Below are 243,793 nucleotides of genomic sequence, written 5' to 3'. Positions count from 1 at the left end.
AAAAGCACTACGAAAGCGTCTTCAAGTGCTCCTTTTGACTTAGTGCAAAGGACTTTTTTAGTGCTGGCCCTCCATTTGAAAGCAGCTGCCACTCCGCAAACCTTATTGTTATACTGCTGACCTCTGTCATCAGGAATGCTCCGGGAGGAAACAGACTCCTAAATGTTTTTCTTAAGCCTTTATGAAGTTTGTGGTGTGTCCTTTCAAGTTACTTTTGGTTAGTTTCTTAAGTTTACTTTGTGTTTCGTTGGAAGCTCCATGTTTTTAGCTTTATCATGAATTGTCAGTGCTGAGTTCCTGGTAGGTGGTAAAAAGAATTGCCCTTTCCCTGTTACTCTGTTCTGCGGGAAGCCTTTGTGGTTTAAATTCACAGTTTCCCATTGTTGCTAGCTTCAGTTGTCTCCTCCCAACGTACCCTTCCCTCCCCAGAACTCTAGCTCTTCCCTTGCCCCTCCCCATTCCTGTATCACTGGTCCCACAAATGCCCTTGTGATTTCTGGTGGCCTTTTGCTGGAGGTTTGAGTGTGCTCTCTGGTAAGTACGTGCTTATGGTAAAACTGGGTGGGTGGAGGGATGTAGGGAACTGGTCAGTCTTTGTGAAGTGTTGCTTTTAACGGGCAAAGTTTAAACCTTGAAAGTGAGGTTAACTTCTTAACTTTCAGAAGGCTTCTTTAATGCTGACTGCTGTTTCTGTGCTTCCCTCCTCTTATTCAATTATTAAGGCTTTGGAACTTTGATTTTCATTATTGGTTTAAAAACCCATTCTCATAGATTTTCTTGAGCTCATAGAATTAAAGGCAAGGGTTGTGGGTTTAGTATTTTAAATTTCCTTCAGATAGAAGGTTATTTGTGATTTCTTTATACTTATTTTCAGTATTAACATACTGATAAAAGAAATAATGAAGAAGAGGTCTTATTTTGTGGCTAAGCTGGAAAGTAGCATTTATTTCCAGAATTGGAATGATTCTTTTTTCTTCTCAGCAAATGTTGGCAAAATTCACTAAAATTTTGGCAATATATTGTCAATTCTGGGAAATGGTTTGCTGAGTACTGAGGATAACAGATGGTTCTGGGAATTACTTTTGGGAAGTTAGATTTGTTCATTAGCACCTTCTCTCTTGAGATGTGAGGTCTATAATCCTTTTGAAAGTAAAATATTTAATATTCGGTGTTCAGCTTAAGTCAAATATCACTTTCATAATGGGCTTTCTATTTCCTTGGATTATACGTTTTGATCTTCAACTAAGAAACAGTGTGTGTGTGTGTGTGTGTGTGTGTGTGTGTGTGTGTGTATGTGTTGACATTGAATGGATGATATTCTGGTATTTCAAGCAGTTATAAAGTTATAAGCCTTGGGTTCTTCAGAAGTACTGCTAATTAAAAGTCATTTTTATGGTAGATGATGTGAGGGAAAACTTGTTTGTGGTATTTCATTGCGGTTCAATTGAATCATTTATTCAAGTGATAGGTGCACTTGTATAATAATGAATTCCTGAGCTCTACTACCATGTGGCAAGTGCTAGTTTCTATGCTAAGTGCTTTGCATTTACTTCTAATTCCCAATATGACCTTGTCAGATAGGTAGTATTATCCCTTTGGGAAACAGTCATGCATAGGTAGAACATGGGTTTTTCTTTTTTTGGAAAATGAGGGAAATAATCCCTACTTGGTAGATTAATTGTGAGAATTAAAGGATGTACCATGTGTCTGGTGCCTAGCATAAAGTTGGTGTTCACTAAGTGGTGGCTACTGTTATTATAATTTTACAGCTGAAAGAGCTGGGGGGTAAGTACTTTGCTTAAGGTCTCTCAGTTGTCAGAAGTAGAGGTGGGATTCGAACTGGCTCAAAACCAGGAGTCTGGCAGCATGATTTTGTTTGAGTATTAGAAGGCTTTTAGAGTAGATTTCAGTGGATCCCTGCCCATCCCTCCACTCCTGCCCCCAGAGAGGAGGGGTTCTTGATACATGCCTTTCTTTCCTTCGTATCCTCTGTCACCTTCCCAGTCATGTGCTTGGTCTCTCACACTGGAGTTGCTTGTGCCATTCAGTGCCAGTGTTCTCCTAGCAGAAACGAGTCAAGCCAGTGCAGTCAGTGGCTTTTGATAGAGCCATCATGCTTTCATTATTGTTTGTGCTGAAATAATTTGGGCAGTGGTATGTTTATTTTTTTTTAATTTTTTAAATTGTAAGCTCCTTTTTTTTTAAGTGGTATGTTTATAATGATTAATAAATACTGCATGGTTGCAATTGAACATTTAAGTTGAAAAACAATCTTAGGGTTTAAAAAATTAGGAAAAAACTCTCTAGTTCTAAGTTACTGAACTAGAGGATAATATAAGGCAACTTTATGGAACTCATAGTTATCATTTTGCTATCCTGGGGCCTAATGTATTCACTATTGACTTTTTTCCCTTTATCTACCACAGTTACTAGTTTGGCGCTACTAACAGTATGTTTGTTTTACATTTATTTATTTATTTAAGTTTTGGCTGTGTTGGGTCTTCGTTTCTGTGCGAGGGCTTTCTCTAGTTGCGGCGAGCGGGGACCACTCTTCATCGCGGTGAGTGGGCCTCTCACTGTCACGGCCTCTCTTGTGGCGGAGCACAGGCTCCAGACGGGCTGGCTCAGTAGTTGTGGCTCACGGGCCCAGTTGCTCCGTGGCATGTGGGATCTTCTCAGACCAGGGCTCGAACCCGTGTCTCCTGCATTGGCAGGCAGATTCTCAACCACTGCGCCACCAGGGAAGCCTTACTAGCAGCATGTTTGAGGAAGAATGTTGTGTTTGTTCTACTGGCTATTAGGTAGAGTATCTTTCTTCCATAGACCTTTGGGAAACAGAAGGTATGATTTAGGTATGATATGATTTAGGCAGGAGATTCAGGGAAGAAATAAAGAGATGACTGGTTATACTTATAACTGAGTTATCTCTAAATTGAAAAATGTATTTCAAAAAACTTAGTTCTTCATTTATTCTTTTATTTAACAAGTGTTGAACACCTGCTGAGTGTAAGGCAATGTCACTTTCTGCTTTTTATTCTAATAAAGTACTCGGGTGTTGGTTAAGAACTGATTAACAAAATGTTCCTGGGAGGGAGAGATTAAATCCCAATTGGTAGGGGACAGTATTTAGAAAATCTTTTGGGAAATGAATTAAATATAAATGACTACTCCTTCCTAATAGGGTGTGACTATCATTAGTCTTTATTACTATAAATTGCCAGCAGGATGGCTTCTTCAGACAGGTTTGCTGAGTGGAGTGGATTATTAGTATTAGGAAATACTGGGAAGATGGGGCTGGGGGAAGGGTAATACAGATGACCCTTGAACAACAGGGCCTGGAATTGCATGGGTCCACTTATATGCAGGTTTTCTTCAATAAATATACATATTCCTTATTGAGCAAAATGCCGGGTGTATACATAGAACAACTCATTTTTTTGTGTTTTAAGTGTAAGTATTTTGTCACTGAAGTTTTTTGAGCTAAATAGTAATTGATCAGAGATTGCTTTTGGCACCATTTTATAGGTAGGATTAGAAGGGGGAGAATAGTTTGGAAGTTACCACAGTAGTCGAGGTGAATTGTATTGAAAATGCATTATTTTTAGAATACATTTTCCCTCATTTTGATGTGGCTTTTGGTTTGTGCTATCTATTATAGTTTAATCTCATAGAATTTTTACAGTAAGTGTGTGTGTGGGAGGGGGGCGGTGTGTGTAAGAGAGAAAGGGAGAAGGAAAGAGAGAGGATGGGTATAGGGGATGCAGTTATCATAATCACAGCTACTATTTATGGAGCTCCTATTTTGTACCTGGCCCTAAGTGTTATAATTTTGTTGCAATACTCTCAAGAAATCACATTTATTACATGTAGTAAATGACCTGAAAGTGATGTAGCAGGATTGGAATTTAGATTCATTTTATCCTGCTTCTTCATAATTATCATCAAAACATTTATGTCTCATTTGCTAGATACTGGGCTAATTTTATATATATATATATATATATATATATATATAAAATATATATACACATATATGTATGTATACACACACACTATTTCATTTAACTCTTGTAAGAGTTGTATGAGAGACATATATATATTTTTAAATTCCATTTTACTGATGAGGTACCTGAGACTTCAATAATTGATTCAATAAGTTGGTCAAGATAACACAGTTGTTAGGTGGTAGAGTCCAAACCTGTTCTACCATGTGAACTCTAGGTCCCTAAGTTTTATTTCTATTTATTTATTTATTTATTTTAAAAATTTATTTATTTTATTTATTTATATTTGGCTATGTTGTGTCTTTGTTGCTGGGCATGGGCTTTCTCTAGTTGTGGTGTGCGGGGGCTACTCTTCATTGTGGTGCGCGGGCTTCTCATTGTGGTGGCTTCTCTTGTTGCAGAGCGTGGCCTCTAGGCCCGTGGACTTCAGTAGTTGTGGCTCACAGGCTCAGTGGTTGTGGCTCGTGGGCTCTAGAGCATAGGCTCAGTAGTTGTGGCACATGGACTTAGTTGTTCCACGGCCTGTGGGATCTTCCCGGACCAGGGCTCGAACCCATTTCCCCTGCATTGGCAGGCGGATTTTTAACCACTGCACCACCAGGGAAGCCCGGTCCCTAAGTTTTATAAATCACATTGTGTTCCCTGGGAATGGTGCCTCCTGGATCTCCACTATGATCATGGTGTTTCCTGAGGTTATATAATGTGGTTGGCCCTGCAAAGGCTGCACTTTAAACGACTATGTTCTTTCTACTATCATGCTGCCTCCCTTGGAAGTCAGTAGATTATCTATATAGCTCTGGATCTTTATAAGGAGGGGCTAAGTAGCCTGCAAATGTCATTTCTTTTTATTTATTTTTAAAATTAATTTATTAATTTATTTTTGGCTGTGCTGGGTCTTAGTTGCAGCATGTGGACTTCTTAATTATGGCATGTGGACTCTTGATTGTGGCATGTGGGCTCTTAGTTGTGGCATGCAGACTTCTTAGTTGTGGCATGCATGCGGGATCTAGTTCCCCCACCAGGGATCGAACTGGACCCCCCTGCATTGGGAGCACGGAGTGTTACTCACTGGACTACCAGGGAAGTCCCCAAATGTCATTTCTTAGTCGTTACATTTGTCACTTAATAGTAAAGTGAAACATGTCTTGTTTTTTTTTCCAGCTGCTTTTGGACAAATTTATTGTAAATGACAGTTTTCTAAGCTCTTACAAAAAGAAAAAATATAAGGCTTTCTGTCCTTTATCAGCATACAGTTTTTCTTGTTGTACATGATGTAATAATTTGAAGCTGCCAAAGTCCAACCCTCAGGAAATTGTTTGAGTTGAGTAACTGTATTCACTGGGGAGTTTGTGATAACCAGCCCATAAATCAACAAATAACGTGGACTTTTTTATGGTTGTAGATGCTATCTCTTTTTATTTTTAAGCTTGAATCAGAGCAAATATTGATTGAGTTGATACAGTCTTCATTAGAAAAAACCATCTGTGATATCTCAAGCTAGATATGGAGATTTGGAGGACTCTTATTTAAGGAGAGTCAGAGTTTATCAGAATGTTGGAATTGGCTGTTCTAGGTACTTATCCCTTCAAACGAGAAGTTTTCTCTTTAAATTAAACTTTCAGTGATTCAGTGCCTATTATATTCAACTTCTGTGTGGAATAAAAAGATACCCTTAAGGAATATGTGAGGTACTCCATGTACACAAATAACTGTAATATGGGGGAGGATGGGAATGCTTATCTTAGAGTGGAGGATGAGTGAGGGGCACTTAATAGGTGCTCAGTGAAATGTCTGATGAATAAATGAGTGAGTAGATATAGCTGGAAAATGGTGGTAAGGTCTAATGATTCTCAAACTTTGTGTAGGTGCCAGACATATTTAATTCAATCTTATAAATTAGTAGTTAATTTTACTAGCGGACTATGTGAATGTAAAAATATGCAATAAAAAAAACACAATCATGGACTTCCCTGGTGGCTCAATGGTTAAGAATCCGCCTGCCAATGCAGGAGACATGGGTTTGAGCCCTGGTCTGGGAAGATCGCACATCCTGTGGAGAAATTAAGCCCGTGCGTTACAACTACTGAGCCCACATGCCACAACTACTAAGCCCGTGCGCCTAGAGCCTGTGCTCCGCAACCAGAGAAGCCAATGCAATGAGAGGCCTGAGCACCGCAATGAAGAGTAGCCCCTGCTCGCCACAACTAGAGAAAGCCCGCGCGCAGCAACAAAGATCCAGCACAGCCAAAAATAAATTAATTAATTAAAAAAAAAAGAAAGCACAATCATGAACATGAGTCAATAAGAAAAAAAACCTGTCAAAATAGGTCCTGTTGACTGCTTTGGGATTTTTTTTGTTTTTGTTTTGTAGAAAAGAATAGTTTTATTGCTTTGCCAGGCAAAGGGGGACACAGCGGGTTCCTGCCCCCGAAAAACTGTCCCTGCTTTTTTTTTTTTTTAAGTTTACTCTTTGTTCATGTTTTTGCCTTGTAAGCAGTGGAATAAGTGGACAAGAAAAAATTATGGGAGAGAAACTTGTGAAAACTCCATCCATTAATTTCTCCCCTTGTGAATTATAAAAATACCATTTTTCTCTAGCCAAAAGTATACCCATCTCTGGAAGCCATTGAAAAGGTGAGTGTCATGGTATTTTAGGAGTCCTCTGGTAGTCACATATATAGGAATGGAGACCTGTCAAAGAGTCAGAATGTGGTCCAGTAGTCCAGAGGGGAGAGGATCTGGACCTCAGCAGCAGCAGCAATGAAAACAGAATGAAAGGAAATAGAAATCCACATCTGGCCCCCTGTTTCTAAATAGGAAGTAGTTACCAATTATTAAACAGCTTTCTCAATGGTTACCTCTGGTCCAGAGTCCTTTCATTCTGTTTTTAGGGAAAATGAGTTTAAATTCCAATTTTAGTTTTACTTTAAGTAAGGAAACTATAAATTAAAGATAATTCATCTATGAATTATAGATAATTTAGAAAATAGAGAAAAGAGGAAAAAAAATAATTCATCACCCTAACAAGACCCCTGCTATTTTACATTTACTTATCCTTGATCTTGTAGATTTAAAAACTTTTCTAATAGTTCATTCTAGGTAAATCAAGCTCTGAGAAACAGGTTTCTGAACTAATAACTCATTAACTGCTAAACTTTGATGTTAAACATGATAACCCCAGACATTTCACACAAGCCTTCATTGGACTCTAAATTTCCCATGATCACAAACTATTAGTCCACTTACCTTTATAAGTATAGATGTTAATCCTCCAATTGCCTCTATTCCGCATTGGGCCCAAGCTTTCATCTCCCTCAATGAATTATTTGCACATTTAAAAAGTTTTTTATTTGAACCAATTTTGGACTTACAGAAAAGTTGCAAAAATAGTACAGTTTTTATATAGCCCTAACCCAGCTTCCTCTAATCTTATCATCTTATATAAGCATAGTATAATGATCAGAACCAGGAAATTAGCATTGGTTCAATACTGTTACATAAAGACCGTCAAACTTCAAGTTTCTTCACCATTGTTCTTTATTGAGGATCCTATCTAGGATCTCACATTGCATTTTAGACTTTTCTCCTCCTTAGTCTCCGAGGTTCTGTAAAAGTTTCTCAGTCTTTCTTTGTCTTTTATAACTTTGACATTTTTGGAGGGTATTAGTCAGTTATTTTGTCAAATATTCCTCAATTTGGATTTGTCTGATTTTTTTTTTCCTCATGATTGAACTGAGATTATATGGTTTAGGCAAGAACGTCAAGAAATGTGTTCTCAGTGCATTATTACCATGGGATTCATGATGTCAATATGTATTATTGCTTGTGATGTTTGACTTGATCACTTGGTTAAGGGGGTTTCTGCCTCATTTCTCTACAGTAAAGTTACTATCTTTCCCTTTGTGGTTAATAAATGTCTTGGTGGAGATACTTTGATACTATCATTTGCATGAATGTCATGGAATTCTCTACGTATAGAATTAGTAGTATTACTTAGAGACCTCATTGAACTTCATTTAATGATTATGAAATGAATTCCCTTAAGGGAGCTATCCCTTTCTGAGATACCTGCACCTTACTCCTGGTTTCATCAAAGGACCTTCAGGTTCTGCAGGAATAAATCCTTTCTAGTCAGTATTGGTCTCAGTTACACTCATATCCCATTCATAAAGAAGTCTCCAATGCTAATGCTAATAAGCTATAGATCTCTGAACCTCCTTTACCCCACTGTCTCTTAGGGTGACAGGCTCTTCCTGTGGCCCAGTGTCCTTCCAGGCCTCATCTCTCTTTATGGTTAAGCCAGTTTCATTTTGCAAACAGTTGAATGACTACTTAGGGTTTTTTCAGACACAGAGGCTAAGAGAAGCTGACTTTGTTGGTGAGGAATATAGTAGTAGATAATTAGGGCGGCTACGTCTATAGCCTGGTTTAATACTTTGGCCTGAGAAAAATGGCAGCACATTATGATGCATTGTGTATACTCGTTGTGAAGTAATCATTCTCTGTATTTCATTAATATAGAGAAATGTTTTTTTCTAGAGGTCTTCATTTTCTAGAGGTCTTCATTTTCTAGAGCTGTACCTCTAATACTGGCAGTCTTGAGCCATGATCTTTTAAATTTAGCCCTGCCATTTCTACTCTGTCAACTGTGTGTGGATCCCTAGTAGAATTATTACAGTCAGCCCAAGAATGAAAAATTCAAAGAGTACAATTTAGATCTATTTAGTGCTAACAAAATTTATATAACGCATAATGTATTAGATGGCTTTGATTAGTAAAATACATATTTATTACTATTACCGAATTTAAAGTAGATTTTTTTTTTTTTTTTTTTGTGGCTTCTCCCATTGCGGAGCAACAGGCTCCGGACGCGCAGGCTCAGCGGCCATGGCTCACGGGCCCAGCCGCTCCGCGGCATGTGGGATCTTCCCGGACCGGGGCACGAACCCGCGTCCCCTGCATCAGCAGGCGGACTCTCAACCACTGCGCCACCAGGGAAGCCCTAAAGTAGATTTATGAATCATATATTTTCTCAAGTAACGTATACTATAAAAGCTCAGTTTCTGTAATATGATTCAGAGTCTGTGGGACCTGGAGCTTATATAATTCAGAGGGCCCACTTTAAGGGAAACAGTTTTTTTAAAAGAGAAAAGTAGATATTGGGCCTGAGGGCCTGTGCAAGAGAGGGGCCCTTAATCTTCATGGTTTCTTCTTCTTTTTTTTTTTTTCTTAATTCTACCCCACCTTGCCCTTGCCTTTCAGTGTTGTCTGCACATATGGTGCCTCTCCCTTCCCAAGGAATTGCTTTTACTAATATCATTTCCTGTCACAATTCATGGTTTTTTCTTAAGCTTGCCTCTGGATGTGGGGGTCTGCAGAAAGGTTGGGATCCACTGTTTTCTGTCATTTCACACATGGGAAAGGTTTTTTAGCCTGCTCACAGGAAGTTAGTGTGTTCAGATTGGGAGCAATGTGGGACATACAATTTAGTAACTCTACTACATAAAGAAATAGGTAATAGGTGATAAGATGACATGCTTCTTTCCCAATTCTGGCTTCTAAGCTTCCTAGTTTACCTGATGTTAGAGACAACAAGGTAATGCAGGCTGTTTTGACTTTAGTAAAGCCCAGGAGCTAGGTCGTAATGATGATTAAATAAGTATAAAGTAGATTAAAGATTAAATAAATATAAGTATTTATGTTCACATTTTTTATTTCTTCATGATTCAGACTTGGTAGGTTGTATATTTCTATATTTTAATTTATTTCTTCTAGATTATTCAGTTTGTTGGTATATAATTGTCCACTGTAGTTTCTTATGATCCTTAGTATTTCTCTGTTATCAGTTGTAATTTCTCCTTTTTAATTTCTGATATTATTTATATGAACCTTCTCTCTCTTTTTTCTTAGTCTAGTTAAAGATTTGTCAATTTTATTTATATTTTCAAAAACCCAGCTTTTAGTTTCATTGGTCTTTTCTGTTGCCTTTCTAGTATGTGTTAATCAACTTGATATGGGAATCCCTTCACACAATGTATTCATATATAAAATCATCACATTGTACACTTTAAATACATTACAGTTTTATCAATTATATCTCAATAAAGTTGGGAAAAAAGGAATTTATGAACAAGCTTATTCAGAGTCTATTCAGCAATAGTAAAATATAGGTTGCTGTATCTTCTTCAGAGTTGAGAGCAACACGGCAATAAGATTCTTGTAGGCTCTTTCTCCTCCTTCCATCTTTGATTGAATATTCCATTTTGTTTGGAGTTGGCTGGAAACTAATAAATGTGGATATAGATAATGATACATTTTCTGCAAAGAGTTTGGGAATAACTAGCTGACAAATAGCCTACTATTTGTTAGTTTGTTGTAGTCTAGGACTATTCTCTGCAGGATGCTGAATGCCCTTTGGTTGCTACTGCTACAAAGGCAAAATCAATCAGATAGGAGTATTAGATAATGGACTATGGAGCCATTTAAATTTAAATTTGAATAAATTTGCATCTAGCACTTAGTTACCAATATCAGGTGGTGGTTGTTTTTAATCATCATCTAATTGGCTAACCTGAAAACTAAGCAAGATTCCGTATTGAAAACTGTATATGGGGCTTCCCTGGTGGCGCAGTGGTTAAGAATCCACCTGCCAATTCAGGGGACACGGGTTCGATCCCTGGTCCCGGAAGATTCCACATGCTGCCGTGTGGCACAACTACTGAGCATGTGCTCTAGAGCCCGCGAGCCACAACTACTGAGCCCACGTGCCACGACTACTGAAGCCCGCATGCCTAGAGCCTGTGCTCCGCAACAAGAGAAGCCACGACAATGAGAAGCCCGCACACCGCAGCGAAGAGTAGCCCCCACTCTCTGCAACTGGAGAAAGCCCTTGCTCAGCAACGAAGACCCAAAGCAGCCAAAAATAAATAAATTAAAGAACAACAACAAACAAACTGCATATGGACAACTTCTTTGGAAAAGATTTCCACTAAACAAATAATGCAATGCTCACCAAGTTTGTTTAGCTTTGGGCTTTTTGTTTGTTTGTTTTTTTAAACTAAGTATCTAAGGATATGACTCAGATGCATTTATACAGAACTACCTCACTAGGATCTCATCTGCCCAAAGCTGTGTGATGTCCGTTAAAATGTTTATATTGACAGCAAGGAAAGCCTGAAGTTTTAACTGAATCACATAAATATTAGAATACCTTGCTTTATAAGATGAAGTAATTATGGAAAGTTTATGTATATGTGTACACATACATACATACATATATACACACACATATATATTTAGAATCATGCTTTTTAGTTAGAATCACAATTTATAAATAGAAAGATAGATTATATGACAAATAAAATAAACTATAGTGAACTATGTAATGTATCCCCACAATAACAGATATTTGTATATACACAATAACAGATATTTGTATATAACACAATTGGCTTCTGACCTCCATCCTTTCTCTATTCTCAGATGGGATGGAGGGGAACAGGGAGAGGGGAAGGACCCTAGAAACAATGGTCTGATAGAAACATTAATTTCCCTTACAATTATAGAAAATTTATATAGGAATTCAGAAATGGGGGAGATCCCTTCAGGCTTGGGGTAGTCAAGGAGTGTTTTACAAAGGTTTTTACAAGGAGGCTGGGTTACCTATAGAGGGGAAGTAGGTTACTGAGCATCCCAAGTAGGTAAAACTATTAATAAGATCACAAAAATGGGAAAAATGTTTGGGTAGAAGTTTTTTTGTTTTCTTTTTATAAATTTGTTTATTTTTGGCTGCATTGGGTCTTTGTTGCTGTGTGCGGGTTTTCTGTAGTTGCAGCAAGCAGGGGCTACTCTTCGTTGTGGTGCATGGGCTTCTCGTTGTGGTGGCTTCTCGTTGCAGAGCACACGCTCTAGGCGCACAGGCTTCAGTAGTTGTGGTGCACGGGCTTAGTTGCTCCACGGCATGTGGGATCTTCCCGGACCAGGGCTCAAACCCGTGCCCCCTGCATTGGCAGGTGGATTCTTAACCAACCACTGTGCCACCAGGGAAGCCCTGGGTGGAGAAGTTTTATGTAGTGAGATAAAAAGAGATAAATATAAAATATAAATTAAGGTCAGATTATGTTATTAAGAATCAGACTGAGAAGTTTGGACATTATTCTTCAGGAGGGACCCGGGAAAGGTTTTTGTTTTTTTAATTGACACTTTAAAATATGCTTTAAAAAGTGTTTTTTAGAATCTTTGGTAGTCTATATAAAATTAGAAAAATTTATATTAAAATACCACAATCTTTTTGGTATAGAGTTCTGAGTTTTGCTAAATGCATAGAGGTAGTATAGTATAACTACCAGCACAATCAAGATACGTTAACAGTTTCATCAGCCTGGTACTGCCCCTTTGCAATCAACCCCTACTGTCGCCCACAACTTCTGGAAACACTGGTCTATTTTGACTTTTAATTTTGACTTTTCCAAGATGTCATAAAAGTGAAATCATATAGTATATAGCCTTTTGAGTCTCATCATAGTACATTTGAGATTCATCCATATTTTTGTATATGTCAGTATTCTTTCCTTTTTATTGTTGAGTTTAATGTATGTATGTACCACTTACTAGTTGAAGAACATTTGGGTTGTTTCCAGTTTTTGGTGATTATGTGTAAAGCCACTATAAACACTTGTGTAAAGGTTTTTATGTGGCATAAGCTTTCATTTCTTTTGGGTAAAATACCTAGGAATGGGATTGCTAGGTCAGATGGTAAAAGTATATTTAACATTATATGTAATTGCCAACAGTGTCATTTTGCATTTCTATCAACAATTTAGGAGACTTCCAGTCGCTCTGATACTTCCTCATTAGCCTTTGTTATTGTCAGGTTTTAAATATTTTTGTTTTTGTTTTTAGCTACTTTAGTAGGCATGTAGTGTGGTTTTAATTCCATTTCCCTAAAGACTAATAATATTGAATATCTTCTTATATGTTTATTTGCTATCTGTGTATTTTTTTAAATTTATTTATTTTTGGCTGTGTTAGGTCTTTGTTGCTGTGCACGGGCTTTCTCTAGTTGCAGCGAGCGGGGGCTACTCTTTGTTGTGATGCGCGGGCTTCTCATTGGGGTGGCTCTCTTGTGTAGCACAGGCTCTTGGTGCGTGGGTTTCAGTAGTTGTGGCTCGTGGGGTCAGTAGTTGTGGCTTGCAGGCTCTAGAGCACAGGCTTGGTAGTTGTGGCGCACGGGCTTAGTTGCTCCATGGCATGTGGGATCTTCCTGGATCAGGGCACGAACCTGTGTGCCCCGCATTGGCAGGCGGATTCTCAACCACTGTGCCACCAGGGAAGTCCTGTGTATTTTCTTTTTTTTTTTTTTTTGCGGTAATTGGGCCTCTCACTGTTGTGACCCCTCCCGTTGCGGAGCACAGGCTCCGGACGCGCAGGCTCAGGGGCCATGGCTCACCGGCCCAGCCTCTCCGCGGCATGTGGGATCTTCCCGGACTGGGACACGAACCTGTGTCCCCTGCATCGGCAGGCGGACTCTCAACCACTGAGCCACCAGGGAAGCCCGCTTTGCCTGGTTTTGAGTCTGTATTTGGTATATATCAGGGTCCTCCCATGTGTGCGCACACATCTCTTAGCCAAGATGGATTCTAGTGAAGCGACCTATAGGTAGGTTGACATCTCTTGCTATGAGGTGATGCCCCCTCCCTTTTGACCTCCAAAGAGCCTTTCTGTGCATGTATAGTCAGGAAGGTCTTCTTGACCTCAAGAAAGAGAAATATGTTGTCTCTATCTTTATCTGGGCAGTGCTCAGCTCTTCTCTCGTGCCTGCTATTTTGGAGTATCTGTCCACAGGGGACAACTCCAGCTGCCCAGCCTGGGGCCCATCTATCTCCTGCCTCAATGCCATTAGTAAAATAAATAAATAAATAAATTTTAAAAAATGGGGGATAAAGAGGAGGGACTGTTTTGGGGGGGAAGGCGGTGACTTCAGATTTGGACATGTTAAACTTGTTTTGAAAGTGGGACAGTGTGCACATAGTTGGTAATTTGGTTTCAGAGTTCATAAGATTTGTGATTTATCAAACCAGAAGTTATGGTTGAAGTTCTGATGGAAAAGGGGATGAGAACACTCATGGAAAGTACTCTAGACAAGACCAAGAAGGTCTAATTTTAACTTTAGGGAATGTTTAGGTTTTTTTTTTTTTTTTTTGGCTGTGTTGGGTTTCATTGGTGCACGCAGGCTTTCTCTAGTTGTGGCGTTGCAGAGCATGGCCTTCTCATTGCAGTGGCTTCTCTCGTCACAGAGCAAGGGCTCTAGGCACGCAGGCTTCAGTAGTTGCAGCACATTGGCTCAGTAGTTGTGGCTCACGGGCTTAGTTGCTCCGCGGCATGTAGGCTCTTCCCAGACCAGGGCTTGAACCCGTGTCCCCTGCATTGGCTGGCAGATTCTTAACCACTGCACCACCAGGAAAGTCCCGGAATGCTTACTTTTAAGAAAGCAACAAAAGAGAGAGAAAATGGACTGTCAGAGCAGTAGGAGAACCAGTGTTTGTCATTCTCTCATTTTTGTCATTCTTTTATTTTCTTATTAATTCACCCTATGAATTCACGATTGTGTTACATCAGGCAGCCAGTGTTAGGTGCTGCAGAAAAGTTAAGAAGAATGAGGCATATGGAAAAAGCCAGTGGGTTTTGAAATTAGATTTCTTTAGAAGGCAAATGTTCCATGAAGTAGAATTGTGATGGTGGAATAAAGGAACAGTACCATGTTCTGAAGACATTAATGATGAGCAAGGAGAAGCAGCAGTTGTAAATTATTTTAAAGAGACTTTTAGCAGTGAAAGGTTGAAAAAAATTTAGGACAGTAGGCGTAAGGATTTAATAAGTTCAAGGTGGTCTTTGCTGTTACTGGGTTTTTAAAGAATATAGGATATCTATGTGGTTATCTTTAAAGGGAAAAGAGGTCATGAGAAGGGAATGTTTGGATGGTAATAATAACAATAACAATAATTTATATAGCAGTTACTATATGCCAGACATTGATATCCTCATAATAAGCGAGAAGATACTATGGATATAGTTTGTAATTATTGACATGTGGAGTGTACCAAGGAATTGAGGTAATTGCCTGCTGATTTATCAGTTCAAGTATAGATTCTTCAGTAAATTATAAGTAAACTGCTATATAGAATAACAGAACCAGAAATGTGGGCAAATTTTCTGGAAACTGTTGGGATATCTCAGTGTTGTACAGTTTGACTTCCTATTGTTTGGGTTACTTTTGACTTTAATCACTAGTGATGGGGCTACTGTTCCTTCCTTAGAAACTGAGATACTCTTCATGGCTTTTCCATTTGAATCATTGATCAGTTGAACCTGGTCAGTGTTTGTAGACCTTCTAAAATATTACCCTATTCCTTGTAATAGACTCAGTTGTTTACCTTTTTATGTTAAACTTTTTATTTTATTTTTTTAAACTTTGTATTTTTTAAATAATTGTAAAATTCAAATGTTTCTTCAAGCACATAGCTAAATCATACTGACATGTACCTTGTTCTATGTGAGGCCTATTGTTCTTTTTATATAATTAGAAGACTTATTCCTGCTGGCTTACAACTTTCTAGTATCCTGAGGTCCCCAAACAGAAATTTACTTTTCAGTTTTTAGGCTCAGCAATTCACTCATTCAGTGAACTCATTATTAATTCTTTGTTTTGAAAACTTGCTTTCACATACCTAGCACGTTAAATCTTAGTCACTGTGTGAAATATGTATTGTGCCACCGTTCCATAGACCCAGAAAACAAAGTTCAGGACACCTAAGTTATTTGGGATTACATAAAGTAGTAAAAATGTAGAATTTGAACCCATGTTTTTCCAACTCCAGGTCTAGTCCTAGTCCTCTTAATAATATCACAATTACTCTACATCACTTGCTCCTGACAACAGCTTGAACTTACACTGTGTTTCGACCTCTCCTTGTCATAGAAATAGGATTCAAGCTTTATTTCCTTTTAATTTTTCCTCATATCTATACATTTTTGTATTTTTCTTTTTCTTTCTTTTATTTTCAGTTTGGGATTGCCAATATCATCTGGCATGGTTATTATCTACCAGCTTAATGATTTTAGTCATGATTTTGCATTGAGTTACTAATACTTCATACAGTACAAGCTAATTCTTACATAATTTTAAGTTCTTGTATTATTTGCAGATATCAATTCCTTTTCAACTTAAAAAATAATTTAAAACTTACAAGTTGCAAGAAATGGAACAAAGAATTTTCATATACCCTTGAGCCAGATTTATTTATTGTTAACATTTTGCTATATTTGCTTTACTATTTTCTCTCTCCTTCTCTCTCCATATATACATAAGTATACATGCATACACACAAATTTTTTTTTTTTCCTGAACCATTTCAGAGTAGGTTACAGACATTATGCTCTTTTACCCCTAAAATACTCTGGTATTGCCTAGGAAGTTCTTTTTCTTTTTAAAAATAGGTTGTTAGAGCCATGTTGGTAGAACTCTTTATTTTCTCATGTATCTTTAGTAGATAGACTATATTGTTTGGTGCTAGACCTGTAATTTAAGTGAAATATTTTGTCATCAGTATTTCTTGGACCATTTGTTATTACCACTCTTGGCTTTGTTCTTTTTGGCTCTCACCTCTGGTTTCTGACACACCTAGCTCAAGTGTGAGAGCTTTTTGCCTTACCCTACATAATGCTGCCATTCAGAGCCTGAGAATCTTTTTTTCTGCTACTGCCTTTTTTCCCTTTGCTCCCTGAACTCAGGGGTGTGTATCATAGGGCAGGCTGAGTTTCAGTGAGCTCCTAATGTGGATACTGGAAACCCCACCTGCCTGCCAAGTCCTTTTGGCTTTGAGCAAAGTGGAGGGTTGGTATTTGTCATTCTTTTGCAGCAGTTGAGCTGAAGGAATGCTGCATGGCTTGTTGGAAGTTGCTTAGTGGCCTCGAGTGGGGTGTGTATGGGGTGTGTGTAGAGGGTTGAGGGTCATGTAGTCTGTGTAGGAGACATGGGGTCCTGCCTGGTGCTATATGCTAATCATCAGGCAGTGTTTATTGAGTGCCTGCTTATGACTAGACTAGCACTGTGTTAGGAGCTTTTGGAATAGTATAATAAAATATATAATTAAGTCACAGTAAGTAGTCAAACAAATTCTAGCTCTGACACCAGCTTTGATTTGGGCAAGTTACTGTCTTTAAGCCTCCCTTTACTCTTCTGTGAAACAGAACTATTAATACCTACATGATAGGGCTGTTATGAAGATAAAATAAAGAATATCGGTATTGTTTAGCACATGTCTGACACTAGTTAGTATTTCATTTCATACAGTCATAGTCAGGATATATGACTGACACCATATAAAACAAATAGAGATTAATAAAAACAAATACAGAATAATATGACACTATAATGTATAATCTAATACTTTAACTGTGACCTGTAGATTATAAATAGTCTGGGAATTTAGAGAAGGGAAAGAACAGTCTGTGCAACCGTTTAATGTTCCTGTGCCTCAGCTTTTCCACTGAACACACTATGGATAGTGCTAGGTGAACCAAGAATGATTAAGATGTTATAGCATTTTTGCTTTTTTAGGTCATCCATACGATGGTGGGAAGGAAGGGAGAAGCTTGGGAAACTGTTAGAAACCAAATTTAATATTTAACATTCTTAATTTTTTCCTTCTGTGGACCTGGCAGCCTTACAGGAAAACTTAAAGGTGAATATTAGAAGCATTTCCTTCCAAGGAAATTTTCCCTTGTTGCCTCACTGGCATTTTAATTAGTTGAAAATTAATGTTGGTCAATGGATGGCCTCTGATTGTGAATGCCTTGGATATAATCTGAGGATTAAGTGATTTGTAACCCAAATTATCTCTCTGATCCTCTGGCAAAAAATGTAACATACAAACAAACAGGTCAGAAGAAGATTTAGTTCTTTTGGACTGGATGTTAAGGACATATGGTTTACTCACCATGAGGGTTTCTCTGGGATGGGACATCTTTACTCAGAGCCTAGACTGATAACATGACCCTCCCACCTTTAAATAGGCTTTTATAGCCATGAGCATTTAAAATACCTTGAAAAATTTCTGTACTCACAACATCCAAAACAAACTGTTTCAATTTCTAGTTTGGTGTGTGTTTACTTGGTAACTTTTTTCTTAGCCTGATTTTGGAAAGTTTGCATTCAGTTCTTATTTTTGTCCAGGTCAACTTTCTTCTCCTCCTAGAAAATTTGGGAGGAGGCTCCTATGAGACTAAAGCTGCGCACACCTTTTTCTTCCCACCTCTTTGGTTTGAGTGTTTCTCCTTTTTGTTGTTGTTAGGATTTCTTTGCAGGGGTGGGGTGGTGAGCATTGTTTGTCTCGGTTTCAAGTTTTAGTGAGAGGTGAGGCAACGCTGATCTTGGCAGAAGCGCACAAAGCTAGTAGAGTCATTAAATGACGCAAGCTTTTGATTGTTTTTTTTTTCTTTCTTTAAAGCTCTCTGGCACAGCTGGCTAGTCTAGTCACAGAGGAAAAGAGAAGAGACTTTCTGAAGTTCTGGATGGAATACTAGAAAATGTTGGGGGCATATTAAAAAACAGCAGCAGAACAACAACAACAGAAACTCCATTTATTTCAGACAAGCTTCTTAGCTTTGTGGAATCTATGTCAGTTGCTTAGAACTTGGGTTTTTACTTCAGAGGATGATGGGACGAGGCAATAGAAGGCGAGGAGGGTTGCGTTGGATTCTTGCTTATCCGTCTGCCTCTCCTTCCAGTTGGAAAATTCTTCAATCCACAAGAAGCATTATAAACAAGCCTAAAGAACACATCCTACCCTGATCCTGGATTCTGTTGGAGTTGAGGAGTACAGCTACTTCACCAGGGTTTTACGGAGGCAGTTCAAGAAAAATCGAAGGAAGGATTTCTCTGTTTGAATTAATCCTGTGCCATGTTACATTTTGGGCATTGCTTGGAGCAAGTAGAGGACAGCTCTGTCATGTGGATCTAAGGATACCTGAGTTTCTTGAGCTGCATATATGATGTTTGAAATGTTGTCAATTTAAAATCTTTCAACATAAATTTGTTAAAAATTCTGGATTCTCTTTATATTAAGGACTTCAGCAGACAGAAACTCCCTCCCCAAAAGATACAAAACTTCCTCTGTGTTTTCAGGCTAAATGTGAACAATAATGTCTTGGAAGAGAAATTATTTTTCAGGGGGCCGTGGTAGTGTCCAAGGGATGTTTGCTCCTCGCAGCTCAACCTCCATAGCCCCCAGCAAAGGCCTCAGCAATGAGCCAGGACAAAACAGCTGCTTCCTCAACAGTGCCTTGCAGGTAAGGGTAATTTCTTTCTTTTTGGTGAACTTTGACTTTCACTTGCTGATGCTGTATTTCTGATTACTCTTTTAAATCTAATACTTGATAGTCTCTGTTTGAGGTCAGCAGCCTAAGATCATTTTTTAAGTTAATCTCTGTGATCGTAGGCAAGTCACTTTATCTCTTTGAGTCTCAATTACCTCATTTGTAAAAGAGGAGAGTAATAATGATAGTAGAAATAATAACCGTAACTACTACTACTTAGCTGTCTAAAGGGAGGTACATGGACTAGATGATCTTACTACTTGTTTATTGACTTTTTTCCTGAACAGTCTCTACTGTTTCCTTTTTTTCCATTTGAGACGAAGGTGTCTCATCACCCTAGTTGCTTTCCTCTAGTATAGAAAGCAAAATTCTTTCCACAAGTGAAAGATTCTCAGGTATGTTATTCTTTTTTACTTTTTATTGATGTATAATATACATACAGGAAAATGCATGTATCATAATTATACAATTCAGCTTTCAAAACTGATCACAACCATGTAAACAGCACCCAGATTAACAGAGAGCTGATTTCCAGCTTCCAGAAGACTCCCTTGTGCTCTCTTCCAGTCACTAACCACTCCCCAAGGGTGAACACTATTGAAGGGTAACCACCAACCATAGATTAGTTTTGCCTGTTTTTGAACTTAATTTAAATGAATCAGGTATATTATTCTTGTCTCATAATATTCAGGCTCTTAGCACACGTTCTGATCGGGGTCCAGTCTTTGTCTACTTCTTCATCTCCTTCCTCTGAGCTCTCCTGCAGTGTCTGGTCAGATATGCTTGCACAGAGCTGGTAGAAAATAAATTCCTCTAAGGTGATTATCTACTCTAAATTTTCCCTTTTTGTCTTGCTTGCCACTTTAGCTGTCTCAGAATCCCAAAGCTTCCTGTCTGTCTGCCTGCCCTGCCCAATCAGGGCCATAGCGTGTTCGGTTCATCCCCCTTGGTCTAACTTTCAAGTGATTGCTTTCCCCTTTTTTCTCCTCTTCACAGTAAAAGTAAATGAAATTTGCCACCCAAGATAATTATGCTTGGGTAAAATATTAGCTTTACACCTCAGATGTATGAGAAAATAAGTTGTTATGAGAGAAAAAAAGACAAGACAATTGGGAGCATATGTATATGTATAACTGATTCACTTCGTTATAAAGCAGAAACTAACACACCATTGTAAAGCAATTATACCCCCCCCCCAAAAAAAAAGACAAGACAACATATTTGATATAAAAAGCACTGGACTTAGGAGACCTGGGTTCTAGTTTTAGCCTTTCTTTAGACTAGCCTTGTGACCTTGTACAGGTAATAGTATTTTAATTTCCTCATTTGTAGTACAAGGATCTTGTCAAGCTTATTTATTTATTTACTTATTTATTTTGTATTATGAATCTTCATGTACACATCAACCAGGCTCAACAATGATTAATATTTACCAGTCTTAGTTCATTCACTGGCCCCCTTTTTTTGCTGAATTATTTTAAGCTACTCCCAAGCATTATGTGATCTTTAAATACTTCAGTGTATTTCTCTAGTACATAAGGACATGAAAAAAACCATAATCTTAAAGACTTTATCACACCTAAAAAGTTTAGCTAAAATTATTAATATTATCTAATACCCAGTCCATGTTTAGTCTTCTCAGTAGTATTAAAAATGTCTTTAAAAAAAAATTGAGGTAAAGTTGATGTACAATATTATATAGGTTACAGGTGTACAACATAGAGATTCACAATTTTTAAAGGTTATACTCCATTTATAGTTATTATAAAATATTGACTGTATTCCCTGTGTTGTATGGTATATCCTTGTAGCTTACTTATTTTATACAGAATAATTTGTACCTCTTAATCTCCTACCCCTATCTTGCCCCCCACCTTCCCTCTCCTCACTGGTAGCCACTAGATTGTTCTCTATATCTGTGAGTCTGTTTCTTTTTTGTTGTATTCACTAGTTTATTTTATTGTTTAGATTCCACATATAAGTGATATCATACAGTATTTGTCTTTCTCTCTCTGATTTATTTCACTTAGCATAATAACCTCCAAGTCCATCCATGTTGCAAATGACAAAGTTTCATTGTCAAGATTATTTATGTAATGAAACTTCCATACTCTGTTTTCAAATTTTTATTTGAAAACATTAAAAAATTCTATGCTGTCAAGAGTCAAAAATTCTATGCTGTCAAACTAAAGAAAGAGTGTAAGTACCTTCACTAATTACTACCACAAATTGTATGCAGTTGCAGCAGGGGCGGGGGTGGGTGTGGGTGTTTGGTTAGGCTATTTTCCCCCCACGTATTAGCTTTTTGAGTCACTTTGCATAAACTAATAATACTTTTGTAATTTAGAGGAAGGTAAAAAAAGGTGTTGATATAGATGTGTGTGTGTTTAGCTCCTATCAGGCCATAGTCCTGTTTTTATAATTCTGTTTTTTTCTATATGTTCTATTTTTATTGTCAGTCTAAGCAATAATATTTACAAATTTCTGTTCTAATTTCCAGTGCCATATAGAACATATAACTTACACACACATACCTATTTTTATATTTATACTTGGAAGACATTGATAGTTTTGGAGTGCCTGTTATAATCATGTTACAAGCTGAAAGTAATTGTTTCAATGAGCTAATATTCTAACTTTTGGTATGAAAGCTGTGTTCACCACAGATGTATTGAACCCATTATATTTATTATAAAAAGGCGTTGCTTATTTGGAAGTGTAACGTGTTTCAAAGAACTTTTGGAAATATATATCTATAGACACCAAAGTATGAAGAAGCCTCGGAGGTGTGCTATAATCTGGTGCTCCAAAAGTAGTGCCTTTTCATATATGGTGCTATTTAAATGTTTTCCAGATAAGAGGAGCTTCCTAAGGCATTTATGCTATATATTACACCATTTCTCTTTCAACTGAACTCATAGTTTACTCAGATTTCGTGAGTTTTTTTATGAAGTGTCTTTTTGTATTCCAGGATCCCATCCAGGATACTACATTTACATTTACTTGTCCTGTCTCCTTAGGCGCCTCTTGGCTGTGACAGTTTCACACAATTTCCTTGTTTTTGATGATTTTGACAATTTTGAAGGGTACTAGTCAAGTATTTTGTAGGATGTCCCACTATTGCAGTTTGTCTGATATGCTTCTCATGATTAGATTGGCGTTATGGGTTTTTGAGAGGAATACCACAGAAGTAAAATGTTGTTCTCATCACATTGTATCAAGGTTACAAACTATGAACAGATTTTCTTTTTAACATCTTTATTGGAGTATAATTGCTTTACAATGTGTGTTAGTTTCTGCTGTGTAACAGAGTGAATCAGTTATATGCGTACGTATATCCCCATATCCCCTCCCTCTTGCGTCTGCCTCCCACCCTCCTTATCCCGCCCCTCTAGGTGGTCGCAAAGCACCAAGCTAATCTCCCTGTGCTAGGCAGATGCTTCCCACTAGCTATCTATTTTACATTTGGTAGTCTATATATGTCAGTGTTACTCTCACTTCATCCCAGCTTACCCTTCCCCGTCCATGTGTCCTCAAGTCCATTCTCTATGTCTGTGTCTTTATTCCTGTCTTGCCCCTAGGTTCGTCGGAACCAATTTTTTTTAATAGATTCCATATATATGTGTTAGCATACAGTATTTGTTTTTCTCTTTCTGACTTATTTCACTCTGTATGACAGACTCTAGGTCCATCCACCTCTCTACAAATAACTCAATTTCGTTTTTTTCATGGCTGAGTAATATTCCATTGTATATATGTGACATATCTTCTTTATCCATTCATCTGTCGATGGACACTTAGGTTACTTCCATGTCCTGGCTATTGTAAATAGTGGTGCACTGAACATTGTGGTACATGACTCTTTTTAAATTATGGTTTTCAGGGTATATGCCCAGTAGTGGGATTGCTGAGTCATATGGTAGTTCTATTTTTAGTTTTTTAAGGAACCTTCATAGCGTTCTCCATAGTGGCTATATCAAGTTACGTTCCCACCAACAGTGCAAGAGGGCTTCCTTTTCTCCTCACCCCCTCCAGCATTTATTGTTTGCAGATGTTTTGATGATGGCCATTCTGACGATACCTCATTGCAGTTTTGATTTGCATTTCTCTAATGATTAGTGATGTTGAGCATCTTTTCATGTGTTTGTTGGCAATCTGTATATCTTATTTGGAGAAATGTCTATTTAGGTCTTCTGCCCATTTTTGGATTGGGTTGTTTGTTTTTTTGATATTGAGCTGCATGAGCTGCTTGTATATTTTGGAGATTAATCCTTTGTCGGTTGCTTCGTTTGCAAATATTTTCTCCCATTCTGAGGGTTGTCTTTCTTTTTTATGGTTTCCTTTGCTGTGCAAAAGCTTTTAAGTTTCATTAGGTCCCATTTGTTTATTTTTGTTTCTATTTCCGTTTCTCTAGGAGGTGAGTCAAAAAGGATCTTGCTGTGATTTATGTCATAGAGTGTTCTGCCTATGTTTTCCTCTAAGAGTTTGATAGTGTCTGGCCTTACATTTAGGTCTTTAATCCATTTTGAGTTTATTTTTGTGTTTGGTTTAAGGGAGTGTTCTAATTTCATTCTTTTACATGTAGCTGTCCAGTTTTCCCAGCACCACTTATTGAAGAGGCTGTCTTTTCTCCATTGTATATTCTTGCCTCCTTTATCAAAGATAAGGTGACCATATGTGCATGGGTTTATCTCTGGGCTTTCTATCCTGTTCCATTGATCTATCTTTCTGTTTCTGTGCCAGTACCATACTGTCTTGATTACTGTAGCTTTGTAGCATAGTCTGAAGTTCAGAAGCCTGATTCCTCCAGCTCCGTTTTTCTTTCTCAAGATTGCTTTGTCTATTCAGGGTCTTTTGTGTTTCCATACAAATTGTGCAATTTTTTGTTCTAGTTCTGTGGAAAATACCATTGGTAGTTTGATAGGGATTGCATCGAATCTGTAGATTGCTTTGGGTAGTATAGTCATTTTCACTATGTTGATTCTTCCAATCCAAGAACATGGTATATCTCTCCATCTGTTTGTATCGTCTTTAATTTCTTTCATCAGTGTCTTATAGTTTTCTGCATACAGGTCTTTTGCCTCCTTAGGTAGGTTTATTCCTAGGTATTTTATTCTTTTTGTTGCAATGGTAAATGGGAGTGTTTCCTTAATTTCTCTTTCAGATTTTTCATCATTAGTGTATAGGAATGCAAGTGACTTCAGTGCATTAATTTTGTATCCTGCTACTCTACCAAATTCATTGATTAGCTCTAATAGTTTTCTGGTAGCATCTTTAGGATTCTCTATGTATAGTATCATGTCATCTGCAAACAGCTTAGTGACAGCTTACTTCTTCTTTTCCCATTTGGATTCCTTTTATTTCTTTTTCTTCTCTAATTGCTGTGGCTAAAACTTCCAAAACTATGTTGAATAATACTGGTGAGAGTGGGCAACCTTGTCTTGTTCCTGATCTTAGAAGAAATGGTTTTAGTTTTTCACCATTGAGAACGATGTTGGTTGTGGGTTTGTCATATATGGCCTTTATTATGTTGAGGTAAGTTCTCTCTATGCCTACTTTCTGGAGAGTTTTTATCATAAATCGGTGTTGAATTTTGTCAAAAGCTTTTTCTGCATCTACAGAGATGATCATATGGTTTTTCTCCTTCAATTTGTTAATATGGTGTATCACATTGATTGATTTGCATATATTGAAGAATCCTTGCATTCCTGGGATAAACCCCACTGGATCATGGTGTATGATCCTTTTAATATGCTGTTGGATTCTGTTTGTCAGCATTTTGTTGAGGCTTTTTGCATCTATGTTCATCAGAGATACTGGCCTGTAGTTTTCTTTTTTAGTGACATCTTTGTCTGGTTTTGGTATCAGGGTGATGGTGGCCTCATAGAATGAGTTTGGGAATGTTCCTCCCTCTGCTATATTTTGGAAGAGTTTGAGAAGTATAGGTGAATGTTTGATAGAATTCGCCTGTGAAGCCATCTGGACGTGGGTTTTTGTTTGTTGGACGATTTTTAATTACCGTTTCAATTTCAGTGCTTGTGATAGGTCTGTTTATATTTTCTATTTCTTCCTGGGTCAGTCTCAGAAGGTTATGCTTTTCTAAGAATTTGTCCATTTCTTCTGGGTTGTCCATTTTATTGTCATATAGTTGTTTGTAGTAATCTCTCATGATCTTTTGTATTTCTGCAGTGTCAGTTGTTGCTTCTCCTTTTTCATTTCTAATTCTGTTGGTTTGAGTCTTCTCCCTTTTTTTTTTGATGAGTCTGGCTAATGGTTTATTAATTTTGTTTCTCTTCTCAAAGAACCAGCTTTTAGTTTTATTGATCTTTACTATTGCTTCCTTCATTTCTTTTTCATTTATTTCTGATCTGATCTTTATGATTTCTTTCCTTCTGCTAACTTTGGGGTTTTTTTGTTCCTCTTTCTCTAATTGCTTTAGGTATAAGCTTAGGTTGTTTATTTGAGATTTTTCTTTTTTCTTGAGGTAGGATTGTATTGCTATAAACTTCCCCTTTAGAACTGCTTTTGCTGCATCCCATAGCTTTTGGGTTGTCGTGTTTTCATTGTCACTTGTTTCTAGGTATTTTTTGATTTCCTCTTTGATTTCTTCAGTGATCTCTTGGTTATTTAGTAGCATATTGTTTAGCCTCCATGTGTTTGTGTTTTTTAGTTTTTTTCCTGTAATTGATATCTAGTCTTGTAGCGTTGTGGTTGAAAGAGATACTTGATACAATTTCAATTTTCTTAAATTTATCTAGGCTGGATTTGTGACCCAAGATATGGTCTATCCTGGAGAATGTTCCATGAGCACTTGAGAAGAAAGTGTATTCTGTTGGTTTTGGATGGAATGTTCTATAAATATCAATTAAGTTCATCTTGTTTAATGTGTCATTTAAAGCTTGTGTTTCCTTATTTATTTTCATTTTGGATCATCTGTCCATTGGTGAAAGTGGGGTGTTAAGGTCCCCTAGTATTATTGTGTTACTGTCGATTTCCCTTTTTATGGCTGTTAGCATTTGCCTTTTGTATTGAGGTGCCGCTATGTTGGGTGCATAAATATTTACAATTGTTATATCTTCTTCTTGGATTGATCCCTTGATCATTATGTAGTGTCCTTCTTTGTCTCTTGTAAGTCTTTATTTTGAAGTCTATTTTGTCTCATGAGAATTGCTACTCCAGCTTTCTTTTGATTTCAATTTGCATGGATTATCTTTTTCCATCCCCTCACTTTCAGTCTGTATGTGTCCCTAGGTCTGAAGTGGGTCTCTTGTAGACAGCATATATACGGGTCTTGTTTTTGTATCCATTCAGCCCTTCTATGTCTTTTGGTTTCGGCATTTAATCCATTTACATTTAAGGTAATTATCAGTATGTATGTTCCTATTACCATTTTCTTAACCGTTTTGTGTTTGTTTTTGTAGGCCTTTTCCTTCTCTCGTGTTTCCTGCCTAGAGAAGTTCCTTTAGCATTTGTTGTAATGCTGGTTTGGTGGTGCTGAATTCTCTTACTTTTGCTTATCTGTAAAGGTTTTAATTTCTCCATCAAATCTGAATGAGATCCTTGCTGGGTAGAATAATATTGGTTGTAGGTTTTTCCCTTTCATCAGTTTAAACGTGTCCTGCCACTCCCTTCTGGCTTGCAGAGTTTCTGCTAAAAGATCAGATGTTAAACTTATGGGGATTCCCTTGTATGTTATTTGTTGTTTTTCCCTTGCTGCTTTTAATATTTTTTCTTTGTATTTAATTTTTGACAGTTTGATTAATATGTGTCTCTGCGTGTTTCTCTTTGGGTTTATTCTATGTGGTACTCTTTGTGCTTCCTGGACTTGATTGACTATTTCCTTTCCTGTGTTAGGGAAGTTTTCAACTATAATCTTTTCAAATATTTTCTCAGACCCTTTCTTTTTCTCTTCTTCTTCTGGGACCCCTATAATTCAAATGTTGGTGCATTTAATGTTGTCCCAGAGATGTCTGAGACTGTCCTCAATTCTTTTCATTCTTGTTTCTTTATTCTACTCCCTGGCAGTTATTTTCACCATTTTATCTTCCAGGTCACTTATCCGTACTTCTGCCTCAGTTATTCTGCTATTGATTCCTTCTAGAGTAATTTAATTTCAGTCATTGTGTTTTTCATCACTGTTTGTTTGCTCTTTAGTTCTTCTAGATCCTTGTTAAATGTTTCTTGTATTTTCTTCATCCTGTTTCCAAGATTTTGGATTATCTTTACTATCATTACTCTGAATCCTTTTTCAGGTAGGTTGCCTATTTCATCTTCATTTATTTGGTCTTGTAAGTTTTTACCTTGCTCCATTGTTTGTAACATATATTTTTGTCCTTTGATTTTTTTTTTTGATGGGTGGCGCCGTGTTCCTGTCTTACTGGTTGTTTGGCCTGAGACATCCAGCACTGGAGTTTGCAGGCAGTTGGATTAGAGCTGGGTCTTGGTGCTGTGATTAGGACCTCCAGGAGGCCTCACTCTGATTAATATTCACTGGGGTCTGAGGTTCTCTGTTAGTCCAGCGGTTTGGACTCCGAGCTCCCATCACAGGAAGTCGGGCCTGACCTGTCACCGGCCTGGGAACCAAGATCCTGCAAGCTTCGTGGTGTGGTAAAAAAAAGAAAAAGAAAAGGAAGGAAAGAAAGAAAGGAGCAGTAGAATATCAAAGTGTAAAAAACAAAATTAAATTAGAAAGATAAAAAATGTTAGGAAAAATAAAACTATAATTTAAACAACTGCAACAAGGTAAAATAAAACCACAACAGAAAAAAGAAGAAAAAAAGGGGGTGGGGTGAACAAGCCAAAAGGAGAGAATAATAACAAAGTATAAAGAATATAGTAAAATTAGAAAAAGTAAAAGATTTATTAGGAAAAATAAAAATATAAAAGCATCAACAACAGTGAATCAACAAGGTGAAACAGAACCCCAATCTGAAAGAGGAAAAAAGAAAGAAAGGAAAAAAAGAAAAGCCTTGGCTATGGGGGCGGAGTTTAGGTGGTGGTGGAACTTAGCAGGGGTGGAGTTTAGGGTGGGGCAGGATATAGGTGAGTTGGGGAGTGACATTTGGGTGTGGGGCAGGGCCTAGGCTCCAGAACCCACTCAGCCGTAAAAGGCCTTGGGGGTGGGGCCTCGATGGGGCAGTGTTTAAACATGGGGCGGGGCCTCTGCTTAGGACCTGCATGGGAAGGAGAGAGGCTGCACGTGGAAAGGAGGGCCTCTGAAGTGTGGAGTTCTGGAGTTTGGAGGTAGGGCCCTTAGTGAGGGTGTATGGGTGGGGTTTAGGCCCAGCGTGTTGGAAGGTGTCTCTGAGTGTAGAGGTGGGACCTTTGGTGGGGGTGTGGGGGCGGGGCTTGGGTTCTGCACGGCAGGAGGGAGGCTCTGAGGGCAGAGGATTAGGCCCGGGAGCCCAATAGACCCCCTGGTGCATAAGTGGACAGAGAAGGTGCTGGCCTGGTTCCCTTCCGTTCCTTTGTGCCCCTCCCCCATTGTCTCCCTCAGGGTCCCCTCTGCTGCTGATGGACCCCTAACCATGGGTGGGCCCTGCTGGGTGTACCAACTCCTCCCCTCCCTCAGCCACCACTCAGGGTTGCCAGTCCCAGAGGTCCAGCCTTTACTTTTGCTCCCCCTTCCCTCCCTCCCACTCCTGCAGGCCCGTGCGGCTGTAGGGGGCCTCAGTGGGCAGAGGATCAGGCCTGGCATCTCAGCAGGCTTCTGGGGGCCCAAGTGGGTAGGAGAAACCTGGCCACGATCCCTGTTGATCCTCTGCCCTCCCAATGCTCACCCAGTTTCCCCCTTCAGGCATGGGATCCCTTCCCCCAGCCGCCCCTCAGGGATGCCAGTCCCCTCCCTTCTCCACTTCTCTTCCCCCTTCACTCCCCCCAATGCCCCACATCCTACCTGGTTGCTGGGGGTTCCTCCTGTCCCCTTAGGTGTCCGTGGTCCCCCACCGGTGCCTGGTAGGTACCCTAGTTGTGCAGAGACGTGAATTCGCGTCCTCTTAGTATGCCATCTTGACTCTGCCCCCTATGAACCGATTTATTACTGTTGATATCACCATTATTTTTTTTATTCTGTCGACTTAAGGAGATCACACCTCTCTCAGAAAGGTCCAAAAATTGAGAAATCTAACAAAGACAAAATTCCACACTACCATTCAAGCTTCTAAATAAGTTTTAAAATATTCATGGTTTTCCTGTGTGGACCATTGAAATAAATCCTTATTCCGCAGTTTTTAACCCATAACTTCCCTCTTTAGGATCACATTTGATGTATCTAGTATCATATTTTCTCTGTGTGACCTACTTTATGTTCGAATTAGTGTGTTTTCCAGAATATGGTCACCTATCCCTCTGGTTGGATACCTCACCGTTTTTGACCTTTTTTTTAATACATTAGAATGAGCTTTTCTCTTGGGAGTAACAATGTCTATTGTCTACCTATGTTTGCTTGACTTCTTGAATTTGAAATTATTTTCATAGAGTAATGAAGTATTTTCCCTTTTCATCAGGTTTTATGGCACTTGGACATCTTCAGACGTAGCTTTAGGCAGCTTACAACTCACAAATGCATGGGAGATTCCTGCATCTTTTGTGCTCTCAAGGTAAATACTTCAAATTTGTTTCTTCTCACTGTCATTAGGTTAATGATCAATATTAAGGTGGTTTGGTTATTCAGGTTGTTGCTAAAGAATTTGTTACTGCATTATTTGCATATGGTTTAGTACAAAGGATAAGTATGATTAGTTTTGCTTGTTTCAAAGAACTACTACTTGGTTTAGGTATTCTGTTTCTCTGAACCTTTTGCCCTTACAACTCTATTTAATGTGATTGGATACTATTCAAACTTGCTTAGACTTTGAGTATTTATCCGAAAAGCTAACACTAAATTTTCGTTTTGAAAGAATAAACAACCAACTGTTTTTCATGGAATTAACTATTGTCTATTAAAGCTAAATTTAGCAACAAACTCTTTCTATTAAGAAAAGCCAGGGGGCTTCCCTGGAGGCACAGTGGTTGAGGGTCTGCCTGCCAGTGCAGGAGACATGAGTTCGAGCCCTGGTCTGGGAAGATCCTACATGCCACGGAGTGACTAAATCCGTGTGCCACAACTACTGAGACTATGCTCTAGAGCCCCCGAGCCACAACTACTGAGCCCGTGTGCCACAACTACTGAAGCCTGTGCTCCTAGATCCTGTGCTCCGCAATAAGAGAAGCCACCGCAATGAGAAGCCTGCGCACCGCAATGAACAGTAGCCTCCGCTCGCCATAACTAGAGAAAACCCGCGTGCAGCAACGAAGACCCAACACAGCCAAAAATAAAAAGAAAAAAATTTATTAAAAAAAGAAAATCCAGGGCTTCCTTGGTGGTGCAGTGGTTGGCAATCCGCCTGTCGATGCAGGGGACACGGGTTCGTGCCCTGGTCCGGGAGGATCCCACATGCTGCGGAACGGCTGTGCCCGTGAGCCATGGCCACTGAGCCTACGCGTCCGGAGCCTGTGCTCTGCAACGGGAGAGGCCACAGCAGTGAGAGGCCCGCGTACCACCAAAAACAAACAACAACAACAACAACAACAACAAAAAGAAAATCCAGTACTAAAATTTTCCCATTTTCCCATTCCCTAATATTTCCTATTATCACATGTAATAATCAATAGGTTCTTTATATCAGTTGTGTACCCCATTATCTGACTCCGAGTTTTCCATTTCTGAATAAAATGAAACTGAGGATTCATTTAGAGACAAATAAAATGCCCTAATGTGAGAGAGTTCTCTTTAGGTAAGTTGCTAAAGAGAAAGAACTAGGATGTGGAAGGGCCCATTCTCTATTACTTTTCCAACACTTATCCTTGCTGTTTTCTTGGTCCTGATATACAATGGGTTATTTATGGTTGGATGAGTATGCCTAAGTTCTGAGTAAGCTTCTAGAGTCATTTTTCAGTCTGATGAAGTCTGAATTCTTGGTTTGTCACAGGGATGCTTGGTTGTGATCATTATTAATTTAGTTGCTTTTATACCTGAGAGCAGGAATTGTGACCAAAAAATCCAGGAGAATTTCACAGTTAAATTTGCAACAACTGACTCAAAACAGTTTTTTGACCAACATCAGTTTGAAGTTTTAGTCCATGGTAGGCAGATATTTCTGGAAAGAGATAACTGAGTCTTCTGAACTTTTTGCCACTAGGGTCACAAATATCTTTTTTTTTTCCACCCTTTGTTTGGAACCATTATAACTTTTAGCAAAATATAGAATATAAATTATTGGTTAATAATTAAAAAAGAGTCATGTACCACAATGTTCATTGCAGCTCTATTTACAGTAGCTAGGACATGGAAGCAACCTAAGTGTCCATCAACAGATGAATGGATAAAGAAGATGTGGCACATATATACAATGGAATATTACTCAGCCATAAAAAGAAACGAAATTGGGCTTCCCTGGTGGCACAGTGGTTGAGAGTCTGCCTGCCGATGCAGGGACACGGGTTCGTGCCCTGGTCTGGGAAGATCCGACATGCCGCGGAGTGGCTAGGCCAGTGAGCCATGGCCACTGAGCCTGCGTGTCGGAGCCTGTGCTCCGTAACGGGAGAGGCCACAACAGTGAGAGGCCCGCGTACCGCAAAAAAAAAAAAAAGAAACGAAATTGAGTTATTTGTAGTGAGGTGTTTGGACCTAGAGTCTGTCACACAGAGTGAAGTAAGTCAGAAAGAGAAAAGCAAATACTGTATGCTAACACATATATATGGAATCTAAAAAAAAAACATGGTTCTGAAGAACCTAGGGGCAGGGCGGGAATAAAGACGCAGATGTAGAGAATGGACTTGAGGGCATGGGGAAGGGGAAGGGTAAACTGGGACGAAGTGAGAGAGTAGCATGGACATGTATACACTACCAAATGTAAAATAGATAGCTAGTAGATAGCTAGTGGGAAGCAGCCGCATAGCACAGGGAGATCAGCTCGGTGCTTTGTGACCACCTAGAGGGGTGGGATGGGGGGATGGGAGGGAGACGCAAGATGGAGGGTATATGGGGATATATGTCTATATATAGCTGATTCACTGTGTTATACAGCAGGAACTAACACAACATTGTAAAGCAATTATACTCCAATAAAGATGTTTTAAAAAATTATTGGTTAATTGGGGAGTTTAAATATGAAATTTTAATAAAACCAGATATTTTACAGTTGTAACATTTCTGACTATGCCCATTCAGACAGAAGTCCATCCAAAAGAGCATTCGGCTTGATTTTTCTCAAAGGTACATTGGCATTAAGTATCTAACTTTAGATAAACAAGAAACATAGTGGTCCTTTGGTCAGCAAGTCCAAGGGGAGTCTGGTTCATGGCATTAAAACCAAAAAAACAAGGCAAGTTACTTGCTAGAGATCTGAATACTGGAGAAATCCCTGGTAGAACAATCTCCTGAAACTGGAAACTCCTATCTGTAACAAGAAGGGATGACGGAAATTACATGACCCTCTGACATGCCTTTGATTAGTCAGGACTGTGCCATATTCTTCACTGACCCAGATGGGACTCTGGAGAATTGGCTGTCATAATCTTGCTATGTTTCATTTTCCACAGGGACAAATTGTTACTTTAATATAAATCAATATAATTATATAAGTCAGAAAGATAAAGGAAACCAATCACCAGACCTTATGGGACACCTTCTGAAATAGCCAGTTACAGAAAGGAAGTTGTTTTTCAAGCTAAAGGGGCTGAGGTTGTATCTTGGGAGTTTTTCAGAGAAGCAGTTGCTTATGATGGATAGGTAAATGGGCTTAGTGGATCAAAGGCTGTGTTTTGGGTCTTTTTATAAGCTGAGGATGTGTTGAAATTCTGATGCTTTCCTCATCACATCATTGCTTGATCTATCCATTAGATTTCTTTTCCTTCACTGCCTCTTTTGCTGTATTGGAAGATTAAAAATTTGATTTTTTTTTTCCCTAAAGTGCTTTTCAATCTCTCAGTGCTAAATAAATGTTAAATAATTAGGCTCTAATTTGCACATACTTTGTTTTAGATGGCATTGTTTGCATTCTTTTAATTATTGTGCACTTAATTTGAAAATTATACTCTTAGACTTTCCAATAAACGTGCTTAGATAACTCTTTATTTGTATAGACAAAAAGGAAATTAGATCCCTACTTCATGTTATACCAAAAGTAAGAATTTCAGATGAATTAAGGAGGAAAATGTGAAAGACAATATACTTCATTTTAGAAGAAACTATGAGAGAATATCATGGCCTAAGAGATAGAGAGGATTTAATAAATAAGACATGAAAAATGCAAAGTTAAAAAACTTGATACGTTTTACTATAGAAAATTCAAGAACTTCTGTTCATCAGAAGACTCCATAAAGACAATAAATATACAAGGCTACAAATTGGGAGAAAATATCTGCAATATATATAATCAACAGAGGACTGGTATCCAACATAGAACTCCAGAGAAGAATTCTCATGAAGAATAAGTAAATAATAAAATGAGTCAACAGGAAAATGGACAAAACACATAAACAGGCATTTCTAGGAATGGGAAACCCAATTGATATTTAAGCATATGAAATAGGCTTACCCTCTTTAGTAATGTAAGAAATGTAGATTAAACCATACCCTTCAGATTAGTAGAAATTTAAAAGTCAGATAAAATTGTTACCTACAAGGTAGAATAATGAGAATTTACATAAATTTTTGGTTGGAATATAAATTGATACCACTATTTAGGAAACCAGTTTGTCATTACATTTGTCAAATAAAATTGAAGTAGCAGGTACCCTACTACTCAGTAATTCTACTCCTGGATATTCATTGTAAGAAACTTCCTTGTACATACATACCAGAAGATATGTTTGGGGATGTTTAAGGTAGCATTTTTTTTGTGATTACAGAAAAATGAAACAACCCATTCCAACTCTAATATAATCGATTAAAAAATTATGGTTTATTCCTAGAGTAGTAGTTTATTTCACTTCTATATAGTTGTGAAAATGGATAGCCTGCAGCTACATGTATCATTTTGTGTTAATCACACAAGCATTATAGACAGCCATCAACTTACGATGGTCTGACTTAACGATTTTTTGACTTTATGATGATGTGAAAGCGATATGCATTCAGTAGAAACCTTACTTTGCATTTTGATCTTTTCTTGGGCTAGTGATATATATGGTATGATACTTTCTTGTGATGCTAGGCAGCTGTAGCACGCCTCAGCTCCCAGTCAGCCACACAATCATGACGTTAAACAACCGATACACTTATAACCATTCTGTACCCATACAAATGTTCTGGTTTTAACTTTCCGTACGGTATTCAATAAATTCGATCAGATATTCAACACTTTATAATGAAGTAGGCTTTGTATTAGATGATTTTGCCCAACTGTAGGCTAATGTAAATGTTCTGAGCAAGTTTAAGGTAGGCTAGGCTAGGCTATGATGTTCAGAAGATAAGTTAGGCATGTTTTCAATTTACAGTGGGTTTATTGGGATGTAACCCCATCATAAATCAAGGAAGATTTGTATATTGAATGAAAAAAGCAAGTCACAGAAGACTGCTAAACTATGATTCCATTTATATACAAATCCAAAACAGGCAGAATAAATAACATATTGTTCCGGGATACATACATATGATAAAATTGTAGAGAAAAAAGGAATGATTTTCACAAAATTCAGGATAATGGTTACCTCTGGAAGGTGGAATGGGTAGGATATAATCGTTTGTGGATACTCAAACTCAATTTTTCCATTCTTAAATTGTGTGGCAGGCACATGGGCATTTATTTATTATTCTTTGGCTGTGTATACACATCATGTTTGTTCTTTATTTGAATGATGATTTTTATTATAAATATAGAAAAATACTGCAATCATTCTGGAAAGTATACTAAAGTGTAAAGAGGAAAACTGAAAATAGCCTGAATTCCACCACAGGAATTATCATTTCTCTTTATGCCTCTTCTCTGGTCTGTAATATTTCTAGTAATAGGTCTTTTTGCCCACCGTTTTAGTAAAAAGAGTACTTCTTTTTTTCAGGCCCTTAATTGCCTTTCCATCTCTAGTATCTTCCTATTTCATTTGTTCTAACCTAAGACTACCCTGGAGTGCTATTTTGAAGTTACTACCTTCTTATAATCTTGAAGTGGCTCCCAGTTGTCTCTTAAATCACTTAGAAAAGCAGGATTATGGACATTTAAAAAACTAATTTCACACTTCCTTTTCCCTTCCTCTCCTTCCCCAGGCACTCCATTTCATCTATGATAGCAGATGGTATACTTACTATGCCTGCCTCTTAGACATTGCATTGCAGACAGATGTCATTCACTTTGCCTGCATCCCTTGGCACCCAAAATAATAACAAAAATAATAACAATAAACAGAACAATAACACATCCCTTTTAAGCCAAACCACATCTGCCTTTCAGAAATTTATCTTCTTCATGAAGTTTTAAAAATACTATATCTACATCCATAATTGATTTTAACAGTGTTTAGCATGGCTGTATGGGTTTTTGGGAAGGTGGCCCAGCTTTTCTTCTCTTTTGGTGTTCCTCACAGTGCCTGGACCATAATATAAACACAACTTTTCTGGGTTCATATAGTCTTTTAGTACTTCTTGGTATTTTAGTTATGGAGTTTAGGGTATTGCCTTTTCCTTTTCTTTTTCTTTCTGTCTTTTATATTCTCTCTCACTCTTGTCCTGTTTAATAGAGATTTTCATATTGTGACTTTTGGTCTCATACTTTTTTTACTAAGTCTACTAATCTAGGCCTTCATGCCTCATTTAGTAAGGGAAGGGAGAGATGTGGGGGAGGGGAGGAGGGAGGCAGGAAGGGGGGTTGATGGTGGGAAAGATCTGCTGACGTAAGAAGTCAAAGTCTGGGATTCTGTCTGCAGAGCAGTTATCTGGTATCCTGCCGTTAAGTTACATGTTAACTTTGTGGTGTCCCAGTGTGGGTGTATTCTATATATTTTTTTCTCTATGGGTGTAATTATATATATTTTTCTCTGCCTCCTATTTAAAAAGGAGGAATATTTGATGAGGCTAATAAGAATTCCTTTTTGCTGATACTTCATGACCTGTTTGCATTCTTTAATGCTGTTTGATTTGTAAAATTCTTATTTCTTAGATTTTTTTTAAAACAAGAGATTCCAAACTTCCTGAATTTGAAGTACTCTGCAAAACTTGCCAGTTCTTTATAAAGTCAGAATTATTTATGTTAGAGCATAATTGCTTATCTCTAGAACCTACTATTAAGTACAAAAAGAAACACAAACATGTTCCTTGATGAGTCAGAAGCTAGCTAACTTTCCCTTAATCTGATGTTTGGATGAAGGATTTGCCCTTCCAAGTCTGGCTGAAAGATATGTGTCCCTGCTCTCTCTGCAGTTGTTTACTTAAAATGCATTTACTACTGGCCTTATGTGAATACCTTTTGGATCACGTCTTCTTCAATATTTTTGTTTTTTTCTTCTGCTCTATGAACGTCTGCCAGTAGTCCTGTGCCTAGTGATCTTCATTGGTACCATAGTATATGTTGCATCCAGTACTTTTTGGTGGTTTGTACACAATGTTTATGATAATCCATTTCTTTTGGTCCTGTAAAATATACTGTTTTTTTTTTTTCTGTGTTACTTGACACTAAGTCCCTAAAGTAATTACAGTCTCAAAATCTTGCATGCAAATTATTAATGAAGAATTTGTGTTAGTTTGTCTTTCTGCTTACTTTGAACCGCAATGCATTTCAACTCTGACTTAGCAAATAAAAGAGATTTGTGGGGGACTTCCCTGGTGGCGCAGTGGTTAAGAGTCTGCCTGCCAATGCAGGGGACACCGGTTCGGGCCCTGGTCCGGGAGGATCCCACATGCCGCGGAGCATCTGGGCCCGTGCACCACAACTATTGAAGCCCGCGTGCCTAGAGCCCATGCTCTGCAGCAGGAGAGGCCACCGCAGTGAGAGGCCCGTACACCGCAATGGAGAGTGGCCCCTGCTCACCGTGCAACTAGAGAAAGCCCATGCGCAGCAGCGAAGACCTAGCACAGCCAAAAATAAATAAATGAAAACATAAATTTATAAAAAAAAAAGAGAAATTTGTGTGCTAATTACCCTGTCCCTTCTAAAATACCAAATTTATTCCCACCTAGTATTACTGAAAGATTTTTCCTGACCTAAACTGTTGTCATGCCTATAGCCCAGAGCTCTGATTTATTATTCATATTGAGTCTGCTCTTACACCCTGGCCCCCAGGGTATGACTTGACTTTGGTATTGGTTTATTTATTTATCTCTGTCCAGAGGAGGAAATCCGTCCTCTGTACTTAGTATGCCACAAAGATTTTGTTCTCCTTCCAGGGATTGTACTAGAGGCTTTACAGTGCCAGGATGTAGGACAGAGTGTTTTTTGTTATAGGCAAAGAAGAATGCTGCATTGATTGATTAAATCCAACAAACCTTCTCAATTAGTGATTTTTTTTAAAGGATGTTAGTATAAGGAATAAAAGCCAGGGAATGGTGGTGGTGATGGAGGTAGGTAGGTAGGAAATAGGTTTTTGTATATAGGGGTCCTGGAATGTAAGTCTGTACCTGTAGAACAGTAAGACTGTTGTGAAGGGGCAGGAAAGTCTGTGTTCTGCTGATAGCTCACTTGTTAATTGAGGGGAAATTTGAGAGTTCAGGGAACAAATCTCTTGATATTTTTTTATTGTGTACCATGTAGCTATTCCTTTACTGGGGACTGAAGCATAAACATATCGAGTAAAGTGGTATAAGGAATTAGTCTGGTCATTTTTTTGTAGACTGTAGGAATGGAAGGTTCTTCATTGTCCTATAGTCATGGCCACTATCAGAGGAGTAAACCCATTATCCTAGACTGGCTATTTATTTAAGCCAGGAAATTAGATTTCTAGTATGTTACCTGGAAATTTTAGCTAGTAATAAATAGCCCTCACATAAGGAAGGTATGTCCTTATGTCTAATGCACCTATCCATTTGAATTGAACTTCCTTCCTGTTATGCTTATCTATGTGATATGAACATATTTGTGTGGTCTTTTGGTTAACCTTTCTTTTTTTTTTTTTTTTTTTGCGGTACGCGGGCCTCTCACTGTTGTGGCCTCTCCCGTTGAGGAGCACAGGCTCTGGAGACGCAGACTCAGCGGCCATGGCTCATGGGCCCAACCGCTCCGCGGCATGTGGGATCTTCCCAGACCGGGGCACGAACCCGTGTCCCCTGCATCGGCAGGCGGACTCTCAACCACTGCGCCACCAGGGAAGCCCTGGTTAACCTTTCTTAAAGTTGTATTAGGCTGTACCTAAGTATTCTTCTTTTTTTAAAATTAATTTATTTTATTTTTGGCTGCCATGAGTCTTTGCTGCTGTGTGCGGGCTTTCTCTAGTTGCAGCAAGTTGGGACTACTCTTCGTTGCGGTGTGCGGGCTTCTCATTGCGGTGGCTTCTTTTGCTGCGGAGCACGGGCTCTAGGCGTGCAGGCTTCAGTAGTTATGGCTCGCGGGCTCTAGAGTGCAGACTCAGTAGTTGTGGCACCCAGGCTTAGTTGCTCTGCATCATGTGGAATCTTCCTGGACCAGGGCTTGAACCCTTGTCCCCTGCATTGGCAGGCAGATTCTTAACCACTGCGCCACCAGGGAAGCCCTGTACCTAAATATTCTTGACTAATTTAGTCATTGACATAACTTGGATAGTATAAAACTCAGGCTCTTATCCTTTTAAAAATTCTGGAGTTCAGAATTTTACATGGTATTTCAAATAGAGGGGTATGACTATAAGGAAAAATATAGCAGATCATCATGATTCTTTCCAGAGTTTATGGCAGAACCTGAAACTTATACAATCTCAAAATCTTTGTTCATGTCCAGATGGGTCCCCCTTTTTATTTCCCCTGTGGGGTAAGTGGCTTTGATATTGATTCTTAAAATTTGATTTGAATACTGTTGGTCATCTTTAAGGTCCTACATTTCTGATCTTGGCAAAAATTCCAGAATGACTGTTACATTTTTATAAATCTCAATATTAGTTTATGATTTCCCACTAAAAGCAATACTATTCCCTGGTGAATTTGGCCTGTCTCTGTCTGTCCACTGTCTTGAGGTCTTGTTGTTTCTATCTGTGTCTCTGCCTTTGTGTATGTGGGTGTCATTTTTGCATAGGTAGCAGGAATGCATGTGAAAGGTAAGTTTATGATGGTCTTTTGCTTCACCACTGTAAGTCCAAGGTATTGGGTTATAAATTGAATGCAAATAAAGCCCTAAACTCATTGGGAGATATGGTATTGGTAACTGAATTTGATTTAAACGGACTGATATAGGATATGTGGGTAATTTTCTAATAAGGAAGTCTAGAAGGTAGCTATTTTAAGACATAAGGTTAAAGAATCTCAAGAGAGAAACTGGCCAGCTGTTCTCTGCTTTCTCTTCCTGGAGCAAGAATTTCTGTTAAACTGACTGCATACCTTTTTCTGAGTGTGGTAGTGGTATTATGGTTAAGTGTTTTTTTTCAGTTTTATTGCGGTATAATTCACAAATAAAAATTATGAGATTTAAGGCACACAACTTGATGTTTTGATATATACGTATATTGTGAAATGATCACTACAACAAGCTAATTAACATAGCCATCACTTTACATAGGTACCTTTCCTTTTGTTTTTACTGCATAAATGTCACTTCAGAATTGTCACTGAATGGTCACTAAAGTTGTTATATTTAACAACTTTAATTTGAAGAACACATATTTGGTCAGCTCATAGACTACAAACCTTGGGAGTTGCAGCTCACACTTGTCAGGGGAGATGTAATCACTGATCCTGTTATATCACAAAAAAATCACTGAACACTAGAGAAAGGGTTTGTTATATGGTTATGTTTTAAACAAAAAGGGTTCTTATTTTTTAGAGGCATATCCTGACGTATTTACAGATGAATAATGTCTGGCATTTGTTTCAAAATGATCTGGGAGGAGGGTGGGTGGTATATATGAAATGAGATTGGCCACAGGTTAGTAATGGTTGAGGTTGGATGATAGGTACATGGGAATTTATTGTGCTATTTTGTCTACCCTTGTATGTTTGAACTTTTTTTTTTTTTTTTGCGGTACGCGGGCCTCTCACTGCTGTGGCCTCTCCCGTTGCGGAGCACAGGCTCCGGATGTGCAGGCTCAGCGGCCATGGCTCACGGGCCCAGCCGCTCCGCGGCATGTGGGATCCTCCTGGACCGGGGCACAAACCCGCGTCCCCTGCATCGGCAGGCGGACTCTCAACCACTGCGCCACCAGGGAAGCCCTGTTTGAACTTTTTGGCAATAAAATGTTAAAAATCCAGTGTTACTGGTTTGGATGCCAAAATGGTAAACATTTCAATATTCTTTCCCCTCTTGAAAGAAAACGTTCAAAATTCTTTTGAACATACAAATCTAGGGTGAAAGTTCTATTTTCCAGCAGTCAGTGACTCTCAAGGAGTAGCTCCTTTATTTTCCTTTCAAAGGGTTGTGTTTACAAACAGACTCGATTGGCCACATCTAGGTTTATGGTTTATTTAGGTCTATGATTTACAGGAGGTGTGGAAAAAAAGGGATAGTTATGAAAGCCAAAATGATAGATTTGGGAAGCTTAGATCAAGAAGAGAAACTCTAAGAATTGAGTTAGTAGTAGTGTATAACATGTGTCACGCCTTTGTAGAAGGTGTTGCTGGACACCTCTCAGGGATGAGTTGAACTGCTGACTGGGGCACTTTTCAAAGACCTTGGGCCCATAAAGCATCAAATTTAGTGACAGCCCTTTTTCTTGACCTGTATCTTCTCTACTCATGACTTCTTTTTGATGCAAAGATAGGAAATTCTGAGAGAGAAATAGACAGCTGTTCCCTCCTTAAAGACAAAGTCTGTGTTTTAGGGGGAAAAAAAGGAAGAACTTAAGCAACAGCTGCATTTGTAGATGACAAAGCACAAAGACTTTCTGTCTTTATGGCACTTTTATCTTATTTACGTGGTTTTTACTAATCCAAATAATTATATGCTCCTGTGGGTAGAATTGTTTGCTACTTGATCCAAGAGAGATGGATGGGGAAGCACCTGCTTTTAGTCATTAGTCTTGTTGCTTTTGCACTGCATCCAAGAAAATAGTTAACAAACAAAAAGTAATTTGCCTTTTCCTGAGAGAGAAAAGGAAGACCTCTTTGGTTTCACTCTGTGAAGAACGGCAGAGAGAAACCTCAAAGGTGGGTTTCTTCTTTATTGAAGTGAAACCATCAGGGACCCCACACGGGAAAATGATTCCTGGGTTTTGGTTCTTCCTGCCCTTTCTCCCTCTCTGCCATAGAACTCAGCAATTGGAAGAATACCAGTTTTTGTTCCTTATTGGTGCTACCACCTGTTCTTATTGCTGAACTAAATGTTCTTGGCTTTCTTTGGTGTGAACAGGATCTCCCTCTGGGAAAGGTGGGAGGAGGTTGAAAAAGGGAACAGGAGGAGGCCCATTCCTGCCTTGTGCTCATGTGAGAGGGACACACAGGGGTTAGTGTGCTGCCCTAACAGAGGGGCTTTGTGCTACAGCTTCTTCCAGAGCTGCAGCTCACAGATGCATGCTGGGCAGGCTCAGGCTGCGTCATCCCTGATACACTTGCTTCTTCCTAACAGTGGCAGAGCAATACCGGTAACAATAATTAAAATATTGAATAAGAAAATAAAGAAGATGCAGGCAGAGGCTATTCTGAATACATTCAGAGACTCAGTGTGTGTGGAGAAAGCTGTTCGTAATTAAGAGGTTAAAAAAAGAGTAGCATGGAGATGATGCCACTGAACACAAGAGCCAGATCTGTTGTTGCATATCCACTATGGGCGCAGTCAGAGCTCTGACTTTAAGTCTTTCTTTTTCTGTGCTAAAACCCTTGTTATTTAGGTCATGGGAAATCTGCCTCTCTTGAATACAAGCAGCAGAATAGAGAAGAATTTCTTCCTTTGTACCTAGACCTTAGAGACTGGGTAGGTAGCTCAAGGTAGAAGCCTTTCTGACTCTCAAGGCCCTTCTTCATACATCAGTAGCAGGCAGTAACCTAAAATGAATCCCAAATAGAATGATTATAATAACAGTTAACACTTAGATAGCACTTTGATACGGTCAGACTTTAGTCTAAGATATAAGTAGAAAGATAGATAACTTATTTAATCCTCAAATAATCCTAGGAGGTAAATACTATTATTAATTCTCTTTTAGAAGAGGAAACTGAAGCATAGAGAAGTTAGGTAACTTGTCCAAGGTCATATAGATGGTAAGTAACAGGGCTGGGATTTTGAACCCAAATACTATGGTTCCAGAGTCCATACTCTTTAACTATTACTTTATGCCATCTCTGAGTGGATCTCTGTCCTTTCTCAAACAAGGTCATCTGAACCACAGAACACAGAAAGTATTTTGAGTGACTATTTTCTTAATTCTCTCTAGGATGGTAACATAACTAGTACTATGCATAGGAGAGAAGTTAATTCATTAGGAACTGTTGCTTTAGAGTATTAATTCTTGAGGAAACCCAGTTGAGAGAGACTAAAGGGGCTGCAGTTTGCATTTGTTGTGTTTGTACAGAACTATCCTGAAACTAATTTTCCATCGGTTTGTCTTGGAACCGGTTTGAGACTCTGAACAAAGGACCAAACCTCATCCATCCCTTGCTCTAGAGGTAGAGCCTTTGTCAGCATTAATGTCTTACCATTAACAGTTGAGAAGAGTGGCAGGTTAGGATATGATAGTGGTCACCAAGTTTTGCAAAGCTGAGGTGACTTCCCTTCAGCATATCATTAAGTGTTCAGATCACCTTATGTAGAAGCAGCCACTACTTCTTTTCCTACCTTCCTTTTCCTTTTTTCTTCACATTTCCCCAAGTTTCAAAATCCCATTGGTCACTTGGCAGATATCCAGTTGCCCTCTAGGAGTGTTTAACTGTGGACCCAGACCTTTACTTTTGGTCTAGTTTAAGGAGTCACTGATAGACATTCTTCCACTTCCAGCACAAATTATGGAAGGTCTTGCTCTGTCCTTACCTGATCTTATAATAGACTTGTTAAAACTTTCTAGGTCACTCCAAAATAAAGTAATTATAATAGATTTCCCCCCAGCCCCATGCTTATTAAGTAATACTAAATATGTTTTTCTGGTGCTGCCTCCTCCACATCATATGGAATTGTTTGTAGGGAAATAATAGCAGAGTTCATAGTAAATTGTTCTCAAGTTGCTATAGGGATAGATGTTCAGTGTGTATGAGGTGGAATGATGCTAGTAAGAGAACAGAGGTCTCTTGAAATTAGCAGAACAAGGTTTAGTCCCATTTTGCTTGAACCAGTTGTGTTACCTTAAGAAAAATTTTCACCTTTTCTAGGTGATTCTTTATGTGCTTACAAAAGAGAAGGGAGGGCTTCCCTGGTGGCGCAGTGGTTGAGAGTCCACCTGCTGATGCAGGCGACACGGGTTCGTGCCCCGGTCTGGGAAGATCCCACATGCCTCAGAGCGGCTGGGCCCGTGAGCCATGGCGGCTGAAACTGCACGTCCGGAGCCTGTGCTCTGCAACAGGAGAGGCCACAACAGTGAGAGGCCCGCATACCGCAAAAAAAAAAAAAAAAAAGAGAGAGAGAGAAGGGAGTTAATATTTTCCCTTAATAAGATCTAACCATATAAAATCATTCATTCAAAACTAGTTGTTGATGGCCTACATGCCATTACTATTATAGATGCTGGGAGTGTAGCAAGGAATTAAAGGGCAAAAATTTCTGTCTTCATATTCTAGAGAGTACAGTTAGACAATAAATAAGTAATATACATGGTATGACTGCTGGTAAAAGTGCCAAAGGGAAAAATAAAACAAGTAAGGGTGGGAAGTTTAGAAAGAGTGGGTGGAGCTTGCAATTTTAAATAAAATGATCCAGAAATACTATATTGAGAAGGTAATATTTGGGTAAAAATCTGAAGGGAATGAGTGACTGAGCTACTGCAAGTAAAATGTCAAGTAAAATGAGGACCAATAATTAGCCATTCTAGGTTGGTGGGACCTCCTATTCTTAGCTCACATAGGTAGGTTTATAAAAGTGATCTAATTTCTGGTCTCATTAGTAAGTCTGAGAGTAACCCTGGAATTTTTTAATATGAATAAATTACTAATGAGGATTTCAAGCTGGTGACATTCTTTGGCATGTTGACATGTAACTAATTTATCTGGTGGTTTAGTGTGGATCTGGGCTATGTGATGTCAAGGAGCACATTCTAAAATCTCTGTGCAGAGGATCCAATACCACTTGAGAAGGACACCTCAAAGCAGGTGCCACTTGTTGCCACTCTTTGTTTCCATTCTCTGGATATCATATTCATCATTGTTTCAGATATAGGTAAAGATGGAGAAGGTAGATACATTTAGTTACACCAAAATAAAAAACTGCTGCACTTGAAAGATACCAGAAGACTAGAAGAAGGTATTTTCTGCAAGTAATACTCATAGAAGACCCAGAAAAACTAAATGTAGTTAGAAAGACTAAAATTAACCAGTCTGACTGTATTAATTGCTGATAAGGATATGGGGAAATTTATTTATATTCATGCACTGGTAGAAGTTTAAGCTGGCATAGCCTCTTTACAATAGCAAAAAATTGGAGACTGTTAAAATATCTGTCAATAAAGAAATGGATAAATAGATGTGATATAGTAACATGATATAATACTATACAAATGGATAAATAGATATGATGTAGTAACATGATATAATACTATACAGCAGGGGAAAAGGATGAAATATATGGCTAACCTCAAAAAGAATGCTGAATTTTTTAAAAAAGTAAAATTCAGTGTGATACTTTTTACATGAAAGACACATACACACAAGCATACTATGTATTATTGAGGGTTATATACATACACACACACATATATACACACATACAAATATATGTAAAAGTATTATAAACAGAAGATTGTGCAACAAACTCATAGTGAGTGACTGGTCTTAAAGGGGACTTTAGCTTTATCTGTAGATTGGAAGTAAACATGATAGAATGTTTATTTCTTAGTGTTAGACACGTAGGTATTTGTTATATTATTCTTTTTACTTTTGGGTAATTTTATAGTAGCTAAACAATTTAAAAGAAGGGGCCAAGTTTCATACGATGAGCCCCCAGAGAATAATTTACCAATTCAGTGACATATAATTTATCTTTATTTATTGTAGACCATCTACCTCTTTCTATATCAGAGGAAATCAGAGGTAACTGCATTGCATTAACTCATGACAATGGTCTCTCCTAATGAGTCCTTGATGGTATCACACTCAGATGGAAGAGCAAGGATCCTTATTAGCACATATCATGCCCTTTATTATGAGTCTCATTTTTTTTTACTTTTTTATAACTAACTGCAAGCATATCAACACATTCAAAGTACATTTGGCTCCATAGCTGTAAGCATGGAGATCCTAGCATGACAGACTGGGATGCCTCGAAGCTCAGTAACAGCATTGTGCTTTTCCCCTTGTCTAACCTCTTCCCTACAGGGAATCTTTAACCAGTTTCAGTGCAGTACTGAAAAAGTGCTTCCATCTGACACTCTCCGCAGTGCTCTGGCAAAGACTTTTCAGGATGAACAGCGTTTCCAGCTGGGAATTATGGACGATGCTGCGGAGTGCTTTGTAAGTGCTGGCCTCTGGCCCTCTTTGATATGGGGTGAGACTGTGGATGGTCTCCATCAGGAACTGGCTACTTTACTGTGCTCCTGGTCTCTACAGTTATAACTAGGAATTTCCCTAGTTTCTATAAGTTGTTTCTGCTACTAAAGTATGAATTGCCTAGTGGATTTATTCTTTTTCCTTCAGGCTTAGGGTAGTTTTGTGCTTGCCATCGCACAGAACAGTAGCTCTCACCTTCAGAGGAGACAAGGCCCATTAAAATACAAATTTCTGGGCTCAACTCCCTTGAGTTTCTGTTTCAGTATGTCTGGAATGGGTCCCAAGAATATCTCTTAACAAGTTCCTAGGAGATGCTAACACTGATGCTGCCGGTCTGGGGACCACAGTTTGAGAGCTCCTGCATAGTAAAGATAATTAAACAGGGAATAGCTGAGTCCTTAGCACAAGTGTGATGTGCTATGTACATGGCTACTTTGCTCCCAGTGACTTTTAGTAGAGGACCCTAACTCTTCTCAACTCTGGGTTCTATTCATCAACCTTCAAAAGACTCTATGCAACCATTAAACAATCTGAGTGATATATATCCTATTATAGGGTAAAATATAGGCCCAAATCAGGGGTGCCCCTGAGAAACTGGATCACTGATTTATTGCTGGTAGGAATGAACAATGGTATACCACTCTGGAAAACACTGGCAGTTTCTTAAAAAACTAAACTTGCAAACTACCATATGATTCAGCAGTTAGATTCCTGTACGTGAATCCCAGAGAGATGAAAACATATGTTCATACAAAAACCTGTACGTGAATGTTCAGAGAAGCTTTATTTGTGATAGCCCCAAAGTAAAAAAGCCCAGATGCTTTTAATGGGTAGATGGTGAAACAAATTGGGGTACTTCTATATCAGGGAATACTGTGCAGCAATAAAAAGGAATGAACTGTTGATTTATGTATTCAACAAGTTGAATGATCTAAAGGGAGTAATGATGAGTGAAAAACGCACTATCAATAGGTTATGTACTATATGATCTCATTTATTTAACATTCTTGAAATAATAAAATTATAGAGATGGGACAACATGTTAGTGGTTGCTAAGGGTTAGGTTTGGAATTGAGTGGGTACAGTGTTAAAGGAATAGCAGAAGGGAGCTTTGTGGTGATGAAAGAGTTTTATATCTTAATTGTGGGAGTGTTTACACGACTATACATGTGATAAAATTGCATGGAGCTACACATACACACAAATGAATGCATGTAAAACTGGTGAAATCTGAATAAACTCTGTGGATTTTATTGATGTCCATTTGCTGGTTTGGATATTGTATTATAGTTAAGTAACATGTCACCTGTGGAGGAAACTGGGTGAAGGGTACATAGAGCTCCTGTATAATTTTTTTGAAACTTTCTGTGAATTTATAATTATTTCAAATTAAAAATTAAAAAAAAAAATCAGAGGTATTCCTCCCTTCAAGGAGGATTGCTGTTTCTCTGAGTAAACTGCCAACAAATTTGTACTTTTGTCTACGTACTGCTTTTTGTCCTTCCCTATTAGGAAAACCTCCTGATGCGGATTCACTTCCACATTGCTGATGAAACCAAAGAGGACATATGCACTGCCCAACACTGCATCTCCCACCAGAAATTTGCAATGACGTTGTTTGAGCAGGTGAACCTTATTTCTATTCCCATCACTTCTTAGACCTTTTCTTCAAGAACACTTTATCCTAGGATGTAGGATGTCAAATGGGTGCCAAAACAGTTAATGACTGTGGCTGCTGGTTTTGCTTTTTTCTCCCTGGGCTTAGTGTGTATGTACTAGCTGTGGCGCCACTTCTGATCCGCTGCCTTTCATCCAGATGGTGCATTATATCTCCACTACTTCCCTTTGGTGAGTCTTATAGGGTTCTCTGTTTGTATACTTAGGCAGTCCTTCAGTTGACTGGGTTTTAACTGAAGGTACCCAAATAGCTTGTATCCTTATTGCTGAGTATTTGCTGTATTGTAGGAACTCAGAACAGTAATTTAAAAATAACCTTGTTTTCCTTCTTTCCTCTCCCATCTGTCCCCTTTTCTTAGTCTCAGGTTCTGGCCAGCAGAGTGGGAGGAGGAATGGGGATTCTATGAGCTTTGGATTTAGGGACAGGCAGGCACACTTACTCTGTGGGGTACTGAGGCTGGTCAGGATGAGGGGCTTTGGCATAGTGGGCAGAGGAAGAAAGTCAAACATGTGAGTTAGGAATTTGCATGAATGATTTAGCTATAACCCTGTACAACTCCCAACATCATCCCCCTTCAATTCCCCATCTCGAAGCAATCAGGCTATTTGTATGCTGGAAAGACGAGAAAAACCCTCACCAAGCATGTTTGGTGAGCTGCTGCAGAATGCCAGCACCATGGGGGATCTGCGGAACTGCCCGGTGAGTTAAGTGAGGGGTGGGGTTCAGAGTGGGGAGGGAAACCCTGAGGTTAGTGGAATTGAGGCAGAGTCAGTGGGCAACATTTTTCACTAGCATTATATATGTATTTCAGAGCAACTGTGGAGAGAGGATTCGGATTCGCCGTGTGTTGATGAACGCTCCACAGATTATCACAATTGGGCTGGTATGGGACTCGGACCACTCAGACTTGGCAGAGGATGTCATTCACAGCCTGGGCACCTGCCTTAAGCTGGGTGACGTGAGTGTTAGTTACCTTTATCTCTTACTTGGAGTTCTTCTAACTTACTATTGCTCAAGGGCAGTGAACTCTGAACACAAAAGTATATCCTAAATGACAAATATTAAAGAGTTTTGAAAAAATATATTGTGTGTATCTGTACACTCAAAAGCAAAGGCTTTTGGGAAGATATGGGATGATCTTGGCCTTGAAAGACAGAATGGGCAGAGCTTAGCTACTGTTAAAAATCAAATAGAGTTATCATATGCTCTACTTATCATTAGTTAATACCAGTGTAGAATAGGGAAGTGTATTCAACCATGGGAGGTAGTAAGGTCAAAGAAGTGAGCAGTCCTGACTAGTTCTGCTATGGGAGGAGAAGAAGGTAGAAGTTGATGACATGAGTCCTAGAATATTAAATTCATGGTAGGAACCAACATCTGCTGAGAAGGTAATGAAGCGGCTTGGAAGAGAATTCTAGTGGAAACAGACTTCAGACACGGGCTGTTTACCTTATCAGCGGCGTACCCTATTATAGGTACAGCCAGGGTTTTCCTTCAGTCAGAAAGTCTGTGGTTTCCTTTCTGCTGGTTTCCCTCTGGGATGGTCCTGTGACTAAGGAGATCCCTTGTTGTTTTTTAATGTCATTAAGCCATGGTTGAGAATAAGTGAACCATCTGGGATCTTACTTTAGGTCTCCTTGCCAAGGAGTCTCTGACATAGTAGGCTATGCACAATTAAAGATCATTTTTCTAAATTTCTATAGCCTACATGTTCTGTTCTATTCTAGCTTTATTTTTATGATTGATTTTTCAACCAAACAGATTCCTCAAGGCAAGAGTCCTTGCCTTCAAATATTTTGTATGTCTCTTAACACCTAGGACAGTGCTAGATATCTAGGAATTGAAATGTTGGTAACCAGTATGGTGGGATTGCTCCCCCTAAGGGCTTTCTTACCTTCTACTTAGTGTCTCAACAGGAAATTTATATTTGTGGCACCAGCTGATAAATAACCTTTGAAACTTGAGAATGTTTTGTTTTTATGTTTTTTTAACATTCCTGGCTCATATTAGAATAGGCCCCAGGAAGAAAATATTATTAAAAGGTATGAAGAGGACTTCCCTGGTGGCACAGTGGTTAAGAATCCGCCTGCCAATGCAGGGGACACGGGTTCGATCCCTGGTCCAGGAAGATCCCACATGCTGCGGAGTAACTAAGCCCGTGCGCCACAACTACTGAGCCTGCACTCTGGAGCCTGCATGCCACAACTACTGAAGCTCACGCGCCTAGAGCTCATGCTCCACAACAAGAGAAGCCACCGCAATGAGAAGCCCACACACTGCAACGAAGAGTAGCCCCCGCTTGCTGCAATTTGAATGAATGAATGAATGAATAAATAAATAAATAAAATAAAAGTTATGAAGAAACCACATTACCAGTTTGGTCACTATCTCTCTGACATTTCGCTAAAATTTTGCCTTTTTATGTTCATTTCTGATGATTAATATGGATTAGCAAAAGGAGAAGCAAGTCAGTACCTTAATTAAGAAATGATGGAGTCTGCTGAGAGATGATGTGAGAGGGCTGAGTATGTGACTATTCTTTCCTTTCTCCTCTTTCCCCACAGCTGTTTTTCAGAGTGACAGATGACCGGGCCAAGCAGTCTGAACTGTACTTAGTAGGAATGATCTGTTACTACGGCAAACATTATTCTACATTCTTTTTCCAAACAAAGATCCGCAAATGGATGTATTTTGATGATGCTCACGTCAAGGAGGTAGGAATATTCAAGTCCTTCTTGACGTGTTTGGTGAATGGAACAAAAAACTGTGGACAGTTACTTGTCTTCAGTGTTTCATTTTCATAATTTTAATGTCTGTCTGCCTATCTGTTGAATTTATGAGAGTGTCAGTCTTGTCTTCCCCAACAGACCAAGTTCCTTGAGGACAGGATCAATTTATCTTCTGTTATTTTCTCGGAATCACCTCACCAGCATTCAGAACCATTCTGAATTTATAGTTGAAAGGGCTTTTCAAAAAATGTGTTAATTCGTTGATTTGAGCGAGAACAATCTAATGCCTCAAATTAGGTTATAAGCTTAGCACAGAGTTCAGAATTCCAAATCTTGTAATTAACAGTGGGTCATACTTTGTCCCAGGGCTGCTATAAATTATTCTCTGATTGTTATCTCCCTGAAGTACTCTATCACGGATTAACGTATTTTGGGGATAGTGTAGAGAAAATAAGGCTATAATGATATTTAAAGCTGGAAATTTGGTACTATCTAAACCACAGAGTGTGTGGCTGAAGTAGTTTAGGTGATCTGTGTGAGTTAGGAAGCCTTTTGTGATAAGATTAGCAGCTAGGAGACTGCTGACTATAATCTACACCAACCCATGGGCCTTATGTAGTGTCCTCTACAAATAGTAAAGTCTTTGTTAATTCCCTGATTCTCTTCTCCATCTCTTTTTTACTGTTGTAATCTTGGGCAACTTATGTAAATTCTTTGAGCTTTAGGTTTTTCATTTGAAAAATAATACCTGCCTTATAAAATATTAAATCAGATTTGTATGTAAAAAGTATATAAATGTTTCAGTTAAAATGATAATTCAGTTATAAATTTACTGAACGTCTATTATGAAATAAACACTGTGCTAGTGGTCTGACTCCAAGAACACACCATCTAAGAATGTGACTGGATCAAACTTAAAAGAGAGTGAGTTTGGGGATTTGATTGGATTGTTGTTTCCATGGCTCTTCTGCCACTTTTTTCCACTGCCATGGCAGCGCTGAATCCAGCACAAAGCTAAGGCTGAGAGGTTCAGCTGTATATTCTAAGCAGTTTGACATTTTATGTCCTGCCTTGTGTGAACTCTGAGACGGAATGTCATTTATTTTCAGGAAGTCTGTGAGAGGGTTTCTGTCTGCTCTTTAGCTTCATGAAGGTGATTTTAATATTTAGGAGAAAATTATAGAAATGCAAATTTCAAGCAAGGGCTTTTATTTGATGTCTGTGAAAAGAAATTGATCACCAAGTCAACTGAAGTCCCCTCACATAGCATATTCAGCTTTGAGAACTTTTATTCATAATTGAATTGATGTTTCACAGGAATAAAAGTAATTTTATTCATCATTCCTATCTCTTATAGGGTTTTAGTGCTTTCTGAAAGGATTTCATTAAAAAAGACTTAACAAAAAATTCATTGGGGGCTTCCCTGGTGGCGCAGTGGTTGAGATTCCGCCTGCCGATGCAGGCAACACGGGTTCGTGCCCCGGTCTGGGAAGCTCCCATATGCTGCGGAGTGGCTAGGCCCGTGAGCCATGGCCGCTGAGCTTGCACGTCCAGAGCCTGTGCTCCGCAATGGGAGAGGCCACAACAGTGAGAGGTCCGCGTACCGCAAAAAAAAAAAAAAAAAAATTAATTGGGACTTCCCTGAAGGTCCACACTTCCACTGCAGGGGACGTGGGTTTGATCCCTGGTTGGGGAACTAAGATCCTACATGCCACATGGCGCAGCCAAAAATTAAAAAAAAAAAAAAAAAAATTCATTAAGTTTAGGTCCAAGATCTCTTTTGTTGTTTCTTTACCCAGTTCTTGTCTTTTCATCTCTTTTATTTTCTTTAGAAAAATAGAGTAGAAAGATATGTGTTGAATTATGGATATGAAGTATAATTTTCATGCTTTTTCTGGTTGTTTCTGGTTCAGATTGGGCCCAAATGGAAGGATGTGGTGACCAAATGCATCAAGGGACATTATCAGCCTTTGCTGCTGCTTTATGCAGACCCCCAGGGTACCCCAGTGTCCACCCAGGACCTGCCCCCCCAAGTTGAGTTCCAGTCGTACAGCGGGACATGCTACGATAGTGAAGATTCAGGTGAGCAGCCTAGCTCTTTACTTCTCCCTCCCCACTCCAATGTGATGACTGGACAGTAGGGTCTCACAGTCATGAGCCTAGCACTTAACCTAGCTTGGAGAAAGAGGATTCATCAGAAATAAGAAAGAAGTGCCAACTCATGCTGAAGCCCAAGTTGTGTCAGGCTTTGTTTCCTTCAGTGTTTAGGAATATATTGTCTAGATCACCTGGCCCCGTTTCAAAAATGAGAATGAAATTATGTTCATTTCTCAAAATGAGAAGGAAATTATGTTCAAATTATGTTCAATTATGTTCATTTAGAAGGAACTTATGAGGTATTAAGTTTGTGAGGGAAACCTCACTATTTAACCTTCTAATATTGCTAAGATGACTCATTCTTACTAGCAATTTAACAGTGACTTGAGTTGTTAAGACCCAGAAAATGATATGAGTTACTACAAAGCTCGTCATTTTGTTTGGGATGAGAGTTTTGTTTTAAAATGCCAAGTCTGGTAGCAATATTCCTTAGCTTATGAATCAGCTGTTCACTTCTAATTCAGTTATTTGGAACTTAAATCATGTTTTCCTGTAGAAACAGTTGCAGCTTTATTACTAAAGTCTCAGGCTATCCCTCAGAAACTCATCCTGTAATAGAAATACAACCCTAATGGTTTTGGCTTGATTCCTAAAAGGAGGAAAAAGTAATGTTCTTTTCCTCTTCTGGATCTAAGGCTGGCCCTGACTATAATGAAAGAGAAGATACTTATCCTTGGAATCTTTCCGCTCCCTTTTGTACCTCCCTCCTGTTTGGTATGTTCTTCCCACCCTTGTGCCCCACCCAGACCTGCTCTGCTGCTTCTCCCTTCAGTCAAACACCCATTTACACTGTTGTGCTTATCTCAGCTAGGTGTTCAGAGGAAAGTAGTCTAATTGAACTAATTCACACCAAAGTATAAATAACTGCCCCATAATGTCTCATAGATATTAAAAATGCTTTTAAATTTTTAAAAGTGACTTTTCTGGCAGTATAGGAGAAAAATTATGGGATAGGGAAACAAGGGATAGGGAAACAACAGGTTATGTGTGCCAGGTTGGCCTGGGACTTGCCATCTAAGTAGATCTTACTTTTCACAACTTTTTCCTTTCTTCTACTTTTCCCCCTGTAGGTTTTCTAAAAGCCCCACAGTTTTTCACAATGGCAGGCAAAGGGAGGGCTTCAGCAAGGTAGGGGCAGGAGTGGAGGAATTGTGTGTCTGGGTTATCTGAAGTTGGGTGTTGGGAAGAACGGCTCTGGTATATCCTTCTCACCCTTCCGTTTAGGAAGTTCTTACCTTGTGAACCTTTGTTGCCATCCAGCTCTTCGCCCCCTCTCTATCACTGTCCTCTCTTTCCTCACCTTTGCATGTCTCCTCCTTCCCTCAGGGAGGGAGCCCTCCATCTCAAGTGATACTCGAACAGATTCCTCAACGGAGAGCTATCCCTACAAACACTCCCACCATGAGTCTGTGGTCAGTCACTTCTCTTCTGATTCTCAGGGAACAGTCATCTATAATGTGGAGAACGATTCCACGTCTCAGAGCAGTCGGGACACAGGTAGGGACTTATACAGTGGACCCTGCTTGCCTGATTCAGTTCTGCATAGAGGGTCTCCCAAGAAAAAGAAACTGGGGCAAGTCAGAAATGTTTGTCATGCAAAGGGGGAAATGCACAGAACTTGGGTAATTGAGAAGGATGAAAGAAAGCAACTCACTTCTGAATGAATGATGATGTTCCCGTCAACAGCAGCCTATCAGTAAGGACAATTGTAATGTGATTATTTATTCTGAAATCTTTTTCTGAAGGCTTTTTTCCTGCTGTGCTCTTGATCCCTGTCATTCTCATAGTGCCCCATTAAACCTTGTGGTCTTGCACCTCATTTCCTTCTCATGCCAGGCTTTGTTTCAAAGCCCTGAAGGGTTTTGAGAGAAGGGGCATATTTATGGATGGGGAAACCTGCTCATCACCTTGCTGGGCTTCCTGAAGGACAGAGAAATAAAAGGATGGAAAGCTAGCCTGTTTGTTATTGTGAGTTCCATGCAGAGAACATTCTTGAATTGTTCTGTTAATCTACAGAAGATTGTGCCTGTGTTAGTGGAAGAAATCATTACAGGGCACAAAAGTAAGAACAGTAAGTGACTGACTGCTGAGATGAAAAGTTCATCACCTAAGGCATAGGACAGTGCCCATACTCTTAGAGACTTGGGAATTAGTGATCCCATGGCTTCAGTTTGGTGGTTTACATCCTGTGCATGCCCTTTAAAAAAAAAGAGAGAGAATTTCAAACATATTCAAAAGCATACAGAATAGTATACAGCCCCTTCATGTACCCATCACCTAGTTTCAATAATTATAACTCATGGTCAGTCTAGTTTTATCTGTACCTCTGCGCACTTCCCCTACTCATGGATTATTTTGAAGCAAATCCCAGACATTATATCACCTTTTCCATAAATATTTTAGTATATATCTCTAAAAGAATCATTTTTTAAATTAATAACTTCTTAACCAATGAGCATTCAAATATCCTATTATCTCATAAATGTCATATTTTTTAATGGTTGGTTTGTTTTTGACTCAGAATCTAAATGAGGTCTACACATTGTGATGGGTTAATAAGTCTTTTACATTTCCTTTAATCTGTAGGTTTTGCCTCTGTTTCTTCCTTTCTATTTATTGTTGAAGAACTAGGTAGTTTGTGCTGTAGTTTTCCCACGTTTTAAGTTTTGCTGATTGTGTCTGTATGGTAAACTGTAGCGTGTTTCTCTCTCCTCTATATTTTTTATGAATTGGTAGTTGGATCTAGTGGTTTGGTTGGATTCATATTGGATTTCTTTTGATGACTATTGCATAGGTGACTACTGCAAAGTGTGATTTTTTTTAGATTGTATTTCTGAAACTGTGAAACAGGGAGAAACCAAGTCACGGGATAAATAAGGAGAGTCAGGTTTATTTTAAGGGTTTGTGAATGGCTGGGGGTGGAGGAGCATGCCCATTGGATTTTACATTAGTGGATTTCGTTGTTCCAACTGATAAGTCTTTCTTATGGGCCCAGAGATAGCAAATGATTAGATAAAAGCAATAAGAGATTGCGTTGGTAATTGAAAATATGTAGCCATATCATTGCATATCATACCTGAATATGTACAAGGATTTTCATAACTAACATATGTAAGCAAATTTCTGTTAGCTCTCAGATGTTTGAGAACCCTAGGGGATTTCCTATAAGCCTATATTCCAATTTAATTCAGTTGCTTAATTCACCTTTGGCTTCTAGCAGCTTAGATGATTATATCCTTTAGAATCTGACCTTTGCTGTTGTCAGATCACACTTATACATTCACATACTGTGGGCGTGAAGTATGGCAAGTTACATAAAAGAGCCCATATCTCCTGGGTTTCCCAGTGATTAGTATTGAGGAACTATGAAGTGTAATCTCTGGGCGAAGTCAAGTTTGGTAAAGTAAAGCATGGGTTATGGCTGGGAATGAGAATTATTCAAAGTTCAGATGTCCTTTGGAATGATTCACATTTAAGGAATGTTTAGAACTGGGTCTTAAAGCCATATACGATCAGAGCTCTTGTGGGCAAAGGCTGGGGCACCTAGGATAATACCAGATGTAATAAAAATTAAACTTCACTCGGTATGTGTTGCTACCATGATATTCTTATATAATCTTTAAAACTTTTGCCTTTTAAAAACTACCAAGTAATGTGTCCTTCTGGGTCACTGGGAAGGATTATGAGTGGGATCGAGATTGGTAATTGCTCAGGAGACATTGTAAATTTGGAAGTTCCCACTAAATACTTGAGCTTTTCTGCCTTTATCTATTGAGAGATTCCTGCTACACTTAAATCACATAGTCTTGGCCTCTACAGCTTCCGATCCACTAAGTTTGTGGTACTGCCATGAATCCCAAAGGGAGAGTAGGTTCTCTAAAGGATGGAGGTCAGTCTCAGATACCAGCTTACCCCCATTTCCTTGTTTTTTTCAGGACACCTGACTGATAGTGAATGTAATCAGAAACTCCCATCCAAGAAAGGGTCACTGATAGAGCGCAAGAGGAGCTCTGGCCGGGTCAGAAGGAAAGGCGATGAGCTTCAGGCCTCAGGATACCACAGTGAAGGCAAGCCCCCCTGCATAGTTTCTCTTTCTTTACTCACTCTGTCACACTCACACTCCAACTGTGGCTTCTCCTGTCTGCTCAAAGGCCTTTCATTCTTTTTTGACTCTGGGGTCTGGGTGCCCGTGATGACTTTAAACATTTACAGTTGTTTCATCCTTTGTGTTTTTAGGAGAAACACTGAAAGAGAAGCAGGCTCCTAGGAATGCCTCCAAATCATCCAGCAGCACCAACAGGCTAAGGGATTTTAAAGAGACATTCAGCAATATTATCCATAACAGACCATCCCTGGTTTCTCAGACCAACCTAGGATCTCCCTATGGGGGGAGGGGAGGAGACCAGACTGACAAAAAACCTCCTCGGAACCTGCCTTTACACTCTCGTGACTGGGAAGTAGAGAGTACCAGCAGTGAGTCAAAATCCAGTTCTTCTAGCAAGTATCGTCCAACATGGAGACCCAAACGGGAGTCTCTCAATATTGACAGTATCTTTAGTAAGGAAAAAAGGAAGCACGCTGGCTATACGCAGCTTAGCCCCTTTTCTGAGGATTCAGGTAAGGAGATAATTAGGGAAGAATTGAGCTTTTGAATAAAGTTGATTTTTGTATTTTTAAAAAAACCTGGGTTTTCTGGTAGACTTGGCAAGGTGCATTTTTACCTTGAAGGGTAAAAATTTTACCCTCATGGGTCGCCTTTTGGGGATATGAGTTCAGTGAATGAGTAGCTAGAGGGAAGGGTTAGTTATATCTTGATTTGAGGCAGATGCTAAATCTACCTCCTTTTCCATACTTGTTCTTTCATTGAGATAGCTAAAGAATTTACACCAGACGAATTAAGCAAGCCACCTGCTTACGACATTAAGACTGGCGGACCAAGACCCCAGTACAAGATCTGGGGCCCATTACGGCCAGGCTGTCACCTTTTAGAGCAGCACCCTCGCCTAATCCAGCGAATGGAATCTGGCTATGAGAGCAGTGAGAGGAACAGCAGCAGCCCTGTCAGCCTGGATGCAGCCCTGCCTGAGAGCTCGAATGTCTGCAGGTATTGTTTGGCCTTTGAATAGCTACATTGTCCCTTGCAGAAATGTGAGCCAGCAAGAGGCTTTTAAACTCAGACAAGTGAAGAGATGGACTTTATTACCATCTTGTGGGCAAGCAAAATGTGCTCGATCAACTTTCTATGGCAACAGTACCCTCTGCTGGGAGAAGCAGCAAAGACATTTGAGAAAGGAGAGGCAACTTTTAAAGTATTATATATAAAATAATTGTTTAGTAAATAACTTTTTTTTTTTTTTTTTTTTTGCGGTATGCGGGCCTGTCACTGTTGTGGCCTCTCCCGTTGCGGAGCACAGGCTCCGGACGCACAGGCTCAGCGGCCATGGCTCACGGGCCCAGCCACTCCGCGGCATGTGGGATCTTCCTGGACCGGGGCACGAACCCGCGTCCCCTGCATTGGCAGGCGGACTCCCAACCACTGCGCCACCAGGGAAGCCCAGTAAATAACTTTTATTGAAAGAATGAGTTAGTGAACCAAAACTTACATAGTTATACAATCAGAGAGAAAACCCAATTTTTATTTATTCTTGCCTTTTATATTAGGCTTTTTTATTTAAGATCACTGGGGATTCTGTGTCTTACGAAGCCAGTGATATTCATAATTCCATAAGATAATGATGACAGTTTAATAGTGGTCATTGCACCCTGTCCATAGGGCCCATTTGCTTTATAACTTTCAGATCTCCATATATTGTTTTTACTGAGTTGCCTCAGAGACAAGTTTCCTAACAGTATATAGCTTTGAAAGGAGTGATATCTTCTGTAAGAGTGATAACTGTATCCTCATACTTTCCCACTGCTCTTCCCTGACATCAGACCCTGTTTAGTTTTACACATGAGAAGATGCTACAAAAGTATAAGAAAGAGGAATCCAATCCATATGAGAGCATTTGTTTATTAATTCATTAAATAAGTTTTGTGCCAGACACTGCTAGATGTACAAAATGTGAATGAGGTGAGATAAGATGGGGGAACGAGTCGGTATTTCAATTTTCAGAAGTAGTTTTGCAGGTATTTTAATTATATTAGTTCGATGTTTGGGGTTTTTGTTGTAGTTTTTGGAGGGAATTTAGTCCTAGGAATGTTGCTAGTTATCTGCCTTCTGATGCTTTCACTAGACTGGTTTCTGTTTTGAAGGGATACAAGTGCTAAGAGATCAGCTGGGTTGGCCCCTTCCTGGCGTCACATCCCAAAGTCTCACAGTAGTAGCATCCTGGAGGCAGACTCCACAGTATCCAGGAGTGGCTGGACAAAGAATCAGCCCCTCTCAGGTAAGCGCAAGGACGTTGGATTTGGAGAACTGGATTTTACTGCCAGTTCTATTTGGGAAACAGCCTAACCTGAGCACATTTGAAATTAGAGGACAATTGTACTTTGTTCCATCAGAATGTAAATGTGAAGACGTTTGATCTGCTCCATCTCTGGATTTATCTTTTTTTTTTGTTGTTGTTCTCTATCATGGCTTGCCTGCTTGCTCCTTTCCACCTTGGAGAGAGCCCTGGAGGGAGCAAGAAGGAACAGAAATATGGTGAACAGTATCAGTAGCACCTGCTTTCTTCAGAAGAATAACTCCTAGGGCTTTCCTTGGTATAGAGGCATTCTTGTGGGAACGGATTTTTTATTGTTTAGTATTATGAATTGAGATAACAAAGGGGACATGTAGGCTATGGGCAAAACTGGGAAATAAGCAGGTCAGAACTCCCCTTGCCCCTGCCTCTATATCCTGTCTAGTATCCCTGCTTTGTTTTTCCTTCTTGAATGTGCCTGTCCCTCCTTCTCAAAACAAGCTTTAAAGGAATGATCTAACTCTTTTACACTAGATGTATGTGACTGAGAATAGTTTAAAGTATGCTTTCTCTAAGAGAAACTAGCATTTTAACAAGTCAAAGCCTGAAGATAAAGGGATATTGGAATTTCAGGTATGAGACACCAAGCATAGACATTTGAGGTAGTCTTAGGTTTTATATCCTTTTTACATTCTTCTCACAGCACACATATATACTTACAGTGCGTATTCAAATAAGTAAAATAAATCCTTTACTTACTCACAGCTGAAAATTGAGGTAGTAACTATGTAGTCTCCCGAACATAGAGACTTTTTGTGATGCTTGAAGGAAGGTGGTGAGTATTCAGTATTGTTTAGTTGGCTGAGGAGTTCTGGGGTCCATTCGTCTAACTTAGAAATCAACCTTCTCTGAAAGATGTGTTTCATCCCTTTTTTTTCTGTATGTTAGATCAGTTGGGAGTAGGGTGTGTGGGCAGAAGCCTAACTATGGTCTGGTTTAATGAGCTTCTGAATATAGATATGTGGCCAGCTCACTAGGGAGACCAGGACAGAATATTATGTGCCAACCTGTAGAGATGACACCAGGAACATTACTAGTCTGACCACCAGTTCTCTTAATGGCCACTGAAAGTTCTTAAAGGTGGCTGGAAGGGTGATATGCAGCAGAAATAAAAAGGCATGAACACTTTTAGGTGTGAGTGCCATAGGTTGCTAACATCTGGCAGAGCAGAACAATGCCTGTAGAAGCAGATATCTCTGAAATCCTGGGCTAGAGTAGGTTATAGTGAGAAATCCATGGAAGAGATTCATTCTTCCTAATGAAATTATAGGTTTGGTTTATTTCCCACATTTTAATTTATCTCATATTGACTAACATTGCTTTGAGAAACTTGTGCTCTTCCATGAGCCTGTTCCCCCTTCTGTTTCCTTCGACAGCCAATAGTTTTTCAGCACACTAAAGACTGAGTCTCATGATTTCACTGATAGCCCTAATTCTAGATTAGCTGGATAGAATTCACCAACTGGATTCCTCAACTGGTAAAAGATATTTGGCAAGGAGTTAGAATAAATTCCTCACACACCAAACACCCCACCATCCTCTTTGTATAGTAAACCCTATTTTTTTTATCTGGTGACACTGACCACCCTTTTAAAACATTACAGAAGTAAATGTTAGCCCAACAATTCAGTAACTTGCCCATTGCCTCTTCAAACTGAAGGAACCACTGTTATCATTATGGCATGTATCTTCCTACATCTCTTTCTGTGCTTTCTATTCTATGTACAAGTACATAGATAAGTTTTTTTATTTATACATCTTTATTGGGGTATAATTGCTTCACAATGCTGTGTTAGTTTCTGTTGTACAACAAAGTGAATCAGCCATATGCATACATATATCCCCATATCCCCTCCCTTTTGAGCCTCCCTCCCACCCTCCCTATCCTACCTCTCTAGGTCATCGCAAATCACCGAGCTGATTTCCCTGTGCTATGCTGCTGCTTCCCACTAGCTATCTATTTTACATTTGGTAGTGTATATATGTCCATGCCACTCTCTCACTTCGTCCCAGCTTACCCTTCCCCCTCCCTATATCCTCAAGTCCATTCTGTAGTAGGTCTGCGTCTTTATTCCTGTCCTGCTACTAGGTTCATCAGTACCATTTTTTTAGATTCCATATACATGCGTTCACATATGGTATTTGTTTTTCTCTTTCTGACTTACTTCACTCTGTATGACAAACTCTAGGTCCATCCACCTCGCTACAAATAATTCAATTTCGTTTCTTTCTATGGCAGCGTAATATTCCATTGTATATATGTGTCACATCTTCTTTATCCATTCATCTGTCAATGGACATTTAGGTTGCTTCCATATCCTGACTGTAGTAAATAGTGCTGCAGTGAACTTTGTGGTACATGTCTCTTTTTGAATTATGGTTTTCTCAGGGTATATGCCCAGTAGTGGGATTGCTGGGTCATATGATAGTTCTATTTTTAGTTTTTTTAAGGAACCTCCATACTGTTCTCCATAGTGGCTGTATCAATTTGCATTTCCACCAACAGTGCAGGAGGGTTCCCTTTTCACCACACCCTCCTCTCCAGCTTTATTGTTTCTCTCTCTCTCTCTCTCTCTCTCTCTCTCTCTCTATATATATATATATATATTTTTTTTTTTTTTTGCGGTATGCAGGCCTCTCACTGTTGTGGCCTCTCCCGTTGCGGAGCACAGACTCCGGACGCGCAGGCTCAGCAGCCATGGCTCACGGGCCCAGCCGCTCTGCGGCATGTGGGATCTTCCCAGACAGGGGCACGAACCCGTGTCCCCTGCTTTGGCAGTTGGACTCTCAACCACTGCGCCACCAGGGAAGCCCTCTATATTTTTTGATAATGGCCATTCTGACTGGTATGAGGTGATATCTCATTGTAGTTTTGATTTGCATTTCTCTAATAATTAGTGATGTTGAGCATCTTTTCATGTGCCTCTCAGCCATCTGTATGTCTCCTTTGGTGAAATGTCTGTTTAGGTCTTCTGCGCATTTTTAATTGGGTTGTTTGTTTTTTTGATATTGAGCTCCATGAGCTGTTTGTATATTTTGGAGATTAATCCTTTGTCAGTTGCTTCGTTTGCAAATATTTTCTCCCATTCTGAGGGTTGACTTTTCATCTTGTTTATGGTTCCCTTTGCTGTGCAAAAGCTTTTAAGTTTCATTAGGTCCCATTTGTTTGTTTTTGTTTTTAGTTTCATTATTCTAGGAGGTCGGTCAAAAAAGATCTTGCTGTGGTTCATGTCAAAGAGTGTTTTTCCTGTGTTTTCCTGTAAGAGTTTTATAGTGTCTGGTCTTACATTTAGGTCTTTAATCCATTTGGAGTTTATTTTTGTGTATGGTGTTAGGTAGTGTTCTAATTCCATTCGTTTACATGTAGCTGTCCAGTTTTCCCAGCACCACTTATTGAAGAGGCTGTCTTTTCTTCATTGTATTTTCTTGCCTCCTTTGTCATAAATTAGGTGACCACATGTGCGTGGGTTTATCTCTGGGCTTTGTATCCTGTTGCATTGATCTGTATTTCTGTTTTTGTGCCAGTACCATACCATCTTGATTACTGTAGCTTTGTAGAATAGTTTGAAGTCAAGGAGCCTGATTCCTCCAACTCCATTTTTCTTTCTCAAGATTGCTTTGTCTATTCAGGGTCTTTTGTGCTTCCATACAAATTGTGCAATTTTTTGTTCTAGTTCTGTGAAAAATGCCATTGTAGTTTGATAGAGATTGCATTGAATCTGTAGATTGCTTTGGGTAGTATAGTCATTTTCACTATGTTGATTCTTCCAATCCAAGAACATGGTGTATTTCTCCATCGGTTTATGTCATCTTTGATTTCTTTCATCAGTGTTTTATAGTTTTCTACATACAGGTCTTTTGCCTCCTTAGGTAGGTTTATACCTAGTTATTTTATTGTTTTTGTTGCAGTGGTAAATGGGATTGTTTCCTTAATTTCTCTTTCTGATTTTTCGTTGTTAGTGTATAGGAATGCCAGAGATTTCTGTGCATTAATTTTGTATCCTGCAACCTTACCAAATTCATTGATTAGTTCTAGTAGTTTTCCGGTGGCATCTTTAGGGTTTTCTATGTATAGTATCATGTCATCTGCAAACAGTGACAGTTTTACTTCTTCTTTTCCAATTTGTATTCCTTTTATTTCTTTTTCTTCTCTGATTGCTGTGGCTAGGACTTCCAAAACTATGTTGAATAAGAGTGGTAAGAGTGGACATCCTTGTCTTGTTTCTGATCTTAGTGGAAATGAGTATGATGTTTGCTGTGGGTTTGTCATATATGGCCTTTATTATGTTGAGGTAGTTTCCCTCTATGCCCATTTTCTGGGGAGTTTTTATCATAAATAGGTGTTGAATTTTGTAAAAAGCTTTTTCTGCATCTATTGAGATGATCATATGGTTTTTATTCCTTAATTTGTTAATATGGTGTATCACATTGAATGATTTGCGTATATTGAAAAATCCTTGCATTCCTGGGATAAATTCCACTTGATCATGGTTGATGATCATTTTAATATGTTGTTGGATTCTGTTTGCTAGTATTTTGTTCAGTATTTTTGCATCTATGTTCATCAGTGATATTGGTCTATAATTTTCTTTTATTGTGATATCTTTTTCTGGTTTTGGTATCAGGGTGATGGTGGCTTTGTAGAACGAATTTGGGAGTGTTCCTCCCTCTGCAGTTGTTTGGAAGAGTTTGAGAAGGATGGGTATTAGCTCTTCTCTAAATGTTTGATAGAATTCACCTGTGAAGACATCTGGTCCTGGACTTTTGTTTGTTGGAAGATTTTTAATTACAGTTTCAATTTCATTACTTGTGATAGGTCTGTTTATATTTTCTAATTCTTCTTGGTTCAGTCTGGAAAATTGTACCTTTCCAAGAATTTGTCCATTTCTTCATGGTTGTCCATTTTATTGGCATATAGTTGTTTGTAGTAGTCTCTTATAATCCTTTGTATTTCTGTGGTGTCAAGTTATGATTTTTCCTTTTTCATTTCTAATTTTATTGATCTGCATCCTTTCCCTTTTTTCTTGATGAGTCTGGCTAATGGTGTATCAATTTTATCTTCTCAAAGAACCAACTTTTAGTTTTATTGATCTTTGCTATTGTTTTCTTCATCTCTATTTCATTTATTTCTTCTCTGATCTTTATGATTTCCTTCCTTCTACTGACTTTGGGTTTTCTTTGTTCTTCTTTCTCTAGTTGCTTTAGGTGTAGGGTTAGATTGTTTATTTGAGATTTTTCTTGTTTCGTGAGGTGAGATTGAATTGCTGTAAACTTCCCTCTTAGAACTGCTTTTGCTGTATCCCATAGGTTTTGGGTTATTGTGTTTTCATTGTCATTTGTTTCTATGTATTTTTAATTTCTTCTTTGATTCTTCAGTGATCTCTTGGTTATTTAGTAGCATGCTGTTTAGCCTCCATGTATTTGTGTTTTTTACAGTTTTTTTCTGTAATTGATTTCCAATCTCATAGCATTGTGGTCAAAAAAGATGCTTGGTACGATTTCAGTTTTCTTAAATTTTCCGAGGCTTGATTTGTGACCCAAGATGTGACCTATCCTGGAGAATGTTCAGTGTGCACTTGAGAAGAAAGTGTATTCTTCCACTTTCAGGTGGAATCTTCTATAAATATCAATTAAATCTATCTGGTCTATTGTGTCATTTAAAGCTTGTGTTTCCTTATTTATTTTCTGTTTGGATGATCTGTCCATTGGTGTAAGTGGGGTGTTAAAGTCCCCTACTAGTATTGTGTTACTGTCGATTTCCCCATTCATGGTTGTTAGCATTTGCCTTTTGTATTGAGGTGCTCCTATGTTGGGTGCATAAACATTTATAATTGTTATATCTTCTTCTTGGATTGATCCCTTGATCATTATGTAGTGTCCTTCCTTATCTCTTGTAACAGTCTTTCTTTTAAAGTCTATTTTATCTGATACAAGTATTGCTACTCTAGCTTTCTTTTGATTTCCATTTGCATGGAATATCTTTTTCCATCCCTTCACTTTTAGTCTGTATGTGTCCCTGAGTCTGAAGTGGGTCTCTTGTAGACAGCTCATAATGGGTCTTGTTTTTGTATCCATTCATCCAGTCTGTGTCTTTTGGTGGGGGCATTTAATCCATTTACATTGAAGGTTATTATCGATATGTATGTTCCTATTACCATTTTCTTAATTGTTTTGAGTTTGTTTTATGGGTCTTTTTCTTCTCTTGTGTTTCCTGCCTAGAGAAGTTTCCTTTAGCATTTGTTGTAAAGCTGGTTTGGTGGTGCTGAATTCTCTTGGCTTTTGGTTGTCTGAAAAGCTTTTGATTTCTCCCTTGAATCTGAATGAGATCCTTGCTGGGTAATCTTGGTTGTAGGTTATTCTCTTTTATCACTTTAAGTATATCCTGCCACTCCCTTCTGGCCTGCAGAGTTTCTGCTGAAAAATCAGCTGAAAAATCCCTTATGGGGATTCCTTTGTATGTTATTTTTTGCTTTTCCCTTTCTGTTTTTAATATTTTTTCTTTGCATTTAGTTTTTGTTAGTTTGATTAATATGTGTCTTGGTGTGGTTCTCCTAGGGTTTATCTTGTATGTGACTCTCTGCAGTTCCTGGACTTCAGTGACTATTTCCTTTCCCATGTTAGGGAAGTTTTCCACTATAATCTCTTCAAAAATATTTTCTCAGACCCTTCTTTTTCTCTTTTTCTTCTGGGACCCCTACAATTCGAATGTTGGTACATTAAGTGTTGCTCCAGATGTCTCTGAGATTGTCTTCAATTCTTTTCATTCTTTTTCCTTTATTCTGCTCCTCAGCAGTTATTTCCACCATTCTGTCTTCCAGCTCACTTACTCGTTCTTCTGCCTCAGTTATTCTGTTATTGATTCCTTCTAGCGTATTTTTCATTTCACTTATTGTGTTGTTCACCTCTGTTTGTTTGTTCTTTAGTTCTTCTAGGTCTTTGTTAAATATTTCTTGTATTTTCTCAATCCGTGCCTCCATTCTATTTCTGAGATTCTGGATCACTTTACTATCATTACTCTGAATTTTTTTTCAGATAGATTGCCTATTTCCTCTTCATTTATTTGGTCTTGTAGGTTTTTACCTTGCTCCTTCATCTATGACATATTTTTTTGCTGGCTAATTTTTTTTTTTTATGAGTGGGATTGTGTTTCTGTCTTACTGGTTTTTTGGCCTGAGGCTTCCAGCACTGAAGTTTGTGGGCTCTTGGGTAGATCTGGGTCTTGGTGCTGAGTTGAGGACCTCTGGGAGACCTCACTCCGATGAATATTCCCTGGGGTCTGAGGTTCTCTGTTAGTCCAGTGGTTCGGATTTGGAGTTTCCACCACAGGAGCTTGGGCCCAGCCCCCGGTTTGTGAACCATGATGCCGCAAGCCGTGTGGGGTGGCAAAAAATAAAACAGAACAATAACAAAGAGTAAAAATAAAATTAGACTAGGAAACTAACAGATATGTTAGAAATAAAATGAAAATAAAAATATAGATGAAACAACAACCAGAAGGTAAAACAGAACCACAATAGTAAAAAAAGAGGAGGGGAAAAAAGAAAAAAAAAGGCAGAAAAGGCCTTGGCTGTGGGGGCAGGGCTTAGGCACAGGTGAGGTTTAGGTGGTGGGCGGGGCCTGTGCTTAGGACGCACAGGGCGGAAAAGGCCATGGGGGGGTGGGGCTTAAGCTCAACATAACAGTAGGGGTCCAGGCATGCCTCTGGTTTTGGGAGGTGGGGGACCCAGCCTGGGAGCCAGCAGGCTTCCCAGCCCAAGTGGGCAGGGCACACTCCCTCTGTGACTCTCCTGTTCCTCTGTCCTGGAGGGCCCCTCCATCCCACCTGCCTCTTCTGTTCTCCTCCAGCCTCCCTCATATGCCCCCAGAACCAGTGTAGTAGAAGGGGCCTTTTGAGGGTGTAGGACCGGGCCTGAGAGCTGGGCAAGTTTCCTGGGCCAATTGGGCAGGGGAAACACCAGGCATGCTCCCCCTGATCTGAGCCCCCGAGGCTCCCTCCAGACATGGAAACCCCTCCCTGCTCCCAGCTACCCCTTGGGGGCGCAGGTCCTGTCCTGCCTCCACTTCTCCTCCCCCACTTAGTCCCCCAATGTCCTACCGGGTCGCTTGGGGGTTCCTCCTGTCTCCTTGGGCATCGAGGTCCCCCACCAGCATCTGGCAGCTGCCCTAGTTGTCCATAGGTAAGTTTATTACTAGCATTTAAAAATAAATAAAAGGGAGTCATACTATAGATATTATTCTGTCACTTGATTTTTCACTTAATATATCATGGACATCCTTTTAGATCTGTTTCGTTCCATCTGTGAACACTGAAAAAATTAAATTTTTACTACTATCAATATTTTCCAAACTCATTAAAAAGGTGGTGGAAATTAAGAGGGAGAAATTGACTTGTTTGAAGCTTCCTGGTGAGTCACTGGTAGCACATGGTAGAGAATGCTCTCTAGTAGTTCAAAGCATAGATTATGAATTTAACCTATTTGACTTTAATTCAGCTTTACCGTTTGCCATTTTTGTTACCTTGGGTAAGTTATTTATCATCTTTGTGACTCAGTTTCTTCATTCTTAAAATGTGGGCAATTATATTATCTACCTCACATATTATTGTGAGAATTAAATAACATATGTAAAAGTGCTTACAGCTATGCCTGTCATGTAGTAAATACTCAACAAATGTTAGTTGTCATGTTGTTATTGTTGTTATAATGCACCCAATAAATATTATTATTATTCATGGCCTAGGTATCATCCTGAATCTGAAATGGAAAGCACTATGCAGATATGAACTCCAGACTGAAGCCAAGAGTTCCAAAGGAAAAGCAGTGCTGTGGCCATAAATACAGCAAGTGCTTAGTCTTGGTTATGGAAATGTGGCGACTTCTCTTCTCCCTTGCTTTTATTCCAGGTGGGGAGATATCTTCCAAAACTGAACTGGATGAATTGCAGGAAGAGGTGGCCAGAAGGGCCCAGGAACAGGAACTTCAAAGGAAACGAGAGAAGGAATTAGAGGCAGCTAAAGGGTTTAACCCTCATCCCAGCCGCTTCATGGACTTAGATGAACTGCAGAATCAGGGTAATTGTTGTGAGCATTAGGTTGTGGGTGATGGGGACAGAGAAAGCTGGGAGGAAAAAAGTATTCAAGCTCATAAATTCTGTCTTCTCTTTAGCCAAGTTATATTTTATCTTAATTCAGCCATTTCAGTGAGAGCTAGTTAAAGTAGGAGGTGACAGGCCTATTGGTTAGAGACAGGCACTGATTTGGGGCCCATTTATTAAAAGCTTGTAGATTGGAGATAGTATATTGTTCATGAAAAATATTTCTGATGAACAGCTATATAAGATGTAAATTAAACTACTCACAATTCAGAAACAGCAGAAAAAGGCAGTGAGTGAGCCACACTGACAGTGAGGGGAATTCTTCTCGCTCAGCAGAAATATGCCCTTGAGATTTCCTACCTGGAGCTTCAGGGAAGTGGATCTACCAAACAGGTTCTAAGAACACAGAGCCTGATTTCCTTTTGATCCTCTGATGATTCATATCCCAATCTCACACGATTTTCATGGACTTTATTTCAGCTTCTCCAGCTGCCCCACATTAGTTACTTTTTCTCCCTTCAATTGCTTTAGGACATCACTTTGTACCAGCAGAGACTAGCCTTCAAAATAAGAGTTCAAAAAGGCTGAGGTATCTATTTTAAATAGGCCCTGAAACCTATATCTGTGTTTTTCTATGAAATGAGTTTATTATTCAGAACCTCCAGATACAACAAATTGTGCTAAAGTAGTGTAAAGAATAGGAGCCGATGCTGTTTTGGGTGGCTGCTTTCTTTTGATCACTTCTTTCTTCTTATCAACTCTTAGGAAAACTTCCTGGGCTTATTTGGGGACTACTTTTCTCTTCTAATCCTACTGTCTTTTGATTCAAGGCAGTTGTTGCTTTATACTTTCCAAGGCATTGTTTTTTGTCTCCAAATTAGTTTACCATTCCTAATTTCTTAGATGTCCCTATGTTTCAATAGTTTTTTCTTCCTTTTTGTCCTTAAGCTATATCACATTGGTGTCTCAGGTTCATATTGCTTCTGAAAGAGGGGTCTTGTCATCTTCCTCCCTTGCCTTTCTCCCCGCTCTGTCAGTTGGGTAGTGCCTTAGAGTTGAGAGTGGATCCCTCTGGCTGTATTTCATTGTCAGTTCTCCGTACACTTTGGTTTAGAGCAAGGAATGGAGTGCTAAGATTCTAGAGGATAAGAATTAAAATTTAGTACAATCATTGACCAACTATATAGTTTGCCTATATCTCTGTAGAGAACTTTTTTTGTTTTAATTGCTCTAGCCACCACCTCTGATTATAAAGGTTGTATAGATTCAATTGATTTCAGATATAGTGAGAAAACTTCAGGCCTGAGTACCCACTACTCCAGGGACCATACCTCTAGCAGTGGAGTAGAACCCAAATGTCAAGATCTTCAGAACCAACTTGTTACTTCTACTTCCTTCTCATTGTTCTCCGAAGCCATTGGTGAATTAAGGAGTGAATGTTAGGGGTATGGAAGAGCTTTTCTTACCATGTACAGCTGGAGGTTAATGGAGGATAGGTGCATTATGGGAGAAATGATTTTTTTTTTCCTGTGAGCTTGTGAAAACTCACCATTAATCCCATTGTAGGTGAACTTGGGTTACAGGTTACTACTAATTTACGGTTATGAGTGAGTAAAAGGCAAGGGGATATATAAACTTGAGAATTCTTTTACAAAAGTTGCCCTTACAGTACTTTCTTGCTTTTCATGTGGCACTGTCCCTAGACTGTCCTGCACCTGCTTTGGCACACATTCACTTTCAGGGGAGGAAGCAACATCTTATGCTCACTGCAAGGGAAGGTGACTTTTTTACAGTAGGTTTGGTGAGCAAGGGCATGATAGAAGTAAATACTTAGCAGTGCTGATGAAAGGTATGTGTGTGCAAACCAAGAACAAGGGCATTTCCACTGGCCTGGTAGATACATTGAAGTTAGGAACCGTAGAACACCTGTGCCCAAGAGGGGTATTGATTTTCCAGGTGCAGGTGGTACAAAGAAAACTATGAATTATGTAGGAAAGAAGTGTTACAGATGGCTTTTCACAGAGTACTGAAGCCACTTTTGCCTTAACACAGCAGTGGAGGTCTTGGTGGAGATCTGGGGCGTTGAACACAGGTTGCCAAGATGTATCTTGTTGCACTGTAGAGAAGCATGTCAGTTCCAGGCATAAGAACCCACCCTTCTGTTATAGACAGTACTTTGTTCTTTCCTTGAGGGCCTCCCTTAGAGGTCTTGGAGTTGGAATATGTGGTGGACAATGACATGCCCCTCTTTCATGGCTTTGGTAAAGTCTCAGCTAAGGCAAAAATGGATGTCCTACGTGTTTCAGAGAATTCTTAATAGTAATGGTCAGTTGGAGTAAGGGTGGACCAGAGGCTCAGCAGCAATGATCTATGTGCACTGAAGGGAAAAAACAGCACATAGGAAAAGTTGGAACAGATTGTTATGAAAATGAAAAGTGCTGGCCCTTTCAGGGAGGAGTGACGGCTTTGAGAGGTCCCTACAAGAGGCAGATTCAGTGTTTGAAGAGTCGCTGCATCTGGAACAGAAGGGAGACTGTGCTGCCGCTTTGGCTCTCTGTAACGAAGCTATCTGTAAGTAACTTTAACCGCTATGGCTATGGCACTTTTCACTAACTTCACAATAGGTATTATTAGTGTCGTCACTCAGATAGGATAAAAACAGCTTTTAAGTCTCCTCACTGTCACTCCCCCAAACTGAGGCACTTTAGCTATCTTTTGCCCTTCAGATTTCTAAATGTGCTAGGCGTTGTCACTGTGGCCTATGGATATTTACTGGGAAAACCTCAGCAGAAGTCTACAAATGAACTATCCAGCCAGACCTACCTTCTAATCCCAAAATAAAGTTAGATCTCAGATGTGAGGTTAGTCTGCTCTTTCTCTAGTTACTGACTAGTGAGGTGGAGCTTAGGGCAGGAAGAAATGAATAAATTGACTGTGACTTCCCAGGCCTGTGACTTTGTATTGCATATTTGATTTTTTATGTTTCTCCCCTGCCTTCCTGTTATGCTGCACCATAAGGTTACAGCAAGGGACTAAGGCTTAGAATTTGTATCTGGTTCTTTAATGTGACCCACAAGAAACTGTGTTCTATAAAGACAGATGCAGGTTTGGATCTTATTTCTGCTGTTGGCCATCAGGAAGGGGGAGATGGGAGCAGAGAATGGAGACCAGAGTCGGACAGGTCAGTTGCAAAGGACAATGAGAGTGGCAACATCTAAGATGGAAGCACCAGTTTATCTTCCTGACTCATTTTAGTTTAGCTTTTTGTTTGTTTTTTAAATTTGAATTAACCTGTTTGGCCTCCATGGCTTCCATGAATGTTCCTTATAGCCAGAGGCAGCTCTGTGCCCTGGACAACATATGCATGGTCCACGCCTTGTATTCCTGCTGCATATTTTGAGTTTTACTGCATATCTTTGCTCATTTTTGGTTGAATTTTATTCTTTTTATTTTTGTTTGTATTTTTGTGTTCTGTTTCTGCTATATTTTCTTTTGCATTTTAGCTAAACTAAGACTTGCCCTGCATGGTGCCAGCTCTAGCACGCACAGCAGAGCCCTAGTCGATAAGAAGCTGCAAATCACTATTCGAAAAGCACGGAGCCTGCAGGATCGCATGCAGCAGCAGCAACCATCTCAGCCGCCGTCGCAGCCCTCAGCCTGCCTCCCCTCACAGAGGGGAGCCCTCCCTCAGCCAACAAGGTAGTGCCTGGGAACCATTGTAGTTTATGGACGCCAGGGGAGGAAGTGACCATGGGTGCTCCATAGCCAGCTCTCATTGTCTTGGCGACTCCAGGGGAGAGAGAAGAGTCCTCTGAAAAGATTTCTTCTCTCAGGTCAGACATACAATGAAAAGCTCATCCCACTGCTGGTCCTTTTCTTAATAGTTCCTAGAAAGATGCAGAGAATATAGCATAATAAATAGACCACTTGTCTATATTTCCTGTGGGTGAGTTTGTCTCTGGACTTGTGTAATAACATGACTATTAAATTTGTACATATTATGGTCTTAGACATGGCAATCTGAGTTACGTTTCACTTTGCAGTAGAAACCGTGTGATTTATTTTGGGATTTCAGTGCTTCCTGTCCCTCAAGGAAGTAGAGAAAGCAGTCTTCCTTGCTCTGATTGATCCGTTGAGAGGAGACACAAAGATTCCCTTTGTTTTGCTTCCCTATGGTCAGGAGTAGGAAAAAAGTCCCCATGGCCATTGGTGTAGTTTCCCCATTTTAGCCCTTGAAATTGGCTGTTACTGAGAATAGATAGATTTAAGTAAGAATTAATTTTGGCTGTTAACAAGCCTGAGTAGTTTTCAGAATATAAACATTATAAAAGAAGCTAACATTTTTTGAATATTTGCTCAGGCACTAAGCTAAACTCTTTTATGTTTTATCTAATTCTCACAATAACCTTAGGAGACAGGGATTACTATTTAGCAATGGTTTATAAATAAGAAAACTCAGGCTCAGAGAGGATGAGATAAGTAAGGTACCCAGGATTACTCAGCTAGTAAGTGGTAGAAGCATGGAATTCAAATCCAGGTCTGTTTGACTCCATTAGGCTTTCCTTATAAGTAATATCATATTCTTCAAAATGTTGTAAGGGTGATTGAATGACTATGCCCACAAAAGTTTATAGTGTATTATCATTCAAATTTAATGCTCATAGCTAGGATCTTCTTCTTTCTTCTTTTCTCCTATTGTTTACCCCATTCGCTGAATGCTAATTTGAGAATCTGATCAGAGATGTGTTTTGATTATAAGCAATTTAGGCAGCTAAACTCTTTTCAGAAAACTTCTGCCATTAGATGTATGTGAGTGATTGAGGTTTTATCTAAGTGCTTCTAGCCCTGAGTTCTTTAGGTCAGAAATACAAAACAATTAGTAAGAAATCTAACTGCAGTTAATCCCTACTTCCACTCCCAAATCTCAAGAGAGTCACAGCACATTACTTTGGGGAAATATCTCAGTAAACAAATACAACCAAATCCAGATTATAAAAATACATTTGAGGGCTTCCCTGGTGGCGCAGTGGTTGAGAGTCCGCCTGCCGATGCAGGGGACACGGGTTCGTGCCCCGGTCCGGGAAGATCCCACATGCCGCGGAGCGGCTGGGCCCGTGAGCCATGGCCGCTGAGCCTGCACATCCGGAGCCTCTGCTCCGCAACGGGAGAGGCCACAACAGTGAGAGGCCCGCGTACTACAAAAAGAAAAAAAAAAAAAAATTTGAAATGGTTGATTTTTATATTAATCCCAGGAGCCCAAATCATCCTGTACTCTGTAAATGTGGCCTTCCGGTTCTTTTGGCTGATCTGCCTCTCAGGACCCTAGGGATGAGTGATTTCTAGGCTTTGCTTACCTTCTATTGTCATTTGCATATGGCATGAGCAATTTTTGTTTTTGAATTTGTAAGTAGAATATGATTGGAATGGGACTTTACAGGGAATGAAGAATATTAGCAAGAGCTTTATTTACTATTACTGTGGGCAACTTTGATGAGGGTATTTAATAAAGAGAATTAATATTACCTGTTACTTAGGTGTGAGCCGACTATGTGCCTTCTCTTGTGAACCTCTGATCTGTTGACTCTACTTATGCTTGTCTTTCCATTTATTTTCACCATTACCTCTGTGAATAGCTAGAAATGGAAACCAAATGAACAGTTATTTTTGTAAGTGATCTTGTCAATTAAGACAGCTTATGACTGGCTCTCTCTATTTATTTCAGTGAACAGCCTATCCCGCTCCAAGTATTGTTAAGCCAGGAGGCCCAACTGGAACCCTACATGAATACAGAGTTTGGGGCCAGTTCTTTCATCTACTCATCCGCTTCCTGCCATGAGTCACACTCGCCATTATTCCCAGAGTCATCTGCCCTGTCTGCTCCACAGCACAATTCCTCTGGTGGGTCTGCCTCGAACCTTCTTACTTCTGTTGAGGTGGAGAGCATTGACCCCTCTGTGTTCCACAGGCAGGGCTTACATAAAACACCAGGGAGAACTGAGAAGAATTCTCATCATGGTTGGGAACCAGAGGGTGAGCTGCAAAGCTACAGGGGGGACAACAGCAGCTGTACAAGGTTCCCCCAACAAGGAGGAAGAGGCGCTGATCAAGAACAGCTATTTCAAGAAAAGAGGGATCCTGCTGACTCATCCCAGGTGATGCCTTGGCTACAGCCAACTGGAACAACCACCTCTGAGAGAGGAGATGCACACAGTCTAGGCTGTGGTCCTTCAAGTTCATCAGCTCAGCCCAGCCTTTCTCTGTACAGGGCCTGCCACTCCATAATGCCTGCTCCTTCCTCTTCTGTGCTTCACTCTCCTAATACCTTACAGAAAACTAACCAATGCCTCCAAACCCAAAGCCTCAAAACTTCATTGACTTCAAAAGTGGACGGAGGCAGCGAGGACCCCTATAGGCCAGAGTTTCCTACCGCAAAGGGGCTTGTCCGCTCTCTGGCAGAGCAGTTCCAGAGGATGCAGGGCACCTCCACAAGGGATGGTACAGGTTCCCAGGATAGAAGTTTGCCCAACAGTCTAAGGAAGGACTCTTCCCTTTCTGACTCAAAGCCTCCATTCCCACAGGGTCAAGGGAAAGGTCATTGGCCTTGGGCAAAACAACAACCCTCTGTGGATGGTAGGAACAGACTGCCTTCCTGGGGAGAGCCTGCTGATCATCCTTCTCTTGCCATGAACTCTGGGCTGCCTAATGGTGAAACTTCTAGGGGAGGACAGTCCAGGTTGGCAGAGTCAGGTATTTACCATGGGAAACCGTCTCAAGTGAGAGATGCTAGGCCTAAGGAGCTGGGCAGCAGTGTCAACTTGGGAACTTCCTTGCCTTTGGATTCCTGGTTGAATGTTACAAGGCTTTGTGATTCTCAGCGTGGGGTCCCTGGGCCAGGAATGAAGTCCTCCCCTCCTGATTCCCATACCTGTGTAACTTATCCAGAAAGAAACCACATCCTTTTGCATCCACATTGGAACCAAGACACAGAGCAGGAGACCTCAGAATTGGAGTCTCTCTACCAGGCCAGTCTTCAGGTTTCTCAGTCTGGCTCTTCTGGATGGGGGCAGCAGGAAGTGGCCTGGAACCCACTGAGCCAAACAGGTAAGAATGCAACCAGGGGCAGGGGGTGTGGGGGGGCATCGAAAAGCTGAAGGCAGGAAGATAAGATCAGAAGGGGGGTGGTGTTCTATGTAAATAATATCCTCAGCTTAGGAGGCAGCAGTAGAACTTCTGACTTTATTCATAAAGACTTCATGACAAGGGCTAGACATTTTTCTGGCTAGAGTGGAGAATGGGGGCAGGATCATCACTCACAAGCTAGTTCCCTCCTTCTAAAGAGACCAGTGAGTATTTGCCCAGGGCTGCTGAGTATGAATGCTAAGGAGTGGTTCCTAGGCCTTTGAGAGTGACTCAGCATGAGGTATGGGAGGCTGGGAGGAAAAGTCATTCTTCTATGGCTTAGGAACAAGCTCCAACTTGCAATGAGGATGTTCACGTTGAGCCAAGTCTCCAGTGTGGCATATCCAGATCGTACTGAACCAGCAATATCAAGACCTTCCCTGATCCGTTCAGGAACTACCAGGTTTAGAATTTTCAAGGTGGTATGCTTGTAGGGTACCTGTTCACCGACTCTGTGAGATTATGTTGTGTGAAGAGTGAAGTCTAATGTTAAATGCACAGCACAGAATTAGTTCTGTAAACTGAAGACATGAAGGATATTTATAACTTAAGATTGATGTACTTAAGAACTCCAAAGCCTGAACTATTGTTCTGTCTCCATCATTAACTGTCAGTAAAAATTTGGACAAGTCATTTAATATCCAAGTTTTTACTTATAAGATGAGAGAATTGGTTCAATGATTTTATTTTATTTTATTATTATTATTTTTTAAATTTATTTATTTATTTATTGTTTTTGCCTGCATTGGGTTTTTGTTGCTGCGCGTGGGCTTTTCTCTGATTGTGGAGAGCGGGGGCTACTCTTTGTTGCGGTGCGCAAGCTTCTCATTGTGGTACCTTCTCCTGTTGTGGAGCACGGGCTCTAGGCGCGTGGGCTTCAGTATTTGGGGCATGTGGGCTCAGTAGATGTGGCTCGCGGGCTCTAGAGCGCAGGCTCAGTAGTTGTGGTGCAATGACCCAGCTGCTCCGCGGCATGTGGCATCTTCCTGGACCAGGGCTCTTCCCAGACCGTGTCCTCTGCATTGGCAGGCAGATTCTCAACCACTGTGCCACCAGGGAAGCCCCAATGATTTTATTTTTTAAAGATACCTTCCAACTCTTTAAATGATATGTATGATTCTGTAAAATTAAACTCAGAAATTTATCTTCAGTTTAGGTGGTATAGTTCTTTGCATGCAGCCAACCAATATTTAATTATAGCCAAACAAGTGGTTATTGAAAATCTGCTATATTCCCAGGAGCATCAGAGTGGGGGATATCATATAAATATAAGATTTAATATTAAGATGTTTTTTAGCATCTCCACTCTAGTGTAAACTTTGCAATAACATTTATTAAGTGCTCCTTAGGTATTAATACATAGGACAGGGCAGTATGGGAAGATTACAAAGAATGAGGAAAAGTTGGAGTTTGCCTCAATTAGCTTCCTCTCTAATATAAGGGAGAAAGAATATACGAATGTCAAGTATTTTAAGAATCATAAACACATATAAAAATATATTGCAATTAAAACTGAACTAACCAATTGAATGTCAAACATTATATTACAAACAAAACAAAACAAACCTTATGTTACCCCAGATAGCAACATTTTTTATTGTAGATGGTTTTGAAAATATATAAAGTAACAAAAATCATTGATAACCCTGGCAGTAGTTTCATGAGTTTACTTCTGGCTTGGGGGTTGCTGCCCCCCACCTCTGGTTGACATACTTTTTTTTTTTCCAAATTTCCCCTAGTTTACTTTTTTTTTCTAATTAATTCTTATTGGAGTATAGTTGCTTTACAATGTTGTATTAGTTTCTACTGTACAGCAAAATTAATCAGCCATACATATACATATATCCCCTCCCTTCCGGACTTCCCTCCCATTCAGGTCATCACAGTGCACTAAGTAGAATTCCCTGTGTTATACAATATGTTCTCATTAGTTATCTATTTTATACATAGTATCAATAGTGTCGTGACATACTTTTTTTTAAATTGAAGTATAGTTGATTTACAAAGTTGTGTTAGTTTCAGGTGTACAGCAAAGTGATTTAGTTCATATATATATATATATATACATATATATGTGTGTGTGTGTATATATATATATATATATATTCTTTTTCAGATTTTTTCCATTATAGGTATTACAAAATATTGAATATAGTTCCCTGTGCCATGCAGAAGGTCCTTGTTGTTTATCTATTTTATATATAGTAGTGTGTATATGTTAATCCCAAACACCCATTTTATCCCTCCCCCTCTTTCCCCTTTGGTAACCATAAGTTTGTTTTCTATGTCTGTGAGTCTGTAGTATTTCTGTTTTGTAAATAAGTTCATTTGTGTCATTTTTTTAGATTCCACGTATAAGTGATATCGTATTATATTTGTCTTTCTCTGACTTACTTCACTTAATATAATAATCTCCATCTATATTGCTTCTGGTTTTGTTTTTTATGCATATATACTATATATTTATTTGTTTTGTTTTTACAAAAAGCTGGATTATAATATATGTATATAGTTTAGTCCCATGATTTCTTAACATTATATCCATAAGCATTTTCCCTTTGGAAAAAACTACTTTTAATGACTATAATATGCTGCATATAAATATACCATAATATATTCAACCATTCTACTGTGGTTGAATATTTAGGTTACTTAAAATTTTTTGATAATACAGCATTGTGATGAATATCCTTATACTTAAGAGTTTGGCCACATTTCTGATAAACTCCTTAGGATAAACTTTTTGAAGGGTAATAACTAGTTGAAGGTTATAAACTTTAAAGAATCTCTTGATACATACTGGCAAACTCAGGAAGATTATACTTCTGGTTTTTTTTGTTTGTTTGTTTGTTTTTTGCGGTAAGCGGGCCTCTCACTGTTGTGGCCCCTCCCATTGCGGAGCACAGGCTCCGGACGCGCAGGCTCAGCGGCCATGGCTCACCGGCCCAGCCTCTCCGCGGCATGGGGGATCTTCCCGGACTGGGGCGCGAACCCGTGTCCCTTGCATCGGCAGGCGGACTCTTAACCACTGCACCACCAGGGAAGCCCTATACTTCTGAAAACAGTATGAAAGCGTACCTAGCAACCATTAATTTTTACTTAATAGTGAACAAAAACTAATATAAAAAATCCAGTTAATGAATCAGTCCTCAAAATAACTTGTGAAACCAAACTAGGTTTTATTTTGGTTAGAGTCTCTTTTTTATTTTTATTTTATTTTTATTGTTTTTAGAGTCTCTTTTTTAAATTGAGTCTTTCAGAACTGACGTGGCAGAATAAAGAAGAGATCAGTGGAATAAATCAAGAAGTAGACGATGAAGGAAAATGCCAATTAGGATCCATATATGACAGAATATATCTTTAGGGGAGTCTTGCTTTATCTTATTGTAAAGCATTTATTAAGCACCAAATTACTTTTTTTCTCCAATTTTATTGATATAGTTGACAAATAACACTGTATAAGTTTAAGGTCTACAGTGTGATGGTTTGATACATGTATATATTGCAAAATGATTACCACAGCAAAGTTAGTTAACACAGCCATCACCATACCTAATTACAATATCTTTCTTTCTTTTTTTTGTGGTGAGAACATTTAAGATTTACTGTCTTAGCAACTTTCAGGTATATAGTAATACAATATTGTTAACCATAGTCACCATGCTATACATTAGATCCTCAGAACTTATTCATCTTACAAGTGGAAATGATGTGTGCCCTTTGATCAGCATCTCTATATTCCCCCCACCCCCTGGCTCCTGGCAGCTACCATTCCATTCTCTGTTTCTATGAGTTTGGCTTTTTTAAAGATTCCACATATAAGTGTGATCATATAGTATTTGTCTTTCTCTGTATGACTTATTGCTTTAAAAAAAAGAAAGCTTTATTGATATATAATTTATGTACTGGACAATTCACCTATTTAAAGTGTACAATTTAGTGGTTTTTTAGGATATTGACAGAGTTGTCCATCCATTACCACAATCAGTTAAAGTATTTTTTCATCACCCCCAAAAGAAATCCTGTACCCATTAGTATTCACTCCCCAGTAAACCTCTAATCTACTTTCTGCCTATAGATGACCTATTTTGGACATTTCATATAAATAGAATCATATAGAATGTGGTATTTTGCAACCAGATTAGTTTTGACATGACTATAGTTCCTAAAGGGTTATGTGAACACTGCCCTTGACCTATATTCTAAATTTCATAGTATTTTGAAGTTGCTCACACATCATCTTAAAAATTAAAAATAATGTTTTGTTATGGAAAACTTCAAATATATTCTAAAGTAAAGAGTAAATGCTATAATCACCCCCTTGTTCTTATCACTAACTTCCAAGATGATTATCTTGCCCAGTTATCAACCGATGGCTGATTTTGATTTAGGGACCCCTCCCCCGCCCCTGCCACTTTCCCTCCCCACTGGATTATTTTAAAGCAAATCCCAGACATTATATCATTTCCTCCATAAATAGTTTGGAATGTATCTCTAAGAAATAAAGACTCTTTTTTAAAACGCAGAACTATAATATTATTATACCTAAAAAATTAGCAATAATTTCTTAATATAATACAGTAACTAGCCAGTATTCAATTTTTTTCAATTGTCCCACAGGTGTCTTTTCACAGTTGGTTTATTTCGAATCAGAATCCAAACAAGATCCACACATTGCATTTTGTTGATGTGTCTCAAGGCTTCTTTTAAGCCTGTAAGATTCCTGTCTCTTTTTTCCCCTTGCCATTTATTTGTTGAAGAAATTTGGTCATTTGTCTTCCACGTTTTAGATTATATTCTAGGAGAGGTTTTTTTTTGTCATTTTGTTTTTAAAACATGTTCTCCTAAGACCCTCTTTTTCCCTATAACTTGGTACTTAGGGCTAGAAGGTTTGATTCTTGATTAAAATCAGGTTTACTTTTTAAAAATAAGAATATTTCATAGGTAGTACTTAGACTTCTTATATCATATCAAGAAGTACATAATGTCTGGTAGTCTTTCTTCTTGTTACTATTGATCAGTGAGTAGATGTCACCTTAATTCTATCAAATCGAGAAGTCCCCTCAACAGTACTCCTTACAGAAGGCCACCTCCACCTCTGTTTAAATATCTTTAAAGGAATCAGTGTCTACTCTCTTCAGGAGGTTCCAATGGCTACCTTCTTGTCTAGGTAGGAATCACACTTGACTTGATTAGAGGAGCACCAAATTCTAACCATTACAGCTGTAATTCTTAAATCTGGCTGTCCATCATAGTCACCTGAAGAATGGGTTTTTTTAAAAAAGGAAGAAAAATTTTATTATTATTATTTTTAAAATAAATTTATTTATTTTTGGCTGCGTTGGGTCTTCGTTGCTGTGCGCGGGCTTTCTCTAGTTGCAGTGAGCAGGGGCTATTCTTTGTTGCAGTGCGCGGGCTTCTCATTGCGATGACTTCTCTTGTTGCAGAGCATAGGCTCTAGGCACATGGGCTTCAGTAGTTGTGGCACGTAGGCTCAGTAGTTGTGGCTCACGGGCTCTAGAGCACAGGCTCAGTAGTTGTGGTGCAAGGGCTTAGTTGTTCCGTGGCATGTGGGATCTTCCTGGACCAGGGCTTGAACCTGTGTCCCCTGCATTGGCAGGCAGATTCTTAACCACTGCACTACCAGGGAAGCCCAGAATAATTTTATATAAATGGGATCATAGCACACATTTTATATTTATTTATTTATTTTATTTTATTTTATTTTTGACTGCGTCGGGTCTTAGTTGTGGCATGCAGGATCTTCCGTTGCGGCATATGTGCCCCTTGCTGCGCTGGGCAGGCTTCTCTGTAGTTGTGATGCACGGGCTCCAGAGCGTGCAGGCTCCAGAGCACGTGGGCTCAGTAGTTGTGGCACATGGGCTCTCTAGTTGTGGCCTGCATGCTCAGTAGTTACGGGGCATGGGCTTACTTGCCCCATGGCATGTGGGATCTTAGTTCCCTGACCAGGGATCGAACCCATGTCCCCTTCATTGTAAGGCAGATTCTTAACCACTAGACAGCCAGGGAAGTTCCTATGATGTTTTTACTACAGACAATTTTTGTTTCTCTCTCCTTCCCTCAAATCAATCCCTACCATTTATCCCCCACCACCTTCTCAGACAGTAGTCTAATGTGCATATTTCTGTATTTCTCAGTTCATATAATCCTATATAGACCTACATATATAGTGTTTTTTTTGTTTGGGGATAATATTACAGATTTTTTTCCTTTAACTCAACAATACTTGATGAAAATTCCTCTAAGTCATCTAGTTTAACTCAATTCATTCTTTTTAGTGGCTGGACAATATTTGATATTGAGGATACTGTAATGTATTTAGCCATTCTGCTATAGATGGGCATTACTTTATTTCTAGTTCTTGGCCACTACAAACAAGGCCGCAATAAACAGATAGTTTTGCTTCTTATTCCCAGGAGTAGAACTATTGGTTAAGAGGATAAATATATTTTCAGTCTTAATGGTTATCTCTAGATTGCTTTTTAGGAAAACTATAACATTTCACATTTCTTCCAACAATGTTTGAGGATATTCTCCCACACTTTTTGTGGAAACCTTTTAAAAATAAATATTCCCAGGCTCCAGCCAGAAAGATTCTGATTCAGTAGGTCTGCAGAGAGGTACACAAAGCTGTATTTTTTAAAAGTTCTAGATGAATCTGAGGTAGTATTGGAACCACTGCATTTAAGCACAAGGAAATATTGAAAATAACTGGCATTCTAGCTTAGTATATCAGCAATATCAGAATCAAAATAACAAATCAAGACATGAATTGGCAATAGACATATATATCAAATGTAGGTCAAGGATGTGTGCATTTTCAGAATGGAAGGCTTAATTAGTGGTATTGGGGTGAGCGCCTTGGGAGTCACATATCCAGTTTGGAACAGCTCATCTCTTAATAGTCTCGCAAGATTTTGAGGAAGAGATAAACATTTAGAATTTGTTTAGAATTTAAGTGAAGAAAAGAGAGAAGCTGGGGCTTCCCTGCTGGCACAGTGCTTGGGAGTCCGCCTGCCGAGGCAGGGAACACGGGTTCGTGCCCCGGTCCGGGAAGATCCCACATGCCGCGGAGCGGCTAGGCCTGTGAGCCATGGCCACTGAACCTGCGTGTCCGGAGCCTGTGCTCTGCCACGGGAGAGGCCACAACAGTGAGAGGCCCGTGTACAGGAAAAAAAAAAAAAAAGAGAAGCTAATGGGGGAAGTAAAAGAGCACTGCACATACAAAATGTTGCTGAAGAGCTCCTGCTCGTAGTATATAACTGGAAGTGTAAGTGCAGAGACTTGAGTTTTAATCCTGGTTAAACTACTTACTACTTGTCAGATCCTGGAACTCATTTTCCTGCTTTGTAAAATGAGTCGGTTTAATATGTGATTACTATGATAATTTTCAATTCCTAACCAGACTGGAGATAATAGTTCCTTTGTCATCACAGACACTCTAGAGAATCACTATATCAGATTATTTCCTCTGTATGTATTATAAGTCTTGGGCCCAAGGCTGACAGAAGCAAACCTGATTATATTTACTATTCAGCTATCTGTCCACAGAGCCCTTTCTCAACAAGGTTCTTCAAGGCCTGTGTTCTGAGATCCTTATGATCTTATAGGAAGCTATCCATATTCTGAAACTCCTGTTTCTACATTCCAGGAGCCCATCCTCCAGTGGATTCAGAGATGCATATTTGTTATTTAATGAAACAAGAATTCCTGAGTTTTGTGCTGCCAGGCTGAGTTTAGACTCCAGGAGAAGAGATGGCTTCAACTTGTATTTATGTTTTCCTCCTCAGGCTCTACAGATGGTGTAGGAAGGAGGTTGCGCTCAGCCCCTGGCCTTGATCTCTCAAAGACCCCAACAGCAGAAATAGAGCACAGTCTCCATGAAGCCAATACAGTGTCTACTTCTCAGGTAGCCACCTCAGGTGCTAAAGTTTTGGGCATGGGGTGATGTGTTGGGAAAGAATTATGGAGAGAGATGAGTGGTAGGGTTGGTGGTAAAGCAGCGGCATGGTAATGTGGGGCTGTTGGAAGAGAAGAAGGTCTATGATTGGGCTTCTTCTTTTTCTTTTTTTTAACATCTTTATTGGAGTATAATTGCTTTACAATGTTGTGTTAGTTTCTGCTGTATAACAGTGAATCAGCTATACATATACCTATATCCCCATATCCCCTCCCTCTTGCATCTCCCTCCCACCCTCCCTATCCCACCCCTCTAGGTGGTCACAAAGCACTGAGCTGATCTCCCTGTGCTATGTGGCTGCTTCCCACTAGCTATCTATTTTACATTTGGTAGTGTACATATGTCAATGCTACTCTCTCACTTCGTCCCAGATTGGGCTTCTTCTGAGTGAGAGGAGATTGCCACATGGCCACTACCTTTTAAATACGTCTAATTCAGATATCTACTAGTGAGTCTTACCCTATTCTCTCCCATATCCCTCGGGACAGGGTCTGTGGGAAAACCACATGTCTGGTGTTCTGTGTCTGCCTGTGTGTGTCTGTGTGTTTGAAGGCTGCACCTGGCCGAGGCCCCAGCAGGGAGTGTGGGGAGGATGATCAGTATGGTGCAGAGAACTTTCGGCGCATCTCACGCAGTCTCAGTGGCACCGTTGTCTCAGAGAGGGAGGACGTCCCAGTCTCTTCCCACAGTTTTGTAAGTAGAATCAGGGTCTATCTATTCAGAGCATCCTCTTTCTCTTTCTAGGTAAAAATATACTGCAGGTGAAGGGGCAGGAGAAGCTGAAAGTTGTAATCTGGGGGAAAGCCATATGCACTCAGCAAAAATGAGGACACATAGTCATTATTTTCTTGACACACATTTACTTGGAGCCTAGAAGAATGTCCCTTCTCTGTAGCAGTTCTGGAAGGTGTATTATAGGCTTCCCCAGGATGAGAAGAGTACTAACAGCCTCAAGAGGAGTCTTGGAGAAGCCACTGCTGCTGACTGGGTTAGACCCACTGTACTAATCAAAGGAAGAAGATAAGAGATGGGTTGGAGTATTTTTTTGCCTTTTCTTCCCCATCCTAGTACATGACTGAGTAGGGTCCAGTGTGCTTTCAAGCTGAAATGAAGCATGTACATTAGCAAGAGAAGGAAAATGATTTAAAATCCTCATCCTTGGGGCTTTTCATATGGCATTAATGCAGTAGTCTATATGTGAAAGGGACAGGGACACCCAAGTCAGCAGAGATCAGCTAATTCAAATAGTTTCAGTGGTTGGGTTTCTAAAACGTGCCTTTTGAGAATTTCACACACTTGCCCAAAGCAAGTTGAATTTTTATTTCAGTAGGGGTCAGGATACAAAGCACCAGTATATTGAAGCATGCTCACCAGGTCAGTTTGATAAATACTAAAAAACAGGTCTTAAATATGTGATATAAAAATGTACAAAAAGAAAACTGTCTCTTCCACCACTTCTTCAGATCCAACTTCTTTCCCTAGAGGTAGTCATTTTTTCCAGTTTATTGCTCATAAGTTTCTAAAGAGCTCTGAACAGTTGGCCATTCTTTTTGGAAAAGGTGGCCTTTTCTTCCCAATATTTGTTCTCATATACCTTTAATGGCGAATTGTTATTTTCCTAGGAGAGTTGGCTTCCTTTGTCCTGACTTCTGTATCATCCATTTATTCATTGATTCGTTCTTTTTTTAATTTTTTTGATGTGGACCATTTTTTTAAAGTTTTTATTGAATTTGTTACAAAATTGCTTCTGTTTTATGTTCTGGTTTTTTGGTCACGAAGCCTGTGGGATCTTAGGTCCCTGCCAGGGATCGAACCCACAACCCCTGCATTGGAAGCCGAAGTCTTAACCACTGGACTGCCAGGGAAGTCCCGATTCATTCTTTTAAACAAATGCTTTTTGAGCTTATGTTCTAGGTATTGTGCCAGATGCTGGGGAAGTGGTGGTGAGTGAGTTAGATACAGTCCCTGCTCTCATGACTTTACAGTCTACTGGGGGAGACAGATAAATAAACAATTGTAATATAATATGATAGGATTTAATGCTATGGAAGCATAATAGAGGGGACATCTAAACCAGGCTTGAAGAATCAGGGAAGTCTTCCTACAGGAAGTAAAAAGAATGTAGCAGATAAAGGGACCTGAAGCAGACATTAACTGAGTTAAAAGAAGCTCATTGGTATGGCATGATTAGAGTCTGGTGAGGGAAGGATGGAGAGTATTGACAAGTGAGACTGGAAACACTATAAACAAGGGTCATATCATGAACCACAGTAAGGAGTTCAGGAGGATAGAAGTGGACATACTGGAGAGCCAATTAGGAAGTAAAAATTAATGTGTTTGGTACCTACTTGCCTGGATATGGAGAAAGGAGAATCAAGGATAATATCTAGGAATTGTAGGTTGATAATGATAATATTTGAGGGAGGAGAAGCAGGAATATATTTGGGGGGAGAGATATCTGCAATTTTGGATATATTAAGCTTGAGTGGAGACAGGTATCTGGTAGGCCTTTGGTTGTGAGACATATAAACTTGAAATTGAGATTCGAGAATCATAGCCACTAAAAAGAGGAAAAGAGTATTACAAAAAGAGGCGAGGAACCAGGACATATCCCTGAAGAGTATCAGATTTGAGGTGGTTCTTCTGAAGAACCCCAAAAGGAGACTTGGTAAAAGAGACCAGAGAGATAGAAAGGAAACCAGTGAAGAGTGGTGTCTCTTTCTTCTATGGCTGTGTCACATGCCGAGAGGACTAGCACCTGGTCCTTATGCTATATGGTAAATGCCTACTATGTGCCATGCTGTTGTTAGGTGCTATGAGCACACACTGATGGAACAACACAAAATATCTTACAATCTAGTAAAGGAAATAAGATATACTGGAATATAGATTATTTTATTTAATATATTATTTATTAAGTGCCTGTAATGTTCCAGGAGCTGTTCAAGGTGCTGGGGATACTGGAGTGAAAATAAATGTATTCTACTAGGAGAGAAAGACAATAAACAAGTAAACCCCAGACAATGTGTGATAAAGAAGAATAAAGCAAAGGAAGAGGATGAGGAGTAAAGAGGTAATAGTGGTTATTCTCAGGGCTATTTTTGATAGAGTAGTGAGGGAAATCAGCTCTAAGAAAGTAACATTTGATCAGAGACCTCAGTGACATGAAGGTGTAAGCCACGGGAAGAACATTCCCGGTAACAGAAACGCAGAGTGTAAAGGCCCTGATGTGGAATGAGCTTGGTGTGTTTGAGGAACGTTAAGAAGGTTAGAGTGTAAAAGGCACAGGAATGGTAGGAGATAAAGTGAGAAAGATCATCATTGCCATATCACATAGGAACTTGCAGGCCACACTAAGGAGGTAGTGGGCTGGAGATAGGAAGACTAAATTGGAGGCTGCTGCACTGGTCCAACTGAGTTTAAATATAAAACCTACAGGTAGAGGGCTTCCCTGGTGGCGCAGTGGTTGAGAGTCCGCCTGCCGATGCAGGGGACACGGGTTCATGCCCCGGTCTGGGAGGATCCCACATGCCGCTAAGTGGCTGGGCCCGTGAGCCATGGCTGCTGAGCCTGCGAGTCCGGAGCCTGTGCTCCACAACGGGAGAGGCCACAACAGTGAGAGGCCCGCGTACCACAAAAAAAAAAAAAACCTATAGGTAGAAATGACATTACATGGCATAGGTAACTAATGGAATTGTGGAAGAAAAGTGCAAAATCAAGGGCAATGTCAACATTTGAGTCTAGGTGACAAGAAAATACGGTACCAGGAGGAGGAGTTTGGAAGAATGTTGGTTCAATTTTGGACATATTAGTGTTTCATATGTTAAAGGGGATATTTCAGAGATTTTGCCACAGAAGTGAATGTTGAATGGAGCATAGAGCAGGTCATAAGCATCAATGGGTACAAACTTTACAGGCAACACCAAAGTGGAGACTGTAGAGTGTAGCAGTAATGGGAAAGATGGAATAGAGAGTTTTTGATTGTACATTTAGGGAGATATATATTAGTTCCCAATATTTAGAGAGAGTGTAGAATTTTCTTTTTCAATCTCTCAGGCTTTCTGAATTTCTCTCATTTCTTCTCTATTTTTAATTTCTTAATTTTTAAATATGTATTTTTTAGAGGCTTTTGTTACTTTTTTTTTTTTTTTTTTTTTTTGGCCATGCTGAGCAGCTTGTGGGATCTTCGTTCCCTGGCCAGGGATTGAACCTGTTCCCTTAGCAATGAAAGCGCATAGTCCTGGACCGCCAGGGAATTGCCCTCTTCTCTATTTTTAAATTTCTATCACAATCTCTCTAATTCTACTATTAGCATTAAGGAGTTTGCTAAAGACCTTGATGTTAGGTTTGGGAAGGTGAGGGTTATGAGGAAGATAGATTAAGGGAAGAGAATCTGTAGTTTGGTGTCTCCAGTTCATAGTGGTCAGGATGTTTCCTAGAGGGGCTGATAGGGAGAGTGACAAATAAACTGGGTCCCTCTCTAGATTAAGGAATGCTTGTACTCTAGTTCCTTCCATCTCCCCCTGCTTTCCTCACTGTTTACCCAACCATATCCTGCTCTGTGTTAATCCTCATCTCTATGTTTTTTTGTCTTGTCTCATTATAAGGATTCATCAAACGCGAGGAAAAAGCCTTTGGAAACCGGGCACCGTTGTTCCAGCTCCTCTTCCCTCCCTGTCATCCATGACCCTCCTGTGTTTCTCCTTGGTCCCCAACTCTACCCATCCCAACCACAGTTCCTGTCCCCAGATGTCTTGATGCCCAGCGTGGCAGGGGAGCCCCATAGACCCCCAGGTAACTCTCCCCACAATCTACTATTATGTGCTGGAATGTGGTACATTTCCAGGGACTTGGAAGAATCAAATCAGTACACCTGTTGGGGGGTGGGGGAAGAGGGGTCACAGGTGGGGTTGTAAAGGGATATGAATGACTGCTTTAAAGATGAATTATGATTGAATCATTTCTTGGGCAACATGGTCTAGACCAGAGCTCCCAGAATCTAACTACCCATGAAAATGAATTGCTTCAGTCATGATAGGATATGCTTTTAAGTGACCAAGGGGAGTTAATACCCAGTCTTTAAGATCCCCCAAAACAGGAAGTGTCATCTCTATCAGCTAGTTGCCTCTCCTTCTATCCCGAGTCTCAGTTGAGCGATGGTCTAGGACAGCGGTCCCCAACCTTTTTGGCACCAGGGACCAGTTTCGTGGAAGACAATTTTTCCACAGATGGGAGGGGCAGGGGGGATGGTTTGGGGATGATTCAAGCGCATTACATTTATTGTGCATTTTACTTCTATTACTATTACATTGTAATATATAATGAAATAATTATACAACTCGCCATAATGCTGACAGGAGGCAGAGCTCCAGCGGTAATGCGAGTGATGGGGAGTGGCTGTAAATACTGATGAAGCTTCGCTTGCTCCCCTGCTGCTCACCTCCTGCTGTGTGGCCTGGTTCCTAACAGGCCATGGACAGATAGCAGACCGTGGCTCCGGGGTTGGGGACCCCTGATCTAGGAGGACGAGGTGTGAATGGGAGACTTGGAAAGACCCTTGGAATATCCATGCCATGTATAGAGACCCAGACAATCCTGGGGAAGGTGGACAGTATCCTTTTGGCTTTGACCCTCCACAGCTAGATTTGTTCCTTTTCCTCCTTATGGGCTGAATCTACAGTTTAAGGCAGTGATTCTCAACGGGAAAGGGGAGGTGCTACTGGCATATAGTGGGTAGAGGGGCCAGGGATGCTGCTAAACATCCAGCAATGCACAAGCAGTTTCCTTGCACACCCCATCCCACCCCCAAAACAAAGAACTGTCAGCCCAAAATATCAGTAGTGCCGAGGTTGAGAAACCTGTCTGTGGATATGTAAATCCCCAGGGCAAGGGATGGTTGTCATTCTTAGAACAGAAGATAGAGTAGTATTGTTGATATTTGTGTCCAAATTTTAGGGAGCTTTGGATACGCAGGCCTTCTGGACAAATGGACTTCATATTACTCAGTGGAACAGCCAGGTAGCCAGCCTCCTTTGACAGTTATTAGGGGTATCTGATTAGTCAGGCAGCATTTATTGCAACTTGTTCTGCACCAAATGCTACAGTGAATACAGGGGAGAAAGAAGGCAGCTCTCTGCTCTCAAAGAGCTCAGAGTTTCAATAGTCAGATATACATATGTGTAAGTATAGTACAGGTGTTGATGGAATTTTAAAATAAAGAATGAAAAATATTGTTTAGAAGTGATTTTTTGAAAATTAGTTATTTTGTTTCTTTTAAGTAAAGGGGAATCAATGTATAGAAAAGGCATTTCACATTATGTATGTGGGAGTGGTGCAAACAAAAGCAGAGATCTTGGAGAATGAGCAAGAATGTAAGCAGACACAGCTTAACTTCAGTGAAGGTACCATGTTCAGAAAAACTCAGTGATGTTTTGGAGTGGTGGCTCTTAAGGAGTAAAGTTGTCACAGTGAGAACATACATTTGCAATATTAGAGAGCCATTTGTGTGTGACTGTGTGTGTGTGTGTGTGTGTGTGTGTGTGTCTGTCTTTTGGAGGAAGGATTATAGTGCAGTGAGACAGAAGTATGGCAACATCCAGGAGACTGTTTCATTTGCACAGGTTGGAGGTAAGAGACTTGATTTTAATGTTTATTAAGAATTTTTAAAAATGAAATTAAAAGCAAAACTAGGTTCCTTCTTTCCCTTATGTGTATGTTCTTGGAGAGGTAGGGAGTTGGAAGGAACAGCCAGAAATGGTCTTCTGGAAAGGAGAATGGTTTTACTGAAGATGCTCAATCGTTGGGTTTCTTTTCTCTTCCCAGGAACTTCGAGGAGTGTCCAGCAGTTTCTGGCTATGTGTGACAGGGGTGAAACTTCCGAAGCGGTCAAGCACACAGGAAGGACTTTGAACTACCGGAGTCTCCCCCATCGAACCAGAACAGATGCCTCCTGGGGAGCATGGTCAGAGACCAACCAGCATATTGGCGCCAGATTCCTGACTACTCCAGGGTGCAAGCCTCAGCTAACTCACACTGCCACACTACCAGAGAGACACCAGGGCCTTCAGGTTCCTCATGCTCAGTCCTGGGAGGATCTTTTCCATTCACCCTCCCACCTTCCCATTGTTTACCCTGTGTCTCTGCCGTCAAGCAGTCTTCGTGTACCCCTGAGGTCAGCTTGGAATTCAGGTCCTGTTCCAGGGTTTCGAGCCCCTGGTCCTCGAAGAGTAGATATGCCCCCAGATGATGACTGGAGGCAAAGCAGTTATACCCTGCAATCTGGGCACAGGAGGACAGGGAGAGAGGAGTTTCTGTTTGTTCTAGCAGATGCCCCTGGAAGAGAGCAGATCAGGGCTAGAGCCATGCAGCACAGCAGGTGGTAAAGGTCACCCCTTTCCTCTCCTGGAGCCACAGCTTTCTCTGCAGAGTTGGTACCCTGCATCCCTGCTGGGGCTGTGCTAGTTTCATCTCAGCATAGAGTTGGCACCTTCTCCTAGGGGTGCCAGGAACCGCTAAAGAGACCTGGCTCTTTGAGAGGGAATATTTGAAATTCCAATTTCCATTCACCTAGCAAAAGGAAGCAGCTGCTGTTTAGGGCTTTATTTGACCCACCTTAAAGATGAATCCATATTACTCTGGACACTAGCCATTCCTTAGGATCTTAGGGTCACCATTTTATTCCTGAATACCCTGTGCCCCCACCTCCACCTGAGCCCTCGTATTCTGTTCCTTATTATATTACCAACTTCTTTGTTTCATCCACCTGTCCCTATTACCTGACCTTCTGTCTTCCCAATCCCCCATCCTTGGAGGGACATGTAGCCCTGTAGTCTTGGTCTTGACCACAACATTCAGGCTAACCCACCTGCCCAGATTGTCCCTCTGCCCTCAAACTTTTGGCCTAGAATGCGAGGCTGCCAACATAACAATTGCTCTTCTGAACAGAAGGAGTCAGGCACACTAACATACCCTCCTGTCCTCAGCAGCAGAGCCATTACTGCCACTCGCTCAGTCGCTGTTGTAAACCCTGAGAGTCAGCTGAACTATTTTAGGGCCAAACATACTGTTTTTGTAAAGTATTTTTCATTAATAAATCTATAAGATAGTTCTATTTAATTTCTTGTCACTTAATTGTCTATTTAATCCCTTTTGTATGCTCTTGCTCTTTTGTGTTGGGGTGGGGAAGCCTGGAGAAGCAAGAAATACCAATTCCCAGTGGCCTGGGGCTCTGTATATGGCTTTTGACTGAGTGAAAGTGAGCAGCCAAAGAGGAATTGAAGGATAGTTGAAGGGTATATATTCAAGGTAGGAGTCAATGGGTCCTAATATGGAGTGACTTTCCTTGTTATTATTGCCACTAGTATATTTTCTATCCCTTTCCTGCCAAGAGGCACTCAACACATTACACACTTTCTCCTTCCCTCCTTAGGGAGATTTTCTGGGGATTCAAACTCCTCTTACAAACTCACTCCTGATCTAGGTACTCTTGGTGCCCTCCCTCTACAAGTTTGTGATGCGCCTCATATCCTTTCCTTGCTCTCTTCCCATGGCTGCCCCTCCCCTTCCCCTGTGGAATTATTGCACTTCCATGCCAGAAAGATCCATTTTCACCCCTGCCTCACTCCCAAATTCACCTCCCTCTAAAAAATATTTTGTGAGTTCCCTTTGCAAAGAATACCCATTGGGCATTTCTCTTCTGTTTTACCCCAGCTCTCACGATCACTGAGATTGACGAAATGAAGAGGTAGAGAGGTGCTCTTTGAGACCTTTGAACAACTGCTTATCTAATTATCTCCATCTATTATGAACACATTCTGAGCACATGTAGTATTGAGCAGGAGGATGCGCAGGCATTTCTCACCCTATGCTACTTGAATCCTATGCCATCAAGATATATAGATCTTAGTGGATATGCTGGTCTCTGTTCATGATCCAGTACCTTTCCTGGTGTCATACACACTTCTAATAATTATTGATTGAACAGTCAGTTCTTTTTTTTTAAAATTAATTTATTTTTGGCTGCACTGGGTCTTTGCTGCGCATGGGCTTACTCTAGTTGTGGCGAGCGGGGGCTACTCTTCGTTGTGGTGCACGGGCTTCTCATTGCGGTGGCTTCTCTTGTTGCGGAGCACAGGCTCTAGGTGCGTGGGCTTCAGTAGTTGTGGCTCTCGGGCTCAGTAGTTGCGGCATGCAGGCTCTAGAGCACAGGCTCAGTAGTTGTGGCGCACAGGCTTAATTGCTCCACAGCACGTGGGATCTTCCCAGACCAGGGCTCGAACCCGTGTCCCCTGAATTAGCAGGCAGATTCTTAACCATTGTGCCAGCAGGGAAGTCCCGAACCGTCAGTTCTTGTCCCACTACTCCGTTCCCCATGAATGTCTGTCTCTATAAAGTTTCCATAGAAAAACTGGGCCCACATTTCTGTATATGCAGAGAAATACCCTGTGAGGTATTTCTTATGAGGAACTAATTTCCAGTTCCCTACTTACTCCTCTGCCTTCGGAATCTCTGTTTTCTGAATGAATCAAGAGGGAGGCTGTGTCCTTTTCAGGTGAATTCTGTACTCTTTGAACGTCTCTTGGTGTCATCCCTTTCTTTCCTCTTACGTGTTTTGATTCTTAACCCTTGGAGCCTAGTCTGCTCTACCTGCATTGTTACTCTGTGCCTCCAGACTCTTGACAGTTCCAGGCTCTAAACACAAGGGTCAGTCAGATTCTCTCTCAGACTCCATTCTGAACTGTTGCTTTGCTCTAGAATCTAGAATGCTTCCTCTATTTCTCCTTTCAGTTACCAGCCAAAGTACCCGGATTCGGTAGTCAAATTGTTATATATTTTTTCTCTATTAGTAGGAGATTCTTAGGTTTGATCGTCACCCCATCTTACTGGGAGCTCCATAAAAGCTGGTGTCGTTTTCCCTAGCACTCATTCACCGCAGCAACTAGATGCAGACAGCCATCTCTTCCCACTCTTTTGTTTCTGCCTGCCCAGAATTTTCACCTGATCCCTTGGCTCGTCCCGTTTCTCTCCTAGCCTCAGTAATTTTGCCCAAGTCCCTAGAGCCTGCTCCGCCCCCGCCCCCGCACGCGCGGTGCATGCCGGTCTTAGACCCTCTGTAGGGAAAGAGGGTCCGCCATGTTCCCCGGCGGCGCCGCCGCTTGGCTCTGGTAGCCGCCGCCCCCGCCCCCAACCCCGCCCGGCCCAGCGCCTAGCCGAGCCCCGGGCCCAGCATGGCCGCCCCGGAGCCGGCCCGGGCTGCACCGCCCCCACCCCCGCCCCCGCCGCCCCCTCCCGGGGCTGACCGAGTCGTCAAAGGTGAGAGGTGGACGAAGCCCTGAGGGCCTGGCCTGAGGAGGTAGCTGTGTGAGGGCGGGCGGGAGACCGTCCCCTCCGGAGCGGGCCCGGAAGGGCGGGCGAATGACTGGCTGCCTCCCTTGGGGAGTGGCCCCTGGGCGGGCCCCTGCTGGGCTGGGCTGAGTCGGTGGCGGCGGCTCCGCGGTCTCTCGCTTGCCTTCTGGCCGTGGCGGGGCTTTCGCCCTTGGGGGGGTCTCCTAGCCGAAGGGGTGAGGCTACTAGTCGCAGAGCCCCTTTCTTTTCCTGCCCGGTCTGTCAAAAGCGGCCCAAAGGCCGCGATTAGCTTCCTGCACCGCGACAGCTGCACGCCTGGCTTGCCTGGGCGGACCGAGGGGCTCGGAGACCTTCAGCCACGCGGCGCCGGGCGATGAGCAGTCAGAAATCACCTCGGCTTTGGCCCACGTCTGCTCCCCAATGACAGCCGTCTGCCCTATTCGTGCCGAGTTAGCGCCAGCCGCAGGGGTTCGCCTTCGGCCCTCAGGTGTCACCCCGCGCGGAAATTGGGGGAACTGTATGGGATCGGACAAGGGTGAAGGGACGAGCCAGAATTTGGGGGCCCCGGCTTTAAGTGCAGAATAGATGGAAAAAAGACAGCATAAAAGAGAAAAAAGCTTCAGGGATAGGAAGAAGCATTTACGTAGAAAACCGTCAACACTTTTTGGTCAAAGGCCAAGAGGGGTTAGCCCTCCTTTGCAGGCAGACACCCACACACTCCCCCTAGAAGAAGAAATTAAATATTTCTCAGCTGGTGCAGAATTTATGGTTGTTTAACGACCACAGGTCAGCAGATTAATTTAAAATAGAGAAATTGAGGGCTAATTGAGAGTTGCTTAAGATTTCCACGCTTTCTGGGAGAGCCCATCAACTTGAAGCACTGCTGCGGAGGTGAAAAACATAATTTGAAATGATTTTTCTTTATCCTGTAGCTTGGTCAGTAAATTGAAATCATTTTAGAATAAAGGTTTCCTTATTGTATCACATTTATTTTTGAAAGATAGATACTTTTATTTGTTTTATTTATTTAATTCAGCTTCTTAAGTATACTGGCACAATGTAAACACTGTTAGCCCAGTTTTGGAAATCTGACTAGACCTGTTTCCATTAAAATATTTAAAAACAAGAAAACCTTTTTCCTTTGTGTTTTTTTAATTTTAATTTGTCAATTCGAGTCTCCTTTAATAATAATAACACTAATTTGTATCTAGGCTATGTAGATAATTTAAAAAACTTAATAGTATATCTTTTCAGGCCAGTTATTGGAATGAACTTAAAAAAGAGTTTATGGAATCCTTGTCCTGAGAAATCTTTTAAAAAAGAGAAAGAAAAATGATTGGTAGTTCAGGCATTCATCCTATTGTGAAATCCTGAAGTTCTGTGGGGGTGGGAATAGGAGACATGGGCTGCCTGTTAATTTGCTGACAGTATACTTGTGCTGTCTGTTAATTTCCCTGGGTACTTTTCACCCTACTATTAGATGGGACAACCAGTCACATTGCTGAACAGTGAGTTTATGCTCTCCTTATGCTTGTGAATCTTCTTGTTTCTTGTCAAATATGTGGTAATATTTCCCTTGTACTGCTTTAATACAGTAAAGATAAGATTCCAGACATAAGGCATATTCCTTAGGGGTGAGTTTTGAATGCAAGACACAGTCATGTTTGCAGTTTATTGGTATGAAATAAAAGTCACTTGATTTAGGTAAATAGGAGTTTGTTGGTAAGAAAATTATAGTTTAGTAGAGCCCGTGGATGTAAGATCTCATGTGCTTTGTAGTATATTCTTCAAGACAATTTTCATTTCTTCATGGAATTTGTTAGCTAGTTGGAATGACTGATATGGATCACATGCTTTAGATATAGTGTGCAACAGACTGGTTTGTGCTGCTCATGGAGTGTCTGGCTTCCTTGGAAGTTACTGGGAAACTTACCTTTCATATACAAATCTCCTTTTAGATTTCATCTTCAAGCTTTTCTTGTCTTTCTCAGTCAATAATTGTACTCTCATGTTGCATTTGATGACAAAGAACACCAGTTTCCTGAAGATATATGACCACAGTGCTAGTTCAACTTAGGTTTAACTTGTTAAAAATCCAGATTTCTTTTAAGTCCAGTATGTGCTAGTTTTGCATCAGTACCATTTCATAGTAGTAATGTTATGGAGACCATCGTTGACGTTGAATACAAGTAGTCTTTTTACTCCCTGAAACTTTTCCTTGTTGTCTCTAAATTTTATACTCTTACACTTCTAGTCAGGAGGCCTATATTTTATGGTCACATAGGTTTTGAAGGGGAAATAGGTCTTTCTGTATTTAATATCAGATGCCTGAAATTCACATCATGTGAAGTTTGAGATCTTGGGATACTATAGGTGATTCATGTATAAATTATCTATTCACTGAAATTATTAGTGGTAATTCCATATCACTGATTATGGGTGATTAGGTTTCCTGGTTAGTTAAAGAAGTTCAGTTCTGAGCCTGCTCCAGCTGCTGGCTCTGGTCAAATTCTGTTTGAAAGTTGGTGTAGCCCAAGTGGTTTAGGTGAGATAGTATGCCCTCTTGACAATTTTCTGTTAAGCATTTTTCTATCTTTAGCTAAGATAGGAAGTTGAAAATAAGAAAATAGAAACAAACTAGGAAAAACAGCTGATTGTTTTGGCGTGAATGCCTTATTGACACATCAGCAAAATTGGTGTGTGTAATTTAAGCATAAAACCCTGAATTTATGTATATTGCTCTCCCTCCTCGCCCGGAAATTTGCTTGACCTGAATTGTTCAGGTACTTCCTTTTCTTTCCAGATACTTTTAAAATGTATTTTTTGCCGTATAGATCAGGTCCCAGATTTGTAAAACTAGATTATCCCTTGAGATTATTAAATCTATTACTCCTGATACAAAAATTCACCTTTATCACTTAGAATGCATTGTCTATATTGTGTATATGTTCATTTTAGCACCCACAATGTGACTCTCTTTTGCATTCAACATGTTTTCTTTATTTCATAGGTTATATTATCCTTATCTCTTAAATTATCAGACTTTCAGATTGAACCAAAATGCTAAAGAGTGTGTGTTGTAAGTTTTTTAGCTATTATATATCTGATGGGCAGCCTTATGATTCATTTAGGTTCTCTTGCCAGCTGCCCTGCTTATAAATATGAGGCTAATGTGTTTTCCAGTACCTTAGCTTTATTAGGATTGCTTATTTTCATTACAGATTTTTAGATGACCCACAAAGGTCTCGGGGTCACATAGCTACTTCAATGTTTTTTACTAGTTCTATTTCATTATATTTTAAAGCAACTTGCATTTTAATTTTTGTTTACAAAAGCTATTTTGTGGACTTACCTATCTAAAAAATATAACTCTTGAAAATGATTTTTCTTTTTCTTTCCACCTTTGTTAAACTGTTCAGCATACTAAAATAAATCTTCAGTACCGTGTGTCCTATAGAAAGCAAAGGAACAGAGAATATTGTGTGTGTGTGTGTGTGAGAGAGAGAGAGAGGGAGAGAGAGAGGGAGAGAGAAAGGGAGAGAGAGAGAGAGAGACAGAGAGAGAGAGAGAGAGAGAAAGAAGGAAAGAGAACACTGGCAACAGGTCATCTTAGAAGGAAAATGCCAAGGAGGAAAGCTGTTCAGTAGTGAGGCAAAAGTTTTAGGTTCGGAGCTATTGAATGAATTGGCAAGAGTTATAAGGAAAAGTTTGGTGAAAGAATTTTGATTTATTAGATGAGGTGTGTTTTAGTGCCAATCATATGACTTCATTTCATTATAAAAATGTTTATTTATACACAGAGATGAAATAAGCTAAAGCTAATTGGCATCCTTGTATGGTATGTAAAATTTATTTTGGAAATTCAGAGTAATCAAATAGCAAATATTTATTTAATGCCTGCTGTATAGCTAAAAACTGTAGGGAAACAACAGAAGTGTGAAAGATAAACTACAGTCTTGGTCCTTGGGGAAATAAGTACTCATAAAAAGTTAATCATTTATGTCATAAGGCTGGGTGTGATTAATAATTGCCAGATAAGTGGCAGACCCAGCAAGCTGAGTTCAAAGAAGGTAGTGATGATTCTGGACTGGAATGGTCTAGCAAGGGTTTGTATAGGAGGAAAGAGGTCTTGAAGAATGGGTAAGATTCAAATAAGCAAAAGATTGGGACCATTTATTTGTGCAACATTTATCGAGTATGTGCTTTGTACCAGACATAATACTAGGCATTAGGGATACAGAATTGAAATAAGTAAGATAGATTCTCTTGGAGGCAGTCTGGTGGGGGAGACATTATTGCAAATAAATAATATAATGAATTAGATACAAAGTGCTGTTGGAGCTGTAAAAAAGGAATTAACTGTCTTAATTGGAGGGAAACTTTACTGAAAGGATTATGTTTTGAGCGGAGCCTTAAAGGATGAGTAGAATTTCTTCAGATATAAGGTAGGGCTGGGATAGAGAAAATATTTTCTGGTAGAGAAAACAGCAGCAGAAAGGCATGGAGTTAGAAAAAAGCATGAAATATGTGACAGTATTGTGTGAAGTTCTTGGCAAGCAGGAGATGAAGTTGGAAAGGATTTTTTGTACACCAAGTTGAGGATCTGAAACTTAAGCTAAGCAGTATAGCCTCTGGATAATTAAGAACACTGGATGATTAAGCCTCTGGAGTCAGACTGCCTGGGTTTGAACCTAGTTCTACTTTAACCTTTTCACTGAGGACAAGATACTTAATATCACCAACCCTCAATTTTCTCATCTGCAAAATAGAGTTAATAATATGGGATTTTTGAAGGATTAATAGAGACAATTCATGTAAAATTTGTACCGCAGTGCCTGGCCTGACACGTGGTAAGTACTCAACTAACGATAGCCGTCACCATTATTATTATTGAAGGTTTTAAAGTAAAGGAATGACCCAGTATTTTGGTTTTTGAAAGCTAACGTGATATTGTGTAGAATGAAATATTATAATGGGAGAGGCTTAAATCAGGATGTCAGAAGATTAATGGAGTAGTCCAAGTGCAGAATGACCACAGTATGAATTAAGAGAAGGAGAAAAACCAGATATGACACAAATTCTGAGTAATATTAGAAAGTAGATATATTGGATCAGTGACTGGGTGTGGGAATGAAACAGGTGGAAGAGCAAACCTTTTTGAGAAAACAGTAATCAGACTAATTTTGCTTTAGTGATTGTTTGAGCATTGGTAGTTGAAAGCAGAAGAGATTGGAGTGACATGGAAGATACTGGGAATGGTTAAGAAAGACTTTGAAAATAAGTTTCAGGCTGTTGTTCCCTTTATTCTTTAGTCCTTAAGAAACCACCCCAAATTTTGGGGTAGATTTATCTACCTATGCTTTGTACAAAAAAGGGGAGGGAAAGTAGAGATTTTAGTTAGAGTTTTCTCGTACACAAAGTAATAAGAACTTGAACTAACATTGCAGCAATGGAGGTGTTAAAAAAAAAAAAAGAGAATTTGAAGAATCGGTAGGACTTGGAGTCCAGAAAGAGAACAATGACACCAAAATTTTAAGTCAGAGTAACAGAGAATGATGATACCATAACAAAAATAAGCCAGGAAGGGGAACCAGTTTTTGAGGGAAGGTTATTGTGTTCAAAGAACCACCACACATTAAAAGGAATCCAAGGGATACCTGGAAATTTTGAAGACAGTGTTGTAGGATCTGCTGAAATCTTTCTTTAGAGCATGCTTCTACCTGTGGCATCTGAAGGGGTTATACCGTTCTTGGTGAAGAGGAGAGTTTTGATGACTCTTTTAGTCAGAAGAGCATTGTCATTGTGTTGGTATAAGACAGGTAGTACTGGAGTAGCATTCTGAAGAACTCAGCTTCAATCATGGCTCTACCCCTTACTAGTTGAAACACCTTGAGAGAGCCATTAACTTATCTGAACGTGTTATCCTATTTGTGCAATTGAGATAAAACTTGCCCTACTAAACTCACAGGATGTCTCTGAGAATCATAGCGTTATGTATGTGAAAGCAGTTTGTAAACTGTAAATAAAGCACTATAAATATATTGTCATTGCTACATAAATTAGTGTAAGATAAGTAATTTAGAAACTGTAACTAATGTATCATTAATTCAGTAGACATTAGTATACATGTTCAAATCACTAGGTATGTAGAGATGAAAGACAGCTCCCTCGCCTTCAAGGAGCTCATAAACTTGAGGGGGAGACAAGATACTTACAGTACAATTGATAAGTGCCATGATGTAGGTGTGCATCAAATGCTTTGCTATGGGACCACAAGGAGGGGGCACCATTAACCTAGCCTGGGAACAGGAAACGTTTTCAAGAATTGGAACACTGAAATGAGGTTTAAGGACAAGGAGAAGTTAGGGAAAAGGTGGGACTAGTGTACCCCCAAATAATAGGGCGTGCAAAGTACAGAGATTTTTTTTAAGTGATGTAACTTTAAAAATGAAGATTAAATATCTGAAGTATAGGATGTGTCCGGAATGTGAGTTAGTGGCAAAAGATGAGGGTTGGAAATGTAGGGAAGGGTCAGATTACAAGGGATCTCTTATGGTATGTTAAGAGACACAATTTGGATTTTATATGATGAAGCCAGTCTTGAAACAGGAAGATGTTGAGATTTGAATTTTAAAAAGTATTCTGAGTTATTGTGAAGCATGGGCAAAATTGAAAAGATTTTAGTAATTTTAGAAAAAAAAAAAAGTCCTTATTCAGTGTCCCAGGACCAAAGGGACAAAACCAGATCAGAGAATTATTTAGGACCTATTGACCATGTTAGGGCGAGGAAGAAAAAGACTTCTAGGATAATTTCCAGATGAGTAGCTATATTGGTGATAGTTTAGAGGACATTAAGTTTTGGACATATTAAGTTTAAGATACTTATGGAACATCCAAATGAAGATATTTGATAGTTTAATAAGGATTTGGAGTTTAGTTAGGGGCAGGGTCTGGACTGAATAATATATTTGGGAGTCCACAAAATATAGATTTTAGTTGAAGCCATAGTTATGAATGAGAGGAGTGTGATATGAGGACCAAGGACAGAATCCTAGGTCACACTGTCCTAGGACCAGAAAAAGGACCAAAAGTTCATGAAATAGGCTGATCAGGTATGACCAGAGAATTAAGAGAAAAACCAGGTGAGTGAGTTCAAGAACCCAAGAGAGGAGAGAGATATAAGGTGAAGGAATAGAGCAGAAGCCAGATAAATGTGGATTGAGGAAAGTAGACAAAAAAGTGATAAAATGAAGCTATTCCCTGTAGATTACTCTTTCAAGAAGCTTAGTTGTAAAATAAGGGATATATATGGTAAAAACAGGGATGAGAAGTAAGGGAGAATTACTTGTTGGGGTTGTTTTTAAGATCATAGAGACTTTAGTACAGTCTCCCCTTGGTATCTGTGGGTATTTGGTTCCAGAATACCCCTCCCCATTCCAAAATCTGTGGATGCTCAAGTCCTTTATGTAAAATGTTTTAGTATTTGCATATAACCTACCTATATCCTCACATTTACTTTAAATCATCTCTAAATTACTTATAATACCTAATACAATGTAAATGCCATGTGAATAGTTGCCAGAGAGGCAAATGCAAGTTTTGCTTTTTGGAACTTTCTGGAACTTTATTTTTTAAATATTTTCTATCCGTGGTTGGTTGAATCTGCACAGGAAAGCCTGTGGTTGTGGAGGGCTGGCTGTATGTTTATCTGCTCAAAGGGAAGAACCAATGGAGAGTCAGAGGCAGAAGAAACAGAATAGGGGCATGGGTGGGTGGGAAGGGTGAACTGAAGTGAAGAGGTTGGGATAGTGGGATTCAGAGCACAGTAGAATGTTTAGTATTGGATGGATGGAATACCTCTTCCTTGATAGGAAGAAATGTAAAGTGGATACTGGCATAGATGTGGATGGAGAGGGACAGAAAAGTGACATTTGGTCTGAAGGTCTCAATTTTCTCTGAAAAAGATTCAAGTTGACTACTGAGTGAGAGAGAAATTAAGTGTAGGGTTCAAGGAAGAGGTGATCATTTGAAATCTCCACTGAGGAGAATGGGAGAGAGCACAGACTAGAATGTTGAATAGATTGATGGCAAGTGCTAGTGACCAACTAAGTTGGAGACCATGAATTTGTAGTAGCACTGAGCTGTTTTGATGATTTTTTTTTTTTTGCGGTACGCGGGCCTCTCACTGTTGTGGCCTCTCCTGTTGTGGAGCACAGGCTCCGGATGCGCAGGCTCAGTGGCCATGGCTCATGGGCCCAGCCTCTCCATGGCATGTGGGATCTTCCTGGACCGGGGCACGAACCCGTGTCCCCTGCATCGGCAGGCGGACTCTCAACCACTGCGCCACCAGGGAAGCCCTGTTTTGATGATTTTATACTTAGCATCCAAGTTTAGAAACTTAACTAATCCAAGAATCGGAGTTTTGTAAGTAGGGTAAAAGGACAAAAGGACTTTAAACAATTCAGGATGTTGTTTAAAAAGTGGGTAGGTGATGGAATAGCTTCAGAATTGCAGCAAGCAAAGGTATCCAGAAGGGGGTTGATTAGGAGAGGCTGTCCACGTTCTTGATATAATTGGAGAACAGATGAAGAAAAGGGAGTGAATCTGAAAGGATTAGAGATTTTGATCATGGAGTAAGAGGTTAGAATTCAGGATTTCAGAGCTGGAGCAGAAATTATGGCTAAGACTAGGGGAGTTGAAGTAGAATGGAGCTCCAACCTCTCAGTTCTTGGGTTTACATAGGTCATCCACATGGACATTGATGATGGTGGTGCTTAGAGTGGAGAAAGCTTTCGAACGAGGAAACTGAGTTTCATGTGAGAGATGACCAGAAATTTAGTAGATGGCTGGGACAAGAATAAACTAGCCAGAAGTCATGAACCTCAAACGAGGAAGCATTTTCTTCTTCACGGGAGTGATGATGTTGGAAGTGGTAGTGGGGAGCTGAAAGAAGACTGTAGCCTTTTCTGCTCAAATAGTGGAGTGTGGAAAAATGAGCATCGTCAACTTTGGAAAAAGTGTTTCAGAAGTGTTGTCCTTCAGGAGGACTAAGATTTAATTAAGCTAGAGAGATGAAGACAGCATTCTGTGAAGAGCTAAAATGTGTGTGTGTGCGTGCCCACGCATGTGCACACAGGAAAGAAGGGTGAATTTTTAAAAAATTTTTTATAATGGGAATTCTGCAGCCCTCAATGAAGAGGCTTGGGAGGGAGGAGAACAGCCTGAGGATGGTATGGTGTGAACAAAAGAAACACAGAGAAAAAAATGAGGAGGAACTTTATTTTGGACAGTTGCCAGTAATGGCAATGGTGAGCAGCACAGACATCTGAATGATACTTTGGAGTAGTTTTTAGGTGGCACAGGCTGCACCCCAGTTGGTGTTAGAGGCCTCACGGGGCTAATAGTCTGCAGCCTTTGCTTAGAGTTGGGCAACAGGATTAGTTAAGTCCCAGGATTTCTTACCATTAGTAGAAAAAATAAGATCTCTGCTCTTCCCCCATCCTTGATCAGTCTGTGTCCCTGGTTTATTTTTTCAACTTCCTACATTAAATTTTTTGAGGCCTTGTCTATCAGCCACCATATATTAAATCTGAATTAAAATAGCTTGTGAAGGTTATTGATTACTATATAGATATGACCTTCACGCCAAAATTTGTGTTAAAGGAAATTTTTCAACAGAACAGTTTGGTTAAAGTGAATATTACCAAATCAAGTTTTCTAGTGTTGGAAACTTGGTGATTTTATGATTTTATAGCTCTTTAGGTTGTTCAAGCTAATCCTCCATTTTACCCATTTCAGTTATTGACCATTCACATTATATTTACATACATTTTATGTACTGGTTTTTCCCTATCTCAAACATAGAAGAGTTGGAAAAATACTCTGAAAATAAGGAGAAAAAAATATATAGGATGAAAACCCTAGAAAAACAGGAATAGTTGGCTGAAGATGAATTAGAAATGTGAAAAACCATTTAGGGCTTCCCTGGTGGCGCAGTGGTTGAGAGTCCGCCTGCTGATGCAGGGAACACGAGTTCATGCCCCGGTCCGGGAAGATCCCACATGCCGCGGAGCGGCTGGGCCCGTGAGCCATGGCCACTGAGCCTGCGTGTCCAGAGCCTGTGCTCTGCAACGGGAGAGGCCACAACAGTGAGAGGCCCGCGTACCGCAAAAAAACCCCCAAAAAAACCCAATCATTTAAAACCTGAACTTAAATGGAAATGCTTTAAAGTACCTTAGGAGTTGATGGTAGTAGTTGAGAATATTAATTTTTGATGAAAAAAATTTAACCCTCTATTGACCAACAGGGTCAGTAATTAATTTCCTGTTAGGCCAAATTCTATTTGGTTAGTTTTCTTTTGCTTAGTTAGATCACCTGCTATGGCTCCTTTCTCCAACTGCCAAAGAGCACAATGCCTTTGCCTCTTATTTTCTTATTTACTGACATATTAAAACATTCTTTTGAAACTCTCTGTTCTCCACTATCAGTGTTGTGTTGTTAGAACAACAATTTTTCGTCTACTTTTACCTATGGTGGCATTTCTTCACCCCTCAACCTGTACCCATTCCTTAAAAAGTATACCAACTGGTGTTGAAATTTAAAAGTATGCCTTGAATTGAAAAAGAAGTAGAAAACATAGGTCTGGAGGCAGTTTATACTTTTTTTCCCCAGATGAATAAAGACATTCTGACTCTTGGTTAAAGAGGAGCAATAATATCTCAGTGTGACTTGCAGTGGGGCATTCGCAATGTGCATGAAAACATGCAGTACCACAGGCGACTGGCTGAGTGGGGCAGAGAGAGATTGTCTCCCAGATCGGTTTTTAGGAAGTTCTGTATTTTGAACAGAATTCACCTGTTAGTTGACTTATGTTGTTGATTATTAGGAAGTATGCATAATCTAGAATGCAACATTTTAAACAGTATCTTTTTTCCTAAGTAGAGGAAAAATTCTCTTGGCCTGATGAGAAAAATATGACCCCATCTTGATCTCAGAAATTTGTATTTAAGAGATATTTAAACTTTTCATTTTCATGATGTCCCAGAAGTAACTTTTATTTAGTAATTGTTAAATTTTGTAGGTTTTTTTTTTTTTTTTTTTGCGGTACGCGGGCCTCTCCCGTTGCGGAGCACAGGCTCAGCAGCCAAGGCTCACGGGCCGGACGCGCAGGCTCAGCAGCCATGGCTCACGGGCCTCGCCGCTCCACGGCGTGTGGGATCTTCCCGGACCGGGGCACGAACTCGTGTCCCCTGCATGGGCAGGCGGACGCTCAACCTAAATTTTGTAGTTTTTAAACAATTGGTTTACTGTTAGGGGCAAATTTGGTTATAGCATATAGTATGATGGTTTGTTTAATCTTTGGTTGGAGAAGAACGTACGTTAAGAAAGGTTTTTATTTTTTTGGAATCTGACATACTGTATTTGGGGGAACAAAATGTATTTTAGTGTCTTATTCTAGATGCAGTAAAAAGTAATGGGAATAGATGTGTTCTAAAGAAGGGGGGGAAATGCAAGTTCAAGTTTTGTTTTACTAAGTATCAAAAAAGATGAAAGCAACAGGGATTGATGATTTCAAAGTCTTTTAGAAATGGTTGATATCCCTCTGCCTTAGTTCTTATCTCACTTATAAGAACTGAGTTCTTCCTAACTTTTTTTCCTCCTATGAGAATGTGGTTATTTACTCTTCTTAGGTAATTGATGTAATTCTAACCCAGCCCTCTGCTTTTAGTTTTTTTAAGTTGTACTGTGAAGAAACAGTTTGTCCTATACTTTTCCAGTCTTCTGCATAATAATTGATGATCCCAGTGATGGCCCTGAAACATCAAGAAAATAGTATGTACTGTATGCCCAAATATAAAGTGACTTTTTTCTTTAAAAATTTTATTTCAGAAAAGAGAGATCTGCCTTACATTTGAGTCTGTAGGTAGACTAAATTCTTACTATAAATTTCTCTCTTGCTTTCTTTTTTTTAAAATATATATATCTATATATTTATTTATTTATTTATTTATTTGGCCGAGTAGGGTCTTTGTTGCTGGGCGCCGGTTTTCTCTAGTTGCAGCGAGTGGGGGCTACTCTTTTGTTACGGTGCGTGGGCTTCTTGTTGCGGAGCACGGGCTCTAGGCGTGCGGGCTTCAGTAGCTGTTGCTCGCAGGCTCTAGAGCGCAGGCTCAGTAGTTGTGGCTCACAGGCTTAGCTGCTCTGGGGCATGTGGGATCTTCCCGGACCAGGGCTCGAACCCGTGTCCCCTTCATTGGCAGGGAGATTCTTAACCACTGCGCCACTAGGGAAGCCCTCTTGCTTTCTTTATTTTGAAAAGCAAAGTACTGTTTGGTAAAGGGCCTAAAACTACTTCAATCCAAGCTGATTTTGAATGCATAAAGAGGTCATTTGTTGGATTCAGTAAAGAAGGAATAAAAAATTTTAACAGATATGTAGTAACTTTTCCTAGGTATATGACCTCAAAATTGTGGTAGATACCATTGAAAATGGACCTTCACGTTTTCCATTCCATTTAACAAATATCAGTTTAAATTGAGTATTTTAAATCTCATTTCATTTGAACAGGAGCAAAGTATTTTCAATTATAGTGAAGACAAAAATCATTGTACTATTTTTTGTTGAAAATTCCCAGTATATGAAGAAGATAATAATGTTTAAAGACAATAATGTTTAAAGAGAATGGTAATACAGTCATGAGAAATGAATCACAGGCGTGAGAGAAAAATATTGATTTTAACATTATAAGTAAGAATAAGTGACTGGATTATTCAATGACAATGGATTTAGAGCTTTAGGTTGAAATCAGTTTGTCTTTTGTTTTTTCATCTGGCGTTTCTTATTATGATTAAATTCTTACGAATAGAAAAAAGCAAATATCAGTTTAAAACAATACAGTTGGTAATTACTTGTGGAAATCGTAAATATATGCTACAGGAGTAAAAAGGCCAACTCTTTCAGTAGTTAGACAAATGGAAATTGTGGCTTAGGATAAATTTGCAGTGATAGCATTGAATATGTATTTAAAAAGTGCTGTATCTCAAACAACTTAAATGGGAGTGAGGATGATTTGCTTTTGAAAAGTATGCTAGATGACTCAAAAAATGAATCCAGTGATAAGGAATACACTGATGTCAAAAATTTGTAAAGATTTTGAATGAAAGTATTTTATGAAACATGAAGGTAAGAGAAAAAGCAGTATTTCAAAATTATCGTGATTTATTAATGTTATTTCAAATCTATATGTGCATCTGAATTAATTTAAATTCCATCAATAAGCATTTGGCTGTTTTAATCTATATCCCTAGAAGTTTCTATTCAAGTTGGCTAGCAGGCATTGTTTTATATATTTTTAATAGGAAGTTGGTAGATCACCTTATATTTGGGATTTCTTTCTATTCATGCCTATGTGGTATTAAATTATATTTATTGTACTTCATTTAAGATGAAGAATGTATGTTTTGAGAATTCTACCAAAAAATGTTTTTGCTTAAAGAAAAAAGCTTTAGTTATCCTGAAAGAACTTTTAATTTTGTGAGACAGTTTATTTCTCTAATAATTCTTCTGTTATTATATATAGATTATTAATAAGGAAGTATAGTTTGATTACTCTTTTTTTAAAAAAAGCTTTTAAAAAATTAATACCCCATCCAGTAAATGAAGAAGCAAAACTTCAGCTTTTCAGTTTTTACTCTTATTTACCTAGATCCATTGATTAGTTTTTATGTTAATATATTAATAGTGATTTATTTTTTATTAATTAAAATATTGCAGCTGTCCCTTTCCCCCCAACGCATCGCTTGACATCTGAAGAAGTTTTTGATATGGATGGGATACCCAGGGTTGATGTTTTGAAGAACCACTTAGTAAAAGAAGGTCGGGTAGATGAAGAAATTGCACTTAGAATTATCAATGAGGGTGCTGCCATTCTTCGGAGAGAGAAAACCATGATAGAAGTAGAGGCTCCAATTACAGGTACACTTATTTATGTTTTGGATATTGTTTTTTTTACTGCACCATTATTTACTTACCTAAATATAAAGCTGTTTCTTCTTCATTCATATTGTATACTAAATTAATATTACATGGACATTATCTTGAATTTCCAGATTATTTTCTTTTTAAAATTTTTGCCTGTTTTCAATGAATAAACATGATCCTAAATAATCTGAGTGCAGAAGTTAGTCTAGTATGCTTTTGTGAAGGTTTCATTAGTTGTGTTGGCCATCACTGAATTTGATTCAACAAATACTTATTTACTTTGTTTTCAGTCATTAGGGGCAAATACCTCAATGCTCTGTCAGATACCAAAAGTGATCATTTACAGGTCAACAGAAAGTATGGAGTTAGAATGGAGATTTTACTGCCACCATTATAATTTTGTCATCCTAAGACATGCATGCTTGGCTTCCTAAAGAGGAGCTTTATAAAGTTAGATGAAAATTTTGTCACTGACTACAAATTTCATTACTTTTGTTATATCTCGTTCTAGATCTTGAGCACATGAACACTTGTATACACATCATCCCTATCATGACTCCTCATAGATTACTTCCTTCTTAGACCTTTCTTGATATAATTTTACACTATCTCTTATGTAAAATAAATTAGAATTTAAGTAAAATTTGTTATTTCAGAGTTTTTTTTTCATATCTAATAATCTTCTTGTTTCAGTGTGTGGTGACATCCATGGCCAATTTTTTGATCTGATGAAACTTTTTGAAGTAGGAGGATCACCTGCTAATACACGATACCTTTTTCTTGGTGATTATGTGGACAGAGGTTATTTTAGTATAGAGGTAATAATCATATACTGTCATTTGATTTGCTTTTAAGTGTTATCATAGATGATTTCCATTAATTCCTAATAAAATAAGTTCCTTAAATTACCTGTATTGGGTTCTTTTTAATACCTCTGCATATTCTAAAGTTTTTAGTAAAGCTACTATTTATTCCTCTTCTGTCTTTCAAACTATTCTTTTAATTTGCTTTGTGCCACTCTTAATGTAATTATAATTGCCATTTTTCCCAGTGGAAATTGTAAGCAAACTAAGGGGTCTTTATTGCCCTGTTATCTAGTGGCCCTAAGGAGCTAATGCTGTTTATCTCTCTTGCCCTTAAAGGCATTCACCCATGCAAAAAAAGATTAATTGTATTTTTTCCGATGAAATAAAATATATTACAGTGCGTTTATTGCTCAAACTCTAGTACTTCTATCCCTCCTTCCATAGCAATTAAAACCCAAATATATCATATAGAATCTTTATGCATTCTGAAAGTATTTGTTTTAAAAAACTTGAGACATTAAAGTGACCTGTTGATTATCACTTAGCAGTAGATGGTTCTTTTTGCTCCTTTTACTTTTCTAATTATATAAATTAAAATAAGATATAAATATAGAACAATTTGTATTTTCTAATATATGCATCTTTCTTTCCTTTTTTGAAATGAAAATGGAACCCTATTATAAGGTTCTGTAACTTCCTTTTTTCATAAATCCCTATGCTGTGATGTCATTCCAGGTAAATAATTATAAATTTATAGCATCATTTTTAATAGCTGCATTGTATTCCATCGACTAAACAAGTCACAGTCAATTTAATCAACTTCTTATTAGGCATATAAGGTGTTCCCAGTTTTTTGCCATTATAGGTGATGCTTCTGTGAGCCATATTATTTATACATCTTTATATACTTTATATATATATACTTATACATCTTTATATACTTGCCCAATTATTTCTACAGAACAGATTCTTACAGGTAAAATTGTTGGGTAGAAGCTCTACAAATAGATAGGTGTGTTAGCATTAATGTGTTTCAAGCATATTCTAAGCACTTAATACACATTGATTAATCTTTACAACAAAGTTATGAGGTAAGTACTATTATTTTATCCATTTTATAGAGGAGTCTGAGGCTTGGAGAGGTTAAATAACTTGCCCATGGTCATATTGTTAGTAAATGGTGGAGCTAGGCAGTTTGACTCTAAGCCTGTGCTCTTAACCATCTCCCCCACTAGATACTGAAGCTTTACCTGGTGAATTTCCATGCCGATTACTGTTGTTTAATTCTCCTCCAGTGTTTTCAACCTCCTTTCTGAGGTATGCTAGGATCCTTAGTGGGGAAGAGAGCTCAGGGCTCTGTCCACCCAAATTCCCTTGGGAATTTTATTATCCTTAGTTGTTCCTCTTTCCATTCATAGTTTCATCATCAGCCTCCTCAAACTTCCCTGGAGCCTTCAAGAAAACTAGAAAATTGCCCTCCTTAATATAAAGATTGGGGGCTTTTTTTTTAAAATTCTATTCTGATTGGGGGCTTTGACAAAAACAATAAAATAAAAAATTTTAGGAAGATTACTTGGTACCTGAGCATGTTGGTATGTATGTCTTTGTATTAGAGGGTTTAGTAGCTGACTGTTAATATATTTTATTGTTATAAAAGGAAAATAATAATCAGAATAAGGAAAAAGGACAGGTGTTTAATAAGTATTTCCCCAGTTTAATTATTTTTTTCTTGTGAATAAAATGAAGATGTGAATAGTTACACATTTCATATACCTTAACTTGTTTAAAATAAAGTTTGTGGGAATTCCCTGGTAGTCCAGTGGTTAGGACTCTGCGATTTCACTGCCAAGGGCCCGGGCTCTATCCCTGGTTAGGGAAATAAGATTCCGTAAGCAGCACGGCCAAAAAAATAAATAAATGAAGTTTGTTTTTTCTTTTTGTATATGATTATGTAAACCAAGCTTATTTACATATGAAATAGTCTTTCCTTTTTTTTTAACCAAATAAGTAAAATGTGAGTCTGTTTCTTTTTTTATTTTTTTAAATTTTATTTTTTAACATCTTTATTGGAGTATAATACAACGGTGTGTTAGTTTCTGCTTTATAACAAAGTGAATCAGCTATACTTAGACATATAACCCCATATCTCCTCCCTCTTGCGTCTCCCTCCCACCCTCCCTATCTCACCCCTCTAGGTGGTCACAAAGCACTGAGCTCCTTGTGCTATGCAGCTGCTTCCCACTAGCTAGCTATTCTACATTTGGTAGTATATATAAGTCCATGCCACTCTCTCACTTCGTCCCAGCTTACCCTTCCCCCTCCCTGTGTTCTTAAGTCCATTCTCTATGTCTGCATCTTTATTCCTGTCTCTAGGTTCCTTTATTCCTGCCTCTAGGTTCTTCAGAAACATTTTTTTTTTTTTAGATTCCATATATATGGGTTAGCATACGGTATTTGTTTTTCTCTTTCTGACTTACTTCACTGTGTATGACAGACTCTGGGTCCATCCACCTCACTACAAATAACTCAATTTCGTTTCTTTTTATGGCTGAGTAATATTCCATTGTATATATGTGCCATATCTTCTTTATCCATTCATCTGTTGGTGGACACTTAGGTTGCTTCCATGTCCTTTCTATTGTAAACAGAGCTGCAGTGAACATTGTGGTGCATGACTCTTTTTGAATTATGGTTTTCTCAGGGTATATGCCCAGTAGTGGGATTGAGTCTGTTTCTTATGTTAGGTGTATTTAGGGAAAAATAGTTGCTGTACTGTTTTAATATTCTTTTTATTAAGAAATTGAATTATCTTTGAATCATTTCACATAATAAGCACCTACATTATATAAGGCAACATTCATAACCAACAATGTAAACATAAAGCATGGTTATTCTCTTCATTAGGCAACATGGCATAATGTTTAAGATCAGAGGATCAGAATCCTATCTCCATTACTTAGAGGTTTTGTGATTTCGGACAAGTTACTTAAGCTCTTTGCTTCAGTTTCCTCATTTGTAAAATAGAGATAATATTATATACTTCGTAGGGTTGTTTGAGGAATAAAGGAGGGGAATTAATTATATAGTGCTTGGCACATTATAAGTACTCAATAAATGTTAGCTGCTATTATTTTTGACATTGTTATTGTTTTATTTATTGGTATACCTAAGGAGGAGCCCAATCTGCTAATTGTTTTTACAGCAAACAATTTGTAAATCTAAAGTAATTAAATTATTTGACTCATTCATTCAACGGATATTTATTGCTCTTCTAGTATTTGCTAGGTGCTTTTCTAAGAGTGGAGAATCAGAAGTGAATAAGATGACAAAGTCCCTAATTTCATGGAGCTTATGTTTTAGTAAGGGACAAAGAGAAAAAGATAATAAAAAGATAATGAAGAGTGATAGAGATTGTAAGGGTAATAGGGTTAGAAGAAAAGAAGCAAAGATCAAACAGCTTAGTTAAACAAAAATATAAGATTAATTCACTGGAAACATTTTCTTTTGTAGTGTGTCTTATATTTATGGGTCCTGAAGATTCTATACCCAAGCACATTATTTCTTCTGAGAGGCAACCATGAATGCAGACACCTTACTGAATATTTTACCTTTAAGCAGGAATGTGAGTACTGCCATGAGAAATATTTTCACTTCCTCAGTATTCTTTTGGAGTGATGTCGGTAGTAAGAGTTTGACGATTTTTACAGTGCAACATGTAAGAACAGATTTTGTGTCCGAATGTGTCAAGCTTTGAGGAAGATTGTCTAGTGATCTCTAGTGTTTAATTTTATTCAGATGTTTTCATTTCAGTATTTCCTATTAAGTTTGATTTTTACATATGTACCTAGGAACAGTTTTGAGCTCTGTATGTAGTTTTAACGTTAGAATTATTTTTTCTAACAGGATGAATATAAACCAAAAGAAAAGAAAGGTTGCGTTGGAGATTTCTCTCCATCAATACTGAGGCATTCCCATGAAAATTCTTAGCAGATTAATCATCATTGCAGATTGTTTTACTTATTTTTTAATTATGCAGATTGTTTTAAACACACTATTAATGAATGGAAGGTCATAACCTACAATGTTTACCCCATTTCTCTCTTAAATTATTATGGCTGTGGTAATCTAATAGCTATAAGCAACCATATGGTATGGAGCAGTGTTTGACCTTTTTTCACACCTCATAGCTGTGTACTTGTTAATATTCATGGCTGTATTAAGTCTTAGAGTTAAGATTTAAAATTAGAAATAACTTCAGAATTATTGAGGCTCAAAACATGATTCAATAAAGATCGATATAGTGATGGATAATGGCAGAGGTGGCAAGCTCATATAACTTCAAGGATCAGGTGGGTAACCTAAAGAATATAAGATGAGACCTGGGAAGTGCATGCTTGACCTAAAAGCAATCAAATTAAAATTTTTATTAAACCACAGTGTTGGAAAACAGATCTGTCAGCAGACTATCAGTTTATAACCTCTGCTTGCTGGATATAGATTTTCTCGTATTAGAATGTTACAATATTAAAAAGTGAAGTAGGAACTAAGTTCTTTTTTTCCCTTAGATAAGGAACAAGCGGTCCGCCAAAATCCCACCCAAAACATAAAATATCCAGGAATTTAAAAGTATAAAGGAGCAAGAGAATGTGTATGATATCTACTTAAAAGTAGATGAGAGTTTAGTTTGGTAGAGTCTTTCTTGTGTTATATTGGCTTCTTGCTTCACTGCCCATTTTAAGTGTTCATTGTAGGCTAAAGGAAAGCCTCTGCTCCTGCAACATATGAATAAAATCTTTTTTTTAATTGGATGGACCTTGAGTTTTGTTGTGGTGATATAGTAGTCTTGCCTATAACAACAAAGTAGTCACTGACTCTTAGAATAAAATAAAGTATTAACACTGTTTTAACTTTTAGTTCTAATTTTGCCTTTCTTGGCCTATAAAGGTGAACAGTTTAACTATTTTTAGAGATTTGACTTATTTATTTTTAGTAACATGACTATCTGCTGCATACACAAAATAAATTTAGAGAGAGCACATATTTTGTCTTCACAAGATCAATAACATTGCTTATCCTTCTTGATTCAATTGGGCAAGATGCTGGCCTTTTTAAAAAAAATTTTTTTACGCAGTAAAATTTACTCTTTGTGGTGTTTAGTTCTGAGTTTTGACAAATGAATAGAGCTGCCTACCACTACAGTCATGATACAGAAAAGTTTTATTGTCCCTTAAATTTCTCCTTGCTGCCTTTTTAAACTCACCCCTTTACCCAGTCGGAACCCCTGGCTGCCACTTGGCTGTTTCCCGTATCTTTAATTTTCTTGCCTTGGTTTTAATAGTCGTGTGTATACACACACACATGTTTTCAAAATGATCAACAAGTTATGCAGTTTTCAATTATTGAATTTTTTTCTTTTTCTAGGTAAAATTAAATATTCAGAAAGAGTCTATGAAGCTTGTATGGAAGCTTTTGATAGCCTGCCTCTTGCTGCACTTTTAAACCAACAGTTTCTTTGTGTTCATGGTGGACTTTCACCAGAAATACACACACTGGATGATATTAGGAGAGTGAGTATATATTTTAGTTCCAAGAGTTGATTCCTATTTATAGTATTTTGTTGGATAGAGACTAGAAGCTTCAAACCTCTCTTCACTGCCAAGATTAGGTAATGGTAAAAATTAATATACTGATATTTTATGGAAATATCTTCTAACCATTCAGAACAATGTAGTATGGACAATATTTAAAGTTGGTACCACTTTCCTATGTCCATTCCATTCTCACTTTTTGACAAGTTATTTCTGTTCTTTATTTCTTTTCTTCTTTCACAGTTAGATAGATTCAAAGAGCCACCTGCATTTGGACCAATGTGTGACTTGCTATGGTCTGATCCTTCTGAAGATTTTGGAAATGAAAAATCACAGGAACATTTTAGTCACAATACAGTTCGAGGATGTTCTTATTTTTATAAGTAAGGAAAAAAATCCAAGTTTAATCACATTGTAGTTGTTAAAATAGCATATGCTTCATATAGAAAGTCATTATTTTACTTAATTTACTCTTTTTCCCCACAGCTATCCAGCAGTGTGTGAATTTTTGCAAAACAATAATTTGTTATCGATTATTAGAGCTCATGAAGCTCAAGATGCAGGGTAAGAATTCTGTTTCCCTGACCCAAATTAACACCTTATATACAAATCAAACTTAGTAACCATGATTGATGCTTTACGATGCATATTAAGCTATTTGTTTTGCAGCTATAGAATGTACAGAAAAAGTCAAACTACAGGGTTCCCTTCATTAATAACAATTTTTTCGGCACCTAATTACTTAGATGTCTACAATAATAAAGGTAAGATGTTGTTGATAAAAAAATTGTTAAACAACTTAATATATAAATTGACTTTTTTTTGAAAATATAATAGAAAAGGGGTATTGTTTGAAACTGTAACTATCCAAATCTTATTATAAAAAAGTATAAGATATAAGGGAGGGGAGAGGGCAAGAAATAAAAATCCAAAATGTGAAACTTAAGTCATATGTAACCAGTCCACAACTTGTCATTCACAAAAGCTGCCTTGTGAAAGAATGTTCTGAGGTAACTACGTCAAGCAAAAATAAACATGATTTTCTCAAACTCCCCTTTCTTAAATCTTCCCCCTTATAGTCAAGAGAATGTTTTCTTGTTTGCATAAAGCTGCTGTTGCTGCTTTGACCATTTCATGTATTTGTACCGCATAGTTGTTTATCATGTCTCTTGTTTTATGTTCACTGATCTAGGTTTGCTTTCCCTTTCTATTCCCTACGTTTATCTCTACTGCCCCATGATGATTTGTAGTTGAGGCTTTGATTAAGTCAATCTGACCTCCTTTCTGGGATACATTCTTCCCTTTCCTTTCTTTTTACTGATCTTTCTTCCTTTTTTCTTACGTCTTTTTTTTTTTTTTTCGGTACGTGGGCCTCTCACTTTTGTGGCCTCTCCCGTTGCGGAGCACAGGCTCCGGACGCGCAGGCTCAGCGGCTGTGGCTCACGGGCCCAGCCGCTCCGCGGCATGTGGGATACTCCCGGACCAGGGCACGAACCCATGTCCCCTGCATCGGCAGGCGGACTCTCAACCACTGCGCCACCAGGGAAGCCCTTTCTTACGTCTTTTTAATTTCCCTTCTTTCTAGTGGTTCCTGTTCCCCCTTCTTCCCTCCAAATTTGCTCTGTCTGTAATAACTGGATTTACTTTAACTTTGAACACAGTTTATTGAGAGATAATACCAAAGGATCTTAATCTAGTTAAGTGTGTGCCAGGGACACTGAAGATGAGCTTGAGTATGTTTACGTAGTTCACATTTTCAGAAGAGGAAATTAAGAAGCCAGCTTCTATTCTGTCTTGACATGTCTGGAATTCAGTTGACTGTGCCATAGTTTCCAGGGTCACACTGGAGTGGTTGTACCAGGAGGAAAGAACAGAAGGTTAAAGACTTTTAAAAGTACGTTTAGAGAAATAATGAGGTCGTTGCTAAATATGGGTTGTGGTGTGAGTTCAAAAGAGGAGTGGAATAAGAGTTTTTGGAAGAGTATAGATCATAGTTAAAAGATTAAAACATTTGCCAGAGATCAGACAGTAGCAAGCTGTATAATAACTTGGATACAGAGTATGCTACAAGAACTCCATACTGTATTAATTACCAAAACAACCATACCATTGACATTAACTGAGTTGGTAATCTTTAGAAGCTAGTATCATTGTAGCCTCCAAGGATTATGCCAGTGCTAAAATAGTTTTTTAAATTATATTTTGGTTTATAAATTTTGACGCTTCTATAAAGATACCTAATGAAGCATGGCTTCATTTTTGAAGAGGAACATATCTAAGTTTGGATGCCATCCTCAGAATTGATTTGTTACATTTAACTTTCTACCTGTAACCTCCCCTTGTCAGTACTAAAGGAGCTAGTGTTCAGTGCTCTGTTGATTACTGACTTACTGGTTGTCCTTCGTCAGTTTAACTCAGGAGGTTAAGGGATCGCTTTTCTTAGTACTCAGAAAAGAAACTCAAACCATTGAATCTGTCTTGTCAGAATCAAATGTCTCTTGGTAGTTCTGATTCTGTACATAGTGTTAATGACTTGAGTGCTTACATGGTATGGGATATGTTTGTAATGTTTCATTCCATCTGTAAGGCAATTTTCTAGATTCTTTCTCTCTCTTTTTTAAAGCCGAATGCTTTGTATCAGCCCTTAATTTCTGAGGCTAAATTTAAAATATGTTTATTTCATGGGAATTTCATAAGGGAAACAAACATATTACTTTTGACTCTATATGAGCTAGAATCCCAAATCTTGGAATTTAACATCTACATTTCAGTGCTTTACATTAAAATGAAAAAAGAAAAGTAACCACATAATTATTATAGTGTCTACAAAGCATTTTATACTTTTATGTACTTTCATGTGAAATACATTCTCTGACCTTAAACTTCTGAGGTAGGCAGGGTGAACATATTAGTCTTGTTTTATAAATGAGAAACAGATTAGTTAATTTGCTAACTATTGCACAGCTAGTATATGCTGTAGCTTAGATTAGAATCTAGCCCATCTAGTCCAGTGTCCCATAAAATAATATAACTAGTGACTGAAATCTGTGTCAGATTAATTTAAGGTATTGTTTATATCAACTTATGAAACATTAGAAAGATACCTGAAATTGAGAAGAGTATGTTACCTGTATAATATTTTCTCTTTCGGTATTTTAATGGAATTTTTTTCTATATGAAGTAAAATATTTTTTGTAGTAGTTTCATTTGATTTCTTATAATACATGAAATAAGTACATTCCTACATTCATAAATAAAATGTTCCAAATTTTTTTCTTTTCTGTTTTTTTTTTTCTTGCTTTATTTCCATTTAGCTGTCCTTTTCAGGTTGCCTGCAACTAAAAACACCCTCTTAAATTCTTCCAACTTGTATGAAATTTTAAACCTAGAAAATTGCTCATTGTCATTCTGTGTTTCCTCTAAAAACTGAGTTTTCACAATTTTGGATTTAGTAAAAGTGCATGTTTATCATTGGATTATAAAGTAAAATAAACATTCGAGAAAGACTGGGAATTTCATTAATAATGACAAGTGAAGATCTGACTATGCTCTACATAAGAGTGTGTTAAAAGCAAAAGTGTGTTACTACTAAAAATTTCTACCTCCCGCTACTAGCCCTCATTCTACTCACCCCTTGATTCCCCACCCCCTTAAAAAGATATTTTTCTGCTTATATGTGTTTTTAGACTTTTAGAGCTAAAGGCAAATTGTTACATTGACATTCAGACTTATCTTGCAGCTGCTGTATTAAAGTATGAAAATAATGTGATGAATATTCGACAATTTAACTGTTCTCCACATCCTTACTGGTTGCCCAATTTTATGGATGTCTTCACATGGTCTTTACCATTTGTTGGAGAAAAAGGTATGATTTTTATTTAAAAAAATTGTTTTATTACTGTTATATTTGCTCCAGCGTACTATTGCAGGCATATACTACTTGCTAAAGGAAGCTGAAGGCTAATTTCACTGTGGCTACAGCTCTACTTGTGTCAGTGGGTGTGGATATGAGAGCCTCAAAGATATTTTAGTTAGCTGTTTACAGCCCCCATCTGAGGGTGTCTGGAGGACTGGGAGAAGACTTATAAATAGCCTGATGTTGTCTTCAGCTGTTGGGTTTTCTTTCTTTTTTTCTTTAGCTTAAATATTTTATGAAGGAATAGAGGAATAGCTTTGCTTTGGAATGGACACTTTTACATATTTTAACACCACTTTTGGGGATGTCATGGCAATTCATGGGAGAATTTAATTGCCCTCATTTGAGGCAATATTAGTCATTTTGTAGCAGTTCTGTACTCTCAAAAATGATAAAGAGAAATTCAGATTCTGACCTGATATTTCTTCTCTTATATAAAAAAATATGTATACAATTTTAGTGGTAATGCTTTTCTGATAATTTAAAGATTCCTATTACTATGTATTTAATAGACTTTTTAAAAAAAATAAATGCTATTTAAGAGATTTTGTTTTTGTATTTTATTCTAGTTCTTTAGAGTTCCTAAGATTTCCTTACCTTATCACATTCTTCTTTTTCCATTTTAGTGTTAATTTTCCCACAAAGCAATACCTCAGTTTCCATACGTGGAATATAAGAATATTAGAGTACAGACATGATTGTAAAACATTTTGTTCTATATCCCTCTCTATTTTTTCTCACCTCTTCTGTGTTACAAAATGTTCCTTTCTGTCTGAGATATGTTACTTCTGCCAAGGCAATTTTTCGTTCTGCAATTCAGAGTTAATACTTAAACTGTGTATATTAAACAGTTTTTTTGCAGATTGCCTTTGGTCTTTGTCAGTTATTCCGTAGGTCAACATTAATATGGGGATAGAATTACCCACTTTAGCATTTGAGAAGGGGGCCAGTAAAGGGCTTAGGTGCAAGGGATGCATTACACTTATAACCTTCTATCTTTGGTATATGAGAAATAGTTCAATGATAGCATCATCAGGCTAAAGGAAATTTAAGAATTCATCTTGCTCATTCTCCTGCCTCCAGGCTAGACTGCAACACAAATATTTTAATGAAGAATGAGTGGGGTGGGGGGTGGGGAGAGCAGGGAAGATAAGGCAGGAGGAGAATGGATATTTCTAATTTGATTTTCTTATGCCTCCACAAAAAAGGAAATATTTCATTATATCTAATCTAAATGTTTATGCTATGAGTATTCAAACAAGGAGAGAGAAGATAATAGCTTTTCTCAACGAATGCACCTATCAAAAACCAGGACATCATAGAATTTTAGATCTCATAGTATACTTAACAATCATGTAGTCTAACTCCTTTTGAGAAATGAGAAAATTTAATCTAGTTTCTGTGGCTCTCTCATAAGTGAAGAACAGTGGAATTCAGTGATCCTACATTTGAAGTCTGCTACTAAGTGATCGTCTGTTCTTTTTTGCCACTCTAAATCATCTTAGCTATTGTGAGGACGTATTCAAACCCTTTGACCATTTTTGTTGTTTTTCTGTGGATCTCTAAATTATTCATATCTTTCTAAAAATGGGAATCTCAGATTTGAACATTATATGCAAATAGAATCCTAACCAATGTTGAGCACAGTAAGAAAATTTTCTCAAACTCTTTGCCTAGTTTTCCATTTTAATACATGTTAGGTGTTTAAATAGCCTAACTACTTCTTCATTCTAATGAAAATGTTCTTTTGGTGTGAAAAGCAGCAAATGGCACTTCATTTGATTCCGCATCGAAAAAGCCAGTTTGACTCTGATCTAGTCCCTGGGAAGCAACTAACCTAACTAAGCCAGAGGCTTCCTTGGAGGCTGGTTTAATCCCAAAGTTAGATGAAAGTAGTGTTTTTTAGCCTTTTGGGGGCTTTTTATTTTGTTTTTAAAAAATGTTATGTTGTAAAATTTCCAGCACGATACAAAGGTAGAGCGAATAATATGATGAATTCCTATGTACTAATTACTCAGCTTCGACAGTTATCAAATCATGGCCAATACTGTGTCATTTATATAGCCATCCACTACTTCCCATGCCACACCTCAATTATTTTGAATCAAATCTCAGCTGTTATTTTTTGTATCTATAAATATTTTAGAATGAATCTCAAAGATAAGGACTCTTAAAAAAATTAAAGTACACAAATACATTTATTAATTTCTTAATACAAAACCCTTTTGAGAATCTCGTGAAAGTTACAGACTTTTCCTCCAGAAAATTTCATGTACGAAATATATGTACCATCTGTACGTATGTAACATTTTGAGGATGTTTACAGATCTGAAGTGGATTGGTAACCCCACTCAGGCTTATTGGCCCCAATTTAAGAACCTCTGTTTCAGAGAGTCCAGCATAGTGTGATCATCTGTAGAAGGTCATACATGTAGGATTTGTTCATTTGCTAGATTTTTTTGGAAAGTCTGTTTTATTCAAGGTACTAAGGATACACAAATACAAGTAAGATATTGGGTCTCTGCAGATTAATAGGGGACTAAAGATACATAAGTAATGATAAAATGTAATATGGTAAGCGCTCCAAGACAAGCATAGTTTTATAGGAATTAACAAGAGAGAGGAGATTATATCTGTCAGAGGGATTAAAGTAGCATTTGAACTGGGGCTTAAAGAATGGTGGAATTGTGCTGGTAGATCTGGGCAAGAGAATTCTAGGTGAGAGAACTTCCCAATCCTGAGTCTGAAAGGAAGAAAGCATAACGTCACTGACAAATGTTGAGGTTCAGTTAGATTAGCAAGTAAGATGTATGAAGGACAGTAGTAGAAAAAGAATGAAAAGTTAAGTCAGGGTTAGATCAGGAGGATCTTGATCACTTAAACAGAGAATCTGGAACTTTGATAAATGGTGAGAAGCAACTGCAACAGAATATAATCATGATAGTCATTTAGAAAAATTACTCTGGTGAAGTGAACTGCAAGGAAGACTAGAGATTGGGAGACCTGTTGTGAAGCTTCATCGGGAGTCAAAATGGAAACATAATGAAACCCTGTTAGCATTAGGAATGGAGAGCATGGGAGAACTGCAAGAACTGTAAAAGAATCAGTGAGACTTAACAAGATTGCATGTTTAAGAGGAGGGAATGGTTGAAAATGGCTTGGATGTGTTGAGTCTGGTAATGATAGTGCTATTAACACACCCTGATGAAACTTCTGTTATTCTAGCAACCGCTTACTTCAGTTATAGCTTCTCTTCATCTTCATTTGGATTGCTAGGCCTTTGAACGTGTTGTTTTCTTTTTTAGTCAGATCCCCCCTTGCCTCTCTTTCTTCTTAACACACCTCCAAACTCCTTTCTCTCGTTTTTCTACTTTGTTCTATAAATGTTAGCCCCAGTAAAGTCTAACTATCCATTTTTTCCATTCTTACAGTCAACATATAAAGCACTGTTGGAGATATTTATACAGCCTTATGATTTGGTACCACCCTTTGATTTCTAGCATTAGCTAGGCTCTCAGTAGTACCCAAACATCCTTTATATCACTAGTCTGCTTCCTCACTCATTTCCGTTAGGATATATTCTAAAATTTTATCTTTTTTACTTAAACATTTTCTTTTTCTAGCCACTTCCATTACTCTCAGAGAGAACATGTACCATTAATGGGAGCTTTCTGTACTGACTGTTCCCCTGCTTTATAAATTGCAGTCTTTTTTTTTTTGTCCATGCCACACCGCTTGCAGGGATCTTAGTTCCCCAACCAGGGATTGAACCCGGACCCTTGACAGTGAAAGTGTGGAGTCCTAACCAATGGACTACCAGGGAATTCCCAATAAACTGCACTCATCTTGAATTCTTATCCTGCTGAAGATGTGACCCTTCTATCCAGGGCTAGCCTTTCTAACTTGTCCTTATATTTCATTACCCTTCTGCTTTTTCAGGAAAGTTACTGTATTATTTACATCTTCTATATCTTCAAACTCTCTCTTCTGAGCTCTTTTGTAAATTGTTCAAATCTATATGATCTTTAAATAAAAAATAAATAACATTTCCTTTTTCTGATATCTTTCATTGACTACTACTGTGCTATGATTCTCTTGCCTTTCCTTCACAGCTAAGCTTCTAGATGGAAAGCACTACACACTTAAAAGCTACTATTTAGTATCCATAAATGACTCTGGTAACTTTCAGGATAAACCTTAGCCTGTCACATGTGGACCTTCCCTACTTTCTCTTCAGCCTCACTTTTTGTCTTTTTCTTTCACGTTCTCTATGTTCCAGGTATGAAACAGCCCAGCCAACTTCCTTAATGTACTATATGCTGTGTAAGTTTCATGCCTTCTTACTTTTTCTTTATTTTTTCATAACAGCTTTAGTGAGGTATAATTCAAATACCATACACTTAACCTATTTACACTGTGTAATTCAGTGGTTTTTAGTATATTCAGAGATATGCATCTGTCACCACAATCAGTTTTGAAACATTTTCACCATCCTCCCAAAGAAACCTTGTGTCCATTAGCATTCACTCCCCAGTTCCCCCCACATCTTCTTTGCAGCCCTGTGCAACCACTAATCTACTCACTATTTCCATAGATTTTCCTATTCTGGGTATTTCATGTAAATGGAATCATGCAATATGTAGTCTTTTGTGACTGGCTTCTTTCCATAATGTTTTCAAGGTTTATCCATGTTGTAGCATGAATCAGTACTTTATTCCTTTTTATGATCAAATAATATTCTATTGTGTGGATATACATTTTATTTATCCATTCATCAGCTCATGGACATTTGGTTGTTTCCACTTTTTGACTACTATGAATAATGCTGCGATGAACATTCCTGTACAATATGGTTTCATTTTTCTTAGGTATGTAACTGGGAGTAAGCATTGCTGGGTCATATAACTCTATTTTTAACCTTTTGAGGATCTGTCAAACTGTTTTCCAAAGGAGCTATACCATTTTACAATCCTACCAGCAGTGTATAATGTTTCCAGTTTTTCCATATCCTCGCCAACACTTGTTATTATGTATCTTTTTTTATTATAGCCATCATATTAGATATGAAATTGTATCTCATTTCCCTAATGAATAATGATGTTGAGTATATTTTTATGTGCTTATTCGACATTTGCATATCTTATTTGAAGAAATGTTTATTTCTAAATGGATTCATTTTTAAAAGGATTGTCTTTTTACTATTGAGTTGTAAGAGTTATTTGTATATTATAGAGGCAAGTCCCTTATTAGATATATGATTTGCAAATGTTTTCTCCTGTTCTGTGACATTGTCTTTTCACTTTCTTGGTGATATTCTTTGAAGCACAAGAGTTTTTAATTTTGATGAAGTCCTCTTTATTTTTTCTTTTGTTGCTCGTGCTTTGGTGTCACATTTAAGAAACCATTGCCAAGCTCATGAAGATTTACTCCTATGTTTTCTTCTAAAAACTTTATAGTTTTAGCTCTTACTTTTAGGTCTTTGATCCTTTTTGACTTAATGTGTGTGTGTGTGTGTGTGTGTGTGTGTGTGTGTGTGTGTGTGGTGTGAAGTGGGGGTCCAACTTCATTCTTTTGTATGTGGATATCCAGTTGTCCTAGCGCCATTTGTTGAAAAGACTATTCTTTCCCCAGTGAATTGTTTTGGCACCCTTGTTGAAAATCAGTTGACCTTAAATGTGAGGTTTTATTTCTGGACTCAATTTTATTCCACTGATCTATATGACTTCTTCATAGTTTTTCTAACTTCTGTTTAGAGTGCTTTATCTGCCCTCTCCACCTGGCAAATTTCTACTTCATGATTCCTCTACCAAAAGCCTTCTTTTCTTTTTTTTAAATAAATTTATTTATTTATTTTTGGCTGTGTTGGGTCTTCATTGCTGCACGTGGGCTTTCTCTGGTTGCAGTGAGCGAGGGCTACTCTTCGTTGCAGTGTGTGGGCTTCTCATTGTGGTGGTTTCTCTTGTTGCACAGCACGGGCTCTAGGTGCGTGAGCTTCAGTAGTCATGGCATGCGGGCTCAGTAGTTGTGGCTTGCGGGCTCTAGAGTGCAGGCTCAGTAGTTGTGGCACACAGGCTTAATTGCTCTGTGACATGTGGGATCTTCCTGGACCAGGGATCAAAATTGTGTCCCCTGCATTGGCAGGCAGATTCTTAACTGCTGCTCCACCAGGGAAGTCCCAAAAGCCTTCTTTTCTTCAGCAGATCTTGTGCATAACTCTGCGTACTTTCAGCATAGTGCTCATCACTTTTTTGTGATATAATATGTATATATATAACTATTTATCCTTAGTAGTTAGTAAGCTTTTACAGGGTAGAGACTGGACCTTTTATATCTGAATCCCAGAACTTGAGCACAGTGCCTGACATGTGGTGTGCTATTAATATACTATAGGGGAAATAATAGGGGCAGTATTGAATTTTGTTTGAATGTGTCCATTTCAAGGTGCCATCAGGACATCCAGGGGCTAATATTCAATAGGCGTTTTTATGATTAATTGAAATTTGCTTATACCTTTAATTTTTTTATTTACTCATTTGTCAAATATTTACTGTATGCCTCTCATGTGCCTGGCATAGTACCAGGCTCTGGGGATGCAGTAGTAAACAGAACAGCACCCTGCACTCATGAAGCTTTCATTTTAGTAGGGGAGACAGCCGATATACAAATAGTCTGAGACAGTTGGCAGTAAAACCAGCAGGGAAATCTAGAGATTGAAGGAGAGGTCGAGACTGGCAATAAAGAGTTTGGAATCATCTTCAAAAGGTGGTAGTTGAAAATATATAATAATGGATGGAATCACCAAGAGATTGAACATATAAAAACAACAGGACTGCAGAGAGAATCTTGAGAATGTCCAAATTTGTGGGAAAAATAGTCTGAAAGGTAGAAAAAACAGAAGAGTAGAATCCTGGAAACCAAGGGAAAAGAGAAGACAAAAAAATATATAGAACGGTGAAGGAGAATTAAACCTAAGAAAGAACCATGGGTTCCAGTTGTTAGATAGTCATTAGTAGTCTTAGGAATTAAGTTTCAGGGGAATTGCTGGAGCCAGTTTTAGGCTTTTCTTTTTTATTTTTCTTTATTTATTTTTTGCGGTACGAGGGCCTCTCACTGTTGTGGCCTCTCCCGTTGCGGAGCACAGGCTCCGGACGCGCAGGCTCAGCGGCCATGGCTCACGGGCCCAGCCGCTCCGCGGCATGTGGGATCTTCCCGGACCGGGGCATGAACCCGTGTCCCCTGCATCGGCAGGCGGACTCTCAACCACTGCGCCACCAGAGAAGCCCCTGGAGCCAGTTTTTAAAAGATTGAATCCTGAAACTTTATGAAACAGTGGAACTGTGCCATGGTTTTTTCTTACTCCTTTTTTTTTTTTTTAAATATGTATTTATTTACTTGGCTGTGCCGGGTCTTAGTTGCAGCATGCGGGATCTAGTTCCCTGACTGGGGATCGAACCCAGGCCCCCTGCATTGGGAGCACGGAGTCTTAACCGCTGGACCACCAGGGAGGTCCCTTTCTTACTCCTTAATGCTGTATCCATAAATGAAGAATTTAAATGTATGTATTTAGATGTTATTCATCCCTGTTCTTAGCCCTGTGGGGGCTTCATTTTTTTTTCCTGAGAGACCTGAAAACTTATTCCATAAAGACTCTCTCAGGCTCGTTAGCCACTTAATTTCTTTCATTTTAAAAGCCCTCATAGCTTTTAATTCCATCATTTCTGCTATCAGAATATGTTCGTTTTCTTGGATCATTTGTATAAATAGTTGCCCTGTATACATATAGATAGTTGAATATGATAAACTAATGTGTAACTTTTTTTTTTAATAGTGACAGAAATGTTGGTAAATGTTCTGAGTATTTGCTCTGATGATGAACTTATGACTGAAGGAGAAGACCAGTTTGATGGTATGACTATTCATTTTACTGTTTTTTATTGTGAAATAGAATCTTTTAACTGCCCAGCTTTAATATACTCTTGTAAAATATAGTCATTGCTCTCAAATGGCTATGCTATTTGATAAGTGACAAGTCAGTTTTTCAGATATTATTTATTTTAAGATTTTAAAATCATTTTAGTAATTTTTTTTTTCTGTTGGTATGGGGAAGAAAATGAATTTAGGGAAAGGGGAAATCTGGAAGAAAGAACAGAAGGAAAGGAAAATTGAAGTGCTAATAGAATGTGGTTCTTCATGAATATGGACACTACTTAGAGAAGGGAGGATAAAAATGCTTTTTTTTCCTTGGTACTGTATTCTTAGTGCATCAGAAACATACCTGAATACCCAATGCCGTTGTCACTTCTTCCTTTGAAAACTCAAAGTAAGCTGTTCTCAATTTATGAGTGGTTATGTTCTAAGAGACCACTTGTTAGTTTAGTTTAAAATTCAGCAAGCATTTTTTCCATACAAAGTTATACATGGTTGTTAGTTCTTATGTAAGCCAACCAGCCTATGTACCTAATGCACATTTATAGTATAAACTAATACAATAGAAACAAAATTACTTTTATTTTTATGTTCTGAAGTTTTTATTTAGAACTTAAATTTAAATATTTATATTAATTAACTGAATGAACAAAAACATAAACAGTTTGTAAGCTGAAAACTCTTTATTCCCTTCCATATGCCCCTCACATCTTTGTTGCAGCATACTTTTCATAGTTTTAATTCTCATATAAATGTTTCCATGTATTAAACATGGTCTACACATTGGTAAAATTCGATACCTACATATTTCTAAGTATATCAATATACCATAATCTTTGTAGTTAGTATTATATTGTTTGGCATTTGGGTTGCTTTAAATTATCTTTATTATGAATAGCATGCAATAAACATTCATACAATAGTTTTAATTTTCCTTCTTGGAATAAATTTCTTGAAGAGAATTACAGAGTTAAACAGAATGAAGAGTTTTAGCTTCATTATTTTAGCTATGAACTGCCAGATTACTTTGCATAAAAATTGGACCAATATGAAGTGTTTCTAGCAGTGAATCTATAGACCTGTATTTCTTCACAGGCCCACCTAATTGGGTTTTGGTTGTTTTTACTTATTTTGCTTGGTGGCTATAAATTACAGTTGGTTTAATTTACATTTTAAAATTTGAATTCTCATGATGCTAAGGGAGAAATTACTATCTGCTTTCCCAACTATGTAAACTGTCCCTATCAAGTGACCATTTAACAAGTAAAATCTGAGTAAAAACTGTTTAGAAATTTCTCTACTTACCAACAGGTTTGATTCTTAACCACAATTTTAAGTCCATTTGTTGAAAGCACAAAGTGACTATATACAAGTGTCTGCTAGTGCCATCTGTTGGTGGCAGGCAGGGATGTGCTTTTACTCTGGTTTATAGTTTTGTTCATTGAAATAAATTATATCAGTTCTTTTTTTGTTTGGATAATAAGATTTAATGAATAATATTAATTTTTCCTTATTTTAATTCTCTATGATATTTTGTAGAAGCTTTTAGTTCTAACATATTTCATCATATCTGTCTTTTCCATAAAATTTTTAAATAGTTTTTTTTTTTTTTTTTTTTTGCGGTACACGGGCCTCTCACTGTTGTGGCTTCTCCCGTTGCGGAGCACAGGCTCCGGACGCGCAGGCTCAGCGGCCATGGCTTACGGGCCTAGCTGCTCCGCAGCATGTGGGATCTTCCCAGACTGGGGCACGAACCCGTTTCCCCTGCATCGGCAGGCGGACTCTCAACCACTGTGCCACCAGGGAAGCCCTAAATAGTTTTAACTAAATATTTATTTTCCATGTTCTGCAATCACTGTTGTAAGACTAGTTCTGGGTTCAGATTCTAGTTCCTCATAATGGCTATGTGACCTCGGGCAAGTTACTTAACCTTTCTGAGCCTCAGTTTTTTTATCTTCAAAATGAAGATAATAGTTCCTACTTCATAATGTTATAGGTACTGATGTAATAATCAATAATATAATGAAATCATTTTTGTACATGTTCCACTAATTTTTTCAATAGAGTTTTCTGTTAATTTGTCAAATTCTGTGAACTATCTAGTAGGAGTTTTAATTGGTGTTACATTAAATCTATATCTGAATCTAGGAAGTTTTTAAAAAATAATATTTAATTTTCTAAACTAAGATCAAAATCTCTTGCTCTATATAATTAGTTCATTTACTATAATTACTCCTTTTAATATATTTAATATATAATTATTTAAAATTATATAGTTTTTCTTTGGGAAAAATCTGTTATTACCAAGTTAAATTAATATTTCAGTGTTTTATGTTCTTATTACTATTGCAACTGGTATCTCTCTTATATTTTCTGACTGTATAAAGGAATTATATGTTTGTGGGTTTATCTTATGTTCAACAAGTTGGATCAGCAGAATTACTTCCTACGGTAATTTTTGTTTTCCTTCACTTTAAAAAATATGTCATTTGCATAAGGCTGATATTGTTTATTTTCTACATTTTTACCTTTTATTTCTTTTTCTTCAAAAATTTTGTATCTGGGCTTCCCTGGTGACGCAGTGGTCGAGAGTCCGCCTGCTGATGCAGGGGACACGGGTTCGTGCCCCGGTCCAGGAAGATCCCACATGCCGCGGAGCGGCTGGGCCCGTGAGCCATGGCTGCTGAGCCTGAGTGTCCGGAGCCTGTGCTCCGCAACAGGAGAGGCCACAACGTGAGAGAGGCCCGCATACCGAAAAAAAAAAAAAATTGTATCAATATTGTTAATAGTGTTAAATAGGAGTAGTGATAGGTGATGCTTTAGTCTTCTTTCCATAGTAAAAAGGGAAAAAAGTTTCCTTGTTAAGTCTAATATAGTACTTGGTTTAGATACTGATGATTTATAAGAAGATAGATACTGAATCATTTTTGGGAATTCAACCAGAAGTAAATATAAAATTTTATTATATTCCTTCTAATGAGATTTTATGTATCTTATCAACATTTTTCCTATTAATGATAAATTATGCTTATTTATCAACTTGTTATATCATTCTTACACTCCAGAGATGAATCAAATTTGATCATTAAAGAGGCACTGTAGTTTAGTGAAAAGGATCAGTGGTTCAGGTGTCGGTGCTACCATTATACTAGCTGTGTAATCTTGGGAAAGTCACCCAACTTCTCAAAATCTTCTCTTCCATAGATTGAGGGAATAGAGAGGATGAAAATTCTTTCCCACTCTTTAAGTAATTTAAAAAATTATGACAATGTTTCTACGGGAAAATACACTGAGTTCCATCTTTGAATACTAGAAATAGATCTCCCTTCACTGCCAACATGGCAGGTGCAATTATTCCACATTTATTCACCCTTACACTACCAAGTATTAAGAGCAGGGACGCCAAGAAATTTTTTTTTTTTTTTTTTTTTGCGGTACGCGGACCTCTCACTGTTGTGGCCTCTCCCGTTGCGGAGCACAGGCTCCGGACGCGCAGGCTCAGTGGCCATGGCTCATGGGCCCAGCCTCTCCGCGGCATGTGGGATCTTCCTGGACCGGGGCACGAACCCGTGTCCCCTGCATCGGCAGACGGACTCTCGACCACTGCGCCACCAGGGAAGCCCAAGAAAATTTTCTGAATATGGGTATGGGAGTTTGCATCAAGGAATGAGAGTGGCGTGGGGGAGAAAGAACCTTGAGGAATGGAGGAAAGGGGAGGAGTTTAGGATAGATACTAGGATGGGATAGGGAAAAGAGCTACTAGAACTACATTTGTTTCCCTTTCTTACACATATTCCCTTATTTCTTCCCCTTAACCCTGTCTTTTCTTCTTTCCTTTGAGCATGATAGCATACCTTCCCTCCTCTCCTTCCCCTTTTCCTACTCAGCGGTGGAACCATGTTATGGACTGGGCCTGGGAAGAAATCTGACTTAGAAAGAAAACTTGTTGGGTTGGGGATTGCTGTGGAGACACAATAAGGGTTTAGCTTTTCTGTGGGGGAAGGGAAAGAACAGGATTGGACATTTCCCACTGGGAGGAAGGAAAGAGTAGATTTTGCATATTCAAGGCTGAAATTGGCTAAAGGAATAAGACTTTCTTTCTTCTTAAGTGATGGCCTTTGGTATTCTGTATTGTTTAATGTACATGTGGGTTTATTTTTAAAGGCAAAAATTTGCATAAACATATTGCATGTGTAAATGCACATAGTGTTCCTTTTAGAGGTGTTATGTAATCATTAAAGGGAATTTCTGAACACTGATTTCTATGATATTTAGAATGCATACTGTTTCTTTCAGTTATTTATCTTTTGTCTTGAGTTTGGTAAAGGAAATACATAATCCATATGTGTTATAGTTTTACTAAACTAAAACTTTGCATTTCCTATAATGGAATCATGTATCTCAGCATTAGAATGGAAAGCTCAAATGAGACATCTCTGCTGCCTACTCTAAGAGCTATTACTTGCTTTGAAACAATCTGTTGCTATTTGTGCAAAAAGATGTCCCTAAAACTCCCAGATTGGACTGGGAACAGACAGCACATACTGTTGATCCTGAGTATGTGCAAAAGTTCCACAATTCTGATTCAAGAAATTGTGTGCTCTGGTTATTATGGAGTGTGGGAGGCTTAGCCTTTCCTTTATTGGGAGTGGGTAAGGTTTTCCACTGAGGTAGTTTATAAAGTTACCTACATTTCTCTGTGTATGCTACAGATTTTGCAGATGTTGGTGTCCTTGAAGAACCACATGAGTTTGTATCTCATTTGTGTCATTACCTTTCACTTAACATACTTCCATGGGTGACACATTTCCTTAAGGGTATTAATATAAATGTGCGATTGTTGTTAGCACAGTCTTTTATCAGTCTTATGTGTTTTCACGTGTTTTTTTCTGTCCCTAATTTGTCTACTTTCATCAAATATTATAGTCATTCTGTCCATAATTTCTTCTGAACACATATCTTTTAAGAAATCTTTCCTTTAGAGCTCTACCCAGTGGCATCCCTCCTTTATTTGCCAGATCTTACAGTACTACATTTTTCAAATTTCAAATATGAGGACCTTCATTTTTCTCCCTTTCTTTCTACATTCATTCTTCAGTACCACTGCCAAGTTAAATCTCTATCTTTTTATTTGTCTCAACCACCTTTTCTCCATCATTCACTTCCTTTTTTCTGGACTCTCCATCTGAAGAACGGCTCATATATGGCAATAAAAAAGGTACAGACCAGACAGAGTAACATTGTTTTGAAATATGACTTCATAAGTTATTCTCATGTCCATGTAAGTTTGTGTATTCATTAAGTATACTTATGCAGAGTCCTCTTGGGCCTTGTGCAAATTTAGTTTAAGTTTTATCTAAGTTAGAATTTGATGTTTTTAGAAGTCATATTCCAAGATATCTGTCTTTCTGTGCATGGAAATATTTTTCCCTCTTTTTCATTCCTCTTGTTTTAAAATTTCATTCTTTTGCTTATTTGTAATGTTTTGTACTTTTCCCTGCATGACTAGGGGTGTTTGATTGTCTGTCTGATTCCCCAAAGTAATTTTACTGTGGACATTTACTTTAATATTATGCATGATGTGTTTGTAGACTGATTTAAAATCCTGATTTGTAAAGTGTTTTTATATTCCAGTGAATTTTTAATTTGAAATCAGTATAGTTTACATATCATTCAGTTTTATAGATATATAAATTAAGGCTGAAAATGTGAATGTATCTCATTACAGCCATCCTCCCCCATCTCTGTACTCCTCTCCCCCAGTCTGGCTATTTCAAAAATTCTGTCAATTTTAAAACAAAATATATTAATTTATTTGAAGAGAATCAGACTTACCCTATGTCCTTGGACAAGACACTTAGTAAAGTTAGTTTCTTTGTCTATAAAATGAGGAAATTGAACTTTGCAGTATCTCTAATGTCTTCAGATTCCAATATTCTATGATTTTGAGATTTTAAGTAATTTTTTTGGCATCTTAGAAATACCTGTGTAGTACCATGGACCTACACAGTTTTGGATTTGTAAAAGCTATAGCTTCAGCACTCATAATATTACACTTAGAGCATCATAAACATGGTTGTGGAGCCTGTTTTCTCTAAAATATGTCTTTTGTTTTCATCTTTGAAATTGGATCTCTTTTTCTGTTTCCTTGCAGTAAGGTCCAGTCATCATCTTAGTTTTTAATTATATGTATTTGTGGACTGCTTGAATTTTAAATAAGATGCTCTAGCCCAAAAGACTTTTGGTTGTTCAGACCTCTGTGTACCTAAGGCCCCTTTTGGTCTAGTGTCTTTAGCCTTTCCTTAACCTTCTCCTCAACCATGGTGCTTCCATATGTTTGTTTTCATCATGTTGAAGCACAGTTCTAAGGAACCACACTCTTGGGTCCAGAGTGATTCTAGTTGCTGTATATGAGATAACAGGACTGAGATTGTTGTTGTTCTTTCTGGAGGCCAAGGGAAGGAAGATAGCAACCTCTGAGTCTTTATTCAGGCAAAGATTCAGTTATTTTGATATATTCTCTTCTGTATCAGTGATAGGCAGTGCAGCTAACCATTTGGAGATGAAGCATTAGTGATTCTTTAGCCATGTTTTTTGGGGAGTCTTTTCTCATTGCTCACTCTCCTTGTGTCATACCCACCTAGGGATGTAAAAGCTTGTATATATTTGCATGACCTTAGAGGACACTTAGTCCATGAGGTTGAGATGTACATTGTTGAAATGCTACTATGGTCCTTTGTTCTGGGTCACCTGCCCAGTAGTCGCTTCATATCACTGTTTTCAGACCAACTTTGAGCAAGGAAGCTTCTTTTGTCATAGTATGATGGGATATTTCCAGCCTGCATGTTAAAGGCTTTTATGATAATCAAACAGAAGTCTAAAGGTTATGACCAGTTCTAGTCTGTTAGTCTGCATGCCATAGGCTCTCATGAGAATTAAACAATGACTGTAGAATTGTTACCATTTTTTTGTCCTCTGGTTTGTGATACAGGTTGGACTCTAGTTTCTTTCCCATTGCTGTTTTACTGGTTAGTCAGTAGTGTGAGAGTGATAAAGTTGGCTGATTACTTTTCAGTTGTATCTGTGTCAGATCCCAGTATTAGATCAGTGCTGAGCTAAACATTGAAAGAGAAGCTTTTTGGCATGAGTTCATCTAGTTTCTTCCATGTGAGCTGGTGGCGAGGGGCTTGGTGTTGGTTCAGATGAGAGTGAAGCAGGCTAATAGAATGGTACAAGTATGGATGCCCTAAACTTGAGTCTTTCTTTCTATTTATTCCATTGAAAGTAGGTTCAGCTGCAGCCCGGAAAGAAATCATAAGAAACAAAATTCGAGCAATTGGCAAGATGGCAAGGGTCTTCTCTGTTCTCAGGTAATGATATATTTTCCCAATGATTTGTTTTACAGAAATCACTTTTATTATACTTTATTATAAGCGGTGTCCTGTTTGATATCTAAAAGCAATATAGTAGCATTCTTTCTATAAAGAAGTTGTATACTTACATGTTGAAGAGGGGAACACAGGTCCCTTTGAAACTAGTATTTTTGACCCTTGTGATTATTATTGTTCACCTTTGGCATCTCTTGTCCTTCTGTGATGAAAGTATTAGATCTACACCTTAAAATTAGAGCATAATAAGGAGGAGGGGGCACATTTTAGAGTGTTCCTGATGAACTTGCTCATCTATAAAGGAAGTCCTTTTTGCTGGAGTCACAAATTGTCTTCCTGGGGTTAATTCAGGAAGACCAGGTTTAAGGGTGCACATGAATGGGTTAGTCCTTAAAAATTTGTTTGCAAAACTGCTTATATCAGACATGAAATACCATATTTTATCAATATTATGATACCCATTGGTGATGAATCTCACCACATATTTAATAAAGCTTTTCAGGAAGAACAATATATGTCTCAGTTGTACGGCATACCCTCATATCTGAAACATTTAAAACGTGGAAAAATGTATATCTTGGAATTGAGGAAAATATGGTAATAGCAATGAATGTCATAAGTTACATACATGGCCTACATCTGGGCCCCATCTCCTCTTTTAACCTAAGTACTTGTTGGAAGTCTCTGATCTTTGTTATATCTCTCTGCTATAGGGAGGAGAGTGAAAGTGTGCTGACACTCAAGGGCCTGACTCCCACAGGGATGTTGCCTAGTGGAGTGTTAGCTGGAGGACGGCAGACCCTGCAAAGTGGTAATGATGTTATGCAACTTGCTGTGCCTCACATGGACTGGGGCACACCTCACTCTTTTGCTAACAATACACATAATGCATGCAGGGAATTCTTTCTGCTTTTTAGTTCTTGTCTCAGCAGCTGATACAAGCAGAATACTATATGATAGGTAGTGTCTGATTAATAACCTGACCAGGCCAGAAAATGATAAAATGGGTATTCCTTTCAATTGAAAATAATGATCGGTCTCTCAGCTTTTCATGAAATGATATGGGAATAACTCATATCATAATGTCTGAAATATTTATTCGTTTGTCTAATGCACCATTTTCTTTTTAAAGCTTCAGTTTCAGAATGTGAATCAAGGATATCCATATTACTTAAATGGAAATGTAATTCCAAGTTTCTTATTTTTTTATCTTTCTAATTTATGTAATTGTATTAGACTGTGCTTACATTTTCAGATGTTAATTTTAGAATTAACAATCTGCTTGAGCCCCAGAACATTACTTATGCACTTCACTTGCCAAAACATTTGTGCAAGGTTTTGTACCCTGGTAAATGATGCCAAAGTTTGTTTTCTGTGGTGTTTGTCAAATGTTCTATGTATAATTGACTGTCTGTAACACGCTGTTTCCTTCCTCTGCAGATGTAGCTGCTTTCCTAAATCTGTCTGTCTCTCTTTAGGTTAGCTGTATGTCTGTAAAAGTATGTTAAGTTAAATTACTCTATCAGACACTTGTCTTGATGTAGAAGCAACTTTGTAGCACCTTGTTTTGAGGTTTGCTGCATTGTTGCTGTACTTTGTGCATTCTCAACATGAATGTAACGTTAGACATTAAGTCATTGTTATAAGGGGTGGAATTTAAATCCTGTAAGTCAAAATTGAAAGGGTGTTATTAAGTGTGCCTTTATTTTGCATGAAAATAAAAAGAATTATACGTAAAGCATTCCTGTAATCTGGCTCATTGAATATTTTATATTTAAAAAAAAATCTTAAGTTTTTTTGGAGTAAGTATTTGTGTAAATACTGGGTTAACTTTTTGAAAGCCCATTACAGATTAAATAGAAGAAAGTGATGTGAATGTTATAGACTATACCCAATAACTGAAAGTCTAGATTTCTTTCCCTTGTGGTTGGAAAGCAGAAAATGTGATATGTAAAGCCTTAATTTATGTTTTATTGTAGTCACTTTTGACAGCCCTCCAAGGGTCATTGTTGTATTAAAACAGGAAGCAACAGATCTGATGTCTTCTCAGTCATGTTTGGTGTTGTAATTAGTCAAATTTTTAAGGCAAAAAAATAGGAAATTTTAATTTTAAATTTTGAATAAATTTAAATTAGATTGACTTCTCACAATTTCATTTCACTCGGTCTCATAATAAATGCTTAAATAAATAAAAAGAATTTTTCTGTAGATAAATAATTTCTACTTGTAGCCTATACATGTTCTATTTATATGTTATTGTGTTGTCTGCTACCACTACTGGTATATGTGAGATATATAAGTATGTTTTGAAATTATATCTTCAAATTTTCATTTTGAATGAGGTTTCTTTCATTGATTTAAAAAAAATCTGCTCTGATTTTCTTTATATTTCTTGCCCTTCATTTTTCTTATTATCTTGTAAACATTAGGAAAATGAGCAAAAAATAATTTCATTAAAACAAATTAAGAAGACCTTAAACATTCAATAAAACTAGCAAGAATGTTAATAGAAAAGGATGAATTTTAATAACTTGAAAAATGCCATATCCTTCCTCCTGTTTGTTCAGAAAAGGAAAAGAAAACCTAAAGGGTCTCACACTTAAGTAAATCTAAACTATGGTCATCTCTCAGTTATCCTTGGATATTTTGTTACTTTTATGTTGTATCCACAGCGAACCTTTCTTTCAGATTTCGCAATTAGTGCCTGCTAATTACATGCTTTGTTGAGAGCTCAGCACATCTATTTATTCTTAATTTGCATGCAGCCTGAAGCTCAGTCTTCCAACTTTGAAATCACCCCCAACTGCAGGGAAGGATTGAAAGACAGCTTTACTGAAGGGACTGTCTATTCCCGGCGTAGAGTGAGTTACTGGATGGTGCTGAGCTTAAGGGGTCCGATTTGGGAAACTAGATAGCTCCCTAGCTCTGCCAGCAATGGATCTTGATCGTGTGGTTTACATTTGGTTGAAGTGATTTCTCTATCATAAGACAAACCCATTTTGAAACAAATAACAAAACTCATACAGAAGTATGATCACCCATGTGATTTTTAAAAATTTATGTAACATTTAAAATTTTAGTAGACATGACCCCTGACGTGAATACCTGAGAGCTAAGTATTGCAAAAAGAAAGTTTTAAAATTCTAAGACCTCCGTCCTATTGTCAGAAAATAGAAATTGTCTCATCAATAACTTTACAGTTAATTTATGATATTTCTCAAGTGTTTTTACAAACTGCATAACTCTGTTGGAGTAGGATTTGATAATCATATTTTATGTGCATTTTCTTCTTGGAAGTTTGATTGGGAGCTAGCCATTATAATGCTACCTTCATGAGGACCTATATGAGAAAATATGTGGCCATCTATATTATAGTAAGGTCAATTCCTCTTGATCACTTATCCTGTGTAGTATTGAGGAACACAGTTTGAAACAGCATTACACTCAAACTTAGTAAGGTCATGTCAAGATGCCCCATAAAACTGAAAAAAATTGAGGAAAAATAGTGCTTTTCAGATAGAATTTTGCAAGTATCAGATCTCTTTCTTTCCAGCTTAATATGTAAGCTTCAAATGATCTTCTTTGAATTCTAAGCATTCAAACTTAACATGGTATGCAATTTTGAGTGTGATGTACATTTTGTGTCCTAAAAAGCATTTAGGAGCATTTAGAGGCCTTGGGAAAGAGCAGAGAATATAAATTGACCTAGAAAATGCATATAAAATTAAAAGCCCCCAAAAGTGTATTGTCATTTTCATAATTTGAAAAAAATTTTTATAGACTTTAAAACTATTGACATACTAAAATAGATACTAATTCTTACAGTGATAATCAGTTTTTCATTTTTAATTTATTACTATATATAAAATACAAATTATGAAATATCTCATATAAAATCACTTCTGTTACCACAAGCTCTTTAAAACATAGATTCTGATAGGCATTTTATTTTTCCCTATTTAATTTCTAAATTATAAAGAAAATAGTCCATGTTTTGAAGAATAGGAATTCCAGGGCTGATCCAGTAGAGGTGGGTCATTTATCCCAGTTTTCTGTCTGGACAAATTCCAAGAGTATTTTCCAAGTGTACAGGGCTAGATTTTTTAAATGGTGATTTAAATAAGTACAGTGGGTATACAATAAGTATATCTGCTTTAATTTGTAATATGATTTAACAGTTGAGAAAAATTAATTCTTCCTTTATTCAGTGTTTATGCTCCTTTTTTGGGAGTCCCCACTTTACTATCTGATTGAGATTACAAACATCTAATTTAGCCTTCTTTAATTCCTTAGATTCATCAGTGTCCTTTCACATTAATAACTGCTTTGGATAAATTTTATTATTTCTAAATCATGTGTACTGCTAAAAGTTCATTTTAGGAATAATTATTCTAATTGGCCTTATCATTGAAGAAGCAAAGTAGAAGGGATGGAACATTATCAATAGTATGAATTTGTACACTTTGGGTAAAGTAAGAATTGAGACTTGGCAGTATTATCAGGCAATAATGTCCTCTGCAATCTTTGGTCCTGGTCCTCAGTGTGAGTGCTTTATACAGTTTGAACCCAGAAATGAACCAAAAGAATCTTTGACTACAAAAATATGTATGACTAAATATGTTGCAATTCTCTAAATGGGCCAGAGACAAGCTATACCAAGAATGTATTTCTCATTTATATGACCTGTATGTATGTCCATATCATGAAATGAACAGGATTTATTGCCAGTAAGACCTCAGTTCTATCTCTTGATTCCTCTCTAGTTGGTAGATGGGCTTGAAAACATGCTCAGTAGCCTTCTTATTGTCACTTGAGGCTGTTAGTAACTGAGGTAGATTTGAGTTCGTGATACACTGAACATAAATGGATTTTTATATATGTTACATGTTGATATCTTTAGATATCTTTAGATATTTGGAACACCAGTTATAATAGAAAGGACGTTTCTAGTAGGTAAGAGGAGTCCTTTTAGATTACCCACAGAGGACAGCACTATGGAACTGTTCTAATTAGAGTAATTCACCAAGTTTACTGACCATAAATTTCATTGTAGCCATACCAACTTTTGCAGCTTATGCTTTGCCCTATGAATTAGAAGTGACAGGAAAAGCATTGCTGACCCCTTCTAGTTTATATCTTAGGGGACCAACTGGTGATAAGTTAGACATGAAAGAAAAGAATCTCATTCTGTTTGCTCTACTGCAATTCTGCCATCATAATTTCACTCTAGAGAATTTCCTTGTGATTGTGATGGATGTGACATAATAAACATGTTGGAAAATTCTAACGTCATCAAAATACTGAATTCAAGATGGGTAATTAATACTAGTGTGCATTTGCATGGATGCTGAGGTGTCTGTGTTTACAATAGGTCTATGTGTTCTGTGCTCTGAGCGATGGTGTCTTAGTGCTGTGTGTAAACTGTGCTGTGTCAGGAATTGGGGGATTGGATGGGGCTCTCTAATATGGGTACTATATATGTTAAATTGTAAATGATAATGTAGTATGGGGTACTGTTATATTTTAAGTAATCATTGCCTTTTCTGCTGTACGATATGACCCTTCTCATCTCTCTCATTCATTTTGCATGCCTCTGCTCACTTCTGTACAGCCACAGTTGAGGCTATTGAGGCTGAAAAAGGTACGATCAGAGTCCTTGCACTGGGCAGAGATCTGTGGTGTGTGGGTGGGCATCAGTGAATGTCCTGTGGGTGTGTCTTACTTCTAGCTTGCACAGTCCAAGATGAATCAGACTCACTGACTCATCAAGTTTAACAGTCATATCTTTTTCTTCTTCTTCTTTTTAAATCACAAGGACTGAGTTCCATAGTGACAATTTGGTTTTTTCCCTTTTCTAGTATAGTAATGCGACCAGCATTTAATGTTCCAGAATTCTTTAGAGTACAGCATGTTATGGTATAATATTATAGCATTTACAGTTGCAAATAAAGATCTGTTCCATATTTTGCATGATTCTGTGCTACTCAGATTTTTAAATTCTGAAGTGCAATCCTCTCTAGATGTAGGTTTGGTATACTCATGATATAAAAATGACATACTCATTTTCAGTAATTCACCTGAGAGTGCAGAGTTGTCACTGTGATTTTGTGCTGCAGTCTGGGCTAGTGTTTGCTGATAATATTACATCGCGTATATCATGTATTGGGTTGGTATTCCACGTTGCTGAAAGCTTTGCTGCCCCAACCCCTTACTTGGTTCACATGCACAGACTCTGAGTCCCAGGGATTGCATATTAAAGCAACCAAATTATAACCAATAGTATGGAAATTTTTTTAATGTACATTTTAATAATAGAGGATACATCACTCCAGATGAAGTGAATGAGAAACCATAACAATTGGAGGAGGATTGCCGTTTATTTTGATTTGGGTTTCCAAAGAACAGGCAGTGAATGGCCAGTGAATTAAGGAAAACATCTCCTAAAATATGGAACTATAAATACGTTTTACAATCTGCCAAACACAGATCTAACTCCTGGAGGCATTTCCTACCTTTTTCATTTCATATTGGTGGTAATGGGGCGATAATACCTTGACCTCCAAGGTAGTTCTGATCTGCTAAATTTTAACTTTCTTTTCTTCTCCCACGCTCTTGGTACAGATTTGTATGTTGAGGATTAACCTTGTTTAGCCTCCTCACTTGCCCCTACTCTTGTTGCTGCCTTACTGTGATAGTCACTGGTGATCTTAGGGCCTGAGGTAGGAGATAATTGATGTAGTAGAAGTCAGGTTGAGACCCTGAGACCATTGCCTGGAGGTCTTGGGGGCAGGGGAGGATTATTTTTGTGTGTGTGTGTTTTTTAAGGCTATGTAACACTTGTCGTCTATGAAGCTGTCAATGTTTATATTTAGGTTTAAACATTTCACATTTTTAAGGGGAAATCTAGAATGGGGATAGGCTTCAGTTAAAGTAAGATTTAAATGTTGCTATGTACAACTAATTTCTTTCTTCTTAAAAATCATTAATTATGTTTTTGAAATCTCAGAAATGTTTTTCAATTACTGACGTATCAAATTTGCATTTTGTTAAGCAATACGAGGATTCTCTCCACCACATAGAATCTGCAGTTTTGAAGAGGCAAAGGGTTTGGATAGGATCAATGAGAGAATGCCACCCCGGAAAGATGCTGTACAGCAAGATGGTTTCAATTCTCTGAACACCGCACATGCCACTGAGAACCACGGGACTGGCAACCATGGTGCCCAGTGACCCACGGCTTCCCAGGGACTCTCACAGCTCGGGCCCCAAATGGACAGATCACCCGAGGAGCTGGAGGGGTCGGTCAAGCTGACTGTAAATGTCACAGTCCCTCTGGAGAAACCATTGTGCTTTTGAGACCCCAGCCCCCTTCCTGGATGGAGGCTTGAGGGCCCTGGGACATGTGCTATCTGATAAGATTGGGTCATCGCTGCCAAGGTGGAGAGCAGTGAGCAAGGGGCTTGGGGCAATTTCCAGTGGAGGGCAACTACACCTCCATTTATGCTTGTGGTTCACACATTTAAGTTTACAAATGAGATTTCTTTTTCCCCTCAGTAGAATTAGATTTTGTTTTTCAACCATAACTTCAAATACAATCCTAAGAGATAATGTGGACTTTTTTTTTCCCCCATGAAATGTCTTTAACGGATGAGTTAGCATGGTCTTAAAATACATTTCCGAGGTTACTAAGCTGTGTTTTGAATTATGGGCAAAATGCTGAGAAACCCAGTTGGCATTTATACAAAATGCTGACCTCAGGTCTGTAGTTCCTAAATGTGGCTAATTCTGTAATATAGTCTTGGTATTTTTCAATTATGAATGCATAACCTATTTCTAGGCAGACTCTCTTACTTGTACACAAATCCAAAAACTAATTTAGAATCTTTCTTGCCCAGATCTTTTGAGATTTACACCCCAGAGATTTAAGAAGAAAATCTCTAAATTTCAGAATTATGAAGAATTACAGAATTACTCATTTAAGGTACTTTAAAAGAAGTTTGTACATTGTCAAAGTAAATTTTAATTCAAATCATGTCTGTAAAACTTGACGTATTTTGTGTATGCATGTTTTCATTTTGCAAATATTTAATATATAGACCTATGATGTACAGGTACGACATGTATAGGTTACCTAGATGTTATGAGAAATTTTAGTTTACTGTGAGTACTCAAGTTGCTTAAATAGCCACCAGGGTGATTTACTGCTGGCTTCCTATCATTTTATGTTTTGATGCAAAGGAAATTTTAAAATGTTCTGGAAGTGTTTTTGATTAAGCAGTGCAGCATAGAAGCAACAGTTCTGTTCAGTCATTCAGATGTTAGTGGAAGCATAAAAGTCAAGACTGCATGTTGAACATTTTCTTTTGATAGTTACAGAACTGCTTGGTTAGACTAAATGGAACCATGTGCTAATTTTTCACAATTACTGACCTGTATTGATTGCCACAGTAGTTTGGTATTTCCCTTTACTTTGGTGGCCTGCTTCCCTCATGCCCTGGAATACAACTCAGAGCTCCAGGCAGCGGAACCATCTATTGTTTGTTTGCCAGAAAGTGCACCCTGTATGGTCTCCTTTCTAAGTTGGAAATATTATGCATGTGCAGGACTATTTGAGTATTTTATAAACAGTAGCACACAATAAATTCCATGCATGGGCCGCTGCTCCTATCTCTGTGTTGGGTTTTATTTGGAAGATGTAGTCTGATTTGACCTCATGCAAATCAGAAAATCCTGTTAGTAGAATTGGGATATTCAGAGAAAATTATCTAATGGGTAGTTCATGGTAATATGATGAATTAAATTCTTGTCTTCATAAATTTTTCCTTTTTTTTCTTTTTTTTTACTTTGCTTATACTTGTTTTACATGAGCATTAGTAACTGAGCACTCTGGGTGCCTATTATAGGCCTAAATCTGTTATTTAAAATCAGTGTTTCACTTAACTTTTAACTGAAAGAAAATGTTATTGTCTAGAATTTTGTTACAGTAGTATTTGGAATTTATTAAGTTTTAACAATAAGAAAAGAATAATACTGCATTTTCGTTCTTTGTCACAATCAAAATAAGTATAGAATTTTGCAAATTGAGGGAAATTTGCATATTGTTCAACATTTTATAATAATATAATTGTATAGCAACTTTAATTACATTTTTCAACAATAATTATAATGATACACATTATAAAGCATTAATTTAGGGACTTCCCTGGTGGTCCAGTGGTTAAGACTTTGCCTTCCAATGCATAGGGTGTGGGTTCGATCCCTGGTCAGGGAGTTAAGATCCCACATGCCTCGCGGCCCAAAAAATAACCAAAACATAAAACAGAAGCAATACTGTAACAAATTCAATAAAGACTTAAAAAAAAGCATTAATTTAACTTGAAGTATATATACATGCCTAATTCAAGGTAGCAAGCAGAACTCCAATTGTTGATCATTACAGCTTCTGCTTGCTGTAATATTAACTTGCATCCCAGTCCATGAGCTGCCTTTACAGTTATTATGTACTGTATACCTTAAATATTCTCTTGATGTTATTGGTCTATGAAAACTATGCATCTCTAAATTAAGAGCTTAACTAATATATCAGGTAGCAGGAACTTCTTTAGTTCCTTAGGTCCATTACTAGGGTTATATAGTGTTTATGGGAATCATGGGTAAACATAAAATATCATTAGCAAATCAGAAGAATTAGGGTTAATGGCAAAAATTAAGAAGAAAATAAGAGGAAGGAATGGAACTCAGAAAAAGTGGTATACATGAAGAGTGGTAGAATATCACCCAGTGCCTCATAGATCCCTTCCTACTTTTTTTTTTTAAATTTATTTTACTTATTTTTTGGCTGAGTTGGGTCTTTGTTGCTGTGCACGGGCTTTCTCTAGTTGCAGAGAGCGGGGGCTTCTCATTGCAGTGTGCGGGCTTCTCATTGCGGTGGCTTCTCTTCTTGCGGAGCATGGGCTCTAGGCTCGCGGGCTCTAGAGCACAGGCTCAGTAGCTGTGGCTCACAGGCTTAGTTGCTCCGCAGCATGTGGGATCTTCCCAGACCAGGGCTTGAACCTGTGTCCCCTGCATTGGCAGGAGGATTCTTCACCACTGCGCCACCAGGGAAGCCCCCTTTGTACTTGTTGAATAGGAAGCTCTTTCTAGTCTGTCTTCTAACTAGTTTCACAACGAACCATAGAAGTACTTTTAAAGGTTTTTTTTTTTAATGTAACTCATGATGAATGCAAATTGTGAAAAGTTCAGATCTTTCTAAATTGTAAATTTAAATGTCTACCAGAACAGTAGTAATGATGGTGAAATGTAAACTATTCAATGTCAGTTTTTTTCTATATATCATCTCCCTTTATATTCAAAGATGACACTTCTGAGTTAGAAAAGACAATCTGAGTTCTTTTACCTTTTGCAGTTCAGCCATTAACAAACCTCAAAACCTTTCAATTTTCTGCCAGTTAAACTTGAAATTGGCCTGAAACCTTTGCTTAAAATGAATTACCCCTATTTTATTCAGGATTTTTGCCTGTTGCAACTGATTTTCCTTTGTCCACAGCTATTCTACATAATGTTATGTAATGTTTTTTTTGCATCCTTAACACTTTTCTTCCACCTTCCCTGCTTGTAGTTTGTGCTTTCTACATTTTGGGGTTCCTTTGGAATCCATTCTCTGCATCTGTTCATGCATAGATTTATTTGCCACGGTCCAGGACCTTATTGCAAGTGGTTCTGTTCCCCAATTTGCTGATGTTCACAGAGGCAGGTAAGTGACATAGCTGGGCCCACATATAAGCAGCGTCAGGTCGTAGCGTCATATAGGACCACTGCACTAACAACTCTGATAGGTTCTGGAGCTTGATAGCTCTAAGTGAAAAGGAGCTAGAAATGTGGAATTAAATTCCCTGGATCAGCATCCATTACAGGAAGGAATGAGATGTTTGAGTTCTTTTCTATTTTCTCTTCCTAGAAATAGTGTGTGTTTTTGGTCTTGCTTACTTTAATATTCCAGAAAATTTTATTCCTCTTTTAAAATAAACAGGTGGAATGCCCCTGATTACATTCACTCAGAAAGTGCCTTGCTCTCCTTTCAGGGAAATTGAATTTTACAAATTAATTCTGGACGTTTCCCCTCCACTTGATTTCTTTCTGTACCATTAAATGACCATTTGTATTCTCCTTTTCTGGGTATCATATTTGTACTTAAACCTACATTGGTCACTGTTGAGTTGTGTTTGAGCAGTGTTTGTTACGTTAAAAAGGACTTGGGGCTTGGGAGAACTCATCCTGTGTCTAGATTGACATCTAGAACTCTAGGGGTTCCTGTTCCTCTGGGCTAGTGTTTACCTTTTCCAATCAAATACTGACTTCTGAACTAATCCCAAGGGCTTTTTCCTGACGCTGTGGACTGGGAGCAGAAATGCTGCCTTAGTAAGAGAGGTCCAGGAAGCAGTAAGCTTCATCTTTCCGCAGCCTGCCTGGCCTTTGGTGAGTTTGGGAGTGTTGACAGAGTTCTGAGCCTTCCTGGCAGAGAAGGAAGGTCAGAAAGAGAGAAGTCCAAGGGCAGGGGGCCAGGTCTTTATTTGCCTCCTTAGGGAGAATTCAGTGTTGTCTGTCTGGTTGGCAGGGCATACCTTATCACAGAGACTCAGCATTTCAGCAGTTTGCAAAGGAAAGTGATATGAAGGGACAGCTGCAAATCAGCCACAACATAGATCTGAGGAGATCAAGCATTTACTTCACTTGGAAGGAAGAGAGAAGGAATGAAGCTGAGGGCTTAGCAGGGTAAGTTACTTTTCCATCAACTCCTCTGCTTGCTTAGTTTATAGTTGAGTAAAGTATTTATCACTCCAGGGAGTGTTAATCACTGATAAAGCAGCTGAATGTTGTCCTAATAGCAATGTTTCTAATGTGTTTCTCCTTTTCTTTTTCTCTTTCCTAACCCCTTTTGAGGATCCCGAATGATGAGCTTCACTCACCCTTCTCTTCCCTACTCCCTAAAGACATTTTTTGTTTGCTGGTGAACTTGAGAAAATTAGATGGGCCTCACTGGTCTGGAGATGGTGAGAAGATGACTATGATTTAGGTGAAATTTGAGGCTGTTGGTGGTAAGGAGGGGTGAATATGGGAGACCTAGGTGTGGGGATAAGCTAGCTAATATTTTAGAGAATTTAGAGATGAAGGATAAGAGTTTTTGTAGGCCATCCAGTTCATGTCTCCTCTCCAGTCCTTGGTGTTGATGTTCTCTCTCTTATATACTGGGAATAAATTAGACCCCAAGTCACTGCCTTTGTTTCTCTCAGGTCAACTCCCCACCCCCGAAATTGGAGGATACTAGGCCTCATTGCAGGAAAGTTAGAACTAGGGGGGCTGGGTACACAAACTCAGACATGAGCCTGATGATATATACAGATGCAAATGCAAAGACCTGGCTCCTCATTCCCACCTTCTTACCTTCCTGCCAGAAAACTATCCATTTGTATCAGGAACCAACTGTAGACACAGAGGAAAATATGGCATCAGGGATTTCACCAACTTCATGCCTCGCCAAGCTGTGTGATCGATCCCTTGACTTCCAGCCAGTTCATCCAGTCTTCCAGTGGACTTAATCTTCCATTGGAGGAAGATCACTCATTGGAAAGGTGGATAAGTACCTTTCTGGTCTTAATTGGCTTCCATTGCAGAATAAAGGCCTTTGGTTGAATATCAGGAAGATATTTATTATTACTTCTGGAATTTAAGACTATTGATTTATCTCAAAGATACTTTTCCTCCATACCTGTAAAGAAAAGATGAGTCCATTCTTTCAAGGTTTAAGAAGGTGGTGTCTTGCCAGAGGGGGCTGGGTAGATACAGCATATGAGTACTTATTCTAGAATTGCAGTGGTTCTGGGAATGTGATGAGAATGTTTGGTGATTAAAAGTGGAGGAAAGGGCTTCCCTGGTGGCACAGTGGTTAAGAATCCACCTGCCAATGCAGGAGACACAGGTTTGAGCCCTGGTTCGGGAAGATCCCACATGATGCAGAGCAACTAAGCCCGTGTGTCACAACCACTGAGGCTGCACTGTAGTGCCCGCAAGCCACAACTACTGACGCCTGCATGCCTAGATCCCGTGCTCCACAACAAGAGAAGCCACCGCAATGGGAAGCCTGCGCAGCGCAACGAAGAGTAGCCCCCACTCCCTGCAACTAGAGAAAGCCTGTGCGCAACAACAAAGACCCAATGCAGCCAAAAATAAATAAATTTTTTAAAAAAAAAGTGGAGGGAAGAGCCAGGTCAGTTTTTGGAAATGGTGTCCTAAGGTTTGAAGGCAATTCCATCTGCCCTTTAGGAAAGAGAGATAACCCTTAAATCCTAAAATAATGTACTATCTTTAGGTCTAATTTCTTCTTTATTGGTGGGAATGTAGAAGATATGACACGCAGATGAACTTAGTTATCTCTGTTTTGTGGACTCTGAAACTGGCCGTTCATCTGTGGGATGAGGGGGGAGAATAGGGGTGGAATGAAAGGACGAGGAGAAAGAAACTACAAAGGAAAATCAAATTAGTTCCTCCATTAACCTGAGGACCGTGGTTTGCAAGAGCCATGTTGTAAGATAATGGATATTAGCTGGATGATTTGGGGAGGGTTTTTGTTTGATTGTTCTGCCACCTACATCTCAGCTGAATGATGATTCTGGAGTTTTTTCCTAACAGATCTAGTTCAGAAGGATTAAATGTCAGACCATTTTTGTAACAAAACACAATTCTTGATTTGAACTTTTACCTCATTCACAATAAAAAACAACCACTGTCAGCATTATCCTCTTCATTTCCCTGTCCCTGAAGGCAGTTTATCTGGGGAATAAAACAATTTTTTTAGCTTCAAAATCTCTATAGATACCTTTCTTCTTTTTAAATTGAGGTGAAATTCACATAACATAAAATTAATCCTTTTAAAGTGAGCAATTAAATGACATTGAGTACATTCACATTGTTGTGCACCCATTACCTCTATCTAGTTCTAAAACGTTTTCATCACCCCCCCCAAAAAGCCTATAACCATTAATCAGTTACTCCTCATTCCCCCTTCCACCCAGCCCTTGGCAACCACGGATCTGCTTTGTCTCTGAATTTACCTATTCTTGATATTTCATATAAATGCAATCATATAATGTGTCATTTTGTGTCTGGCTTCTTTAACTTAGCATAATGTTTTTGAGGTTCATCCACATTGTACCATGTATCAGTACATTTCTTTTTATGGCTGAATTTATATATATATACATATATATATATACACACACACATATATATGTGTACATATATGTGTGTGTGTATATATATATATATATATATATATATATATATATCCCAATTTGTTTATTCATTTATCTTTTGATAACCTTTAGTTTGTTTCTACCTTTTGGCTACTGTGAATAGTGCTGCTATGGACATTTGTGTATAAGCATTTCTTTGCATACCTGTTTTCAGTTATTTTGGGTGTATACCTAAGAGTGAAATTGCTGGGTCATATGATAATTCTCTATTTAACTTTTTGCAGAGCTGCCATACTGTTTTGCACAGCAGCTGCACCATTTTACATTCCTACCATCAGTGTAGGAAGGTTCCGGTTTTTCTGCATCCTCACCAACACTTGTTGTTTTCTAGTTTTTTGATGATAGCCATCCTAATGGGAGTAAAGTGGTGTCCGTGGTTTTGATTTGCCTTTGATTAGTCGTGTTGAGTATCATGTGCTGCTTGGAAATTTGTATATTTTCTTTGGAGAAATGTCTATTCAAGTCTTTTGCCCATTTTGTAATTGGGCTGTTTGTTGTTGTTGAGTTTCAGGTGTTCTTCACATATCCAGGATATTAATCTCTTATCAGATATATGATTTACAAGTATTTTCTCCCATTCTATGGGTTGCCATTTCACTTTGTCCTTTGATGCACAAAAGTTTTAAAATTTTGATATAGTCCAGTTTATCTATTTTTTCTTTTATTGCTTGTGCTTTTGGTGTCGTATTCAAGAACTTGGCAAATACAGTATCATGAAGCTTTTCCCCTGTGTTCTTCTAAGACTTTATAGTGGTTTTTTTTTTAACATGAAAGTTACCATTAAAAAAATTTTTTTTTCATTAGTTAATTTATTTTTGGCTGTGTTGGGTCTTTGTTGCTGCACGCAGGCTTCAGTAGTTGTGGCTCATGGGCACTAGAGTGCAGGCTCAGTAGTTGTGGTGCACGGCCTTAGTTGCTCCGCGGCATGTGGGAGCTTCCCAGAGCAGGGATTGAGCCCGTGTCCCCTGCATTGGCAGGTGGATTCTTAACCACTGTGCCACCAGGGAAGCCCCTAAGACTTTATAGTTTTCTCTCTTATACTTAGGTCTTTAGACTTAATAATCCAGCTCAAACCATTCTAGTTCCTTAGTTCCCAGAATTTCCCCATCTACATTTGTTATGGTCACACTCTTCTTTGTGTTTAGAGTTCCTGTTTCCCTATCTTTGTGTATTCACAGTATTGCCATATTTCATGGTCTGTTCCAACTGCTGCTTCATAAAGTCTGTCTGTAGCTCACCAACTGAGAGACTCTCTTCTTCTGATCTCCCATTAGTGCTCTAGTTTCACTTTTCTTGTAGGATTTATACACTGCCTTATATTATAGTTTATATCTAACGTCTAAGACATATAGATGTTAAGTATGTTTTTTCACATTTGTTTCTGTTATAGTATTTTGCAAATGATTTTATCTGTTTATCAATAAATATTTATGTTTTATTTTTTCCAGTATAGTCCCTTTTGTTTACTCAACCCTCGTGGAAGGAATGGGAAAAGACAGGCCAGGGAAGGAGGACACCACAAGAGTTCTCTCTAGGTAGTGAGTGGGTGTGGGTTTAGTTCTACTTCAGAACTCAACTTTTTAGAAAATTTTCCTAATAATGTGCATAACTTGGCATTGTAGTGCTAATTTGGTATTGCATTTGATTTCTACTTTTTGGTTTATTGCTTATAAATGTGATGATAGGTCTTTTAAAATGAATGTTTTCCTTCCCCAACTAGATTAGATTGACTGTTTCTCTAGTTAGATGGTAGTTTCGGACAACCAAAACTTCTTTTTTTTTTTTTTTGCAGTATGCGGGCCTCTCACTGTTGTGGCCTCTCCCGTAGCGGAGCACAGGCTCCGGACGCGCAGGCTCAGCGGCCATGGCTCACGGGCCCAGCCGCTCCGCGGCATGTGGGATCTTCCCAGACCGGGGCACGAATCCATGTCCCCTGCATCGGCAGTTGGACTCTCAACCACTGCGCCACCAGGGAAGCCCAACCAAAACTTTTGTTGCTTTTTCCTCTAAGTTGATGTTTTAAAATACACAAATAGTATACGAATATACTCTTTGTATAAAAAGTCACACATTACAAACAAGTCTAAAGTTCCCTTTTATCGATCCAATTCCCATCCTAGTGCCTTTTCCCTTCCTCAGAGTTAATCACTGTTATTAATTTTATATGAGCCCTGCCAGACTTTTCTAGGCATCTATATTATATATAGAACTTCATGTATAATACATATATGTATAATTATAGTCACATATAATTATTTCTCTTTTTCACAACTGCCTGTGGTGATCAATAATCTGTAGATATGAAATAAATCTTACTGATACCTGGGCCTGAGAGACTGGAATGACAAGTGAAAGGTCAAACATATGAAAAAGCATCATACGTGTCCAACTTACAAAATTCCATTCCATATCTGTTCTACGTATAGTCCCCAGGTATCACTGGACAGGCCATGGCTCCACGGTCCCGATGACGAAGGCACAAGAAACTCCCCTCATCAGTGGCTCCCGTGGTTGTGACCCCACCCACAGTTGTGACTCCTGTGCCTCTGACCCTCTCAAAACCTGGACCTAGCATTGATACACTTGGCTTCTTCTCCTTGGAGAATAATGTTCCTGGCCTATCCCAGCTGATCCTTCAAAGCTGAACATGAAAAGCTATGAAGAATACAAGTGAGTGACTACCTCTGTGGAAGAGTGATATATTGTCACTGGTAGAAGTGATTCATAAGGTGGAGAGGGAGTATAGCTTGGGGAATATGGGGTATTTGCAATGAGGGATTTTCTCATCCTGACTTTTGCCAGTTTTATTACTATAGAAGAAATATAATTTGCTTAAAAGAGAAACAATGGGAGTAGGAGAGGTGCAAATATATAGGAGACAAGGTAAGAGTCATGAGAAATTTTGGAGGTGTTTTTCCTATTGCCACTCCTTCTTCATGCTGTTTCTGCAGGTTGGTGCTAGATGGGGATACTCCTGTATCAGGCTTTGGATATCGATGCCTTCAAGAAATGTTCCAGAAGATGGAGGACACATTCCGATTCTGTGCTCACTGTAAAGTACTCCCTAGTGGCCTTTCAAACTCCAGGGTCCTCCGGCAAGAGGTGATTAGTTGGGGGCTAATAGGGGAGACATCCGGAATGATCCTATTCTAAGACCTCATTGCAGGAGGAAAGGTCTGAGAATTTTCAGAATAACTTCAGGCTTGCTCCTCATTTTGTGTGATCTAGGCCACAGAGAAATTAGAAAAGGGTTGCTTATAAGACTCCTGATTATTTTGGTATTATGGGGAGGTTAGACAGAGACCAGAGTATAATCCTTTCTACCTCTCTCCTCCTTTTTTTTTTTTTTTTTTCTTTTTTTTTTGCGGTACGCGGGCCTCTCACTGTTGTGGCCTCTCCCGTTGCGGAGCACAAGCTCTGGACACGCAGGCTCAGCGGCCATAGCTCGCGGGCCTAGCCGCTCCGCGGCATGTAGGATCTTCCTGGACCAGGGCACAAACCCGTGTCCCCTGCATCGGCAGGCGGACTCTTAACCACTGCGCCACCAGGGAAGCCCTACCTCTCTTCTCTTGAGCACTTAAGTGGTAAGACCGTATCTGTCTGGGGAGGTTGGGATCAAGCCACACCTGTGATAACAGGGCAGCCACAAACTCCTGCTGTTTTTTACATCCCTTACAGAAACTGTAAGGGATGTAAAAAGTTAGTTCTAGACAGAGGCTGAGGTGTCACTGTAACCCAAGAGAAAAATTACGTTCCCACTCCCTCCTGCCTCCTGTGCCAAACATAGTCCCCAAATTTGTTGCAGCAGCTGTCATTCCTCTCCCTACTTTCCTCACCCGGTGATCTTTCTTCCCAGGTGCAGGAATATCAGTTCCCTTCCCCAGGAGTCCCCCATTCACCTTTGAGGTATAGGAACATCTGTTTCTGGGCCTCATTCTCTCAGGTGCAGAAGTGTCTATTACTGTGGTCCAGAGTGCCAGAGGTCAGACTGGCCAGCACACAGGAGGGTTTGTCAAGAGCTGCGTCTTGTAGCTGTGGACCATCTCATGGAATGGCCTCTGGTCACAGGTGGAGTGACAGTATTGGGGAATTTTGCCATAATGGTCATAGTTGATGGTACTTGGAGAAATATATGAAAGCGTGTTGTTTTGAGGAAAAAATGAGGAACTGAGTGGGACAGGGCAGTCTTGGGGACAGGTTGGGAGAATGAACATGGAGGGAATATTGAAGCCAGGGAAGGATTAGGTCATTTCTTATTCCTTCTTTCCTGCAGGTGGTTTTGTCCTTCCCTCAGGACCTTGGTCTTGGCTGACTGAAGGCGCACAGGGCTGGGACACCTGGTTTTCTATGTGACGTTTACAGCTAGAGGCTACTCTGGATGCTATGCTTGGTAGTCAGGCCATGACCACCCTGTGGGCCAGTGTAGGATGGCCAAGGCCAGATCCAGATGTCCTGCAGGGCTCTTTGAAGCGGTTGCTGACAGATGCCCTGTCACGGCCCTTGACACTGGGCTTTGGGCTTCGGGCCTTGGGGATAAATGTTGGGAAGATCGGGGGAAGCACAGTGCACGTGGTTGGTGCTTCTCATGCAGAGACATTCCTCACTCACCCTGGGACTATGATGAACTTGGCTACATGTTTCCTGGGCACCTTGGCCTCCATGTAATCATGGTTGGTGTAGATGTAGCTGCTGGCTTTTCACAGAGTGCCTCACCTTCACTCCTGGAACCTGGCACAGTTCAGCTTAGTAGCCATAGGGGCCTCTATCATGACTTCTGGGAGGAGCAGGTAGAGTCTGGGCAGATAGCCCATCCAGATTTGGTGGTGGTATTCCATCCAGGTAAGAGTCATTTGTTTGGGGAAATACAGGGTCGGTCCTCTGGGAGTTTTCCATCCTGGCTCTTGTACCTTTGGAACCCCATTCATTTGGTCAGGTTGAGCGTAATATAATGAAGACCTTGGTTGATCATTAGCCATCTGTGCTACACCTGGGTCCATAATTTTCCATTAAAGAATCTGGGGCGGGTGATGGTGGTAAATGAGCATTGGAGGTGAGCAAGGTGAGGGGTGGACGCAGTCAAAGAAGTATGTTGGTTAGGGTCTGCCTTAGCGTTTCCCCTTTCTATTTCCATCTCCATTTTTGTTCCATAGGTTTCCATGCTTCCCTGGACCTGATGGAGGCTTGGCTGCCCACCCTCTTGCTACTTCGTGATTATGAGATCCCTACAATGATTACTGTTTACAGGTTTTGACCTCCTCCTATTTGTGATACCTCCCCAATTCACTCACACCTCTGTGTAGATGAGCTCATTTCTCTCCCCCTTGCTCATCTTCTGCCTTCTGGTGAGGATTTTCTTCCTTCCCATGCTTGGCTTTCTCATCCCTTCAAAGTGCTATGCTAGTTAATTGAGTAGTTAGTCTAGACATTTGGGAGGGAGGGATAGCTGTTGCGTTAGTCCAGCCTTAGGTAATTTTTGGGATTGATGAGCAGTTCCTCTCCTATCTCTTTCATAATCAGCAGGGCAATTTTTCTTATCTGTCTCCCATAGCCAGCAGGAGTTGGCAGCCTCTTTGCAGATTCTGGTGGACATGGATACACACATCACAGCCTGTGGAGCTAATCCTTTTGCGTCCCTCAAACCTGAACAGGTCTACTCCAACCCCAACAAGCAGCCAGTATACTGCAGTGCCTACTATATCACGTTTCTTGGAAGCTCCTGCCAGCTGGATAAGAGGCAATTGGAAGAGAAAGTAAATGGCAGGGTATAAATAGCTGAGCCAGATCCTGACTGGATGTCTAGAAAATGCAGAGATTGTGATGAAATTACCTGCTGATGCCAGATTATTGCCAACTTTCAAATCCACTATATCGTAAACTTAATTCACTTGTCCTGGTAGATTCTAAGCTGAATGGGAGTTGCTGTATGATGTGACTCATTTCCAAGAGGTTAGCCACATGTAGCTTCTAGAGACAGGATTCTAGGTTTAGTGTGTGGAGACAGGATTCTAGATTTAGTGTGTGACAAAAGGCCCTTATATCAGTCTTTGTAGAGCCTTAAGTTCCTAAGAGTTTCCTTCATGAGAAAGTTATACGTTCTGACTTTAACCGGATGGCACCAAGGAGAAGAATGACACCTTATTCTTCTGAAAAAGACTTTCTTCTTATACAGCAATTTGGGCTAAAAAATGCAGAAGTCTTAATGACTTGAAGTAGTGGAAAAATGAGGAAGTCAGAGAAGTGGTTGGGAACGTGGGGGAGGTTGTGAGGATTGGCACACTGTTCTACTTCCTGGCTTTTTCGAGATACATGTCTCATTTTCCTATTTTCTCTTGGGGACTTCTAATTTTAGAGCAGCTTTTTGCCCTTGTGTTGTATTTTAGGTATCCCAGGGTGTATCAGGGTTACTTGAATACACTGGAGTTTGTTATCACCTGGTCTATACCACAATAAACTCAGTTTGGGGCTTCTTAAGTCACTTGTTTTATCTTATTTCCTGTTCACTGCCAAGTGTTACTTGTCTACACAGAACATCTCAAGATTGGAGGTTTCTCTCTTGCCAAAGGAGTGATTAACATCAGCTCTCTTTTTGGGTCTGCCATTCTACCACACCCTGTCTATTGTCATCCTTCTCTTATCACACTCTCAGGATTAGGATATTCCCTGGATATTCATTTCTACAACTTGCTGTGACCTCAGCCTCTCCACTTACATCCAGAATATATATATAGAACTCTTACAACTCGATAATAAAAGGACAAATAACTCAATTTAAAAGTGGGCAAATGATCTGAACAGATGTTTCTCCAAAGAAGATATACAAATGATCGATCAGCACATGAAAAGATGCTCAACATCGTTAGTCATCTGGAAATACAAATCAAAACCACAATGAAAGAAAGTGCTTCTTTTGCTAGGATGACAACAATAAAAAAGACAGATAATAACAAGTGTTAACGAGGATGTAGAGAAATTGCAGCCCTCGTACACTGCTAGTAGGGATGTAAAATGGTGCAGCTATTTTGGAAAACAGTCTGGCAGTTTCTCAAGAAGTTAAACATTAAGTTACCATTTGATCCAGTTATTCTGCTCCTAGGTGTGTACTCATGAGAAATGAAAATATTTGTGCACAAATGTTCACAGCAGCATTATTCATAATAGCCAAAAGATAAAAATAACCCAAGTGTCCATCAACTTGTGAATAGATAAACAAAATGTGGCATATACATATAATGAAATATTTGGCCATAGAAAAGAATGAAGTACTGATTCATGCTACAACATGGATGAACTTTGAAAATACGCTCATCCATGTTCATGTTAAGTGAAAATCCAGTCATAAAAGACCACATATTGTCTGAGTGCATTTATATAAAATGTCTAGAGTTGGCAAATCTATGGAGACAGAAAGTAGATGAGTGGCAGCATAGAGATGAGGATGGTGAGCATATTGGGGATGATGGCTAAAGTGTATGGGCTTTATTTTTGGGGTGATATAAATGTTCTAAAATTGTGATGGTACAACTCTGAATATATTAAAAACCATTGAATTGTACACTTTACATCAGTGAATTATATCTCAATAAAGCTGTTACCAAAAACAGTTTTTTAAATCAGAGTGTAAAAAATGAGAATATTTGTTAAGTGCTTAACAGTGTCTAGCATATAGTATGTATTTAATAAATGGTAGCTATTATCGAATACATACCACTTTGAATATTATTCAGTAACATAAATAGATTGAACTTACTGAGCAAGATGGTTCGACAATGGAAAAACCAGTCAGAATGCCATTTTTGTGGTTCAGATGATGTAATGCATGTATCAGCTAAAGCGACCAATGGTAGTAGTTAGGGAAAAGAAGAGGTCTAGCTATAACAAGGAAAGTAAACAGGTAGATAATATTTTGTAGCTAGAATGTGAAAGTAAAATCTATAGGGCTTAATTACTGATTGTTTTGGGTGAAATGTGATACATCTATCAGAGTCTAATCAGGAGACAGAAACCACACAGTAACAGGTGACACAAAAATTTCCAGCTTAGAGTGGTGGTGACAGTACATAAAAGTGCCTTAGCTTCATGCTAGATGCTGAGGATTCCAAATGGCTTTTACCCTTAGAGTGTTTACAGTTTAATAAAAGACTGATGTTAAGCAGGGGCAATATAATGAGTTACATTTTCTAAAGTCAGCATATGAAGTGAAAAAGCTGTATTTTCAAAACTACATTGAAATTCCCTTAGGATAACACTCCATTGTGGATTCCAACATATCCTTATCTCAACAAGTCTATCAGAGCCAGTTATTTCCTCCACTATTGGAAACAGACCTCTGTTTATTTAGTTGATCACTGGATGAAATAATTGGCTTGAGTCTGGGAGGCCCTGTTGTAGTCAACCAAGTATTTACTGAACATTTTATTTCTAGACTCTAGAGATATCCCTGTTCTCAAGGAGTGTACATTCCGAGGGCAGCAGGGGAAGATGACAAACAGTAAATACAGAATTTTATATGCTTTTAAGTGCTACAAAGAAAATTAAATAGGGTAATTAGTGTGTATAACTGGTAGTGGTGTTAGTGACAGTGGGGCTACTAATGCTACAATGTTCAGGGAATACATACCTCTCTGAGGAGATGGATGACATTTGAGATGTAACATGCAATAGAGAACATTGCAAATAGGAGCAATAACAAGTGTAAAGATCCTGGGAATCTCTGGTGTGTTTGGTCACAAGCTTGGTATGTTTAGACAGAAGGCCATTTTGACCAGAGTTTGGTGCTTGAGAAGGAAGGTGAAGAGGGATGAGATCAGAGAGGTAGGCAGTAGCCAGATTATATGGGACTTAATAGACCATGGCTAGGAGTTTGGATTTTATTCTGGTTCCAGTGGGAAGCTAGTGGAGGAGTTTAATCAAGGGAATTATATGACCAAATCCGTTATTTAGGAAGATTAGTCTAACTCAGAGTTTCTTAACCTCAGTACTACTGACATTTCAGGCTGAATAATTCTTTGTTGTAGGGGGATGTCCAGTGCATTGTAGAATGTTTAGTAACATCCCTGGCCTCTCCCCATTGATACTAGTAAAACCCTCCTCCCTAGTTGTGACAACCAAAAACGTCTCCAGACATTGCCAAATGTCCCTTTGGGGACAAAATTACTGCTCTGTCTGTACAAAACGTAGGTGTGTTTATTTTATGTGTGTGTATATATATATATATATATATTTTTTTTATTTTTTATTTTTTTTGCTGCCACACTGCTTGGCATGCAGAACTTCCCTGACCAGGGATTGAACCCACGCTCCCCTGCATTGGAAGCACAGTCTCAATCACTGGACCACCAGGGAAGTCCGGTATGTGTGTTTAAACACAGTGCAATATTCACATTAGGAGAAGCATAATGTCTCCTATTTTATGTGAACTCTGGAGCATATGATGACCTTCAGAGGTGTTTTGTTTTTGCTAAGTTCATGTGGTTGAATACAGGCAAGTTAAATACTCACGTGCTATGACTACTGGGTTTTTTTTTTTTTTTTTGGCTGCGTTGGGTCTTTGTTGCTGCGCGCAGGCTTTCTCTGGTTGCGGTGAGTGGGGGCTACTCTGTTGCAGTGCGCAGATTTCTCATTGCGGTGGCTTCTCTTGTTGCGGAGCACGGGCTCTAGACTCGTGGGCTCAGTAGTTGTGACTTGCAGGCTCTAGAGTGCAGGCTCAGTAGTTGTGGCACACGGGCTTAGTTGTTACGTGGCTGCCGGGGACCAGCCCCAGCTGGACAGGTTTTACCCAAAGGGGAGACGGAGTCGGCGTGGACAGAGCACAAGACACCTCAAAGGATGCAAGGATCTGACAAATTTATTTTCTTGATTCCGTAGTACTTATACTATAAAGTAATCTCATTTTTAATCTTAATAAGCTTATTCCCATACCAAAAAAATCCCTTACATGAGCCATAGAAGAAAAGTAATTTACATTAGCAAATTACATCAGCAGGTTTCAAAATTAGATGTTCTTGTACCTGTATGTTCTATTCAATCAGCCAGTTATTCAAAGCACAAACTCAAGCACATTATTCTTTTAACAACTCTCAAGGGAGGGCGTTGTACCTTTGATCACCAAGTTCCTTTGTAAAATACTTACAAAATATAATCTGTGCTTTATATCTATTTCTATACAAAAAACAATTAAACTTATTAAAGGTTGCCAAATAGCCTACTCTATCTAATTTGCTATACCCCATTATAGCATAAAACTTTCCCACCACCATACCCAAGTGTTTTTTAACATATCTCTAGCTCCCCCGGAGGGCCATAACTCGTCTTCTAAAGTAAGCTTTTACCACACAAATGTTCCTATATATTTCCCTGAACCCAATGCCCTAGCCTGGGAATGGGGATTTCAGGTGTAGTCTTTAAGGGAGCCGGGGTAATCATAATCTTTTTTAGTTTTACCCTAAATCAGGGTCTTTTCCTAAACCCTCCACCAAACTATGAATAATATATCCCAATACTAATAGCAATCCCATAAAAATCACCTTAAGCAAGAGTAGAGGAGAACAAGGGAACCACACAGAGGAGAGCTTTGCTTCTCCTTATTTGTACCTGACAGTACCAGCTTTGCTTGGCACTATGGGTCTCGTCCGTGCTGAGACTCAAAGGCACTTCCTATATGGCTCCCGGCACGTGGCATGTGGAATCTTCCCGGATCAGGGATCGAACCCATGTCCCCTGCATTGACAGGCAGATTCTTAACCACTGCGCCACCAGGGAAGCCCAGGACTACTGTTAAATGTGTCACAGCAGACATCTATAAAAGGTTTTCTCGGGTGCAAAAAAGGGAGTCTACCCAAGGGAAGGTAAAGAAAAGAAGGTCAGGAAAAGCTTCTTGAGGCAGGAAGGAGATGGGTGATCTTTGAATTGAGTCTTAATAGATTCATAATTGTTAAAAGGCAGGCAGTGCTTTCTAGGCAGAGGCAGCATGAGGAAAGGGTCTCTGGCCCTGGAGGTCCTTGTATGTCAAGAAAGAAGGACAAATTGAAAGGATGAAGTGGGAAATCTAGTGGTATCTACCTGAATAGACTATCGGATATTTGGGCCTATAGCTCAGGAAAGTGGGCGGGAAATAGGAAGTTTGGAAAATAACCTCTCAAGCTGATAGTTAAGGCAGAGGGAAGGGTGGGGATGAGATCACCTAGGTAGTAATATAGAGCAAAGGAGTAAGGAGAGGCTTCTTAGGGAATGCTTAAATTCCAGAGGTCTCCAGGCAGATTGGACAGAAAGGCCCAATATTTTCCAGACCGATTGGTGGGAGCTGGGGAAGTAAAGCTGGGTATCCAGAGTGTTGTGCAGTTTTGTTTAAATTTGACAGTGACCTTTCTCAAGTACCTTCCACTTCACCCCTGTTTTAGGGCCATGTATATCTTGCTTTTGCCACTTAAAAATTTAATCCACCCTATCCCACCCCCGTGAGGAAGGTTTTGGGTAGAAAAGCATGTGGAGTAATAGGTTAATAGTTCTCAAACTTTAGTGTGCATAGAACCACGTGGAGGGCTTGTTAAAACAGATTGCTGGGCTTCATCTCTAGAATTTAATTCATTAGGTCTAAGGTGGAGCCCAATGAGTTGCATTTCTAACAAGTTACCAGGTAATGTGGTGGCTGCCAGTCTGGGGACCACAGTTTGAGAACCACTGTAAAAGGTAGCCAACTGGTTCTTTGCTCTGGAATATAAACTTTCTTAATGAGTTTAAGATACTGGTCTGGGCCCTTGAAATTGCCTCAAATGTTTAATGGTAGGGCTCTAGTGTGAGGGGAGCCTGGAATCACCTAACAACTCCCTTCTGGAGTGGTTTTGATTAGTGCATCTCCTGTTCCCACTATCTAGGAGCCTCATAAATATTAATTCAATTCACAAGGGGCTAATAAAAGACACCGTCTTTGTCCTCAGAAGATAGGGAGGACGGCACATCAGGCGGAGAGGCTGCCCCTGGCCTCCCAGTTTCGAGCCCTTCTTTGCCGCCCACCACTGAAGGGGCTTCGGGATTCCTCAGGACGGCTTCAACTTCCCAAATGGCTTGAGAGAGCCCAGAAGGAACTGTGATAAAACTGGCTGGTGCACCCGAAGAGAGCGTCTTCTCGCAGGTGGGGCGGCGAGGCGGGGCGGAAGGGAAAGCCGGAGCAGCGGCACCGACAGCCGCCTGGACTGGCCCTGTCGGCACCGCCCCCTGCGATCCTAACGGCCTCGGGCGGCGGCCCTCGGCGCCCCGCCCTTCACGGGCCCGCCCCCGGCTCCATCTTGCCCGAGATCAGTTTGGGACGAGACGCTGCTCCACCGGGTCAGGTGAGGAACGGGGTACCCTACCGTTGCCACCCCTCGTGCCCCTCGGTCGCCTCGCCCCGGCCTGCTCTGAGGCCTGCCAGCCGGGAGAGGGCGGGGCCCCGCGTGTGTCCCCGAGCAGGGGGACGCTGGAGGAGCCTGTGGGCCCCGGGAGTGGCCGGCGACTCGGTGTGCGCGTTTTGGGACCCGGGCTGCCTGGTGGGGGCGTTCGGGCCCGGGCGCATTAGGGCGGGATCGGCGAGGCGGCCGGGCAACGGGAAGTCTTGTTCGCCGGTCGTCTGTGCCCCTTGGCTGTCCGGAGGTCCGAGGGAGCTCACTGCCCGAGGGGCCTCCCGCGCAGGCAGGTGGACCACAGGTGGAGGGGTTGAGGCCAGAGGATGGCCCTGCTGAAACGACCCCAAGGAGGGCTGAGTAGGAAAACCGGTGAGCAGCACCGAAAGCTAGGTCCGGCTGGTGACTAGACTTCCTGGTGACACAGCAAATTTAGGGAAACTTGGGACGTTTGTACTTGCTTAGTGAACCTAGGACAGAATGCGGAAGCCTAAAACTGTACACTGGTTCAGGTTTATAATTCTTGGGAACTATTCAGGGAAGTGGCATTCCAGATTTGATTCCTAGTACCTTAGCAGCAGCAAACGTGCTGATTTGAGCCCAACCTGTGTGAACAATTCTACAGAAGATGGCTGATGTCTACCATAAAGTGACAGAAATGAAAAGAAGTCGTCCAACTGCCTTTAAACTCTCTAATTTCTGCCAGCTGGTGGGGAGCTGATCTGATAATCTGTCCTAATTAGATAATGAGTGTAATGAGTTACCTATCAGGCAGGGAAGGAGTTCAAGTACTAGATAGGGAGGTAGAAGAGAGAATTTTGACCACTGCAAAGTGAAGCCTCCTTTCAGTCCTCACTGGTGGTGACTGCCTACCCTGTCCATGCAGAGCCTAGTCGTGCCTCCAATTCTTTATTGAAGGGCCCTTGCTGACAGATTTAAATGGTCTTTCCCAATCAAGAGGCAGGTTTTGGAAAATTGTAGTATCTGCTGTTGGCCATCTTCATACACCCTTTCTATTATGTATTTGTTTCATAAATTTGCAACAGCTGCCTCCTGTGTTCCTGGGCTTCATGCCATCTCTGAGACTTGAATAGTGAGACCCACCCCTTTTAGTAGTTGACTCACTGGGTGGAGATGGTTTGGAAAACCAAGAATGCTTTTCTAGTCTTTTAAAAGTAGTTGCTGACGGAGGATGTTGAAAAGGAAATAAAAGTTCTGGTTCACTGGTATAGTCTGATTATTCCTTGGGCAAAGTTGAGTAGTTTGTTGAGTCACCAAACTCGGGTTTGTTTCAGCTTTTTACAAAAGCTTTTTCAATCTGCGTTTTGAATAGATGATACATGCATAATTCCAAAAGGACACTTAGCCCTTTTTTTAGTACATTGAAAAATCTCCTTGTTATGCCCCAGCTCTCCTCTCCAGAGGCAGCAGTGGAGTACTGTTTCCTACTTTCTTGAGTATAGTTTCAGGGATATTCTTTCTATATACAAGCAAATAAATGTAATTTTTACACATTTGGTTGCAAATTATGTAGTTTTTCATCTTGCTTTTTTCCCACTTAATATGACTTAGAGTGGTTTCACATATAAGTAAAAAGAGAGCTGCTCATTTTTAATAGTTGCCTAACACTTCATTGTATGGCTATCCATAATCTGTTTTACCTGTTCCTTATTAATGGACTTTTAGATTGTTTTTAACCGTCTTTTCTTTTTTTTTTTTTGGCCATGCCACTTGGCCTGCGGAATCTTAGTTCCCTGACCAGGGATTGAACCCAGCCCATGGCAGTGAAAGCACTGAGTCCTCTCCACTGAACTGCCAGGGAATTCCCAACCTTTTTCTGTCACAAATAGTGTGTAATGAATAGCTTTGAACGTATATAATTTTGCATTTGTGTAAGTATTTTTATGAGGTACATCCTGGAAATAGAATTGCATTCTAGTCTTTTATATAATTATACTTCAAAATGTACCCAGATTCATTTTCTTAAAGTTGCTTTAAGTTTTCTCATGTACGGATAGTCTTTATCTTCATTCTGTTCAGAAACTCTTGTTGACGTAATTCCTCTAGTGCCTTTAAAGTTAAGATTTAATGTAGTAGCTAAAGGCTGTAGAAATAGGACTTTGTCACAGGAACAGTTCCTGAGATTTAGAAATTTAAATTGTTTTTGTAGTCTTTGGTGCTATAAAACTTGTTGCCTTTAAAATTATCATTGGGCTTCCCTGGTGGTGCAGTGGTTGAGAGTCTGCCTGCCAATGCAGGGTACACGGGTTCGTGCCCCGGTCCGGGAGGATCCCACATGCCGCGGAGTGGCTAGGCCCGTGAGCCATGGCCGCTGAGTCTGTGCATCCAGAGCTTGTGCTCCGCAACGGGAGAGGCCACAACAGTGAGAGACCCGTGTACCAAAAAAATAATAATAATAATAAATAAAATAATTATTAATTTCTCCCATAAATTATTTTCAGACTTTTTCACTTTATTTTGACCCTGACCTCTTTTACCCTTGGTCCATCTGACTGTTCTTGGATGATATTGTTTCTCCTTTACTCCTTTTTTTTTTATCAACTGGGCTTGGGGAAGAAGACAGCAAAAAATGATTTAACGTCCTTTGCATCCAGGTCTTTGGATTCCAAATGACTGTTTTAAAACTGACTGGATCAGTTTTCTTATTTTCTTTCAACTTCGACTAAATATACGCCCATTCATTCTCAATTTAGCAAGTTTTTAGCTTCTATACTGTGCTTATGTCATAAGGAGCACTATAATAACTTAAATTTATTTTCTCATTTTCCTCCCCCCATCTCTGTATCAGCACCTAGGACAGTGCTTATTAAATAGTGGGCTTTTGTAAATGTTGAACTGGATTTGTTTGGGGTCCTTTATTAAAAAATTTTTTTATTGGAGTATAGTTGATTTACAATGTGTTAATTTCAGGTGTATGGCAAAGTGAATCAGTTATACATATACATATATTGACGCTTTTTTAGATTCTTTTCTCATACAGGCCATTACAGAGTATTGAGTAGAGTTTCCTATGTTATAAAGTAGCTCCTTATTAGTTATCTGTTTTATATATAATAGTATGTATATGTCATTGTTTGGGGTCTTGATAAAAAAGAAATACAAATCATTTGTAGCTGTATTGGGGAGACGAGCCAAAACACATATTGAAAAATTTGGCAAATTAGGTGGTAGATTCAGAAATGCCAGAATATTCTGGTATCAAAGTATCATTCACAGACCAGCAGCAATAGCATCACCTGGAAGCTTAGTTAGGAATACAGAATCTTGGGCCCCATCTCAGAACTACTGAATCAGTCTGCCTGCTAGACTCTTTTGAAAGAAGGTGTGTTTTGATTAAACCCTATGACAAAATATATCTTCAAAGGCCTTAATCCTTATAGGAAATTACAGAAGACATTTTTTATTGTTGTTGCAGAATGTCGTACCCGGGCTATCCCCCCACAGGCTACCCAGCTTTCCCTGGATATCCTGTAAGTATTGCCACTTATGATACTAAAATAGCTCATGTCCTTGGCACAGATCTTGTATAGAACTAGCCAGCCCATGACAGATCTTACAAATATGCTGGAGCAGGGGTCATAAATTCAAATGGCCAGAAGTACTGAGTAGAGTTCATGAGTGAAGGCAGGTGTTGTGGGGAACTACAGGGACTTGGCTCACCTGAGGAAAGGCAGCAGTTAGTCAGGTTAAGCCTCATGTGTCCATGCAGGGAGGCTGACCCAGTGTTGCTGGATAATTCCATATCTTCAAGTAAAGCCAACAATCTGGATTTTATGTGAAATTGCCCAATTTTTAAAATTGGGAAATGAATATTTTAAAATGTTAAATGCTGTATGATTCAGTACAACATGTAGGTAAGCTAAATCGATCCTATGAGTCACTGGGGTTTGTTGTTGTTGTTGTTTTTAAGTATTTATTTATTTTTGGCTGCGTTGGGTCTTCGTTGCTGTGCGTGGGCTTTCTCTAGTTGCAGAGATCAGGGGCTACTCTTTGTTGTGGTGCGTGGGCTTCTCATTATGGTGGCTTCTTTTGCTGCGGAGTGCGGGCTCTAGGCACGCCAACTTCAGTAGTTGTGGCGCACGGGCTTAGTTGCTCAGCGGCATGTGGGATCTCCCCGGACCAGGGATCGAACCCGTGTCCCCTGCATTGGCAGGCGGATTCTTAACCACTGTGCCACCAGGGAAGTCCTGAGTTACTGGTTTTTAATCTTTGTGTTAGAAGATTTAAAATAACTTAAGAGGGGGCTTAAGAGAAAGCCCTCGCACAGAAACGAAGACCCAACACAGCAAAAATAAATTAATTAATTAATAAACTCCTACCCCCAACATCTTTTAAAAAAAAAAACTTAAGAGGAGCTTGACTCATAGGTAACAAATTGCAGTGGATTAGAGGTCCCTGGATTAGTACTTCTGAGACTTTTAGTATTTAGAGTGCATGTTATAAATGTGCTACCAAGTTCTGCCTTGTTGATGTCTATACTATTCTGAGGACTAACCTCATAGCTGAGGCATAAGTAAGAATTGTGTTTCAATTTTATGCTCATAAGTATGCAGGGCTTCTTTCTAACTCTGGGAGAATAGAAAGAGGGGCCTATACAGATTAATGATAATGTGTATATTCTTATGTAAAGTGAATATATAGCTCTCCTGAATTTATCATTGAAGAGATGAGAATTATGAATATGTTCCCAGGTCCCCATGTACTAAACTAGACTCTGACCACCATTTCAGTCAATATCAGCTAATTGTTAAAACAGACAACCCTAACATCCCAATGACTTAAAGCAATAAAAACTTATTACTTGCTTACTTCAGTCTCCTGGAAGTCAGTGGTGGGGGTGGCCGGGGGAAGGGTGTGGTGGGGAGCTAGGAGGCTTTGTTCCATGTCGTCTTGCGGGTTCCCAGGCTCCTTCCATCCTCTAGTGCCTTGGTATATTGGCTCTACCATCCTCTAGTGCCTTGGAGTCCTCCACTGGATCTTCTGCTTCCAGCTGGCAGATGAAGGAAAAGAGAGGGGAAGAGAGAGCTTAGAGGATTGGGCAGAAAGTTAAGGGGACCAGGCTGGAAGTCGTGTATGTTACTTCTGTCCACATTCGTTTACCAGTATTCAGTCATATGGTCCTATTTAACTGTAACGGGGTCCTGGGAAATGTAGTCTAGTTTTGTGGCCTGGGAAAAAGTTTAGTGAACATGTAACAGTCTCTCCACACTTAGACATTGTGTGATCTGAACTGAGGTCCAAAATGTCACACCCAGTGTATGACTCAGGTCACCTTTTTTTTTTTTCCCCCTGTTATGCACAGGTCCAGATGTGTTGCAAGAAAGCCATGAATTCTTCTCTTTAGGGTAGAGAGGCAAATCTTCCTATTATTTCCAGGTGCTAGGAAAATGAAGGAACTAATGAGCTTTGCTAGTTGTTCCTGAAGGCTTGAGGTTTGGAAAGAGCCTGGTTCTTACTCCCAAATAGAGAAACAGACCCTTCTTGCCTAACACAGGTAGATTTATATATAACTGAATTCTGACAAACAAGTGTCCTGAAAAACTAGTATACTGATAAACTAGTATGAGATACCAGGACTTCTAATGGGCTTTTTAATATGTAAAAGAATAAGCTAGACCTTAACAGTTATCTTTGTTTGTTTCCTTAGCTAGGTTCTATTTCTCGGTGATCACATTCATTTGAAAATTTTTCTGGTTTTTCAGCCTGCGGGTCAGGAGTCATCTTTTCCTCCTCCTGGTCAGTATTCTTATCCTAGTGGCTTTCCTCCAGTGGGAGGAGGTGCCTATCCACCAACACCAAGTAGTGGCTACCCAGGAGCTGGAGGCTACCCAGGAGCTGGAGGCTACCCTGCCCCTGGAGGCTATCCCAGTGCCCCACAGCCAGGGGGAGCTCCATCCTATCCTGGAGGTGAGTCCTGGGTTGTGGAATTAGTATAGCATTTTTTTTCTTCTCTCTTTAATCCTCTCGGTTCCTTCTTGTTTTGTACGGGGTCAGAGTTGCTCTTAGCCTACTTTCTACCTTAGACAGTAAGGACCTAGCTGGCAAGATAGAAGGATAAAGGTTCTCAGGAGGCATGAAAGCTGGGAGCAGTCTCCAAAATTCTGTTGTGAAAGGAATTAGAATAAATCTCATGGTAATAAAGGACCAATATATAATGGTTTGGTTGATAATTTGTAATCTTAAGAACTGATTAAGATATTTCATTTGGTATGATTGTGACCTTAGGACAGCTTTGTCCACAGTATGTAAAAAACCAAACCAACCAAGCAAACGAACAAAAATCTTAGCACTTTTGTATTATAAGTTATTAAGGCAGATAAATGAAGTAACCTTTTTTTAAAATTTATTTTTTAATGGGGAAGGATTTGTTGAGAAATTGAATTTAGACCAAAAGGGACTACTGCTATAGCATTAATACTATATTTTCTTCTACTGTTTCTAAAGTTTTCACTTCAATCATGAGAACTGTCACTGTAGTTTGTTTCTTTTTTTCTCTTGTTCTTCCTCCAGGCCAAGGGTTTGGAGCCCCACCAAGTGGAGCAGGCTTTTCTGGCTATCCACAGGCACCCTCACAGTCTTATGGCGGGGGCCCATCCCAGGTCCCACTACCTGGTATGTACTAACTCTCCAGAGAAAAACAGTAGCTTGATATTTTGAATCTTGCAGTTGCTGTTGAAGGAACTTAGTAGTTTATGTTTGGGATCGTCTTTAGTAAACGTTTATACTAAATACTTCTTAGGTAGTATATGGTTTCATGAAGTGTATTAATTTGATGAAAAAGTTTAATCAGCAAGATGGTAATAAGGACCTATTTTTTCAATCAAAAAAAAATTATCTGTCCTGAAGCCAAAAAGCAAAACCTTCAGGAACTTCTCTGCTCATTAGTATAGCACAAAGAAAACAACCCCCAGAACTATGTCCTGTCATCCTTTCCAGATGGAATCAGAATTTAATCTGGTTCAAGTGTTTTGTTCTTTTTTTAGAGTATTGTTTATAAAGAAATTATGTTAAATTATTTTAAAGAAATTAGGACATGGAATATTTTAAAAGGTCCTTGTGACCAAAGTTGGTTTTTGATTCAGTAAATTATAAAACTTAAAAATTATCCTAGTGAATAAATAGTGTGAATATTCTCATATGTTTCCATATTCATAATAAATCAGTGCTGTTTTGAAAAATTAAATCAGTTAAGACCTGATTGCTGTATTTTTTCTTAATATGTAGGTGGTTTTCCTGGGGGACCGATGCCTTCTCAGTACCCTGGAGGACAAGCTCCTTACCCTAGTCAGGTATTTTTTTTTTTTCCTACCATTTAAATTTAGTCTGGGTAACTGGATAATGCTAAAGAAGGGCACTACTCCTTTGCTAACATTAGAGGTTTCCATGAAGCAGAGGAGATGGTCTAAAACAGTTCACTTAAGACTTTAATCTTTGCTTCTGTTAGACTCCATGCTCTTTGGTCCACCTGCTTTTAAGTACTGTCCTGATGACTTTAATAAGACAAACATAGGTCCCTTCTCACAGGTGATGACACCCATACTCTTTTTCATAGTGATTCACTTGGACTCTTGGCGTTGGTTTTAGTTCTTTTTCCTCCTCCCTTGCTGGCAGTATAACTATGAACTCAGGTGACTGGGTGGTTGATACTTCTGGCAGTGTTTTATGAAGTATGGTTTTGTTTTCCTTTTTTACCTTTATATCTTTCCACTCTTCTTTCAGATCAATACAGAATCCTTACCTTCCTATCTTGTTTCCTCTCCTGTTTCTGTGGATTATAGCAGTGAAGTGAGTAAGGTTTTTTAATGTTCACTAATCACTAGATCTCCTATATATGCCTTCATTTGTTTCTAATTTCTCCTGTATTTGTCTCTCACCACTTCTTTGAGGGCTCATTGTATCTGTTTTTATCTTTATGTCCCTGTAGTGCTTGGCAGGGCTTTAAATACAGTAGTCAATTAATGTCTGTTAAATTGATTTTTCAGGAGTCTCAGAAGGTCTCCCGTATATCAAATCTTTGCCCTATCTCAATATAGCTCCTTATTTTAATATTAAGTTTTATTCTTTAATTGACTTGTTAATTCTTTTATATCCTATGCAAGTTACTAGGAACATAAGCAGTTTTATGTTTACCTTATCTTGATTTTCTCATTTCATATTGTCTATTCATAAAGATCTAGCATTTTAAAGCTTTTTTTAGGCTGGGATTGGTAAGGGGTTACAGAATTGGAAGAAAAACAACTTAGCCATTTTCTGGCTTCCTTTCCAGATTTGAGGAATTTTTGAGCTCCAGAGAGGCCACACAGCTAGTGAAAGTCAAAGCTAAGACTAGATCCTAGCTCTTCTGCCTCTCAGACCAGTGGTCTCTGTTATACAGTGCTACTTTGCTGATACAGTAAATGATATTCCTCCAAAGCCCATAGTAAATTGCTTTCAATCCTTTTTTAATAAAATTGTTGATTATTAATCATATTATAAATCTGTAGTTATTCTAATCATTTGTTATGAGAATTTTTATTTTATTTTAGTTTAAGCATGCATTTGCTTTTAAAGACATCATTTTATGACTGAATATAAAAGATTTTTAAACATAAAAACACTAAAAGTAAAATACACATGCAGCTTATCTTGCATAACAATTACAACCCTAAATTGAAACCAGGAAGTTACAGAGCAGTAGATTTTGGGAGATGGAAAGTGGAATAGATGGAAGTGAAATAGACTACCTTGTGAGGGGTGAGCTCCCTGTCACTGAAAATCCCCTGATAGAAGTTGGTGTGTGTGTATGTGTGTGTGTGTGTGTGTGTGTGTGTGTGTGTGTGTATAGGAAGATGTAAAGAAAGTTTTTGTCTTGGGGCCAGGTGACCTCTCCTGATTGACCCAATTCTAATTCTATGGCAGTTTTTCAGCAGGAAGATTGGAATGAAATGGAAGGCAAAGGGTGGCACTTTTGGTGGCAGATAGTATGGGCTTTGCTGTACTGAGAAATCCTCTGTAGTTAGAGTTTTGACCTCAAGAATATAGACCCTGATTTCTTTGAGTTCAGTATAATGCCTGCAGAATGATAGTATTCTTGATGAAGATTCACTTCAAACTTAGACTTTCAACAAAGAATAAAACAAAACCATTTTTCCCTCTAGATGAAAAATGGAATAAGTCTTTTAGTGGTTGTTCGTTTTTAGAAACAAGAGGATGACAGAAAATGATAGTCGTCAAATAGTGCATGATGAGGGTTAGTTTCTCGTACTGTCTAGTTCAGTGTATTATAAACAGAAGCTTCTGCCCTGCTTAGGATTTTAGTGACAGTGGTTACATCAAAGAAAACTTTCATCAGTGCTTGATACATTAAGCCTCATGTAAAGGCAATATGTTGAAAATTTTTTTCTGCTTGAATATTTGCTACAAGTAGAATAATTTTAGTTTTTCCTTAAAACCAATATACAAATATTTCTTGTTAATTCTCTGCTTACATTCCTGGCTTAGAAACTACTGAAGGATGATTGTTAGGGCTTATTGGTAGAAGAAAATGTTGGCGTGAGAGTAGAGATGAGTGGGAGGAATTACCGACCATAAAAATGTTTGTCGAAGGGTCTGGTCTCCTTCTCCCCAATCACTTTGCCCCTACAAAGGGGCATATTGGTTGGCATATTGCTGTTGCTGTATTCAATGGGTATAACTCGAAATACCATTTCAGTTGCCTAGAAAGCAACTGAATCATTTTATGTTTTGAAATGATGTTGATTGCATCTTTAAATGATATTTTAGAGATACTTGGTTAAATAAAATATATTATTAAAATTAAATTTAAAAAAATGTGATGGGGGGGCTTCCCTGGTGGCGCAGTGGTTAAGAATCCACCTGCCAATGCAGGGAACACGGGTTTGAGCCCTGGTCTGGGAGGATCCCACATGCCACAGAGCAACCAAGCCTGTGAGCCGCAACTACTGAGCCTGCGCTCTAGAGCCCGTGAGCCACTACTACTGAGCCCGCGTGCCACAACTGCTGAAGCCCACGCATCTAGAGCCCATGCTCCATTAACAATAGAAGTCACCGCAGTGAGAAGCCTGCGCACCGCAACGAAGGGTAGCCCCTGCTCGCTGCAACTAGAGAAAGCCCATGTGCAGCAACGAAGACCCAACACAGCCAAAACTAAATAAATTTAAAAAAAAAAATGTGAAGGGATATCATCTTGCTGTATCCCATCTCTCTTAAACCCTGATTCGAATATTTTAAGAAAACTAATGAATTGTTTCATAGCTTTGTATTTAAACTTAATTTTGTAATAATTTCAGACTTATAAAAAAGTTGTAAAAATTGTATACAAAATTCCTGTATACATACAGTTTACTCAGATTCTTACGTAAATACAGTACAGGAAATAACAGTTTTATAATACTATTACCCAACCTTTAGACTTCATCACTTGTCCCAGTAATGTCCTTCTGGTTCAGGATCAAATCCAGGATGAAACATTGCATTTGTTGTCATGTCTCTTAAGTTTCCTTTAATATGAAATAATTCTTCAGTCTTTGTTGTTAATCACCTTGATACATTGGAAGAATACTACCAGTTATTTTGTAAAATATTCCTTAATTTGTGTTTGTCTGATAAGTCCCCCTGATTAAATCTAGGTTATGCCATTTTGGCAGGAATACCACAGAAATGATGTCGTGTCCCTAGTGAATCATATCAGGAGGCACTAGTTGTTGATTTACCCCATTCCTGGTGATAATTGGTTTTGATCATTTGCTTCAGATGATGTCTGCTAGGTTTTCTGCTGTAATGTTACAAAGTATGCAAATATCTTGGTTCTCATTATACTTTTACCCACTGATTTTAGCATCCATTGATGATTCTTGCCTGAAACACTTAGTACTGTGGTCTTTGTCATATGGTGATTTTTAAATTTCTTTATAGATTTGTATTTAAAAACATATAGTCCTTGTTTTGCTTTCTGGTTTATTTCCTTATAAAATCGATGAAGAATATTACAACTCCCAGAGTCTGTAGTCATCAATTTCATTTTCATGCTTTTCTTATTATAAAATGTTTTATGTCTAATAATCAGGGCCCGTACAGGAAATGAAGAGCTATTACCAAAAGTATATTGCTTGTTTGAAATCTCATTGGGCAAGTCTGGCTCTACCTCACTAAAGCCATTATTGTATTCTTTAAATAAAACACTGCCACTCTCACTACCCAGGGATCAATCTCTTTTTTGCCCTCCTGTTCTACCAAGAAGGAAACCAAGGCATGGAAAGATTGTGACTATCTTCACAAGCTTGACTCTCTTGTTTCCTGAAAGTTTGGTGTCTGGCTATCTTTTGGTGGGAGAAGGATAGTCTCTGTCTGTTCCAGAATGAGCCATGAAAATAAATATCCTTATCCTAAAACCTAAGTACTGGCTTCCATGCCTAAGAGTGATGATCAGAGAAGTCTTTTTTTATCCCCCCAATATTTATTTATTTATTTTGTCACACCAGGTCTTAGTTGCAGAAGGCAGGCTTCTTAGTTTCAGCTCACTGGCTCCTTAGTTGTAGCACATGGGCTCCTTAGTTGCGGCAGGTGGGCTCCTTAGTTGTGGCATTCAAACTCTTAGTTGCAGCATGCATGTGGGATCTAGTTCCCTGATGAGGAATCAAACCCGGGCCCCCTGCATTGGGAGTGTGGAGTCTTATCCACTTCGCCACCTGGGAAGTCCCATAATCGGAGAAGTCTTAAGTTGTCTTCCTGTAAGCAGAGAAACCGGAGTTGGCTTTTTTTTTTAAGTTAGTATTTTTTTTAATAAGATGTTGAACATTTTTTCATATTATTTTTCTTCCAGTTTTTTGAGACCCAATTGAAATATAACACTGTATTAGTTTTAGGTATAGAACATGTTGATTTGGTATATGTATGTATTGTGAAATGATTACCACAATAACTGATTTGGATTTTATGCCTCTTGTTCTCAGCCTGCTTCGATGACTCAGGGAACTCAAGGAACAATCCAACCTGCTGCCAACTTCGATGCCATGAGAGATGCAGAAATTCTTCGTAAAGCAATGAAGGGTTTTGGTGAGGAAAACATATATTTGTCTCATTTACAATCAAATTCAAGTGATTGAATGTAGAGTAAAAATAAGCTTTATATCATAAACCAAGTTTATATGTGAGCCTGTGTGCACATCCCTCAATTTAATCTGGCACCAGACACCTTGTAAGCATCTAAAAGATGTCATCAAGGAGCACCCCACACAGACCTCATCCTTACTTAGACATGTATGGTTCTTTCAGGTACAGACGAACAGGCAATTGTAGACGTTGTGGCCAATCGTTCCAATGATCAAAGGCAAAAAATTAAAGCAGCTTTTAAGACCATGTATGGCAAGGTATGTTTTGTTTCCTTTTCAGGAGTGAGCATGAACAGTGGCCTTACGCCCTGCATTCTGTCAGGTTGGTTACTATCTTTTTACTCGTACTGGTGAGTACAAAGAAGAGACAACTAGATTTCAGAGACCCCAGGAGAGGTGTATTCAATATTTCTTTCTTTCTTTTTTCTTAAATAAATTTATTTATTTATCTGTGGCTGCGCTGGGTCTTCGTTGCGGCACGTGGGCTTCTCATTGTGGTGGCTTCTCGTGTTGCAGAGCATGGGCTTTAGGTACACGGGCTTTAGTAGTTGTGGCTCGTGGGCTCTAGAGTGCAGGCTTGGTAGTTGTGGTGCACGGGCTTGGTTGCTTCACGGCATGTGGGATCCTCCTGGACCAGGGCTCGAACCTGTGTCCTCTGCATTGGCAGGCGGATTCTTAACCACTGCGCCACCAGGGAAGTCCCATCAATATTTATTTCTCTTAGAAGGCTTTCCAATTCTAGAGTAGTCCTTGATCTCACAGTCATACCTATTTACTATGTCTGGTAGGTGACACATGTTCAGTAAAAAGTAGATTATGACCACAATCCTGATCAGTAGCTTGGTTCTCAATCTGCTCCTTACAGTTGGATTCAAGGACTTCTTATGTAGCCCTTGCTTATTTTTGGTCCCTGGTATCATCTTTCACTCCTCTCCCTCCCTCTAAACATATCTTGTATTATGACTTTATAGAACTTCTTGCCATTCCCTGCACACATACTTCTGTGTTTGGTATATGTTGTTCTCTTGTCCTGGAACAACTTTTCCTTTTTTCCTGCATGGCAAACAAATTCTCCAGGATTTGTCTTGATTAAGCTACTTTGTGAAGTTTCTCTCATTGCTCTGGGCATAATTTGGCTGCTTCTTCCACTGTGGTCCCATAGCACTTTGTAAAACCTCTGCTGTAACTAATGTCACTGCCCGCTCCCCAAAACTGTGAGCTCCCATCAGGCAAACCATGTCATATTCATCTTTGTATTTATAGTACCAAGTACAGGAACACTAACAGATAGCCACTTAAATATTTGTTGAGTGGATGATCAGTGACTAAATCCAGCAAGATTCTGTGGCTGAAAGGTGTCATCGTTTCTTAAATATAAAGGGCAAGACTGGGTAGCATTGGTTTGCCATTTAGATAGGAATCCTAAACATTTTCCGATATCCTCTGAATCCAGTTTACTTTTCTCAGAATGGAAGTAGAGTTCCACTGGCTGGTCCCACCTCATCTTTTCTACCTTCCCTGCCCAACCCAAAATCCACTTCCTTAGTCTTAAGGCTGATTAAGTGACACAAACTCAAGTTTCTCTTAGGGTTCAACATCAGACTCACTTTTCTCGCAAAAGTATTTTCCACATTATGAATTTCTTTAGTTCACATGTGGTCTGTGCTTTGTTGTCCTGAATTTTCTCATACAGCACCTTTGAATTAAAACTAAATTCCCAGCCTATTTTCCTTACCCACAGCCACCTTTTCTCTTGACTTCTTATTAATAAAAATACTATTCCTCTAGCCTGCCTTGGAGTCTTCTTTGATTCCACACTCTTCTTTGTCAATTAATCAGTGAATATTGTTTCAGTGCCTACTGTATGCCAGGCACTGCTTTGTCCTAGCAACTGGTTATTGACTATGTCTTGTTGATCTAATCTGTAAAAGAGCTCTTTAAAAATGTGTCTTCTGTCTCCTTTTTTTCTTTCCACCACTCAAGTCCAAGCCTTTATTACTTCTTACCTAAATATTCCAGTAGCCTAAATTTCATTTATAGCCTCTGTCGTCATAGTCCGTACTGCCTGTTGATACTGCCTGTTGTTGCTATATCAATGCCATTTTCTTACGTAAAAGTTTCCAGCAACTCCTCCCAACATGCAGAATCAAATCCACACTCTTTAGCTTGGTATTCAAGGTAATAATCCAAGCATGTAGTTACAACTTTGTTTTACTAATCTCTGAAAACATTACCCTCTAACAAAATTGGTTGTCTTGTTGTTCCATTGAACAAGCTTTGCTCATTCTTGCCTCTATACTGTTGATTCTCAATCTTAGCTGAGTATCATAATCTCTTTTCAAACTTAAAAACACACGCAGAATCTCTGGGTATTCATTCTTGACGTAAGTGTTGTTTGTGTTTTTTTTTTAGAAAAATTCTGCAGATGATTTTAATGCATATAGCCAAGGCTGGGAACCACTTTTCTGTTCTTTGTTTGTGTTCTTCCTCCTTGCCTGAAATACCTTTCTTCTTTCTCTTTGCCTGCTAATTTTTACATATTCTTCAAGATCTGGACTAAAAGTTTTCTCTGAGCTCTCTAGCCCACTTTAACTTTTCCTATTTCAGCTTATTTCTGTGCTACTTACTCATCTCATGCTGGAGTACAGGCTGCTTTATATTAACTTTTTTAAAATGTTTATCTTATCTTTTCAAATAAGAACACGATGATGACAATTTCTATTTCCTCATAGAGTAAGAACAGTTTCTTATACTAAGTAAATATCTGTTTATCATTTTGTTAATTTGAATTATTCTTTGTTTCCTATACCTCTTATTTTGTACCTAGTGTAGTGGTGGAACTATAATAAATTTATTATTAAGTGTTTATTGATAGAATGAGTAAAATATATCTGCTTGAGTGTAATAAACTTAAATATTTATTCCTTAGTATATAATATTCAGAACAGCAATTGAGGCTTTCATATAGCAATTCAATTCCATTTTTTCATATTGTCCTTAAAAAATTTGAGCAAAACAAAATTTGGAGAGCACATATACTTAGTTTGTATTTGTAATTTAACAGGATTTAATCAAAGATCTTAAGTCAGAGTTAAGTGGAAATATGGAAGAACTGATCCTTGCCCTGTTCATGCCACCTACATATTATGATGCCTGGAGTTTACAGAATGCAATGAAGGTACTATATGGCATTTACTTTGAGTATTTTATCCTATTTCAAATGTAAAGCCCCATAAATTTTGGCAGTTCTGAATTTATAGTGACAGCTAAATCAGTACATTATTTTATATCATCTGAATATATAGAGCTTTTCAGGTCTGGAGGCCAAAGAAATATTTGATGGAACAGTAAGATTTAACTACTTTCAGAAATTTCATGATTTGTTGTATAATTCTCCCTTTCTTCACTTCACATAGGGAGTAGGAACTCAGGAACGTGTATTGATTGAAATTTTATGCACAAGAACAAATCAGGAAATCAGAGAAATTGTCAGATGTTATCAATCAGAATTTGGACGAGACCTTGAAAAGGACATTAGGTCAGATACATCAGGGCATTTTGAACGTTTACTTGTATCCATGTGCCAGGTGAGTATAGCATGAAAGTTTGGGTGTTGGTGGAGGGAACATTTTTTACTGCCTATTGCCGGTGGCCATTCTTTATTCCTTTTAATACTTAGCCCCCTTGGAATCTTGACATCTTTAAGAGGGACAACGCAGAATCCACTGTACAGGTTTCTTTGTAGTCACTACTGAAATTTATTTCTGCAAATCTGGCCTTTGTAAGGAATCAGAAATTAACCTCTTTAAGGTTGTATGAAATCAGAAATCAACTTGAGGCTCTGTGTCTTAGAATGGCGATGAATCTGTACTTTTGAACTTAGCATTGTACTGCCAGTTAAGTCGGACCATCAACGGAAGGTATGTAGGTCCGCCATGCAAGTGCTACAAGAGTGAGGACTGTGAGGAGAGCCAGAAATGCAGAAGATGTTTCAGCGTTCACAGTACTTAGTACTGTGGGTACTGTGCTTAGTACCCTCCTTGTTCTGATTCCCCAAATGTGCTGGAAAAGTGGCAGAAAATTCTCCAAATAGGGTATTTGGAATGATACTACAAATACACTTAGAATGAGATAATCAGGGTATATTTGAAAGAGATGAGGCAAAATACTAGCACACTGATTCAGTATCAGGAGTTGTTGGCTATCCTGCTAGTGCACAGGTTGGACAGTCTTGAAGATTCTAAAAGTAGAGGAGAGGCTCTTCACAGCAAAAGGAGGTAGTTGCAGAAAAGACAGTGTGCCAAAGTGCATGGGTATGGAAATGAGAAAAGAAAGCAAATGGATGGGAGGACATTGAATTTACCCACAACAGAGTAACAGAGCAGGGGAGTAGGTTAGCATGAAAAGAAAATCAGGACCAGAGAGTTAATGCTAAAAAATGATTATTAAGACTTTAATGAGGTGCTGAATATTTCTTTATGCAGGGTTCAAGGCCCAGCCATCTTTCAAAGTAAAGGTCCCTATTCCAGGGAGTGGCTTCCTAGGAAAATGGGACTGCATTGTGTGCTTGAATCCAAAGGCAATCATCTGGGGAGTTGTTCCTGAGCTCCTTTGCCTGTGCTGTGTTCAGTAGCCCATTTAGAATATGCTTCTACACATGCCTTGTGCCCAGTGCTCTTCAGGAGACAGTTTCTCACCTTCAAGGAACACCTTTCCATTTTGTTGCTCAGACAGACACTGAGACTCCAGAGGGCAGCCTTTCCTTTGTTTGGGTTTGTGTTTCTATTGATATTTTTTTTTTTTTTTTTTTTTTAGCGGTACGCGGGCCTCTCACTGTTGTGGCCTCTCCCGTTGCGGAGCACAGGCTCCGGACGCGCAGGCTCAGCGGCCATGGCTCACGGGCCCAGCCGCTCCGCGGCACGTAGGATCTTCCCGGACCGGGGCACGAACCCGTGTCCCCTGCATTGGCAGGCAGACTCTCAACCACTGCGCCACCAGGGAAACCCTCTATTGATATTTTTGAGAGAAACCAACTACCCATCTAAGCTTTACTCTTGTTCAGGCCCAGGCCCTCCCTCTCTTCTTCCCAGTGAAGAGTTTGGTCTATAAATTGGTACAGGCTAGCAGTACTTGAGTTATTTATAACTTCTTCTAAAAGGCTCACATGTCATTTTCATGTATACATTCATGATAAATACGTGTATATTAATATTACACTTGGATGAATGAAAGGACGTTCATGAAACCTCCATATTATATACTCCCTCCTTTGACTTAAATTCCTTGAGGGGAGGGGCCCTGTCTTTCTTGTGTCCCCACCACTTAGCACATCCTGTTGTTTCTGTTCCTCTGGAGAACCCTGACTAATACAGCCTGGTACAAAGCAAGTGCTCCATACCTTACAGTTATATGGATGAATACAAAGCGGAACTCAGTATAATGCATATTGATCTTAAATCCCAGCTAAGCAGACTCATAATTTATTTGAGTGGTAGTTTATATCTCCTATTAGAGGAGGTCCTCAGCGTGGCTCAGTAGTCGCTTCATCATGAGAAATCTAAAGTTACTTCAGACCCTGGAGTTCAGGGATATCCAGCCTCCAGGAAACCTCAGTGCTTCTCTCTCCGAACTGAACAGGGGACGGTGCTTATTGGCTCAGAACATGAACCGATAGAAGTAGACCCTATCACAAGAGAAGTGAAAAATGAAATTCCTTTGGTGGCAGAAGGCTTTCTCCCGGAGGATAGAAGTGGCTGCATTGTTAGTGTTCAGGACTTGCTAGATCACGAGTGTGTGTGTGTGGCCACAGCCTCTGGAGGTGTCATACTTTGCAGTCTCAACACACACCATTCTGTTTCTCCTGGCCCAATTACCACCCTTCAAGCCGCCTCCTCAGAGAAGCATTCTTGGACTCTCCTGGGCCATTTGTCATTCCCTGCTCTGAGCCCGCACTTAATTCCCAGAGACCTCAGTTATAACCCTAATCCCATTGTGGAGGCATCTTTTATCTCCTTAATGGGAGGAATGGAGTGGCCATAGTCACTTCCAGTCCTTGTGGTTTCTATCATGCCTAGTCTCTTAATACCTGTTAATAAATGTTTATTGAATAAAAACAAAAACAAAAACCCCAAAACTTCTAAACCAAGGACCAAACCCTGAAGAGTAACTTTTTTAAGAACCCCTTTCTCTTGGTGTACCAAGAGAAAGCTTTTTAAAGTGAATGTTAATAAAATTTTCCACACTTTCAAAAATAAAACGTGTGTGTGATTTTTCATGGAAACCTTTTCTGATTTAATTTAGCTCTCAAAGCCCTGAAAACCTCTCATTTTAATATAACCTCATTAAACCATGGTCATATAAAATCCAAAGTTGGCAGTGTAATAAAGTACTAGTTACACTAGTATAGTTTCTTTGGAAATGAAAGATAAGTGTGACAAACTTTATGCATTAATTTTTAGTAAATTGTTCCTTTAAATCCAGAAGTGACTAGATTGGAAAAACTTTTTTTTTTCTTTTACAATTTTATTTTACTTTTTTGTCACATGGCATGCAGAATCTTTGTTCCCTGAGCAGGGATCGAACCCGTGTCCCTGTCATAGGGACCTGTCCCCTGCAGTGGAAGTGCAGAGTCTTAACCACCAGACCACCAGGAAGTCCCAGAAAAAAAATTTTTTTTTTTTTAATAGAACTTGTATCACCTTCTTCTAATTCCTGCCTTCCTCTTTTGCAGGGAAATCGCGATGAGAACCAGAATGTTAACCACCAGCTGGCTCAGGAAGATGCTCAGCGTCTCTATCAGGCTGGTGAGGGGAAATTAGGGACAGATGAATCTTGCTTTAACATGATTCTTGCCACAAGAAGCTTTCCTCAGCTGAAAGCTACCATGGAGGCCTATTGCAGGGTATGAGCTTTTCTTTTGAAGATTTGGCTTCTATTTTAAGGTGTGAAAATATTTTAACCACTATACTTTTTGTTTACAGATGGCTAATCGAGATTTGTTAAGCAGTGTCGGCCGTGAGTTTTCTGGAAGTGTTGAAAGTGGTTTGAAGACCATCTGTAAGATACTTTAGTGTTTTGCTTTGTTTTGTTTGTAAATGAGTGAGGCTTTGAATAGTTGTTCCCATTAAGTGGTGATTATTAATATAGCCTCCCTGGAATCTGCTTAGGCAGAGGCCAAGCTAACCCTCTGTTTTTATATGCAATTCTCTATGAATGGTTGGTGGTGTGATCAAATAGGATTGTTTTGAAATTATTTGGTCTTTATTCTCTATGCCCTTCTTGAGGACTATACAAAAATATATGATAGATTGTAGCATTTCCATTAAGGTGAATAGGAAAGCCCTAAGGAACTACGGAGTGCCACCACACAAAGCGTCATTTTGAGCTCTCCAGAACACCTTTCAAGTACTTAGCCCAATGAGACCCTTTTCCATTTGGAAATTAAAAACCCAGTTTTTGGTGTCCTGACATTCAGATGTTTAATGAAATGGAAATTTCATTCTCATGGAGAATATAATACTAAAGAGACTATTAGTAACAAATTGATATTAGCAATTGAATATCTTACAAATACTACTATAGTAATTGTAGCTAACGTAATGATGTATAGTTAGTACATCTCTACCATCTGCAGGAAGAGACTTTGCTAATTTAATTTTCCTAAGAGAAAACATGTCAGATTTCTTATTATCATTCTCAAATCTTTGCTCAAATCTGTGATTTCTTTTTTTATATTGGAGTGTATCTTACATCCTTCTCTCAGTCAAATGATATATTTGACATCTAGAATTCAGATTTTAGTCATTATTCCTTTTAAGTAAGATATTACCAGGGCACAGTTGCTACAGATTTTCTCACTTTAACGGGGAAAATGTTAAGAAGCTAATGACTGCATCTATGGAGAGAAAATGGGATTTTTTGGCCAGAGGGAATCTTGTAGAATTGAAGGTAGCCTGTCTGATGCTGCTGGAAAGAAAGGTGGAGGCTGAGAAAAATCAAGGGGAGAATATCTTCAGCTCACCTCAGATTTCTGAGATGATTACATAGAAAATGATCAAAAGCATCTAGAAGTGATAGATGGTGTGTGCACACCTTTTTCAAGTCATTTCACGTCTGAAGCGTCTCTCACTTGCAGTGCAGTGTGCCCTGAACCGCCCTGCCTTCTTCGCTGAGAGGCTGTACCATTCTATGAAAGGTGCCGGCACAGATGACTCCACCCTGGTCAGGATTGTGGTCACTCGAAGTGAGGTGAGGCTTTCTCTGTTTGTCTGATCTTACTTGATTTTGAATGTTGATCCTTTTTTCTTAGCAATATTAAACACATTTTTTTCTTCTAGTTTTATTGAGATATAATTGACACTGTATAAGTTTATAATCGGCACTGTATAAGTTTAAGGTATACAGCACAGTGATTTGACTTATATACGTCATGAATATTTTCACAGTAAGTTTAGTGAACATCCATCATCTCATATAGATACAAGATTAAAGGAAGATGTTTTCCCTTGTGAAGAGAACTTTTAGGATGTAATCTCAACAACTTTCATATGTAATGTAAAGCAGTGTTAATTATATTTATCTCGTTGTACATTACATACCTAGTACTTACTTATCTTATAACTGCAAGTTTATACCTTTTGACTGTCTTTCTCCAATCTTCCCTCTCCAACCCCTCACCTCTGGTAACCACAAATCCGATATCTTTTTGTATGAGTTTGTTCATTTTTGAAGTATAATTGGCCTATAACACTATGCTTATTTCTGTTATACAACATAGTGATTCGATATTTCTATACATTTCAAAAGGATCCCCATGATAAGTCTAGTTATGACATGTCACCTTACAAAGATATTACATAGTTATTGACTATATTCCCCACACTGTACATTTCATACCTGTGACTTACTTATTTTGCAACTGGAAGTTTGTACCTCTTACTTTCCCTCACCTATTTCTTTCCTTCCCCCAACCCCCTCCCTTCTGGCAATTACCTGTTTGTTCATTGTGTCTATAACTGTTTCTGTTTTGTTATGTTCATTCATTTGTTTTTTTACATTCCACATATAAGTAAAATTGTACAGTATTTGTCTTTCTCTGTCTGACTTAGAATGTTAATTTCTTAAAAGTTCCTTAGTTGGTTGTCAATCCCTCAGGACTGACATTAAGAAAGGGCTCTCTTTCTCACGGCTGGTAGCGATTGTATAAAGCACAGTGTTCACTTTCCTCATGCTGTGAGAGAGGCTTGCTTAAGTGAAACAGACCGCCAGGGAACTCCAGATGTTTATTTTTTGGTTTTCATTTTGCTTATGTAAAAAACTGTATGAGGGAGTTCCCTAGTGGTCTAGTGGTTAGGATTTGGCACTTTCACTGCCATGGCCTGGGTTCAGTCTCTGGTCAGGGAACTGAGATCCTGAAAGCCACGAGGTGCGGGGGGGAAAAAAAAAGAACTGTATGAAAGACCTATGCAGATTAATCCCATTGGACATAAAAATTCTTAAAATTTAGCATACATTTAATTATGAAATAACTGTAAAAAATTTTATATTTATCTTTTTACCTAAATATAGCCTCAGATGTATTCCTTTCTTTGACTTTGTTTATTTAGTGGACTTCTTTTTAATCAAAAGAAAACATATGCTATGAAATTATATGAAAGAAGGTAAATCATTTTTTAAAAGAGAACCGTAATACAGTATTTGGAAAAACCTTCTTGTGTATTTGTTTTTAGACTTAAATTTTCTAAGCAGGATCCCTTTTTCTTTACTTATAATAAAATATACGTAACACAAGATTCCCATTTTAATCATTTTTAAGTGTACAGTTCAGTGACATTAAGTACATTCACATTGTTGTGCAACCATCACCACCAAAACTTTTTCACCTTACAAAACTGAAAACTCATTAAACAATAATTCACCATTCTCCTTGCTCCCCAACTCCTGGCAACCACCATTCTGCTTTCTGTGCTATGTATTTGACTACTCTAGATACTTCATATAAGTGGAATCATACAGTATTTGTCCTTTTTAACATCTTCAAGGTTCATCCACATTGTAGCATGTGTCAGGATTTCCTTCTTTTCTAAGGCTGAATAATGTTCCATCGTATGCATACACAACTTTTTGTTTATTCATTCATCCGTCAATGGACACTTGGGTTGCTTCCACTTTTTGGCTGTTATGATTAATGTTGCTGTGAACATGGGTGTACAAATTTTGAGTCTCTGCTTTCACTTTTGTGTATACCCAGAAGTGGAATGGCTGTATTATATGGTAATTCTGTTTTTATTTTATTTTTTTGAGGAATTACCATACCATTTTCCCGTGGCAGCACCAGTTTACATTCCTACCAGCAATGTACAAGAGTTCCAACTTCTCCACATCCTTGCCAACACTTGTTATTTTCTGTGTTTTTGATAATAGCCATTCTATCAAATGGTTTTTAAATGACTAATATATTTGGAATAGTAGATGAAACTAATATCACCCTTATTCAATATCTTTACAGAACAGTGAATCAGACATTCACTGGGTGACGCTAGTACTGGTATGAATGCTAGCTATAAAATGCCAGTCATCTGGTGTTTTTTCCCCTCTGCTTTGGTTATAATTAGGATCTTTTCACTATTAAAGAATAATTCTAATATCAGTTTTCTTTAACAGCTGTTTTCTAATATCAAAAATATCATGTCTTGCATGCAGATTGATCTTGTACAAATAAAACAGATGTTCAGTCAGATGTATCAGAAGACCCTGAGCAAAAGGATTGCAAGTGATACGAGTGGAGATTACCGAAGGCTTCTTCTGGCCATTGTGGGCCAGTAGGAGAGATTTTTTTAAATAAGTGAAGCTATTCAGAGCTTATCCTTCAAAGCAATGACTGACCTGCATGCAGCAACATCAATCCTCACCTAACCAAAAGAGCTTTGTACTAAAGACTGTGTCAGGGTATTGTGCTTGGTTTGCACATGTGGTTATTGCCTTAATTCCAATGTTATTTTTTTCTCTATATACGATCAAGTAAAGCCATATCACAATGATGAAGTAATAATGCAATGTTTGTAAAGCATAATTCTCACTGCTCTTATTCTAAATAGGATACCAAATTGAATAAAAGTCACAACAGTCTGTAATTCTGTGTAATAATATTGAATAAAAAATTCAATATTGAATAAATTTGAATAAATATTGAATTTAAAAAAAACCCTTGCCTTCCATTGGACAGTTATAGTTGGTAATATGTCAAAACTGTATTATTTTTTTAAAAAATTCAGCTCTTTTGACCTAGAAGAGCAATTTGCATCTTACTTTACATAAATAGGTATTCTATATTCATAAACACTAAACTTCCCACATAGAAAATAGTTTAGTATTGCCTGTAATAACTTTTAAAAGAGGGATTATGTGTTTATGTGCATAAAATATATAGCCTACTTTTACGTCTACTGAGACTACCTAGAGATCTTTATTGGCCCTTGATTTTTAAAAAAAATTTATGAAAGACTTTAATTTTAGTTGCAATTTAATCATGATTCAAGACAGTGAAGCTTGACACATAAGAGGTGCTGAATTAATGAATAAACGAGGCTTAAATCATCTTCCTGGGAGACTGAATACTAGCTCTTTGGAGAAGTAGTTCAGGGAGTCAGTGATTTCAAACCTGGCTTTATTCCCAGTACTGAGCAATTACTTATCGAGTATGTTGAGCATTACAGTAGGCTAGGGAAAGTATCAATACAAAGGAAGGAGGTTTGTAATGTAGTGGGGGGTTCTAAACAAAAATTAGGATACAAGGAAATTGTAAATGTTAGATTATAAATTCTGCTGAAGGTAATAACCCTATTTGTTCTCTGTGTTGAGCTCCCCGGTACAAAGCAGGTATTTAATACAGATCTGGTGAATGATTGTACTAAAAATTGAGGGGGAGAATAGTAATTATCAATTATATTTCGATAAACATTTGTTTTGTGTAAGTACCAAGGGACATACATACAAGGTGGTATAAGACACAACTTTACTCTTAGAGAGATAGACCTATGTACAACTGTAGCGCAGGGCAAAAGCAAGATACATAGGTAGAAGGATCACTGGCTAAGATAGATTTTTTTTTTTTTTTTTTTTTGCAGTACGTGGGCCTCTCACTGTTGTGGCCTCTCCCGTTGCGGAGCACAGGCTCTGGACGCGCAGGATCAGCGGCCATGGCTCACGGGCCTAGCCGCTCCACGGCATGTGGGATCTTCCCGGACAGGGGCACGAACCCGTGTCCCCTGCATCAGCAGGCGGACTCTCAACCACTGCGCCACCAGGGATGCCCTAAGATAGATTTTTGATATAGGTTTTGGAAAAGTAAGTAACAGTGATGGGATTTGGTAAAGGTGAGAAAGAGGGGTGTAAGGTACTAGGGAAAGATATGGGCTATATATTTTTAAACTTTTAAAAATTGAGGGCTTCCCTGGTGGTGCAGTGGTTAAGAGTCCGCCTGCCAATTCAGGGGACACAGGTTCAAGCCCCGGTCCGGGAGGATCCTGCGTGCCGTGGAGCAGCTCGGCCTGTGCGCCACAGCTGCTGAGCCTGTGCTCTAGAGCCCTCGAGCCACAGATGCTGAGCCCATGTGCCACAACTGCTGAAGTCTACACGCCTGGAGCCCATGTTCCGCAGCAGTAGAGGCCACCTTAATGGGAGGCCTGCGCACCGCAGTGAGGAGTAGACCCTGCTCGCTGCAAATAAAAAGAAAGCCCGCACACAGCAGTGAAGACCCAGCACAGACATAACTAATTAATTATTTTTAAAAATTGATATATAATTCATATATCATACGATTCATCCTTTTAAAGTGTACAATTCAGTCGTTTTTAGGATATTCATGCATTTGTGCAATAGTCACCACAATCAATTTTTGAACATTTTCCTCACCCAAAAAGAAAACTTATACCCATTGGCAGTCATTCCCCCTTTCCCCTCCTCCTGCCCAGCCCCTGGGAATCACTAATCTACTTTCTGTCTCTCTGGATTTCCCTATTGGGGCTTTTCATATGAATGGAATCATACAATGCGTTGCCCTTTGTGTCTGGCTTCTTTGAATTAGCATACTGTTTTTAAGATTCACCTGTGTAGTAGCGTGAATCAATACTTCATTCTGATTTGTGGCTGGATAATCCATTGTTGGATATACATTTTGCTTGTCCATTTATCAATTGATGGACATTTGGGTTGTTTTCACCTATTGACTGTGATGAATAATGCTGCTATGAACATTCATGTACAAGTTTTTTCTGTGGACACATGTTTTCAATTCTCTTGGCTATAGTACTATGAGTGGAATTGCTGGTACATACAGTATTTTTATGTTTAACTTTTTTTTTTTGCTGCTCATTAGAACATTTATTTCTCAGAAAATAAGTTTAAGACAGTCATATTACAGTAAGTAAAACTAACTTCTGTATTCTTTACAAGCATAGATTTTTCTCTTTATTACCTCTCTTATACCATCTGTTACAAACAATTCTAGAAAGCAAATAAAGTCACTTTCTACAATAAATAGAGCATCGTGTGCTTCACAGCAGACGTGACTGAGACATAAGCCCCATGCCACAGCAGGACCTGAACCGTTTCCCGTTCTAAAAGAGCAGTTTTAAAAATGAGACTCAGAGAGAGACTGAAAGATTCAAAGAGGCTGAAAAAAAAAACGGGAGAGAGAGAGACTAAGAAAGTGTTGGGGGGAAGAAAGAGACACACAGAGAGAGTATGTTTAACCTTTTGAAGATCTGCCAGACTATTTTCCACAGCAGCTGTATGCACCATTTTACGATCCTACCAGCAATGAATGAGGCTTCCAATTGCTCCTCATTCTTATCAACACTATCATTGTCTATTTGAATATAGCCATCCTAGTGGATGTGAAGTGGCATCTCACGGCGGTTTTGATTTGCATTTCCCTAATGACTAACGAGCATATTTTCTTGAGCTTATTAGCCATTTGCATATCTTTGGAAAAATGTCTATTCAAATACCCATTTTTAAATTCGGGGAACTAGGATCCTGCAAGCCTTACAGCGAAAAAAAAAAGGTATGTGTGCACAAGGTAGGATAGTTATTTCAGCGCAGATTCACTCACAACCCTCACTGGGGAAAAAATCCAGAGATAAATGCCTTACTCAACAGTTGCATAGTTTTATTTTGAGAACTGTTATGACTTATAACACTGCAACTTAAAAAAATCTTTTTCTTAATTTTTATAATTTTAATATGTTTATTAGCAGAAATACAATTTGTTTTTAAATTTTGGCTCTGGTAATTGTATCCTAAGCAGAGTTTCCATGGGGAGTAGTGTGTGGGTGTGTGTATAGTTTAATAATTTCTTTTGAAATAGTTTCAAATGTATAGAAAAGTTGCCAGAACAGTACAAAGAACTTCCATGCTCCTATTTCCTCTTCACCCAGATTCTCATATAGTTAACATGTTGTTGGTTCATTGCTCACTCTTGAGTATGGGTGTGTGCGCATATATCCTTTGTTATTAGTCTTTTTCTGAAACTTTTGAGGGTTGAGAGAGCAAACTGCAGTCATGATGTCCCATCACTCCTAAACACTCCAGCTGGTATTTTCCCCCAAACAGGGACACTCTTCTACATAACAGCAAACAATCTTCCACACCAGGAAATCAGTATTGGTACAACACTACTACCCAATCTACTAAGCCCATTCAAATTTCGCCCACTATCCCAACAATGTTTCTTTTCCTTTCTGGGTCAACATGCTATACAGGAATAAGTATTGCATTTAGTTGTTGTGTATCTTCAGACTCCTTTAATCTGCAAGAGTTGCCAGTCTTTCATGGCCTTGACAGTTTTATTAAAGGGTACAGACCTTAGTTTCTACAGGACGGCTTACAACCAAGGTGCCTTGTTTGCAGGAGTACCACAAAATGATGTTTTGCTTTTCCCAGTGAGTCTCATCAGGAGGCACAAAATGTAGACTCCCTCCCGACACTGGTGATGTTAACCTTGATCACTTGGTCATGCTGGTTTCTTAAATTCACTGTTTTTCCCTTTGTAATTGATTAGTATTCCAAAATCATGCCAGTATCCTATTCTTCATCAAACCTCCACACACCAGTCTTACCACTGAAGACTCATGTCTAAATCATCCACTTCTATAGTTGGTGCCAAATGGTAATTCTCTATTTCCATCATTTCCTCTCCATTATTGGGTTGGCATTCTACTGTTAGAAAGAGCTTTCCTTTCTCTTCATTTATTTATATCAATGTGAACTTGTGTATTCCTATTTTATTCAATGGATTGTAATCCATTATTATCATTGTTTATCTTGATCCTCAAATTGTCTGTGATTTGGCCCGAGCCCCTTCAAGCTGGCTCTTAGCAGTGCAACATTTTAAAGTTGTATACTTCTAAGATTCATCCATGTTGTGAAGAGCTGTAGTTCATTCATTTTGACTCCTTTGTAATATGTGATATTGTGAATATATATCAGTGTATTCATCCACTCTTCCGTTTGAGTTGTTTCCAGGCTTTTGCCATTGTATTTTGCCATTCCAACTCTAAAGTAATGTTGAATTTCAAACGTATTAAATTTTTGCATTAACATCATATACTTTGAGTCTGTTTATTGTATAAATATTTAGCACTAGAAGCAGTGCGGTTTTGCATCCTCCCCAACAGTGTGTGAGACACAGGCTCCCTTTTAAAGTATTGTCTTATCTGCATTTTTCACGGAGAAAGGTTTAAATGACCTGTTTTCAAAACCGTTTAATAAAGGCTTTTATTTTATCTTTAAATAAATTTGCTTTTGGTTTTTCTCCTATTTATGGAGAGATACTGAAAGAAAGGGGTCGAAAAAGCAAACTCGAGAGGTGGGAATCTTTGTACTTAGCCAACACTTATGCCAAGGGAAAGTGGCATCGGCGAAAACACAAGTGACCGCAAATACAGAGGCTGTCGCCGAGGAGCACGGTTTCCGGAACTCAGGCGCAGAAACTCACCTTGCGTCCCGTCCCCCTTTCCCTCCCGGACAATGTTATCGCGAGTCTTGGGTTAAACTTGCGGTGATTGTGGAGACAAATTTCTCGCGAGATGTAATTGGTTGCTATAGTTGCAAAAAAACCACACCTCTGCGGCTAAGTCAGGTAAGTCTGCTCTTACTCCTTAGAAAACTGTCTCTTCCCGGCCTCCCCACCCCGGTCCTGCGGCCACACCGTGTTACCTCAGTTTCTTCTCCCTAAGCTTCGGCCAGGCTGAAACGCACACACCGCATCCCTGCACTACTGTACTCCCGTACAGACTCGAACGCCACCGACCCCGCTAGGCGCGGACGCTCTCGCCAAGCCCAGGCCTCCCACCCATAAGCCAGACTGAGACCCCACTTCCCACTTTGCGCCGAGATTCCCCTACAGTAAGCGCAGACTGCGCTCCTGTCCCCAGACCACTCCCAGTCACATCATCTCCTTCACCTAAACGATTTCTTTCTTTTTGTTTTTTGGGGTTGGTTTGTTTAAGCTATTTTTTGTTTTTCTAATTTTTTAAATTAAAAAAATTTTATTGGAGTATAGTTGATTTACAGTGTTGTGCATCTAACCATTTTCTAATCTGACTTTTCCCCTTCTTCTGAGCAGATGACAAGAAATGCGTGCCTTGTCAGCGGCAACAGGAGCCCCCACTTAACTGCCTTGACCATAACTTTTAACTAGCCAGATTTCTTGCACTCATTGTTCAACAGATATGCTGCTAATGCCTCTTGCGGGCAAGGCATGGTGACAGACACTCAGGGACTGCAGAAATGTATGATAGATTACTTGTCTCTAAAGAAGTAATTAAGCATTCAAGAAACGTAGTGCTTATTAATAACACCATTTGTGCGGTGCTTCATAGGTTAAGCAGTTTTACTGTTTTAGTGGATATTCGCAACAAATGTGAAACAGGTCAGAAGTTATGTTATCTGTTTTATAGAAGGTGAGACTGAGGCTCAGAGAAGTTAAGCATTTGTCCAGGATCAGGCTAGTGAAGGCGTAATTCACATGCTACTATTGAAAAGGAAAGGAGACTAATGTAAAAGATCATTTCAAATGTAAACTTGATAAGAAAGTTGTCAGGGCCACTTAGGCCCTGAATGAGCCTGGAGACATAACGTTGAACAAGTGATCTGAGACTTGTAGGTAACAGGGAAAATGAGGGAGTGGCTAGAAAGATGCAGAATACTTATAAAGCTTGGAGACAGCAAGATATCTCTTTCTTTTTTCTACCACCAGTCCTAGACACACTTAGCATAGTATAGCCGATGTAAATATTTGAATTGCATTAAGTTCCACTTTGAATTGAGTCAGAAAACATGACCTTTTTTTTTCCTTAACATATATCCAATTTATTTTTGAAGTTGTATCCTTAGTGTTGTAAAATAATTTGAAAATACCTTTGATTAAATAAGACATACATCAGGACTTTTTCCAGTGGACTTTCTGTGGGGCTGCCTCTTTCTTGTTATCAAAATATATTTTTCTAAAACTGAGAGGTTAAGTAACGCTTGAGGGGAGTTTTGCACATCACAAAGAAAAAAAAGCTACCAAAAAACACTTTGAAGGAGGTGAGGGATGGGAGGTGGGGTGATGGCATTCCTACCCTCTTTGCCTTGTGATAATTTGTGCTTAATGGGTTAGTTACATGTATAAGAATCTTTTTAGCACTAACCAGCAGAATCATCCTTGTGACCAGGTCCCTAAGGCACTGCCTATCTGGCAACAAAGGTTGGAAAGTACACAAAACAGTGCTGGACTAGGGCATTTCTCTAGGTTCTCCCCTGGTATTGGTTATGATGTAATGTGGATACTTGTGCAACTATGGTATATAAGGGGACAGGTTCGTTCATTATGTTCACAGAGATCAAAGAAGACCAGAGAGACTTTGCCCAGGTGCTGATATGGAGCAGGTGTCATCAACAGGCAGACCCGTGCAGATCACTGTGACAGATGGATATGACTTGGTAAAGTTATTTTTGGGAATCCTGGAAGTCCTTAGTTTATTCATTCTCCTTGAATGTACTTTTGTCTTTGGGCTCAGGTCTCCCTGTCAGTCATCCAGTTGTGGCTTGGGGAAGATGTGTTGGGAACATTAGCAGGAGGCATGGAGTTCTGCATTATTCTGTACCACCAAACCTCCTGGCTTAACATAGCAATGGCATGTTCCTTCTCAGTGTTCCTTATTGTTAGTCTATAATCAGCAAGTCATATTAATGTGTAAAATATCTGGCAATTTGAATACTAAATTTAATGGGGGTGAAACAACTGGTTTTCATTTTCCTAGACAGCAGTTCCTTTCTCCTGAAAAGGATCTGAATTCCTCCAGAACTTCTCTTGTGATTAATTTCATTTGATGAATTTAAATAATAAAACTACAATATGATATAAGTATTAAAATTTACAAGAATAATGAAACGTGAAAATATTCATTCAGGGGCTTCCCTGGTGGCGCAGTGGTTGAGAGTCCGCCTGCCGATGCAGGGGACACGGGTTCGTGCCCCGGTCTGGGAAGATCCCACATGCCGCGGAGCGGCTGGGCCTGTGAGCCGTGGCCGCTGAGCCTGCGCATCCGGAGCCTGTGCTCCGCAACGGGAGAGGCCACAACAGTGAGAGGCCCTTGTACCGCAAAAAAAAAAAAAAATTCATTCAGTACTATGAAGTCAAAAAGCTTATTCCAAAACAGGATGTAATAAATGACCTCTACTTTCTTTTAAAGGGTATATATAAAAATGTATATATAAATGTGTGTGCATATATATATATATATATATACACACACACACAGCAAAACACTAGAAAATATATTATTACAGGTAATGTCTTCCTATGTGCTTTCCTCACTTTTTGAAATCTTCCACAATTATATAATCATATAAACACAATTACTGTTATTTTTCAAAGCTTCCAACTTAACGGCCTTTAAATAGAATGTTGCATTTAGCTACAACTAGATTTGTTTAATGACTTTCTACTTCCCCCGTTTGTATTTGTAACATAGCTTGTTAGGAAAACGTGCAAAATGCTATATAAAGTCAAAATGGGTTGCCAGATATGTAGGAAAATTCTCTATTTGAATATAATTGTAAAGTATTTTTCTGTCAACAGAAAGGTTTTAAAGGAGATACTCCAGTTACCTTTATCCGTGCAGAATTCAATCAGGTGGTTCTGGGAGACTCTGCAAAAATTGCTGTTTCTCCAGAAGGAACTGCAAAATACAACTTCACTTGCAGTTTTGAGTTCAATCCTGAAGGAGGAGTCACTTTACATGACCTCGCCCACAAACCTGTGTTCTGTAAGTGCTTGGGATTCTAAATATGTTAATTACATGAGTGATCAGGATATTCTGAGATATTTAGTAGCTGTTGTAGGGACAGATGAACACACCTTACCTTTTTAATCTGGGAATAACACAGTATACTTTGAGTCCCACCTGGTTCTGGCAGCTGTCACCATGACCTACTAATTTTAATCAGTTTGTATTGAAGACCTTTTGACACATAACTGAACTTTAAAAAAAAAAATTTTTTTTTATTTTCCAAATTGACTTTATTTTTTCCAGCAGCTGATAGTAAAACATACATATGATCAAAAAAAAGAATATTTATACAATTTTGAAGAACAATAACATGAAGCAAACATGCTCTTTTATGAAAAAAACAGCCCCCAGTTTGAAACAAGACCAATCATATATAGATAATTTGATCTATTCATGTGTACAACTCATTTTAATTTCCCTAAAAAATATTATTTAATAACTTTTTAGTAACTAATCAATTCTTATTAACAGTCAAACAAATAAGAATGTAGATAATGCTCAATTCAATCCATGGGCGTATATGAATAGACATATAACTGAAATTTGCAGCCTTCGTCTCCTAAGCTGATTTGTGAGCTTTTCCTTTGTATTCCTATATTTAAGGTTGCCAGATTTAGGGGAAAAAAACAAAACAAAGAAACAAAAAACCCAAAAACCAAATTTGGGACATACTTACACTAAAAAAATGATTTGTTGTTTATCTGAAATTCAAATTTAATTTGGCATCTTGTATTTTACCTGGCAGCCCTATCTGTACTTCTGTATATTCACCAAACTGTATAGCAATTATTAATTCACCTCCCTTGTTAGAGGAGACACTTTTTGAAATCAGGGCTGTATCTCATTTATTTCAGAATTTCTAGTGCTTAGAAATATCTGGGATAGAAAGGGGCTCAAAAAATGTTTGTTGAATGAATGAATGGATAAATAGATGGATAGTTTCTGTATTCACACTTTTACAGTTTCTAACTACATAATATTATCTCTGAAATACTTTGTTCCTAAACCTATATTCTAGGCTAAGTCTTTTTTGTTTGTTTTAACCCATACTCTTTTTTATTTTTTGGTAGTATGGTTTTTAAAAATTTATTTATTTAATTTATTTTTTATTGAAGTATAGTTGATTTACAGTGTTGTGCTAATTTCTGCTGTACAGCAAAGTGGCTCAGTTATACACATACATACATTCTTTTTTAATATTCTTTTCCATTACGGTTTATCCCAGGGGATTGGATATAGTTCCTTGTGCTATACAGTAGAACCTTGTTGTTTATCCATTTTAAATCTGATAGTTTGCACCTACTAACCCTAAACTCCCAGTCCATCCCTCTCCCTCACCCCTCCACCTTGGCAAGCACAAGTCTGTTCTCTATATCTGTGAATCTGTTTCTGTTTTGTAGATAGGTTCATTTGTGCCATATTTTATTTATTTATTTTTGTTTTGTTTTGTCTTTTTATTATTAACATTAGTAACCTCGAGATATGTTTAAATTAGAATTGTCATTTTGAATGTTCACATTAAGATATACTGTAATTTGACTTATGAGGACTTTTTTTAATTAAAAAAATTATTTTATTGGAGTATGGTTGGTTTACAATTTTGTGTTAGTTTCTGCTGTACAGCAAAGTGAGTCAGTTATACATACACATATATCCACTTTTTTTTCTGCCATATTTTAGATTCTACATATAAGTGATATCATATGGTATTTGTCTTTCTCTTTCTGACTTACTTTACTTAGTATGATAATCTCTGGTTACATCCATGTTGCTGCAAATGGCATTATTTCATTCTTTTTTATGTCTGAGAAGTATTCCATTGTATATGTGTACCATATCTTCTTTATCCATTCATATGTTGATGGACATTTAGGTTGTTTCCATGTCTTGGCTATTGTGAATAGTGCTGCTATTAACATAGGGGTTCATGTATCTTTTTGAATTATAGTTTTGTCCAGGTATATGCCCAGGAGTGGGATTGCTGGATCATATGGTAGTTCTATTTTTAGTTTTATGAGGAATCTCCATACTGTTTTCCATAGTGGCTGCACCAAGTTACATTCCCACCAACAGTTTGGGAGGGTTCCCTTTTCTCCACACCCTCTCCAGTATTTGTTATTTGTAGACTTTTGACGATGGCCATTTTGACTGGTGTGAGGTGGTACCTCATTGTAGTTTTGATTTGTATTTCTCTAATAATTATGATGTTGAGCATCTTTTCATGTGCCTACTGACCATCTGTATGTCTTTGGAGAAATGTTTATTAAGGTCTTCTGCCCATTTTTCTATTGGGTTGTTTGCTTTTTTGTTGTTCAGTTGTATGAGCTGTCTGTATATTTTGGAGATTAAGCCCTTGTTGGTTGCATCATTTGCAAATCTTTTCTCTCATTCTGTAGGTTGTCTTTTCTTTTTTTTTCTTAATATTTATTTATTTATTTTAATTTTTTAAAAAAATATTTATTTATTTATTTTTGGCTGTGTTGGGCCTTTGTTGCTGCACATGGGCTTTCTCTAGTTGTGGTGAGCGGGGGCTACTCTTTGTTGTGGTGCGCAGGCTTCTCATTGCTGTGGCTTCTCTTGTTGCAGAGTATGGGCTCTAGGCGCATGGGCTCAGTAGTTCTGGCTCATGGGCTCTAGAGCGCAGGCTCAGTAGTTGTGGCGCACAGGCTTGGTTGCTCCGCGACATGTGGGATCTTCCCAGACCAGGGCTTGGACCCTTATCCCCTGCATTGGCAGGTGGATTCTTAACCACTGTGCCACCAGGGAAGTCCCAATCTTTATTTATTTATTTATTTAATTTTTGGCTGTGTCAGGTCTTAGTTGCGGTACACAGGATCTCTGTTGCAGCATGTAGGCTCTTTCGTTGTGGTGCACGGGCTTCTCTCTAATTGTGGCTCGTGTGCTCGGTAGTTGCGACACACGGGCTTAGTTGTCCCCCAGCATGTGGGATCTTAGTTCCCCAACCAGGGATTGAACCGACATCCCCTGCATTGGAAGGTGGATTCTTAACCACTGGACCACCAGGGAAGTCTCCCTCTCTTTTTTTTAATGGTTTCCTTTGCTATGCAAAAGCTTGTAAGGGTGATTAGGTCCCATTTCTTTATTTTTGTTCTTATTTCTATTCCCTTGGGAGACTGACCAAAGAAAACATTGGTACAATTTATGTCAGAGAATGTTTTGCCTATGCTTTCTTATAGGAGTTTTATGGTGTCTTGTCTTATGTTTAAGTCTTTAAGGCGTTTTGAATTTATTTTTGTGCTGCTGTGAGTATGTGTTATAACTTCATTGATTTACATGCAGCTGTCTTAACTTTCCCAGCACGACTTGCTGAAGAGACTTTCTTTTTCCCATTGTATATTCTTGCCTCCTTTGTCGAAGATTAATTGACCATAGGTGTGTGGGTTTATTTCTGGGCTCTCTATTCTGTTCCATTGATGTGTATGTCTGTTTTTTGTACCAATACCATGCTGTTTTGGTTACTGTAGCTTTGTGGTATTGTCTGAAGTCTGATAGAGTTATGCCTCCTACTTTGTTTTTTTCCTTAGTATTGCTTTGGCAATTCTGGGTCTTTTATGGTTCCATATAAATTTTTGGATCATTTGTTCTAGTTCTGTGAAAAATGTCATGGGTAATTTGATAGAGATTGCATTAAATCTGTAGATTGCTTTGGGTAGTATTGCCATTTTAACTATTAATTCTTCCAGTCCAAGAGCATGGGATATCTATTTCTTTGAATCATCTTTAATTTCCTCTATTAATGTTTTATAGTTCTCAGCATATAAGTCTTTCACCTCTTTGGTCAGTTTATTCCTAGGTATTATTTTTTTTGGTGCGATTTTAAAAAGCTTTTTTTTTTTTCTTTTTTCTTTTTTGGCCGCACCAAGCGGCTTGTGGGATTTTAGTTCCCCAACCATGGATGGATTGAAACCAGGCCCTCTGTAGTGAGAGCATGGAGTCCTAACCACTGGACCACCAGGGAATTCCCAAAGGTATTGTTTTTTTACATTCCCTTTCTGATATTTCATTGTTAGTGTAAAGAAATGCAGCCGATTTCTGAATGTTTATCTTGTATCTTGCTGCTTTGCTGAATTTATTAGATTTAGTAGTTTTTGCATGGAGTTCTTAGGGTTTTCTATATATAGTATCATGTCATCTGCATATAGGGACAGTTTTACATCTTCCCTTCCAATTTGGATACCTTTTATTCCTTTTTCTTGTCTGATTGCTGTGGCTAGGACTTCCAATACTATGTTGAATAGAAGTAGTAAGAGTGGGCATCCTTGTCTTGTTCCAAATTTTAATGGGAAGTCTTTCAGCTTTTCACCGTTGAGTATTATATTGGCTGTGGGTTTGTCATAATGGCTTTTATTATGTTGAGATATATTCCCTGTATACCTACTTTGGTAAGAGTTTTTATCGTGAATGGATTAGGTGCATATATGTTGACGAGTGTAAAATCCTCTTCTTGTATTCATCCTTTTACCATTATATAATATCCTTCTTTATCTTTCTTTATGGCCTTTATTTTAAAATCTATTTTGTCTGATATGAATATTTCAGCTGCTGCTTTCTTGTCATTTCTGTTTGCATGAAACATCTTTTACCATCCCCTCACTTTCAACCTGTGTGTGTCCTTTGCCCTAAGGTGTGTCTCTTGTAGGCAGCATATTGTAGGCTCTTGTTTTTTTAATCCAGTCTGCCACTCTTTGTCTTTTGATTGGAGCATTCAGTCCATTGACATTTAAGGTAATTATTGATACATATGTATTTATTGCCATTTAAAAAAATAAATTTATTTATTTATTTTTGGCTGTGTTGGGTCTTCGTTGCTGGGCACAGGCTTTCTCTAGTTGCGGCGAGTGGGGGCTACTCTTTGTTGCAGCGCGCAGGCTTCTCATTGCGGTGCCTTCTCTTGTTGCAGAGCACAGACTGTAGGCTTGCAGGCTTCAGTAGTGGTGGCATGTTGGCTCAGTAGTTGTGGCTTAAAGGCTCTAGAACGCAGGCTCAGCTGTTGTGGCGCATGGGCTTAGTTGCTCCGCGGCATGTGGGATCTTCCTGGACCAGGGCTCGAACCCATGTCCCCTGCATTGGCATGCGGATTCTTAACCATCGTGCCACCAGGGAAGTCCTTTATTGCCATTTTAAACCTTGTTTTCCAGTTGATTCTATGTTTCTTTTTTGTTCCTTTCTTTTTCTTTTAGTTTTTCTTTTTGTGGTTTGATGATTTCCTTTTATTTTATGTTTGTGTTCTCTTCTTTTTGGGTTTAGTAATCTATTGTATATTTTTGATTTGTGGTTGCCCTGCTTTTCAAGTATGGTAACCTCTTCCTATATCTGCTTGCTTTAGACTGATAGTCATATAGGTTCAAACACATTCTAAAAAAAAGAATCTACATTTTCTTACCCTCCTTTCCCACATTTTAGGATTTTGATGTCCTTTTTTACATCTTCATGTTTATCCTTTTTCTGTTCCTTGTGTTTATCATCACTTTCACAAATAAGTTTTTTTTTTCTTTTTGATCTGTATACTGACTAATTTAAGTGATTTACTTTCCAATTGTAAACTGTGATTTCCTCCTTCCTATATCTTCTTGTTTCTTTTCTATCTAGGGAAGACCTTTCAATATTTCTTTTAGGATAGGTTTAGTATTGCTGTATTCTTTTAGTTTTTGCTTGTCTGAGAAATTCTTTATTTCCCCTCCTATTCTGAATGATAATCTTGCTGGGTAGAGTATTCTAGGTTGCAGATTTTTCCCTTTCAAAACTTTGAATATATTTTGCCACTCTCTTCTGACCTGCAGTGTTTCTGTAGAGAAATCAGCTGATAGCCTTATGGGAGTTCCCTTGTAATTAACTATTTGTTTTTCTCTTGCTGCCTTTAGAATGCTCTCTTTATCTTTAACTTTTGCCATTTTTATTAGAATATGTCTTGGTGTAGGTCGGTTTGGGTTCATCTTGTTTCGGACCCTCTGTGCTTCTTGTATCTAGATATCTGTTTCCTTCTTTAGATTTGGGATTTTTTTCAGCCATAATTTCTTCAAATACATTTTCAATACCCTTTTCTCTTTCTTCTCCTTCTGGAATACCTATTATGCATAGATAGGCATTCTTTATATTATCCCATAGGTCTCTTATATTGCTTTCTTTTTTTTTTCATTTGGTTTTCTCTCTGCTGTTTTGATTGGGTAATTTCCATTATTCTATCTTCCAGATCCCTTATTCTTTCTTCTGCATTATTCATTCTGCTATTCATTGCCTTTAGCTCAGCTTTTGTCTTGGCAAATGAATTTTCTAATTTTTCTTGGCTCCTCCTCATAGTTTCTGCCAATCTGCCAATCTGCCAATCTGCCAATCTGCGTTTCTGCCAATAGCCTTTCTTAATACTTTCAGTATTTTCATTACCTTTTTGAACTCGGTGTCTTAGACTGAAGAGGTCTGTTTCCTTGTTTGTTCCTTCTGGGGGATTCTCTTGGTCTTTTAACTGGGAGTCAAAGAAGCAATTTAACTGCTTCTTCATTTTGCTTATATTTCTCTTACTCTGTGAGTTTAGGAGAAATGGTTATCTACTCTCGTCTTGGAGGGCTATTTATATGTGGGAATGTCCCTGCATAGCTTGTGTGGGTTAAATATATTTTTGGCGCGAGGGCTGTTTTTGGTTTGGATGCTTGCTGTCTCTTTCCACAGTTTGTGCTGGCCGTTATCCCCTTGATAGTGGGTGTGCGGGTGCGCAGCCCGAGCACACTCCCAGGAAGGCAGAGGTTGGGGCAGCAGTTGATGCCCAGTTGCGGGACCCTTGGTAGTGGCAGCAGTCTGCGCCCACCTCTGGAGTCCGAGATGGCAGTGGCGGCTCGTACCTGCCCCTGGAGCTCAGGTAGGCAGTGCCTTGCCACCTGAGAGTGTGTGTGGAGAAAGAAACTCCTATGGAGGTCCCGCCTCTCTCCTCTCGCACCCCCAACAATGGCGTCTTGCCTCTCTCGTGGGCCCAGGCTTCTTCCTGTACTCCCTTGATTGAGGCACACCACACCCTAGCCCCCTCAGGCTGTCTGCACGCAGCCAACCCCAGTCCTCTCCCCTGATCCGACCTCCAAAGCCTGAGCCTCAGCACCCAGCCCCCGCTCACCTCAGTGGACAAGCGTATCAGGCTGGCGAGTGCCGGGTGGTGACACCAACCATCTGTGCAGGTTTCTCTCTGCTTTGCCCTCTGCAAATCCGGTTGCTGCATTCTCCTCTGAGGCTCTAAAGCTCCCCCTCTGTTCTGGCTGATCTCCCCACCAGTGAGGTGACTTCCCAACGTGTGGAAACTTTCCCTCTTTCACAGCTCCCTCCTGGGGGCGCAGGTCCCATCCTGATTCCTTTCTCTCTTTTTTTTTCTCTTTTCTTTTGTTCTCCAAGTTATGTGGAGATTTTCTTGCCCTTTTGGAAGTCTCAGGTCTTCTGCCAGCATTCAGTAGATGTTCTGTGAGAATCATTCCACATGTAGATGTATTTTTGATGTATTTGTGGCAGAAGGTGAGCTCCCCATCCTATTCCTCTGCAATCTTGATCCGATTGATGACCCATACTTGTTATTTTTTGTTTTTGTTATTTTTTAGTGGCACATCTCCTAAGGTGCGTGCGAAAACCCACAGATTCCAAGATCCCAAACCCGGAGAGGTGGACCTGAGAATCTATACAGTATTCTAGAGCAATGCTTTCCAGAACTTTCTTTCCATAACAGTCACCTGAGAGAAAGTAATCTGGGAGAAAATAATCTTCAGGGTCCAACCCCATACCACTAAATTCACAATTGCCATGGGAAGAGCCTAGGTAGCTGTACCTTGGGAAAAAAATGTCTCAGGTGATTACTGGGAAACACTGTTCAAGAGCAGTGATTCCTAGCTCTGGCATAGGTGGGAATCAGTCAACCACGGATGCATCCATCTGACCTGCACTCTTTTATCCCACCCACTCTCTTCTACTTCTTTCTTCTTTCTTCTGTGCTTCTCTGTCACCCCAAGTAATAGTTGTATCTCAATTGCCTTCTTCCCTAGCATACTGGATAGGAAAGGCAATACTGGACCCTTATTTTAAGCATGTCACTGAACTCGTGAGAAAGAAATGGTAGTTCCTTTGTTCCAGAAACAAAACAGAAACTGAAACCTGGAACTCTTGAACAGCTGCCGTTGGTGTGTGGTGGTGTGGAGGGAGAGGGCAGTATTCTAAAACCCAGGGGCTTGGATTTTAATGCTCTTACAGAGACAGAGACTTGGGCTGCTGTAGATGGGAAGTTGAGAGTGAGACCACCTACCTCGTCGTAAGCCGAGACTCTCAAGAAGATTGGACTAGAAAAAAAGTTCACTCACCATCATATCTGTCTAGGTGCTGGGTAGACAAAAAAAATTTCTCTAAGAATTAGTAATCATAGAGTTATGTTGATCATTAAATAATATGTATTTTCTTAAAACATGCAAGGAACATTTGTATAATAAAAGCTGGCCACTTACCAGGCCACAAAGCAAGTCCTGCCATATACCAAAGAATCAATAGCATACAGACAAAGCTTTCTGACCAAAATACAACAGTCAAAAAAATAAGAAATAATAAATATATAGCAAAAATTATTATGAATAATTCATGAGACAAAGAAGAAATCATAATAAAAACTGCAAAGCAGTTAGAATCAAGTCAACAGTAAAACACCAAATACCAAAACTGGGGGATATAGCTAACGTAGTGCTTAGAGATACATTTGTAATCTTAAGTACAGTCATTAGAAATCAAGAAGAATTTTTTTTTTTTTTTTTGCTGTATGCGGGCCTCTCACTGTTGTGGCCTCTCCCATTGCTGAGCACAGGCTCCGGACGCGCAGGCTCAGTGGTCATGGCTCATGGGTCTAGCCGCTCTGGGGCATGTGGGATCTTCCCGGACTGGGGCACAAACCCGTGTCCCCTGCATCGTCAGGTGGACTCTCAACCACTGTGCCACCAGGGAAGCCCATCAAGAAGAATTTTAAACAGAACTTCTGCCTCCAAGAAGATGGACTAGATATACTTTCCTCTATTCCTCTCAGAGCTATAAACCCTGGACATTATTTATATAACAGACTCTGAAAGGTAGAGAGAAGAAAGAAATGAGACTTGAGGAAAGACAGTATGAGTTCCTTGGGTTTTCTTTTTGCCTCATCTATCCCAAACTGTATGCTGAAGAAGCCAGCAGCCTGGAAACAAAAATGGGTACAGATCAAACCAACCAACCACCAACAAAAGTGCTCTTTCTAATCAAAAGACCAGGAAAGGGGGCAGCCTAGCATGACAGAAAACATTTAGACAGAAACTGCTCTACTCCAGTCAAATGCCCAGGAAAAAAAACTGTGGCCCCACCCATACCCAAGCCAAGTGGGGAACCTAGGCTTACACACGCACAAAGCTGAAATAACATGCCTCAACACCCTACTTGAGTGGTGTCAGAGAAGACCAAGTAGGAAGCCAGGACTTTTGTGCTCTATGGTAATGACCCCCCTCTCTCAACATGTGTTTTTTGTTTTTTGTTATTTTCCCTTTGGCCATGCCACGCAGCTTGTGGGATCTTAGTTCTCTGACCGGGGATTGAACCTGTGCCCAGACAGTGAAAGCACCAAGTCCTAACCACTGGACTGCCAAGGAATTCCCTCAACATGTGGTTTTTTTTTTTTTTTTTTAACATGTGGTTTTAATGGAGACCACACGGGGAGCCAGGGCTTCTGCCCCAATCTGGCAGTAATGAGGTGCTCCTCCACTCCCCACTGGCGTGTGTCAAACGGGGTCTAGTGTAAAATCAAAACTCACCATCACCTAGTGGTAATGCATCTACACCCACTGTAGTATCAGTAGAGAACAAGTAAGGAATCAGAACCCCCATTTTCCCTCAGCAGTACGGAGGAGCTGCCCCACTCAGGTATTAATGGAGATTGAGTGGGGAACCTAGACTTCTATCTCCACCTGAAAATAAAGAGGCATTGCCTCTCCCCTTCCTGTGTAGGAGCGGTGTCAAAAAATGCCAGCAAAAAAGAAGGTTTAAGTATGATTCAGAGTTTCATAGCATAATATAAAAATTCCAGGTTTCATTTGAAAATCACTCGTTATACTAAGAACTAGAAGATCTCAAACTGAATTAAACAAATAATCAGTAGATGGTAACACCAAGATGATAGATATGTTAGCATTATTAGACAAAGATTTTAAAGAAGCCATGATAAAAATGCTTCAATGAGCAATTGTAAACATGTTGGAAACAAATGAAAAAACAATGGATAGACTCATAGGGGAAATAGAAAGTCTCAGTAAGAAATAGAAGATATAAAGAAGAATCTAGTAGAAATTTTAGAACTGAAAAATATATTAACTGCTATGAAAAGCTCAGTGAATGGGCTCAACAGCAGAATGGAGGGAAAAGGGGAAAGAATCAGTGAACTGGAAGATAGAACAATAGAAATTACTCAATCTGAGTAATGTAGAAGAAATAGACTAAAACAATATGAACAGAACTTCAGAGTCCTGTGGGACTATGCCAAAAGATTTAACAGTGTTATTGGAGTATCAGAAGGAGAGAAGAAAGAGAGTGAGGCTGGAAAAGTATTCAAAGAAGTTAAGCCTGAAAACTCCCCAAATTTGGCTAGAGACATAAACCTACAGATTCAGGAAGCTGAGCAAAGTCCCAACAGGATAAACCCAAAAGAAATCTGTACTAAGGAACACCATAGTAAAACTTCTGAAAACTGAAGACACAGAAAAAAAAAAAATTGAAAGCAGGAGAAAACAACTTCAATGGTATCAGTTTCTCATCAGAAAACATGGAGGCCCAAAGGAAATGGAACAATATTTACAAAGTGGTAAAAGAACTGCTCACCTAGAATGGAATACCTAAATAAAAGATATGAAGTGGAAATCAAGATATTCTCAAATGAAAGAAAACTAAGAATTTGTCACCAGAAGACCTACCCTAAAAGAATGGTTGAAGGAAGTTCTCTGAACAGAAAGGGAATGATAAAAGAAAGAACCTAGAAACATCAGGAAAGAAGAAAGAATATGGTAAGCAAAAATTTGGACAGATAAAATAAGCTTTCCTTCTCCTTGAGTTTTCTAAATTGTGTTTCACACTTGAAACAAAGTATAACACTATCTGATGTGGTTCTGTATATTGAGAAAGTATTTTTGGCAATTATAAACAGGGAGGGCAAGGGGACATAAAGGGAGGTAAGGTTTCTATACTTCATTCAAACTAGTGAAATGATGACATCAGTAGATTGTAATAAATAGTATATATATAATGCAATACCTATAGCAATGACTAGAACATCTATACAAAGAGATATATTCAAAAGTATTATAGATAAATAAAAATGGAATTCTAAAGAATGCTCAGGTAATCCAGAGAAAGGCTGAGAAAAGAAAACAGAGAAATGAAAAAGAGGGGTCATACAAAACCCAGCAGACTTAAGCTCTAATATATTAATAATTACATTAAATATATCAAGACACAGAGATTACAAATTCGATTAAAAAATACACTATATACAAGAAACTCAAAATATAACCATATGGTAAGGTAAAAAGTAAAAGAATAGAGAAAGATATATCTACATAAATATAAAACTACAAAACATTGCTGAAGGAAATTAAAGATGACACAAATAAATTGAAACATATCACATGTTCATGGATCGGAAGATTTAATATTGTTAAAATGTTAGCACTTCTCCAAGTGATCTACAGATTCAGTGCAATCCCTATAAAAATTCCAAAGACATTTTTTTGCAGAAATAAAAAAAAAACCCTTTCTATAATTCATATGAAATCTTAAGAGACCCGAAATATCCAAAACAGTCTTAAAAAAGAACAAAGTTGGGGGTCTCATACTTTGTTTTCAAAACCTACTACAAAGCTACAGTAATCAAAACAGGGTGATATTGACAGAAACAGAGACATACAGAACAGTGGAATAGAATAGAGAGCTGAGGAATAAACCCTAACATATATGGTCAAATGATTTTTGACAAGGATGCCAAGACCATTCAATAGGGAGGGTAAGTCTTTTCAACTAGTAGTGCTAGGAAAACTGGATATCCACATGCAAAAGAATGAAGTTGGACTCTTACCTAACACCACATTCAAAACTTAATGCAAAAATGGATCAAGGACCTAAATGTAAGTTCTAAAACAATAAAGCCCTTAGAAAAAAACATAGGTCAGAACTTCATCATATTAGATTCCTCATTGACTCTTGGATAGGATAGCAAAGGCACAGGTAACAAAATACAAAAATGGACAAATTGAACTTCATCAAAATTTAAAACTTTGGGGCATCAAAAGACACTATCCACAGAGTATAAAGACAACCCACAGAATGTGAGAAAATATTTACAAATCATATATCTGATAGGGAGTTAATATCCAGAATATATAGAGAACTCCTAAAATTCAATACCAAAAATACCCCAAACAACCTAATTCAAAAATGGGAAAAGGATTTGAATAGACTTTTTTCCAAAGATGATCTACAAATGGCCAGTAAACACATGAAAAAATAGTCAACATCACTAATTAGGGAAATGCTAACCAAAAATATGAGATACAATCTCATACCCATTAAGATGGCTTCTGTCAAAGAAACAGAAAACAAGTGTTGGCAAGGATGTAGACACATCGGAACCATTGTGTACTTTTGGTGGGACTGTAAAATGGTGTGGTTACTGTAGGAACTGGTGGTTCCTCAAAAAATTAAGAATAGAATGACCGTATGATCCAGCGATTTCACTTCTGGCAATATATACAAAAGAATTGAAAGGGTCTCAAAGAGATATATGTACACTTATGTTCATAGGAGCATTATTCACAAAAGGTAAAATGTGGAAGCAATCCACATGTCCATTGACAGATGAATGGATAAGCAAAATGTGGTATATACGTACAGTAGAATATTGTTCAGCTGTGAAAGGAAGGAAAGTGTGACATATGCTATACCGTGGATGAACTTTGAGAACATTATGTTAAGTGAAATAAGCCAGTCATGAAAAGACAAGTACTGTATGATTTCACTTATATGAGGTACCTAGAGTAGTCAAATGCATAGGGATAGAAAGTATCCTGGTGATTTCCAGGGGGAGGGGAAAATGGGGAGTTATTGTTGAACAGGTATAAAATTTCTGTTTTAGAAGGTGAAGAGTTATGGAGATGGATAGCTGTGATGGTGGCACAAAAATGTGAATATACTTAGTACCACTGGACTGATACTTAAAAATGGTTAGGATGATCAACTTTATGTAATGTGTATTTTAAAACAATTTTAAAAAGACATAAAAAAGAATATTCTGCCATTACTCATGAAAACTTTGATAAAATGGACAATTTAGAAAACCTAAAGAAATGGAAAACACATCAGTAGAGTGAAGGAGACTTAAGAGACACCAGCTAATCACAATGTGTGGACCTTATTTGGATCCTGATTCAAAGAAAATGCTGTTGAGAGGTATGAAGTGGAACAAAAGGAAAGGCATACCATATTAAACAGGAATGCTCAACATAACAAAGATGTCATTCTCCCTCAGTTTACCTATAAGTTTAACATGATCTCTATAAATCTGCCAACATTATTTTTTTAATTATAGAATGCTTACAGAAAGAAGTTTTTTTAAAAAAATTTATATTTTATTTATTTTTGGCTGCATTGGGTTCTCATTGCTGCACATGGGCTTTCTCTAATTGCTGCGAGCGGGGGCTAGTCTTTGCTGCGGTGTGCGTCCTTCTCATTGCAGTGGCTTCTCTTGTTGCGGGGCATGGGCTCTAGGCAAACGGGTTTCAGTAGTTGTGGCACACAGGCTGTAGAGCGCAGGCTCAGTAGTTGTGGCACACAGGCTTAGTTGCTCCGTGGCATGTGGTATCTTCCCGGACCAGGGATCGAACCCATGTCCCCTGCACTGGCAGGAGGATTCTTAACCACTGCACCACCAGGGAAGTGCCCAGAAAAAAAGTTTTTAAAGTAAGAATAATCAGGAATTTCTGAAAAAGTTAATGAGGGATTATTAATCCTACACGAGAGTAAAACATAGTGTAAGACCATAATAAAACAATGAGGTGTTTGTGCATACAGAGACTTACAGATTATTAGGACAGACTAGCAGGTCCAGAGATCGTCACCAGTACTTCTGGTAAGTTAGCATCTGATTAAGATGACATTTCACATCAGTAGGGAAAAAGGTGGTCTATGTAATCAATGGTGTAAGGACACCTGGGTAGCTCTCTGGAAAAAGATGTAACTAATATCTCAGAATTACACCAAAATAAATTCTAGGTGGATAAAAATGTGTACAAAGTTAAACCATGTAAGTAGGTACCATAAGAAATCATGGAATTAAAACAAATAAACATAGGGACTGGGGACTTCCCTGGTGGTCCAGTGGTTAAGAATCCTTCCAATGCAGGGGACATGGGTTTATTCCCTGGTCGGGAACTAAGATCCCACATGCCACGGGGCAGCTAAGCCCGTGTGCTGCAACAACTGAGTCCACACACTCTAGAGACCACGTGCCACAGCTAGAGAGAAGCCCCCATGCCACAATGAAGATATTGCGTGCCGCAACGAAGACCCAATGCATCCAAATAAATAAATATTTTTTAAAAAAAGGAAAAAGGGACTTTCAAGTTCCTTCTTTATTTTATTTTATTTTTAAAATTTATTTATTTATTTATTTTTGTCTGCACTAAGTCTTCATTGCTGCACGTGGGCTTTCTCTAGTTGTGACGAGCGGGGGCTACTCTTAGTTGTGGTGCACGGGCTTCGTGTTGTGGTGGCTTCTCTTGTTGGAGAGTACAGGCTCTAGACGCTCAGGCTTCGGTAGTTGTGTCATGCGGGCTCAGTAGTTGTGGCTCACAGGCTCTAGAGTGCAGCCTCAGTGGTTGTGGCACATGGGCTTAGTTGCTCTGCGGCATATGGGATCTTCCCGGACCAGAGCTCGAACCCGTGTCCCCTGCATTGGCATGCGGATTCTTAACCACTGCACCACCAGGGAAGTCCCAGATGATGATTTTTAGTCTTTCCTAAAATTGATTGAGGGAGTCATGACCAGTAATTTCTTATACATGAAATAGAATAGAAAATACCTAAGGATTTTGAGCTAAGGATGAATATTACATGAAACTTTGTTATAATCATATGTATCAGTAAGTTTATACATATGTGTGTACATGATTATGATGTAAAAATCCTTTTTAAAAATAATTTGCATGCAAAAAGATTAATAAGTCACTGAGGAGGTCCAGTATCTTCCACTGGAAGTCACTAATAATGGTGCCTTCTCAAGTTTCAAGTTCATTTCTCTTAACTTGAATTTCTCTGACAATGATTTGTTTGTTGCACCTTGGTTATCTGATGTGTGAGCTAGACATGTTCTCATTTTCTTTGTTTTGATTTTTCTAGTAACGATGACTGAAGTTTTACCAAAGGAAAAGAAACAGAAAGAGGAGAAGACCATGATTCTTGGTCAAGCTGTGGTGGACCTTCTTCCTTTACTGGAAGGTCAGATGTGTGATTTGCTCAAAAGCAGAAATAAACTTATTTCTCATAAAACTTAGTTCCAGAGAAGTGCAAAAATCAGCCTCAGTGAGTTTGAGGGATTCACTGAAAGATGAGCACAGTTATTTCTGCCTAACCCTTCCTTCTTTGGCTTGACTTGGCCTTCTTTTCGCAGGAGAGAGTTCGTTTGAAACGATGGTCCCATTGCACCCTGTGCCAGGCTCGCCCTTGGAAGCTCTTCGATCAGGTATTAAGGTAATTAGAGTTTTAACTCTTAACATATCAGCCTGATATTCAGTCAAGCCTGTCTGCTCTTAAGGTTAAATTTAGTTGAGTCCAATTCATCAGGCACCTTCTTTTCACAGGCACAGATAGTGCTAGGTTCTGGGAAACAAAGATGAATAAGGAAACTCCTACTTTAGGAGTTCATAATCTACACATCAGAGGTTATGACCAGTGTGATTAAATGGTGGGTTGGGGCATATGGACACAGAGTAGGTATCTGTTACTTTGCCCAGGGGTAGATGCAGGGAAGGCTTAACCATGGAAATGCCTCTTTAACTATGACCTGTTGAATTAAATTAAATAGTATATGAATGCATCTAATACACTTTCTGGCATGGTAGCCTGCCTCTGGTCATTGGAGGAGGGGAAGCATGAATTGGTAGGCTGTGTTACTGGTTTGTGTTCTGGACTTTGTTTCCCAGTTCCTCCTGGGATCAGTAGCTTCTTGGGGCACTGCTTTTGCCACTCTTGTGCAAGTACACTCACTCTCAGCAGATACCACAGCTGTCTTCAGTTTTGCACAAGTAAGACCCAACTGCCCCAACTATTCTGAATGCAGTTCCTTACTTAACTGTTGATGTAAGCCCCTTCCTGATTCTTGTTGATTCTGACCTTCGAGCTGCCACAATCCACTCCTACATCTGCTGTGATTCTCTCCTCTTATTTTAGGATGTGATTGGTTTCTTCTAGGTTTTTTTGGTAGATCTGATTTAACTTGCTTTCTGTCTTTCAATGATTCCTAAAAATGTGTAGTCCAGTGATGGCATTTCTTGTTTTCCAGGGCTATTGTAGTATTATTGTTTTATTGGATATAAAGATAATCATTTAATATCCTTCTGTCATTCCATGTGATTTGTGCTGGAAAGAGGTAGATATCTGGGCTCTATCTACCTTCCTTGGTCCAGTGTCCCAGTCTATGTACTGTTGATTTCCCTTAGATCTTATAGAAGAAGAGAAGGGAAGGGCTCTAGCTTAGGGATAAGGTTCTCTTCTTGGATTTATCTCTAACTCATGGGACCTTAAAAAAGCTATTTGAATCCTCTGTATGGAAATAATTAAACCTGACCTTCTTACCTTGAGCAATGATGTGAGGTTCAAATGAGATAATGTGAAAAAAGGGAGGCCTCTAGCATTTTCAAATGTCTGCGTAATTTTATTCTTATACAGCAGTGCAGTCTTGAAGTTAAAGTATTTGTGGCGGAGCCCTTATTGACCACAGCCCAGATCTCAGGAGGCAATCTCCTGAAGGTCACATTGGAGGCTGCCTACTCTGTGCCCGAATCCTTCATTCCAATGGGGCTGCTGCAGAACTTCATGGTTGGTCTGCAAGTTCCATCAGCTGGAGAGGTAAAGACTTACAGCAAGATATTTATAGAGATTTAAACACTCATATGGTCATCTCTTCCTCACCTTCTAAGATTTCATTCAAAGCAGGCTCTGTTAATGGCTGAGATTTATTTTAGGCTCAAAAACATAAAGTTTACTTCTGTTTTATACATGCATGTTAATATTTATAGTTTACATGTTATATACATGTATATATATATACTACATATAATTTATATCAATAATTTATATCAATAATATATATATATAATATATATCAATATATATATAATATAATATATCAATATATAATTTATATCAATACATACATATTTATGATGGAATATATATAAAACATTTAAAATCTGACAATTTTAGATGTAGTATTTTTTTTTTTTTGCGGTACGCAGGCCTCTCACTGTTGCCCCTCCCAGTGCAGAGCACAAGCTCCGGACGCGCAGGCTCAGCGGCCATGGCTCACGGGCTCAGCTGCTCCTCGGCATGTGGGATCTTCCCGGACCAGGGCACGAACCCGTGTCCCCTGCAGTCAACCACTGCACCACCAGGGAAGCCCTGGATGTAGTATTTCTACACAGATTACTTTTATGCATATATTTTATATAATGTACTTTATTATACAAAACTTTCTTTTAATTCCAGGTTATTTTCTTAGTCCAGATTTCTATAGAATGCTTGTGTATGGGTCTTTTGAGGCTCTTGAGATTTCCAAATTGCTTGCTAAAAAAATGTAATTAGTTAATACTCTTACCTGCTTTATTGCCATTTTACATTTTTCGTATAGAAATCTCCAATTCTGCTTCACCATTTAACATTCCCACCTGCAGTACACAAGGGTTCCAATTTCTCCACATATACCAACACTTGTTATTTTCTGTTTTTTGATAATAGCTATCCTAATAGATGTGAAGTAGCATCTCCTTGTGTTTTTGATTTGCATCCCCCTGGTGACTAATGATGTTGAGCATCTTTTCATGTGCTTATTGGCCATTTGTATATCTTCTTTGGGGAAATGTCTATTCAAGTCCTTCGCCCATTTCTGAATTGGGTTGTTTGTCATTTTGTTGTTGGAGTTTTAGGAGTTCTCTCTATATTTTAGCTATTACTCCCTTATTAGATATGTGATTTGCAAATATTTTCTCCCATTCTATTGGTTGCCGTTTTTACTCTGGTTAGTATCTTTTTTTTTTTTTTTTTTTTTTTTTTTGCGGTATGCGGGCCTCTCACTGTTGTGGCCTCTCCCGTTGCGGAGCACAGGCTCCAGACGCGCAGGCTCAGCAGCCATGGCGCACGGGCCCAGCCAATCCGCAGCATGTGGGATCTTTCCGGACCGGGGCACAAACCCGTGTCCCCTGCATCGGCAGGCAGACTCTCAACCACTGTGCCACCAGGGAAGCCCAAGTTGAGTGTCTTTTTAAAATAATTTATTTATTTGGCCGTGCCGCATCTTAGTTGCGGCACATAAATTCTTCGTTAGGTTGCCACATGTGAGATCTTTTAGTTGTGGCGTGTGGGATCTTTAGTTGCAGCATGTGGAATCTAGTTCCCTGGCCAGGGATCGAACCCCAGCCCCCTGCATTGGGAGCATGGAGTCTTAGCCACTGGACCACCAGGGAAGTCCCTGGTTAGTGTCTCTTGATACCCCAAAATTTTAAATTCTGATGAAGTTCAATTTGTCCATTTTTTTCTTTTGTTGTCGTAACCAAGAAATCATTGCCAAATCTGATGTCACAAGGCTTTTCCCCCTGTGTTTGTGTGTAAGAGTTTTATAGTTTTAGCTCTTATGTTTAGGCCTTTGCTCCATTTTGAGTTAATTTTTGTATATGGTGTTAGGTAAGAACCAACTACATTCTTTTGCACGTGAATAACTAGCACCTGCTTAGCACCATTTGTTGAAAAGACTGTCCTGTCCCTATTGAATGGTCTTTTGTTTTAAATAAATTTATTTATTTTATTTATTTATTTTTGACTGCATTGGGTCTTTGTTGCTGCACGTGGGCTTTCTCTAGTTGCGGTGAGTGGGGGCTACTCTTCATTGTGGTAAGCGAGCTTCTCATTGCAGTGGCTTCTCTTGTTGCGAGCATGGGCTCTAGGTGTGCAGGCTTCAGTATTGTGGCATGTGGGCTCAGTAGTTGTGGCACGTGGGCTCAGTAGTTGTGGCTCATGGTCTCTAGAGCGCAGGCTCGGTAGTTGTGGCACACGGGCTTAGTTGCTCTGCGGCATGTGGGATCTTCCCGGACCAGGGCTCTAACTTGTGTCCCCTGCATTGGCAGGCAGATTCTTAACTGCTGCACCACCAGGGAAGCCCTGAGTGGTCTTGGCATCCTTAATTTTGACAATTTTTGCTGGCATTGGTTTTTTTGGGTTTTTTTTGAGGAGCAGATTTTCAAAGATTCTTACTCTGCTATTCTAGAAATGCCCCTCCTTCACAGAAGTTTTAAAACTTAACCCAAAGAACTAGAATAGTTGAGTTACAGGTTATGCCAATTTTACTTTTTATAAGAGGCTACAGAATTGCTTTCCATAGTTGTACAAATTTACACTTCCATCAACTATGTATAAGCATACCATTCTCTTCACAATGCTGTCAACACAATATTTTCAGACTTTGACTTTGCCCATCTACAGTTTAAAATAGTATCTCATTGTTTTAATGCGCATTTCACTTATTATTAATGATTTTTAGCATGTTTTTATTTAAATGTTGGATTTTTGAATTTCTCTTTTATAAATTGTCTGTTTATAACTTTATCAATTTTCTATTGCAAGTATATTTTAGATAAATTACAGATATGAAAATGCCTATATTTTTAGCCCTTTGTCAGATTTGTTTATTTTTTAAAAGATAAGTTTTAAAAAGGTACATCATGACTCTCATATAAATATAAAATGACATAAAGTGTTTAAACCAGTTCAGAGGAGAATCTGGGGACTTCCCTGGTGGTCCAGTGGCTAAAGACTCTGTGCTCCCAGTGCAGGGGACCCGGGTTCTATTCCTGGTCAGGAAAGTAGATCCCACATGTGGCAACTAAGAGTTTTCATGCCACAACTAAAGATCCCACATGTGGCAACTAAGAGTTTTCATGCCACAACTAAAGATCCCACATGCCACAGTGAAGATCCCACATGCTGCAACTAAGACTCAACCCAGCCAAATAAAGAAATATTTTTGAAAAAGGAGAATCTGAACAAATGACCCATATATACAAGCAACTAGGAATCTTGAAATATATTTGCTAATAATTCAAAACTTATCAGCCATAGGGCAATGATCAATTATATCTCCACTGGACAAAATACATGTCCATATCTATGGACAAGAATAATTTGCATTATTATCAATTTTCTATAAATTATGGAATTATAAAATAGCAAGACAATGAAGGACACAGGCCCCTCTTTAGAAACAGATAATCACAGAAGGATCTGTTAGACAACACCTGGCATTCCATTGAAAAGACACTTCAGTAATCTTTTTTTGTCCACTTCAAAGTCTTTCACAAAATTTCCTGATACATGGTATTTATTTCTGTAGAAAGACTATCCCATTTTCTTCAAGAATGGAACTCTGAAGCTTGGAGGGGAAAGAGAACCTGTTCCTCGGCCCAAAAAATGGCCTATTGCCAACATTCTGGCTCCGGGAGCTAATAACATTCCTGATGCTTTCATCGTTGGTGGGCCCTATGAGGAAGAAGAAGGGGAACTCAACCATCCTGAGGTGAGAGAATTAGGCGGGTTTGGTGATAATCTCAGTGCACTGACATATGATAAAACATATGTTTACAGTTTGTAAATCACTGTAATTCATATACATCCATCACCTCTTAAAATAAAACAGGTGTATGTCAAAATAAAACAATTATCTATAAAGTTCTGATTAAAATATTTCCTGACTTCTTAAGTCCAACAAACAAAATCATTGATTTAATTCATATTTATTCTTTATTTTATTTGAAATTTATTTATTTATGAGTAGGTTATAATACAGTTACAGGTCAAAATAAAACATTAAGAGATATGCAGTTAAAGTCTCCTCCCCCCTCCTCCATGTCTCTTCTTCCTAATTCCTTCCCAGATCATCACCCTGGTAGTTAACCTTTGTTATAGTTTCTTGTGTTTCCTTCTGGTTACATTTTTACGCATATAAAAGCAAAAGTAAATAGTCAAAAGAAGACTCAGAAGCAAAAACATTTAGAAAAGTAAAGTTTCCTTGAAAAGGATGCAAGGGAGTCAGATTTCAGAAAGACTGGCTCAAAGACATCAGTGTAGTAAAAGTCAGGGATCAAATTGTTTTTCTTTAGGGAGTCCAGATTTATAGGAAGTATTCAAAGTCTTGCTGTTTTGAGATCTAGAACCTGTCAAGAAGACTCTGCTATTTTTGCTTTATCTCAAGTGTGAAATGTTTATTTCTTTTTAATTGAGTATATATAAAGTGCTTAATCATATTGGAAATAGGGAAAATGTGTTTTTTCTTCACATACTCATACACAAGCATACCTACACGTATTCTTTCCCTGTCTTTTTTTTTTTTCACGAATGGTGGCATACTCACACACTTCTGCAACTTGCTTTTTTCGCTTTATAGTGTATCTTGGAGATTTCTTCCACATTCTTTTTCTTTCTTTATTTGTACTTGTATAACAGAGCAGGACCCTATGGGACCTTCTGGGGACAGGCCTTTCCCCCACATCCTCTGCTTTAGCTCCTCTCTGAAGTACCTAGATAATAATATTTGAGGCACATTTCCTGAGCTGTTTTACAGATGTGAAAACCCCCCACCAAATGGAAGATGACCATGAGCACATAGGCCCAGGCCTCCTGGAGCCTAAGTACTGAAAATGTTAACCCCTGTGACACCACCCTGTTCCCTCACCATCAGCCAATTAGAGAATTGTGCATGAGCTGATCACATACCTTGCGACCCCCCTGCCCCCCCCACACCGGGCTTTTAAAAATTTTTGCTGAAACTCTTCAGAAAGCTTGGGGATTTTATGGCATGAGCCACCCGTATCCTTGCATGGCCCTGAAATAAACCTTTTTTTCTCTGCTCCAAACTCCAACGTTTTGGTTTGTTTGGCCTCGCTGTGCATTCGGCACACGAACTTGCGCTAACACTTGCTTTATGATATACTTTTTTTAAAGTATAGACATACTTTAACTTGCTTAACCAGTCTCCTGTTGGTGAACATTTCAGTTGTTGAAATTATTTTCTTTTTGTTCCTTCCCTCCCTCTTTCTTTCTTTCTTTCTTTCTTTCTTTCTTTCTTTCGCTTTCACTCTTACTTCACATTTTTCTACAACCTATGTTTGTCAAGAGCATAGAAAATGCTGTAAACACATTTGCAAATGTATTTTGAATGAGCTGATAATCATTAGTGGAAACATTCAATAAAGTAATTTTACAATGAGTGGTTGAATTACTTTCAGTATCTGATTCTAAATATTTTAAATAGAGATAAGGCTAGCAGTATTTTAAAAACATTGTGCAGTGTCTTTTCTCATCATTGTGATTACTAAAAATTCATGCTCTTCTTACATTAATGTTTTCATTTAGATCAGATATTTTATTTTAGATATTTAGATTTTATATTACATTTTAATTTAGATAACTAGTTCTCAACCCTGGTTGCTCATCAGTCACCTGGAAAGCTTTTAAAATAGTGACCATGGCCAAGCTCTAACCCAGACCAATTACATAAGAATTTACTTTTAAAATAATACCAATGCCCAGTTTTTGATTTTTTTTTTATCAGCTCCCAGATAATTCTAATATGCATCCACGGTTGAGAATCACTGATTAAGGTTATGTGAGTGAATATTTGGCAGTTAGTATTAGATTGATATAAGGATAATATAAGTATTTTATTTTATATACTGTATTAATAGTAAAGTACCCTAAACTTTAAGATGGTGGTAGTATTTTCAGTAGTAGTCATACTTATAGTAGTATTAGTAGTAGTAATAAAAGTATTGTGACCAAATCCATTAAAAGAATGCCCCACAGATGGAGCAGGAGACAACCATGGCATACTGAGAGAGTAAAAGTCTCTGTCTTATGATTTTATAGGACAGGGAATTTAGGAACCAAGCAGAGTGCATAAAGAAAAGGATTACTTGGGACTTGGAAAGTCGCTGCTACCTTGATCCTCCTGCAGTGATCAGGTAGGAAGAGGGAGGGAATATGTCTAACCAACAGAGATGTAGGTGGGAAGAAATGTTACTTTTGTTTATTTATATTTGAGTTAAGGTGATCCTGAGGTTCTCTTCCACCACATCTGCTAATAGCAGGCTTCTAGTGATGGTAGCTTAACCATGGGGGATTCTTGTTTCGTTCAGAGCTGGTATGTGTGGTGGCTCTACAGTATTATTAGATATCCAGGCTCAATCTTGCTCTTTGCTCTACCTTCTTTAACATGTACGTTCCATCCACAAGGTTGTCTCATGGTTCAAGATGGCTGTTGGAGCTCCAGCCAGCACTTTCACATTCCTGTCAGAATGTTGGAAGAGGGGAGTGCTTATGGATTAAAAAAGGACACATGCTGGCTGTATTAGCCCCTCTTATAGAACCTCCCTGGAATCTGACAACCCCTGTTTACATCTCATTGGCCATCTCTCGATGCAAAAGAGGCTTAGGAAATAATGGTTTTGTTGGACACATTGTCACCCAGACTAGATCAGGATTTATATACTAAAGCAGAACATGACACAGTTTTGTGTGGGTAACTATTGGTCTCTGTCACAGTGACCTGGAGATTAGGGAGAGGTGAGAAATAGAGGATTATCAATATATGTATAATCTGAATGAAAATCTCTGTTTTTTTCAAATAATAGACTATTTTTTAGCACAGTTTTAGGATTACAGAAAAATTGATCAGATATTTCAGAGTTCCTATATACCCAATTTGACAGTAGTATATAATATTAATGTACATTGTTGGATTTGATTTGCTGATATGTTATTAAGGACACATTGTTACTATTATTACTTTGAACAGTTATCTATTTGACTAATTAAAAATAAGAAAAAAATTTTAATTTATTTTACTTTAATCTGTTTCATTCTCTGATTTTCTTCCTTTCTTTATGTAGATCCACATTTCTGGCCCACATCATTTCCTTTTCTCTGAAGACTTTTAGCATTTCTTTTTTTTTTAATAGGCATTTAAAAAAATTAAATTTATTTGTTTTCATTTTTGGCTGTGTTGGGTCTTTGTTGTGTGTGCAGGCTTTCTCTAGTTGCGGCGAGCGGGGGCTACTCTTCATTGCAGTGCGTGGGCTTCTCATTGTCGTGGCTTCTCTTGCTGGGAGCACGGGCTCTAGGCATGCGGGCTTCAGTAGTTGTGGCACGTGGCTCAATAGTTGTGGCGCATGGGCTTAGTTGCTCTGTGGCATGTGGGATCTTACCCGACCAGGGCTCAAACCCGTGTCCCCTGCATCGGCAGGCGGACTTCCAACCACTGCGCCACCAGGGAAGCCCCCAACTTTTAGCATTTCTTGCATGGCAGGTCTACTGGCCACAAATTCCTTCCATTTTTGTTTGACTAAGAAAGTATTTTTCCTTCACCTTTGAAGGATAATTCCACTAGATACAGAATTCTAGGTTGGTGGTTTGTTTCTACACCACTCTCTTCTTGCTTGCATGATTTCTGAAAGGAAGCCCAATGTAATTCTTATCCTTATTCCTCCATAGGTGAGGTGTTTTTTTCTCTGACTTCTTCCAAGATTTTCTTTCTCTTTGTTTTTCTGCAGTTTGAATATGATATACCTAGGTGTAGATTTTTTTTTTGTATTTATTGTGCTTGGTGTTCTCTGAGCTTCCTAGATCTGTGGTATCTGCCATTAATTTGGTAAGATTTGTAGCCATTATGACTTAAGATATTTCTTTTGCTTCTTTCTCCCTTTCTTCACCTTCTGGTATTCCTGTTATACCTTTTGTAATTGTCCCACAGTTCTTAGATATTCTGTTGTGATTTTTAAATTTTTTTCCCCTTTCCATTTCAGTTTGGGAAGTTTTTATTGGCTCAGTGGCTTCAAGATCACTGAGTCTTTCCTCAGCTATGTCCAGTCTGTTGATAAGCCCATCAGAAGAATTGTTCCTTTTTTTTAGTGTTTTTGATTTCTAACATTTCCTTTTGATTCTTTCTTAGAATTTCCATCTCTTTGCTTACATTACCCATCTGTTCTTGCATTTTGTCTGCTTAATCCATTAGAGTTCTTAACATACTAATCATAGTTATTTAAAATTTTCTATCTGGTAATTTCAAAATCTGTGTCATATCTGAGTCTAGTTCATATGCTAGCCTTGTCTCTTCAGACTGTATTTTTTCTTGCCTTTTACCATTCCTTGTAGTTTTTTATTGAAAACTGGACATTATGTTTTGGGTAGTAAGAAATGTGGTAATTAGGTTTTTTACTGTGAGTTTTTATGTTAACCTGGCTAGGAGGTAGGCTGTGTTTAACACTTGCTGTAGCTGTAGATGCTAGAGGCTTCAGTGTCCTTTTGCTCCTTCCCTGTTGTCTTTGGTTTTGCTAAGAGCTCTTTCCTAAACAGGGTTTGTGTTTTGCAGATTCTCAGTTATAATTCACTGTTATTATACTGGATCCTGTTGATGTGTGGCGGTAAGGTGTTGGGGAAGGGAAGTGTTCTATAATCCTGTGATTAAATCTCAGTATTTTAATGGGTTTGAGCCCATAGGTTGTGACTTCATAAGTGTGTAATAGTCTTTTTTTCTTCCTCTCTTCGTGTGAGACAGGAAGGCTAAATAGGACTGGAGTTGTCTAATTGCCCTTTCCCTGGGTCAGATAAAACTCTGGTGAAGTAGTTTCCCTTACAGAGCAGGCCTTTGTTATGGAGAATACTCTGGACATATTTTAATATGGTTACCTTTACTTTCTCCCTGCCTAAGGCTATTCTCTTGCTTTCACAATGAGAGTCTGATGGAGCTCCTTGATTTAAAACCCAAGAACGTGGGGGGACCCCCTAAGACTGGGCACCCAGGAGTTTTTAACTCTCTGGTTAGTTCACTCTCAGCCTCCAACAATCTTTCAAAATTATCATTAAAGTGTTTCTACCAGTTACTGGCTCTAATGCCTTCTGATGCCTGTAAGCTGATCTCAGCTGTGATTCTCTGTACTTGCCTGTTTCTCTAAACTTCCAGGTGGCAATTTGCCCTGTGAACTTAATTCTTAGATGGATCTAAGAAAAGTCATTGATTTTCAGTTTGACCAGCTTTTTTCTTACATATGCCTTTATTTTTTTAATTAATGTATTTGTTTGGCTGCATTGGGTCTTAGTTGAGGCACACAGGCTCTTTGTTGCGGCGTGTGGGCTTCTCTCGAGTTGTGGTGCACGGGCTCAGTAGTTGCTGCGCACAGTCTCTCTAGTTGTGGCGCTAGGGCTCCAGAGTGCGCAGGCTCAGTAGTTGTGGTGCACGGGCTTAGTTGCCCTGTGGCATGTGGGATCTTAGTTCCTCCACCAGGGATCGAACCCTCATCACCTGCATTGGAAGGTGAATTCTTAACCACTGGACCACCAGGAAAGTCCCTGACCAGCTCTTTTCTTGTTGTGAGGACAGGAGTGATAACTTCCAAGCTCTTTATGTGTTTGAGCTGACAATGGAAGTCTTACTATGATTATTTTCACATTAGAAATAAATGTACTTTATACTATTTGGATACTTGTCTGATTATTTCTTTAGAATAAATCACTAGAAGTGGAATTTGTGGGTCAAAGGCTATGAACATTTTAAAGACTTTTGATTCATGATGTCAGACTGCTCTCAAAAATATACAATTTGCTTCTGCTAGCAGTATAGTATAATTATTTTTGGAATTTTATTGCTATGAGAAGGTTTTTTTGTTTTGTTTTGTTTTTGCCGTACGCGGGCCTCTCACCGTCATGGCCCCTGCCGTTGCGGAGCACAGGCTCCGGACGCGCAGGCTCAGCGGCCATGGCTCACGGGCCCAGCTGCTCCGTGGCATGTGGGATCTTCCCGGACCGAGGCACGAACCCGTGTCCCCTGCATCGGCAGGCGGACTCTCAACCACTGCGCCACCAGGGAAGCCCTATGAGAAGATTTTAAAAGCCCACACGCCTAATAAGAATTTTTACATATGTGCATTCCATTACTTTTTAAGTGAGGAATACTTCCTTTTGACCTAAATTATACTAACCCCATTTTTGCATGTAATGCTAATGGGCTGATTTTTGATCTGCAGTTTTCAGAAGCGAATTGCTGATTGCCGATTTTGGCCTGTAGAGATCACAAGGGTTCCTCTGGTTACTGTACCCAAAGGGAAATCTGCTAAATTTGAGAAGGTAAATTAGTTTACTTAAAAATATTTATATAAGAAATGCTGGGTCAGACCCAACCTGTTTTTCTGCTTCTAATTCTGATACCAAAGGAAAGTATGAACTGTGTGGCTGCTCCCTAGGGTGACCAGCTCATCCTGATTTGCTTAATAGTTTCTCGGTTTTAGTGCTGAAAGTCTCATATCCCAGGAAACTCCCTTGTTCCTGGCAAATCAGGATGACTGGTAACCCTAGTTCCCTATTGTCCACTAACAATTATTTAGGCTTTATTCTCAGTTATCCTGTTTTCCTCTAGCTCTTTATTATAGTTTTAACATGGGTAGAACCATGAAAAATAGCTTTTTTTAATGCTTTTCTTTTCTTTTTTTAAAAAAATTTATTTATTTAATTTATTTCTTTTTGGCTGCATTGGGTCTTCGTTGCTGTGTGCGGGCTTTCTCTAGTTGCGGAAAGTGGGGGCTACTGTTTGTTGCAGTGTGCAGACTTCTCATTGCGGTGGCTTCTTTTGTTGCAGAGCATGGGCTCAGTAGCTGTGGCTCGTGGGCTCTAGAGCTCAGGCTCAGTAGTTGTGGCACACGGGCTTAGTTGCTCCACAGCATGTGGGATCTTCCCAGACCAGGGCTCGAACCTGTGTCCCCTGCATTGGCAGGCAGATTCTTAACCACTGCACCACCAGGGAAGCCCCCAAATAGCCTTTTAATACATCAAAAGTAGTTAAATATTGGCAATATGGTTCAACCTACTACATCTTTCTAAATTTATTTTAGACTTACCTACTTAAATTGTTTTAGCCCACTAATTAGAGTAATAGGATTCATAGGTGTACTACTATTCTGAAAAGATACAGCTTTGATGAGCCTAGAAAAGTTCTCTACTGTATTTTGTTTGTTTGTTTATGATAAAAATAAATGCATTTGTCCAAATGACTGTGTTTCCAGTTCATCCCACTTACTATGCCAACAGTTGCTTCCTATCATGCTGAAGAAGAAAACCATGGGAAATAGCCTAAGAAATGTCCCCTGCAAAAAATCTTTTTTAAAACTTGAAATATAGTTGTTGCACAATATTATTAATTTCAGGTGTACTACATAATGATTTGACACTTGCAAACATTATGAAGTGTTCACCATGATAAGTCTAGTAACCATCTGTCCCCAAAGTTATTACAATATTATTGGCCACGTTCTTTATGCTGTATATTATATCTCTGTAACTTATTTGTTATATAACTGGTGGTTTGTACCTCTTAAGCTGCTTCACCTGTTTCTCCCACCCCTTCCAGCAACCACCCGTTTTTCTCTGTATCTCTGAGTCTGTTTTTGTTTTGTTTTATTCTTTTTTTTTTGATTCCATGTATAAGTGAGATGACATGGTATTTATCTTTCTCTGTCTGACTTATTTTACTTAACATAATACTGTCTAGATCTATCCATGTTGTCACAAATGGCAAGATTTCAATTTTTATGGCTAAGTAATATTCCATTGTGTATATATATATATATATATATATATACACACGCACCACATCTTCATTTATCTTTTGATGGACAACTAGGTTGCTTCCATATCTATTTTAAGTAATGCTGCAGTGAACATTGGAGTGCATATATCTTTTCAAGTTCATGTTTTTGTTTTCTTTGGGTAAATGCCCCAAGGTGAAATTGCTAGATTATATGGCAGGTCTATTTATAATTTTCTGTGGAACCTCTGTAGTGTTTTCCATAGGATCTTACCAATTTACAATCCTACCAACAGTACATGAGGCTTCCTCTTTCTCCACATCCTCGCCAGTGCTTGTCTGTTGTCTTTTGATGGTAGCTATTCTGACAGGTGTGAGGCGGTATTTCATTGTGGTTTTGATTTGCATTTCCCTGATTGTTAGTGATGTTGGGCATCTTTTCATGTGTCTGTTGGTTATCTGTATGCCTTCTTTGGAAAAATGTCTATTAAGGTCTTCTGCCCGTTTTTAAATCAAGTTGTTTGTTTTTTTTTGATGTTGTATGAGTTCTTTGGATATTAACCCCTTTTTAGAAATATAGTTTGCAAATATTTTTTCCCATTCAGTATGTGGCCTTTTCATTTTGTTCGTAGTTTCTTTCACTGTGCAAAAACATTTATTATTTTTTTAAATATTTATTTATTTATTTAGGCTGCACCGGGTCTTAGTTGCAGCACATGGGATCTTCATTGCGGCATGTTTTAGTTTCTTTATGCAGGATTTTTAGTTGTGGCACATGGGCTTAGTTGCTCCGTGGCATGTGGGATCTTCCCGGACCAGGGATTGAACCCGTGTCCCCTGAATTGGCAGGTGGATTCTTAACCATTGCGCCACCAGGGAAATCCCAATGATGCATTTTAAAATGGGAATGTTTTCTTAATTTCTCTTTCTGCTAATTTGTTGTTAGTATATATAAATGCAACTTATTTCTGTATGTTAATTTTGTATCCTGCAAATTTATTGAATTCATTTATTCTAGTAGTTTTTGGATGGTGTCTTTAGGATTTTCTATATACAATATCATGTTGTCTGCAGTGACAGTTTTACTTCCTCCTTTCCAGTTTTCCTTTTATTTCTTTTTGTTGTCTGATTGCTGTGGCTAGGACTTCTAATACTATGTTGAATAAAAGTGGTAAGAGTGGGCATCCTTGGGACTTCCCTGGTGATGCAGTGGTTAAGAATCCTTCTGCCAATGCAGGGGACATGGGTTTGAGCCCTGGTCTGGGAAAATCCCACATGCCACAGAGCAACTAAGCCCGTGCGCCACAACTCCTGAACCTGTGCTCTAGAGCCTGCTAACCACAACTACTGAAACTGCGTGCCACAACTACTGAAGCCCAAATGCCTAGAGCCCGTGCTCTGCAATAAGAGAAGCCACTGCAATGAGAAGCTGGCGCACCACAACAAAGAGTAGCCCCTACTCGCTGCAACTAGAGAAAAGCCCGTGCAGAGCAACGAAGGCTCAATGCAGCCAAAAATAAATAAATAAATCAACAAATAAATAAAAATAAATGTTAAAAAAAAAAAAAGAGTGGGCATCCTTGTCTTGTTCCCAATCTCAGAGGAAATGCTTTCAGCTTTTCACCTTTGAGTATGATGTTGGCTTTAGATTTGTCATATATGGCCTATATTATGTTGAGGTATGTTCTCTCTATACCCAGTTTGTTGAGAGTTTTTATCATAAATGGATGGTGAATTTTGTCAAATGCTTTTTATGCATCTATTGAGGTGATCATATAATTGTTATTCTTCAGTTTTGTTAATGTGGTATATCACATTGATTGATTTGTGGATATTAACCCATCCTTGCATCCCTGAGATAAATCCCACTTGATCATGGTATACGATTCTTTTAATGTATTGTTGAATTCAGTTTGCTAATATTTTTTGAGGATTTTGGCATTTATGCTCATCAGGGATATTGGCCTGTAATTCTCTTTTCTTGTGATATCTTTGTCTGGTTTTGGTATCTTTGTAATATATAATATGTATTGGCTAACATTCCTTAGATTTCTAAAGCAATATAATGTTATCACATTGAAGATAGGGCTTTTAATCTAATTTCTAATTATTGTTATAATCAGCTAAATCAAAGAGATTACTTTTTTTTTAAAGATGTGGACCATTTTTAACATCTTTATTGAATTTGTTACAATATTGCTTCTTTTTTTATGTTTTGGTTTTTTGGCCACTAGGCATGTGGGATCATAGCTCCCCAACCAGGGATCGAACCCTCACCCCTGCATTGGAAGGTGAAGTCTTAACCACTGAACCACCAGGGAAGTCCCTCAAAGAGATTACTTTTAACCTTGTAGAAATTAAATGTGTTTTCTTTCACTAAACTGATTTTTTTCTTTCACTAAACTTTCTTTCACTGATTTTTTTCCTTATAAAAGTTTTCTATGGCAAACCATACAACCATTAAAAATTATGTTAAAATATATTTACCGACATGTTCTTCATCTTTGTAATGAGAATTTAGATGAGATTAGGGTTGGCAAATACATGACAGCAGACTGTCAGTCATCCTCCTTCATCCATGGCAGATATTACTGATCAATCAAAGCATTCTTTTCTTTTGAACCCAAATAAGGACACAGAATCTTTCTCAACACAGTATTCTAAAACACCTCCACTAATTGGTTAGAACTTAAGCATAAATTAAATCCTATTTGTCGTCAATGATGCAGATGATTTGTAAGACCCCTCTCATTCATATGAATCTGTAAACTAAAGCTAAGGCCACAATCTGTTTTCTTTTAAGCTTTTGTTGTTATTACTGATTTTTGCAAAGCTTCACTTTTTTTCTAAGAAGCAACATGGTGTAATTGACATTTTGGTTGAATATATATTATTAATTAGTTTGCATATGTGTTGATCCAACTATTATCTTTACTGTTCATAGTGTTAGTATACGTTATCTCAGAGATCATGGTGTTTTTAAACCCAATTATAAATAATTGGGTTTAATAAATAGATAAATGAGCAGAGACCCAAAATGTCTACGTAACTGACCCAAATCAAGTAGCTCAGCTAGTCCTAAAGTCAGGTCTTTGAACTGCTAAGTCAGAGTTCCATACTTTAGCTACATTACTCTGTAGCACTAACAGCTCTCTGTTTTTACTCCTTTAGACTGATGATGAAGGTCGGCTTTCATTTCATGGTGTGGCTTATGTTAATATGGTGCCATTGCTGTATCCAGGTGTGAAGAGGATTCGGGGAGCTTTTCATGTTTACCCTTACTTAGGTAGCACAGTCTATGAAAAGGTAAGAAAAATTTGAAGAGAGGGTATCATCCTAATTTATTCTTATGTATGTGTTTACCTGCATCTTTAGCACACATAGCTTTGCAATTGATATTTGGAACCAGCTGGTATACTGGGATGTTAAATATGGAACCTTGAAGTATTCTGCCCTTGAACCTTAAAAACTTTAGGATAATGGAATCCAAAAACTGGAAACAACCCAAATCTCCATCAATAGGTGAACAGAAAAACAAATTATATGGTATAGCCATACAATGGACTACTACTCAGCAATAAAAAGGAATGAGCTATTAACACGTGCAACATGGATGGATCTCAAATGCATTATGATAAATGAAAGAAACCAGACGAAAGAGAGTACATGCTGTATACTGCCAATGAAATACAATTTTCAGAAAGTAGTGGCAGAAAGCAGATCAGTGGTTGCTTGGGAACAGGGATAGAGGGAAGAATGGACTACAAAAGAAATATGAGGTAAGTTTTAAGGATGATGGAAATACTGGTTATTCTAATTGCAGTAATGGCTTCACATGTGTATACACATGTCAAAATTGATCAAATTGTATACTTTAAATATGTAATTTATTATACAGGCATACCTCATTTTATTGCCCTTTGCTTTATTACTCTTCACAGATATTGCATTTTTTTTTTACAAATTGAAGGTTTGCAGCAACCCTGAGATGATGAGCCAGTCTATGGGTGATATTTTTCCAACAGCATCTGCTCACTTTGTGTCTCTGTGTCGCCTGTTATTAATTCTCACACTATTTCAAACATTATCATTATTGTTATATTTGTTATTGTGATCTGGGATCTGTGTTGTCACTAGTGTAATCATTTTGGCCTTTTTTAACAATAAAGTATTTTTAAATTAAGATCTTTACTTTTATTTTTTAATTTTTGGCTGCATTGAGTCTTCACTGCTGTGTGCCGGCTTTCTCTAGTTGTGGCGAGCGGGGACTACTGTTCGTTGCGGCGGTGACTTCTCTTGTTGTGGAGCACAGGCTCTAGGCGCGTGGGCTTCAGTAGTTGTGGCACGTGGGCTCAATAGTTGTGGCTCGCAGGCTCTAGAGCACAGCCTCAGTAGTTGTGGTACATGGGCTTAGTTGTTCATGGCATGTGGGATCTTCCCGGGCCAGGGCTCAAACCCATGTCCCCTGCATTGGCAGGTGGATTCTTAACCACCGTGCCACCAGGGAAGTCCCTGTACATTGTTTTTTAAGACACTGCTATTGTACACTTAATAGATTACAGTATAGTGTAAGCATAACTTTTATGTGTACTGGGAAACCAAGATAACCATTATTTGCTTTATTGCAGTTATTTGCTTTATTGAGGTGCTCTGGAACCAAACTTGTAATAACTCCAGAGTAAGCCTGTATTTCAACTTTACCTCAATAAAGTTGGAAAGAAAATCTTCCAAATAATGAAGTATTGTGTGTTAAGTATGCAAAAACTTAAATATATGTACTGATTAATGAGCTATAATATAGTTCTTGCAATTTTCAGGTGTTAAAATACACATTATTTATTTATTTATTTAAGCAAAAAATCAACTTTAGCATGTTTCTTCTTAGGAGAAAGTGAGGCTTTGTAAAACACAACAGTAATAACAACAAAAACGTATTACTATTTTATCATTATTAGAACAAGTATTTCTCAATAACAGAGTCATGAAAGATCCATCAGCTGTTTGAAAACCAACTGAGTCATAAACTCTATATAAGTATCCTTTGAATCAGAAATCAAACTTATAGGGATTTGTCTGAAATAAATCATTTAATAGGATCAAAACCCTCCTATTCATGAAAACTTTTGGGGATCAATAATAGCAAGACTAAAATTAAGATTAAATGTCTAATAATAGAGAAAGGATTAATAAATTATTGTAAATAAAAATGGTGGAATATGCATCCATTAAAAAGATAATCATTAATGTTTTATAGATAGTTAAATGAAAAAAAGAAAGCAAAAATTTTACATATAGCATAGATCATGATAAATTCCAAGTGAGTTTATTAAAATAAGTTAAATGTGAAGTCTATAAAAATAGAAGTGTCTATTAATTAAAGATATGAATTAAGGGAAGACTTCCTGTGCTTGAAAACAAATGAAAGATATAAAAGATTTAGATTGCCAAAAAATAAAAATCTTCTATACATAGAAGAAACCATCATTAACAAAATTATAATGTAACTAAAAAATTGGGAAAAATATTTGAATACATATCAGAAGATGGCTACTATTTCTAAAATATAAAGCACTTTATTGTATCAATCATATCAAGATATTTTTGGTGAATCTGAGGGAAACAATATATTAACTGAAAGGTTATAGGCTTTGATGTCAGGCCAGTTTCTATACTGAATTCTGGAACTGCCAGACAGGCTGCCATTTACTGACTTTGGGCAAGTGACTAAATTTCTCTTAACTTTATTCATCAGTAAAATGGAGACACTGCTTGTTTCCTAGAATTGTTTTACATATTAAATGAGATAAAATATGTAAAGAACTAGGGATATAGTTGACACACAAACATTTTTGCCTGTTACTTTTATTATACCCATATGAAGGAGAATATTGTGCATATATTAAAAATTATTCTCATGAAAACTTTAAAAACAGATGATGCATGTGATAGTCTGTTAAATGAAAAAGGATATAAAACTACATCCACTATGATCACAACTTTTTAAAAATATATAATCATAATTTTTTAAATATATGAAAAATACTGGGGAGGAAACATTTCTGGGTATGTCTGAGTGAGGAGGTTGTCAAATTTTCTCCCCCTAAAAGCAACTGTAAAGCTGGACAAATTGACAAAATGCCATTTCAGTGCTCTGGAAATTGACCAAAGGCATCAACAAACTGAGAAGTATTCATGCATGAAAAACAATGGAGTTTGAGGCATTCTTGCCTAGATCTGCTCCTAAACCACCTCCCCCTACCTCTTCTCTAATTTAGCTTAATCAGTGAGGTGGTTCTTCTAGGGCAGGATGGGCTGTGAGGGCCAGCAACTTTGCTGCCACAGAGAGGGCTCACAAAATTTGGAGCAGTGGGTGAAGGACCCATGGCTGACAATGTCGTTGGTTGAAATGGAGATCTTGGTGGAGAGCAACCAACATATTGTAATGAGAGTCCTAGGAGAAAAGAGAAAGAGGCAGAAGTTATGTATATAAAAATAATGTCTGAAAATGTCCCCTGTTTGATAAAAACATTAATCTACATGCCTAAGAAGTTCAGAGAATTCCAGGTAGGAAAAGCATATGGAGGTCTATAGTATACACATTATAGTGAACTATTGAAAGAAAAAGAAAATTGTGAATTCAACAGGAGAAAAATGATTCATCACTTACAGGGGAGCACCAACATGGTTAACAGTTGATTTTTCATCCAAAACAATGGAATCCTGAAGGCAATGGAAACACAGATTCAAAGTGTTGAATGAAAACGCTATCAACCAAAAATGAAGGTGAAATAAACACATCCATGGATAAACAAGTATTGAAAGAATCTGTTGCTAATAAACCTGTCTTGCCAGGATTACTAAAGTATGTCCTTCAGCTTGAAAGAATATAAACCAAATGATAAATTGAATCCACAAGAAGAAATGAACACTAGAAATGGTTAAATGTAAGTAAGTATAAAAGATTTTAGAAATATATGTTTTTCTCATATTTGCTCTTAATTTCTTTGAAAGATGTGATTATATAAAGCATTAGTTTTATTGGGTTTGTAACATACATAGATGTAATTTATATGATAATAGTAGCATAAAGGAAAGAGGATAGAATGGAGCTATAGCACAGTAAAGTTTATATATTTTATCAGAATTAAATTAGTCTCAGTGTGAAATAGATTGTGATTAGTTCAGATGCATATTGTAATCTCTAAAGCAACCACTAAGAAAAGCGTGTGTGTGTGTATGTGTGTGTTTGTGTTTGTGTACATATACCATATGCATATACTCAAGTATATATATATTTAACATTAAAACAAGGCACTTAAAGAAGGAAGAGAGGAACAAAAAAGACAAGATAAATAGAAAAGAAATAGCAAAATGTCAAATAATAAATGTAAATATTTCAACAATAACATTATATGTGAGTAGTCTAAGCACCCCAATGAAAGAGATTATGAGACTGCATTTTAAAAATATCAAGATTTGAGAAAGATAAATATTATATCACTTATGTAGAATCTAAAAAATAATACAAATGAATCTATATACAAAACAGAAACAGACTCACAGACATAGAAAATAACTTACGGTTACCAAAGGGGAAAGAAAGTGGGGGGAGGGATAAATTAGGAGTATGGGATTAACTGACATGAACTACTATACATAAAATAGATGAGCAACAAGGATTTACTTCAGAACACAGGGAATTGTTTTCAATATCTTGTAATAACCTCTAATAGAAAATAATCTGAAAAACATATATAACTGAGTCACTTTTCTGTACACCTGAAACTGATACAATATGGTAATTGAACTAATACTTCAATTAAAAAAAATCAAGATTCAATGATATGCTGTCTATAACAAATACATTTTGCTTCAGACACACATAAGTTGAAGTAAAAGGATGGAAAAGATATACTATGCAAATAGAAAGCATGATGGAGCTGAGTAGCTATATTTATATCAGACAAAATAGACTTCAAGATGAGTAATATTACTAAAGACATAGAGTGGCATGTCATAATAATTAAAGGGTCAATTAATCAGAAAGATAGGATTTATAAATTATTATATATAATGTGTAAATTATAAGTGAATACACACAACAGAATCTCATAATACATGAAGCCAAACCCAACAGAATTGAAAGGGGTAATAGACAATTTGACAGTAGCATTTAGAAATTTCAATATTCCACTCTCAATACTTGGCAGAACAACTATATAGAAAATCTCTGTTAAACATAAACTTACCATACAACCCAGAAAATCATTCCTAGGAACCTACCCAAGAGAACTGAAAACCTGCATTTACATGAAGACATGTACATGAATGTTCATAGCAGCATTATTCATAATAGCTAAAAACTCACAACAGTCCAAATGCCCACAACTGGTGAATCAATAAACAAATTGTGGCATATCTATATTAGGGAATACTATTTAGCAGTAAAAAAGGAATGAACTACAATTAATGTAATATGCCAAAATCATTGAATTTTTTTTTTTCCTGGAGCAAAACTGGAATAATTTACTTCCTTGTCTCTGTTGGACTTGCTGCTGAAACAGAACCTGCTTTCACCCTTGTTGGTGGCCTGTTCCATTCTGATACTTGGTTAGATATTGCCCAGTGAATTCCATTTTAATCTTCATGGGCTAGCAGTCTATAGTACCCCTAGCCTAAACAGAGAATATCCAAAATTATAAATATTTCATTGTGTTTCAACCAAGCAGAAAAACATCCTCAGGAAGGTGCTGCCTAGGCCTGTAAATCAGATTTTTTTTTCCCAAGTCACTGAATTTTGACTACACTTTAAACGGGTGAATTGTATGGAATGTTAATTTTATCTCAGTAAAGCTGTTTTAAAAAAAGAGTGAACTGGGCTTCCCTGGTGTCACAGTAGTTGAGAGTCCGCCTGCGGAGGCAAGGGACATGGGTTCGTGCCCCGGTCCGGGAAGATCCCACATGCCACAGAGCAGCTGGGCCCGTGAGCCATGGCCGCTGACCCTGCGCGTCCGGAGCCTGTGCTCCGCAACGGGAGAGGCCACAACAGTGAGAGGCCCGCGTACTGCAAAAAAAAAAAAAAAAAGTGAACTCTGAAGGCTTTGCAGATGTGATTGGTGCCCTGTGGCACCCTGACTCCTGCGAAGCTGTGAATCCTACTCGATTCCGAGATGTCTTCCAGAAATATGTTCCCTCCTTCTCTGGATACAGCCAGCAGGATGCCCAAGAGTTTCTGAAGCTCCTCATGGAGCTGCTACACTTCGAAATCAACTGACGAGGCCGCCGGGCTCCACCAGTTCTGGCCAATAGTCCAGCTCCCTACCCACCCTGCTGCGGAGGGGCTCTGCTAGAACCTGAGTTAAGCGGTGACAACCGAGCCAACCTAATGGGAAGCTTACCTCGAGCGAGAGGACAGCAAGATTGTGGACTTGTTTGTGGGCCAGTTGAAAAGTTGTCTCAAGTGCCAGGCCTGTGGGTGTCACTCCACGACCTCCGAGGTTTTTTGTGACCTGTTCCTGCCCATCCCCAAGAAAGGATTTGCTGGGGGCAAGGTGTCTCTGCGGGATAGCTTCAGCCTTTTCACCAGGGAAGAAGAGCTAGAATTGGAGAATGCTCCAGTGTGTGACCGGTGTCGGCAGAAAACACGAAGTACCCTTTCAACACCCTTAAGCCCCCAGGCTCCCCATTTACCTCAGAGATGTCTATTTTTGTGTCTTTTTAATCAGGGAGGGGGGAGGGGTGGTTGTACCTCCCATTATTATTATTATTATTATTATTTTTTTATTTTAAGAGACGGGGTCTCGCTATGTTGCCCAGGCTGGAGTGCAGTGGCTATTCACAGGCGCGATCCCACTACTGATCAGCACGGGAGTTTTGACCTGCTCCGTTTCCGACCTGGGCCGGTTCACCCCTCCTTAGGCAACCTGGTGGTCCCCCGCTCCCGGGAGGTCACCATATTGATGCCGAACTTAGTGCGGACACCCGATCGGCATAGCGCACTACAGCCCAGAACTCCTGGGCTCAAGCGATCCTCCTGCCTCAGCCTCCCGAGTAGCTGGGACTACAGGCACGCGCCACCGCGCCCGGCCCATTATTTTTTTTATTAAAAAATACCCTTCCACCTGGAGGCTCCCTTGTCTCCCGGCCCCATATACAGAGCTCCCCAGGGCCCTGCCCGTGTACAGCCCCCAGACCCTCTACAGTCTCACTATATTTTGTGAATAAATTTATTAAGGAAAAAAAAGTGAACTACTGATACATGCTATAATATGGATGAACCTCAAAAACACACTGAATGAAAGGGAGACACAAATGACTACATATTGTATAATACCACTTACATGTAAAGTTCTCTCTTCCAGAGATGTTAAAATTTGAAACAGTTTGCATCTTAGAATATATGAAATACAGCAATTACTGTAGAGGTGGTAAGATTGTGAGTGATATTTACTATTTATAATTTTTCTTTAATATTGTTGGACTGTCTTTTAGGTTTATTGAGGTATAATTGACATACAATAAATTGCATATATGTACAGTGTACAATTTAAAACTTTTGACGTAGGTTTGCATCTGTGAAACTATCACCACCATCAAGATAATGAAAATATCCATTATCCTCATCTGTTAACCTTCTCTCCCACCTCTGTCCACTCCTCCCCTCTTTTGTTTTTTGTTTTTTTTTGGTCTTGTTTCTTTCACTTAGCATAAATTACATTTAGATTCATCCATGTTGTTTAATTTAAAAATTATTTTAAGATTCTTTTCCAGTTATTTATCTATAGTTTGAATATTCCCATACAAATTTTTACTTTAAACTTGCACTATTCTTCAAATTATAATTGATAGGCCAGTAGTATTTAGACAGATGATATTTCCTGTACAGAAATAAATTCTACCACTTAAAGTTAATCTGAAATTATGTGTCAAAGTTTAAAAGCTTTCTGGTAATAAGTTATGAGACACCAAATCAAGCCAGGTTGAAAGTTCTCTTATTAATTTAAAAAACAGGGTAGGCAGCTATGTTTCTGTGATGGTTTCACCTGTTCAACAAGTACGACAAGGCAATTGTTTTTTGCTTCTCCTATCCATCTCTGATTGTACCATATTGAAATTGTCTAGAAAACTAAATGATATTAATGAATAATGTGGGTTTTTACTGAGTTTGTTTCATTTGCCTGTGAGTCATTACATTTTTTTGTTTCTTTCTTTCTTTTCAGACCAAGTGTTCATTTAGCTTGTTCCGGGATACTGGCCATCATTTGATTCAGAATAATAAAATAGGAGGAATTAATTCTCCAGTGTCCAAACCAGTTATTTCTAAGAACCTGAAAGAAGAGAAAACAGTCAAAGAAAAGGATATGGAAGCAAGGTCTAGGCCTGGGGATGTGGTAGGTTGTTGAGAAGGTGATGATTTTGCTGGTTTTGTTACATTCCAGAGGCTTGCACTGATTTCTCATTTGGTGAATTGCCTCAGTTTAGCTTGCGTTTTGATGCAACATAATGGTCCTTGCTTCTGCTATTGTGGAGACCATGTAAGAATTGAATTTTTTTTTTTTAGAAGTCAAAGAACCAGCTTTATTAATTTCTGGACAAGCTCCTCAAAGTGGAGGACTTGAGAGGGCTAGATGAATTTTTTTAATAATTAAAAAAAATTATTATTTTAAAAAATATTTATTTATTTGGCTGTGTCAGGTCTTCATTGCAGCATGTGGGATCTTTTTTTTTTTCTTTAGTTGCAGCATGTGGAATTTTTAGTTGCGGCATGTGGGATCTTTCAGTTGCAGCATACAGGATCTTTAGTTGCAGCACATGAACTCATAGTTGCGGCATGTGGGATCTAGTTCCCTGACCAGGGATCAAACCCGGGACCCCTGCATAGGGAGCGCACAGCCTTAGCCACTGGATCACCAGGGAAGTTCCAAGAATTGAATTTAATTTTTTAAAATTAATTAATTAATTTATTTATTTTGGCTGCGTTGGGTCTTCGTTGCTGCACCTGGGCGTTCTCTAATTGCAGCGAGCGGGGGCTACTCTTTGTTGTGTTGCGTGGGCTTCTCATCGTGGTGGCTTCTCTTGTTGTGGAGCATAGGCTCTAGGCACGCAGGCTTCGGTAATTGTGGCTTGTGGGCTCTAAAAGGTAGGGTCAGTAGTTGTGGCACACGGGCTAAGTTGCTCCACGGCATGTGGTATCTTCCCAGACCAGGGCTCGAACCCATGTCCCCTGCATTGGCAGGCAGATTCTTAACCACTGAGCCACCAGGGAAGTCCCAAGAATTGAATTTTTGAGGTGTGCTTATTTTCTTTCAGCAAGCACCTAGTATAAAATCTCAGAGCTCAGATACTCCTTTGGAAGTTGAACCCTCTCTTTGCAACAATCCAGAAGGACAGGTAACTATGCATGAAGAGTTTGAAAATTAAATTTAAATTCATCAGTCCTTTACTGAGCAAGATAGTATGATATAGTGGAAAATGCTCAGGAAAATGCTTGTTATCTGAGTAACCATCCCATATTTGCCACGACTAGTTTATGACCTTGGGTAAAATTCTTTGTCTTGTTGAGACTCTCTAAAAGGAGTGGATACCAGATTAATTTCAAGGTCCTTTCTAGCACTAAAAATTTATGTCTTTTATTAATTATGCTATATTAAGCACTATGAGAGATACAAAGATGCATCATCTGCAGCATTTATTTGTTTGCCCTCAGGACACTCAACACTCTGGTGGGCAAAACAGACTGGTACATAACTAACTGTAAGAATCTTGATGAATGCTGTAGTAGAGGTACAAATGAAAGTGCTATGTGGCCTCAGAGGAGTCAGATGGGGCAGTCTTAGAAGACTTCAGGAAGAGGTGGTATCGAAGCTAAGTAGTGAAAGATAAAGAGAGCCCTTTGCCAAATGAATTTCAGGAGAAGAATTTCAGGGCCAGAGAACAGCTTGAGTCAAGGCACGAAGAAGGTAGCAGAATTCAGGGTACATCAATTAATTTAGTGTATGGTATAGAGAAATGAAAGTAATGGTTCTAGAAGGAGGTGATAAAGAGGACAGAGACTGAGTTGAGTTTTAGAAAGACTTTAAAAGGCTTGCTAGAAAGTTTGGGCTTCATTGTATAGATGATGAGAGACTGTTAAGCCTTATCATAGAGACTCACACTGAAGTTTTTTAAGTCACGTAGAAAAATACCTCATGAGTGTTTCAGAGCAGTACTCTTGCCAGGATATGGAAGAAAGAGGTTGAAGTTGTGGTAGGATCTTCAGATGTCAGTTTATAGGTTTTATTTACAGTACAGATGAGTGTTGATGACAGTTTAATCTAGGGAAGGGATTGTAGTAAAGAAAGTAAAAAACCTGTGGAGGCAGGGTGTGGAATTTGAAAGCTTTGGGGTGTTGAGGAAGAAAAGTTAAAGATAACTCAGGTTTCAAGCCTCACTTTCTGGAAAGATGACAGAATCATTAAGAGAAAAGTAAAAATAGAGATGGATATAGGGGAAATGATAAGTTCAGTTTTGGACATGTTGTATTGATAGTTAGGATGCTGGCAAGAATCTGGGTAGAAATGTCCATGAGGTTGAAGTTGATCGATGGCACTTAAGAGGGTGTGGGTGGGAATGTCAGATGGTTATGAGGTTATTTCTTCATGACTCCTGAAAGGTTTGGTAGAAGAAAGAATTGCATTCACTTGAAACAATTCCAAGAACAGTATCGAACAAATTAAACAAGACTTCAGCTGGGGTAGAAGTTTCCAAGATTAAAATTGAAAACCTTTTTCTGCAAGAGATAACCAGTGTTACTATTTCTCTTTCCAGTTATTTTTCTATGTAAAAAATGTTTTAAGTCAGAATCACACTATATATAGTTATATACACAATTTTCTCACTTATTATATTGTGAGCATTATCTTACGTTACTAAAATTTTTTCATAAATATCTGTTTTTCTGGAAAGAATAAATTAGAGAAAAATGTCTTTACAGCAATATGTAGAAGCAGGGACATACATTGTGTTGGAGATTGAGCTGGACAAAGCCTTGGTTCCAAAGCGAATGCCGGAGGAACTAGCCAGAAGGTGTGTAGCAATGGTTCTCATACTTGCTTTGCAAGACAGTTTAGGTATAAATAAAAGTAAGTCATTTTGTCCACATAAATGTAATTTTTCTTGGGCTAAGCAGCAGACAGTTTTCTGTTTTTATTTTTTCAGATAAGTTTCTTTTGTTTTCTTGTTATAAAAGCAGTATGTTGCCAATTACAAAAAATTGAGAATTTCAAGATAGGCAAGGAAAAAAAAATCAACAAGAAAGTATCTAAAAATACCCAAATTTCTTTCTACTCACCCAGTGATAACCACTTTTAACACCTTGGTACTTATCCTTCTGGAGTTATTGTAAAGTCCCTATATTATACACACACACACACACACACACACACACACACACGCACGCACCCTTGTCACATGTAAATATATGTAATTTTTTAGAACTATTTTTATATTGTACCACAGTGCTTTGATTGTGTTTCTAGGAAGTTATCCATTTCATCAAGATTATCCAGTTTGTTGATGTGTAATTATTCATAGCATTCCTTTATATCCTTTTTATCTCTATAAAATGGGGAGTAATGTCTCCATATACATTCTCAATCCCTCTGCATTTCCTCCCACTCTCATGCCATTTCCCCACCAACACCCTGCACCCCAGTCCTAAGCAATCACTTATCTACTTTTTTGTCTGTATGGATTTGCCAACTCTGAGACATTTCATATAAATGGAATCATACCATATGTGGTCTTCGTTGACTGACTTCTTTTATCTAACATAGTGCTGTCAAGATTCATCCAAACTGTAGCATGTATCAGTACTTCATTTCCTTATTGTTGAGTGGTATTTTATTCTATGAATATACCACATTTTGTTTTTCTAGTCTTCAGTTGATGGACATTTGGGCAACTTATTCTTATTATAGAGTTCTATAATGATTGTATTAAAATGGAAGTCAATTCATGTGACTCCTCTGTTCAGAAACTACCAGCAACTCCCCATCACACTCTGAGTAAAAGTCAAAGGCTTTACAGTGGCCTACAAGGGCCTACATATTCTGCATATATTTTGTCCTCATTTTTTTTGGTCCAGCCAAACTGACCTCTCACTATTCCTCACACATGCCAGACACACTCTTGCACCAAGGCTTTTACACTTGTTGCTTGCTTTGCCTATAATTTCCTTACCCCAGGTACCTACATGACTTGTTTCCTCACTTCCATCAGGTCATACTCAAGTACTGTCATCTCACTGAGTCTTTCCCTGGTGAAATATGCTCCCCAACTCCACCACCCCCAGCCCCCAACATAGTCTATCTGCCTTCTTGCACTATTTTTCTCTATGGCACATATCACTAACCAATTTATGTTATTTATTGTCTATTTTCCCCGACTAAAATGTAAGCACCATGAGGGCAAGAATTTTTGTCTGCTCTGTTTAATGCTCTATCCCCAGCACCTAGAAAAGTGCCTGATGGGTAATAGGCACTCAGTATATATTTTGAATAAGTGAATAACGTTGTCTCTGGAGAGGAAACTGGGTGGCTGGACAACAAGGTTGGAAGGAGACAATTTACTGTATATTGTTTCATACGTCTTAAGTTTTGAATCATGTGGATATATTATCTATTAAAATAAATAAAATTAAAATTAGGAATTATGAGCAAGGTATAAAATTACATAGGACCTATTCTCACTTTTTTTTTTCTGGCCGTTCCATGCAGCTTGCAGTGTCTTAGTTCCCCAACCAGGGATTGAACCCATGCCACTGCAGCGAAAGCCCCAAGTCTTAAGCACTGGACCGCCAGGGGATTCCCCCATACACAGGACCTATTAAAGAAAAATTGAATTTGTGAATTTTTTTGTAAACTTCAAGGCAGTGTAGTATACCTCAGTAGGAATGTGAAACTGTAAGAAGAAAGAGCTATAACTTAATTTCTTTTAGGTTCTTGTAAGAGCTCATGAAAATGGAAGGTAGAGGTTTTGGCATAAGTAGTTTGACTGTGATAAAATATATTTTCTTATTCACCATAAAGTTTGATATCATTACTGTAGTTTAATGCAGTCTTATAAATTATGACCAAGAGTACACATTTTGTCCTGTTGGAAAGGAAAGAAAAGCTTTCACTTGCCTGTACCATTTATATTTCCAAAACTTTGTGCTTTCAGAGACTCTACTGAGTACATATAAAGTTGTTAACACCCATCTCTTTCTAACCCCTGAGTCCAGCAGCTTGTGTACAACAGTTTAAAAAAATGTGTAAGGGTAAAGCCAGGGCTCAAATTAGCCAGAAGTGCAACTTAGCTACTTTCCAGCTAGCTGCTTAGTGGCTTTCTTCTTGTCTAGTCCACAGCCATACACTGTTCTGAGGTTCATGTCGAGGTTCTTACATGAAAGAATAGCTCAGTGCTCAAGTGTGATGGGCAACTGACCTTAGATCTCCCTCGCCTAGACCTTAAGAGGTGGGAAATAAAAGAACATAAATCTGAATATAATAAAGTTTTGTTTTGTTTTTTTCTGATACAGGGTCAAGGAAATGATACCTCCAAGGCCGCCTCTTACCCGTCGGACGGGAGGAGCTCAGAAGGCAAGTACAAAAGCCAAGGTGAAACTCTAAGATGTTGAGTACACCCATGTGAAAATAATGCATGGGCTCTTCAGTATGTTTTCCAGAAGGGGTGAGAAATTGTAGCTTCACATATTTTCCTTCCTGCTTCTATTTGTGACCAGTGGCATTCAGTGAAGAGTATACAGTGTTTAATCTTTGGCTGATGGTTTCTGAGCTGGGAAGAAAAGGGCAATTTATACCTAAAGTATTATTGAATGTAAAGCCCAATCTAGTTTCAGACTTCCATTCCACGCCTTGACCTCTTTGAGGCCTCTTTACCAGACATTTTGTATTTTTCTAGGCGGTGAGTGACTACCACATGCAGATCAAGAACATTTCTAGAGCCATTCTGAATGAGTATCACAGGATGTTTGGAAAACAGGCAGTCAAAGTGGGGAGTGATCTGGATAGTGAAACCCTGGAGGAGCAGAAGTGCCAGCTCAACTATGAACTTAATTGCTCTGGAAAATACTTTGCTTTCAAAGAACAACTCAAGGTAAATATTAATTTATTTAATGATTCCATGGATTTTTATGAAGCATCTTCTCTACATACCTAGTTATTTTTTCTCTGGTTATGTTCAGCTGTGCTCTACCTTTCTTGCTGTTGGTGCAAAGAGCTATGTTCTCTAGGATAGAATGTCTGGAGACATCCTTCCACTCCTGTAGAGGCTTGGAATGGTTCAGTATCTGTCCTGAGTGTAAGCTTTTAAGAAACTAATTCTTCACTTGAAGTAGGCCAGATTTGGGGCCAGATTTCGTGTTGCACTAGCAGGCAGAAACTCTGTACCTGGTATTGATTCCATGACTAATTATCTCTGTCTCCCATTACAAACCTTTTCCTAGTCCATAGAATCACTAAGATTTGAGAAATATTTACTTAATAATAATTTCCCAAATAATAAGGGCTAACATTTATTGAGTATTTGTTGTATACCAGACAAATTTTTAAATGCTTCATACTTTACTAATTTAATCCTCACAACAACCCTATGAGATAGGTACCCCCATTTTACAGATGGAGAATTGCAACATTAGTTGGTTAAATAATTTGCCCAAGATCACAGAGCTAGTAAAGGTCAAAGACGGGGTGTCTTTGGTCACCCCGTCAAAGGTCAAAGGTCAAATTCAGGCAGTCTGGCTCCAGACTCACATTCTCATCTGCTACACTGCACTGCCTCTCTATGTACATTTACTATGTGCCCTATACTATACCAAACAGATACGAAGAAAGCACGTGGAAGTAACAAAGGGAAAAACAGCTGATATCCATGGAGGCAAGAGGCTATTCTCAGGTGGCATAGTCACATCTCAGTTGTGTCTCAAGTGACCTTACCACTCTGAGCCTCAATTCTTTGCCTAACAATGAGGGAGGATATTAATATGATCACATGGGGTCATTATTAGAATTAAATAAGATAATGCATGGAAAGTGCTTAGTACAAAGCCTGGCAATAACGTTAACTTAGGGGAGAAAAAAGAAGATGCTGTCCTGGCTATAGCAATGTTATTTGTACAACATTTTAAATTTCATCGCCTGTTATTTCTCTTTGGCTTCTCAATCATCTTCTGAAGTAAGATAGGAATACCAGGAGTACATATCCATTTAACAAATGAGGAAACTGAAGTACCAAGTGTAAAATAATTTATGAGGTTGCACAGTGGCAGGATTAGAACCAGGATTCCATTCTCCAAACTCTCAAATCAGGCCTTTCTCCTTTTCTCCCTTGAATCATGTGGCCACCATGAGAAATGTAATGCATAAACATAATGCTAAGGTTTTTTTTGCTTTATGGCTCTCTTCACAAAGTATGAATCCTGCATTGACCATATTGGTGATGATGGTGATGAGTCTGTCATACAGAGTGAAGTAAGTCAGAAAGAGAAAGACAAATACCGTATGTTAACACATACATATGGAATTTAAGAAAAAAAAATGTCATGAAGAACCTAGGGGTAAGACAGGAATAAAGACACAGACCTACTGGAGAATGGACTGAAGGATATGGGGAGGGGGAAGGGTGAGCTGTGACAAAGCGAGAGAGAGGCATGGACATATATACACTACCAAACATAAAGTAGAAATCTAGTGGGAAGCAGCCGCATAGCACAGAGACATCAGCTCGGTGCTTTGTGACCGCCTGGAGGGGTGGGATAGGGAGGGTGGGAGGGAGGGAGATGCAAGAGGGAAGAGATATGAGAACATATGTATATGTATAACTGATTCACTTTGTTATAAAGCAGAAACTAACACCATTGTAAAGCAATTATACCCCAATAAAGATGTTAAAAAAAAAATGCGCGCGCGCGCGCGCACACACACACACACACACACAAAAGAAAAGCCATGTGGAGTATGTTGATTGGGGGAAAATCAGAGAACCAATAGTCTAGCAGTCACCAGGGAAAATCAATCACCTCCTGGAGTTCTGATGAGCCTTAGATCAGAAACTCAAGGGAGGCCTGTGCTGTTAGCATGGTGCTAGACTGTGTTATCAGATGGTGATATGTGTCTTTTGCAGCATGCTGTGGTAAAGATTGTGAGAGAGAAGTACTTGAAGACAACAGCATTTGAAAGCCAAGAGGAGCTGCAGAAATTTATTAGTGAGCTCTATGTTTTCTTGGTGGATCAGATGCATGTGGCCTTAAATCAAGTAGGTGCTTCAGAGCTAAAAACCCTTCCTTTTCTCTGTAGGTCATCAGGGTCTCCTCTCAATGATTCCTTCCTTTCTTGCTTCTTTTCTTCCTTAATTCCACAAACATTTTTTGGGGTGTCTGCTCTGTGCTAGGCATTGAAAACACAAAGATGAATAAGCAACTGCCTAAGTTATAAGACTAATTTTAGGGAAAATAAGGGGGTATCCTTTTTCAACTTCATAGAAATATTAATTTCATAACTGTCATAAATTTGATGGATAAAAAATAAAATCAACTATGTAAATTGTGGAAAAAAATTATCATTCTATTTATTCTGTGAATGTGTGCAGTTCTCAACTTTTTCTTCAAGACTGACAATCAAAACAAAGAAAAACTATGAGTTTTCAGATATTATACTTGAATGACAATGACACTTCATATATGCCTTTTCTATCTGACTGGTCTCCTCCCACTTGTCTGTTTATATTTGTACATCGTACATCTTGCCTTCATTTGCTCATTTTTTATGTATGCAGTTGTGGTTTGTTTGAAAACAAAGACAAAATCAAATTGTTTTTGTCCCCCTGATAGTCTGTAACCAGCTGTGCATCCTCAAAGCCTCTATTCTTTTTTTTGTTAAAGGAAAGGGTGGATTTTTTTTTTTTTTTTTTTGGCCTTGTTGGGGCTTCGTTGATGTGCAAGGGCTTTCTCCAGTTGCAGTGAGTGGGGGCTACTCTTCATTGCAGTGCGTGGGCTTTTCATTGCAGTGGCTTCTCTTGCTGTGGAGCACGGGCTCTAGGCATGTGGGCTTCAGTAGTTGCAGCACACGGGCTCAGTAGTTGCGTCATGCGGGCCTTCGAGTACACACGCTTCAGTAGTTGTGGCGCGTGGGCTCAGTAGTCGTGACGTGCAGGGTCTAGGGCGCATGGGCTCAGTAATTGTGGCTCGCCGGCTCTAGAGCACAGGCTCAGTAGTTGTGGTGCACAGGCTTAGTTGATCTGCGGCATGTAGGATCTTCCTGGACCAGGGATCGAATCTGTGTCCCCTGCATTGGCAGGCGGATTCTTAACCGCACTGTGCCACCAGGGAAGTCCCTCAAAGTCTCTACTCTATTTGTTCTTTCCTTCACTGTTTTTTTCTTCTCGGCCACCGTCACTTTTTCTTTTACCTGTTCAGCCTTCCTGAAAGAGGTAGGAGTGTCCGGTATCCTAGGGTTAAGACAACAATCCTGCACAGATGATTTGGATGATTTGATTTGGAAAGCAATTGAGAACTGAGCATGAGATGGTAATTACTGTTGCCTTATGTCCCCAAGGAGCCCCTGTCTAGTAGAGGAGAGAGGCACAAAATACAAATAACTGCAGTAGAGTGAGGTAAGTGCTGTGACAAAGGTGTGTCCGTGGTAGAGCAGGTTAGGGGATGCCTAAAGAAAGTATCAACTTCACCCTGAGATCTACAGAGGAGCTGTGACTCGACCTGGGCCTTGAAGGCTAAAAAGAAGCTCACCAGGTAGATGTTTTAGAGCATTTGAGTCATAGAGAACATCATAAAGGCTTAGAAGCTTGGAAGAATATGGCATGTACAGAAACTGCATATAGTTCAGGAGCAGAGGTTGAAGTGGTTGAGTGACAGAGAAACAGGCGATGAAGCCAGGGATCAGTTCCTGGTGGGGGAGCTAGGAGCATGGATGGAGGCCTTATATGCCACACAAAGAAGTTTTGGCTTTTTCCCTTATTAGCAGTTAGATGCAGTAAATTTAATTATTTTATACTGGGAAATAATATGATTAGATTTACATTTTACAAAAAGCATTCTGATAGCAGTTAGAGGTGGTGAACTGGTGATGTTAACCAGTTAGAGGTTAGAGGTGGTGAACTGGTGATGTTAACTGGTTATTACATACTAAGGAGGAAAAGAGAGCAAAGATTCTTAAGTTTAAGTTTCAGTGACTGGGTAGTTGGCAATACCATTGACTAGGACAAGAAATACAACATAAGCAAATTTGGTGGAAGGCAAGTGATGTTGAATTCAGTTTTAAACATTGACTCTTGTGGGGTTTTGCTCAAGAGAGAGATCTGGGCTAGAGATTAGATTTGGGAGCCTTGAGTATATAGATGCTAGTCAAACTGTGGTCATAGATGAAGCTGCCAAGAAAAGCACGAGTAGAGAGAAAAGCAAGCTGGTGGCAAAACCCTAGGAAACACCAACATTTAAGGGATGGATGAGTAAAAGAATTAATAAAGGAGGCAAGTAAATTGTTGAAAAGGCAAAAGACCCAGAAGACAGTGGTATTTCAGGATCTAAGGGAAGAAAATTTTAAGAAGAAAAAATGGTCACCATTGTCAAATACTCTGAGGAGTTCAAGAAAAACAAGATCTGGGGTAGGGGGAGGGGAGATTGGAGAAAGGAGGTCAAAAGGTACAAATTTCCAATTACAAGATAAATAAGTACTAGGGAGGTAATGTACAGTATGAGGACTATAGTTAACACTGCTGTGTGGTATATATGAAAACTGTTGAGAGTAAATCCTGAGTTCTCATTACAAGGACAAATTTTTTTTTCTTTTTTTGCTTTCTCTTTTTATTGTATCTATATGAGATGATGAACGCTAACTAAACTTTCTGCAGTAGTAATTTCACAATATATGTTAAGTCAATATATGCGTATACAGTGATATATGTCAGTTATATCTTGATAAACCTGGGGAAAAAAGAAAAAAATCTGAAAGGTTTTTATTGGATTTGGCAATAAGGAGGTTGTTGTTACCTTTACAGAGCAGTTTCATTGGGCTAATGATGTGGATTCAAATGATAATGAATTGAAGAGTAAATGAGTGATTAGGAAGCAGGTGGAATATTAATTCAGGAAGTTGGAAGATGAAGGGAAGAAGTAGGAAAGCAGTAGCTAGAAATTAGAGATTTTCTTTTTTTTTTTTTGCCATACGCGGACCTCTCACTGTTGTGGCCTCTCCCGTTGCGGAGCACAGGCTCCAGACGCGCAGGCTCAGCGGCCATGGCTCACGGGCCCAGCCGCTCCGCGGCATGTGGGATCTTCCCAGACCGGGGCACGAACCTGTGTCCCCTGCATCGGCAGGCGGACTCTTAACCAATGCGCAACCAGGGAAGCCCGAGACTTTCTTTTTAAGATGGAAAAGTCTTTAGAACATCCACAGGTTTAGGAAGAGTCAGCAGACTGGGAGAAGTTGAAAAGAAACAATTCAGGTGTAGGATTCAAAAGCTGAGGGGTTTTTTGCCTAATGATTTCTATTTCTTCTGTGAAGTAACGCCTTTACTGAAAGTGAAGGGGTAAGAGTTGAATGAAAAGCTTGAAGAAAATTTAGATACTGCACAGCATTATGAAAAATGTTGCTGAACAAGGACAAATACATAGATTGCTGAGAGCATTAAAGGCCTTCAGCTAAAGCTGCATGCGGTTTTCTTCAGGATCAGTTAGCAGCTCCTGTCTAAGAATGAAGAAATCCGATTGTAGGATTGTTTTAATTTGGGAGTTTTCCAGGCAAGTGCAGGAAAAGGACAAGGATGCCCAGAACTTGAGTGTGCTGGTGAGAGAGTAGTATGAGTAGAAATCATGAGGTCCAGGCTTATCCATTTGGGAAATGATCAGCATATTGGAAGTCAGAGAGGAGTTTTAAGGGGACTAAATGACAAGAAGGGAGAAGGCTTGTAATGTGGGTTTGGGGAGTGGATATTAGAGGTATAATATTTCTGGTTTGGGCATGGCAGTGTATTGCTGTAGGGATTTGGAGGTCAAAGTCACCAAAATTAAAAAGAACAAAAAACAGAGGCATTAATCAATGATCAAAAGCTTACTTTGGCCCATCTCAAATTTAGCTTTACTCTTCACATTCCTTAGTAACTCTACTTGTTCAAGTCAGTGGTATTATTTTTATTTGTAGTTAAAGAATTTGGTGGGGTGGGGGGGGTCTTCCCTGGCCATAGCGTCTGGCCCAAGAGATTACTTGTTATTACCAGACTTGCTTTCCTATCTGGGTATATAGGATATATTATTTTTCCTTCTACCTTTCTGGCTATTTCTAAAATGTCTCCTTTGTAGAATCTATCTGTCTCTATATCCCACTGAAAACGTAGATGTAGCTGCCA

The 243,793-nt window shown here is 38.8% G+C and overlaps 5 protein-coding genes and 1 pseudogene across 13 annotated transcripts in view; all 6 read left to right on the top strand.

The window, feature by feature from the left end:
• Window positions 1–478: 478 nt before the first annotated feature.
• USP54 (ubiquitin specific peptidase 54) lies at window positions 479–91,485 on the top strand. The gene is made up of 23 exons (XM_060125323.1): window positions 479–534; window positions 18,512–19,352; window positions 29,885–29,977; window positions 45,919–46,053; window positions 47,602–47,715; window positions 47,855–47,937; window positions 48,361–48,466; window positions 48,579–48,725; window positions 50,332–50,481; window positions 52,410–52,578; window positions 53,980–54,150; window positions 56,589–56,720; window positions 56,890–57,270; window positions 57,526–57,757; window positions 58,909–59,042; window positions 68,020–68,187; window positions 70,662–70,781; window positions 71,714–71,909; window positions 73,933–75,311; window positions 83,201–83,319; window positions 83,923–84,063; window positions 87,978–88,164; window positions 90,193–91,485. The coding sequence occupies exons 2-23, from the start codon at window positions 19,206–19,208 to the stop codon at window positions 90,750–90,752; spliced, it is 5,064 nt and encodes a 1,687-aa protein (XP_059981306.1). The 5' UTR covers window positions 479–534; window positions 18,512–19,205; the 3' UTR covers window positions 90,753–91,485.
• A 2,135-nt stretch (window positions 91,486–93,620) lies between these two features.
• On the top strand, window positions 93,621–141,985 carry PPP3CB (protein phosphatase 3 catalytic subunit beta). 7 transcript variants are annotated; one of them, XM_060125318.1, is made up of 15 exons: window positions 93,708–94,605; window positions 107,488–107,688; window positions 108,388–108,512; window positions 112,011–112,122; window positions 113,922–114,067; window positions 114,332–114,471; window positions 114,575–114,652; window positions 114,758–114,852; window positions 117,828–117,953; window positions 125,833–125,910; window positions 131,122–131,148; window positions 133,216–133,300; window positions 134,032–134,129; window positions 138,930–138,959; window positions 140,370–141,985. In XM_060125318.1, exons 2-15 carry the CDS (start codon window positions 107,538–107,540, stop codon window positions 140,546–140,548), a joined length of 1,470 nt encoding a protein of 489 aa, XP_059981301.1. In that variant the 5' UTR covers window positions 93,708–94,605; window positions 107,488–107,537; the 3' UTR covers window positions 140,549–141,985. The 7 variants fall into 7 exon arrangements, with proteins under 7 accessions (XP_059981298.1, XP_059981296.1, XP_059981297.1 ...); XM_060125313.1 differs by lacking the exons at window positions 93,708–94,605; window positions 131,122–131,148 and adding an exon at window positions 93,622–93,681; XM_060125314.1 differs by lacking the exons at window positions 93,708–94,605; window positions 131,122–131,148 and adding an exon at window positions 93,623–93,681 and having other exon boundaries at window positions 133,219–133,300.
• Window positions 141,986–149,440: 7,455 nt separating this feature from the next.
• Window positions 149,441–155,237, top strand: MSS51 (MSS51 mitochondrial translational activator). Its single transcript, XM_060125324.1, is given in 9 exon segments — window positions 149,441–150,261; window positions 150,264–150,297; window positions 150,579–150,722; window positions 151,306–151,326; window positions 151,580–151,695; window positions 151,901–152,236; window positions 152,239–152,466; window positions 152,778–152,871; window positions 153,176–155,237. Coding segments are annotated over 9 exon segments (1,377 nt in total). The 5' UTR covers window positions 149,441–150,077; the 3' UTR covers window positions 153,396–155,237.
• A 4,623-nt stretch (window positions 155,238–159,860) lies between these two features.
• On the top strand, window positions 159,861–183,324 carry ANXA7 (annexin A7). 3 transcript variants are annotated; one of them, XM_060125320.1, is made up of 14 exons: window positions 159,861–159,953; window positions 163,438–163,492; window positions 165,725–165,929; window positions 166,533–166,634; window positions 167,247–167,311; window positions 167,742–167,807; window positions 171,974–172,076; window positions 172,296–172,390; window positions 175,197–175,310; window positions 175,549–175,719; window positions 178,863–179,033; window positions 179,113–179,188; window positions 180,267–180,379; window positions 182,834–183,324. In XM_060125320.1, the coding sequence occupies exons 2-14, from the start codon at window positions 163,439–163,441 to the stop codon at window positions 182,954–182,956; spliced, it is 1,458 nt and encodes a 485-aa protein (XP_059981303.1). In that variant the 5' UTR covers window positions 159,861–159,953; window position 163,438; the 3' UTR covers window positions 182,957–183,324. The 3 variants fall into 3 exon arrangements, with proteins under 3 accessions (XP_059981303.1, XP_059981305.1, XP_059981304.1); XM_060125321.1 differs by lacking the exon at window positions 159,861–159,953 and adding an exon at window positions 160,286–160,373; XM_060125322.1 differs by lacking the exon at window positions 167,742–167,807.
• Window positions 183,325–190,020: 6,696 nt separating this feature from the next.
• Window positions 190,021–243,793, top strand: part of CFAP70 (cilia and flagella associated protein 70) — an 86,926-nt gene continuing 33,153 nt past the window's right edge. The window contains exons 1-15 of the mRNA XM_060126370.1: window positions 190,021–190,120; window positions 191,262–191,448; window positions 206,902–207,000; window positions 207,173–207,252; window positions 208,450–208,629; window positions 212,162–212,344; window positions 214,693–214,787; window positions 218,844–218,943; window positions 223,568–223,702; window positions 231,616–231,786; window positions 232,706–232,786; window positions 234,369–234,460; window positions 236,955–237,015; window positions 237,338–237,532; window positions 239,558–239,689. Coding sequence (XP_059982353.1) covers window positions 190,058–190,120; window positions 191,262–191,448; window positions 206,902–207,000; window positions 207,173–207,252; window positions 208,450–208,629; window positions 212,162–212,344; window positions 214,693–214,787; window positions 218,844–218,943; window positions 223,568–223,702; window positions 231,616–231,786; window positions 232,706–232,786; window positions 234,369–234,460; window positions 236,955–237,015; window positions 237,338–237,532; window positions 239,558–239,689 — 1,854 coding nt within the window. The 5' untranslated portion in view covers window positions 190,021–190,057. The remainder of the gene's footprint in view (window positions 190,121–191,261; window positions 191,449–206,901; window positions 207,001–207,172; window positions 207,253–208,449; window positions 208,630–212,161; window positions 212,345–214,692; window positions 214,788–218,843; window positions 218,944–223,567; window positions 223,703–231,615; window positions 231,787–232,705; window positions 232,787–234,368; window positions 234,461–236,954; window positions 237,016–237,337; window positions 237,533–239,557; window positions 239,690–243,793) is intronic.
• On the top strand, window positions 229,491–230,502 carry LOC132507467 (ubiquitin carboxyl-terminal hydrolase 21-like; annotated as a pseudogene).

Source organism: Lagenorhynchus albirostris, chromosome 16 (genome assembly GCF_949774975.1).
Source record: "Lagenorhynchus albirostris chromosome 16, mLagAlb1.1, whole genome shotgun sequence".
Classification (NCBI taxonomy): Eukaryota; Metazoa; Chordata; class Mammalia; order Artiodactyla; family Delphinidae; genus Lagenorhynchus; species Lagenorhynchus albirostris.
This window is presented reverse-complemented; position numbering and strand designations above follow the sequence as displayed.

Coding starts and splice junctions, on each gene's coding strand:
- ANXA7 (XM_060125320.1), top strand. CDS start 163,439: ATGTCGTACCCGGGCTATCCCCCCACAGGCTACCCAGCTTTCCCTGGA. Junction 175,720..178,862: donor TACTTGTATCCATGTGCCAG/GTGAGTATAGCA, acceptor CCTCTTTTGCAG/GGAAATCGCGATGAGAACCA. Junction 179,189..180,266: donor AAGTGGTTTGAAGACCATCT/GTAAGATACTTT, acceptor TCTCACTTGCAG/TGCAGTGTGCCCTGAACCGC.
- PPP3CB (XM_060125318.1), top strand. CDS start 107,538: ATGGATGGGATACCCAGGGTTGATGTTTTGAAGAACCACTTAGTAAAA. Junction 112,123..113,921: donor TTTTACCTTTAAGCAGGAAT/GTGAGTACTGCC, acceptor TTCTTTTTCTAG/GTAAAATTAAATATTCAGAA. Junction 125,911..131,121: donor AGGAGAAGACCAGTTTGATG/GTATGACTATTC, acceptor CTCCATCTGAAG/AACGGCTCATATATGGCAAT.
- USP54 (XM_060125323.1), top strand. CDS start 19,206: ATGTCTTGGAAGAGAAATTATTTTTCAGGGGGCCGTGGTAGTGTCCAA. Junction 47,716..47,854: donor CAATGACGTTGTTTGAGCAG/GTGAACCTTATT, acceptor CCCTGGGCTTAG/TGTGTATGTACTAGCTGTGG. Junction 70,782..71,713: donor TCTCTGTAACGAAGCTATCT/GTAAGTAACTTT, acceptor TTTGCATTTTAG/CTAAACTAAGACTTGCCCTG.